The sequence below is a fragment of the Onychostoma macrolepis genome, chromosome 15 (genome assembly GCF_012432095.1).
Source record: "Onychostoma macrolepis isolate SWU-2019 chromosome 15, ASM1243209v1, whole genome shotgun sequence".
Lineage (NCBI taxonomy): Eukaryota > Metazoa > Chordata > Actinopteri > Cypriniformes > Cyprinidae > Onychostoma > Onychostoma macrolepis.
Window position 1 is genome coordinate 11,838,266 of NC_081169.1, and position 288,358 is coordinate 12,126,623.

General features: G+C 36.8%; 12 protein-coding genes and 1 long non-coding RNA gene across 20 annotated transcripts in view; 5 read left to right on the forward strand and 8 right to left on the reverse strand.

Annotated features, from left to right (window-relative positions):
- Nucleotides 1-1,320, reverse strand: part of aldoca (aldolase C, fructose-bisphosphate, a) — a 6,158-nt gene extending 4,838 nt beyond the window's left edge. Inside the window, exon 1 of the mRNA XM_058799867.1 lies at nucleotides 1,178-1,320. The gene's annotated coding sequence lies outside the window, so the exon portion shown is untranslated. The remainder of the gene's footprint in view (nucleotides 1-1,177) is intronic.
- A 1,339-nt stretch (nucleotides 1,321-2,659) lies between these two features.
- Nucleotides 2,660-13,499, reverse strand: rskra (ribosomal protein S6 kinase related a). 3 transcript variants are annotated; one of them, XM_058744847.1, is made up of 13 exons: nucleotides 13,284-13,499; nucleotides 11,862-12,110; nucleotides 10,664-10,747; nucleotides 10,477-10,545; nucleotides 10,170-10,239; nucleotides 8,753-8,860; nucleotides 8,578-8,618; nucleotides 8,389-8,416; nucleotides 7,141-7,230; nucleotides 6,881-6,969; nucleotides 6,620-6,730; nucleotides 5,107-5,176; nucleotides 2,660-4,944 (listed from the first exon to the last, which is right to left on the reverse strand). In XM_058744847.1, the coding sequence occupies exons 1-13, from the start codon at nucleotides 13,308-13,310 to the stop codon at nucleotides 4,859-4,861; spliced, it is 1,122 nt and encodes a 373-aa protein (XP_058600830.1). In that variant the 5' UTR covers nucleotides 13,311-13,499; the 3' UTR covers nucleotides 2,660-4,858. The 3 variants fall into 3 exon arrangements, with proteins under 3 accessions (XP_058600830.1, XP_058600828.1, XP_058600829.1); XM_058744845.1 differs by having other exon boundaries at nucleotides 2,660-5,176; XM_058744846.1 differs by lacking the exon at nucleotides 7,141-7,230 and having other exon boundaries at nucleotides 2,660-5,176.
- A 624-nt stretch (nucleotides 13,500-14,123) lies between these two features.
- On the reverse strand, nucleotides 14,124-43,289 carry LOC131520581 (bridge-like lipid transfer protein family member 2). Of its 4 annotated transcripts, none has more exons than XM_058744931.1 (40): nucleotides 43,030-43,289; nucleotides 42,379-42,505; nucleotides 42,166-42,292; nucleotides 40,007-40,056; nucleotides 39,785-39,926; nucleotides 39,338-39,456; nucleotides 38,269-38,329; nucleotides 37,955-38,144; nucleotides 36,509-36,632; nucleotides 36,305-36,429; nucleotides 36,140-36,207; nucleotides 35,876-36,012; nucleotides 35,662-35,798; nucleotides 34,238-34,425; nucleotides 33,857-34,121; nucleotides 33,534-33,739; nucleotides 30,988-32,026; nucleotides 29,698-29,889; nucleotides 29,414-29,616; nucleotides 29,207-29,325; nucleotides 28,892-29,115; nucleotides 28,523-28,713; nucleotides 28,034-28,133; nucleotides 27,748-27,947; nucleotides 27,307-27,604; nucleotides 26,951-27,108; nucleotides 26,656-26,862; nucleotides 26,470-26,569; nucleotides 25,518-25,700; nucleotides 25,305-25,426; nucleotides 25,063-25,218; nucleotides 24,812-24,933; nucleotides 24,541-24,721; nucleotides 24,341-24,427; nucleotides 21,628-21,738; nucleotides 21,397-21,532; nucleotides 19,214-19,335; nucleotides 18,918-19,019; nucleotides 16,062-16,196; nucleotides 14,124-15,952 (listed from the first exon to the last, which is right to left on the reverse strand). In XM_058744931.1, exons 2-40 carry the CDS (start codon nucleotides 42,444-42,446, stop codon nucleotides 15,767-15,769), a joined length of 6,681 nt encoding a protein of 2,226 aa, XP_058600914.1. In that variant the 5' UTR covers nucleotides 42,447-42,505; nucleotides 43,030-43,289; the 3' UTR covers nucleotides 14,124-15,766. The 4 variants fall into 4 exon arrangements, with proteins under 4 accessions (XP_058600914.1, XP_058600913.1, XP_058600916.1 ...); XM_058744930.1 differs by having other exon boundaries at nucleotides 37,955-38,147; XM_058744933.1 differs by having other exon boundaries at nucleotides 35,662-35,780; nucleotides 43,030-43,288.
- Nucleotides 43,290-43,691: 402 nt separating this feature from the next.
- glod4 (glyoxalase domain containing 4) lies at nucleotides 43,692-47,244 on the reverse strand. Its single transcript, XM_058744748.1, has 9 exons — nucleotides 47,084-47,244; nucleotides 46,830-46,879; nucleotides 46,607-46,727; nucleotides 46,074-46,218; nucleotides 45,790-45,926; nucleotides 44,772-44,858; nucleotides 44,583-44,696; nucleotides 44,419-44,505; nucleotides 43,692-44,325 (listed from the first exon to the last, which is right to left on the reverse strand). The coding sequence occupies exons 1-9, from the start codon at nucleotides 47,171-47,173 to the stop codon at nucleotides 44,260-44,262; spliced, it is 897 nt and encodes a 298-aa protein (XP_058600731.1). The 5' UTR covers nucleotides 47,174-47,244; the 3' UTR covers nucleotides 43,692-44,259.
- Nucleotides 47,245-48,023: 779 nt separating this feature from the next.
- On the forward strand, nucleotides 48,024-52,585 carry mrm3a (mitochondrial rRNA methyltransferase 3a). Its single transcript, XM_058744741.1, has 4 exons — nucleotides 48,024-48,502; nucleotides 49,698-49,942; nucleotides 50,028-50,195; nucleotides 51,173-52,585. The coding sequence occupies exons 1-4, from the start codon at nucleotides 48,126-48,128 to the stop codon at nucleotides 51,679-51,681; spliced, it is 1,299 nt and encodes a 432-aa protein (XP_058600724.1). The 5' UTR covers nucleotides 48,024-48,125; the 3' UTR covers nucleotides 51,682-52,585.
- Nucleotides 52,586-54,292: 1,707 nt separating this feature from the next.
- nxn (nucleoredoxin) lies at nucleotides 54,293-134,996 on the reverse strand. Its single transcript, XM_058744420.1, has 8 exons — nucleotides 134,479-134,996; nucleotides 73,622-73,739; nucleotides 67,426-67,559; nucleotides 65,071-65,171; nucleotides 63,837-63,943; nucleotides 61,921-62,100; nucleotides 61,688-61,812; nucleotides 54,293-55,311 (listed from the first exon to the last, which is right to left on the reverse strand). The coding sequence occupies exons 1-8, from the start codon at nucleotides 134,785-134,787 to the stop codon at nucleotides 55,129-55,131; spliced, it is 1,257 nt and encodes a 418-aa protein (XP_058600403.1). The 5' UTR covers nucleotides 134,788-134,996; the 3' UTR covers nucleotides 54,293-55,128.
- An 868-nt stretch (nucleotides 134,997-135,864) lies between these two features.
- On the reverse strand, nucleotides 135,865-141,932 carry txndc17 (thioredoxin domain containing 17). Its single transcript, XM_058745390.1, has 4 exons — nucleotides 141,648-141,932; nucleotides 141,483-141,564; nucleotides 136,718-136,793; nucleotides 135,865-136,627 (listed from the first exon to the last, which is right to left on the reverse strand). Exons 1-4 carry the CDS (start codon nucleotides 141,790-141,792, stop codon nucleotides 136,559-136,561), a joined length of 372 nt encoding a protein of 123 aa, XP_058601373.1. The 5' UTR covers nucleotides 141,793-141,932; the 3' UTR covers nucleotides 135,865-136,558.
- On the forward strand, nucleotides 141,588-155,303 carry p2rx8 (purinergic receptor P2X, ligand-gated ion channel, 8). 2 transcript variants are annotated; one of them, XM_058745387.1, is made up of 13 exons: nucleotides 141,588-141,702; nucleotides 143,414-143,594; nucleotides 143,758-143,902; nucleotides 144,020-144,091; nucleotides 152,385-152,460; nucleotides 152,586-152,673; nucleotides 152,810-152,893; nucleotides 153,047-153,188; nucleotides 153,292-153,413; nucleotides 154,236-154,329; nucleotides 154,414-154,479; nucleotides 154,558-154,643; nucleotides 154,730-155,303. In XM_058745387.1, exons 2-13 carry the CDS (start codon nucleotides 143,467-143,469, stop codon nucleotides 154,791-154,793), a joined length of 1,167 nt encoding a protein of 388 aa, XP_058601370.1. In that variant the 5' UTR covers nucleotides 141,588-141,702; nucleotides 143,414-143,466; the 3' UTR covers nucleotides 154,794-155,303. The 2 variants fall into 2 exon arrangements, with proteins under 2 accessions (XP_058601370.1, XP_058601371.1); XM_058745388.1 differs by having other exon boundaries at nucleotides 141,594-141,702; nucleotides 143,402-143,594.
- A 3,234-nt stretch (nucleotides 155,304-158,537) lies between these two features.
- Nucleotides 158,538-165,313, reverse strand: fam222bb (family with sequence similarity 222 member Bb). Its single transcript, XM_058799566.1, is given in 4 exon segments — nucleotides 158,538-161,997; nucleotides 162,000-163,243; nucleotides 163,436-163,560; nucleotides 165,150-165,313. Coding segments are annotated over 3 exon segments (1,794 nt in total). The 5' UTR covers nucleotides 163,515-163,560; nucleotides 165,150-165,313; the 3' UTR covers nucleotides 158,538-161,526.
- A 1,097-nt stretch (nucleotides 165,314-166,410) lies between these two features.
- Nucleotides 166,411-181,373, forward strand: flot2b (flotillin 2b). Its single transcript, XM_058799567.1, has 11 exons — nucleotides 166,411-166,630; nucleotides 168,122-168,203; nucleotides 168,735-168,825; nucleotides 169,778-169,901; nucleotides 170,260-170,378; nucleotides 174,453-174,566; nucleotides 174,665-174,784; nucleotides 174,934-175,148; nucleotides 178,727-178,910; nucleotides 179,025-179,174; nucleotides 179,597-181,373. The coding sequence occupies exons 1-11, from the start codon at nucleotides 166,582-166,584 to the stop codon at nucleotides 179,633-179,635; spliced, it is 1,287 nt and encodes a 428-aa protein (XP_058655550.1). The 5' UTR covers nucleotides 166,411-166,581; the 3' UTR covers nucleotides 179,636-181,373.
- A 146-nt stretch (nucleotides 181,374-181,519) lies between these two features.
- Nucleotides 181,520-191,907, forward strand: LOC131554311 (uncharacterized). Its single transcript, XR_009274367.1, has 3 exons — nucleotides 181,520-181,680; nucleotides 184,834-185,031; nucleotides 191,534-191,907. It is a non-coding gene; the product is annotated as an uncharacterized LOC131554311 (long non-coding RNA).
- Nucleotides 191,908-199,478: 7,571 nt separating this feature from the next.
- On the forward strand, nucleotides 199,479-211,554 carry galnt17 (polypeptide N-acetylgalactosaminyltransferase 17). Of its 2 annotated transcripts, XM_058799044.1 has the most exons (12): nucleotides 199,479-200,021; nucleotides 201,358-201,640; nucleotides 201,731-201,914; nucleotides 202,345-202,511; nucleotides 204,001-204,175; nucleotides 207,762-207,959; nucleotides 208,850-208,967; nucleotides 209,132-209,317; nucleotides 209,386-209,523; nucleotides 210,031-210,126; nucleotides 210,570-210,731; nucleotides 210,826-211,554. In XM_058799044.1, the coding sequence occupies exons 1-12, from the start codon at nucleotides 199,929-199,931 to the stop codon at nucleotides 210,961-210,963; spliced, it is 1,938 nt and encodes a 645-aa protein (XP_058655027.1). In that variant the 5' UTR covers nucleotides 199,479-199,928; the 3' UTR covers nucleotides 210,964-211,554. The 2 variants fall into 2 exon arrangements, with proteins under 2 accessions (XP_058655027.1, XP_058655028.1); XM_058799045.1 differs by lacking the exons at nucleotides 199,479-200,021; nucleotides 201,358-201,640; nucleotides 201,731-201,914; nucleotides 202,345-202,511; nucleotides 204,001-204,175 and adding an exon at nucleotides 205,009-207,631.
- Nucleotides 211,555-215,142: 3,588 nt separating this feature from the next.
- On the reverse strand, nucleotides 215,143-279,488 carry caln1 (calneuron 1). Its single transcript, XM_058799005.1, is given in 7 exon segments — nucleotides 215,143-218,938; nucleotides 218,940-219,007; nucleotides 224,963-225,119; nucleotides 257,664-257,776; nucleotides 261,198-261,341; nucleotides 266,412-266,536; nucleotides 279,057-279,488. Coding segments are annotated over 7 exon segments (795 nt in total). The 5' UTR covers nucleotides 279,185-279,488; the 3' UTR covers nucleotides 215,143-218,878.
- Between the last annotated feature and the right edge of the window lie 8,870 nt (nucleotides 279,489-288,358).

Consider the following 288,358-nt stretch of genomic DNA (forward strand, 5'->3'; position numbering starts at 1 on the left):
TGCTTTCAAGCTGTATAAATTTCGAAAAATTGTCACTTAAGACTGGTTTTGTGGTCCAGGGTCACATATTGCCTTTCTGCTGAAGTCATTTATGGTTATAACAGGGTCTGTATGGTTCATATACAATGTAAGAAATTTTTTTAGAATGTTCAAATTTAAAATCTATAGGAAAATTACTAGTAAGTTTGCATTTCCTAAACATTTCCTAAAACAACAGTGTAATTCGAAACGCGGGTAAAAATCAATATGGAAAATTCCTTCATATTAACAATACATTGGGCTCTATACTTTATGGACATGTAGAAAACATCTGGGAATTTTAAAATTGCCGTTTCCAGGCCTGGAAAATGAATGGAAATTTATGAATTTAAAAAAAAAAATATGCACAACTATAGAACCTTTATTTGGTTATCAATTGGTTTCTGTGAGTTTAATCTCTAGAAAATCTAATAAACATTCACATTAATTAGATGTACTGAATTATTCTGATATGTATTGAAGTATATTTTACAAGAAAATACTATTTGTATTTCTACTAAAATTTCATGTTTTATTCAGTGTGTTGCTTTTTGTTTCTTTGTAATTATCTGTGAAATGTACAAGCAATTTCTGAGTTAATTTTGTTTTTCAGTGTAACCAGTGTAGAATTGATGCAAAGTTCTTCTTTTTTTTAAATGAAATAGCCATCAAAGACAAAGTTAAATGGATAAATCCAACACGACTGAAATCTAATTAAAGGCACAGCAGCTCTTGGACTAAATGTTGTTCAGTTCAGAAATGCCAAGCATTCACTTTCACAAAAGCTTAAGAAAGATTTCTGCAACTCTGGCAACTTTGTTATCCACAGCACATATTTTACAAGCCTTATTCATGTATAATTTACTCTCTTTATGAATAACTAAATCGCCAAAGTACTGCAAAATATGTTCTCAACTTCTTGAAAACCTTTTGAACTTTTAGCAGCATTTAAACACAGCTATCCAGAAAAACTGATCATGCATATATGACTCTCAGCATTAAAAATGATCTATACAGTTTCCAAATGGTAACTTGCTGGTGCAAATGTAACTTTTTAGTAATAAAAACCTTACAAGGTTGTTTCTCCATTGCATATTTCACAAAACAATTGTAATCCAAAATGGTGATGGCAGATAATTCAACAGATGGAATTACTCACCAGGTCAGAGCGGACCGACTGACTCAGACTGAAGGGGCTTTTTCCTACAGACGAGATGAGACGTGACTGATTCTTTAACAGTGCCAGCGTCCCAGTTCTTTATGAAGGTGATATCCCAGAGGATGCTGACACTTGTAGGGCGGAGCTTAACGTCATGCCCTCATTAAGTTATTGGAGGAGGTGTTAAAGGCCATCAAAGGTTGCCCACCTGATCCCATTTCTCTAGCAGCATGGATCCTCATTATTTGATTTTTCACAATGCAACCAAATGAGATTTTTTACATTTTCTATACTGCAAAACCTGGTGGGGTAGAGTGGGTGGTTGCCAGGTTTTTGCTATATTCAGTTTGGCTATGTTCAGTGTAAGTCAATGGGATTTTTGTTGCAGTTTTATTATCTGCCAGGTGGCCTAAAAGCCACATTATTTGTGGTATCAACTTTGTAACCTGTTGGGTCTTTCAGGCCACATCCGCTGTATTCCCGTCAACAATATAATTAGATCATACATGCCTCAGGCGAATCCTCAAATCTTCAGTCAGCTGAGACTCCCATCATACCCTTAGGAAAATGTTGGCAGTCACAGAGCGGCTGAGATTCAAGTATATGTGTGGTAAAAAATGAGGTGGGGTCATGGCATAATTTCTAGTTCTATACAGGTGAGTAGAATTTTTAGATGACTTTATGATCTAGTTTTCAAGGACAAAAAAAGGGTCAAAGTTTGGAGATTCAGTTTACTAAAGCATCGATCTGTTGTGAAATTATGTGATCAATGCCCTAAGAGTGGCTTTAAGTGTAATTTATTCATATCACATGTAATATGCATAGAAATAGCCAGACTTTTTTAGGAGCATGTTGTTCAATTCTTAATATGAAACCAATAAGGTACTGTAGATAAAAATGGCAGGTTTAGAGGGATACCCAATGTTTCATTATACATAAAGGACTGAACCCATTGGAAGTAGACTCTCAGGAGAACTGTTAAGAGTTACGGATATTTTAAGCCACCTCTACTGGGGCTGTGATTTTTTTCCTGATACCTAATTAAAAACATTAATAATGATGCTTTATCTGGTGTTCAATTTTCAGCCCTATTAAGGCTGCTCCCATTTGGGTTTGTCATTGCTCTCACAAATAGGTCACACCAAAGTCTCAAAGTTGGAGAAATGTCTCCAGGTATCATTCACAGATATATATATTTTACCATTCTATCTTTTGAATTGTAATGACATGAAGTTCTACTTTCGTCCTCCACATCAATTGATGAACGAGTTCTATTTTGGGGACATGCACTGCTGAAAACTGATGAAAAAAATCACAGATAATCAAATAATGGCATAAAATATTTAGATACGTATTACCATAATAACAGCATACTACTTCATATAAACTAAACTGTATTGCGATGCATTGGATTATTATTAAGCATAGCACCATACATTCCATTGTACATTACACTTCTGTATATTTCACAATACATTTATTCTGTGAATCAATATATTAATCAACATATTTCATATATTGGTAATAGTAAAGTTGTAGCATATTAGCCTTTTATATTGTATCCAACAATGGGAATTTTCACCATTTGTGTTCAGACTCTTTCTGGAGGTTGCACTGATACACAAATAGATGGTGACAGGTGAGTCTCAAATGATTTGTTCAAAACAGATTCGTTTAGGAGTGAAACAAGTGGCATGTCTTTATAAGTGAGTTATTGAATCTTTTACTCAACTGTTCAGTTTAAAAACACTGATTCGTTCAGGAGCGAAACAAGTGATATATTTTTATTAGCAAGTAAGTGAATCATTCATTCAACCCTTTTGTTAAAAATCATTGATTCATTTAAGAGCAAAACAAGTAACTCGTCTCTGAGCGAATCATTGAATGATTTATTCAACCATTTCATTCAAAAACACGGATTTATTCATTAGCGAAACAAGTGATATATTTTTATGAGCGAGTCATTGAATCATTCACTCAAATGTTTCATTCAAAAACACGGATTTATTCATTAGCGAAACAAGTGACACGTCTTTATGAGATTTTTGATGAGACTTTATGAGAGTCATTGAATCACTCGCTCAACAAATTTGTTCAAAAACACAGACTCATTTCAAAACAAAATACTATTCGTGGGGTGTTGTATGGAAATGCACAGAAGTTGATTCTGCTTTGGCTTCATTTGGAACTATTATTTCCAAAAAAGTAACTGGCAATATTGTGTCCAAAATGTTCAATATTAAATCTGCAGTCTATAAGTTTTGCCTCTTTGTTGCCATCTCTGTTTGAAAACCTGCAATTGCAGCTATTTGCGGAATTATCTTCCTTGCATGGGTTGTGCTCCGGCACGGCTCCAGCGCGGATGAATCTAATGTTTTGAGGAGTATGTGTGGCTGTCAGTCACCGCACCGGTGTGGATACCATACTTAGGAATCACAGATTCTAGCCTACGTCTTGGAATATATGACCAAAATAAGAATTTTCACCAGATATTGTCATCTGAACAAGTAAGTAACAAGTCTGCCACTTTTGTTCTGACCAACTGAGGAAAAAAGCATTACAATAAATCGCGCTACCAATGGTGATTAAATCTAACGGTCACTTAGATCATATCACATCAAACCCTACAAATTATTATTACTGTTATACTTTTTCAACAACATCAGCAATCTAATTGTCATACCATTCGAATTTCATATAAAGAATTATTTTAATCCAAAAAGCAAATTATTCTTCCTTCGAACTGGTTCTCTTGAAAATACAAATCCTGTGTAATCCCAGGCTATCTGTAATCAGATTTAAAACTGGAATATAATTTAATTTAAATCACATGTATTTCATAAACACATAATCCTTTCTGGATTACAATCCGCCATCAAAATGATAAATTTAATTATTCCAGCTGCTGTGAGAAAAGGCTATAAATGATCCTCCACCTGCAGGATCCTCACACGCGATAGCCTACTAGCCGGGACAACTTCTTTATGTTTACAGACGTGACGTAATAACACAGCAGGACGCTAAACTTTTTTCCGCAAATTTCAACATGTACCACTCAAATTAGAAAACACTGTTATAAGCTAACTGTTGTGAATTTGGCAAAAGGCGATAGTTTTGAACACTGGCTGGTTATGTACTTGCTCAAATATTGATTCCGGATCATTTTTAACCAAAAAAAGTTACAGACTGCAGCTTTAATATCACTATATACTTATGTGTAAGCATGATGAGTTTTATTTGTCACAGATTATCACTCTTATGGTGCCACAGTAAACAGGTCATCACTGTAACCGGTATGAACATAAAAATAAATTTAAAAACGAGTTTAATTTAAATTATATACTCCTTTCCTTTATACACAGGAAATAAATAAAACAGTGCATATACTATTAAGACAAATATTGCCTTTTATTAAGGCAAAATTTAACTTTCAAAACAGAGGTAACATTGTCAAAAATCTAATACACTTTCTGCATATTCAGATGAAAAGAAATATGATTTTTAAATAAGACTAAAATAACTCTCTAGTAATACTTGTTATTGACTGGCTATTCACATAGATTGATTTGTTTGTGCTTTATGTGGGTGAACTATTAGAAAAATACTGTGGCATTTTATCTTGTCTTTGGCAAAACACAATGTTACAGAGAGAAAAAATTTGTTCATTTATGTTTTCTGTTATCATGGAGAATTGGTTCCTACAGCTTTTGTTTTAGCCCCTGCTGTGTCTTCATTTACCTTATTCTTCATCAAGGTAGGAGAAAAATCTGCAGGGGTGGATGGAGAGTTCAGTAGGTCACACTCAAAATTCTGAAGCAGGTCTAATGATAAACCTCGCATCGACCTTTCTGGTCGGTCAGGATGATTCTTCAGCTCGAGGATTGGCTCAATGGGACTTTTCTGCAGCAGCTGGGAGTCAAAAGACATACCGTGGAAAAACTTCTGGCTTTGGAAGAGCTCCAGGCAGCGTAAGCGACGTGTGGGGATCTTGAACAGAAGCTGTATTCAAACATGATCAGAGAGTTGTAGGAAGACTGGTTTGAATATTTGCATAAACAACAGGGTTATCCGCCATTCAGTTTTGAAGGAGGTAGAAATTAAAATGTAAAGGAATGCTGAGAAATTAATTTAAATGAGATGTGTTTATTTTAATTAAACAATGACAGAATTACCTCTAAATGATATCTTACACATAAACATTAGAATGAATTAATACAATTAACATTCATATATATATATATATATATATATATATGTATATATGAATGAATGTATAATAATAACAACACAAAAATATATAATTTATGGATTTATTTATTTTTTAATACCCAAAAACATCAGATTAATGTTTATTAATTAAATATATGTACTTTTTTTTTTTACATGTATTTATATTTCACATAATACATGTTCTGTAATATGTTTTACACTTATATATGTAAAATTGTCTTTTTAACTGCATATTCTGTCTATGAATATAAATAATAATGAAAATCTATAAGCATGTAAATAAACATATAATTGTTTTTTATTGTATTATATATGTTTATGAATATCAATTAAACTTTTGTGCAAATATATATATATATATATATATATATATATATATATATATATATATATATATATATATATATATATATATTAACTACATTTTCAGTGTGAATTACTCTTAAATTACATCTTTCAAATACAATCTGAATTCCGGAAATGTTGGGATGTCTTTTAAACTTGAATAAAATGAAAACTAAAAGACTTTCACATCACATGAGCCAATAATTTATTCACAATAGAACATATATAACAACTATTTTGAGACCTGTAGCAGGCATCAAATTTGAAATGAGCTCATTTTGTGCATAAAATTCTAAGATTCATGTGATTTTAAAGTCTTTTAGTTTTCATTTTATTCAAATTTAAAAAACGTCCCAACATTTCCAGAATTCGGGTTGTAAAATATGGGGTATCAATAAAATACATTATATATTATGTACATTATGTAATATATTAATACATCAAATTCAAATGTATCAATGTTTTAAACATACATTACAGAACTAACATCCATAAATAATAAATGTAATGCTATAATATATAATTTATAAATGTATAATTAGATTATTATTATTATTATTTATGGATATATTGTTAATACTCATAAACCTTATATGATTATTAATTATAGGCATAAAATATATATTAATAAAAATATTAATAAATGCTTTCTACATGTATTTATATTTTAAACATACATAATACAACTATATATGTAATATATTATTGTCTTTTATTGTATTTTAATGCATGTGTATGAATATCAACCATAGTCAAAACCTATAAGCATGTAAAAAAATTTGTTTAATTGTATTATGTATAACTATATAAATCATAATTAGTCTAAATAAATGAATGAATGGATGCAGATCATGTATAGCAGCTCACCTCCATGAGCAGGAAGGCCAGAGCTGGACTGAGGCTTGCAGGCATGTCATATGGACACTCACTGACACTGGTCAGCATATCACAGTGATCTGCTTCCGCAGGCAGAGGAAACTACAAGTCAAAATAATCGAGAAAAGATTCGCACAGTCTGTATAAGCAGCCCGCAGCATTTTCTAAACATCACTGAGATCTGCACATTGAGACTGACACATCCATCAAGTATATGCTCATCTTGCAGTATAGCCTGTAGATATGTCTCACCCCTCCAGTGGCTAGAGCATAGAGAAGAATACCAAGAGACCACCAGTCTGCAGCGTGGCTGTACGGACCGCCGCTCAGGACCTCAGGAGCTGTTTAATGACCACATCATGTAATTAAATATCCATTTTTACAGATATAGCTCATTTGCTTAGAGCTGTAAGTGTCTTTAGTTACTGCCAGATATAGCTGATGGTAAACAAAGTCTTACAAAGGAAATCCTTTCCAGTTTAAAAAGAGTGCAGTTCAGATTTCAGCCTCACCCATGTACTGTATTGTGCCGCAGATAGTAAAAGCTCTATCCCCACGCTCAAGACGGCGAGACAGACCGAAATCAGTCAAGCGGAGGTGACCTAAATGAGACAGCATTAATATGTCTATTCCACAATTCCCTTCACCGAAGCTAAATGAGTGCTTCACAGTTGGGATGGACATTTGAAAACAATCCAAAGACACAAAAGATATACTGTGTATATGGTATATGTGAAAATTAAGCAAAACTGTGGTTTCTGTATATGTTTTCTTTTTAAAAAAATATATTATATGAATTAGTTTATGATATATCGTAGTAGCGTGGATGAACTATCTGCATATTTGTTCATATTATACAGTGTGAAGTTTAATTTTCCATTTAAGTAAATTTTTATATATTCCTGACTGCATAATAAATGTCTAGACCACACAATGACTGCAGTGATATTTCTCTGGTTGAGAAAATAGGTATAATTATGTCTTCCAATAAAGAAATTGTATAGAAAATTGTGGGATAAATTTGGAATTAATGATTATTTTAAATATAGACCGTTCTGAATTATTACAATATATCAGGGTTGAATTTTGATTGCGATTATATATGTGTGTGTGTGTTTGCTTTTCTGAAGATCCATAGTTTTTTTTTAAGCATCTATAAGAGTTTATTAGTATATTAAAAGTGACAAATAGTGTCAATATATAATGTAATATGTTTGGTAATAATGCTGTCAGATTTATTCAACTCCTATTGCTGTTTTTAAGTCACTTATTTGTATATAGGGTACAAAAACTGTTTTAAAACAATTTAGTCTTTGTAAATTCTATAACAAAATTGAATGCTACTGCAGATACATAAATTTGTGCATGAATGTTTAAAGTCAATTTGATATATATATATATATATATATATATATATATTTATATATATATTAGTGCTGTCAAATGATTAATCGCAATAGTTTTTCTTTACATAATATATGTATGTGTACTGTGTGTATTTATTATGTATATATAAATACACACACATGCATGTATTATTTTTATATATTAAATCTACTTATTTATAATATAACTTATATGAATATATATAGAACACACACATATTATGCAAACAAAAACTTTTATTTTGGATGTGATTAATCGCGATTAATCGTTTGACAGCACTAATATATATATATATATATATATATATATATATATATTACATTCTCAAAATCACTCAAATGTGTATTCAACTTTCTATAATTCTTTACTGATACCTTTATCAGTCAGAAGTATGTTCTCCATCTATTTAAGAAAACAAAAACAAAAATTTTCAGAGCATTTAAATAGGATGGATACAAACGTTTATTAACTTCACTAACATATTTATATTTAGTTATATTTTTAAACACAGTAAAATCAAAAATTTGAGTATTCTTTTAAAATGAATGTGTTCAAACTTATACCTTCACATCCCTATGTATTATTCCAAAGTCATGCAAAAAGCCTGGAAAATAACAAAAAGTTGTGTCACTGATACAAATTTAAAACACCTGTTTGTGAAATATATTAGATTATTTAAATACAAAATACGCATGCAAAGCGTCCGTCCATATACATAATGAACGTAACAACACTCACCCAAAGCAGAGCCCAACTCGGCAGCAAACACTCGAACATCTCTCTCGTCAAAGCGGCCCTTCAGGGTCCAATAAGTATAGAGATCCCCAGTGCTGCAGTAATCACACACTGAACACAAACACACACACAAGCCAGAGATGAGAGACGAGAAAGACAATGTCACAGCAGGCTGATTGGCCTGACCTTGAGGCCAGCTTCTCACCGATCAAACTCTAAGGGACTTCATTCAAGCACAGTATGATCTGGAGCAGTATTTTTGAGTATAATCACAAGCCAATGACACAATTTCAGTCTGTCACAGGGTCACGGAGGGAAACTTTGGAAAGGAAGAAGACATAACACAATGATTAAGTCTCATAGCTTGCCCTGGCGAATGGATGCGGAGAGAAAAATACATGGGAGGAAAGGTTTAACAACAAAAACACATTGAAAGACATGGAAAAGGACCAAATCAAATAAGAGTAAAGCATTGAGCAGATTTTTCAAGAAATGTACTGTATGCTCTCTTGACAGATATATGCAGTTTTGTAAACCCAGTCATTTTCACATAATATCCATGCAAGAATCCAAGGAAAACAGCATAGCAACATTAAGGTTGGGGCAGAACTGTTTGTTTGTCTGGCCAGTGTGGGCAGATGGGGAAGTGTTTTTAAAAACAGTCAAACTAGTTTCACTAGCAATGCAGTCACTTCAAATGTTCCATTAAAGCAGGGCTTTTCAAACTTTTCAAATATATATATTTTTTCCAGATCAAATATATATATGTAGTACATAATACTTATTTTCATTATTAAAAACCATTTCACTGTGTAAGAAAAATGTGATAAAGACAGCATGCAAATGATCATTAATTAATTAGTACATTAATATAACAATATTACAGTAATACCTGGAAAATATTTGATATATAGTTGGCAATTAGGTTAATTAATATATTTTGTACAGTATATTTGTATAGCTATTTCACATAAAATATTACATTTACATATTCTTGGAGACAATATTGCCATAAATCCTTCAGTAAGCAAGCTTAACATGACTGTGTTGAGGATAAATTCTTATAAAAGGTCAAATATAACACTGAAATGCTTTTTATATAAAAAAAAAAAAAATCATATATATAAAATATTTTTGTCAGTAGAATAAAATAATAATGTCAGGACCAGTCTTTAGAAAGCAGAAAGAAAAACCAAGTAATGAAATTCAGTAAGTGTGTTATAAATTACAATTATATTTATATATTTACTTATATATTACGTTAACGTTGTAAAAATACCTTACAGAATACATTTTGTAACTTTTGTAATGTTTATTCTCTTAAAAGCCCTCTGGACACCCCAGTTTTAAGCCCCCTGCTTTAATAAAATAAGGAGAAAATAAGGAGTGGGACAGTGGGTATGCATGTGGTGTGACTCACTGATGAAGAGATTGCTCTGGCTCTGCCAACAGTCCCGGAGACTGAGGAGGAAAGGATGTCTGACTTGTCGCTACAATGTAACAGTTGACAACACAACATGAGATGGACGTGAGTGCAGGCGCTGAGAGGAAGTGGGAAGAAATCGTAACGGCATGAGCAAAACAACTGAAGTATGAAATGTGTGCATGCTTATAGGGTATTGACTGAGAGGAAGTCAGCGTTGTCCATGTCTCACTGGCCCAGTTAGAACCAGATCAGACGAGCCATAGCCGACACAGAGTGCAGAGAGCGGCGCAGCGTGACTCACTTGAATTATCACCTCCTCTTTGGACTGCTGGAGGACTGCATGTCTCAAAACCTCAGCTTTGGGTAAAACCTAACCAACAGTGACAGCAGAAATTCTGGAATGAAGATGGTGCAGCGTACCAAACATAACATATTTTGGAAAAGGCAAAAACATGACAGAGAATTCAGAACAAGGCAGAATAAGTCACCTTAATAGAATAGGTCTCATCTTTAGACGTGTCCTTCACCTTCAGGATTGGACCAAATGAGCCTTTAGCTACAAAACCAAGAATCTGAGAAAAGAATCATTGATTAAAATAGACAAACTAGTTTTAAATTTAGTAAATTAGTATTTAAAGGGATCCCTATCGAAAATAAAAGTATGATTAATGGTATTGAATGTTCACTCATAGTGTACTTCAAATCTTAAAAGTAGTGCTGTCAAACGATTAATCGCGATTAATCGCATCCAAAATAAACATTTTGTGTGTACTGTGTATATTTATTATGTATATATAAATAAACACATGCATGTATATATTTAAGAAAAATGTTACATTTATATATAATATAAATTATATTAATATACATATATACATGTAAATATTTTCGAAATATACTGTATGTGTGTATTTATATATACATAATAAATGTATGAAATGTAAAACGTATATATAAAATTAATGTAATAAAATGCCACTTGAGTGTCCTTAAAAACAGTACACTGTCATGACTATTTCTTAACATACTTAAGTTCACTTAAAGAAATACATATATTTTGATGTGCTGACTAACAAACTAAAGAAACAAACAAAAGAAAAATTGTAAAATATATTAACATTTAAAGTTAATATATTTTAAATGTACTAAATTACAACTTCGTTGTGTAAATTAATGTGTAATTACAAATGTATTTAAATACCTGACATATAGGTTTCAAGCTTATCAATGCATTCAGCATTACAATAGAAGTAATTATGAAAATTACATATAAAGATGCTTAAGTCCTACTCATCAAAAAAGCATTCCTAAGTTCAAAAATAGCATTTAATATAAATTATAGTACACTTTCATTTCATTTCAATTAACATTACATCCAGTTCACACTTAAATACACTCTTTTAAAGCATATTACTCAAAATAAATTCTCTTTAAAAGTACGTTAATTTTTCATTTCAGACATTTCACCCAAAAACGAAAACTGTCATTTACTTTCCCTCATATTGTCCCAAACCTGCATGTCTTTCTTTTGAGGTACATTAAAGGTACATTCTTCAAAATTTCTCTTTTTGTGTTGCACCGAAGAAAGAAAATCATGCAGGTTTGACATGAGGTAGAGTAAATGATGACAATTTACATTTCTGGGTGACTTATGTGAGGATTTTATGACTTGTGGCAATGAACTACCTGTAAATGCTTATGCCCAGTAAACCTGTGAGGAAATTCCGGCAGGAAAATGGAAATAAAGCCCGGCAGTGTCCACTCTAGACGAGGCCCCTCAGGGTTTGAGTCTGAGGGCCGAGATTGCTCAGAGACGGGGTATTCTCTGTGCTGGGCGCTGCGTCTAAATAGACTGTGATGAACAAGCTGAGCCGGGAGAGACAGGAAGCCCTGATGATATGACAGGGATCTCTTCTTCACCAGTGATGCTGATTCCTGCAGCAAAGACCACATCATTGATAAATTGCTATACAAAATCACAAACACTTATGATAACATAAAGGCTAATGCTTAACAGATCACTAGCTAGTGTGCGTTCAAATGTAAATATGCAATGGCCCCAAAAGCCTACTAAAAGTTCACATAAAAATAATAATTCTATCATCATTTACAAGCTTTTCCAAACCTGTATGAGTTTCTTTCTTCTGTTGAACATAAAAGAAGACATTTTGAAGAATGTGGGTAACCAAAAAACAATACTATGGAAGTCAATGGGCCATCAATTGTTTGTTTGGTTACATTTTATGTACAACAGAAGAAAGAAACTCATACAGGTTGAGTGTGAGTAAATGATGGCAGCATTATCATTTTTGAGCGCATTTTCGCTTTAATTTACATTTAAAATGCTCACAATTTATTTTAAGGTCCAATTCTGGTATTAACAAACAATTAACTAGAACTTTTGCCTCAATAAACTACTAATTTGCTGCTTATTAATAGTAAGTTAGGGAGTTGTTATATTTAGGTATTGGGTAGGATTAGGAATGTAGAATATGGTCATGCAGAATATGTGCTAATATGTTAATAATAATAGGCATGCTAATAAGCAACTAGTAAATAGTGAGAATTAGTCCCTATACTAAAGTGTACCTTTAAAATACAAGTTGCATTGCATTAAACATTAAAATATAAAATCAATTAATATGAAACCATGACGTTATACACTACCTAGTGTCAGTAGGATAATGTAAGGAAGCAAATTGCATAACAACACACGAATTAAAGTTAAATTTGTTTTTCTGTGTTATCTCTTTTCTACGTTACATATTCTACGAATCATTATGTAATGTGATGTTATGCAGGCTAATGTTTTTTTGTGTAGTTGTTCAACGTCTGTGAATATCAATATCAACCAGTTTTTAAACTATTTTTAAAACAGTAAACACATTTGACTGAATGACACAGGAGACTGGGAAGATCTCACGTGTCAATGTAATCTGAATTTAATCATGAAATTGCCTCATGAAATTGATATAGCCTCTAGTCTCGTGAACCTGCAAAGCACAATCAGTATTTCACTCAGACCGAAGCGTGTCCACACAGCGTTACTCTGAGCAAACTCTGTTAGTCATCAGTGTGAGGTGTTAGTAGAACAGTAAACACTTTTACCTTATTTTTACTCCCGTCGCCGCCCATCACACGCCCATCGCATTTTATCAACAAGAAATGAACGACAGGAGATTTTCTTTGAAAACAAATCTACTCTGCCACAGAAGTCCGTCAATAAAAAGTGAATTCCATGGTACTTAGACCATCTTTGCACACAAAATAACGCTATTTCAGCAAGCACATCAGTCAGTGTGCAACCTTTAATACACATGCAGGAGCGCGAGACTCCGCACCGCCTACTCATTAATATTTACACATAAACAAAGATCACGTTACTGCAATGTACTGCATGCATCAGAAACGTCATAATTGATTGATTATGTAACTCTCACAGCCGTGACCTTCTTTTGTCTAGTAAGAGGCTTCTGTGGACCAGTGGAGAATCAACGTAGATTTGTAATGATGCTCTGAAGGATAAAATACACAATTACTTCCAATTTTGTTAGCTACACGTGACTATATTTTACACTCGTATATTATGCACATCTTTATAATTAAGTCTAATACATTCTTACTATGTTATTTTATACTAGTATATCATGCTCCTCTTTATACTTAAGTCTAAAGTCTTAAGTTTTCAGTAACCTTTTATTTAAAACTATTAATTGCTTTAAAAAGTATTTGAAAACAATGTAATTAATTTTTTTCTGACATCCTTATGAGTGATTATTGGTGATTTACATAAAGTTGGAAAATAACTGAATTTCAAGGGCTCTTTGGGGCCTGATTTTATTGACAAATATTAATTTACATGCTTGGTGACATTTAATACCTCCCATTATTTGTATAAAGAACAATACTAGGCCCATTGCCTGATACAGTGGTGGTGGTGTTGGGGGTTGTCCTAAATGGTGCTCATTTTAAACATTCAAGCTGAAATAACATCTTTCACTTTTGAAGCTGACAAGCACAAATCAGCAGCATCTCAGACATTGTTGAAATGATACAGAAGATAACCACAGATACAAAAATATCAGAAAATACTTTGTGTAAAAAGTGCCATAGTGTTAATATTAAAAAGCATTAATCAGACAGGCTGCAAAAATGGCATAAAACAAGATGCTTCCCATGATGTCCAACTGCTCCACAGGCAGAAGATCCTCAGTCCATTCACTTTTGTATTGCACTATGTGGTTAGTACAGTAAAACAGTGGTCAGCTAACTAATATCATGAACAATTTAACATTGAGCTCAAATTCTCGATTTTTTTCAGTGATTTTTCCACTAATTGTGGGATAATATGGGTTTCCAGTATATGTGAATTTCAGATTCTTCTAGCTTTTCCATTCTGGCATACTAGAATCTCCTGATCCAGCAGGAGAGGTGTCACAATGCTCCAAATACAAAGTATAGACGAACCATTGAATTATAGGACACTGTCTTGAGCTGCGAGGATGTTATCTTACTTGAAGGGGTAGTTCAACCAAAAATGAAAATTCTGGCATTAATTATTCACCCTCATGTCGTTCCAAACCCGTAAGACCTTCGGTCATCTTCGGCACACAAATTAAGATATTTTTGATGAAATCCGAGAGATCTCTGACCCTCCCATAGACAGCAAAGGATCTACCACGGTCAAGGTCCAGAAAAGTAGCAAGGACATTGCTAAAATAACCCATGTGACATCAGTGGTTCAACCGTAATTTTACGAAGCCACGAGAATAAGTTTTTGTGCGCAGAAAACAAAAATTACGATTTCAACAATTAGTCTCCTCCGCGTCACCCTGGCGCAGCTTTGGAGAGTATCACATACGTAAACAACGTATGCAGCACCACTTGGAAATGTTGTTTTCGTTCAGATCGAAGTGTAAACAATGCATCACGTGACACAGCTGACACAGTACAGCATACGTTGTTTACGTTCAGTGGATACTATCTGAAATGGCGCCAGGCTGACGCGGAGGAGACGAATTGTTGAATAAAGTCGTTATTTTAGTTTTCTTTGCGCACAAAAAATATTCTTTCCAACAACTGATGGCAGATGGACTATTTTAACGACGTTTCTGGACCTTGATCGTAGTATATCCCTTGCTGTCTATGGGAGGGTCAGAGCTCTCAGATTTCATCAAAAATATCTTAATTTGTGTTCCGAAGATGAACGAATGTCTTACAGGTTTGTAACGACACGGAGGTGAGTAATTAATGACAGAATTTAATGTTGTATGTAGTTAATTTAAATATACTGAAATGATTTATGGCACAACAGGAGCACATAAAAACAATGTTAGGTGTACAGCACTCATATTAGACAGTAGAATGACAATCCCTTCTTCCATAGCAGGACCAGCACCTGCAGTCATGGCTTGACCATGGTGCTGGTTCCTGTGTCCACACCCAGCGCGGACGTTTAAAGGCACCACTGGTGTAGAGGAGAGAGACCTCGGACTGGGTTTGGTTATCATCGACCGTCCCTTCTCCTGCGGACTGGGACTTGGTAAAGTACAACAGCGCTTCTTCAAGACCAGCATTTCTGTGAAGGAGCTTCACTTGCGGCGACTGAAGATGCTCTTTTTGCTGGAGCTCTTGTCGGCAGTGCTTAAGCCAATCAGAAGTCTTGCTTTCTCGTCCTCCACCTGCTGCTGGAGGCTGCTGTCCATTTTCCCATCCGTCGCTTTACCTCGAGACTCTGAGCCTGAGGCAGGTTTCAACCGCAGCTTCTCCTTTATCATCTATTTATTTGGGACAAAAGTTTAATGAAATTTGAACAGAGGCCCATTACTACATTCTTATATGTAGTTTAAAGTTGAGTTTGGGACTGAGGGGTTTGCGAGTGATTACCTGTGCGACCAGAGCCTTACGACTGTCTCTCTTCACAGCCATAGCGAAGTCTAGCCAGGTCCAGGTGTTGTTATGATACTCCAGACAGGGCAGAACCAGGTTCAGATCCTTCCAGTCTACACTGCTCTTCTCTCCCTACAGATACACCACAAGAGAAATGCATACAGTCACACCAGGGCATGCAATGAATATTAACAACATATTTGCAAAGACAAAACTTGGAGGTAAAATATTACAATGATTTTAATGTGCTTCTTACTTTTAGGCTTTCCAAAGGCAGTGTCATTTTATGATCACTCCTCATCGTGTAACTCAGATCTCTGAAATTGTGTTTGATTTGCTAATGTATTTTCTTTAAAACATGATGATTAAAAATTACTTGTTTATTTAGTGAATAAAAAAATTGTAAAAAACAGACTTTTACTGTATTTTAAAATAACTTTAAACATTTAACATTTTTCTATTATATATATATATATATATATATATATATATATATATATATACACACATATACACATACATATATATACATACATATATATACACACACATATATATACATACACACATATATACATACATACAGGTGCTGGTCATAGAATATCATCAAAAAGTTGATTTATTTCACTAATTCCATTCAAAAAGTGAAACTTGTATATTATATTCATTCATTACACACAGACTGATATATTTCAAATGTTTATTGCTTTTAATTTTGATGATTATAACTGACAACTAAAGAAAATCCCAAATTCAGTATCTCAGAAAATTAGAATATTGTGAAAAGGTTCAATATTGAAGACACCTGGTGCCACACTCTAATCAGCTAATTAACTCAAAACACCAGCAAAGGCCTTTAAATGGTCTCTCAGTGTAGTTCTGTAGGCTACACAATCATGGGGAAAACTGCTGACTTGACAGTTGTCCAAAAGACGACCATTGACACGTTGCACAAGGAGGGCAAAACACAAAAGGTCATTGCAAAAGAGGCTGACTGTTTACAGAGCTCTGTGTCCAAGCACATTAATAGAGAGGCGAAGGGAAGGAAAAGATGTGGTAGAAAAAAATCAAGCAATAGGGATAACCGCACCCTGGAGAGGATTGTAAAACAAAACCCATTCAAAAATGTGGGGGAGATTCATAAAGAGTGGACTGCAGCTGGAGTCAGTGCTTCAAGAACCACTACGCACAGACGTATGCAAGACATGGGTTTCAGCTGTCGCATTCCTTGTGTCTCTTGAACAACAGACAGCGTCAGAAGCATCTCGCCTGGGCTAAAGACAAAAAGGACTGGACTGCTGCTGAGTGGTCCAAAGTTATGTTCTCTGATGAAAGTAAATTTTGCATTTCCTTTGGAAATCAGGGTCCCAGAGTCTGGAGGAAGAGAGGAGAGGCACACAATCCACGTTGCTTGAGGTCCATTGTAAAGTTTCCACAGTCAGTGATGGTTTGGGGTGCCATGTCATCTGCTGGTGTTGGTCGACTGTGTTTTCTGAGGTCCAAGGTCAACATAGCCGTATACCAGGAAGTTTTAGAGCACTTCATGCTTCCTGCTGCTGACCAACTTTATGGAGATGCAGATTTCATTTTCCAACAGGACTTGGCACCTGCACACAGTGCCAAAGCAACCAGTATCTGGTTGAAGGACCATGGTATCCCTGTTCTTAATTGGCCAGCAAACTCGCCTGACCTTAACCCCATAGAAAATCTATGGGGTATTGTGAAGAGGAAGACGCGATATGCCAGACCCAACAATGCAGAAGAGCTGAAGGCCAATATCAGAGCAACCTGGGCTCTCATAACATCTGAGCAGTGCCACAGACTGATCGACTCCATGCTGCGCCGCATTGCTGCTGTAATTCAGGCAAAAGGAGCCCCAACTAAGTATTGAGTGCTGTACATGCTCATACTTTTCAGTTGGCCAAGATTTCTAAAAATCCTTTCTTTGTATTGGTCTTAAGTAATATTCTAATTTTCTGAGATACTGAATTTGGGATTTTCCTTAGTTGTCAGTTATAATCATCAAAATTAAAAGAAATAAACATTTGAAATATATCAGTCTGTGTGTAATGAATGAATATAATATAGAAGTTTCACTTTTTGAATGGAATTAGTGAAATAAATCAACTTTTTGATGATATTCTAATTATATGACCAGCACCTGTATGTATGCATGCATGCATGCATGTATGTATGTATGTATATATATATACACACACACACACACACACACACACGTGTCGATTAATTAATTGCAAAATAAATCTGACTTAATATACCCACAAAAGATTTTTTTAAGCTATTTTTTGTCAAATGAGAAAGTATCAAGTAGACATTACAAATTGTAGCTTTAGAAAGAAATAGTCAATGAAGGGATGCTAATACTGGTGTTATACTTACAATTACAATATATACTATAAATTTATATGTGCATTAAATTAGTCAAAAGTGACAGTAAATGCATTTATGATATTAAAAAAGGTTGCTATTTCACAAATGCTGTTCTTTTAAACGTTCTACTCAAAGAATAACGAAAGAAATGAAAGAAAATCACAGTTTTGACAAAAAAAAAAAAAAAAACTTTTCAAACTTTAAGATATATTTATAGAACATATTAGAATAATTTCTGACGGATCATGTGACTGAGTTCTAACTGTTGAAAATTCAGCTTTGCTATAAGAATAAATTATATTTTTTTTAAACAGTATTTTAAACTGTAATATTTCACATTATTGCTGTTTTACTGTAACTTTGTAATTAAATTTGATAAATAAATGCTGCCATGGTGAGCATAAGATGTGCCTTTTATTTCGATTTAACCCTTTTAGACTCTGAGCCTTTGCCAGGACCAACCTTGTAACTGACGCAGAGAGGAACCTGAGGAATCTTGATGTAGATGAAAGAATTATTCATGGCTGCTCTTTCTTTCATCTTATCAATGTCATCAACGGGATGCTGAATGGGTAAGACATTTAGAGGTCAAAAAACTTTGCTCTCAATTAATGACTTGCATCAACAATATTACAATCATTCCAGAATGCAAATAATGATCTGTAATTAATCAACTAAAAACAAAAACAAAAAAAAAAAACACACAAGAGGCAATACATATAAGTAGCCTAGACATTTAAATTGTAATAATATAGTACCTCAGGTGGTTTGCGAAATGACCTCCTAACACCAGAGGTTCGATTTAACCCTTGCGCCACCCCTTTCCCGGGTCCAAGCCCTCCTATGGAGTCTTCAGAGAGCTGCCTGGGTTTCACGACACCTGTGATTTAAGAAGAAAATAAGCCTTAGACACTCCTCAATGCACATGAAAGTCACCCTGAGGCCATACCAGACACAAAACCCTCCAATGTCAAAGGAGCGATGAGCTTTTAATAGCTCAGGATGGGCCATCAATGTGACCTAACATCAGTAGACAGCAATCTAATACCCTCACTGGAGCACAAAGGAAAAAAAGAAATGGAGAAAAAAAAAATCAATGTAAACTGATATTGATCAGCATGGGCTGCACTATGGATGTCAGTACAGCGAGTCCAAAGAGTGGTTAAAACAGGAAAGTAAAGATCAATTTTTGGCTTTCTAGAGGAATAGCATTTTTTCCACTTCTTGTACTTAATTTATGCATTATAATTATAATTTATTTGCATATGATGTGATTGTGAACACAGTTGAATATCCCTGTTGTGGTGGGGGCAGGTCAACTTACACGCATGGTCAGAATTGTTGGTACCCTTGGCAAATATGACCAAATATGCAAAAATAAACCTGCATTATTAATCCTTTTGATCTTTAAGAAAAAAAAAAAAAATAAAAATAAAAATAAAAATCGAACCTTTCATTGAACTAAAACTATTGAAAATGTGGGGAAATCTCATTATGAAATAAATGTTTTTCTCAAATACACGTTGATATAAGTAAAATATCTGCGAAGTATATTCTCATTCATATTTACAATTTTGAGCACACCAGGGTGATTATGAACATAAAATTATCCAGCCAGGGCTACCTGTTTCACAGGAATATAAATAGGAGGGAAAACAAAGCCCAAATTCCCTTAATCATCCATCACAATGAGAAAAACCAACGAAGATATTTCTGATGTGCAGCAAAAGATAATTGAGCTTCACAAATTAGTGAAGTGGCTTTAAGAAAAGCGCTAGAGCAGTGAAAATTCCCATTTCCACCATCAGGGCAATAATTAAGAATTTCCAATCAACATAAAATGTTACGAAACTGCCTGGAAGAGGACGTGTGTCTATATCGTCCTAATGCACGGTGAGACGGAGAGTTTGAGTGGCTGAACACTCTCCAAGGACCACAGCTGGAGAATTGCAAAAAATAGTTGAGTCTCAGGGTCAGAAAACCTTTAAAAAAAAAAAAAAACCTACACTACATCTACACACGTTATTTGGGAGGGTTTCAAGAAGAAAAAAATGCTCTCATGCAAAAACAAACTACAGCATATTCAGTTATCAGACACGACTGGAACTCCAAATGGGACTGGCTTCTATGGTCAGGTGAAACTAAAAAAAAAAAAAAGAGCTTTTTAGCAGCAAACACTCAAGATGGGTTTGGTGAACACAGGGATAAAATGTACCCCATGTGTACAATGAAATCTACTGCTGTATTTTTGATGTTGTGGGCCTATATTTCTGCTGGAGGTCCTGGACATCTTGTTTAGACACATGGCATCATGGATTCTATCAAATACCAACAGACAAAAAAAAATCAATAAGTGACTGACTCTGTTAGAAATCTTATAATGGGCCATGTTTGGATCTTCCAACCCTACAATAATCCAAACACAAACCTCAAAAACAACACAAAAATGGGTCACTGAGCACAAAACCAAGCTTCTGCTGGCCATTCCAGTCCTCTGACCTGAACCCTATATAAAACGAGTGGGTGAACTGAAGAGGAGAAGCACCATCATGGAGCTGGGAATCTAAAGGGTCTGGAGTGATTCTGGATGAAGGAATGGTCTCTGATCTCTTGCCAGGTGTTCTCTAACCTTATCAGGCATTATAGGAGAAGACTCAGAGCTGATATTTTGGCAAATGGAGGTTTCAAAAAGTACTGAATAAAAGGGTATCGTTAATTATGTCCAATGTGTATTAGAGAAAAACATTTATTTCATAATGATATAAATGTATATCATATTCTCCAATGAAAGGTTAGATTTTGTGAATGTTTTTAAATAAAAGATCAAAATAATTAACAATGCAGATTTATTTTCAGATTTGCTTTCTTTGATCATATTTACCATGGGTACCAACAATTCTGACCATGTGCGTATATGTTCATGACAGAAAATTTCACAAACCTGTAGTAACCAATCTAAACTTGTCTTCTTCATCCCCAACTTCCTCTTCTTCCACATTTCGTCCGGGGAAGAAAAATCCCATCATCCTCTTGAAGAACTGGTACATGAGCTGAATGGTGAGTGGTACCACATTTACCTACAAATAAAAACAGAAAGAAGAGGACAGCTGTATGTGTGAATAGGATCCTCCAGTGTTATGATATAAACAAGAATGGATTTCATGATTGTGACCTCAAAGTGCTCCTTGACGGAAATCCCTCCCACCGGGGGGCGGACCTTACTGAAGATACGGAGGGCGAGCTGGCGTCCTGATTGGCAGGGGCTCTGAGGGCGCAAAACCACCTACAACACAGAACATGAGCACAGTTTTACCCAACTGACTGAAGTCCTTGTGTTTGCTTAGATGCAAACCACAAAACAAAGGAAAACATGGACATGGTTGCATATCTTGCTGGTCAAAGCCAACCGAAAAAGATTGGATGTAAAAATATACATAAAAAAACAAAACAAAAAAAAAAACAATTTGAGACAAAAGACGTAAAAGTGGAAGGCAATGCAACTAGCCTGGGACATCAATCTACAAGTGAAAATGCAGGTGAATTTGTCCAAACAGGAACATATACTTTCTGAGCAGGCATATGTCTGGATGAGGATGAAGGTGTTGACTAACAAACATAGGATTTTACCCACTCCATACATACCCTTACATGCTGCACAAGAGAAACCAAGAGTTATAGGATTAACAAATAGTAGAGATGTGCAAAACGCTAAAATGTTCAAAATTAACTAGTTGTGGGTTGTCTGAATGACTAGTTGGAAGCTCTGTATAATTAGGCTGGTTTAGGGTCATGTTCACAAGACGATCTAATTTTATTGTGAAATTTTTTGTGAAAGCAGTGAATTTGCTAGTAAAGCAGTATTATGATGGCTGATAATAATTCATAATAATACAGATTATATTTGTAATTATGATGAAGAGGTTTCAAATTAAATGGTTAGTTCACCCAAAAATGAAAATTAGCCTGTGTTTTACTCACCCTCCAGGCATCCTAGGTGTATATGACTTTCTTCTTTCAGAAGAATCCAATTGGAGTTGTATTAAAAATTGTCCTGGCTCTTCCAAGCGTTATCATTGCAGTCAGCGGGTGTTTCTGTTGAACAATCCACAAGTCGTCAAATAAAGCACGCGCATCCATAATAAGACGTGCCTCACACGGCTCCGGGGGGTGAATAAAGGCCTCCTGTAATGAATCCATGCGTTTTCGTAAGAAAAATATGGCGGCGGATGATGTAGGACATCAGCGTAGCATGATTAGTGACGAACACGTAGAGAGAACAACTTGCGAGACTAGCATATCTCAGAGGCACGCTGCGCATACATCCTATGTCATCCGCCGGAATGGCTTCCGCGTACGACAGATAGCGGAAGTGATAGAAAAGTGTTTATTACGTTAGAAATATGGATATTTTTCTTACGAAAATGCATCGATTCGCTACAGGAGGTCTTTATTCATCCACTTGGAGCCGTGTGAGGCACGTTTTATTATGGATGCGCACACTTTATTTGACGACTTGTGGACTGTTGAACAGAAACACACGCCGACAGCAATGATTAAGCTTGGAATAGCCAGAACAATTTTTTATAACTCTGATATGATTAGTCTGAAAGGAAACAGTCATATACACCTGTGATGCCTCGAGGGTGAGTAAAACACAGGCTAATTTTCATTTTTGGGTGAACTAAGCCTTTAAAATAACCATAACCTCAATATCATTTACATGTACATTTACCTTGGATGTAAATACTGGAGTTAAAATGCTCAAAAATAAACCAATTAGATTATCAATCTTTTGTTGATAATACAATTATTGTTTGACAACAAGCAAACTAGGCGACCATCAGGGGACAGCATGGTTTACAAGCCTACTAACTGTCACACGAGAATAATGTTCATGTTACTTTAAATATTACAGGGAAAATGCAAACGAATTGTCTAGTTGACCTAACCAGTTGGCTGCTGGACAACTAATAAACTAATAATCTAGATGATCATCAGGGGACAGGACGGTCGAGTCTACTGATTGTCAAACTAGAATACTGTCAACATTATCCTCTAAATTTCACAGCTTCAATGTTAACTACTCGGTTTGTTGACACCTGATTAATTGACTAGTTGGTTGTTGGATACATTAGTGACAGTAACTAAGTGATAGGATGGTTAACTGGTTGTCAAACCAGAATATAGTTAACATGTTACCTTAAATATTACAGCTAAAATGAGAACTTCTCATTTAGTTGACTCCTAATTAACTGACTAGTCGGTTGTTAGACAAATTGACCATGAAGGGACAGCACAGTTTACAAGACTACTAGTTGTCAAACTAGAATACTTTTAACATGTTACATTAAATTTTACAGCTAAAAGGTTAACTACTCATTTAGTAGACCCCTAATTGATTGACTAGTTGGTTGTTAGACAAATTAGTAAAGTAGGTGACTGCCAAGGAGCAAGATGGTTGGCAAGTCTACTAGTTGTCAAACTAGAATGTTGTTAACATGTTACCTTAAATATAACAGTTAAAATACTGTCTATTTTGTTTTATATATTATGCTTATTGTAGTATTTTCAAGTTCAATTGTCTAGTTGACCTCTAGTTAACTAATTGTTTGTTGGACAATTAACAGACCGTCCTGCTTCTTCTCTAAAAAAAAAATGGAACCAAAAAAAAAAATAAATAAATAAAAATCTACACACACTAAACCAGCCCCCTACGCAGGCTTCAGTTTAGACTGTTGTTTAAACATATGTAAACAACCACACAAAGACATTTGCAGAAGTTAGAGATCAATAACAGCAGATTTTCAATGACACATCTCAACTGTCACATGGTTTAGTTATTTCCCCGACTTGGACATCCAGTGTGAATCATTAAGCAGCAGTACCTTGTACGCAGCATTGGGAAGCAGGTTATTCATGGTGAACCAGCCCAATTCCAGGAGATGTTCTGCTGTGTCATCAGACTTATTCAACTGTGGAAGAGAACATCATAGCATGGTCATATACACAGTAGCTAACGTTTTACCAATGATTAGCAAAGAAAATTCTGCAACTTTAGCCAAAACCTCTGTCCTTCCAGACTGACCTTGCTGTACATGAACCTTTGCAGTTCAAGTTCAGCTATACCCAACTGTCCATCTTCTTCTGTGAGACACCAGCGTGCCTGAGCAAAGTAGAACTCGGTACGACGCACAACGCTAACGTCCTCTGGGGGTTTACGCAGCTCCAGTTTGTTTGCTCTTTGCAGTTGGAAGTCCTTAAAACACCTGAGAGGAGGCAAATAACTTTTTATCCAACCATTTTGAACTAATATTGCCAATGAATGATCAAATGCTAGAACTGTGCTAGTGACCAACCGGATGAGGATGTTGAGCTCCTCACTCTTCATCTGCATGTCCGTCTTCTCTTGGTTGAGCTGATTCTGCAGGCGCAGGTTGATGTCCGACAGCTCGTCTCCTCTGAACTCTTCTGACTGGGACTATAAGAGTTAGATAAAAGGTCATTATGAAGGAACCCCAAAATAGTCTGGAGGACATGCCCTCATATGAAAAGCTATACATATGGCTGATGGTTCAGTGGAACTAAACTGAGGCAGATGTGCACTAACCCTCATATTGGAGTAGATCTGTTTCTCCAGGCAACGGATCTGAGCCAAATGCTGGCGTACCGCTTCCTGAAGGTGCAAGATACTGCTACGCTGCTCCTCAGGGTTGCTGGAGATCTCTAGCTGGAAACGCACACGCTGTTTCCTCTCACTGTGCTCCTAAAAGCAAAAGATCTGGCAGATCAGCAAACAACACAAGAACTCATTCTAGAATTGGTGTCCAGACAATTACAGTCAGTATGAACCTTGCGCCGGGGCTCCACGTGGAGCAGCAGGTTATTGACTATGTCCAGGATCATGGAGTACTGCACTGGATTGGTGGAAATCTCCAGGTCATTGTGGATGAGGGTGAAAGTGTCAACTGCACCTGATATGACCAGAACAAAACAATAATATCTCTCTGACATAACAACTACCAGTATCACAAGTCAGTTCCTGTTTCTCTTGAGGTCGCATACCAGCCTGTTTCTTTAAAAGGTCCTCCTTCTCATGGCGGTCACGGATCTCTGGCGGTTTGATGGAGGTGGCCAGTTCAGGGTCGATGTCATGGCTGTACCCGATGTAGTACATGCGACAGCTACAGCGAGAGATGATACGTTGGACCTGCTGGGTCTCCTGCACTTGGGACGGCTGGTTCCAATCTAAACCAGAGTAAGAAAAAACAGGTCAGATAAACTAGACTGTGGCTACTGATTGGATGCGAAAAAAGTTGCTGCCACAATGCTATATGGAAGAGAGATGGGCCACTTGTAGGAAAATGAATGGGAGAAATTGTAAAAAACTCAATGGCCTTGTCCCATATGCAACTACAAGCCCTCACGGTCTTCCACGTCTACACTTTTGTGACATAAAAGTGCTGTGGAGCTCATCTTAGTGCGGGCTTGGCAGAAGAGTGTAATAAGGGCACATAGTGGACTCAAAGTAGGCACCTTTCTGAGGCCTAAAATGACAAATGGGACACCCTATGGTCTTGTGGACTTAACATGGACAATTGTGGCTTTTGTAAGTCTGCAAATGGATGTGTTATTTGGTACAGGGCCGATATGGCAGCTGTAGGCACTGAAGTTCAGGGGCCGTTACCAAGATGTCTGTCGAGTGACTTGCTTTGCTTTAAAACAAGGGTGCCAAACTCAGTTCCTGGCGGTCACAGTCCACTTCAACCCTTATCAAATGCATCGGATCCAGCAAAACAAGTCCTTCTGGCAGGGTTGAAACTCAACTCTGAAGGACTGTGGCCCTCCAGGAGATGAGTTTAGCACCCCTGCTTTAAAGGGACTTTGGGTGTTCTGAGCACTTTTAACAAGCTGCTATGCAGTTGCTAGGATATTATGTGGAGTTGTTAGGGCATTGCAAGGAGGTCCATCCCAAGAACTAAATGCCGTTAAGAACTCGAGAGTTAAAATGGCACACCTGTGGTGGTGCTGACCATGCCTCCGACAGCCTGGCCACTCTCCATCAGCTCCTGGACTGAGTCCAGGTTCCTCTGCCTGTGTTCCTCAATGTTCTTTACCTGTAGGTCCACAAAATGAGAACTGATTGCTATAATGCAATGTTTCATTGGTTATAAATGCATGATAACTGTACTTCTGAACCCACCTCCAGCCACAGCTGCCAGTCCTCCTGTTCAGAGGGGTTTTGCTCCATGGTGGCGAAGTACTGCATTCCATCCAGCAGGCATGTCCAAGTGGTCTTCTGCTTGAGTGTGTCGCTATACCAAGCAGGATGGTGTTCACACTGCAGTAGTTGTGCCTTGGCGGCAGACACCAGCACGCAGCCGGCAGTCTCAGTGCCTCGCAGCATCATCTGAACACCGTGCACATGGGAAGATGTTTAGATCTGCTAAAACAGTATCCTGCACTACGGGTTACTACTCTCAAAGCGGAATTCATACCTGACCGTTGACAAGCTCTATGAACCAGTTGCGGTTGTAAACATCATCCGTCTGGCACGCGGCAATTCCACAGAGCTGGTCGCTCACTCCGGAGTCCTCTTCAGAGAAGACCACAAACTTATCGGTCTCCTCAATAAGCTTCTGTAGCATGGACGTTCCTATAAATGACCACAAAAACACATCAACTGGGGCAAAGAAAGCCTTTGTACACTGAAAACTGACCATTTCCAAACAACAAAACTTTGTTATTAGTCTGGACGGGGAAAAAAACAAAACAAAACAAAACAAAAAAAACTGGCAAATGAGCTACAAATATACACCAGATTTTTAGGCCAACAGTCACAAGTAGAGCCTACCTTCATTTTGACTCTTCTCTGGGCGAGTGGTTGTGGTGATGACTGGTGTAGCGGGAGCTGTGTTGGAGGAGTAGCTGGACATGGAGCGCTTCAGCTTTTTCATCTGCATCTGGGTGTCGATCCGCAGACCCTTCAGAGCCTCGGTGGAGAGGTTTCTCTTCAGCACGGCTGCTTTCTTATAGCCATCATACAAACCAAAGGCAATATTCCGGTTGGTGGTGGTCCAAGAAGCCCTAAGGTCCACCAAACACAACTTGTGCGTGTAGGAAGCATTGCTCTCGTCTTTTGAGTTTACCTCCTGAGACAATTTAAGCAGTGATATTGTTGGTTTGTCAATTAGTAAAGGCTTTAATTTTTGTATTAAATAATATATAGCAAAATATGATTTCTTGTAGATAAATTATCAATTGGAATCTCTCAATGACAATTTGAGTGTCTTACCTCCTCTATGCGGTTGCTCTGTCTCTGGTAGCTGAGTGAGGATAGGCTGAGCAGGTGGGTCTTCTTCACCTGGGCATTGATCTGGTGGTCGGCTGTCTCGTCCCATGTGGAGGCCATGAGGTGCACGGTGACCAGAGAAAGCTCGCTCACCATCTGAGTAACGTTCCACTCGGAGATCAGTCGTCTCATCACAGTGCCAGCTGTAAAACATGCATTGATCATTTCAGCAGAACATTTCAATAGTATGTCAAGTGGAGAGGGTGACTGAGGCTGTTTGCACTCTCACCCTGTGGGATGAGCCTCTGTGCTCCTCTGGTGAAGACATGACCTTTACTGCACTCCACCTGAATGCCCCTCTGCTGAGCAAATGATGCCCAGTAATGGACCTGCACAGGAACATTTAGACAAGTTTAACCCTGCATATATTTCATCACAATTACAAAAAAATCTTTCCAATATGACTAAAGATCCTTTGAATGATAATATGAGAGTGAATGATCTATATAGATACACAAGCTTATAAAACATAAATTATATTTTATTTAATTATAAAATAATTAAATAAACAAATGAAAAAAATAAAATTATGCATAAATAGAATATTATTAAAAGATTATTAAAATACATTATTAATAATAATAATAATAAACAACAGTTTTGCTTCAGCTATATAATCTCTGAGCATCAGCTAAAATACAAAATAGAAATTAACTAAATTAAATTAAAAAAAATGAGGCAGGCCAAAAGTATGGTGTGACAGAAGCAGGTGTATCACCTGTAGCTGTGGAAAACATGCTGTATAGGACATCTGCTTGTAGTGCTGGCCAAGCTTCCTGCGGATGGGTCTGAGGCTGTGGAAGAGCTTGCCTCTGCAGATGGGCCGGGACACACTGGTCCACGTGGCCCAGAAGTTCTGCATCCAGCGCAGGGTGCTGCTGTAGAGGAGGATTCTGGGCTGACTGGGCTCTGAGAGAAAACACAAACACAAGCCTTTAAAACCAGAGCTGAAAATGACCTTTAAGCCTGGAATAAACTACACGACTTTTGCCCCCCGATTTTCAGTCTGGACGACACTAGTTGCTGCTCCGATTTTAAAAGTCGCGTAGCATTTATCAGCATTTAGAAAAAAGGCTATAGTTCTAACCTTTGCCACAGTGCTGGTCGAGGTCCATGGTGATGGAGAGGTTGAGGTTTTCAGAGCGGAAGGCCCTGTAGGAGTCGTGCGGCTGGCCTGAGGTGACATCCGCAACGCTTTCCACAGCACAGAGCATTACGGCATGGTGGTCATGTGGATTACCATGACATAACCATTGGAGGTCAAGGGTCATACAAAGGCTCGGAAGGTGCAGGAAGCAGATATCATCATACCTGTATAGAAACAGACCAGACAGATTTAAATAATCAAACTCAAATCAAAACGTAGTAATGTTGTAATGCAATGCAACTACTAGTCACATACTTGGAGGCTGTTCTAACATTGACGTCCAGGTCACCCTTGAAGACAAACTGCCCAGGATTCCAGTCAAAGTTCAGCTTGCTCCACTCCCAGTGCAGGTTCTCCGTGGTGTTGTAAGGGTCCTAACACAAATGAAACATGATAGTTAGCATTAGATATTTAAAAGTATGAAGGGTTTTTAAGCTGGAGCCTGGGTGTGTTTGTTAGTACCTCAGTAGCAAGCTGATGCAGGTTGGCCTGTTCGATGTCCATCATCCAGCGGCCATGTAGAAGAAGTCTGCTTTTATCCCACCAGGTCAGAAGGGGGGACGGGTCAGCTGTGGGTTTGGTCAGTAAATCAACAGCCTGGCCAATCAGCGTCCAAGCAGGATCCCAGCACGGCCCCCACACAATAGTGTAGAGGGAAATATTTGCTATACGAACAATTAAGTTGAGTCACATTGTTGCAATATCACATTACAGACTTACAAGACCAAGAGAGTGTTGTGACTTACAATGGACGTCGTAGTAGAACTTCAGGGGTGGCATATTTCTGTAAACGGTCACATCACCCCATGGCTGGCCGAGTTGGACCACCTGTTTGCGCTTTGCTCTCAGCTGCCCGTCCTGCTCGGTGCCCATCAGACGTCCCGACAGCGACCACTCTCTGATCTCAAACAGGTAACGAGGATAGTCCCGGATTCGCACTGAACACAGGAAACAAGAATGCTAGTCATCATGGACTCTCATAAGTGACTAAAAATAGCACTTTGTATATGTAGCATGCAGCAAACAACACTTAAAATCTATTCTAATAGAGTTTGATATTAGCATGTTGCTAAGTATAAAAAAATACAAGGGCACAAACATTGAGTCAATTCTGAATTAAACTGAAGCAATTTTATCAACACCTTTCAGTAATGAATTATCTTTTAATTGGCATTTCTTTTGTCGGCCATCTTGAATGCATTTTTTCATTGAGCAAGCAGTGTTGTTAGTGTTAACTAAACTAAAATTATTAAAAAACTAATTTTGTTGATTGAAATAAAGGTGAAATAAAATACACTAAACTAAAAACTAGATTAATAGTTCTAAGTGAAAAACTAAAACAGACAATTTTCTTAGAAATATAAAAAACAAAAATAATAACAGTAATGAAAGCACATAAAATTAATAAAAATGAAAACAAATTAAAGCTTACTCAAATATAAATAAATGATAACAGATACTAAAATAACACCGTAGTACTTGTAGTAATATATTCTGGGCTTGCATTCTCTAACAAACATGATGCCTTATGATTTTTTGTAAAAACAAGTCTTCTTAGCGTAGCATTAGCTATTCTCAGCATTAGCATAATCTGTTAATTTAAAGTGATATCTAGGAAAAAAGTTTATTGTGTTTGGAATAAGTGTCAGATTACTGACAGTAGATATTCACTAACTAACAAAACAAGCATCACTCATTGGATTACATATTAAGGCAGGAGTGTCTGTCCAAACATGATCCTAGAGGGCCACTGTCCTTTAGAGTTTAGCCCCAACCCCAAATAAACACACCTAAACCAGCTAATCAAGGTCTTCCAGATTACTTGAAACGTCCTTTATATTTATACATTACATTTCTTCAAAGAAACTTACATTGCATTTTTAAGGTATACAATTTATCAGTTTGTGCGTTCCAGGGGAATCGAACCCATGACCTTGCCGTCGCTGTCAGAGCTAAAGTTAAGGTGCGTTGTGGTAAGTTGGAGCTAAGCTCTGCAGGACATTGGACATCCCTGTATTTAAGTACACTTGACTTACCCAGAAATGCATTAAGCTTGAATTTAAAAGCACGGCACCACTGGATCACCAGCTGCAGGCCATCTCTAGGGAAGGGGCTGATGCCATCGATGTCCCGCAGCTGCTCTCGGATCCGCTCAGGCCCGTGCAACGACTGATCCGCAAGCGCCACCAGCTCCAACTCTGACACCGTCCAGGTGAGCAGGGACTTGCGCATGGGCGTGTTGGCGTACAGCCGCTTGGACCGCTGAATGTAGATCTCGATGTGCTTGCGCTCAAGGGAGGTGTAGAGCTCCTCGATCTTACGGGCCGGCAGGAGCTCACCATGCTGCTTGCGTAGGTCGGCTACTTTCTTGTCCAGCAGCTGCAGGCGCTTGGTGCTTTCCTTGCATTCATCCTTCATTAGCTCGTAATTGTCGCGTAGTTTGATCTCAAACACGTCGTCCAGGAACACAAAGGAGAACTGGTTGATGCGGACCAGCAGGTCCGGCGGAAGGCGACAAGGTTCTGTCGATGGGGCAGCACTGCTGTGTAGGGTCTTCAGCCACTTCTGCACGCTGATGGCCTTATCGAAAGTGTCAGAGAAGTCGTACTGGTAAGGGAACTCAATGGCAAGGTTGGGTGCAGTGAAGAGCCAAGTGCGATTGCGAGATGTTTGGAGGAAAGGGAATTGAGATCTGTGCTGTTGCATCACCTCGAGCTCATCCAGCATCTGCACCTCGGCTTCAGAAAAGGAGAAGATGTCGTTGCCATCAAAGTTGAACACCAAATGAGGAGCTTTCATCAGCACGGCTCCAGGCCGTTTGGAGAGCAACAGTGCTTCTGCACAGAAGGTGATGAAGTTTGTCTCGGCCACATGGGCAGTGAGCCGTATGCTTGCCAACTCTACACAAACTAACATGCCAGATGAAGAGGCTGCAGACTCTGTTCCATCCTTCTGTCGTAGCCTTAGAGATTCAGACAGCGCCTTCCAATAGCTTTGGCTCTCTGTGACGTGCTGATACAAAAACATGTGATCCGATGGTGTCCACTGCACTGTTAAAGCGTTTTCACTCTGCACCTGATCAGATGAAGACGGGAGGAAGGAAATCAAGATGTGGTTAAAGTTGGCATGAAACGGAAACTATGAGCATGTTTTAAGGTACATTTAGGTAAAACGTACGCTCCTCTGTGTGTTCTGACACAGAAGAGCATACGCTGCTTGCGTCCAGCGGATATTCTCCAAAATGAGGCTACGCTGAACCAGAGGAGATTTGTTTTGTTTTCTTTGCAGAAAAAAAAAAAAAAGTGTTCTCGTCGCTTCATTAAATTCAGATTGAATCACTGATGGCAGATGGACTATTCTGACGATGCTTTTCATACTTTTCTGAGCCTTGACCGTGTTAATTGTTTGGCAGTCAATGGGACAGTCACAAACCTCCCGGTTTTCATCAAAAATATCTTAAATTGTGTTCCGAAGAACGAAGCTTTCGCAGGTTTGGAACGACATGGGGGTAAGTGATTAATGACAAAATTTTCATTTTGGGCTGGTATCCCTTTAAGAAACAAGCGTATGTAAACTTTTGAATGGGGTCATTTTAAAAATTCAACTATTATTTCCTCTTGTGGACTATGTGAAATATCTTATTCAGGTCAGTACTAAATAAAAATAACATGCATTTTGTATGGTCCTTCTTATTCTGGTAAAATAATTAACATTTTGCAGATACTGCAAAGTGTATGTAAATTTTGGCCACAACTGAACTGTATATTCCAAAGCGACTTTTATAATCCAATTAAAATCAAGCGTAACACAAAACATGTGTAAAGCACAGACATTTGGATTCATGTCGAATGAGAAAGGTACATGATATATCTGTATAGCATATTTCCCACGTCAATACTTTTTCTTTTGTTTTATTTCAGAATTTGTTTAGGCTTGGCCTTTATAATAAATGCCACAATAACTTAGGTTTGTTTTATACTTTTATATTAAATCCCTGTTACGTTCTAAATACCATTAAATTTAAAGGATTTTTTTGTGGATTGTCGGGAACTAAAATACACGTTTATAAATTTAGAAAATTTTAGTTTTATTGTTCTCGCAAAAATGCAATTTTTATCTGGCATGACTTACAGATAAACACTACAAAAACTCTTTCCAAAAAATTCAAAATTTGATTTATTGGTCACTTAAACAGGATTGTGCATTCTGTAACTACGTTTTGATCCATTTAGTTGTGCCTAGTCTTCCTGCTTTTTTCAGCAAGAATGCATCTTGTGTTGAGTACTGTTGCGGTATTGGATTGAAAGTCACGTAAGTGTTGACACAAATTACTGTCCTCATCTAAGGCCATATACTAAAATTAAGGGCTCATTTTGACCAGGCTGTAAAATATGCAATGTCCAAAACCCTTAGATTTAAATTTGAATCATAGTTTTGGACCCTTCTATAACTGTTAATGGAATTCGATATGAAGTGATCAATCAGTGCAGTCACTTTCAACCACACCTAGTGGTCATGGCCTGTAATAAGTGATCCTAGGTGATGGAAGTCATGACGGCTGTGTGTAGGAGCAGTGTAGTACCTCCAGACTGCGGCCGCTGATGTGATAGGAGACAGTAAATCCTGTTAGGGTCAAGATGGGGTTAGGAGTTTGGGCGGCTGGGCGGCAGGGCTCCAGACTCTCAGTGAGGGCCTTCACCACAGCCAAAGAAACACCTTGGACAGAAACATTCAAATTCTCCCCCGATCCTTCAGCTAGCACTGTGTCCACCCTCACTGCAACAGCCCCTTTAATGCAACACAGAAAAACAAACTCTCACGTACTGAAACAAACTAACATGTACCGAAGGAAGGAAGAAAAACATGAGTGTAACTGGTATTTTAAGGGCTTCTTTTAGTTCCCACCTGCCACATTGGAGAGTGTGAATGTGTTTACATCCTCAAGATTGAGTTTAAACTTAAAGAGAGGTGGTAGACGGGTTGGAGGCTTTTCTGGAGTGGAATGTAAGGAGACGTTTTCTGCTTTGTCCAGTTTGAGAACGGAGAACAGACGTGACAGACACAGAGTGCAGGTCTCGGACACTTCCAGCTGCAGGCCTTTCAGACTGGACTCCATACAAGCACTCCCAGAAGGGCTGGAGTTCACCGTCCTCGACTTACTATAGCTGCTCTGTGGACGAATTAATTAAAAAGGCATAATGTAAAGCCAAAAGGTTATTATTTCAAAACATAGCCCATCTTTCATGATAAATGATAACTTACTACATAAATGCATATTGATTTTACCTGTAGTGTAAGAGAGTCTAGGATAAGGGCTTCCCCCCAGACATGTTTTCCAGCTGGGTGAGGAGCCTGCTGGATATGGGAACCCTGGCCCACACGCCACCAGAAATGATCCAGGGAGAGAGAGGCTTTCTCAGTCACACTCAGACTCTTCACGTCATCCTCTTCTGAGCCCAACAAGTGCTGCAGTTCTGTGAGACACACCGGATTCAGTCACACATCACAGCAGAGACACTTTTGAACTGAAGTGTTCAATCAATTCTATTTTACCAGAAGTTGACCAAGAAAGGAAACTGCAATTTATTCATTTAGAAAAGAGAATTTAGTTATTGTGGCTCCATTCAGGGCTGATATTATTAACTAAAGCAATTAAACTAGTTTTTGTACAACTGAAATAAAAGTTTAAATTAAATAAATTATAAATATTAGAACATTTATTTAAAAAAATAAAATAAGAACTGAAGTGTTCAATCAATTCTATTTTACCAGAAGTTGACCAAGAAAGGAAACTGCAATTTATTCATTTAGAAAAGAGAATTTAGTTATTGTGGCTCCATTCAGGGCTGATATTATTAACTAAAGCAATTAAACTAGTTTTTGTACAACTGAAATAAAAGTTTAAATTAAATAAATTATAAATATTAGAACATTTATTTAAAAAATAAATAAAATAAAAAAAATCAATGAAATGTTGGCTTGGCGACTAAGTAAAAAAATGTTACAGCTGAAGCACTAAAATGATTAAAACTAAAACTGAAATAAATTAAAGTTAAAATAGCTAAAATTAGCTTTTAAACAATTAAAACAAAAAACAAAAAACAAATGTAATTCAAAATACTATAATGGTATATAAATAATACTACAATAAGACTGCCTACAGTACATTGACAAGGCAAAGTGACATTTTTAAATAATTAAATGATTATAATAACATTTTTAGGTCCCAATTTATTTTAAGTGGCCTTAACTGCTATGTACTTACATTAAAAAGTAAGTACAATATACTTGGTGTTCATATAATATTGCGAAACACTTTTTCTGCTATTGAGGTGGGATACGGGTAAGGTTAGGGACAGGTTTGGTGGTAAGGGTAGGTTTAAGGGTGGGTTAAAGTGTAAGGGATGGGTCAACAGTGTAACTATAAATGTAATTACATGCAGGTATTTTTACAAATATAATTACAATGTACACAAAAAGTGCATTGTTATAATATTATAATAATATTTTACAGCAAGAACATATTTTAATATTGGCCTTTGAAATTGTGCTTTTCAAAATATAGATCTTCTAAAATACTTTCTCATTCATCTCTAACTGGTAGAGAACAAAACCTGCTGTTATTTAGAGTAATTCCTGTCTAATCTGAATGGCTTGTTCAACTGTCTATTGTTTTTAACAGCATTCAATAGCCACACTTCTCTATTTACCAGTGTTGGCGGAGATGAAGCCCAGGGCAAAGGGTGGCGTATCTCCCAACTGCACTGACACATTGACATTAGACACGGAGGAGCTTATCATCACGGGAGCGTCCAGCTGAGGGAAACGCCTGGGAGACAAAAGGACACTTACGAGAGAACAATAAACAAGACCTCCATCACTGCCCAATCTGGGACGCTCAGAAAGCAAACGGGCGATTAATACCTTTTTTTACGAGTTGTTTTTTTATGTGAGAGCTGGTCCCATGACAACATGTCCAGCCAATGGGAGAACTCTTGATGACGGTAGTGGATGATACAAGTGTTGATGGTGACCGTGCTAGAGATGTCAACAGATGTCACCTTAAGAAAGAGTGAAGCCAGAAACAATAATGAAGAACAAAGCAAACACGAAGCTGCAAAACATACATCAAAGAAAGATTTAGATTTTCATAGAAAAATCATATAGAAAGTGAGCAAAACAACTCACCTGCAGTATTGTTCTGAGTGTGTTCAGACATATAATTCTCTGTCGACTTTGTGACAGTAAGAGACCATCTGAAAAACACCCAGTACCCACCATATACGTAGCTTTAAGTGTGTGTTCAGATCCCTCTCTAAGCAAAAATAACGAGTGTGTTCTTGTGTACTTTACCCTCCAGCAGAAGCTCCAGGCGGCTCTGTGGGAAACTGAGCTCAGGGGAGAAACTCTTCAGAGGAAGCTGCTCATCATCACGATCATAACCCAGCTTCAGAGATTTTAAAGTCCAGTTCAAATGTCTGTGAAGCAAACATAGTGTGTTAGAGCACAAATACAACATTCAATATTGAGCACAATAACTGTGACATGACTGCTCACCTCTTCTGACTGTGCATGGAGAGTGTGATATTAGTGTTTTCAAAATCCACATTGACCTTCTGTGGAATCAGGTTGTGAAGACGCTCAATTGCTTCAGTTTGGACGTAAGAGTCTTCTTTGTCATCTTGAAGAGGCACAAACATCAAAAAGCTTTACCATTTGTATTTAAAGCAAGGTAAATTATTATATTATAGTATAGTATAGTATAGTATATATAAATTTATTTACAACAGGGTTAACTAATTTTCACTAGTTGAAATAATAGAAAAGTTAACAGAAATTTAAAGAAATTTAAATTTAAAGACGAACATAAATTACTCAAATATGTAAAACCAAACAGAAAATCAATAAATACTATAAGCTATAAAAGTATAAAAACCATATTTATAACTAAAAACCACATTTAAAATAAATAAATAAAAACCATAAAACAAAAATAATAAAACTTTGAATGAAATTCAAATGGAAAATATATAATTTAAAAAACGTATACAAATGATACTAAAACAACACTGATTTACAGCAGGGATGCACAAAAACACGTGTGTGTGTGTGTGTGTAACTATTATTATTATCATCATTACTAAATAGAAATATTTAACAAAATAAGAATATACTACTGTGATATTTCACTCTAAAGAAAAATAATAAAAATTTTATTTGAAGAACTTTAAATTTACAATACTAATATTTATTGCATCTTATTTTATTTCATTTTCAAATATTAAACTCAGTGGCGTAGCGCAAATCTGTGGGCCCCCCCTGCGAACCGCAGGTCGGAGGGTGCGTCGCAATATTGGAAATATTTCTGTTTTAAACCGTGAAGGCGAGCCCGTGGATATCATACAAGCAACGTGCAAACTTTGTGCAAGACTTATGCCGGTGAACGTCTTTCACCGTGAAAGTAAAAACTGACGCCGCTTTCGGCATCTGACGACGCACAAATTAACGGCACATATTCTCTCAGAGACAACGCGAGACGAAGCTCCTACTTAATATGCGGTATATAGCTTAACTGTTTTCATTTATTTCCTAATGTTTCTCTTGTGGCCCCAACATAGTGAAAACAATGAGAAGAAACAGTTCGAACAGGTTGTTTTTGAAAGTTGGTGCTTAAAATAAAGTTAAGTTTGACTGAACTGTTACCAATTTTATTTAGGCTATAGGCCTGTAATTCATTGTAGGCTATAAAAGACATTTTTAAAACATTTTCAATGAGGAGTAGTCTAAGCTAACAGCCTAATCTTTTATTTTCCTCACAGCGCGTCAGTTATGTGGTGATGCGCTATGAAATTATTGCAGAGCAAATTAATTTTTTATTTAATTTTTAAATTAAACTGCAGCCTTTGCCATTTGATAATTGCACTAAAAGCTACATTACGATTTCGGATGTATTATGACTAACTGCATAGCTTTAATGTAAGGTGTGTAGCTTAAACTTCAAACCTGCAGTATGAGCTGTGCAGACAGCAGGAGCAGCTCCTGGAGGTTTGGGGAACTGGCTGAGGAACAGGCCCTCGTGAAGCTCAGCCAGCAGTGTTCTCACACACAGTCCCAGACGACCCGGCCTCAGACCAGGCAGACTCACGTCACCATTCAGGGCCAGACTCAGCGATACCTCAGCCAGACACGTGTCCTGCTAATGAGAGGACAGGCACTCTGTTAGCACCTTGTAACCATTTAACCCAAATATTTATCCTTTGCACACAACACAACATAGTGAATTAACACCCTCACACATGAATGTTTGCTGTACATACCAGTCTGCTGCTCTTCAGAACTTTACTGCTAAGTTGTCCCACTGAGAAATCCCAGGCCAACCTGACAACATATCAGTAAGTTGCCATTTTAGTAGGCATTTGGGTAACTTGTTTCTCTAAAGGGCTTGGTCAGGGCCAAAATGGTGAAAGATTGTGGTTTGATCCTTGTGGAATAGGAATAGGGATGCAGAGTATACTGATATATTGGTTATTAAAATAAATAGTTCATTTATCAATATCAGTAGATATTGGATATTTAATTGTGCATGTTCATTACACTAGCATTCAAACGTTTGGGGTTAGTAAGATTTTTTTTGTTATTTGCTTTTAATTTGTTTTAATTAATACTTTAATTTAGCATGGATGCATTTAATTGATTAAAAAGTGACACTACAATGTTTACATGTTCTTTTAAACTCTTTAAGATTCCTGAAAAACAAAATGTAAACTGAAAACTGGAGTAATGGCTGCTGAAAATTCAGCTTTATTGATCAGAAGAACAAACTACATTTTAAAAAGTAAAAATAGAAAACAGTTATTTTAAATTGCAACCATTTTTCAAATTAATACTGTTTTTATTGTATTTTTGGTCAAACAAACACAGCCTTGGTGAGCATAAGAAACTTTTTTAAAACATGAAGAATCAATCAATCAAATTCAAAAACAAAAAATCTTACCAATCCCAAACCTTTTACAATTTTACTATACCATTTTCTCACTTAAAGCTAATTATAAGAAAAATTAAATAAATTTCCATTTATCATACTGTGCATTATAATTACCATTATTACCATTTAGAATGAATTATTATTATTTATTTTTTTTTAGACAAAATAGCATAGAATTTAGATATTTACCATTGACCATGGTCAATCATGGCCATTTGTTACTAATTTATATTGGTCACAACATGAAAATAAGTACAGGCTTAATGGTTTTAAAACTTCAGTGCATCCCATTCGGGTGTTGAAGTGAGCTTTACCTGCTATGCACACAGCTATCGGTCACACAACACCATGCAGAAGCCTTTTTAAAAAGACGTAGTTCTTCTTTTTCACAGGTTAATCACCTTTTACTTTGATGATCCAGCAGCAAAGTGATGGCAGAGGATGTCATGTGCCAGAGGGACTCAGGCAGGGCCAGATTCAACACCATCACATTTATAGAGTCAATGTGGAATGACAGCAGCTGCAAAACAGACACCACTGGAAACTTTAAAGGAACTGTGCAATTGTATCTACAGTATTGCAGTGAAAGTCCATGGAGAACGGCATTACAAAGGTTTTAAAAGCACTTCTTTCATACAAAATTATGAGTTAAAAGGTTGGATGTCATTTTGAGTAAGTGAACATTAAGGAGTATAATTTTTTTTATCTTGTCGTGATATTTTTGAAATAGCATGGACTTGCCCCATTGAATTTCATTGCAAGTGCATTACTATAACACCCTTTTCTTTTCTTCAAAACAATATATATTGCTCTTCTGTGGTAATCAACAGCAAGTCAGCTTTGCATACCTGAGAGAGGAGGTGCAGGGTAGAGGGACTCGGAGGAGGTGTTTTTGAATTCTCCTCATTCCTTTTGAGAGCCCGGGGCCTAAATGGCTCCTGTAGGTCAAAGCGGACCCGAGCCTCACCCACACACAACGCCAAAAACCTCCTAACAAATACAACACAATCACAATGACAGATCTTTAACAGACAATATTTACACTAACTGTGTCTTATAATTATACTTACGGCAAGTCCGGGTTAACTATTTTGCAAGAAATCCATATTCTGTCAATTTCCTACAAAACAGAAAAAGGTTTTGTAGTGCTAGAATATATATTAAACATCACTACACCACATCAGTTGCTGCTCTTAACTACATAAAGCCTACTGTATCATATTTGATATGTATCAAATTTCTATGGCCTTTATATTATCAACATGATCAAACTGCTGCTGAAAAACCTGTTGTACATAATCTACTACATGCCTTCTGTAATCCTCAAATATGACCTCTATATATTACTATTCTCACTATATCGTACTAAATGAGCCATAAAAGGATAAGGATATATAAGGATTAAGAATGATACTCAACAAAGCACATAAAGTCATGGCCAAAAATATCGGCACCCTTGTAATTCTGTCAGAAAATGCAACCCTTCTCTCAAAAAATTGTTGCAGTTGCAAATGTTTTGGTACGCACGTTTATTTTTATTTTTTGTTTGCATTGGAACAACACAAAAAAACAGAAGAAAAGTCAAATCTGATACAATTCCACACAGAACCCAAAAAAATGCACTGGACAAAATTATTGGCACCCTTAACTTAATATTTGGTAGCACACCCTTTGGAAAAAATAACTGAAATCAATCGCTTCCTGTAACCATGAATGAGTTTCTTACAATTTTGGAGCGCTCTTATTTTGCAAACTGCTCCAGGTCATTCAGATTTGAAGGATGTCTTCTCCCAGCTGATGTTTTGAGATCTCTCCACAGGTGTTCTATGGGATTCAGATCTGGACTCATTGCTGGGCATTTCAGATCTCTCCAGCGCTCTGTTTGTAACCATTTCTGAGTGCTTTTTGAAGTGTGTTTCGGGTCATTGTCCTGCTGGAAGACCCATGACCTCTGATGGAGACGCAGCTTTCTGACACTGGCCATTACGCTGCGCCCCAAAATTATTTGGTAATCATCAGATTTCATGATACCGTTCACACAGTCAAGGCATCCAGTGCCAGAAGCAGCAAAGCGACCCCGAAACATCTTTGAACCTCCACCATGTTTGACTGAAGGGACTGTGTTCTTTTCTTTGAAGGCCTCATTTCTTTGTAAACAGTGCCATGATGTCCTTTACCAAAAAGCTCTACTTTTGTCTCATCTGTCCACAGTACGTTCTCCCAGAAGGATTGTGGTTTTGTCACGTAGGTTTTGGTAAACTCCAGTTTTGCTTTTTTTATGCCTTTGTGTCAGCAGTGGTGTCCTCCTGGGTCTCCTACCATAGCGTCCCTTTGAATTCAGATGGCGACGGATAGTGCGAGCTGACACTGTTGTACCCGGTGTCTGCAGATCAGCTTGAATTTGTTTGGAAGTTAATCAGGGTTCTTTATCCACCATTCGAACAATCCTTTGTTGTAATTTTTCATTAATTGTGCACTTCCGTCCACGTCCAGGGAGGTTAGCTACAGTGCCATGGGCTGTAAACCTCTTGAAGATATTGCGCACAGTGGACACAGGAACATTAAGATCTCTGGACATGGACTTGTAGCTTTGAGATTGTCCATGTTTTCCCACAATCTTCTCTCTAAAAATCCACAGACAACTCTTTACACTTCTTTCTTTTCTCCATGCTCAGTGTGACTCACAACACAAAGGTTGAGTCAACTTTTCTCCATTTGAACTGGTTGCAAGTGTGATTAGTATATTGCTCACACCTGTTACTTGCCACAGATGTGTCTAAATACAAATTACAGGAGCATCACATGCTTGGAAAAACAATTATTTCTAACAATTTTGACAAGGTGCCAATAATTTTGTCCAGTCCATTTTTGAGTTCTGTGTAAAATTGTATCAAGTTTGACTTTTCTTCTCTGTTTTTTTTTTTGTGTGTTGTTGCAGTGCAAACAAAAACAATAAGCACGTGAATACCAAAATATTTGCAATTGGAACAATTTTCTGACAGAATTGCAAGGGTGCTGATAATTTTGGTCATGACTTTATGTAAACTTTTACAAATATTTTGTCTAAAAGTTCAACAAACACTTCCAAATAAATAGATAGATAGATGGATAGATGTTTTGACTATTAATTCATGTGTTAGACTTTACAGGGTTATGAGGACTGTAATAGGGCTGATATTAGATGCAGTGTGTGTGACGCATGTTTTATTGATGCAGAAACCAAACCCACTAGAGTGTGTTGAGGCTGAAACTGAACACTGATTCCTCGCACTGAGAAAAGACCCACAGATCTGATCTTTAGCTCTGCATTCAGGACATCGTGGAAAAAACGGACAGCCAAACTGCAAGCAAACCATCTAATAAAGCACAAAGTGGGCAGATTTAATAGGTTTAATATTGCATTTTCAATATCTGTACATATTAAAGCAAGCTGGCTTCTTACCTAAAGATCAAAATGAATACAACTGCCAAGATGAGAAATACTGAGATGGTAATCAGCAGGGCAGACATTGTGCTGCAAATGTTCCTTCACATTTAGCCTTCAACCATGGCACCTGACTTCAGACCACCTGTCAAACAGTCACTCACATTAATATCTGTTGAATTCTCTCAAAACATGTTGGGTATTAGTGAATACATTCAAGTGAATAGAAAAGAAGGGAATGAGAATGCAAGTGCATGATCATTTTAAGAAGCCAAATGAATGCATTTACATTTCTTTATTCAATATGTCGTCTGAAATATTAACATTTGTTCGTTACAAACAAAACTAACTGAATAGTGACACGGAAGCAGAATATGTTGCAATTATTATAATTTTACAAGCCAAATTACAGACTAAGAGCTCTGTGCAATAAATAATACAACAATAATACTGCACATAGTTTTATTCTCAAAACAATCTAAGCATTTGATCGTCAGTTGTGCCACTCTGGCACTGCAAACAGCTGTTGGGTGGAACTTGCAATGTTCAGCAAAGCAACATTAGCCTGTTAGCTGTCAAAACAACACAGCGCACCTCCAAGCAAGAATTATTTAACTTCCTAATTAAGGTGTTGACTGTAATTAGCAGCTTTTAAGTCGGGTTACCCACCTGAAAGGGTTTGTAATGCAGACCAGTGGCTCTTTACGTGTACAGCGCCCCTCCGTCTCATGCTAGGCTAACGGCGCTAGCAGCTCTCTGTCAATAAACGGACATGCTAATCATGTTTATCCGCTTCCTTAAACACATAGCATTATAATTACATCCGCTGATAAACCACATTTCATTCTGATTTAGGATTTAAGTAATGGACTTTCCTCTTGTAGTGCTTCTGTTTCAAGTGTGAAGGCAGAAATACTAACTTTTTAGAAATTGATGTTCTGTGAGTGTTTCATAATAAAAGTCCCATAAGCTGAGCACAGGAAAAAAAAATATATATATTTTTGTTACTTGTTTTTTAAACTAAAGGGGCACAAAGGTTTAAAGAGTCTTCCCATTTCTATAGACGAAAACTGTAATTCTCAGTCTTATTTTAACTATTATAAACTACAGTATGTAAATTGGCAGTTTTATGATTTGGACAGTCAGCTGACAGTCATCTTCATCTCAGACAGTGTCACATGACCACAGGTCACCTTGCACACCAGTAGTTCTCAACCTTTCTGGCCACATTTTGGTTAAGCTGTTTTCTCTGGTATTTTGCAGTGAAATGATAATGAAGCATGATTTCAAAAAATTTTATTACCAGAATTTGTAAGCGTTGACACATTAAATTAATCAAACATGATTTATTTGTGAGTCTATAAGATTCAAGATTCTGTATGTTTTTCAATGTCATATATACATAAGATTCTGTCATATATATACATGGATAATAACTCATACTATAATGCAGAAGCATTACAATACTGATCTCTGCTGGTCAGCAGAATGAAAGCTTTCGGTCTTTCTTTTTCTGCACTTTGGTGTACTGTATACCATGATGCTAGTAATAATTGCAATTAATTATGAATGGCACCAAAGGCAGGAAATGTTTATTTTAACAGCCACTGAATATTTATAACATTACACTTCCTGATTATATTCTTTATTTATGAAACCTATTTACACTTTCAAGAGAATAACAACATAATCGTGAAGATTTACTTTTTGTAATTACACAAATATACATATTTTTCACCATGTCTACAAGTCAAGAGACGCGGGTTTTTATGTTATTTTCATGAAATAAAACTGAATTTTGATCATCATTTCCAAACCACTGAAATGTATAATAACAAACATCTGGTTGACTGAGCATCCTGGATATTTTCAAGCTGTTTCAATAAAGCCAGACAGCGTTTATGCTGAAGCCTTCTGCTTGTTGTGTTTGGCAAACCACTCGTCACTCTTATCTGCAGCCATGGCCTGTGAAAGCAACCAAACAGAAAACACATGAATGCGCTTTGAAAGTGGATGACAGGATATACTTAATGCTATATAATGTGGTGAGATGATTACCTCATCTAGTAATTTATTCCCCTTCGGGTCCACAGCAGAAAGCTGCCTGAATGCCTCATCGCCCACAAAGCAGATCTCATGGCCATCCTACATTAAGTAGAATCTGACTCAGCCAAGAAAATACTCAGGATCAATCTCAGTAACATTAGACAATAAATACTCACAGGATCTGCAAGAATGATGACTTCCACTGTGGCTTTTCCAGGTGTGTCCAGACTCACAAGAGGGGTTAGGATTTTCTGCTTTTCTTTTTTCATTAGCGCTTCAATGTCTGGTAACTGCAAAACAAAGACATTTCTTTAAAATGACACCAAGTAGAAGAGATATTGTTGGCTGATGTTGGAATAGCTGACCTGATCCCGAGGGCAAGCGAATGCGATTCTTCCAAAAGCAGTTCCATGATCCACAGCGCCTCCAATGTCCTGTAACTCCAGCTTGCACTACAAAAGCACGTAACTTATTAAAACGACACATACACTACTGCTCAAAGGTTTGGGGTTGGTAAGAGCTTTTAATGTTTTTAAAACAAGTCTCTTATGCTCACCAAGGCAGCATTTATTTGATGAAAGCACAGTAAAAAACAATAATATTGTTAAATATTATCAAAATGTAAAACAACTGTTTTCTATTTTAATATGTATGTTAAAATGTTACTTTTCCTGTGATACAAAATTACTCCAGCCTTCAGTGTCACATGATCCTTCAGAAATCATTCTAATATGGAAACATTTAGTTGAAAGCCTCTTAATATTTTGTGTAAACATTCCATGCATTCTTTGATGAATACAAAGTTCAAAAGAATAGAAATTTTTGTCTTTACTGTCACTTTTCATCAATTTAACATATTCTTGCTGAATAAAATATTTATTTCTTCCAAAAAATTTTTAGATAGTAGTGCTGTTAAATGATTAATCGCATCCAAAATAAAAGTTTTGTTTACATAATATATATATATATAAATACAGGATATATTTTGAAAATATTTACATGAATATATTTATATTCATGTACTTTATATTATATATAAATATATTTAATATATAAACATATTTCTCTTAAATATATACATGCATGTGTGTGTATTTATATATAAATAATAAATATACACAGTACACACATATATACATATATATATTACGTAAACAAAAACATTTATTTTGGATGTGATTAATCATTTGACAGCACTAATATACAGTAATGTATAAATACATTTGTATAAATTAATTTTCTTCCATAAAGGGCCTGATATAAGTTTTATAAAAAGAGGATAACCAAACCCAAGGCATGAATTCATTAGGTCTTGGTGAGTGGCATGCCCTCATAAATTAATTATTGCCAAAAATATAATAAATGAATTATTTTCAGCCAAACCTGATTATCTGAGAAACCCATTAAGGCAATCTTTTTGTCCTCATTTTTCTCAATAACCTTCATTCCCAGCAGAGCAGACCAATAATGAATAGAACGCGGCAGATCAGACACTGCCAGGGAGACTTTCTGGACAGGATCTATTACCAGAACCAGAAACAATCAGTTAGGAGTCAGTATACAATGGCGCACTTAACTACTACAGTTACCACATATATTTACTTCCATATTTCATGAAGGAAGTTCTCACATCCCTATTATAACACACATTTAGTGCAAATACCCACCACAGTTCGGCAGTTCCTTGTCTATAAGGTAGAAGCGGTATCCTCCCGGAGCTTCAGTCATGTAGAGAGACTCTTCGACTTGTGTTAGAGGCCAGTTTAACCTCTTAGCATTACTCACTGCCTGACTGGACTGCAGAGTGAGACCCTAATATTGAAGAGCACAGAGAATCACAGCTTTATTTAGAAACGACCCCATTTAACAGAAAGCATGCAGTGGGGGCCAAAAGTATAAAACTGCTTGTGAATATTCTTCTATTGTAATTTATTACAAAAAATATAAATAATTAAATGTGTCATGACAATTCAAGGCTGAACTGAAAAATTATGACTGAACACATGAGAGTTCACATGATTAGTGTCACAAATTTACGTGCATTTAATTCGTGGCTGAGACATTTGGTAGAATCTGACATTTTATATGATATTCGATCCAAAATCATCATTACTGTATATGTATTTTATGGTTTAACGTGTTTAGAGCCTACTTTGTGTGTGGTTTCAAATTATGAATGTTTTATATTAATGTCATTTACCAGAAAGTCATTGCCAAGGCGATATTCACCCACTCCATAATTATAGGTCAACTCTGCAACAAAGTGGTCATCTTCTGGTCCAAAGCCTACCATGGTTTTACTCCATTTTCCATCATATGGACTGAAAATAAAGAAGTTATATGCGTAAGCTAATATTTATAATTTGATACAGGTTATACAGGTAACTAAGCTTTAGTCAAATAAAAATAAAAGCATGACTAACCCATTGCAGGTAGCTTTGCAGCCCTCCTCAAATTCTTCATGTCGCAGAATCTGTAGATTAGAATTATTTATTATTGATTATAAATTTAGGGTTGAGACCAAACATAGACGGAAAATACGATAACGTGCCAACCCGTGTTTGGTAATAGCGTGATTAACTGGCTTATCAACAATATTAGGAGGCAAAGTTCCCACTTTATTATTTACGTAATAGGACTAGAATTTTACAATAAGATCAGTAGACAGGTCTTCTACCTTCATTCCTAAGACATCCCTGTAAAAAGTGGCTGTTTTGGTCCTGTCTCCTACTTTAAAAACAAAATGCAGTGCTCTTCTTAGTGCCATCACTTTTGAAAGTGTCCTACTGTAAACGCGCTGATCACACACTCTGTGTCGATACACACACCTTGCGATTGACTGCTCTGCTGTCGACAGCCCACAGACTAAACCAAAATAATTCGTTTCATTTCTACGCGCATTCGCAGTGCCTTTATATACGAGGACATATTGTGTCAATATTTTTAACATACTGTAATGCAAAATAACATGTTACAACATGTTGTATTGAATCTTAATAACACATTTCTTGGTGAATTCTTACATGGTACAGTCCATTCTAGTGCTGGTGAACTGAGTCAACCACGCGAATCGGTTCCAATGAACAGTTCAGTCCAAGGAATTGATTCAAATGTCTCTTTTTAAAGTATTGAACTGTTCTTTTTTATTATTATTAAACAGTATGTTACATACAGAGACAAAACAAAGCAAAGGAAACGGTCAGAGAAAAACGTATATGCAACCAGCCAGGGTAAACAACAAGAAAGTAATAAATTCACGTCTTAAGAAGACACAAAGGATGAATAAAGAAATAGTTTCATTGCTTTCGGATGAACAGAAATTTGAATAGTTTCCATATACTTCTCCGAGTCAACTCTGAATAAAGAAAAAAGAGGTTTGGAGTCAGTAAATTTTTGTTTGTACATATACAATTTGGCAAACAGGAAACATAAATTATGTAATATTTTCCTGTATCTTCTTTTAAGTGGTCAAATAACCAAAAAAAAAAAAAAAAGACATGTGATCAAGTTTATGATTCACTATAATAAGCAGCAAGTATATGCATATTTTAGATCAATGTTGTTTGTGTGTAGGCTAGAGATCCGACTTATCACGACACCGGTGAAGTGATGCAATCAACTCTTGAAAAAGATCCGACTCAGAAGAATGATTCACGAACCGGACATCCGTTGTTCATTCCCTGTGACGCAGCACGCAGGCGATTGGGCGGTCAACAAACATGGCAGCGCTCATGTATAACGTGAGTCGTGGATTTGTTATTTTCGGGGAACATAGTTTATTACTCAGAGGATATAATAACCACCGGATCTTGGTGAATTCGAGGCGATATGTCCGAGCCCTCCGGCGGAGACCCGTGGCGGTCCTGTATCCTGATGGTGAACGAGAGAAATTAATTAAATCAAATGAAGCAGCGGATAAAATGAACCAGAAGCTGTTCACACCGAAGGACAAACACAGAGAGAAAGTCTCAGGGAGAGCTGGCAGCCAGCAGTGGAGTGGACATGTCTCTGAACGCGCAGAAGAGTCTCCTCAGATGAGGGACAGAGTCGCTGGGCTGCGCTTCGAGAAGGCTCCTGCTGGAGACAACAGACTCGCGTGAGCACAAAACTGACACACATTTACCGGTATTCTTGAAAAATACATCAACTGAGTTTTAAATGGCAAGATGTCTGATTTCTTTTGGTTATTTATTCATTTTCGTTTATTTAATAAAGGAGCACCAGTCATATACACTATATTGCCAAAAGTATTGGGACACCCCCTTCTAATGAACAGGTTTGACTACTTTAGTCATTTCCATGAGTACAAATCTTAATGTTTAAGCATATAATGATATTCTAGGGAAATGTGTGTGCTTCTAATTTCATAGCAAGAGTTTGGACAGGACCCTTTTCTATTCTAACATGACAGAGCCTCTGTGTATAAGGCAAGGTTTAAATAGAAATGATTGATTGAGTCGGTGTGGAAGAACTTGACTGGTCTGCAGAAACCCAGCTGAACACCTCTGGTGTGACTAAATGCAGACATTGAGCCAAAAACTCATCACCAAACACCAATGACTTGTACATACACTATATGGACAAAAGTATTGGGACACCCCCTTCTTTAGAACAGAAAAAGGCACTTCCAAAACTGTTGCATCAAAGATGGAAACATAATTCATGTATTTAAAAATTGTATTTCCAGCTCTGTTGCAACAGTTTTGGAAGTGTCTGAAATGACTGAACCCATATGTACAAGTCATTGGTGTTTGGTGACGAGTTTTTGGCGTATTTGGATGGCATATATCTGTTGTACCAATTTAAAACTTTTCTTAATTAAAATAATAATAATAATAATGCTTCAAACAAGAAGCTCTAACCTTTGACAAAAAAATAAAGATTTTAATATATTTTGTTTTATCTATCTATCTATCTATCTATCTATTTTTTTCTTTCATATGCAGACTATTGGTGTAGTTGAAAAATTTTGCAGTAAAAAAAAAAGTACCACAGATTCCTCAAAACACAGCATAAATGTATTGTTGGAGTAAATAATAATAATTAAAAAAAGACATCATTTGTATTATTAAAAATGTATCATTGTCATGGCCATTGTCATCGATTTGAATTATCTATGTCTGTCCCGACAGGTCTAAAATATTAATAATTTTTATTGGTTTATCAAAGTGTATTAGGATAAAGTAAAGACATGGATTGTTTTGCACTCTCTCATTAACATTTTGTTATTTTTATCAAAGAAAAAGTACTTGCACCGTGTAGTTTTAAGAGATATGTCATTCTGCCCTCAGGAGGGTGGCCAGCATTGCCCGGTCCAGAGCGTTTCGGGATAAGGAAGGTAAGGTGCTGCTGGAGGGGAGGCGTCTGATCTGTGACGCTCTGTCTGCTGGAGCGTCTCCTCAGATGCTCTTCTTCAGTGCGGTGGAGCGACTGCAGGAGCTTCCTCAAGATAAACTACAGCAGGCCAAGCTCATCAAGGTCAGATATGAAGACATGAAGACCTGGTCTGACCTGGTCACTCCTCAGGGGGTTATAGGTGCGTTCCTGACTCTTTATAAACCTAGTTCACATCTAAATGTTTATAACACAATTCAAATCACATTGTTTCCTTCAAATCGCAGCTATATTCTCAAAATCGGATGCTTCCCACCTGGTGTTTCCAAAAGACATGCGTCTTCAGTCGGTTCCTTTGTTTCTGTTATGCGACAATATACGTGACGCTGGGAACCTAGGGACTATTTTACGCTGTGCGGCAGCTGCTGGCTGTGAGCGTGTTCTCCTAACCAAAGGTGCGTAATACATTTATATACAAACATGTCTTTGTTGAAAAGGAACACGTAACACTTAAACCTTATAAACTCATAAAACACTGCAGCCTATTTTCACATTCTGGGTCAGTATGTAAACTTTTTAAACAGTCATAACTTAATATTTTTCAGCAAAAAGACATTGTATTTAACGAAGAACTTCTCGTTAATGTGCAAACAGGTTTTGCATATTACTATGTTATTACTACACTTACCATTTTTTTTGTTTATTAAAAAAGCTAGAACATTTTTGAAACTTTAAATAATACTTATACTATAGCAAAATGAGTTGTAATGCAATAATAATTTAATATTTATGATACATTTTATATGAATATATTGTGAAATGAAATTTAATATAATATGAGAAATACCAGTATTAACAATTGAAAAAAAGATTCCAAATTTCTGAAACCTACATATTCCTATTCTGGCAAAACAACATCAAAACAACATAAATATTGCCCTAGAATGTTTTGAAACAAAATATATGATTTTTTTTTGAAAAATTCATATATTTTTATACAAACATATGCACACACAAACAATTTGAACAGAAAAAAAAAAAACATAATTTTTTTTTTTTTTTTTTCTGTTCAAATTGTTTGTGTGTGCATATGTTTACAAAATTCATAACAAAAAAAGTCAGTCCTATATAAAGGAAATTTTACAAATGTATTTTGAGACAAATCTAGCTCAAAATCTGCATTATATCATGTGTAAAGTCATCGCAGATATCGAGGTATTGAAACAGTTATCTATTTTAAATAGTTATATCTCTTAAAAATACTTGGGGGGGGGGGGGGGCTGTATTTTAATAGTATTGAAACATTTTCTACTGTTTCTACTATACTAAAACCATTTTTTTTTAAATAGAAATTTTAGAAATATCTTCCGGGTCAAAAATGACCGGAATGCATTACAATAAACTTTAATCACTTTTTTTTTTTTTTTTTCAGGTTGTGTGGACGCCTGGGAGCCCAAGGTTCTACGCGCAGCAATGGGAGCTCATTTCCGACTTCCGGTCTTTCCTAATTTAGACTGGGATGAAATTTCCAAGCACTTACCAAAGGACGTGGTTGTCCATGTAGCAGATAACAGTATAAAAGCTCCAGTTCCAGGACAAATAGAAAAAGGTAATTTGGATGACTACAGTGAAAGTGACTCTGATGAAGAGTCCGATGATGAACTTTCACTGCCGTATCTGAAGCCTCAGGTTTACTGTGAGAGTTGGGCTCAGAGGAGCACGGCACTGGTGATTGGTGGAGAGACGCATGGAGTGAGTCTGGAGGCTTGGCGATTGGCTGTGGAAACAGAGGGCAAAAGGCTCTTTGTGCCCATGGCTCCAGGAGTGGAGAGCCTGAACTCTGCAATGGCTGCTAGTATACTGCTGTTTGAAGGCAGACGGCAGCTTCTGCAGCTGTTGGACAAAACACGGCGAAGAACACGATCTAAAATCTTAAAATGAGTGCTTTTCTTGTAACGTATTAAAGATGTTTCACCAGTACTGTCCATTTTCACTTTTTTTTTTTTATCATTGTGCCTTTTGACTGCTTTTTAACAGTTTGTCATTTATCCAGTAGAGGGCGACTGTGTGTTTTGATGTACTCACACTCAGACCATCCAAGATGTAGATGAGTTGGTTTCTTGAACTGAACGGATTTGAAGAAATTTATCATTACATCACTTACTCACCAATGGATCCTCTGCAGTGAATGGGTGCCGTCAGAATGAGAGTCCAAACAGCCGATAAAAACATCACAATAATCCACACCACTCCAGTCCATCAATTAATTGGTGTTATGAAGCAAAAAGCTGCGTGTTCGTAACTTTTTAAATAATCACCTCTGGCCAAAATGTGAGTTCATAATCCATCATTTTGCTTTCTCCAATGAAAAAGTTGTCAAACTCCTGTTTTGGACTGTTTTTGCTTTGCTTGTAAACTGCATATCTCTCTCCTGATTCAGATGTGGTGCCTTTTTCACTGCACTATTTTAGCTGGAAGCAATGTTTTGAAGATAAAAATGTCTTAATGATGAATTTATTTCTTATAAACATTCAGCTTTTCATTTCAAACCATCAGACTAGAGTCATGTGGATTTTTGTGATGTTTTTATCAGTTCAAACTAAACTCTCCTTCTGACGGCACCCATTCACTGCAGAGGATCCACTGGTGAGCAAGGGATGTAATGCTTAATTTCTCTAAACCTGGGGCCTGTACCATGGTGGTAGCTGAACAAATTCCGAGTTACAGGATTAGTTTCGAATTGACAAAACCAAAGCACTCCGATCTGGCTTTGTTGGTCCCAGGTGAAAAACAAGTGTACTTCCATAATGCTCTACTTTCGCACACTAATTTTGTACTTAATATACTAAAAATGATTCTTTAGTTCCTCTTAAAATAAACTTAAGATTGTCTAAGTGTACTCAACTGTGCTATTTTGAGACACCATGAAGATGAACTAAAATGCACTTTTAACATACTATCTCTGCATTTAAAAAATGTATTTAATTACCACTTGTAGCACACTTGAACCCATCTTTCATACACTAGTACACTCAAGTGTACTACAAGTGGTACAGAGATAGTATGATAAAAGTGTCTCAAAATAGCACAGTTGAGTACACTTAGATGATCTTAAGTTTATCTTAAGAACTAAAGAATAATTTTTAGTATATTAGGTACAAAAATAAATGCTTTATAATAATAGGGTATATGTCGACCCTGAAAACAGGTCTCATCGCTTCCGCTTGTCGGAGAATGTATTAATAGTATTAAATAATGGCGATATCAATGGACTTTTAGCTGTTTTTATTGTTAACGTTTTATTCGACTTTTATATATAAATTATTGAAAAGAATAAAAATAATTTATATATCAATCCACATATGTGATGGACATTGGTAATGATTATCTTTAGTGTCTACTTTGAAGGCATCTTGAGTAAAACAGCTTCATATTTAACGGGCATTTGCAAAACGCGTGAACCGGAAGCAACGAGACCTGATTAGCAGAATACGGAAGTCTGTTGCGCATAACCCCTATTGTTAATCTAAAATGTGTTCTGCGTAATAGATTAATAATACAAATCATAAAATAATTATATAATTCAAATACAAATCATATAAAAGAATTCTAAGTGATTATCATTAAAGCCAGACAATTTTGTTATTTTATTTTTTTACTATATAGTAACCTTTAATTTGGAGAAAGAGAAACTGGGGGGTGCTCACATTTGATTGGTCCAATTTCAGTTTGAGATCTCTAACTCAGAACATAACCTGCCCCGGAGCATTGCTATGGTAATAAATGCCGCTAAAAGCCAAGCCGCTTTCATGGTAACTAAAACTAAAACTGAAACTTACCTGGCTAGCCAGCAAATCGGGCTTCAAGGTACAAGCCCCTGTTCTGTTTAAGAGACAAACTAAGCTACATTTTGGATAGCCTGAGGGTGAGTACATTTTCAGCAAATTTTCATTTGAGGGAACTATTCTTTTAAGTATGTCGAACAATATGCAACAAACATTTCAAACAGTATCAGGCTATTGCTACACTGTGGCATAACCTCATTGCATTACATGTTTAATTAAGCAAGTGGCATATGGTTTTTCTGGCAAGAATTCCAGATTTCTGTGAAAATATTAGATGTTAAAATTCTGGTTGATACTGATGATTATGACCATTATTAAAATGACAATTTGTCTAAATGAATTTTTTTAAAACACTGAAAACTAAAATGAGTGAAAATGTTAACACTACAAATCACAACATTATAGTGTACAGTATGAAAAACTGAAACTATCATATATATATATATATATATATATATATGTGTGTGTGTGTGTGTGTGTGAGAGAGAGAGAGAGTGTGTGTATAATGTACTCTAAGTGGAAATGTAAGGATATTTCTGTATTTCTGGTTGGATATCGCATGATCTGCCAAATTTAAAAGGTTGACTGGGTATTATGAGATTATTATCAGAAAATCTGCATAATGCACACAGTATGCATACTACAGAAACCAAGTAGTAGGGCAATATGAACTGCAAGTATAGTCCCAAGTATAGAGAGAACAGAGACATTTTAAACAGTGAGTTTTAATGGCTATGACATTTCAAACACAACCAAGAACAGACAGACTGTGCTTTAATTGGCTACATTTCATAAGGAAGCTTGCAATTAGATGCTGTTTATTGTGCCTTCAAAAAACAAAAAAACGCTTTAATACAGGGGACCTTCACAGAAAATCCACTTAAATGTCATGTTTGAGATGGGAACAGATCAGTCATTCAACAACATCAAATATCAACAAGAAGGTGGGCGAAGACCTTTAAAGTATCAACTACAGACAACTGCATTAAAAATAAACAGCGGCAGCTACACAAAGAATAGATAGTGCCTTCTATACAAGGATATTAACATCAGCTTGTTCATGTATGCATATTTATCAGCACCCATAAGTAGAGAATCACAGCCGTACAGAACATATGGCCACGTAAAATGTGCAGTGTCTGTGGAAAAATAATAATAATAATAATAATACATCTACCAAAGTTATATTTATTCTAAGCTCTTGATTCTTGAAACAATATCCAAGGATAGAAGGAAATACATGATAAAATCTCAATAAAAGCAAATCAGAACAAAGTCGTGTTCACTTGCAGCTGCGGGGGTCAATCTAATCTCTAAATGTAACGGCAAAAGACAATCAACGTAAAAATCTGCATTTTACCATCAGCGCTGTAGTAAATGCAAGGCACCACAGGAGGAGGCGGCCGCTTCGAGATGGAGGGGCACGTATTAAAAGAAGTAAAATGTCAATACAAAGTACGCTTCTGTTGGAACAGTCTGACAGGAAGAGGAGAGAGAGCACGCCCGGAGGTCAAGGGCCAGATGGAGGTTCGGGTAACAGACTTCAAATGGGCTCTGGTTTGAGCTTCTCGGCCAGAAACTCACTAACAAACTGTTCTACCACGGCAGGTGTGATTTCCTCCACGTCTTTAACGTATTTGGCGCGGGCCGACATGTCCAGGATGGTGAGGAGAGGCGCGGCCTCAGGCAGGTTGGTGTAGTCCCTCAGGGAATCGCTCATATCATCCTGTCAGGAGATGAAAACATCAGTTGAAGAGATTATTATTGTCTGTGAAGAGCAAAATGACTGCAAAAAATTGAAGAAATGAACTGGAAATAACCACCATGTAGACTCAGGGAAACAAAAAAAACTGCATCAAGTGCAGTAGAAAGCGCTCGCTCTCTCAAAATCAGCATGATGCCACAGACAGGGGAGTCTCTTTCTACCCTATCCAGACCAGAGTTGAGAGCTCCTCTCACCCCCCACAGAGAGGGGGTCTCTGCTACAGCAGGGGAGGACCAGGAGGGGGTACAAAAACATCGCATCACCCACCTTGTTGCTTTTGAGGCACTACAACCCCAGGAAACTTCAGAGAGATGAATCACACTGTGTGAGTGTGGAATAAAAATTCCCATTATTCCAGATGGGGGGCCCTAAATATGTGTTTGTGGGGTAACAAAGGCAGGCGGAGTGATTTTATTTTCCAAATCTCTTCTGCAGTTATTCTTTAAGATGTGGTTAGAGCTTAATACCTAAGAAACCCTACGGCTTCATAAATGCTGCTTACCAAAATATACAAAAAAACTAATTTAACACATCCTACATGAATTAAAGAGTGTTTATGGTTTGGCAAGAATGCTTTTGTTCATATGTTGTCAGGGGCTAGGGGCTACACATAGTGCATCATGATTTATTGACAATTACATTTGTTCATTTAGCAGACACTTTTAAGTGATTACAACTTAACAGAAACAGAACAACCACATTAAAAACAACATTATAACATATAAAGTCTACTGTATCATATTTGATACATGAATTTCTAAAAACGTCCACCTTCAGGTAGTGATTCATTTGTCCATTTTGCCGTTAAATCTTTATTTATTTTTATAAAGTAAACATAAGAATAAATTGTATATTGTTAATATTTCAAGATTAACACCACCTTGACTGAAACACCACGAGTTTCCTTGATTATGCACTTTTTTTATGTTTATGTTGAAATGCGAGCATCAGTTATGACAAATGGAACATTTATTTGTTAATTTCTCAATCATAATCGGTTTGCATTGCATTATATGTTTTGCTCCCCACTATAAATCTACAGCGCTTTGATCATAAAACGAAGCATTTAAATATCATCTTACTAAGACATATTTTTGGGAGTGACAACTGATACTTATATGCATTTTATGCAAGTAGTTTGCTATATTATTAAAAATCATATTGATTTACAAACCAGTCATAAGTAGCACGCGTATATTTGTAGCAATAGCCAAAAATACATTGTATGGGTCAAAATGATCGATTTTCCTTTTATGCCAAAAATCATTAGGATATTAAGTAAAGATCATGTTCAATGAAGATATTTTGTAAATTTCTTACCATAAATATATCAAAACTTAATTTTTGATTAGTAATATGTATTATTTTGAACTTCATTTGGACAAATTTAAAGGCAAATTTCTCAATATTTAGATTTTTTTGCACCCTCGGATTTTCAAATAGTTGCATCTTGGCCAAATATTGTCTGATCCTAACAACCAATACATCAATGGAAAGCTTATTTATTCAGCTTTACGATGATGTCCAAATCGAAAAATTGACACTTACGACTGGTTTTGTGGTCCAGGGTCACATATAATACTATATGAGCCATAAAAGCCTGACCTATCAAATATTATACAAAACAACACAAATGCAAACTTTTAGATTTTCTATTATATCTTGATTAAAAATGGTTTCAACAAATTATATATCTCGCCTAAATACACTTTAAACAATTAGATTATTATTCATCTATTATTTATTCTATATATTTCTTTCATGTCAAGCTTTACAGAGCTGAAAGTGCCTGCTTTCTCCACCAAAAATAACTAACATCTTTCTAGAAGCAACGGGCCATTTCTTACTTCTCCGATTCAAACCGATTATCCTTCTCTCTGTAAAGTCGTCCAAATGAGTGCGTCTTGGAAAGAACTGCACAGTAATTTCACATGGAAGACATTACAACACAAGACATGGCTGCATTTTTGACCACAAGAGGGCAGTACAACAGTTTCAAAGAGATTTGGGTTCGTTTATTTCATCTCTGACTGGCTCGCAGTGAAACTATGAGCTATTCCACAGCAGTCCATGGATTAAACCACACAATCAGATCTTGGGCCCGTAAGAGAGTCGTCATGCCGTTTTTGCTACCTAAAAAGGACATGTAGGGCAACAGAAAGTTTGTGACCTCGACTTCAAACAAACCTACTAAGAGATGGAACGGCAGTACTGTTACAATGAAGAAAAGCTAAGCATTTTATTAAGTGGCTTTTTGAAATTTGAAGTCTAACATCATTGTTACTAACCTAAAAAATACGCTCAAGCAGTATGAAGGGTGGGGAATCAACCTTAGATGACTACAGATTTCCTGTTTTATGGAGCAGGAAAAGTAGATCACATGGGGTCACTGGTGGTTTTACCCATAATCACTTCCTTTTCCACGTTCCAGATGCATTCCACTGTCCGATGTGAACCCGCAACACACTGCATCGGATTAACTCGGAATGATCAACGAGAAAATCACTGCATCAGGCGAGACAATGGCTGTCAAAATGTGACGTGTATTACAACGCGAAAAGCCTGTTTCTGGGATTTGCGCTAAATGCTCTCTTGTAAAGATTGCGGACGGATAAAGATCAGTGAAAGCCGTCCATCAGCAGAAGCAAATATAGAGCGAAATGGAGTCTGTCAGTGTTACCCTTCCAGGCTTTTAGATATGAAAAGATTACATCTCTCAGGCTGTCTGCCTGTCTATGGTAAGCCATGCATCTTCTTTTGTGGAACAGCTAACCTTGTGTAAACTGTTCTTCAACCCTGGCGGCCCTTTGGCGCACACACATAGTTCCTCGCCGCCTCCAGCGCTGAGCTCTCCGTGTGGAGACAAAGGGTCAGCCTGTGGCTGCCTCCAGCTGCTAGCGTGATAAGGGCCAGTGTGTTTACCAAATTGCACCGGCCCTACAACGTGAAGTTAATTCTGCCTATTGTGGGCCTGTAGCATTCCATAAGCATTAGCCATCTGCTCATGCAAGCAGAGATATGGCTGTCTGATTGGCCAGCTCACTACGAACGGCCCGTGCTGATTGGTTATCTGAGAGCTCTGATCTGAACCCAACAGTGTTCTAGCTGTGCGCTGCACCAGACATTAGGTTCAAATAATTGCACATAGGAATTAAATAAAAGTCATCAGTGAAAGAATGTGTCTCGTTGCCAAGCTCTGATCGGGTATTGAGTCACTGATTAAAGGATTATTCTCAGTTAAATACAAATTATAGTGTAGCGACAGCATCTGAGGTACATTGGTTTATAAAAACAAAGAAAACATGGGTGGAAAATCCTTTAAAGAAATGTTCTGGTTTAAACCAAGTTAGGTTAAACCCAAACATAAATCATAAAATAAAATAAAAAAATATTGTGGGTTTTATTAGAAAATAAAAAGTTAAACATACACTATGTTGTTGTTATTTATTTTTTAATGTTTTTGAATCAAGGCTGAATTTATTTGACCACAAATACAGTAAAAATGGTAAAATTGTGAAGTATTATTACAATTGAACATAACTGTTTTTCATTTTAATATATTTTGAGATGTAATTTATTCCTGTGATGCAAAGCTGAATTTTCAGCATCATTATTACTCCAGTCTTCAGTGTCACATGATCCTTCAGAAATCATTCTAATATGCTGCTTGGCTGCTCAAGAAATGTTTATCATCATCATCAGTGTTGGAAACTGTTGTGCTGCTTGCTTAATATTTTTGTGGGAACTACAAAGGATTGTTTGATGAATTGAAAATTCAAAAGAACAACATTTATTCAAACAGTAATAAATAATTTTGCATATTTGCTGAATAAAAGTTAATTACTTAAAATCATTTACCAATCCCAAACTCTTGAACAGTGGTGACCATACACAAACACACATAATTTTGCGTTAATTATCTTAATATTTACTGATGTTCAACATACTTGATTTAGTTTGCTTGTGAAGGAATTCCACATGCTTTTCTTCTAAATAGCTGCTCAATGCAACAAGAAGTGTTCAGAGTTCAGGATAACAGGGCGTTTTCAACCTCTGAACACACACTTACTTTCTTATAGACTGAGATCCTACAGCTGGTCTGGGCCTCAGCAGGCTACAGTCTTAAACTGCATCTCATTTTACTACACTATCTGCACTAATTTGACAGTACTGGCCTGTACACATGAAGTTAATCTTAGATACTTATTTGCAGTTGATGTCTGGACTATGTTAAAAGTTAAATATGTTATGAAATGAAGAAAAATGAATAAATAAAGACCTGTTGAAAATGTGTTCCACATAATGGCTAAAGGAGTGTCTTCAATAGAGATTAAATTAAATCAACAGCATTAGTGACTTGCTGTCAGTTACCACAGGAAACAGTTTTGGCCCACAGTTTGAAACAAAAAAAAAAAACCCAACAACAGCATTTACAGTAATGAACCTCAAATTCTATGGGCAAAGGCATTGTGCCAGGATAAACTTAAATACACTGTTGCAAAAGTATCACCACAAGACTTAAACTTTAAAGTGTTAACATGAAACTAGTGTGATATAATAGCAAAGTATCATTGTATAATAATAAGTACTATCAGTTAAAATACAATAAAAAAAACAGACAAAAACTGAAAACAACAAAACGGCAAGACAAGACAAAAAAACACCACAGCAAAAAAGCAAAGCAAACAAAAACAACATATCAACAAAAAAACAAGACAAAACAACCAAAAACAAAACAGTAAAATCAAAAAAACTAAACAAAACACAGCAAAACAAAGCAAACATACAAGACAAAACAGTCAATCAAAAAATAAAAAAGACAAAACAAAACTAACAAGCAAAACTAAACCAAACAACAACACAGCAAAACAAAAATAGTTTAAAATGAAGGTTTAAAATATCAGACACCGCTTAATAACATGTGCAGCGAATGCCTGAAACTCAAACCATGGCATAGCCAAATGCCATCCTGAGGATCTGCCATTTCAGGGTGTGCCACACACACAGAAAGACTGAACAGTGGCAAGTTAAAGTGAGAAGGGCAAAGGAAAGAAAGGGGCTGCTAATCGTCTATTAATTACAGCTGCCCTCGCTCTCTACATGACTTCCATAAAGGTCACAAAGAGAAAATAGGAGATAAGAGTTATGAAAATGTTGGCTTTCCTCCCTCTTAGCATGCAGGCTTGAAAGATGAAGAGGTGATCAGGGAGATGAAAAAAATATTTAAAAAAAAAATATCGAGGGAGGGGGAGAAAGAAAGAGAGAGAAGGGCACAGCTGTTTTGGCACCCTCTGGGTTTGAGGCTTGTGCTACATGTGCTTGCCATTCAACTGCAGCTCCTTTTATTTACTGCATGTACATGTTGGTGATTGCAGGCCGCCCTCCCGAAGGATTGTTTTACACAAATATACAGAAACAGATGGCACATCACACTTGTGTGCAAAAGCAAGCAAACATTCTGATTGTTGTGGCAGCGAAGAAAAAAACGTTTTCAAAATCTCACTCAAAGCCTGGAAGAAACAGTTCACTCAAAGAATGGAAAATCTGTCATTATTTACTCACTTTCATTTTGTTGCAAACCTGTATGACCTTTTTATTTTCGAAAGGCTGAATTTTGAATAAAGTACTGTTCACTCTTGAATTTATGCATTAGAATAAAGTTTATTCACTTTAGAATAAACTTCTAAAGTGAAATGTTAGATTTATTTGACAGGCCTAAATATGGTCGCATGATACTCAAGAAAAAGGTGTTGTGCGATAATCCGATAATGCATTATGCGGAATTCCATATGCAATACGATAATGTAAAATAATTTTAAAATTATATTTAATTTGATTTCAATTCTGAAAATAATGTGACCAACATACATTATTATTATTATTATTACGCTAAATTGTTTGCAGCAGCTGCGAGTACCTTGGGTTGACAATGTCTTAACCTATAATAAAAACACAAAGCTAAGCAAAACAAAACAACACACACGCCAAGTAACAGTCACATACGCAGGCTATTCTTTGCATAAAACTATGACTTTTCATAACATTTTTAAGAATTCAAAATTATTGAAAGACGTTGCAAAATGAATAGCGCAATTTGTACATTTGCAATATTTCAATATAAACTGCACAAGCCTAGACTAAAATTGAACCGTATCCAGTGAACCGCTGCAGACTGAGTCAGTCTGGATCAGTTTGATTCATGAACGAATCATTCAGACCGAAACGGATTCAAAGAAAGATCTGAACCAGTAGATGAGGTAAGTAAATAAATGACAAACTTTCATTTCTGGGTGAACTTCACCTAATTGTTTGATTACACACAAATGGACAAACGTACCTCTCCAGCGACAAAAAAGAGCAGTGGCGTCTCCTCCTCCTTTGCCTTGTATTTGGCCATGATCTTCTCTGCGATTGGCTGGATGAGCTCCTTGGCCGGCTCCAGCTCTCCCTCTTCCTCAGCATCTAAATGAGAGGTTAAAAACAGTGAGATAAGAGGGGAAGATGATGAATGAGCATAGTAGTTAGAAAAGGGAAGTGAGGAGTCAATAGGCTTCGAGTGCTCCATCTCACCTACGAACAGAACCAGGCAGGGCCCTTCATGCAGCTGCACGGCGTTGGATTCGCTGAGCTCCAGCACGGGTCGTGGGTGCCATGGGAAGAACCGACAGTCGGGGTCATTGAGAATCTCCACCCGCCCCTGTCGCGTGATCATGTGACCCTCTGTGTCCAGAAAAATCAGTGTGGGGATACCTGGAAAAGGTTAAACAACAAAAAACTGTATAACAATATTCTTTATACTTATTTAAAATAAAGATATGATTCAATAGTGCCACAAGCAAAAAATTACTTTAAAATTGAATGTCACATTTATTAAACATCAAATAGGTTATAATTGGCTGCAATTTAGTGTAATTATAGGATTCAAGCCTACAATGTTAAATCTAATCAATCAAATTTATTAATATATACACTGCCATTCCAAATATCTAATTACATTATTCAGCAAAGACGCATTAAATTGATCAAAAGTGACAGTACAGACACTTGTAATGTTACAATAGATATCCATTTCAAATAAATACAGCAAATCAGCATATTAGAACGATTTCTGAAGAATCATGTGACCGTGAAGACAGGAGTAATGATACTGAAAACTCACAGGAATAAATTACATTTGAAAATGTATTCAAAATAAAAAAATAAAGTGTAATATTTCACAATATTACGGTTTTTACAGTATTTTTCATTAAATAAAGCAAGCCTTGGTGATCACAAGAGACTATTTACATTATTATTCTTTCAAAAATCACTTAAACAGTAGTGTCCTATGGTTCATGTTAGTTCATTATAAATAATGTTAACATACTACTTATAAAAATTAAGTGTCAGACTTACTGTAAAATTAACAATAACTTACAATTGTGTTAAACTTATTGTAAAATGTTCATAATATGTTACTGTATTTAAAAAACGTTTTTACATTTTATTGAAAAGCTGCTGGTGGTGGAAAAGTTGTTAGTGTGCCACTTTTTGGTCGACTAGTCACAAATTGGTGATTAAATTAAAGGACGACTCATTTTATTACTTCGTATTATTGTTTTTGACATGCGTTACCATGTTTAATGGTACAGTAAGTGGAGCTGAACTGCTTTAAGCTACACAAAGGTCCTCCACACCCCAAGCACAAGACCAGCACACAAAGGCACAGGCCGACGGCCTGTGGTCACACCGATCTCTCTGTACGGCCGTCCTCTCTCAAATCCTCTTTGAGATAGAAATCTGACTGCAGTATTAGTAGCCTTATCAGACTCACACAGCGACTTCAGGCTGGAGGTGGAGGAACGGGGGGAGTCAGTATCAACTCATCCAAGATGAATTCCACACATTCCAGGCCGGATAGGCATGAAGCCAGTACTTTCCCTCTCAATGCATCCACTCCCAATGGAGAGACGACGACAGCAAAACCAAAAAGACTTTTTTGACTGTTAAAGGGGTCATATGATACCTGGTCCAGAGTTTTTGGGCACACTGTTTTACACGCTGATTATAGCAGAAAGATTTATTTTAAAGATTTAAATTCTGTCATTATTTATTAGATGCCATTCAAAGCACAAAGGAAGACAATATTATGAAGAACGTCTTCATAATGTGTTTTTTGTCCATACAGTGAAAGTCGATGTTGGTCCAGTGTTGTTTTGGACCCCATCGACTTCCATTATAGGTCTAGAAACAGTTAATACTCTTGAGAATGCTTCTTTTGTGTTTTCAGAATTGTTTTTTATCCTGAGCGAGAGCGAGAGGTGGGGAACAGTAATAGTAAAGTAAACTTGATTAGCCGCCCACATTCCTGAGGTCCTACAGCTCAGTTTGCAGTTCCTGGCAGGGTCAGCTGTATCCAGCGAGGGCCAACGTGACATCCAACCACACGCTGTTACATCAAACAAAAGCACTTCCACCTGAGCCAGAGTTAAAGTCCACAGACGTACCTTGGATTCCATAGAGTCTGTTGAGTCGTGACCGTCTGGCCTCGTCTGTGTACGGCACCGCCAACCACGGCATCTCGCTAAAATACTGCGTAAATGACTCCTCTGACCTGCACCACAAAACACAAGGTGTTTCAATCTTCATTGTGTGTTTCAAGTGTCCTCCAACTGTCAAATAATCAAACATATTGGAAATGAGCAACAAGTATGTACGATTTTATGTGTGGAAGTTAAGAATGCACAATATATTGGTGTCAGTTAATGGCAAATATTAAGAGATTTTTATTTATTGCTATCAACTGATATTGTATATATCTGTATATAGACCGATACTGGATATTTAATTGTGCTCATATTCATTATAGCCATTGCGATTATCAAAACCTCACTTTAAGTTAATCTCTAAATACACTTAATTATTACATTTAAATAACACACTGTTAAATCCATTTTCATGCTGTACATTTTAATATTAATACACACTGAATATCTGGAATTAAAATTAATATCTGGAAATGCACAGAATTTTTTAGGATTTTGAAGAAATAACGTGTGTGTGTGTGTGTGTGTGTGTGTAAACAATATAATTTGTAATTAGTGTTTTTATTAGGGTTTTATTTTTTATTGAGACAAAACAATGTAGTTGTAATTTTACTGTGTTGTAAAATGCTTGTAATTAATATTTTGCCCATTTATCGGTTATCATAACATGAAAATCATGAAGATCAGTATTTTAATAATTAGTGCATCTAATAACTAGTGAAAGTATAAACAAAAATTGTCTAAAATCTGAGACCACACCAAATATTTGGGAAATTAAATTACATTTAAACCTGGAAATAATCTTTTTTAAAGGATTTTTAAGAAATGAAAAATAGAAATGCTAAGACAAAATTAATCCACTGAAATTGTTACGTGTGCGTGTGTGTTTTTGTGACAAATGAGGACAAATGTGTAATGACAAGGGTATGACAAGGAGAAGGTGACTTCAGGACATTACCCCATGTCCCCACTTTTCAAAACGCTTATAAATCACACAGAATGGAGTGTATTGAAAATCTGAAATAGCACAAAGTTTCCTGTAAGGGGTAGGGTTAGGTGTAGGGCAATAGCACATACAGTTTGTACAGTATAAAAAAAAAAACATTACACCTATGGGATGTCCCCACTTTTCACAAAAAATAACGTGTGTGTGTGTGTGTGTGTGTGTGTGTGTGCGCTTGCGCATGTTTCTTACCTATCAGCACTGACAAACACAATCTCAAATTTCTGCCCTGATTCTTTCACTTTCCGGTATGATTCCACCAACACTCGGGTTAGACTGCGACAAGGAGGACACTGTGAAAGAAAACACACACATAAACACATACATAAGTTATTGCGCGATCTCCTGAAGGGTTTCTGATAATAAACAGCACTTAGTGGCCTTGTGAGCGCCCAGAGCACTTAATATTACTCTCCCTGCAGTCCAGCACTCCTTCAAGAAAAAAAACCCCAACAAAACAAATGTGACTAGGGCCTGGAAGAGCTTTTAAACTCATCCTGTCTTTTATGGCTTGGAGGCATTTTGTACAGCATGTTTTTCTCTTTTCACAGGAGTGCTAGATACAGCCTGACATGCTTCACTCAGCTCTCTAGCCCCGTGTAGACTTTGACTACCGGCAGGCCCACACTGAGCGAAAGCTCAGCAGATTTACACACAACTCAAACGCCTGTCATTCACAAAGTTTAAACATCCTCCGGCCCTTCTGGCTTTCTCTATCAAATATTTAGGTAGATCTGATTAACGCTCCCAAATACTAGTATGCTTGTAGTAATCATTTATCATATTTAAATCCTTTCCACCGATTTTAATAAACGTTTTAGAATGTTACAACCAAAAATGTTGACTTTTCAAAGATGATGTAAAGTATGGATCAGCCAAATGTGGCATTAAAAGGATAGTTCACCCAAACAATGAAAACTGCATCATCATTTACTCACTCTTATGTTGTTACAAGCCCGTATTCTTTTTATTTTACTGTGGTATGAAACAAAAGCAGATATTCTAAAGACTGTTTTGGTTCCCATTGACTTTGTATGGACAAAAATACAATGGAAGTCAATGGGAACTGAAACCTTTTGGCTATTAACATGCTTCTTTTATGTTACACAGAAGTCAGCAACATGAGGTTTGCAAGGACATGAGGGTGAGTTATTGATGACAGAATTTCATTTTCAGGTGAACTATCCCTTTAAGATATTCATATTAATGAGCCAGCCAATCAGGCTTCGTAGACCATTTCAGTCTGGAGAAAAAAAAAAAATTAAACATTTCACTCCCATTAAGCAAACTCTCCCTCTGTTTCCCTGAGGTTATTTGAGGTCATTTTCAAATAAAAGAAAAAAAAAAAAAGTAAGGCATTAGTATATCAACGGAAACAATACATCCAGGCACACTTAGTCTTATAAAAGTCACTTTAATAGAGGTTCACTTTATACTGGTTAGGAACGAGGAATGCGGTGCTGGAATAATAAACTGAAATATATAGCCTGGTTTTGTGGCTCATCTTCACAATTTGTCTGGGTTTGGAAAAGGGGGGAACTGGAAAAACAAGCTCCTGCTACTGTGGCTGCAGCTCTGTGGACTGGCACAAGCAGTGCCCGTGTTTGCCGAGACCCAGAGAAACGCTGTCAGTCAGGAGACCGTTCCTCTGTGAATGTGAATGAGTGCGTCACGTACTGGCCTGAGAGTTAGGTTTCAGATGGTGGGAAACCCAAGAGGAGCAGTAGTGCCCACTGTAACGCCACTCAACTTTGATATCCGATTCATGAAAAAACTGACTCTTATGAAATGATTCTTTTGAAAGAGTCAATCAGAAAGATTCATGAAAAATCCTCAAACTTGCACATGAGTTATTAGAGGTTTGAATTAGACTCATTATACTGTCTCGCTCATTGAATCATGAGTCATTTTTTGGTTATTTTCAATTTAAAATGTTTCTGTAATTTATACCAATTACTTACCCTTTGTTATTTTAGTATCAGTGAGATATTATAGTTTGTAATTTTTAGTTTATATTCCATTTTCATTTTAAATTTTAAGCTTTAGTTATTTTGATGTTTTTTGTCATTTGTAGTAGTTTTAAAGTGTCTATATAGTTTTTATTAATTTTTAGTTAAAATAAATTAAAATGAGAAACGTTGCCTTCACATCTAGCTGAAATAAAATGTTGTTTCATTAATATATTCTTTAAGTTTTATTTCATTTTTTAATTTAGATTTTTTTGTTTTGTTTGTTAAACTAAATTAAAATGCTATAATATAAATAAATATATATAATTTATTTATATTATAGCATTTTATTTTAATTTAACAAAAAAAAAAAAAATGTTCCCCTCTAATTACTTTTAGTTACCTACAGTATTAATAACCCTGTTACTAACATAACTTGGTTACTGCAATAAACTTATAATGATATTCTTAGAAAAACATACAAGTATTTAAGAAAAATACTTGTTTAAGATGTGAGATCTGATTGTACAGGTTAAAACGACCGTGATTTTGTTTCCAAAGTACAGCTAGGTTAGAAACACTAACACAGAGCACTCACCCAGTGTGCAGAGAAGTAAACCCCCACATAGGATCCCTCCAGGGCACTGCTGTCTGTCGTCTGTCGGTTGTTCCTGAGCAAGGGCCCGGCCACCACCTCCGCAAAGGGCTTCGGCCCCCAGGGGAACTCCAGGCCTGCAGGACGGGTGGGAGCAGAGCAGAGGCAGGACTCTGATTACTGTCACACAATCCTCCTTTCACTGCCAGCACAGCACATGCATATGTCATTCATATATTTATAATACACACGAGTCTCTCCTCTGGATCCCGACAGCACATGGATATCAAACGCTGTGACAGAGGCGATGGGAGATGATGCAAATATCAAGTCTTAATGTGAGATGGAAGTTACATTTCCCATACTGCAACAGAAATTTGAGTTGGGGCGCTCGTTCTACATTTCTCCTAAATATTACATAAGTAATTAAAAATGTATACCATCATTAGCAACCAAATCAATCATTCAATAGAACTCAAATTCGCGACTGAATCAATCAGATTCCTGAATGAAATGGTCATAATTCCAATCAGTATGATTCATTCACTCCTTTCTCACATTCAACTCACTGAATCAATCACTAATTATGAATAAATCAGTCTGATTTGCATCAATATGTTTACTGAAATGACAGAATTTGGATCATGATGATCAAAATCAGCGAGTGATTCATTTAATAAGTTAATAAGTTCAACTCACTGAATCAATCACTCAATTTCATAAACGAATCAGTCTGATTTGCAAATAGGGACCATGTTTCATGGGGGAAAATTGATCCGGTTGTAGTGATTCTTGAGTTGATAGCTCACTGGCGGGATGTTTATCAGAGAATTATGACTTAAATATTGGTCTGTTTGTCACACAAATCCATTTTATTAAAAGGACCACTTTTATGATGCTTTTCCATGTTTTTTTTTTGTGCCATTTTGGAACTTAAAGGGATAGTTCACCCAAAAATGAAAATTCTGTCACTAATTACTCACCCTCAAGTTGTTCCAAACCCGTAAGACCTTCGTTCATCCTCGGAACACAAGTTAAGATATTTCTGATGAATTCCGAGAGTTTTCTGACCCTGCATAGACAGGAAAGATACTACCACGATCAAGGTCCAGAAACGTAGCAAGGACATCGTTCAAATAATCCATGTGACATCAGTGGCTCAACCGTAATTTTACGAAAGCTACAAGAATACTTTTTTTGCACAAAGAAAACAAAAATAACGTTATTCAACAATTCGTCTCCTCTGCGTCACCCTAGCGCCATTCCGGAGAGTATCCACTGAACGTAAACAACGTAAGCTGTTCTGTGGGAGCTGTGCCGCACGGATACATTGTTTAAGCTTTGTTCTGAATGAAAACAACGTATCCACGTGATGCTGCATACGTTGTTTATGTTCAGTGGATGCTCTCTAAAATGGCGCCAATGTGATATGGAGGAAACGAATTGTTGAATAAAGTCATTATTTTAGTTTTCTTTGCACACAAAAAGTGTTCTCGTAGCTTTGTAAAATTACAGTTGAACCACTGAAGTCACGTGGATTATTTTAAACGATGTCCTTGCTACGTTTCTGGACCTTGATCGTGGTAGATCCCTTGCAGTCTATGGGAGGGTCAGAGATCTCGGATTTCATCAAAAACATCTTAATTTGTGTTCCGAAGATGAACAAAGGTCTTACAGGTTTGGAACGACATGAGGGTGAGTAATTAATGACAGAATTTTCATTTTTGGGTGAACTACCCATTTAACAACATGGTCACAGAACAAAAGTGTCTTTATTCTTTGTTACAGGCTTTATTAGTCAGAAAGGACAAAAGCACTGGGCTGTTGCTGCGCTTTGAAACTCCCACACATTCAGCCGGGGCCTTTTGTTATGTCAAGGGCCCCTTCCAACCCTCTGCCCTCTGATCCTGCTCCTGTACTGGCTACTGTGCACATGTTCACACAGTCACACTGTACAAACACACCGGATATTCCCCATCCACACATGCTTTCAAACAAAAGCTCTTGACCATTTCATCACATAGAGAGCAGAGTCATCAATCCTGCGTGCCGGTGTTTGAGAACGACACACAGTTCATTTTTCACTCTTACTGCTGGTAAGTGCTGGAGCCGAGGCTCATTAAGCCAAGGAGGTGAATCTGTCATGTTGATCACCTGACAAATTCCACCATAAGAACGTTTTTACGAAAATGCAGTGGCTCCCTGCCTTTCCAGGCAAATCAAACGCCTTTCTTTCACCTGCAGAAAGTTGCATGACACCACTCAAGCGAGCTGAGGGCTATCAAACGCTTGGAGCTCTTCAAATATCGTTACCACACAGACAGGTGAAGAGCAGCGAAGGACAACCATGTACCGTGGTGCCAAGTCAAGTATGCAATGTGAGTTCCTGAGCATGTGAAATTCAAGTTAAAGGGATAGTTCACCTCAAAATAAATGATTTACTCTCTGACATGTTGTTCCAAACCTGTACAACTTTCTTCTGTGGAGCACAAAAGTAGTAGTTTTGGAGAATTCTCACAAAGGTTGTTTCCGACATGTAGTAATGTTATTTATATAGTGAACTCAGACTCATGACTGAATGATTTGGATATTTATTGAAAAGAACTGGCTCATATGAAATGAATCAAGCTCACTAAATCAATGATTCAGTTATCAAATTTTGGTCTGTTAGTCACACTATCATATGGCTTAAGAAGATTTGGAATATATAGTTTATGGATCATAAAAGCAGTCCATATAACTTGTGCACTATATATTTTTTTAAAGACAACAAATAGTTTCAAGTTGTTAAGCTTTAAATTTAAGAACTACTGTGACCGGATCACTGTGTCCTTGAAATGATTCAAGAACTAATCAGTCAGATTCGCAAACAAAACTTTTAAGTCTAATTCGTGAACCTGACCAATCAAAATCAATCAAGAAAAACAATCTACAATTCTCAAGATTCAATCTACAATTATTCACTTAGCAGACACTTTTATCCAAAGCGACTTACAAATGAGTAACATCAGTAAGTATGTTTCCATCCAAAGTTGCGAATTTAACTTATGCACAAAATTGGAATATTGCATAAAACATTTACAAATAAAAGCACTGTTTCCATCCAACGAGTCAAAAGTAGGAGAAGCCACTGAATATAATACATTTTCATTTATAGTAAATTACGTGCGCCTCAGAATAAGCAGACAAAACACAACAAATGCAGTCTTTGCTTTTCGAAGGTGGATGCCTGCTGTTTGGGAACGCAGTCATGTAAGGAAGTTCTGGGAGGCAATTACACAGAAATACTTTGACGACAGACTTCTCTCAGGCATTTCAGAACGACCAAGACAACATTTGAGATGCTGTGCAACAAGATTGGTTCGCTGGTTAGTCAAGTTATCCCGTCCCATCGTGCAAAGCCAAATGACTTTAATGCGTATGGAGGAATTTATTCTGTAAATGCGTTTCCACCATAGTTTATGGTTATTTTTTCTTATTGGATAAAAAGTTTATTCGACTCGATTATGAGCATAAGTTATTTTTTAATATGCATTTTTAGAATCTATGCGCATCTTGGCATTTCCAACCAGTGTGTTTTATGCGATATTCCAAAATGCATGTAAAATTAGGTGGATGGAAACAGCTAGGGCTGCAACTAACGATTATTTTAATAATCGATTAATCTGTCGATTATTTTTTCGATTAATCGATGAATCGGATTTTTAAAAAAAAAGCATTCATTTCCAACCCTTTATTCAAAAACAGAACTAAAATCTTTAGAAAGTGCACAAACGTGTTGCTCCTTGAACATTAAATTAAATAATTTAACAACACTGCGTCGTTAGCGTTGGTATTGTATCAGACACCTGCACTTAACATTATATGAAAATCAAGCTCAAATGGAGTTAATGTTTTTGACCAGAGAATGACGGAGATGGAGTGTTTTGTCTGTCGTTAGAACGGCTGTAACTGTTATGCAGTGCATAAGTGCATTAAGCTTTCATCAACTTTACAGGTTATATAACTTTGATTGTAGCTATATGGGCGCTTAGTTTTTCTTGTTGTTTAATACACTTGGCCAAAATCTCAAATTAAGCGCTTATGCACATAATGCACAGGATATTTAAAACGTATATAGACAGCAAATAACTAATTCTTCTCCACTCTTCAAACACACAAAAACATTATCCTTTACTGACATAGTGTTTGAGTAAAGAAAACGCTGTACTATTCAAACACCAATTATTTATTCACCCTTGCATTGCGAAAAAGCAGAGATCTCATCTTCTCCAGGCTGTGCGCGTCAATCTGAACGGAGGCGGGTGAAGTTACGAGGTCTCGCTGAGAGCTCGATGATCCAATGGCGTTACAGTTTTACTGACAAGTTATTTTAATGCTTATCATTGGTTTACTATTTTTAAAACTCTCTGATTTAAAATAATAAAACGAATTATAAGCGACTCAAGTTTGGATAATTTTTCACAGCACCTGACTGGGCTAGGGTATGGCAACTTCCATACTCTGCCATACGCAAACGCCGCCCCTGCTCCCACACCTTGGATGACTTGGGTCGCACGGATTTCTCTGCCTCCGCCATGTATCTTTCCTCTACTTCCGCTCGTTTTTTTTTTTTTTTTTTTACTTTGTTTTTTATTTATGAGGCGCCAAACTCTGCTAGCATCCGTGCGCGAGAGAGACTGAGTGTGTTCACTCCGCTCCGCTCAACTAAAGTTTTTTTTTTTTTTAATAATCAAACGTCTCCGCGTCGCGCGACACAACGAATCGATTATGAAATTCGTTGCCAACGCTTTTAGTAATCGATTTTTATCGATTTAATCGATTCGTTGTTGCAGCCCTAGAAACAGCTATTAGCAATTTGACTGAAAAAAAAGTGTTTGCAGACTATCAAAGAGTAAAATTTGAAAGGCTACATGTATTGTAGCCTTTCTTTGCTTAAACTGTTATGTATAAGCCGACTGTGGTATACGCTAGTTTACGTTAAAACTGAACTTTGGCCTTAACGACAAAGAAACAGAACAACAAATAAACTGCTGAAGGCACAACAACGACAGATGCCTGCACCGACGCATACTTGAGTGAGGGGGTAAACAACTGTAGTTGAGTACAAATTAGTGCTGTCAAACGATTAAATCGCAATAAATCGAATCCAAAATAAAAGTTTGTTTTACGTAATGTGTGTGTGTACATTTATTATGTATAAATACACACACATGCATGTATATATTTAAGAAAAATTTTATATTTGTGTTAAATATACTTGTATATAATATAAATTATGTAAATATATACACACACACACATGTAAATATTTTAAATATATATACTGTGTGTGTGTGTGTGTGTGTGTGCGCACGTTTTTGTGAAAAGTCAGGACATAGATTTGTATAATGACAAAGGTATGACAGGTATTACAAGGTGAAGGTGACATCTCAGGACATTGACCCATGTCCCCACTTTTCAAAACGCTTATAAATCACTCAGAATGAGGTTTATTTGGGGAAAGTTGACATGCACAGTCTCCTGTAAGGGGTAGGTTTAGGTGTAGGGTTGTTGTAGGGCAATAGCACAAACAGCAAGTACACTATAAAAACCATTACGCCTATGGAATGTCCCCACTTTTCACAAAAACGAACGTGTGTGTGATAGATATAGATATAGATGTATATATACACACACACACACACACACAATAAATATACACAGTACACACACACACACATATTACGTAAACAAAAACTTATTTTGGATGCGATTAATTGCAATTAATCGTTTGACAGCACTAGTACAAACACATTTTATCATCATACCTTCTGGAGAGAAATAGTGCAGGCACCTGACAAAAATGAAACTTTCTAGTGCGAATGTGTCGACCGCCTGCGTTTGTACACAACATCATTCCCCTGTATGCTTAAACCATACTGTCGCACCAAAACTTAAGTATACTTTTGGTTTTAGATTATATAGCACACAAGTTGTATGAACATTTTTATGGAGCATTTTTAGTGTTGTGTGTCATTTCTGGAGCTTAAACTATAAACCAAAGAGCTCTGTGAAGATTCTTCAAATAATTCTCCGTTTGCCATCAACAAGGGTTTAGAACAACATGTGAAAAGCAACTGAGTATTCATGTTTGGGTGAACTTTCCTTTAAACCCCAGTAAAGAATGAGTGGGTGAAAAATGAAGCCTGGTACTTACCTTTTGGATCATCTCTAACTACAAGCAAGCCGTTCCGACACACCACCTTCCCTGTGGCAGCATCGACGAACACCAGAGAAGGAATACTAGTCACCTTGTACTTGTTCCAAAGCTTCATCTACAAAAAGAAAAGACACACATTGACTTGAGATGAGAGACTGGAAATCAAAAGATATTCAAAAGGAATATGACTAAAAGAATAAGGACTGGGAATGTTTGTGGTGAAGAGAGAGATGATGATTCATCTCAGCTCATTCCTCTATTTCCAAAGCTATTTTGCCTTTTTAACCATTAGAGATGCAATCAATACTTTCCCAACTTTATACAGTCCACGTGAGGCTTAAAAATAGGCTACGAAACAAGCGGCTGAGTTTAAACGTCTTCCTCTCGCTCTGAAGTATAAAGAGACTCAGAAATGTGGCGAGTTGAATTAAGTGCTATCCGCAGCCGAGGCGAGCCGGCGAAGAATTAGCTAAGGGCCAGAATCAAACATCTACAGGGCTGATTCAACTTTAAAGAGACTGGCATCTGAGGAAATTCGAGGAGAGTACTTTTTCTTTCTGTAGTCTCAGTGAAAGCGTGGCACACGGGCTAAAAAGCCAGCGATTAAACCTCGCTCGACAGAGCCGTTTGCTCGTGAAGTCTCATGGCTGTGGGCGCCGCTGCCGTCTTCATCCTTTGCTGGTGAGAACAAACCTGGTAAATTATTCAGGACGTGGACGTGCAAAGGTCTAATAGATGAAAGACGCCTATGAACATAAACTACAGTAACTGCAGCGGACTGATGCGAAACATGTAGCGCTTGAAACGCAGGTGCTACGGACATGAATGATTTATCAAAACGCTAGACACACATGCAAAGACTAGGGCTGTTAGTTGATTAAAATGCTTAAATTATTTTTTAGCATATCATATAGTTAATGCATGAAATTAAATAATTTAGGCTGAAAAGCCCCTTAAAGAGAGAATATTACTGTTGTAGTTTTCCAAATTGGTCAAATTCCTTATCGATTTTACATACAGATCAGAGGGCATTGCTAATTGTAAAACAAATGACTTAAATAATTAAATCACATTAAATTGATTAAACTGACAGCACAAGCAAAGAATCGGGCTGGGGATTGATGTAGGTATAGATTACGATTAATTCTGATGCAATTATTATTCACAAGCTGTCAGTTTGATTTAATAAAATTTTTTCAATTTAGAAATAATTTAAGTTTAATGTCTATTTGGTTTACATATTCTTATTTATGAATTACATTTTCTCCGCTAATGCTGTAAATGGTACAGGGAATTGTTTCAGACCGATTCAAATCATCTTTTGAAACTTCTCTATAAAAGAACCAACTCATTGGACTACACTGATCACGTTATGTTTTTGATTCACTAAAAAGAATCATTTGCATGTAGTTGACTCGTGAATCATACTACAGTAAATCACAACTAAAATATTTGTTTTCACACAGCCACTAAAATTATAATGTAGGCACAGAGCAAAAGATCAATCAAATGAAGATGATTAAATGATTAACTAAAAGATGAAAAGAAGAAAAAACAAAAAACACAGCCTTACTGTAGTTTCAGTTAACAATATACATTGAATGTGAACATTGAAGTAATTTGAACTTCTACTGCTTTATTCTTCCTTTCTGCACTGCTTGATCAAACTCTTTGATGCATATCTGATGAAATGTTTTCACCGGAGGAGAGTTTAGATGTGAACAGGCAGTCAAAGTGTGTTACTCTGTTTCTCTAAGCCTGAAGGATTGTGTCCAGACAATCGCTCCAACACAAACCTGCAGCACTGCCATAGACAACAGTGCTCAATCACTGGCTCGTCTGCACCCAAATCTCTCACTCCGGCCTAAAGCGAACACGGCCTACGCTGCAAAATCACTGAGGTTAAAGGGCACCAACTGTGAACGTCTCAAGTATCAACACCGCTGCTTACCTTACACACACCTGTGAATCTGACACAGCTGTGAGTTCGGGCTCAGAGAACTACAGTCGCAAGAGGAGCCGTGAGGGAACAAAGCTCGCCCGCAGGCTCTGAGACAGCTGTATGAGTGACTGGATGAGAGAGATGGGTAACATGAAATGAAAGACAGCTCCATGATCAGCCATGTCAACGGCTGCCCATCAGTTCAGTGAAGGCTTAAAAAAAAAAAAAAAACACTCAGCCTGAACCTGATGAAAACCAAGCCAATTAAGGAAGGACATGGACAGTGATGAATGCTGACATGTTTTAAAGGTCAAAGACTTTCTTCAAAAATGGGCAGATAAGCCAGTATGTTTCCATTAAGAGGAAAAAGCCAAACTCTTTAAAATGCTTGAATAAAAAAAATAGAAAAAAGAAACAAAAGAAAAAAATTCAAAAGAAAATATTTAAAACAAATAAAATTCAATAATCTAAAATACACAAAACAAATTTATAAAAATATTTGTTGATAAATATACATTAAATAAAATAAATAAAACTAAATAAAATAATAAAATTTAAAACAAAATGAAAAAAATGAAAAATACAAATATAAAATCAAATATAAAATGAATATACAATAAATATACATTTAAAAACAATGTTTATTAAATAAAAAATTTTCTTTAAATAAAATAAAAAATATCAACAGTACAAATAAATAGTGGTCAACAAATTGGTCGATAAAATTACCTGAAGGGATTAAAGTGATAGAAAAACAATAAACAAAAAAAATAAAAAAAACCTTAAAGGGGTCATGAGATGCGATTTCATGTTTTCCTTTGTCTTTGGAGTGTTTCAAGCTGTTTGTGCATATAAGATCTGTAAAGTTACAAAGCTTAAAGTCTCAAACTCAAAGAGATATTCTTAATAAAAGTTAAGACTCTGCCACGCCCTCCTAAAACGGCTCATTTAAACACGCCCCCACATGTCTACGTCTCGGTGTGGGAAGATTTGCATAACATCACCCAAACGTATACACAATGAAAGGCGGCGTAACTTTTATTCTCGTTGTAGTATTGTTGTTGCCGCCACCATGTTGTGGAGACGCTGTGTGTTTCATTGTGAAAGTGAAAGTACTTTGTTTGGTCTTCCAAATGCGTACACAACTAGAAATCAGTGGTTAAGTTATATTTACAACACTGTTCCAGAACAGTACAACGCAAATATTTGAGTGTGTTCAGCTCATTTTACAGAGGACTGTTTCTCAGAACGATGAGCTTTGTTAAAATCGACACGTTTCAGAAAGGTGGAGCAGAGGAGCAACAATAATGTACAGTATGTGGAAAATAATGTGTTTTTTGAACCTCGAACCACGTAAAGACATTGCATTACACCAAATACACAAAATAATGTTCTTTTTAGCAACATCATATGACCCCTTTAATCCTACATCACATTTTATCCAAACCAAATGATTTTGAAATAATCTTGGTTAAATTAAAGCTGCACAGATCATGACAGATGTTTATTAGTAACACCAGCCCAGCAGTTATTTGTAACAGACACGTACACAAAATATACTTGCTACTGTAGGTATTATTTTGAAGTAAAATTGTAAAAATCTATACAGTCCCACTTGTGCATTTCCATACATCTCTACTGCATTTCTCCCAAGTAACATTTCCTTTCTGTGTGCACCTGCATATGCACAAAATAATCACGGAAACACCTACACACCGCAGCATGAAAAGCACAGCGCAAGGAAATACTGAAAATGAGCAAAGAAACCAATGGCATTCAGCCCTTGCTAGCAAAAGACGACAAAGCATTTCCGACATCTACAGACAGCATTTGGTTCTGTTTCATAGCGGCGCAGCCTGGCAAACCGAGATCATCAAGCTAGAGAGCATCACAATTCACCCGATTAGCATAATCCTGAAGGGGATGATGGTCCGTAATCACAGCGGCTGCATCACCTGCATTCTTCAGTCACCATTACCCACATCAATAGCTGCTTCTCGAAATAATGATATTTATGGCAAATTACTTCCAATTTCCTTTTATTTTGCGCTGGTGCAATTCGAGTTTCCATTGCAAGTGATGCAGAAAGAATTGCGCGATTGTTCTCATGACATTGTGATAAGCTGTCGGGGAACACTATTCCCTCATTTAAAAATCTCAGCTAGTCTGCATATTTTCCAAAGTGTGGGCTTTTCTTTAAAGGACCTTGCTTGTTATTAATTTTTTCATTTGTATGTAATGGCAACATTTACACAGACACTCTGGAGGGCTACAGACTCATTTGGAAACCTCCGAGCTGTGTTTCTGAAAGCTCATGCTGCACGCATGATGAAATACAGCAGATTTCATTTCACACCAGCAACAATAATGGCCTCAGAGACATGCCATTGGCAAAAACAACAAACATTAGTGACAGCCGTCATTAATAACCTTCGTCTACGGCCGCTCAAGTTATTTCTCTGCTTTACTCAGAGCAAGGCCTTCGATGTGCCAATATTCCCTGCTGTGACCATTTAACAACCACAGTGGACATTAACTATACATTACATTCACTCAAACAAAACACGGGCCGAGCGCAGGCCATTTGTTCAACCACAAATGGATCAAACATGCTTGAGTAGTAATGAAAGAAGCTCTCTCTTCTTTGAGAAAGCGAGTGTAAACGGATGAAAAGAGAAATAATTATATATTGAAGAAAATAAAAGCTTATTTTTAGAACCATTAAGGGTTTTTTTGAATGGTGAAATAATTATGACAGTTAAGCACAGGCCCTATTAGCCTACTGAATGTGAAACTGGATGCATTTTGGGAGGAAATTATGCAATTTGTTAATAAGATTCTCAGTCATTATGCAAAAACCCTGCTTTGTGTATGTTGGGTATTGTAGCAGAAAATGTGCATGTGTCTCAACAACAGATGTCACGGTGCTGTCTAGCTATGATTTGTGGATGTTATTCTGAGACACTGGAAGTCAGGTCCGCCCTATTCATATGAAGAATGGGTAGAACTTATGTTGAATATGCGATTATGTTGAACGTGTGATATTTTCAGGACCTCATCATCCGTTTATGAAAATGTAGGGTCTCGTTCTCCCCCTAATTGAGAATGTATCATAAAGCAAGAAATGCTCTTAACTCTGGCCTGTAAGGTTTTTTTTTTTTTTTTTTAACCCAGCTGTGTATTGAATTTTGTATTCATGCAATATTTTTATAGCTACTTCCTTTATACTGTATAATTGACTATTTATTTACTAATGTAACTATTAGTGCTATCAAACAATTAATCGCGATTAAAGCTTTTGTTTACATACATACACACGTACGTATATACGTATGTATGTATGTATGTATGTATGTATGTATGTATGTATGTATGTATGTATGTATGCATGTATGTATATACAGTGGGTACGGAAAGTATTCAGACCCCATTAAATTTCACTCTTTGTTATATTGCAGCCATTTGCTAAAATCATTTAAGTTCATTTTTTTTCCTCATTAATGTACACACAGCACCCCATATTGACAGAAAAACAGAATTGTTGACATTTTTGCAGATTTATTAAAAAAGAAAAACTGAAATATCACATGGTCCTAAGTATTCAGACCCTTTGCTGTGACACTCATATATTTAACTCAGGTGCGGTCCATTTCTTCTGATCATCCTTGAGATGGTTCTACACCTTCATTTGAGTCCAGCTGTGTTTGATTATACTGATTGGACTTGATTAGGAAAGCCACACACCTGTCTATATAAGACCTTACAGCTCACAGTGCATGTCAGAGCAAATGAGAATCATGAGGTCAAAGGAACGGCCTGAAGAGCTCAGAGACAGAATTGTGGCAAGGCACAGATCTGGCCAAGGTTACAAAAAATTTTCTGCTGCACTTAAGGTTCCTAAGAGCACAGTGGCCTCCATAATCCTTAAATGGAAGGCGTTTGGGACGACCAGAACCCTTCCTAGAGCTGGCCGTCCGCCAAACTGAGCTATCGGGGAGAAGAGCCTTGGTGAGAGAGGTAAAGAAGAACCCAAAGATCACTGTGGCTGAGCTCCAGAGATGCAGTCGGGAGATGGGAGAAAGTTGTAGAAAGTCAACCATCACTGCAGCCCTCCACCAGTCGGGGCTTTATGGCAGAGTGGCCCGACGGAAGCCTCTCCTCAGTGCAAGACACATGAAAGCCCGCATGGAGTTTGCTAAAACACACCTGAATAAGATTCTCTGGTCTGATGAGACCAAGATAGAACTTTTTGGCCTTAATTCTAAGCGGTATGTGTGGAGAAAACCAGGCACTGCTCATCACCTGTCCAATACAGTCCCAACAGTGAAGCATGGTGGTGGCAGCATCATGCTGTGGGGGTGTTTTTCAGCCGCAGGGACAGGACGACTGGTTGCAATCGAGGGAAAGATGAATGCGGCCAAGTACAGGGATATCCTGGACGAAAACCTTCTCCAGAGTGCTCAGGACCTCAGACTGGGCCGAAGGTTCACCTTCCAACAAGACAGTGACCCTAAGCACACAGCTAAAATAACCAAGGAGTGGCTTCACAACAACTCCGTGACTGTTCTTGAATGGCTCAGCCAGAGCCCTGACTTAAACCCAATTGAGCATCTCTGGAGAGACCTAAAAATGGCTGTCCACCAACGTTTACCATCCAACCTGACAGAACTGGAGAGGATCTGCAAGGAGGAATGGCAGAGGATCCCCAAATCCAGGTGTGAAAAACTTGTTGCATCTTTCCCAAAAAGACTCATGGCTGTATTAGATCAAAAGGGTGCTTCTACTAAATACTGAGCAAAGGGTCTGAATACTTAGGACCATGTGATATTTCAGTTTTTCTTTAGTAAATCTGCAAAAAGGTCAACAATTCTGTTTTTTCTGTCAATATGGGGTGCTGTGTGTACATTGAGGAAAAAAAAAATGAACTTAAATGATTTTAGCAAATGGCTGCAATATAAAAGTGAAATATTTAAGGGGGTCTGAATACTTTCCGTACCCACTGTATGCATGCGTGTGTGTGTATGTGTGTGTGTATGTGTATGTGTGTGTGTGTGTATGTGTGTATGTGTGTGTGTGTGTGTATGTGTGTGTATGTGTGTATGTGTGTGTGTGTGTATGTGTGTATATATATATATATATAAAACGCATGATTATTCACACAATGTCAGTAAATTATTCATAATTTACTAATTCTACCTAATTATTATTTTTTATCTTTTAACTTTTCATCTCTAAAAATCTTACTGTGTGCCACAGCATTTAGTTTTTAGCTGTAGGCAGGTAAACAAATAAAATATTTTTTTTAGTGTTATAATTATTTAATACTTGACTTTTTAATTGTTTAATTCATTATTAGCTTCTTAACTTCCAAACCCACTGCAGTTCTTACATTAAGCTCAATTTGGGAAACTCTTTTGTAATGTAATGTTTAACGCATTGTATGATGTTGATTTATAAAGACAAATAAATATATTTTCTCTCTCTCTTCAATTTTTATATCAATATGATTTGTTTAATTATAAAACAAGTAGGATAAAAAGTAATCTAAAAGTAACCTAAAAAGTAGTCGGAATACATTACCTAAAAAAAGAGTAACCTAGATTACGTTACTAACTACAATCTTCATCATGTAATCTGTAATCAGTCACAGACTACAATTTGTATATACACATACATTTTCATAATTTATAAAATCTTAAATGGGCCAGTAAAAAAGTTCTTCTTTTGTTTTTGTGGTTAAAAAAAAAAAAAAAAAAAGACCCAGACATTTTCTCAAGATTCAACAGTTCATGGTCAGAAAAATGTAAGTGTAAAAATAAATTGTCAATTAAATATATTCATAATTTCATTCAATGCTAATGGCTTTTTTAAAAAAGATTATTTTTTTTTTTAATAATTATTAAAAAGTAACAACGAATTTAGTTGCTAGTTTTACTAACATTTACTAAAATAAAACGTTTCGGCTCAACACACTGAAGAAGGCCTTTGAGCTGAAACGTCTGTGTCCTTGTCCTGGTGATAAATGTAAGAAAAGACCGTTTCATGTGAGTGCGGATCATGGTTTTGTACTATAAGTGATTTAATGGATATACGCACCTAAACGAAAGATCAAACGACGGAAGAGAGCGGTGCAAACTACTTTTGTGGAACTAAAATAAAAGATTACCATAAAATGATGCAATGCGGTGCAAAACATTACTTTCTTGAACATTTTTTACCTAACTTATTAGAAGGCAGAAAACCAAATATTTACATATACAAGACACATTTCATAAACAAAATGCAGGAAAAATGCAGAATTGCTCCATCAACCGTCCCAAAATGGCCACACTGACCTTACTGAGACGTGCCAACACGAAACTAGTCATGCTAAAAATACTTCAACTTTTCAAACCCAAAACCTGTGACACTGATGCTTGTACCAACATGATTGCGAGGCAGACTCTCGGGACGGTAAGCGCTGTGGAGGGGTGCAGCTTTTCTCTATGGAGTGCCAATCCTGTGTCAAGTGTTTTTCACTTCCTGTAGCTACCAAACTCCCTCTCCACCATCAGCCTCCAATGCACGTGACTCCAACACCAGAGTCCTGCTGAGCCTGTTCGACTAGAAGATATTCCCGCAGTCATCGTTCCAGTCACCTCCTGTCGTTAGATATGTGACTCGGAGCGGATCCGCTTTCATCGGAGGGGGAGAACGAGGGGCATGTGCCAAGTAGTATCGCCACAGTTTCAGAAAAAACACCCACTACACAATGAGGGCAAGAAAAGAAACATGTACAGCGATCAGCCTGTCGTCGAGAGAAAGACGACACTTCAAAGGAAAAGGCATAGGCGTTTTTGGCAGACACTTAAAAGGATGCACTGGAGCACTACAGTGTCAGACAATAAAGCTTGCGTCGCGGATACCGTGACTGAGACGACGGAATTCATAGATCGAGGCCAAAGTGTTGTCAAGTTTCTGGCAGGATGCCTTCGGACATGCAGACTTCCATCCTTTAATCCTCTTATTAGTAATCTGCATCAAATAAAGAGATCACTAAGAAAGACATCAGCTGCTAACCAGTGAAAATGGGCTGTCAATAATCACTCTATTTACAATGACTTATTGCTGCTGTAACCTCAGAAAAAAGGCTATTAGGAGACTCCATTAAAGCTGATAATGTGTACCATCTAGAAGAAGACTGTTTTTAAGTAGAATCATAAGCCTCAGACCCAAAGATTAAAACTCATGAGTCCGTCTACTGCAAATATCATTATCACCTAGTAACTAAATTGGAGGCATGTTAAGGCATGCCCAATCTATAAACGACTGTACAGTAGATATCCTCTTTCATTGTTCTCCGGATCTGAATGTGTTTACAGGTCTACCAAAGAGGATCTCACTGTCGTCTCTATCAAATGAATCATGCTTTCGGTGGTGTTTATTGTAGAGCATGCCTGTAGGTACCTGATTCTCTGAAGAAATAAAATAAAATAAAAAAACCTGTTAATTTAACTGCAAATTACGTTCCCATACATTGAAAAATTATATTGGATTTAATGGAATAATAATGGTTCCATGTAATTTCACTGTTAAATACTGTAAGAAAAAAAAAAAGTCAAGTAAAAAGTATGAATGGTACTAAAAGTATGAAGTATGAATGACTTTCTTTTTAAGGTTAAAAAGAGTAAAGGTAGGTTTCATAGAAGCCTCTACATGATGCATCGCATTTGATTACATTTTAAGTCATGTTTTTTCTTAGTTTTAATATTTATTTATTTATATTAGACTGCTACCATATTTGATTTATTTGTTTACTAGCCACTGTTCAAGGAAAAGTAACTGTTATTCATAATATTAATGATATTTATATTAATATAAATATCATTAATACAAATTAGGGCTGTCAGTCGATTCAAATTTTTAATCTAATTAATTACATGGTTGCTGTGATATTAATCTAATTAATCGTAAACTAAATTGGCCTGTGAAAATACCCACTAAAGATAGTTATTATTGTGTTAAATGAGAAAGTATCAAGTAGACATTACAAATAGTAGCTTTAGACACATAAACGTTTAGGCTACAATGGCCTAACAAACTATGGAACATAAAAAGATAATTTGAGAAACAACTTAGTATTTTTTGTTCATACAGTGAAAGTCAATGGTAACCAAAACAGCTTTGTTACCAACAGTCTTCAAAATACCTTCTTTTGTGTCTTTTATATTGTGCAAAAGTAAGTCATTCAGGTTTAAAACAACATCCGGGTGAGTAAATGACAATTTATTTTATTTTATTTATTTATTTATTTTTTGGTGAACTATCCCTTTAATGTTTTTTATTTATTTCTTTATTTTTTAATAAATGAAATGATACACTAAAGAAGAAACTAAAACTGCCAGCAGGTGGCGTTAATGTCTTTATGAGTCATTCATTCATTCATTTATTCATTCATTCATTCTATTAGTTCAAACGCTGATTCATTCAAGAATTAAATAAACGGCTCTCTCTATGAGTGGGCCTTTGAATCATTGGTTCACATGATTCGTACAAAACGAGGATTCATTCAGAAACTAAACAACGCTGTGTTGCTCAAAGATGCACAACAGTTCTGCTGTGGTTTTAGGTAATATTTTCATTGGCATAATTGAGCAAAAACACAATATTATGTTTAAAATATAACAGTATTAAATTCATATTTAGTGAACTATTGTTTAAAACCACATTTGCACAAGAACAGTACTACAGACCTACTTGTGTAATATTGCTCTCTCTGCTTGTTTGATATTGCTTATCATATATAAATGAGACAAAAACATATACAGGGGCATTTATGGAGTTGTTGCCCAGCATCATATTTGTCAACAGTCAACTGTATGAAATGTAAGATGACGTACAGATCTGGGGGCGTGGCCAGTGCGTTAACTGCATTAAAATATTTTAAGTCTCGTTATTTTTTCATAACTAATGAATTGCCGTTAACGCGTTAAACTGACAGCCCTAATACAAATATAATATTTTAATTGTAATGATATAATATTAATACATTTACCGCTTGCATTATTATGGTAGGTTTCTGTACAAAGCAGATTTTGGTCATTTAAGGCAGGCAAGTACATTACAATAAATCAGTTATAATCAAATATATGGGCACTATAAATGCATCTCATAATGCCTGAAAATCTACCGTAAATTTAGCCAAATTGTTTTTTTACAATGCAGGGTGGTGCACTGAGACCAGAAACAAGTCTCTTCCCATCTGAAGGGAACTGAGAGATATTTCCTCTGGCCTCAAACCTCTGCATGCACAAAGTGAAATAGCATGTTGCATTTCATTTAGCAAAGCAGTGTCGCTCTGATGGCAGAAGAGGAGTAAAATACGAGCCTGAATGGGGTCTGTTTCGTACTTTGAGAAAAGAGAGAGAGAGAAAGACGCTTTGGAACAGTATGTACATTTCATGTCTAGCCCGTGCTTCCTCTCTGATGAGCAAAGCAGGCCTCGCTCACCGGCATTCACTTCATCACAAAAGCTGCGACGCCTTTATGACCTCCATCGTGAGGGACGAATCACAATTCTAGGAAACCGATTCCTCGCGCACAGCCATTTACCCCACCGCCGCTTGTAAAACGCCACGTGATATTGCTGCATCATATTTACAGGCTAAAATATTCATTGGCCCATCCGTTAGCGAGTACAGCCATTGTACACGCCAACACGCCGGCTAAATTGCTTTTGGATACAGGGGTTCGGTTGCCATGGAAACTGCCCAGTCAGGACATGTCATAGAGTGGCAGGCACATTGTGGGATCTCGGGTAATAATTCAGTGATAAATTAATGCTTTAGTGAGGAAAACAGGTGCCAGAGTGTCACGAGGGAGTTTAGAAGAGGGGAACAAAAAAGACATGCTCATTCAGACGGAGGGGAAAAAGTGAGACGGAGTGACACAGATGGAGATGGAGAAAAAAAAAAAAAGTGCAGGGTGTTCTTCCAGCTTTAGCCCTGGCCGTACAAAAGCCATTTTCTGAAAGCAGGATTAATCCTGACTTGCACTCTCAATGGCAGGGGTCTTTAGTGCAAGATTTTACTTAGTAAAGAATGCCGGCTAAAAGCAGGGGATTGTAGGAGCGTAAAAAGCAAGGCTTTAAGCGATACGCAGCATTGTTTACAACAAATCCCGTTTGCTACTGGGCCTCAGAGGAACAGGGTTAGAAGTCAGGACGTTGTGGGGGTGCTTTCTGTCCCCTGTGCCTTCACCAGGCCAGAAAATAATAGATGATCTAGCACTGAACTGAACACTAGCTAGGTTTTTTGGTAGGAATATGCACAGAATTGTTGCTGTTCTTACACTAGGGTGAATTATTGGCGACTATGTGTAATGTTTCAAAACACTGCAATGAGGATGGCATATAAAAAATAAAAAATAAAATTTCCGGTATCATTTCTATCTGGTTATACAAACTTTTTTTTCTACTGTGCATGGTAAAATAAATCAATTTTATCAGAGTTAAGAATGTGAATTTGTAGTTTGATTTAAACTCGAGTATCTATTGAACTGTCCCGTCAACGCAGGCTGCATCCAAAAACTAGCATACTGCGCAAACAGTGCAGTCCGATTCATGAATAAATGACTCAATGATTTGAACCAGTTGTTAAGGATTCATTCAAAAAGACTAATCTGAAACAGTGTGAAAAATCTTTAACTGAATGAACCCAGTGAATCGGTCAGAGTGAATCAACTTCTGACCGACTCACTTTGTCTTGAAATTAAGCGAAAGTGTAAACTTGAATGATTACTTATTCCCATAACTTATTCATAATTAATATTAATTATATTAAAATTATATATCAATTGTAATTATAAAATGTTAATATATTTAACAATTGAATTATCATCAGTACAAAGCAGATTTCAGTCGTTTAAGTAGGGTAGTATATTAAAATACATCAGTTAATGAAAGAATTATATATATCAATTATATATATATATATCTAAAATAAATGCATCCCATAATGCCTGAGAATCTGCTATAAATTATATCAAATTCTTTTTGCAATGCAGTGCACAGAGAACAGAAACGAGTCTCTTCCCATCTGAAGAGGACAGATTTTCTGTAAACAGTGCAGTCCGATTCATAAAAAAAAAATTACTAATTTGAACCAGCTGTTAATGATTCATTCAAAAAGACTCCCATTCAAAAAGTCACTGGTTTGTTTCATTAAAATGTTCACTCAAATAAAATAAAACATTTCTTATGGGTCTACCATTACTTATGTCAAAATAATTTGATCTTTTCACAGTGTTTAAAAATCACAATTTACATAAAGTGCATATTGTAATATATAACTATGCAGCATTTTTAAATATACTGAGATATAATATAAATAAACTATTATAATAAATAATCATTTAAATTGTTGCTCTTATAAAATCACTTAACACTACGGTGCAATAAATCATGCCATTACACAGCTCTTTGAAATGCGAGGAAATCCCAATAATGGATTATAACAAACAGGTAAGATTATAAAACCGTTTTAACTCAAATCAATATTTTACATCGATGTAATTATTTATTTGGTGAAAAACCATATACAAGTGGTATGACTGTACATTATCCCATAAAATTGTCATCTTGTTTGAACTTGTACATTCGTCTTGGCTCAAAGCCACTTGCAAGGAATGCTTTTTCCCTCGTGGATGTTTTGAGTTTTCAGCTAATAAAATATTTTCAACTCAGATAAATAAATGGATATGAAATATTAGTTTATCAAGAAGCATCCATGTAATAAACGGGATTAATGAAGTAGTATATCACAAGATCCAGATCACCCTGAGTTCATTCCGCAATAAGCAGCTGGATATAAATTATCCCATAGATATCATAACTCATTTGCAACTGAAACCATTTGCAATTGAGCACTTTTATCATTCTGCCATGAATGTAGAAGATGCAGAGAATGTGAGCACAGTCATCAATAGCGGTAAACCAGGCCACAATTTTCATACCGATTGTGAAATATCCTGGAGTCCAGATGAACCATTCCCCAGTTTTTAAACAAACTTGGGTGCGGTTCCTTGGTGTTCACTCAAGTTCTAAAAGCCATCAAATGGACCGTGAGGTAACAATGCAGTGTCAGCAGTGGCCCTTCTTTTCGGCTCTCAGAACTTTGAGACCTGAACAGTTTCTGGCAGCATAAACTGGCACAGCACCAACCGGACCAGGCGGTCTGATCACAATGGCCCCACTCACAGTGAGGAGAGATTCACTTTTTCATAGCTCCTGCTTCCTGCCAACAGTAATTCACATCACACCCTGCAGAAAAGGAAAGGCAATACTGTATGCTGAGGTGGGTGGCAAAGACCCACAGAAACAAGAGCTTAAGCCTCCTACACATTCATCCCCTTCAAAAACCGAGGAATCTGGAAGCTTCGCAGAAGATGCCAAGTATGATACTTTAGGTTTGTGAGGGGGCGGGATCATTCATTCCCTTCCCTCCTTTCGTCACCCCATCCTGACCTTTCATTGAACACCCACTCAGTCACTCTGGGAGGAAGAACAGAGGAAGGGAAAGAATGAGAGAGGTAGCAATTATGCACTTAAGCATTGCTGCACCGCAAAGAATTCTCATCAGTGGCCCGCAATGCGATCACTCAGTGCAAACATCAGGTCTAATATCCTGCAGGAGAGCCACTGAAGAACATCCCACTCGGGCCGCCTGATGGGTATTAGGAAATTACGACCGCAAGAGCTACTGACACTGATTTGGGGTATTTGGGCCGGTCCGCAAAACCCATATATATATATACATACTTCCAAAAATCACACACAAGAATTGCCAGAAAAACTTCATATTGTTGCCATTCAAAATAAAAGTACATTTTTACAATCTAGTTTAACAAAGTTCTTAATGTACTTTGCATTCATGTTGGTTTTGAAACCATTCCATAAAATTTTGAATTTAATGACTATAAGAATGTCATGTTGTCTAACCATCAATAAATCATAAGAAAAACTAAATTCTTTGAGTACATGAGTGTGAACAAACTTGTTCACAGAAAGGAAACTCAAATGGTAGAACGCGACATCCTATCTGTTTTCGTTATTTTACAAAAGCACAATGTTTTGTTTTCATTGTGAGTATACATAAATAAAAGAAGACCTTTTACAGTGATGCATTATTCTGCTAGTATAAGGAAACAGTTGAAGTGATAGCGCCAACTCACACACACACACACACACACAAAACCTATCAGTTCCAGCATTGCTAACTTGACAGCGCAGTTGGTACTTTATCAAAATAAAATACAGTGAATCAAACATCAGCATGCATGCCTCTGTCTCACCGTTGGAACGCGACTGAAGTACAAAGCCTATAATTTACATAATTTAGCATTCAGATACAAATCGCAAATATGGAAATATTATGGAATATTTGGATTTGTGCCAAATGAGAGGTAGGATACACGAGCACAACGCTCCATTTCGCAACAGTTGAGTGCAAAAGCCTTTAAAGTATACTCCTTTGTCAGTGAGAGATGCGTTCAGAATCAGCACATGGTCACTGTCTAGTGGGCTTTGTTTTCAAGTGCGCAACTCCTGGCATTCGCCTGTTCTTCTGCTGGCGGTTATCAAACAGCCTTGCATTACTGCGGGTGCCCCCTTCTAGATTGAGGGTGAATTGCCTGTATTCATTGTAAGGCCTCATGCACCAAACCGAGATGTCCGTTTGGTACGAATACATCTATCGTTACACCCCTAATATATACATAACATATACACACACATACACACACTTATATATATTTGCAAATATTACAAATATTGTTGTTTCGCTTTTTTGGGCATTGCACTATACAAATCTTAACTTTACCAAGCAAAAAAAAATTAAAAAATAAAATTAATACAAGTCAAAATATGTACATCATAAGTGTATTTTTTATTTATGTACTTATTTAAATCTAAAATACTTGTTTTCTGTTAATTTACTATAATATATTTTCTATGCCAATATATCAGTATTTATTGAAAATGGAAATACTTTAAAAAAATAAAAGCCTTTACTGTCATTAAAAAAAAAAAAAAGCATTAAAGAAAAAAAAATATCCCCATTTTTTTTTTAAAATCTATTTTTAAGTAAACAGATTAAGAAGTGTCATGCCATTGACCCATCTCCACATAGTAGCACATAGTTCTTAACAAAACCCAAATACCTATCCATCTTAAAGAGACAGTTTTATTTTTAGGTTCCTCCCTAAATTCACCAAAGCTGAACTTCTTCAGCATATGGGCCGTCTCAGACACCCCAGGGCATTGTAAATCTCAGGAGTTGTTCGGTGGGCTGCACAGCTTCATAAAGCTACTATAGAGGCCTGACAGCAGGACGACTCCAAACCTTTGGCTCCAAGTGCTACTTCAGAGGAAACTACAGGAACTTTATACATCGACAAATGCTATTTGCGGACAACTTAGAAGTGTTTCACACATCATATTTCTGACAATGTCATAAACTACACCTTTATAATGTAAGACGAAGATTTGCTTATGCTTTTATGAGAGCAGGAATGTAACCGTGTGACTGTGTGGCACTGGATTTCACTGTGACGTTTTATATCTGTCTATTAACCCATTTCCTCTTCTCTTCTTTCGCTCATTAAAGAGCACATCTGTTTTCTGCAGCTGCAGGGTAAAATTGCTGATTCTGACCAGACTTTGTCTTATTTAACGTGCACAAATGCACCAGTGCCCTCTCACTCACTGATCCCAGAAGAGTGTAAAATGCTGTTAAATCAGATTTTCAGAGAGCCGATTATACCGACATCTTTCATAGGGTTATTGGCTTACAGCACAACGAATTTCCAAATCATTAAAACCCTCAACCTTTTGACCTAGTTTTGCTTGGACTGCCGCATGCAAACGGACGTATGCGTTGGGTAAGCAGTGCCTAAAAAGTACCAAAGCAATGCTAAACGCCCCTCAGAGAGATTTACGAGTGTCAGTTGGTGTGTAACGAAGGGGAGTGTTATAAAGAGAAGGATGTAGACAGCTGAGCGTCAGGCTTTCAGGGTCACTTCGGCACATGGGGCAGCTGTTGGCCGGGCAGCACGGTGGGCAGCGGTGGGGGGGGGTCAAAGGTCATGGCTCAAAACATGATCACACGAACGGTATGGCCTTGGAACATACACACCACCTTCACACAACCCCTGCACTCCAGTGACCCACGAGTCCCCTGTGAGTCTGTAATTGAAGGCATTTTTAAATAAACAGCGGCGTTTAAAGATCGGCCGTCCCATACAGCGATCTGATGCCGCACACAGCTGTAAGAAGATCTACTGGTGAAGTACATAGTCTTTATCACAGTAAAACGAGCAGCACTGAAATACGCTTGAAAAGGAGTAGATCAAATGCAGCGTAGCATGGTGAAGACATGCTCTCAGCATGATGGACTTCTCGTCACCTACGGCGGGGGTCAGAGATCAGTGGCCTAGGGATGCATAGGGTCTCTTTGTGGTAACATCTATGGTTCAACAGAGAGAGAGAGATCGTGCATTGTAGGGCCATTACAATCATGAAAGTTTGGTTGATTTGGCTAATTGCGATTATAAATTATATTATTTAACAAAACAAACGAAACCCAAAACACCAACCCAAAACTATGAAAGCCCGTTTCCGCAATTGAATAAAAGAAATGAAAAAAGGTAATTGTGACTTTAAATCACACAATTCTTACTTTTTTTGCGAGATATAAAATTGAAATTGCGAGAACAAAATCTCAGAATTGCAAGTTTATATTTCGCAATTTTTACTTTATAACACAAAATTGTAAAAATCTTTTTTTTTTAAAGTCTTTTTTTCCTCCTCGGAATTGGACTTTATAACTCGCAATTGTGTTTATAAAAGTTTATATCCCACAATTCTGACTTCATAACTTGCAATTGCAAATTTAGATCACGCAATTCTGAGAAAATTGCGAGAAAAAAAGTAAATTGTCAGATAAGTCGCAATTACCTTTATTTTTTACTCAGTGGCAGAAATGGGCTTCCATACAAAACAAAAAACTAAACACCAACCCAAACAAAACCAAGCCCAAATAACAACAAAAAAAGAAAAGAACAAAGTAGTAATTTTAACCCATCTATTATTAAATTGGGACAGACCTACTGACAAGCATTAACAAAAAACATTTTCAGGGACTCACAAAAAATTCTCTCTTCGGTTACTGAATTTAAAATCACTTCTAGTGATAAGAAGGTGCCATTAAACAAGGCTGTTGTGTAGTTTTTATAGCCAATGGCCATGTGAAACCAGATACTCACAACAGGAGCTTTCCCCCCCTTGCTTTCATGGCTGGGAGAGCCAAAGTTACACTTTAAGTTTCCTCTCGAGTCCTTAGTTGACTTACTGGCCCTTTTCCCTATAAATCACCTTTGCTCTCAACTCAAGAGAGAACAGTTCAGTAGAAAAGCAGTGCTTGGAGTTGTGTTTGTTACATTGCTCCATATATCTGGATAGCTGACGTAACCTCTGTCTGCTAGCTGTCAAATGGCCAAACATGTAGTAACTGACATGTAAGGGATGGACAAATTATTTATAATACTAATTATTATAATGTTTAATAAACAGAAAATGATATTACAAAATGTGTATAATTTATCCATGTTCATTATTTTAATTAATTTTATTTAGTAAATGCATAAACCAAGACAATTATTTATTCCAACAATAGCGCATTCATTATAAATATTTATAAAAGCAATAGTAATGCATATAATGACTGCTCACACCCTGAATTCACTTTTCAAAATAAAGGTTCTGAAAAGAGATTTTCTCAGCAATGTCAAAGAAGCAGCATTTTATCATGTTTCACAAGAAACATTTGGTGAGCAGGCAATTATGTGAAGCAATAGGTTCTCTAGATGTTACATGTTATGTGTAGATTTGCAATCTGTGAATTTCCACGGAGCAAAGGCTGTGAGAAATCTGACCCAGTGACCCGATCAAAGAAATGGGAATCATGGGAAGAATGAATCATGCAGTGTGGCGGAGCGAGAGAGGTCAGCATTCGGTGTTTATTATCCTTCAGAAGTGGATTGGAAGTAGTTTCATTGAAGTAGTGTGGCCGAATACCGGTTCCTTTAATGTGAGCAAATAAGCACAGATAAACATGCTCAATTGTTTTGCCTCCTTGTTCCTTCAGGCATTGTGTATTTGCTCTGTGAACCTTGTAGAGCAGTACACTATTAAGACAGGAAGGAAGGGGAGCGCCGCGTGCGCCGGTCCAACTTGGTCCAGAATTCCTTCCATAAGAGCTGGGACTAAAAACGACATGCCAGCTATTACCTGAATGCACGAACTTAACCCTTTTACAGTGCTTTTCCCCTTTCAGAAATGATATAGTGTTTTATGATGTCTTGTGCACCGCGTAGAGAGTCATTAAACCTTAAACCATGATCTCACTCGCCAATTGTTTACATAAGGTTCTTTTTTCCTGTGCATAATCTGCATGGCTGGAAGATGTGTGTATAGTAGTTAAGCAGTGCAGGGTACGACTGCAACACTGGGCCTAAACCCTCATCAGAAAGGTGTGATTAATGTTTTCCACTGATGGAGATAAAGGACGCCCTGGAGAGAGAAATGAAAGGGAAAAGAAAACAAGGGAGGAAGTTAAAAGAGAGAGAAGGATATTGCGGCTTTTGGCCAGCGAGATGTGTAACAGACATAAAAAGTAGATTTCAATTTCTGGCTGCGGTGCCAAAACCTCTGCTGTAGACATGTTTGAAAGTCACAATTCAAGATGACCACAAGTGGTACTTGTAAAACTGCAATAAAACATAAAAATTTCAGGAAGCTAAAGCGGTCTTTAGCTGTATGGACAAAGTCGCAATTATGAACACCAGTGCCTTGGTTCTCCCTTTGACTAGGGAGGCCCTTGTTCTGCATGGATTCATTCATGGGTGGCATGGGGCATAATCAGATTTTTTAAAATATTTCTTTTTAATTCATAAAATAACATGTCTATAAATTCTAAAAGTTTATCTATCTATTTAAAATTAATTATAAATTAATTTGCATATAATGTATATTTAATTTAAGTGTATTAATTGAATGTACATCAATTTATATATATTTGATTATAATAAAATAAAAATACATGTATAATTTAATTTATATTATACAATAAATTAATTTAAATACACAAATTAATAAAATAACCTATTTAAATAAATTATAAAATATATTGAATAATATGCATTAATATATATTTAATACTTTATAATTAATATTATATTGTATTACATTACATTACACTGTAAAAAAAATCTGTAAAATGTACGGTAAAAAAAACGGCAGCTGTGGTAGCAACATTTTAGGTTTTATGGTTTTAACTGAAATTTACAGTTAAATACCGTAATTTCATTAACTGATATAACGTTAATATATCAACCTACAGAAGTACTGAAATCTGTTTTGTACCTTTGAAATACACTGATAACCACCAAATGCAGGCGGTGATAAGAAAGTCACAAGATGAACCAAAGCCCATCACAAGCAGCTTTTAAATAATAACATATAGAAGGTGCACAGTGTCATTCACACAAACACTAAACACCATCACGGTGAGACTCATTAAACTGAAATATGCAATAAACATTAATTTAACAACATTAGATGCAACATACAATCCTAATAAACATAACTGATAATAAAAAACTAAGAAGAAACATTATTTAAAAGAAAAAAATATCCAATTTGAAATGCAACGCAGGGAATTCTGGGAACATCAATTTATGGTTTTTCCCTGTAAATTTTACATTCTTCTTCACTTCCCAAAATAGACATTTCAGACAATTTTACAATGAAATACCATTACAGTTTTTCACCGTATATATTAGGGAAACTTAACGTAAACCATTTAACAGGTTTTTACTGAAGCATTTTCACAGTTTTTTTACCGTTAAAATCAGTCATTTTTTACAGTGTACATTATATTATATTGCACTGCAACCCAACACAAGATGTGAAAACAAACTGACACTGCCCTACAAAGGCAAAAGGCCTTAACTCGCTAGAGTGTGAAACTGAGAAAAATGACTTTAAAGTTTTTTTATTTGTCCAGCCAAATTAATTATAGGTGGGACACTGGAAATTTGGCAATTAGATGTTTTAGTAATGAAAATTATCTACATTCAAAAATTGTGAGCTCAAACTTGATTTTTACCCCTATTTTGAAGTTACTGTACTCCGCTTTGCATTGTCTGCAGAACATGAGAAGTCACACCAAGGCAAAATACAGTAACTTCCACATTATCAATATTTGGTTGCTGATCACCATTTACAAAATCGTTACAGTAACACCTGTATAAAATCTAGAGATCATGGGCTCTCTCATATATAGGCTATTGCAGAGAAATGTGACAATTAATTGTTTTTTTGACCGCAACAAGCGGACCAAAAGTTAAACATGTGAGTGGATACCGTTTTGCAACCAATTTATTTGCTATGCTCAGTAACAAAGAATGCTAGACATTGCGTAATTGCTTTTATATTGACTTGAATGAAAATAGCCTAACCTAAAAGAATGACTTATGGATTGATGTGAATGCCAGCAAGCAGGAATGCTCAGAATGCCTGTGGATTAAACATCTCCGGCGACGTTCAGCGCCATGGATTGATTTTATCGGGTTACAAGGTAGGATATGGATTTAATTGCAAACTGTTAGTACTGATTTTATGATTGATCATGCTACGGCGCGTCCAACTAGAAGCGACAGCCTGGTGAATAATCTGCATTATAAAAAGGAAATAATAATACAAAAAATCTTTAAAGGTTATTCACGATTATGTATTGCTGCCAAGGTATAGTCTTTACAGTGCTTTGTTATATGGAGCTGTTTGGTAGATTGCGATCCAATTCATTTATAAAGTGCTTCAGTGACATATCAGTTGTATGAAAGTATACAAGTTACACCGTAATTAAAACATGGCAGTCTTTAATGATCAGAAAAACAAAGGGAGAACACCATAACTCATTTTGAGCATTCCAAACAAAGTGAAGGAGCCGTAACTGGTGTTATACGGTGTTCTGCCTTGGTTTCTCTGGGGCTTTTTGAAGTTACGGTTAAGACGACCCATTATTTTCTCAGAAAAACAACAAATTGACTCAAGATACTTATGCACATGATAAAGGATGTCTTGAACATCCCAAACATATCAAGAACTAATTTGAGTAAAATCAAAGTTATGGTCTTTTGCCTTTGCATGGGTGTATGTATTTTCATTCATTCGTAACAGCATGAATTTTAGAGGCCGCTAAGTTGCCTGTTTCTTTTTTCCAGCATTTCATTCCATGAGCTACATTTGTAAAACGGCATGTCAAATTAAAAATAAGTCAAAAATGACTCAAAAATCACTCCCCAGAAAGACTCTAGGCGTTTCTGACCAGAACAACCTGTTCTGTATTATAGCGGTTTTTACTGAAGTCCTGCCTCTTGATTTGTGGGACAGTCAATCATAGCTTTGAATTTGAAGATGGCCAATCAAATTTTAGATTGAATGATCTGGCCCTTGATAAACACTCCAACACCTCATACTTTACCCCAAATAAGTTATATAAATAAATAAAAAGCAATAAATAAAAACAAGCAATGGATGAGAGATGCAATCGAACAACATTTAACCCCTGTGCAACTGTGACATACCTTTAATAATCCACTTTCAGGACTAAAAATGTGTTTCACAGCTGGAGTCCCCAGAGGAACCATGTCAGGGACAAAAGCAGCACACATCAGTGTGGCAAAGCTCTGTCAGAGAAGGCCTGGAATGCACTGCAGGTTGACACAATTTATAAATAACCAGCAGAAAGAGTCAGACACAAAAGCCAGTGCTGTTCAGCCCCTCCACTGAGCAAAGCAGCTTCGGTCTTGCCATACAGCCTTTAACTTGGCTAGTGCCAACAGCTGGCGGTGCCAACAAATCAGGGAATGTCAAGGCAGCCTTGCTGCCAACAAAAGGCTGTGTGTATATGTGCTGAGAGAGAAAGAGAGTGAGAGAGAAAGAAAGAGGCAGAGGGCATTGCCTGCAGCAACTGAAAGCAATTTATGAAATATAGCATAAAATAAAGCACAAATCCATGAAATCACTAGCTTCAAATGATCTAGTTCTCTCTTATTGTGATTGAACACTATTCATAGTGGGGTGGGGTGGGGGGTAAAAAAAAAAAAAAAAAAGACCGACCAGAAAACAGTTTTGGTTTTTAGGTGAACATTTCATATACTATTTATATATAAGAATCAGAACAAAATAGTATTAGTAAATAATAAATAGTAAATAATACTATATTTTTTACTATTACTACGCTTATTGAAAGGCAGACATACTATAAATAATGTTTAGAACTACACATAACACTGAATAAAAGATCAGTTTATCATAATGAAGATCGATTAAAATTGACAAACTACATACCAATAAAGTCAAAAAGAGCCATCTGAGAAGCACTAATAAAACACTCCAAAACGGTTTCAGTTAAAACAAATTTTCGGTTGCTGAAATTTTGGTGCATCACTAATAATTAAAATCTAAATAGTATAAACAAATACTATTATTATGTATAATATATAGCAAAAACGAACAAAGAACAAGACAACATGCCCCTCCAGAACAGTATATGAAACATGGTGTCTGATTGCCAGAGAGAAATCTCTGTTGATTAAAGCTTTGATTCAGATATGAATCACTGCCGCCTGCCTCTCCACTAACACCACATGCACTTTAATCTGCTAAACCACACTGTGACCAGACAATGAAACACTTTTGGATTGGGGGAATGATAGTACGGTGTAGCAGTTATGTATAATTTGTTACGGTGCAAAGCACCAGATTGCAATGTTGGATCAGCAAGAAACATGCTTCAATTTGCCAAAACCGCTGCCTTCACAAACCAGCCAGAGATTAAAGACGAATCAGCACGACTGTGACCTGCAGACAGAAAACACTACGTGTAGTCTCAATCGCAAATAATACTTTGCAATGAATCAATTAAAAATAATAAATTCATACATTAGGTCAGAATTGTTCTTTTGGACCGAATCGTTCAGTGAATGATTTTTGACTGTACCACAATAACTACATGGACCATTTTTTTCTCTTAAAGTAACAGTTTGCCCAAATTTGACTCACCCTCAGGCCATCCAAGATATAGATATCTCTATGGAAATTTAGTTCTCATTTATTAGTGGATTACGAGTTTAAGAATTTCATTGCCTCTCAAATTAGTGACTACATTGAATTCAATGATACCTCTGAGGTTAGTAGTGAATTTTTTAATGGGAAACGCTTAAAGCTTTTGTTCGGGGTCAGATTATTTATTTTACTTCACACCTACGTAAGGCTGATAGGGCTAAGAGGCAGGACATTTTAGACAAACTCCTTCAACCTGATGAAACATATGCCATCTCTCCCTCCCCCACAACTTGTATTACAACCGGAATACGATTGTCTGATGACATGATGTAGAGAGACAACTGCGACAAACTAAGCAATGTTTTTTCGAACATGGCGATAAGGCAGGTACACTCTTAGCCCAACAGGCTCGTGCAACCAGTGTCTCTAGGCTAATTCCAAGAATTATTTGCCCTAGTGGTAATCTTACTGCAGATCCAGCTGAAATCAACAAAGTTTTCTTAGATTTCTACATTAACCTTTATACATCTGAGCACCCTCCAGGTTCAGCAAATATCCCCAACCCCTTAGCCATGTCTTCGTCAATTCTAGGGTAATTTAATGAGTCTAAGGAATTAGGCAGTCCCATTTCCCCTCAGGAGGTCCAAGAAGTTATTAGACCAATGCAGAATGGGAAATCCCCAGGCCCTGATGGGTTTACAGTTGAATTTTATAAGGCATATTCTAATTTACTAGTTCCAATCTTGGTGAGGATGTATAATGATTCTTTTCAAAATGGTCAACTGCCGGCGACTCTGTACTTGGCATCCATATTCTTGCTTTTGAAGAAGGACAGGGACCCCACATCCTGTGGTAACTATCAACCGATTTCTCTGCTAAATGTAAATTGTAAGATTCTAGCCAAAGTTCTCTCTCTTCGCCTCCAAGATGTCATGCCATCCATAAATTCGTTACTTTACATCGGGGAGGCACTCTTTCTTTAATATTAGTAGGTTATTTAACATTATTTTCTCTCCTTCATCCAATACCCCTGAAGTTTTAGTTTCATTAGATGCAGAGAAGGCGTTCGATAGGGTGGAGTGGGAATACCTGTTCTTTGCTTTAGCTAAATTTGGGTTTGACCCCAAATTCATTTCTTGGATTCGACTTCTCTATGCTTGCCCGTCTGCCTCAGTGTATACCAATGGTGTTCGTTCGCCACCCTTTTTGCTCCAACGGGGGACACGTCAAGGGTGTCCACTCTCACCCTTGTTATTTAATATAGCTATTGAACCTGGATTCGTAGTCATGATGCATTTAAAGGCATCATCCACCATGGCCAGGTTCATAAACTTTCCCTTTATGTGGATGATTTGTTATTGTACGTTTCTGACCCTTTAGTTTCTCTCCCCCCTATACTATGCATTCTGGACCAGTTTGGCTGCCTATCAGGGTATAAGTTAAATTTTCAAATAAGTGAGTTATTTTTCATAAATCAAATGGCTAAATCTCTTTCTCTCTCTTCATTCCCCTTTAAGTTAGCCTTGGATGGGTTTAAATATCTGGGCATATTTATAACCAATTCGTTTAAAGACTTGTTTAAGAATTTTATGCCACTTTTGGACAAATGTAAATTAGATTTTGCCAGATGGAGCTCCCTCTCCCCATCTTCAATAGGTCGCACGAATCTTATTAAAATGATTATCCTGCCGAAATTCTTGTTTCTTTTTCAGCATGTCCCAGTCTGTATTAATAAATCTTTTTTACTAATTTAGACCAGCAAATGAATGGGTTCCTTTGGAGTAACAAGCAAGCTCATAAGAAAATCAGTTCTGCAGCTTTCCAAATCTGAAGGGGTTTAGCACTTCCAAACTTTCTATGTTACTTCTGGGCTTGTAATATTACTAAATTACTTTACTGGGTTGGCCTTAGATGTTGTGCCTCTAGCCCGCCCTGGTTACACACAGAAATATCTTCTTGTTCCTTACTTTCTAATATTTGTTCTCAGCTTCCTCTTGAGGTCCACAAAATTGAGCAATCCAGTAGTTTTTAACAGTATTAAGATTTGGCTTCAATTCGGGAAACAATTCGGTTTGCACAAAGCCTCGATTTACATGCCAATTTCAAATAATAATTTATTTCCTCCGTCCCTTTCAGACCATGTCTTCGATTTTTGGACAAGTAAGGGTCTTTCTACTTTGAACGACTTGTATGAAAAAAATCTTCTCTTTCTCTTCTTTATCAGTTAAATTCAATCTTCCTAATAGCCATCTTTTTCATTTTTTTCAAGTGAGGCACTTTATTCAAAAGTTATTTCCCCATTTTCCCAATCGGCCCCCTGAATCAGAACTTGATTTAATTCTCACCCTTGACCCTGGTCAAAGACAGCTGATATCCATCATCTATGGTAAAATAACCTCCCTAACCTCATCTCCAGTTGACTCTCTTAAACAAACCTGGGAGCAGGATTTGGCTATCGACATATCGGAAGAACATTCTTAGTTTAACTCATTCTTCGTCTATCTGTGCTAGACATGTGCTAATTCAATCTAAAGTGCTTCACAGAGCTCACTTCACTAATGCTAAATTGGCTAAAATATTTCCTAATAGAAGTGATGCGTGCAACAGATGTAAACAATCTCCAGCTGATCATCTTCATATGTTCTAGTCTTGCCCGAGGCCAATGGACTACTGGTCAGACATTTTTTGAACACTCTCGCAGGCCCTTAACACCACCATTGCCCCTAACGCACTGACTGTCCTGTTTGGCCTTCCCCCAGCGTCAGTTGTACCATCTACAGCACAATGCGTCATTGCCTTTACCACCTTGTTAGCTAGGCGAGCCATCCTCAAATGAAAACATGCCTCTCCACCATCACATGAGGATTGGATACGAGAGGTATTGCAATGCATACACCTTGAAAAAATGAGATACTCTTCCAAAGGATCACTGAGATCCTTTAACAAAATATGAAGCCCTGTACTGGGTACTATTGAGAACGTAACTGTAACATCTGGACCTTCTAACTAGATTCTTATTAAGGGACCATTTGAGTAGATTCAATTTCTTACATTTTTTATTTTATTTAAATGTATTTATTTTTTCTTTCTCTTGTGGCCTTTGGGGAGGGGTATGGGCTGGGGGTTTTGTTATTGTGTAATTTTTTGTCTCTTGCTTTTCCTCTTATCAGACACCCAGTCTCATTTTGTAACTGAGGTAATACATTTTATATGTCTGTAAAAATGTAATTAAAAAAAAAACAACAACTTGGAAGAACAGATTTGGAGAAATTCAGCATTACATCACTTGCTCACCAATGGATCCTCTGCAGTGAATGGGTGCCGTCAGAATAAGAGCCCAAACAGCTAATACAAACATCACAATAGTCTACAAGCAATCCACATGACTCCAGTCCATCAATTAATGTCTTGTAAAGTGAAAAGGTGTGTGTTTGTAAGAGACAAAACCAACAGTAAGGCATTTTAACTTTAAACCATTGCTTCTGGCCAAAACACGAGTCCATAATCCATAATAACTTCCTCCAGTGAAAAAGTTCGTCCCCTGTTGTCCTCTCACAACAAAATCCACCATACATTTACAATTTTTTGAAGTTAAAAATGTTTTAAAGATGAATAAAAAAAATATATATATATATATGTTAATTACAAACACATACTGGAAGTTGTGATGTTTTTATCAGCTGTTTGGACTCCCATTCTGACGGCACCCATTCACTGCAGAGGATCCATTGGTGAGCAAGTGATGTAATGCTGAATTTCTCCAAATCTGTTCTGATGAAGAAAAACTCATCTACAACTTGGATAGCTTTTTTTTTTTGTGTCACCTATTCCTTTAACCTGCTAAATGCAACTGCATTATCATTTCAACAATTTATAATGATTTAAATCTTTCATTCATGTAAACATTTACAAACAGCCGATCAGGACAGTCATGAAAGTAGAACTGATCAGCTTCCCGTTTAAAGTTTCATAATAAAATCTGTCATGTCTTGTGTCATGTGTAACAAATCCAGGTCCTATTTAACTAGATGTGTCAGCCTCATCTGCTTCAAGCGGATCTAATTAAATGCTGTTCCACATTAACAGGATTGAGTCAACTTACCGTTTCCTGTGTGCTGCCCCCAACAAGCTTTTGAATGGCATTTACCGTAATGCACACGAGCAGCCGCAGGATGAAACATTTCCTTCTATACATATGTGCCACCAGACAGAAGCGAAACAGACATCTGTACGTACACGGAGACTGGCTCTGTATTGTTCCCAGGGGATTGTGGGACATGCTGGAGTAAGAGGGGGAAGGGACTGCTGTTACACCAACACAAAAGCAGGAACGATTACATTTCAAGTATTCTTGAGCCTTGAGGTGAGTGTGAACCTGCTTCAGATGCTTTTATTTGTTCAGTTTAAGGAACATCCTGTGCAAACCTACAAAACAAAGACTATAATAAGTACCTCAGCTCACTTCTGTTTATGCTACAGTTCAACTAGACTTCCATGAGGAATTTGGCCTTGGACTTGAAGGGTGAGCGGGAATGTCTTTGTTAAACTATATTAACCATTATTTGCAGAAAGCAAACCTCAAGCAAACCACATTAACCCCCATGATATACTCACCCTCAAGCCATCCTAGATGTATATGACTTTCTTCTTTCAAATGAATACAGTCAGAGTTACACTAAAAATGTCCTGGCTCTTACGAGCTTTATGATGGCAGTGAATGGGGGCGAGATTTTGAAGCCCAAAAAAGTGCATCCATCCATCATGAAAAGTGCTCCATACAGCTCCAGGGGATGAATAAAGGCCTTCTGAAGAAAACATGCATTTGTGTTCATAAACCATAATCTCTAGCTTCCGCAAACTGTCATACTTGCGTTCATGAGAAAGTGGCGTCCAGCTAGGGCTGGGTATCGATTCAGATGTCCCAATTCGAGTCGCAAGCTCTCGACTCGATTCTTGGATTACATTCAGTGAATATAGTTTTCATACAAAAGCTATTGATATTTCTAAAAAATGAACAGTAAACATCAGTTTACAAATGGTGAATTAATAAAAAAAAATGAAGAACCACAGGCCTGTATTTTAAACCTATTATTTTTTTTGTATAGGGTCCTTTCTTAAACAATAATAGGGCCCTATAAAATGTTCTTAATTTTTCTGGTAATCAGATGAAGGCATAAAACATTAATTTAATTTATCCTAATCAAATGAAAATTAAACCCTTTTATTTTTTGGCAAACAAAGTGCTGCACAACAGGAGGTTTACGGTTAAAATTAAAAAGAAAACAAATGGGATTATTCCTTTAAAAATAAAGATTTATTAATATTTATTAGTAGTAGTAGTAGCAGCATTGAGTCTTAAGACGGCTCTTAACGTTAAACTAAACTTTTATTTTGACAGGTTGCCATGAGAAACTTGCAGCTGCTGTGTATCAGGTGATATGAAGTTTTCTCAAATTAAACTGTAAAATGCTAATGAAATGACTCTCAGAGCAGCAGTGTGTTAACATCATCATATAGTAAGACGGCAGAAAATGAAAACACCGTGAGCGTCGTCCGCGCTTTAGTATGTGTGTAGTAAACAAAACATTGAGTCGGCCAGCCGCCATTCATTCATTCATTCATTCATTGCGGAAATCATCTCCGCCATAATAAGCACTGAATGAATGACAGGCTTTCTGTTGCAACATCGCGCATCGGTAAATAAGGGTGACATCTAGGTGGAGAAGACTAATGATAAGAATCACATTAATCAGATCTTGTTTTAAATGTGTGCTGAAATAAATACCAGAAAAGATCGATTCACGGCTTCGATATCGAAATCGACGTCCAAAAAAAAAAAAAAAAAAAAGCTTAATCGAAAAGTGGAAAAAAATTTTGCCCAGCCCTGTATGATGTAGGCGCAGTGTAAGCTCTGGTAAAAAGCAACAAACACGGAAGCACAGAGGAGAGCGCAAAACAAAACACATGAATTATGAATTAGAAGTACAAAACGAGGATTTGTAAAGAAAAATGTCAGAGAATTTCAATATAAGCCAAGAGGAGACTGGTTTTCCTTTGCTGCAAATAAAACTTGGTTCTCGCGAGACTAGCATATTCTCACCGGAGCTTACACTACGCCTACGTCATTCATCATTACAAAGCTTGGAAGAGCCAGGACATTTTTTATACAACTCATTTTTAATGTATTCGTCTGAAAGAAGAAAGTCATAAAAACCTAGGATGGCATGAGGGTGAGTAAATGATCACAAAAAATAATGTTTAATGCAGTTAAAAGTATGACAGTTATGAAAAGTTAGCATGTTAACTTTAGCAGCCCTAAAACCTAACAAATATATTGATCCCGTTTAATTTTATTCATCCAGCCAGCCAGCCCAGCAACTGCCGCCATTAGGCATCCAATTGTCATCTAATTGTCATCTTCTGCTCTCTAGTATGTGGTTTTATCTCAGCCAACAAGACAGCTGAAAAGCATGTGGCATTACAATGCGAGCAGTACAATGTTCACTTGTGTGACATTGTTCTCTCAAATGAATCTGGGTGGTCTTATTCATTCTATGCAGTGGCAGCAGCTAATGGGTCGATCTGGACTGGTTCAGTTCAAACCGGACTTCACAAGGGACTCTTTAGGGGTTTTGCTTCCATCTGCCAAGTTTCCTTGAAAAGAAAAAGCCCTCACTGCAAAACAAAGCACAGTGTATCCCTGTAATGAGCTTGCAGACAATGCAAACGGCCTGGCAGTTTAATTGAGAAAGTCAGCCGACTGCACAAGCCCAACAACAAAAACAAAACTCACAAAGGACCGTTGCAGGCACGTACGGAAGACATGCTCGCTCTATCTTCATGATCTCTGATTGAGCTTTCCCTCACATGAACGGCTCACTGGCTCAGGTCCATCAATGCTCATTTGTGTTCTTTGTCTGTCTGCAAGTCAACAGTTCTTCCACAATTCCCTTCACCTGAACACCAATCTCTCATTCTAAATGTCTCCTTATGGTTCCTATCAAACATCTTGCCCCATTGTTGAATCCAAACCATCCAATAAACCACTGATTTCCTCAGAGACCACAAACTCAAGCATCAGAAAACAGCTGAGCCTTATTTTTATTAAAACACCCCACAAAAATTGTTTTGTATCCATCATTCAAAATTATCCTTTCGCAAACATGTCTCATATGTTTGCCTGGTCAGACAGCTTAATGATTCCTAACAAAGAAAACGGGGCAGACCAACCTCAAACTGATGGAGGTAATTTTTTCTGGTCTCCAGGGATAACTCGACAGGATGTTTGCTCACTGGCGTCATCCCCTGTAAATCCTTTGTGCTTTCATGAACAGCGATAGCAAGAGGCATTGGTCAGACCATAAAACATGTCTTTTAACCCACTACAACCAGTTCAGACGAGCCATTCGGATTTATTTAAACAGTCGTTTTTATCCATCCGTGCTATGCTAAGTGAGCATACAGTACAAAGTTACATGTTAAAACTAAAAGGCAGGATATCCTGCATTCAGAGTTTTCCTCCTCCACTAATTTTTCACTAGCAAATGTGCAGCACAATAAAATCATTTTCTATCTGTCCAAATTACAACCATATGAGACCCGATTCATATTCTTAGGGAGTCTGTGATTATCATAAGGGAGATTAGCTCTGTACTCGGATAACCCAAGACTTCTTTCCCCCACCCTTCACAAACAGACACCAAGCCAAGACACGATCCTCTCCAAATTAAAACCGTAGCTATTCACTAGGAGCTTTTGCTTACCATACAAGAGAGATCTGCTCCTTTCCTGGGCCTTTTAGTATCCCTGTGGCTTTATATCAGAGAGACGAGCCAAAGAGAAAGACAGAGGAGTTGTAATGCAATTATTTTGGTCTTTAATAACCAGCATTCCTGCAGTGAAGTCTGAGGGATTGTGGTTTCTGTTGGATGGACACTGTGGGCTATTGTGCGTCCTAAAAGCAGAAGGACATGAAACAATACACTGCTGGTTAGGCTAGGGAAACCTTATAAATGGTGGTACTTTGTATCAAAGTTTCAAATACCCTGAATTATCTTGCCAGGTTACAATTTCATCACATACCCACAGGCTAACGTCACATCACTTCCCAGCCAGAAGAAAACCTACACCGCGAGTACCAAAAGTGCTTTCTTTTTCAGACTCAATGACCACATTCCTTGAGGCAGTCCAACGTCAGCTCGGCAAGCAATCAATAGCATGTAATTATGATGACAGGCTCTCACTCTCCTACGCTGTAAACAGATCAGCCTGTTGTAAATGACTGTGTTTGATGTAGATTAATACAAGAACAACCTCTCAAGCACGTGAGCATACACAGTCACACACATTTAGGCCTATACCAGAAAAATGTGTCATTGTGGGCCAGAATCAAGTCCTTTAAGGCTTGTTCATACAGCCAACGACCTGACAATAAAAAAATTGCATATTTACTTGAAAGGCACTGCAAAAGATAATAAAACTTGTTTTCAGAGAATCTCTCTTTATGAGTTTATTTTATCTTAAAATAAGGGACAAAATCAGGATGTGCAGGAAGACAAAAACTTATGAATAGACCCAGCCACGTTTCATCTTCAATGCCCTTGCTGATGGAAGGAGGTTTTCACTCAAAATCTCACGATACATGGCCCCATTCATTCTTTCGTTTACACGGATCAGTCGTCCTGGACCCTTTGCAGAAAAACAGCCCCAAAGCATGATGTTTCCACCCCCATGCTTCACAGTAGGTATGGTGTTCTTTGGATGCAACTCAGCATTCTTTCTCCTCCAAACACGACAAGTTGAGTTTTTACCAGAAAGTTCTGTTTTGGTTTCATCTGACCATATGATCATCCAAATGCTCTCTAGCAAACTTCAGACGGGCGGACATGTACTGGCTTAAGCAGGGGACACGTCTGGCACTGCAGGATTTGAGTCCCTGGCGGCGCAGTGTGTTACTGATGGTAGCCTTTGTTACTTTGGTCCCAGCTCTCTGCAGGTCATTCACTAGGTCCCCGTGTGGTTCTGGGATTTTTGCTCACAGTTCTTATGATCATTTTGACCCCACGGGTGAGATCTTGTGTGGAGCCCCAGATCGAGGAGATTATCAGTGGTCTTGTATGTCTTCCATTTTCTAATAATTGCTCCCACAGTTGATTTCTTCACACCAAGCTGCTTACCTATTGCAGATTCAGTCTTCCCAGCCTGGTGCAGGTCTACAATTTTGTTTCTGGTGTCCTTTGACAGCTCTTTGGTCTTAGCCATGGTGGAGTTTGGAGTTGGACTGTTTGAGGTTGTGGACAGGTGTCTTTTATACTGATAACGAGTTCAAACAGATGCCATTAATACAGGTAACGAGTGGAGGACAGAGGAGCCTCTTAAAGAAGAAGTTACAGGTCTGTGAGAGCCAGAAATCTTGCTTGTTTGTAGGTGACCAAATACTTATTTTACCGAGGAATTTACCAATTAATTCTTTAAAAATCCTACAATGTGATTTTCTGGATTTTTTTTCTCATTTTGTCTCTCATAGTTGAGGTATACCTATGATGAAAATTACAGGCCTCTCTCATCTTTTTAAGTGGGAGAACTTGCACAATTGGTGGCTGACTAAATACTTTTTTGCCCCACTGTATATTATACTGTCAGAAGAAATGCACCTTAACGGGTACAACAGCGTGTCACTGGGGCTGTACCCTTAAAAAGCCAAGTTCGAACTTTACCCGTAAGACCATCGTTTATCTTCGGAACACAAATTAAGATATTTTTGATGAAATCTGAGAGCTTTCTGACCCTGCATAGACAGCAACGCAACTGACACGTTCAAGGCGTTCAATCTTTAAAACAGCCCATGTGACAGTAGTGGTTCAAACTGTAATTTTATTATACGAGAATGTTTTCTTAGCGCACAAAAAGTATTTTGTAGCTTCATAAAATTACCACCACTGATGTCACATGGACATTTTAACAATGTCCTTACTACCTTTCTGGGCCTTAAACATGGTAGTTCCATGATGAATGAAGGTCATACGGGTTTGGATAAGGATGAGGATAAGTAATTAATGACAGAATTTTCATTTTTGGGTGAACTATCGTTTTGAGGTACTACTAAGAACCATTTAGGGGTAGACAAGGTACAAATGTGTCCCTTGAGGGACTTGCCCCAGTGACAAGCTGTTATACCACTAAAAGGTACAAAAGGAACAGCCTTGTATCCTTAATGTTTTCATTTTTAGCAGAAATGAATTTAGTGTCAATGTGGAATAACATTCTAGAGAAATTTAGAACCATTACTACAGAAACTAAAACTAGAAATGCCTACTAGCAACCAATCAGCTCAGTGATTGGCAACACAGTGAAACATTTACTGGCAGTATGAATGAGAATTCAAACCTGCTGGTCTCGAACCAGGAACCACTAACGTCAAGCCAATAATGTCCTCACCACAAAGTTTTCAAAACAGTGACGCAATTTGGCTAGACACAAAAAAACAAAACTAGATGGCAAAAAGCTAGTTCTCTCCCAAATCAAGTAAGCTGTGGCATGTTATGATGGGCATTCAGTTGACGACAGCCCGTTCCCAGATAATGGAAAAGAACATACAGCATTCTTCTATTGATTGAAAGTTATGCCAGCTTCACTGTCCAGCACGCAATGTTCTACCAGCGAGAATGTTGTCATGACATTGGCACTTCCACAGTGGGCACAAGACACTTTGTCTTCATCTTCACTGCGTTCTTTTACCAGACAACCAATCATTCCCGAAGCCAATCAGGACAGTGCATCCCACTCCTTTCTTCAACCCTCCAATTCCCATAACCCCCTGCCCCAGGCCTTGATCTACAATTATCAGCGCTAACGCTCCATTTTCACAGAAAAAAAGGCAATTTAACGCTTAGAAAGGTTAATGAGTGAATAATTACATTTTTAATGAAGTCTGAAAGCAGCCCGACTGGGGGGAAAATACAAAAAGAATGGAAAAAGTGAGAGAGCAATCTGCCTGTGTCCAGAAGGCGAGTTTAATCCTTGACACCTGTCAAAGTGCTCAGACGGTGCAGAACCCCATGGTTCATTAAAGGCTGCAGTTGCACAGAAAGGCTTAACCCAAGAGCCTCTGCTTTGAGATGGACCTCTCAGCCCAGGGGGAGGTAATCCACACAAAACCGAAGATACACTCCTTTCGTTCAATAACACATCTGTCTGAGGTGCACTCAGATCACACCTCACATTTACCCCTCTCTTCCGCAGACTCTGCAGGGTGCTCAGTCAAACAGTAACCAGGAGCTTAAGCAAAGCATTTTAATGCAGGACACGTCAGCCATAGCAAAGCATTCAATAATGATATTTAAGAGATCATTTACGCACAGCAGAGGGTGCATTGAAAATTGGGGGAAAAAGAAGGCGTTAAGAATGGAAGGTGAAAAAAGTTGTTAACGTGTATAAACGTGCACACGTGCCAGTGGGATGCATCGAGTCATGCTCAAAGATGGTGTGGTCTCCCACCGAGAGTTGGCGTGGAATACAGTTGGCATTCCGCCCAACGTTCCCCTCGAGCATCCATTCCCCAAAACCTGCAAACCAACAGAACAACCGGCTAGCTGCTTGGATCAATAAACTGGCAAGGAGACTTAATTGTTTCCACACACCAGATTTTCACTTCCAGTCAATCGTGCACCTCCCCCGGCTTTGAACTCGACTTGACATGCAGCCAAATGTGCAGAACGGAGCAGCCAAAATGTGAAACCAAGGTCACTTCGGCTGGTTACAAACCCAGGTATCCACTGGGGTTGATGGGACTGCAGGGGGCCTGGCCTTTAGAGGGGGTTTAGTGGAGGATGAATGAGACAGAGGAAGAGGGGATTATGGGGGCCGGTCGTAAGGGTCTATTGTTTGAGCCTGAGAAAGTGTGTAATGGTTGCATGGCTGCATTCAGAGCATAAGAGAGCATCGACTTCTCAGAGCGACGGGGAACCTTCCAGCAATGAAGGGCGGGTTAGTAGAGTCTTGCAGAGCTCTCTCAACGGTCTATTAAAAATCCAGGACACTTGTCTTTCACAGGAATTAGGCCATTGTAGTGAAGCGATGACTTTGTGTTGGAAAAGTTGGTCTCGGTTTTGAGTTTCTGGCTACTAGGCTAGGTACTAAAAGGCAGATTTGACTCTAGCAGGCTTGCGGTTGTCACTGCAAAGACCACAAGCATACCCCATGTGTCACTTTATGATTCTGAAGGGTGCTCAGGGTGCAGCCACTATGGCCCTTTTGCAATGCCAAAATTGATGCAGGCTTTCACCAGAGTCTATGTGGCATTACGTCAAAGTATAGAGGACCACAAGAGCTTTGGGCAACATTTGGGACAGGGCCCTGGACCAGAGAACAGCAATACTAAACTACTTCTCACAGGGAAACTGCTGCAAGCAGCTACTAAGAAGCAAATTCTTCCAGTCTGTGAATGCAATTATCTCACAGGCCTTGAGCTTCTTCCACTAACAGCAAATATATGTTGTCATCATAATCATACCAGTGTTTTTACAAGGAAAGACAGCTAATCCATCTTGTCATTCTGGAATGAATCTGAACCAGCAGGAAGGTGGGAACTAGACTGGTTAATTACTTAAATTCATTTTCATAAAAATTGCTGCAAAAGAATTTGGAAATATAAAACTAAATGAGAAAAACAGCAAAGAGTGGAAACCGGAGAAGTTCAAAGAAACCATTAGGAAAAGAAGCAAGCAAAAAAGTAGTACTGGGACAAAGGGGCCACCTTCACCTCTTTTGTGCCTATGCTAAAGGAGACACTCTTGTGAGATTGAACAGTGGGCAAGCGAGGAGACAAAGCGTGTGTTCAGGTCTCCCCCTCTGGCCTTTTCACCTCACTCTGGCGTAGTAAATTTTTAAGCGGCTCTCTCCACACCTAAGTGTCTGTTCTCACTCTTGGATACTCTCCCCTGCAGACCATTAAACTTTAAAAGTATTTATGTTTCAAATGGCACAGACCCCCAGGAACCACCACTGTGAATGAGAGCCTCAGACCTCTTTCTTTGCAAAACAAAAACGCACACAGAATAGAAACAGATACAAAAATGCGCCAGAATGGATTTCCTTCATGACCCAATCTAGAACAAAAAAAAAAAAAAAAAGAAAATTAAAGTGGCAGTTCACTTTACTCACCCTTACGTGACTGTTCTGGTACGTTCATGCTACTTTTCCCCATATGATGAAAACAATGGGTAACCAATGGTGTTTGGTGCCATTGACATGAAACCTTGAGTGACGCATGTTTATATTTTTATATTGAGCCTAAAGCGAAGGTGGAAGGTGAAATTAACAGCTTCAGAAGACTCTGTAAAAACACAAATATAAACTTTCTTCCCAAGTCTAAAGTCCTTCATGTCACTGTTGATTTTGTTGCCATTCTTCCTGTAGTTCACACAATGCAAACCCAGACCACAAGAACCTGAACCCACAACCCAAATTCCACCACTTAGTGTAAACCTCAACCCAAAAGCCAATCTACTCATTTGAGAGAGCCCTGCCCTGCCTGCCTCACTGTTTTCTTACTCTGTCCCACCAGAGAAGAGGCTAGTGCGGTTTAACTGAAAATAATCTTCAGAATAACACAGCTGCTTATTCCCAAGCAAATCAAAAGATGAGCCATCAGCACAAACCACTATGAAGACATATTTCATGTAGTAATTACAATCATGGCTAACAACAGAATGTTAATTGGCAGAATTAACATGGTATATTACGACATGCAGTGACTGCAATTTAAAGATCAAAGTCTGAGACAGTTCTGTGGAAAGGCCTTTTAATCTCTCAGCCCACCCTTCAAGCTGCGATGACTTCCTCAGTTAGTCGACACTGATTTTAAATTTTCCCATAGATGACTGCATGAACTGGAGTTATGGCAGCCCAATTAAAATACTATTCCAGGTTAAGCTGGCTCGCCTTTCAAGGTCAATTCCACTCACGGGTATCTCTTCAAAAAAGGGGGAAAGAAACGAATGGGAACAGGGAACAGAGAGAAAGGAATGGCACAGCAAGAGCCTGGAAACCAAAACAATACCACAGAAATTTTTATTGTTGAGTTCACCGCCGGAGGAAACCGAACGGGCAACACCTGCAGTTCGTGGTGTGAAAGATCAAACTGACGCACAAATGTTTTGTTCTCTGTGTGCGATTATACTTCCAGAATTGTGATGTTTCACATATACAGATTCAAATAATCTGATTAGGCCTTATAGTTAAATTTTTTTTCATTGTTTTGTACAGATGCCAGACTGATTTGTTAAGAAAAATGTGAACTTTTGTTAACAAAATAAAATAAACATTGAAATAAAATCACCAGCTTATTAAACATAGACATGGATATACCATCACTGCAACATAAAGAACTCATATCATGGTATTCTGGTCATTCCACCTATGAAATGAAAACCATTTAAGTCATTCTCAAAAAACACAGATGCACCAAGCAACATTTCACTGTTTAATATCCACAAAATGGGCCACAAAAGGCAGTTTATTGCATATATATCCATCCCTGCACTTACATAAACTGCTTTGCTTTTTCCCTTTAGAAATATTCCATGTGCTGAGGCCAAGCCAGATATTTAGTTTGGCTGCGCTCGGAGCTGGGGGACAACAGACAGAATAAAATGAATCGAGGCAGGATGAAGAATGGCTGGTCATTCACTCGAGGGGGTGCCTTTGTTTTCAACTACACACTGCCTTCTACACCCTCCTCTGTGGACTACAGACTCTCCCTCTCATACACACATTAGCACAAAAGATACCATTCAACAACTGCGTGCATTATAACATGACGGCAAGCTTTTCATATGGAGAATTTTTGATTTTTTTTTGTTGTATTTTTAAAATGTTTTTTAAAGAAGTCCCTAAAGCTCGCCGAGGCTGCATTTATTTGATCAAAAAACGCATTAAGAATAGTAATTTGTGAAATATTATTACAATTTAACAAGACTATCTTCCATTTAAAAATATAATATAATTAAAATGTAATTTAATGTCTGTGATGGGAAAGATGAATTTTCATTGTTGTGAAAATTCATGATCCAGTGTCACATGATCCTTCAGAAATCATTTGAATATGCTGATTAGGTGCCATTACCAATATACTCAATCTGTTTGTAGAACACTTTTTTCCCAATTCTTTTTATAAATAGGCTAGTAAGTTCAAAAGAGCAGCATTTATTTGGGGGTGGGGTTAACTAACTTTTTACATTTTAAAGCAAGGCAAGTAAAAAGCTATACAATAAGAACAAGAAAAAATTTAGGAAGATAAACCAAAATTAAAATATAAAATACAAAATAATCATTTTAAACATTAACTCTACATTTGTGCAGAATATGTAAAGTGGGGCAGTGCAAATGTTTACAGTTGACCATCCTGATCCATTCCTGGAAGAAACTATAATGTTCAGAATAACAAGATCCCACTTTTTTACAACAGTTATCTACATAAATATATGGTTAGCTTACAAAATCAAATGAAATATGGTGGGCTTTTCCGGAGCTCTGTATTTCCAGGAGGACTCAAAACAATAGTTACACATCAGACCCAGCAGACTTGAGCAATTCAGGTCAGTCTTCAAGTGTACAATCCTGACCTCTGCAATATTTCATCTAACAGAGCTTTGCAGGAATAAGCAGCAGGAGATATGATCTAAGATGTATGTCTACAGTTATACAAGACTGCAGCTATACATACAACAGTTTGACGCCTTGTTCCCATTTGAGAGGATTTCTGCAGTATTTATACTACTCAGCAGCAGAGGAACGTAAACAGACACTGATTAGTGTATTAAGCTGTAATTAGTGTTAAGGGGCTTATGGGTTATTAAAGTAAGGATTTGAGGCATGTTACTAATACCAGTCCACACTCCCCCACATAGCACCACCCACGCAGTCAAGCAGCACTGGTTGTAGTCTCTATTTGATGCAACCTTCTGAGAGCAGCGATTACGCAGAGATCTTCTAGAAGAGCTTGAGTCAATGCAGGTCATTTGAGGTTAATAGGCCTCGCTCAGTAATAAGGATGTGGTTTGTAGAGGATTCCACATTTCGGTAACCCGTACTCTCTTGGCAGCCAGCGTCCTCCACGGGACATCCCTGACCAAGTTTCTGTAACAGAAAATGGTGAAATGGTTTGGTCTGCAGAGCCCTCGGAGGCTTGGCCTTAATGAAAGGACAGTAATTCAAGGTTATGTGCTGGGAAACTTTCTCTTTTTAAGTAGACGCAAGCAGGGAATTAAGAACCACATTCAACAATGTTTTGAATTCGCTTTTATTTTTATATTTTCAGTTTTCTGAATTAAAAAAAAAAATTTTTTTTTAGGTTTTCTTTCATTTTAGGTTAAGTTTTAGGAATTTTGTCATGTACGTTTGTGATTCATTAGTTTTTTATATTTAATATTTGATTAAATTTTATATTCATTTCATTTTTTTTTTGTCATTTTAGAGCTGATTTTATTTCTGTTAGTTGCCAACTAAAACGATATTTCTAATCTTCACTGAATATTTTTTTTCCAGCTTTATTTCAATTAACTAATTTTTTTAATAGTTGTTCTGGGTTTAGTTAACAATAACAACACTGATAGCAGCAAAAAAAAAAAAAAAGTATTTTCTAGACAAGTAAAAATTATTGTCTTGTTTTCAGCAAAAACAAGTCAGAATTAACAAGCAAAATAATCTGTTTTCTGTTTGAAATAAGAAAAGCATTTTTTTGCAGTGTATATAGACAGATGCTACAACAGAGGTTGTAGGCATTTAAATTGCTCAAACTAAAATTATAAATCAAATTCTAATGTAGTCCTTATTCATGGAATTTACAGACTTTCTTAAAATGCTACATCATACAAAAATTAAAGCTTTCATCATTCCTGTAAAATTATGAAAAACTCAAATTTACTGGAGATGGTCACTTCATGCTTTCTCTGCATGTAAAAAAGCAGCAAAACATTCTCCAAAACATTTTTTTTTTTTTCATTTCACGGATTAAATAAAGTCATATGGTAAAAGGCAGAATGATCATTTGAGTGAACTATCATTTTACACCTAACAATTATCTCTATACCGCCCCTACAGAAATAACACTTTCCTTTTGAACATCAGTCATCACTTCCTTATGAACATCAGTTTCTAGCTGGTTTTCAATCCCGCTAGCAGCTGTTGCTCATATTATACTGTTACAGCCTCAAAGCAAACCCTCCCATGTCCTATTGGAGGCAGAGGAGGCAAAGCAGCATTTGGCAGTCAAACAGGCGGTCCTTACACATGGCCTCTCTTTCTATAAACAAACAAGCTGCACATTCACCCCATCCAGAGCCGAACCTCCGCTCCATCAGCAGCTAGTGATGCATACAGAAACAGAACGGCAGAGGGAACGAGAGGCACCCAAGGAAGAGAGGCAGAAGCAGCATCCAGGGCCAAACCGCCTGGTCTGAGGAGGATTTTAAAGCTGCTGGAGGAATAAACAGGTGGTGAAGGACACGCTCACCTGCGCTGGGTGGAGGAGCCGCAGGGTTAATGAGAGGCCTGCTGCCGCCCCCGGCTTTACTCACGATTCTGACGTTTACAAGAGAACAATAGCAGGCTCTAAATATACTTGTAGAACTTGAAATGCATTAATGCCTTTAGAGTGACAGATATAAATAAACTAGAGATGCACCGATTGATCGGTGACTGGCCGGTCAGTCTCACATCTTGCCAATTCCGAGCCGATCCAGCCGCGCAGGCAATGACATCACAGCCACACTCGTGTGTAAACACGTCGTTTCACGTGAGAATGATTCTAATTTTAATTGCATTCAGTGTAAACAGCGACTGATAAAGTATTTATGTCGTGCAAGATGAAGCTTGCACAGCTTGAGTGAGTGTGTGAGAGAGACAGCACACACAAATTAACTCACAGATATTTATAGATGCATAGTGTGGTAGAAAAAATAAATAAATTACAAAATATGATTTAGATAAGCAATATTAAATATCAATATCAAAACGATTGCAATGTGACACTGATTTTACACAATAGTATTTCAATAAACAAGAAGTTAAAATTAAGTGACTTAATATTGAACAAAATATTGACTGTTTTTGCTCAATTTTGCTGACGAAAATAGTTCCGATTCGTTACTGAATGAATGCACATTTTTGAACGAATCAAGTGAGTCAATGATTCAGTGGCCCATTCATAAGGACAGTCACTTGCCTCGTTTCTGAATGAATCAGCCATTTGGATGAATCGGTTGAATTAATGAATGAATGAAATTACTCACTCATTAAAACAAACACTTGCAGCCACCTACTGGTGGTTTAGTCATTTAAAAGTATCATTGCATTTTTTTTTTCCAACATTTATTTGTATGTTTAAAAAAAAAAAAAAAAAAAGTGAAACATTAATCTTAAATTATTTATGCATTTGAAATTTTGCAGTGTAAATGCATTTATGGCACCTCAGTTTCATCAAAAAGTCTGTGTAAATGCATCTAATGCCACTTCAGATGCAGCTTGTGTTTCCTCAGCAGTGGAAAGATAGAGTTTGTAAATTCTAATTTCATTTGAATGGTAACAACTCCACAGTGAAAGATGACATTTAATAAGGTTAGGGGAAAAAATAACCATTTATAAACATAGACTGTTTTATAAATGGTCATGTTACATAGTGGGAAATGATATCTGTTTTGTTACATACAGCAACTCATTAACTATTTCTTCCCCTTCCCAGTCACAGAGCACTTTATTTTGAGAGTTGTTTAAGTGAGAGAAAATCTGTAACTTAGTCCAGATTGGGGGAATTGTAATGTTTAATAATTTCTTTTATTATGTAAATAATTTTTGCATTGAAATTTGCATATATTTTTGTTTGTATATGCTTGTCAATTATAGTTCTTAGAAAGAAAATCGGAATCTGCAAAAATCGGCAGGTCACACTTCGGCCAAGAAAATTGCAATCGGTGCATCTCTAAAATAAACAGATCTAGATAGACCTAGACATGCATACCAATTCTAGATAGACAGACAGGCAACCAGACAGATAATCGGATTTAGACCAACAGATCTTGAAGACAGGCAGGCAAGCAGCAGACCAACAATGGGACAGACAGTTAAATCTAGACAAAGATCTGGTTAACGTTCAAGACAAGGAGGCAGATAGACCCTTTTTTTTTTTTTTTTTTTTTTTGAATAGACAGGCATACGGAAAGATATTTTGTACAGAATGGCAGGAAGATAGACAGACGTAGATATAGAAATATACATATTATACAGACAGAAAGAGACAAACTGATATTTTGTACAGACAGACGAAGACAACATTTTCTATTCTAGAGAGAGAGAGAGAGAGAGAGAGAGAGAGAGAGAGAGAGAGAGAGAGAGAGAGAGAGAGAGAGAGAGAGAGAGAGAGAGAGAGAGAGAGAAACGGATGAAGACCGATATTTTGTATAGAAAGGTAGACCGATAGACAAACAGATTAGAGAAACAAACAGATAGATAAGGATTATACAGACATAGATTTAGATAAATACAGATTAGACAGACAGTCAGAACTAGACAGATAAATACAGCTTAGACAGATCGATGAATAAATTGATTATACAGACAGGCAAACGAAAACACCAATATTTTGTATAGAAAGGTAGGCAGACAGACAGATCTACATGGATAAATATACAAGCTTTCTAAAATAAATTGAAAAACAAATCTTTTGCAAATAAGAAAATAATGTTGCTAAAATTTGATGTACTTTACAAAGCAGAGAGAAACTCTTTAATAAACTAGGCAAATAAATAATTCACCAGAAAGACAGATTCTTCAACAGAATAAGTTCAAGTTTAACAATGACAAACTGAATAACTTCCACTTTCAGCATATCTGCTTGTGAACTACACACATTAAACACAAGCATCGACGTCTGGCTTAATGTTTAACCTGCACCAACAATGCTAAACAGAAATGGGACACGCTACGCTTTTCCACAGCAGTAATCTCACAGACGTATGAAGCGTCTCTAATTGCCCGGACACATCTATCCAGAACGCTCTCAAAAGATGCAAACTCTCGTGCTCGTACAAGCGCCTTAAGCTGATAAACCCTTTCATTTCATCTGGCCTCGGGATCAATTCCCCCTCAGTTTCAAAGGCTGCAGAGAAAATGATTAATCAAAACAGCGATTACGGCCATCCACAAAGTCACACAGACTCCCCACTGTTCACTCTCAGCGGGAGGCGACCACCGACTGTTGCCACAGCTCTCATGGAAAAAGCCTGCGATTCTTCCGCTTCATTTACTATAGAAACTATTACACAATTCACGCAAAATTGTTTCTGAAATACCAGATGAATCCATTTTCCAGAGTACCCATACCACAAACGCTGAATAAATGATAATGCCGCTATATTGTATTGAGGAAAAAAATTCATATATATATATATATATATATATATATATATATATTTTTTTTTTTTTTTTGTGAATGAGCGACAACTCCGTGATCAGCTACTTATCTGAATATCAGTGGCATGTGAATCTAGTGGTTTTAGACCTGAAATTATTTATTGCGTAGAAAAACTCCAAACATGTTTTTTTTTAATGTTCATCCCAGCTGTGTTTTTCAACAATCATTTCTCAGTGTCACTTCATGATCCTCAATCGAGCACCTCATCAGCAGAACAACAGCTGGAAGGAGACAATTCATCTCCTGCAGCCCATTATTTCAGGTCTCAAAGCAACAAGATTGTGAAACTTTTTTGTGAAATTCAGCATTGCTTTTAAAAATTCAAATTACAAATGGGGTTAAAAAGGAATAGTTCGCCCAAAAATGAAAATAAGCTGAAATGTACTCACCCTCAGGCCATCAAAAATGTAGATTGAGTTTGTTTCTTCATCAGAACAGATTTGGAGAAATTTACAAACTTACATCACTTACTCACCAATGGGTCCTCTGCAGTGAATGGGTGCCGTCAGAATGAACAGAATGAAAAAACATCACAATAATCAAACAAATAACGTGAATCCAGTCCATTAATTAAGGTCTTGTGAGATGAAAAGCTATGCACTTGTAATCAACATTCATCAATAAGACATTTTTTACTTTGCTTGAATACAAATCTATAATCCATAAGAACACTTCCTTCAGTGAAAAGACATATCCTCTGAATCAGGAGAGAAATATGCACAGATCAGGCACTGATTACAGTTGAAAAACTGGATTTTGATGGGAAGACAACAGGGATGTACTTTTTTTTTTACTGAAGGAAGTGTTATTATGGACAAAATTTCAAAGTAAAAACATCTTGATGGGTTAGTTTCTTAACACGCAGCTCTTAACTTTACAAGATGTTATTTGATGGACAGGGGTCGTGTGGATTACTTGTGGAATATTGTGATGTTTTTAATCAGCTGTTTGGACTCATTCTGACGGCACCCATTCATTGCCGAGCAAGCGATGTAATGCTACATTTCTGTAAATCTGTTCCAATGAAGAAAAACTCATCTACATCTTAGATGGCCTGAGGGTAATTAAAAATTCAGCAAATGTTCATTTTTTTGGTTAACTACTCCTTCAATGCCTTGAAAATGATATTTCATTGACGCTCATTTCCATAGTGTCAAACTTTTCTCAACTTTTTGAAAACTCACAGCTAATGTCGGTGGAAGTCTGCAACTGTCATTGAAAATGACCGACTTCCTGTCATTCACTGTGAATGCCACTTTGGCCTACCCAGAATACCCCTAAATAACCTTCTACTAAAACTCTCTCTGTTCTTAACTTTTCATTTTAGCACACACTTACTGCCCTGCATTCTGGAAATTCTCTGTTGTTTCCCACAATTCAATCACAAGACACCAATTGTGAAGTACTGAAGGCTCACAGTTGTCGGAGCAGCATTTCAGTCTGCTGTGAGTCCAAACCACACTGCAAGAAAACTCAATTATGAGGCTTGTCCTACTTGCTCGGCTGTGCCAACACACACTAACGATAGCCCTGCATTCATGTGCAATTTGATAACATCAGTCCCAAAGAAACGAGATGCATTACACAAGAGGATTTGCATTGTTTTCTTTCGCTTTAAAAATAAAGAGGATTTCCCAAAGAAAGCTCAGGATAGTGGATTTTTGAGTGCATACTGGGCGCACAAGCCGAGAGGATTGTATGACATCCTTTGTCGAAACACCAGACGTATAATAAAGGTCAATAAAAAGCAGATGGAATTTTATTTGACACTATACAACAAAAGCAGCCAGCAGGAAATACTTCCAGGTTCCAGAGGCCGCAAGCACTTTCGGCACAAATGTTAAAAACACATTTGCAGATGATATACTAATAAAAAGAAAAGAAAAGCAAAGCAATGACAGACTGTGGAAACGTCCTTTAATATTTTCGTTTATTGGAAAGTTTTGCACTCGGACACATTGAGACGTTATAAAACAGAGCTAATTTCAGGGTCAGTGGCACAATGTACCGTTTCCTCCAAACTTCACATCTGTTAAAGCTAATGTACATGCTGTAGGGCAGCACCTCGGTCCTGTTATTAGCCACACCTGCACCTTTAGTCAATCAACAGCTTTGGGTCTGCATGCACATAAAGCCCCTCCAACCATTAAAGCTGAAACAGGAGAAGCGTGCAGGACTAGCAATAACCTCTGGCAAAAAAAACAAACAGACATATATAGCCTTCAGAAGCTAGCACTCAATATCTTTGGTTTATTGGCCAAGGTTCAATAGCAGATGCCTGTAAGGAACATTTGGATATTATGCTAAAGAGGCATGACAGACAACTTAGTCTGATTTCTTTAGATACAGTCACACTATTACATGATCAGATTGGAGAATTAACTTTACTATCAGCATGCCCATTAGCTGATGAATACAGACATTTTCAGCTGTTTTAAATTTGTCTACTGAAATAGGCTTTATTTACCATCACCCATATAGGCTAAATGTGAAATTTAATTTAAAAAAAATAAAAATTCCATGCATTAAAAACATTTTCCAGGAAACACAAACATACTGTATAGATAAACTACTGTGCCTCACTAAATAGCCCAAATGATTTTTGGATGACTAGTCAATAAATCAACAATTGTGAGCAATCCTAATCCTGACAGGTTTTATAATTGTATCGTCTTTGCATTCACACTGTCTCTTGCCATAAATGGATTCAATCCAGATTATGAGCCTCAGTTCACTGTTTTTGGAACTCAGTACAAACAACACAAACCCACACACACACACATTTAAATAAATAAATAAAATAAATAAAGTCATTAATTGACTCAAAAGGGACAACTATTTTGTATCATTATAAAGATATTCTCTTAATTTCAAGTAAGCACTGTACTGAACTTTTTATTTATTTAAAAAATAAAATAAAATAAAATCTGGAATAAAAAAAGTATCATGGTTTCCACAAAAATATTAAAGGGGTCCTATTATGCTTTTTCACTTTTTGAATTTTAGTCAGTGTGTATGTTTGGGCATAAAAAGATCTACAAAAGGTACAAATCTCAAAGTCAACTTCAAAGTGAGATATTTCGTTTTTTAAAAATCCCTTTTCAAGAACTACAAAGACTACAAAGTTGTTTTCCTGTATTTGTGATATCACAAAGTGGTCCATTAGAATATCATTAAAATAAATCCGCCTACGGAAATTCGAATGGTTGGCGGGTGGGGAGAGTGCTTGCTTGAGCACTGCACGTGTCAAAATCGAAACCCGGTGCGCGTGTTTTTATATCACTGTATATTTCTGAAGGAAACCGACTGTTTTCAGAAAATTTTGGAAGTCATTTTCATTTCATCTTGCATGTCATGTCTGATAAAGCAGTGTTTGTGAGCGGAGCTCTGCTTTGTGTACAGCATTATTGTGTACAACACATATACATATACATATATATATATATATATATATATATATATATATATATATATATATATATATATATATATATATATATATATATATATATATATATATATATATATATATATATATATATATATATATATATATATATACACACACATATATATACATATATATATATATGCATACACAAATAGTGTAACTGTGGGAATATGGTACAAATAAATTCAACTGTATAACAGCTTCACTGCAATTCATGTTAGAATTACCAGTAAACATAATACATATTACAGTTGTAATATCTTATCTGTACATCGTAAACGCGGTTATTTTTAAGCTGTTGTTGACATCCCATCCAAAACGTGATTTAACCACCAAAAAGTTTTAAAAATAAAGAACACCACAACAACAACGTTACCACTTTAATATGTCTTGCAATATCCGTGCGTGCAAAAGTTCTGCGCGATCCTCTTGTTCAATATTCTCAGGGTCTGAATTGATATGGCAATATTGACGAACTTGCTGCTTTGGCAAGGGGCGGGGCAGTACTGAAACACCGTCTATGCTGTTCGCCAATCACAACGCACTGGGACAGCTAACCAATCACAACACATTTAGTTTTTCGGAAGGCGGGCCTTCATCAAACCCGGAACTAATCGAGCCATTTGTGCCAGGCTGGGGAGAAAGGTATTGTAATAATGTAAATTATGTGAAAAATAATGTGATTTTCGAACCACCAAGCATGAGAGCATGTTCTAGTACACCCCCAAAACAAAATCAAGACTTTGTAAAAGAGCATAATAGAGAAACTGCTGACAGCCACAAACACCACAGAAGATTGAGACGAACATGCAAACATGCTTCTTAATATAATGTTACTTCAACAGGAGCACAACATTGTTTCTAAACAACAGCTATTTTTGTCAAAGGAATATGAGAAACACGTCGCCCACAAAATGACCCACCACTGTGAAAACAAAATTGCATTTAGCTGGTGTTAATTTCCCACCTAGTACACGAGTCAGCGACTGGAGCTTAGCAGCTTCCCTCCAAATCTAACATCTGTCTAAGTCACCAAGAGCAAAGCCCAGCAAAGCTGGTGGAGACCGACTGATACAGAGGAGTCACTTCAGGTCAGAGCGGGTCTCGTCCCTCAGAGGTGAGGGGAAAAGCAGAGCCATCCGGATCGAGGGGTCGCTCTGATGACTTCAGAGGCGATAATCGGCTGTTAACCACTTGAGATGAAGCAATTAGAAGGATTTGGCCAGGCCCCAGATCTTCCCACTTACCGCAGGAGAAACGCGCTCCCGGTTCATTCCCCAGGCTATGTGGCAGAGTTCATGCACTAGGGTTATATAACGTTTCATCAACCCCCGTGACTCATTCAATTTGGTTCTTGTTAATCACAAATGCACTCCAGTTTTTATAGCTTTGGGCAATTCTGACAAGAAAAAGGCCAACTGGATTAATACTTTGAGGGAATTTAGCAGAGGGTAAACTATAATAAAACCCTTAATTACACATTTCCACTGTGGGGTCGTTTGATCTCAATCCCAGGCGTCAAGACCCTTAATTAAGACGTCAGTGGTTTTGGAGTTCTAAGATATTCGCTCTCTTTTGCCTCAAATTCCATTTCCTCCAGCAGAATGATGGCTGGGAACAGACAATATTTTTTGTATATTAAAACAGACGTATGTTTAAGTGCGTTTAAATAAATTAATAAACAAATGAAATGTTAAATTAATAAATGTTTAACAAAACGGATTTTTAAAAAAATACATAAAAGCTAATGTTTCAACTTAAATGTTCAAAAATAAATAGGTAATATTTAAATTCATCATCAAATTCGTCAATGAGTGGTGGGTTTAATCTCAAAGGGGGATGAGGCTGCCTATAGAGATGAGATCGTCAACAACCTGACACTTAACACCACCAAAACAAAAGGAAATCATCCTTGACTTTAGAAGGCACAGGGCAGACCCCGCTCCCCTCTACATCAATGGAGACTGCGTAGAGAGGGTTCAGACATTCAAATTCCTCGTCTCAGCAGACCTCAAATGGCCAGCCAACACCACAGCAGTCATCAAGAAGGCAGAGCAGAACCTTCACTTCCTGAGAGTGCTGAAGAACAACAACAACTTGAAGGAGAAGCTGCTGGAGACCTTCTATCACTGTGCAGTGGAGAGCCTGCTGACATACTGTATCACAGTATGGTATTGCAGCTGTACGGAGGCAGAGAGAAAGGGAATACAGCTGTTCCCGTGGCTCAGTGGTTAAAAGAACAACTAATAAATAGGTCGTGGGTTCACGTCCCAAAAAAAAAAAAAAATAAATAAATAATAATAATAATAATAATAATAAGTATAGCCTGAATGCACTGTAAGTCTCTTTGGATAAAAGCGTCTGCTAAATGCATAAATGTAAATGTACAGAGGATCATTGGCTGTCCTCTTCCCACTCTGACGGACCTTTACGACTCCCGCTGCCTCAGCAGAGCTCAGAACATTGAAAAAGATCACTCTAACCCTGGTTCCCACCTGTTTAACCTGCTGCCCTCCGGCAGGCGCTACAGGTGCATCAAATCACGGACATACAGACTCAAGGACAGCTTCTTCCCCAGAGCTATAATCACACTGAACAAACATGCACTGACCCCCCTCCCATCTTACACAGTGCAATGTGTGTATTTTGTGTGCATCACTTCTGTGCAATCTCCATCTTTTTTTTAGTGCAATGTTTTTATAACCCCATTCCTTCAGTGCACGGTGTAATACTAATAGTTTTACTCAAGAGCCAGAAGTCTACCTCATATCAGTGCAATAATCATTTTAACAAGCTGTTACTTACTATTTATATACAAATCAATTCTTTCTATTTTCATTCTCTTTATTCTCTCGTCTTCGCTTAAATATTTTAATTGTACATCTCTTTGTATCATGTATATTTCTTTTTAGTTTCTTTTGTCTATTATGTACTATGCACCTTCCGCAGAAGCTCTGCAATTTCATTGTATCTTGAGTTCAATGGCAATAAAGCATTCTAATTCTAATTTACTTAAATGTTTAACAAAATAATTATGTAAAAGCTAATGTTAACTTAATTCAAAATAAAAAGTTGTATACTCAAAATATTAACTTAAGTTTAATGTTTAACAAAATACATGTTCAAATAAATAAGTTATGTCTACCAAAATAAAACAAAACATTACATAAAAGGTTATGTTAAAATTAATTAATTGAAGTTTACTTCAAATGTTAACTTCTGCATTTATTTTGTTAAACTTAGCTGTTTAAATAAATAAGTTAATGTTAAGTTAATGTTACTTAATGTTTAACAAAATAATTATGTAAAAGTTCATTAACTTAAATCTTTAAATTAATTAAATACAAAAAAAGTTTTACTTAAAATATTTAATTAACTTTTAAAATATTACCTTATGCATTTACTTTGGTAAATATATTTAACTTGTGTTCAAACAAATATTTAAATTTAAAAAAAATCTTGTAATGAAAATATTTAGCTGTCTTCATACATGATAGTGGGAATAGAATATTTTAGGTTCCTAAAATTTCCCTGGTATGGACTAATTTTTAGTGTTTTAGGCACTTTACAGTCTAAAAAAAATTAAAATATTCACCATTTACTTTTGTTTTGGAAAATATAAGCCTCAGCATTTTCACAAATATCTTCTTTTCTGTTTCACCAAAAAGAGATGCTACAAATAGCAAACTGAAACCAAGAAAGTCATTCTAGTAAATGTTAGCAACAAGTTGAGACTGATACCACAGCAACACTGTGGCTGGATTTCTAACTTTGTGGTAAGACAAGACAAAAAAAACTGTTCATTTCCTTCCACGCACACTCAAGTCAACAGCAGATTCACAGCAGGGTCGGCGCCAGTTTGTGAAGGTGCCAGACTGCAAGGAGAGACAGTCGACATGTTTGTGCTGCGCTTCGACACTAAACCATCGGGCAACCAGCCACCACACACCATCACTGAATCACTGACTCAACGACAGCATTGATAAAATCACATCTGTGGGAACCCAGCCACAGGGGCGGATGACAAAGCGCTGTGGGACGATTCCACTACGGGACAGAGATCAAAACCGCTCTGTACAGCATTAATAAATCTAAAATCATTTTAAGCCGTCCTCAAACATGCTGGGATGGGTGCAGTCGAATACTCTGGTTCAGTTGCATCTGATACTTATTTTGTCCACATGAAAGAGTCATTTGTGCATCCTTTCAACAATCCTCTCCGATGACAGCATGCGCACTTCTGATGAACAGAGAAGTGAAAGTCAGCAAAATCATCACTCAAAAAAAAGGGAGCAAGATACAATCGCTGCAAAAGTTTTCAGCCAGTTATTACATGACAAAATGAAAGAAGAGCCGAGGAGAAGAAGTGTTAAAGAACATGCACTGTCTACCAAATTAAACTTCCCCATGGTGTTTTTTTGGCAATATGAGCACAGTGTGACTCCACAGCTCTATTGTACTGAAGCTTAGAAGTTAACTCATGAATAATAAATGTATTTTCCTCAGTTTTTTCTCTCACAAGCTGCTCATTCTGTGCAAAAAAGAATGAAGCCGTATTCTCTGCATTGCTACAAGGGGCGCCATATTAAGTATTATTAGCATAAATGGTCTCTTCTATGATTTTCTTGGTAAGGCCAACGACTGCCATGCTGCCAAATGATCAAAAGTAACAGTAAATTTACTACAAAAGATTTTTCTCAAATAAAAGCTGTTCTTTTGAACTTTGTATTCATAGTTTTGCACAAAAATGTGCTATCAAATTTTAAGCAGCACACTGATATTAATAAGAAATGTTTCTTGAGCAGCAAATCAGCATATTAGAATGATTTCTGAAGGATCAAGTGACACTGAAGACTGGAGTAATCATGCTGAAAATTCAGCACTGCATTACAGGAATAAATTACTTTTTTAATTTATATTCAAATAGAAAACAGATCTTTTAAATTTGAATAACTCTTCACAATATTAGTTTTTACTGCATTTTTAACCAAATAAACAGTGCATGCTCTTCTCACTGCACTAAAGTCAAAATAAATAGTTCAGCCAAAAATGAAAATGCAAATCATTTACTCACACTCAAGTTTTCATTTTTGGGTGAACTATTCCTTTAAAATATTATTTGGAAAATACTTTATATTAAGCAGACAGTGTGTGTGTGTTTTTCAGCTTACTACAGTCCAGTTAGATAACTCTGAAGATAAATATTTTCAGTTTAATAATACACAATATATTTTATTTATTTATTTATTTATTTATTTATTTCTCTTAAAAACGTGGTTGTTGAATAAAATAAGTTGTATAAATTGGTGAATTGAATAAAATAAATCAGTTAATATCATGATTTCCAAACAGGCTTCAGAAACCAAATAAATCTAATATTTTAAAATCCAGTACATTACTTTTAACTTTTTTCAGACCCCTAGAAGCCCCAGAAACCATTGACATTGAGCATGTTTCTTGCTTCTGTCCTCCTGTATGAAATAATGTGACTGCAGTGTTTACTCTGACTTGCTCAGTAATGTTGGACTAGACATTCCTAAAATAACTGCAGACTCCAAATTAACCCGGTAAGAAATCTGGCCCACTGAATCATTACAGACTTTAATCTGATGTGTCGAAGATGAAATCTCTGCACATTTCTGTGTGGTTCGTTTTCCTTGCAAATTTTGTACACCTGCCACAAGGTGATAAATGGACAGAAAGGCCTGTTTCAGTCAAGCTAGACTATCATCTGAAACTTGTACTTGGACGACAAACTTGTCCAGGGTCACAGCCCGACAGCTATTGTTTTATTTTCCCTCTACAGACTGCTGGGAACAGGACGGTCTCACGTTGCCTGAGATTAAGCCCTTTCCCCGGCTGTTTTCATCTAGTCTCAATAGGTAACTAAAAACCTAAGAAACCAGTCCTCCACCAGGATTCACCACGTCCACACTCCCATTGTAACCATTCACAACATCACAGTGCTTCCAGTGAGAAAGACACAATGGGGACTGAAAGGAGGTGTAAATCTAGTCTGCCGTAAAGTTACATTTGGCAAGTGCTGTTCATAAACCTCTGCAAAATCTCACTAGCAACTGTACACACACACACACACACACACATTTCTTACATAATCTCTTGTCATACAATTGCGAGAATATGTAGGTTCAACAGGGTCACAGACAGACATACACACTTCCGTATATAACATCCGCTGTAGCTTTAGGCAATATTATTTGGGAAAACTGAATTTTCTTTGATCTTCTGCAATAAGAGCGATGTTGACAAACTCAAACAGAGAGCCTCCTTTCCCAGGCCGCTCCCCATTTTTAAAAATTAAGCTGCAGAAAACAGTCATGAATATGACATGTTGACCTTGCTCTCATTAACATAAGACCACCCACATAGACATATCACTCAGAAATGAAAATTACATGAAATATACTCACCATCAAGTCATTTCAGACCTGTATGAGTTTCTTTCTTCTGTTGAGCACAAAAGAAGATATTTTGAAGAATGTTGGGAACCAATCAGTTGACGGTAGCCATTGACATACTATGGAAGTCAATAGCTACCAAATTTGAATTCTGGGGTGAAATGACGGTGTGAACGTCATGTTTGAAGAGGTTAACCAGAGTGTTAATCACAACACTGTGCAATAAAATAAAAAAATAAAAATAATTATTTACTTATCCTCATACCATTTCTGTATGACTTACTTTCTTGATCAAATGTTGATGTGTGATTGTGGGTGGTCTTATGTTAATAAGCATGAATTATTGGTATCATATCAGTAAAAATCTGACATTGGAGATTTTTTCAATTTAAAGAAATTGGTTACTGGCCAATATTTTATTGTTCGTGCTTATATCTGCTATTTTACATTTAAATGACCTTTGCTGTCACCTAACGCAAATATATAATTCAAAATTTTATAAAAAGGATTATTACATTTAAAAAAAAAAAAAAAACCCACAATTAAATATAATCTTTAGATTAAAATACTACTCATAATGAATATCCAAAATTAATAATGATGTGATACCAAAATTCACTTAATTGACTAATTTTAGTTTTTAGTGGAATTTAGCAATTTTAAGATCATCCATAAAAAAAAACGAAAAATAATTGCTGGCCATATTATTAATGTTTGGCTTCCCTAAAGTAAAATGGTCAGGTAAAATGTCAATGTTGACTAGGATTACAAGTGTAAAATATGATCCGTTTAAAAAAAACAAACAAGGGGCTTATATGATCACACCAACTGGTTACAAATTTCATCGTGTAATAAGAAAAAGCACAATCTTTCTAATCTGAAATGAATTTGGTGTGTCGTTCACAGGTCCATCTCAATTAACCCGAGCTCAGCGTTTCCCACCGAGCAGCATTATCAGCACACAGCGTCACTCAGCAGAGAGAAAATCTGTGTTTGTCACACTGAGCCAAATGTACCGTTCACTGATAGCGAAGCCGGTATTATCACCTGCAGATAAGGCAGTCTTTCTCTAGCCGCCAGCCCTGAAATCAAAGCCTCGCGGAGGGGCGCGGCTCTAGGATATGTGATGAACGGGGAGCGTCGGTTTTTTCATCAGATCACTGACACCCTGATGACAGCAGCCCTTAGCAATGTCTAAAGCTCCGAGCAGCTGTTTCTGAATCTGCAGAGATGGTGGCACAGCCGAGCTGCAGAAGGCCTCCTCCTCTTTCTCTCGGATGCGAGACCGCCGGCTCTCCGTTTACTTTACGATGCTGGCAGATCTGGGCTTTGGCAGTAACCGGGCCAAACCCGTAATTGATTTACGAGCAGCTTTCCGCACTCCGCCTGACGTGAGTGTCCTTGTAAGGCAGTGCCAGCACAGACTTCCCTTGATACCCTGCAGACGCCCACCACCAACCACGACTCCTATGACTCTTTCACAAGAAAACATGACTGGAAAAAACACTAAATAAATACGATATGGCTCACCGGCTGCAGAAATTAAGTGCACCGATGATGGTTGCGAACACTGGATCCAATCAGAGGTGAAAACAGAAGCCATTTAGGGTAACCATATCTCCTTAATTACAGGTTTCAGTTTATTTTCAAAAGAACAAAAGTGTCAGATTGGTTTTACTACAAATGGACCAGTTCATCCAAAAATGTATCTCTCACACTCACATCGTTCCTTGACGTTAACTTTCTTTTTTTTTTCCGCAGAACAAAAAAGGAGATATTTACAAGAATGTTTAAGTTGCTCTTTTCCATACAATCAAATTAAATTAAACAAAATTACACCAAAAAACATAGAAGCACCATAAATGTAGTCCTTTTGCACTATATTTCAAGTCTTTCTTGAAAAACAGACATATAATAGAGGAACAGAGCAAAATGTAAACAGTTATTTGCTGAATATGAGCCGTCACAAATAATTTCAGAATTTTCAATTCTGGTGAACCACTCATGTTAAAAAAAAAAAAAAAAAAAAAAAAAAACACATGAAACAGTATTTACAGTACATTTAACTTCTATATTGTAGCACTTTTTAAATATTCAGGGACATAAAGTAATGCAGACACTGTGCCATATTAGTAGCTAATATTTTCCAGTCCTGGTTACATCAACAGCGAACAGATTTTCAGAGGGGAAAAATGGTACAATAGCATTAAAAAAAAAAAAAACCTACAAAAATAGTTTTTGTAACTTAAAATCTCTCATTAATCAGGATGCCTACATGCTTGAGTTTACATTTTAAAGAGTTAAAATGTCAACTCGTAAGAATAGCTGCAGTATGACAAAAAAAAAAAAAAAAAAAGTAGTAAGCAAAAACAGTAGTATGTCTGATTTCACAGTATTCATAAAAAAGGAGGTGAAAAGTACCAAGTCTTACTACTTTCTGTGAGATTCTGAAGTGCACATCCACTGGACACTTTAATAATGCATGATGCAACGGAAGAGGACTTGTGAATGCCAGTGAAGCATTGCAACAAACACTGGTAGGTCACATGACAATGTCTGGATTAGATTCATGCTACACACAATCATTCTGTATACAACATACTGTTTTAATGATTGCAGAGTACATACTTATTCAAAAGAGCTACTTACTCAGAAAGTGTGAAATTTCAGACACAGCCCGGCCGGGTCAGAAAGAGTCAAGTGCTTATAGAAATCCAATCACTTCCGCTTCAAACTAACTTGGTTATTAAAATACATGATGCTTTCATGTGGCTTGTAAATGTGCTGTGGGTTATTGTATCTCTCACTCGCCTTCATGCTGCAGATGTTACAGAGTCAATTCTGAACAGCTTGCAAAAGAGTCGTAACATGGTTAGGGGCTTTGTTTTGGTGTGGAGGGCTTATCTCTGCATGACTGGGTAAGCAAATCTCTGGCTGATGGGAAGCAGGACAGACGGAGTGAAGTGAAAGAGGGCGATACAGACCAGGTGATGGAGCAGACTGAAAAAGGCAACTGAAAAGAACAGGGAATGTAGTATGTACTACTTACTATTTCTGCAGTATATAGCATGCATATAGTGCACAGTATTTTCTAGAAGCACAAAATACATGGATGACCAACTACAATGAGCTGAAGAGTAATTGAGGAATACTGTATACCACAATGCAAAGCTTTCAACTCAACCTTCATTTCTGAACTAAACAAGTAACACGATAAGGTTGTGACAAACATGAGGTCATGTGATAATGCTATTTAAAAAAACTAGTATGCAGTATATAGTGTACACTGCACAGTATGCAGTATTTCATTCCAAACACAGCCATGGTCTCACCAGAGACGAGTCCTGCAGCGATGCACAGAGCCGCCTCTCTTTTGCCCCAGGAGAGAGAGGGAAATGAGCCACTTAATACCCCGCGGTACCACAACCTCAGCTCTGCTTTACAGCAGGCCAACATCACACAGCAATTAAAGCCTTCAAAGAACACAAACACAAAAGAGCCACTATATTCACTCTCCCATGAAGAGAGGAAGGACGATTCATCCTCATGCTGGGGCTGCAAATAGGAACGTGACATTGGTCGGTCAAAGTCTTTACGGCTCAGACACTCTGCAGGACTCTAGATGTTATTACTTCAAAACAAACACTCTTATCTGGACCAGCCCGAGTCATTTACATCTCCCATTAAGAGCAAACTAAATAAACCTCAAGAACAAATCAAAGATGTGTGATCCACGTAACAGCAACCTACAATGGGTTTGGATTATTTATGGCTTATTAATTATGTTATGGCTTAGTCTGTCTTGCTAACGGCAAAGCATTTTGGCATGCAATGTAAAAGCATTGCTAATAAGCAGAAACAAGACAAAAAATTGTAATATTTATGCAGGCATACAAAGGACAAAATTGTATGAATGCGACTATAAATAAGTTCATACACCAAATATTTGCAATTATTATTATCCTTATTAATATATACACATACATACATACACACTCACATATGTAAATGATCTTGTAACTCTTGTTATAATGTGTGTGTTTATATAATCATTATTATTTGTATATCATATTACTATTGTGTATATATTTTATACACAAGTTATTTTAATATTATAATATTTATTCATTATTATTATCATCATTATTATATACAAAGAAGAAAATGACATTTACAATATACTGATTCTTTGATTACATGCTTTTATACAGACTTAATGCAGAAAAACAAGCAATTTAACAAAAGGACCCAAAAACTAAAATAAATTTTAGATTTGAGAAGAGACTAGGAGAGTGTAAAAAAAATTAATAAAATACTGGCATGAGATCATAATTTAGAGCAGAGATGTGGCAATATCTGTAGTTGGATTTAGTGGGAGTTGTTTGCATCTGTGGCATACAATGCATATTTGTAACCTTAAAAAACGAAGGAAAACATTCAATAAAACACCAAATATGCCAAAAAAAAAAAATATTCAAAGCTTATGAAAATACCCTCTGCATAGTTTGCACACCATATCAGCATATAAATAAAAGGCCTAGGCCTATAACAAACAATGGCATCTAAATAGTAAATTACTAGATCCATTTTTACTTAACCACACAACACCAAAAACAAGAATCTTAATTGCATTACCCCTTCCTCAAAATACACACACGCACACATACGCACACACGCCTACAATATTCTCTTCTCACCACACACAGCATTTCTCAGGGTGTATTATTAAAACACTGCATGCAGTACAATCAGCATTTTGCATGGTGGCAGATTTTATCTTAAATATTTATATGGCTGCCACCGATGCCACTGTAAACCGGTATGAACCATTAAACGCACATCATTTGCTCATCAGTGAGACGTGCCAAGGCATGCTGCAGGAGGAGGAGCTGGTGCAGTGGACCAAAATGGATACCAGCACACAGGGGCAAATCTGAGCATGATCCAAATGGTATTATCCATTAAAACAAACACTCAAACCCAAGATAAAATATCAACCTAACGACACAGTGGTAAACACACAGGGAAAAAAATCCCCACAGTAACACAGTAATCATTATTTACAAAGCAAATTATGCAAACTCGAATGTGTGTTCCGAATGACAATCAAAATGATAAGTTAATTAACGTTTCTGACGGTAATCCAAATTTAATAAAGGTTATTTCTCATCACTGGTATACCAGAGCTGAAATATTCACAACCACAGGATCTCATTTGAATAAGCAAGACGATAACTCAATTAAAAGTGCTCTGAGACGCAGTAATAATTTCCAGATTTGTTTTAATAAATGACATAAAACAGGCCTGTTAAAAATCTGAACAGCAAATGTGCTTTTAATAATGAAATGCTTTAGAAACAGGTTCGTTCAGGTCTTAGCAACAACATTTAAAATTCATTGCTACACCCTTATTAAAAAAATATGAAGACAACAGAAATAAATCATCTGGATATATTATAACGATTTGTGTTATTGTACAACCTGAGCATTTACTTTTAACAAATACAAAAAAAGCTATTTTATTCACCTCGTAAAGATGCATTTAGCACTAATTGTTTTTACATTTTTCTGTAATAGCAATTAATGATGACTGTGATGATTTTGTAATTAGGGTTTTCCTGAACAACACTTTGTTTTTTTTTCCCACACTGGATGTGCCTTAACTAAAAAAGAAAAAAAAAAAAACTAGTCTGCATTTTTGACACTATAGGCAAGTGCAAACGGGAAAAGAAATGTTTAAGTTGGCAGTCACTGAGACAGTCATTGTGTAATGGTTTAGGGTTAGTATGTGTATATTGTGGTTTGTAAAGCATGTGTTTTCACCTTGACAGCACCCAGCAGCATACAGCCTCCAGCTACAATAAAAAGGCACCTGCCTACAACGAATGCTTTATTATTTTCTGGAATTACAGGTAATTCATATACTGTTAGGTGGGAGGCATATTATAAAATTCAAATGTGGCTGCAAACGTAGCTGCTTTCCTTTGTGTATTTCATAATGAAAATATTCCAGGATTTTTTCCACCTTCCACCCATAAAATCCAAAAGTATATTTTGCAACAAGAACGACTGGATAAAACGGAGTGATGAATAAAAATGCATTAGGTGGACGCTGGAAATGTCTTGCTACCTTTAAAAAAAAAAAAAAAATCTCAGTTCTGAAAGCAAGACCACAGTTTTATATTACTAAAAAAAAGCTGTTTAATTAGTTCCCAACCACTGAGGAGAATAAAGTGATGAAACTGATCATTTATCATCTGACAATAAGGGTTTAAAACAGAAGATCAGACTTCTTTTTGATCCTTTACACCTGCACACTCACTTTGGGTTTGTTTAAAAAAAAAAAAAAAAAAGCCAATTATATAATTTCCAGTCTTATGTCATCTATTAAATCTACTGGCTCATCTTACCTTTTTGTGTCTGTCTTTAAAAGGCAACGCCGGCCATTGCATCTCCTGCAAGAAGTCCTGCCACTGTTTCTGGTCCTGATCCGAAGAGATGAAGACGATTTCCAATTTGTCCTTGTGCTCCGAGGATTTTTTAAACTTGCTGTAAAACTCGCACAGACTCGCGTTGAACTGCTTGCAGGGACCGTTCAAACTGCAGCCGAAGTAGAGCCCGAGCAGAGACAGCTTGCTGCCCAGCGCGTGAACATCCACCTCGGCTTTCTCTCCGTTGACGAGCCGCTCTCCGAGCAGATTCACCAGAAACTCCGACATCGCTGCTGAGCCCTTGAAGCGGACTGCGCTAGGTTTTTTTTGGCTTATTCGGGCGGTTTTAAGGTAAACCCAAAGTGCTCGATGGATATCCGCAGGCCCTGGTGCCCGGTTTGGCAGTCCCGCGGTTCAAGAGACAGCGGCCGTCGTGTGCCTCCACTGTGCGCGGTGTTGAGGAATGCGCTCCTGTTATACACCGGCCCTCAGCAACAGCGCCGGCCGCCTCCCGCTGCGAGACTGTCGCGACATCTAGTGGCGAGGTGCTACAGTTGAACCTCGGTGTACTCGGTCCACAGGGATGTCCAGCGAATCACAGTCCTACCATGTCTCTATCTGCATAAATTATGCTTTTTACCTTTCTTATTTTTTGTATAGATGAATGTACAGACGTTTTCTCAGAGTAACGGTATCAGTATGTCATGTTTTGGCTAAGTATTCATTCCTTTAAAGGGATAGTTCACCCAAAAATGAAAATCCTGTCATCATTTGCTCATCCTCAAGTAGTTCCAAACCTGTATGAATGTCTTTGTTCTGCTGAACACAACAGAAGATGTTTTTAAGAAAGTTTGTAACCAGGCTGTTTTGGGGCACCATTGACTTCCATAGTATTTTCTTTCCCCCTACTATGGAAGTCAATGGTGCCCCAAAACAGCCTGGTTACAAACTTTCTTAAAAATATCTTCCTTTGTGTTCGGCAGAACAAAGACATACAGGTTTGGAACTACTTGAGGGTGAGCAAATGATGACAGAATTTTTTGGTGAACTATCCCTTTAAGCAGAAAGTGGTGTCTCAAAGATTACCTCATGCATCCCCTGTTCATTTCAATTACCACTAAAAGCAAAAGAAAAACAACAGAACGGTAAAAACTGCACTACTTTAAGCAAAATAATGGTGCACAGGAAAATTGCAAACAGATTCTGTATGATAAACACCCATAACTGTATTGCTTGATAATAGGTTAGCTGAAGTTAGGAATAAAAACAAAAACCCACAACTGCTTGGTGCACAATAATTTCCCATCATATTTACTTGGAAAGCACAAAAAACGCACAGTTACATATGCAAAACATTTGCAGATAGATTTTTCAAAACATTTTAATTTTGTTCTGAATATACACAAAATGACAACAGCCAAAATCATATTCCATAGGTTAGGATTATAAAACAAATTTCACTTATGTTTACTGTATTTTAATTCATTCAGTTCATCAGTCATAAGGGGACAGTTCACTCAAAATGAAGATTGTGTTCCACTTGTTTCAAATCTGTATGAGTTTCTTTCTTCTGCTGAACACCAAAGAAGTTTTTTTTTTTTTTCATACCGTGGAAGTTAATGGTTACCGTCAACTGTTTGGTTACAAACATTCTTCAAAATATCTTCTTTTGCATCCAGCAACTGAAAGAAATTCATACAAGTTTGGAACAAACTGAGGGTGAGAAACTGATGACAGAATATTCATTTTTGGGTGAACTATCCCTTTATTATAGTTGACTTGAAAGTGTAGTCAAAGTCCCTTTTTTGAATATCATTTGAAAATAAGCTTGAAATGTCTAATGATGTTAGAAATGAAATCTTCCAGTATACACAGTTTTATTTGCACAAATGTTTTCCAGCCGTGTACAGTCACCACAGCATAATTCCAGGCCACAATGTGTTTTGCTGAACACTGCAGAGCAGGAGCATAGATTACAAATGACAAAAGTAACAGTAGAAAAACCGTGTCAATCATTAAAAGAAAATGTGGTTGTCATCAAGCAGTACATCACAGGACATTAATCCTCTGTGAACAACAATCGAACCAGGTCTGCTTTAAAACACTCCTCTTCAACCAGCTTCTGGGGCTTAAAACAGACAAACATAGTACATTTGCAAGACGCATACAAATTTAAAGTCTTAAATTAATTTATCAAGGAACGTTTACTGATATTTACCGTGCCATAGCGCAGTAGTGTGGGTACTCCAGACAGCTTCAGAATCTTCTTAAAGTCATTGTTTGGGTCCTTCCAGCTGGCAAGAACAACAGTGAAATTAGATATCAACACTTAACCAAACCAAACAAATCAAAAATTCAAACTGATGCAGATGAGTTTGTTTGATCATCAGAGCAATTTAGAGAAATTTAGCATTGCATCACTTACTCATCAATGGATCCTCTGCAGTGAATGGGTGCCGTCAGCATAAAAGTCCAAATAGCTGATAAAAACATCACAGTAATACACGCCACCAAATCTATTACACTTCCTCCACGCAGTGAAAAAGTCCATGCTACTTGTTCTCTCACATAAAAGTTGTCCTTTACGACTGTTTTCGTTGCTTAATCTCTGCATATTTCTCTACTGATTCAAGGGGATGACTTTTTCACAGGAGGAAGCAATATTATGGATAGAGGAATCATATTTTAGTAAGAAACAATGGTGTGAACTTAAAAACGTCTTAATGATGAATTAGTTTCTTATTAAACATGCAGGTTTCGCTTCACAAGAGTTTAACTGACAGACTGGAGTCGTGTCGATTACTTGTAGATGTTTTTATCAGCTGTTTGGACTCTCATTCTGACGGCACCCATTCACTGCAGAGGATCCTGATTCAAGGGCTACTGAAATCATGCTAAATTTTTCCAAATATGTTCAGATAAAGAAACAAAATCATCTACATCTTGGATGGCATGACAGTAACCAGGTTTCCATCCAAGGATTTTTTTTGCGAAAAACTATTTAGCGCTTTAAATATTTACGATATAGCCGATGGAAATGGCAATTATCGATTAAATCGATTAAATGTGTCGACAGACACAATCTTTTTCTGTTTAACTTTAGAGCATAAATTCCATATCGATACTTCAAATGTCACAAAAATTTGTTTGGAAACACTTTTTTGTCGAGAAAAGGGGCTTAAGCGCAAATAAATGTGGTGTCACATGACACAATTAGCCTATAGGCAGAGTCCGTGTTCGTCACGTTTAAAGCACCGTTTCCCAGTTCAAAAGCGCATTAAATCATATTCATATTATTCAGTTGGATCTGAAATTATTTTATACATGGTAAGAAAAAGACGAGTTACCTCTCAAACATCTCAATCTTAATTTGATGTTCCTTTAGTATGTTTACATTATATTACTTTTTTTCCCCCAGTGCACTGTTCAGTTTAAATAGCCTGTAGTCCGTGCCTTTCAAGCTTGACCACCACACATACCCCCGCGATATTATGCCAAGCGCATTTTGTTTTACATGGATATTGGAACACAAAGTACAAATTATTTCTTATTGGCTTGTTAGCTTCTTATATTTTTATTCTTGTTTTGTTCTGAGTTCTTTCTACCATTAAATTTAAAGGATTTGTTGTGGAGTGAGGGGAAATAAAATAGCATGATTTTTCAATAAATTTGGCTGACTGTATTTTATTATGACAATGAACAGGCTGCGTTGTCGAGTATACTTAACTGTGCGCGTGAGGCGCCGGTGCGATCACTTGATTTTTATTTTTTTCCTTATAAAACAACTTACAATAGCCTACTCCTTCATTTGTGGTCATATAGGAGTAAGACATTATTCAAAACTGTTCAAAATGTTTCTTTTATTTGTGTACATTCACAATAAAAACAAAACATGTGCTTTTGTGAAAAAAAGGAAACAAACAGGATGCCGCTTTCTCAAGAGCGCATCGCAAAAATGAACCGAAATTCTGCATACAGGCTGCTAATTGTTGCAGTTTTTTTTTATTTCGTTTTGTTAATTCATTAATTATTTAAAAATATATATATTTTGCATATGGGCCTATTTCTTTTATATAAAATAGCTTATATTTTTCTCTGTTTGCAGAAGCGCTGCAGGTGCGTGCATGTGAATCCTCACGTTCATGTTGTTTATGTTGCTTTTTGCATGTATAAAATTAATCCCCGGAAAACAAATTTAGGTATTTTTAATGGGTCACAGCCACCTATCAATTTAAATTTAATTTAATTGTAATTTAACCAGGCCCGGCTCCACGGGGGGGCCAGGGGGGGCCTGGCCCACCCAGTCAGAAGCTTGGCCCACCCTGGCCCCACACATAACAGCCAATCACAAAATTGTTGTGATATTCAATTGAGGTTCATATATTTTTTTCTTTTTCGTTTTCTTACCGCCCACACCCACATACGTGCTAATACTGTATTTTCGCGCATCAGGGAGCCGCTATCAACATGCGGGAAATTGAAATGCTTTTGAATGAGCGCTCGCGCCTTTCACTTTCGATTTGGCGATCACGCGTACCCCACTGAGCAAAGACACGTCCAAACAACGTCTTTTGTACTTCGTTTTTGAACGTCCAATTTTGGTCCCCTGAAGGTGCAGACTGTGACGCCAGATGACGTCTTTTTTCCAACGTCTAATGAACGTCCAGTATTGACGTCCACAGGACCTCTGTATAAGGGCTAATTGTAGGCCAAATGTGGTCTTTGTGGACGTCTTTTCTACATCAAACTTAAACTCATTTTAGACATCATGTACTCAATAAATAAATATTTAAATAACAAATAATGTTTCATCACAGGTAACCTATATTGATATTTATTAACCATGCTGATAAGAACAATGTTGATATTTGTCTTAAATAAAATAAATATTACATTCATTAATAATGTAAATTTTATGCACATGTCTTCGACATCCAAAAAAAGTTACCTAGTCCGGCGTTCAAATGTAGAACTGCATATTGACGTCCAAATGGGGTCTTGGTTAGACGTCCAAATAGCGGACCTAGTTTGCACGTCGTGTAGACGTGCAGAATTGGTCTTGGACCGACGGACGCAATATAGACATAATCTGCACGTCCGTCAGACGTCTAATGTTTAGTGGGACAGTGCTCTGTGTAAAGGGAGAACATCTTACAAGATCAGATATTTGTCAATAAGCTAAGAATCTGTTGATGTATGGTTTCGTCAGTCTCAGTGGTGTAGTGCAGGGTATATTCAGGTATAAGGCTTATCAGTCGGCTTTGCGTAGCCTATACCTACTTCTAAATACCCTCTGATGCGCATTCAGTGGTGTCTCGCATTAGCCAAAATAATGACAGTCCACCACATGATTTGCTAATCAAATCGTCTGTGAATAAATGCAAATATTCCTAAAACACCCAGTAAAGACAGTGATGCGGTCAGGACGCCGGCTTCCCTTTAAATATGATTGATGATTGCGCCCGCGCCTGCTTTGTCCCCAGACAAGATGACAAAATAATAATTAATTATTGATTTCTAATTTGAATCAGTACATTATAATATGAAAAGAAAAATCAAAAGGACCAGGTTTTCGCGATCAGATATTTTTTAAACCGGTAAACTCCTGTAAACTTTTCAGTCCAAGGATCCAGTAAGCGAGCAGCGTTCAAACAGCAAGTTTAAAACAGCTCTAATACAGAGAAAACCCGAGATCAGAGATTGCGGAGTTTGCGGAGAGTCGTTTAAGCTTGTATTTGGCTTAAAAGCACGAGTGTTTTATAATGGATTTTTTTCACTATATATAAAAATTGTAAATGGTATGGGGGAGGGGAGGAGGGATTACATTTGCCCGTCACTGCCATGGGAGAAACAGTCAGTCAAACATAGGAATATGTACAATTCTGGAAAAATGTATCTCTTTTGTTTGTTTTTCAAATAGAGATCATATTCTCCTATGATTCTCAGTAGACAACTAAACAAATAGCTTGTAATTTACTAGAGGTTCTGACAAAATGTTAATTGCTGCGGTCTATTTAATTTTTAAAATTTGAATTATGTATTGTAAAATTTGCACCTCTGTTGTGGCTAATATTAATTTCATAATTATCCTTACTCCATGAAGTAGCAGAACTTACGTGAAAATGTGCAAATGGCCCATTTTGGGGTGAATTAAATGCAAGTCTTAAATGTCACTGTTTATAAGGCATTCATCCTTTCACTTTAAAAAAAATGGGGGCATAAAATAGTAGCCTATATCCCCCACACACACACACAAAATCATAACCCCTGCCCACCTGGAATATCACTTGGCCCACCCTTCAACTCGTACCTGGAGCCGGGCCTGAATTTAACATAATCCTGTCGGTTAACGGTATGGCTTAACGACCGTCGGTTAGGAGAAATAAAATAACCGAAATTAACATTTCTATTTCCTATAAATGTTAACCAGAAAAATAATAATAATACAACTGCACCTGTTTATGATTTTTGCTTGATTAAGTAGCCTATCTATCTAATAGTCTGTAAGAAAGTACAAAAATAAAAATGAAAAAAAAACTCATGACACTTGTTAATAAAAATATTTTTTATGTAGGCCTGTACAATTTAATAATAGGCTGTTTTGTTTCAAATGGATGAAGAACAGGCTACTAGCCTATAATTTACGCAATAGGAGAAATTATGTATGGAAAGGGCAATTTATTTATTTTTTATTTTTTTGCGACACACCAAAACTTACGCGACAATTCGGTTTTTTAGGGATGACGTCATCACGCACACCATTTTATCGGTAAAAGGCCAGTTGGATGGAAACAGGCTGTAGACAGCAAATTTCGCAAACGTGACTAGTGAGTACATTTTCAGGTAATTTTAATTTTGAGTTAACTATAACTTTAATCTAGGCCAAAACTAAATCGAAGCACTATCTTGTATACTATATGCTGGAACATACACTAATTATTTCTGTTTACCAATGTAATTGGAAGAATGTTTTGTAAACGTACTAAGGTCTATCTCCCACTTGGCAGTAAATGAAGACAGATCCCTCCGGCAGATGAGACAGCTCTCCTCTGACCACTGGCTCTGCTGCATGAGTGAAAAGGGAAGAAGAAAAACTCTTTTAGTTTGAATTTTAATAACAGCACAGCTACTGTATAATGTTAATGTACCTTTCACACAGTCCGGACACCAGCTCTTGCCCTGGCCATCTTTATTTCCAGAGAAGTACGCGAATATGTCTTTTCCTTTTCTTTCAGACACAGCTTTACAAAATTCCTCGTAGCCGTGAACAGCAACGTCCTCGTATTTAGTCATGATTTATTTACTATTTAGTGTTTACTGGGAATCAGTTGTTCAGTGACAAAGTCCAACTCTAGCTGCAGAAAGCAGACTGATCTTTGTATGAAATCAGCTGACTGTGGATAACAGAGGCGAGTGAAGTGTGAAGAAATGCGCTTGTACTTCTGCCAAAATAAGAGTGGACTATTTTAAAATAAAAGTCTGGATTTTTATTTTTTATTTTTAATGCAGTAGTTGCACCACTGAGCATTTTGAACACATATATCATAATTGAAATATTATTTATAACATTATTTACACATTTTATTATATATTAAATTTATAATATTGCAAACATACACTAGCGGTCAAAAGTTTTTGAACAGTAAGATTTTTAATGTTTTTTTTTTTTTAAAGAAGTCTCTTCTGCTCACCAGGCCTGCATTTATTTGATCCAAAGTACAGAACAATTTGCTGCTCAAAAACATTTATTATTATTATTATTATTATTATTATTATTATATTGAAAACAGCCGAGTATAATTTTTCAGGTTTCTTTGATGAATAGAAAGTTCAGAAGAACAGCATTTATCTGAAATAGAAATCTTTTGTAACATTGTACATTTCTTTATCATCACTTTTAAACAATTTAGAGCATCCTTGCTAAATAAAAGTATTAATTTCTATAATTTATTTCCCCAAATAAATAAATAAACATACTGACTCCAAGCTTTTGAATGGTATAATGTAGGCTATAATGTTACAAAAGCTTTTTATTTCAGATAAATGCTGATCTTTGGATCTTTCTATTCACCAAAGAATCCTGAAAAAACCATACTCAACTGTTTTAAATATTGATAATAATAATAATAATAATAATAATGTTTTCAATAGCAAATCAGCATATTAGAATGATTTCTGAAGGATCATGTGACACTGAAGGCCGATGCTGAAAATTAGGAATAAATTACATCTGAAAATATATTCAAAAACACTGGTAGTGTATATATGAATATACACTACCAGTGGAAAGAAATAATAGAAATTAATACTTTTATTTAGCAAGGATGCTTTAAATTGATCAAAAGTGGTGATAAAGACATTTATAATGTTACAAAAGTTTTCTATTTGAGAAAAGCTGTTCTTCTGAACTTTCTATTCATCAAAGAAACCTAAAAGAATTCTACTTAGCTGTTTTGAACATAATAATAATAAGAAGAAGAAGAAATGGTTTTTGAGCAGCAAATCAGAAAATTCGAATGATTTCTGAAGGATATACACACACATATATAAACAATATACAATGTGTATGTGTGTGTGTGTGTATGAATATATAAAATTGTGTTTTATTGTCTTTTTAAACTTAAATCTAAATGTTACATTTAAAAACATAGTAAGATGTACATAGTTACAGTATTTTTAAAACTATGTTTACTAAACCAAAAATGTATTAAAAATTTGACAACTGCAAATATGTAAAAAATGATTTAGTTAAATCTGCTAAAACTGGGCAATTTTTCAAGTCAAGTGTAATAGCTCTAATGGACATGGGTTTATGAATTTACATTCTAAACAATAAAATCAATGTATAAGAGTAGGTTATGGAGGGCATGCAAATTGCAAGATGACGTGATGCACATGACAGTGTGTCTCTTAGGGATGCAGAGCGTATGAGCACATCATGAACACGTCTCCAGCACAGGAGCAGGAATGGCTTGGCAGAATCGATTACGGTTTCTCTTTGAATATACAACAGTCAAATATGTGGGCATGCAGAATATGAAAATCGGACTTCTGTACAGAATATTTCAGCTCACTATCATGGGATATCTCATTGGGTAAGAGCTATCATTAATTATAGTCTAACCACAATCAAGAGTTTTGCTTGAGCTTCAGGTAAAATCAACTTGCGTGATGATGCCAGCTATGAAACCGGTACATTTTTTTATTTAGCTTTTATTGGTTTGATGGCAAATATTTAAACATATTTTACCTCAACAGATGGGTATTTTTGAAAAACAAGGGATACCAGGTAAAAGATGATACTATTGAGAGTTCTGTGCTTACTAAAGTTAAAGGAGTTGCACGTGTCAACTCAACAGATTCAGATTTGTGGGGACCAGAGGACTATGTTTTCCCCAACCAGGTGAGTCTAAAAAGTTTGAGTTAGTTCTGATAAGTTTTATGTCAGTCATATTCATAATGATTTGCTTTATCATTAATTTGCTTCAAAAATAAGTCTTTTGGTTCATTTCTTTTCCAGGGTGAGAACTTTCTTTCTATAGCAACCAATTTCATCGAGACACCAAACCAAACATTAGGCAACTGTTCAGAGGTAAGACAAAAAATTTTCTCTTTACCATTTATTAAAACTTTTACAATCGACATCTGCACTTTCAACATCATTTAACTCATCTGCTGCTCTCTAAAAACATTTATATTCAAAATAAAACATATTTGGTTTTTATTCAGTGGCATATTCTTTAAGAAAAATCATATCACTGTTTGATATTGTTGCATTAGTTGCTGATTACAATCAGCTTGGTATCCGGTCTCTGTCTTGTTCCATTCTGGCCATTACCGATGTAAGAGCGTGTGAGAGCACTGTGGTTATTTGTATGAAGTGATAGTGAAATAATACAGTGCTTTTACTTCCCCATTATCAGGCAGATTTGATTGTTTTTATAAGCTTGCTGGTTTATGTGTCGATTTCTATACCACCATTTCTTATGTGTTGTGAGTCTCGGGGCCATTCATATAGAAAGAGTTTTTGTGTTTAAATACATAAGACACAGGGCATTTAGAGACAGAACTACAGACCTAACTGGGTGCTGATTGAGAGGCTACCAATGCGCGTGCACACACACACACACATAATTTTTAATTGTATATAATTTTATAAACGTTTGTTATTTTAAAATGATACATATATAGCGGGCTGCACAATTTGGCCAAAAAAAATTACATTAAAATTATTTTGTCATAGGCTATGTAGCAGTTTTTACAGTGATATGTAATTTAATCTAATATGAAAATGTCTTATATTGCTGCTACTTAAAGGGTTAGTTCACCCAAAAATGAAAATTAGCCCATGATTTACTCACCCTCAAGGCATCCTAGGTGTATATGACTTTCTTCTTTCGGATGAATCCAATCGGAGTTATATTAAAAATTGTCCTTGGTCTTCCAATCTTTACAATGGCAGTGGGCGGGTGTTTTTTTTTTTTCAACAGTCCACAAGAAGTCAAATAAAGTGCAAGGTAAATAAAGACCTGCTGTAGCGAATCGATGCGTTTTTGTAAGAAAAATATCCATATTTAAAACGTCTGATTCGTCTAAAAGAAGAAAGTCACGTCTTAAGGGTAAGGAAAGCATGGGCTAATTTTCATTTTTGGGTGAACTAACCCTTTAAAGGGGTGGTCTACTGGCTTTTTCGAAGGCTTGATTGTGTTTTATGGGGTGCACTGTAACATGTTCATGCTTCGTTTTACAAAAATCACATTATTTTTTACACATTTTACCTTTATTATACACACCTTTTCCGTTCTCATAAAAACGTGTCTGTTGCCTTCCTGGATCCTCCCTCAGAAATTCGCAATGGGCTCATGATGCTGCGTTCACGCCATGTCATAATTACCGTAATTCCAAGATGACAACACCTGACATTTTACTCATAGCTTTCAATGTTCTTGTTCATGTGCTTTTCCATGTTCATACCCTGATTTTCACTCACTGACAGGTTTTGCAAAATCGCCGACAAATGCCCAAAATTTGAGGCAAATCGGTGCTCGTGCACGTGAGACGTCAAATAGACGTCTCCTAGATGAACGTGTGCTATCAGGGATGAGATTTTCGGTTTCCGAGATTTTCGGTTTCAGTGGGCGGAGCATACATGAATATTAATGAGTTTCCCAGATATGTGCGTGGAACTGACAATTTCAGTTTACGCTCCTTGTATCTCAGCAGGTTTAATGGAATATTTTTTAAAAAGGTAAATATATTTACAGCGTTGCATGAACCTATGCCTATACTACATTTGTTCATCATTTCGTAATAGTTTTGATTAGTTTGCAGTGTTTTGTTCACACAAACCTTGCACGTTTTGTGCAGTCATCCCTGACTGAATGATTGCAGGCATTCTTTGTGTAATGTTAGGATAAATCACCGCAAACCAGTTGTATACATTGATTTCAGTTCGTTGTGCTGTTCATTTGTTGCTCGCAAAGCTTTAAAACTGTGTCTTATTAATTGTTATAATTTGTTTAATACATTATGCCTGCTACAAATGAAATAAACCTATATGAATGTATCTGTGGACATATTTTTGTATAGGGTGTGATGATCCATGTCTTAACTTACTCTGTTCAACATTCTGTGTTGTTTGGTTATAAACTAACTGAACTAACTGCTGGAAAAAAAAAAGCTGCTGATATTGTCATTGTTTTTTTCATGTTTCCCATATATAATATTTAAACATTTGTACAAACATAAATTAAGATGATCACAAGTAAAGGTGTAAGGTTTCCCTTGCACAGTGAAACCAAGAATCCCAGAACACCTGGATGATTATGTCTACACTGATTTCCAATAGTAGTGCAGATATAGACATGTGAACCAACAACCGTTTCAATTATTTATTGTTATACTCTTCTGTTACCTTTTATGTTTTAAAACGGTCATCCTCTGGCAATGAATGAAATAACATTCACCACCATATCAGTGGCCTAAGAAGAATTTTGCAACCTACACTGATGTTATTCTCTGTCATCTGTTCTTCGACCATGTGCTGCACTGTACTTGGATGATACACAATGATGATCATTTATACAAATGCATGATCTATTTTAATGCACAACATTATAAGCCATAAAGTTTCATAAACATATATTATTAATTAGGCTTTAAATAGAGGCACTTTTCTATAAAAAATAAAGTGGAATAAAGATTGAATTGTGGCCTTGACTATCTTTTGATATCTAGATGTTGCTATAATGTGTTGGTGTGGAAGTTTGATATTATGTGAGACAGTGACATTTTGTTTTTAAAAATATGAATTCAAAAATGATTCACACTCAAAATCCAGGAAAATTTAGTCATGGAGGATGTGATTAATATACGTTTTCCTCAGTTTTGAGTATGAATCACTATTGAATTCTTGTTACAAACTAAAACGATGTATGCACCAAAACAAGACTACATAGGAGAAAAGAGAGTGTGATGTAAATATCCTTGTTGGATCTGCTGTATAATAAAGACATGTAATAAAGTTATTCTAAGATCATATGTAAGAGAGGTAAAACAACAACAACATATTTCTAAACTTGATTCTGGCATTTGACTAATGACATTAACATTCAAAGGTTTTGGGATTACTATGTTGTTGTTTTTTTAGTATTATTTTATTTATTTATTTATTAAGAAATGTATGCTTTTGTTTGACAGGGATGCATTAAATTAATTAAATGCATTAAATTTATTAAAAAAGAAAAACTGAAATATCACATGGTCCTAAGTATTCAGACCCTTTGCTCAGTATTTAGTAGAAGCACCCTTTTGATCTAATACAGCCATGAGTCTTTTTGGGAAAGATGCAACAAGTTTTTCACACCTGGATTTGGGGATCCTCTGCCATTCCTCCTTGCAGATCCTCTCCAGTTCTGTCAGGTTGGATGGTAAACGTTGGTGGACAGCCATTTTTAGGTCTCTCCAGAGATGCTCAATTGGGTTTAAGTCAGGGCTCTGGCTGAGCCTTTCAAGAACAGTCACAGAGTTGTTGTGAAGCCACTCCTTCGTTATTTTAGCTGTGTGCTTAGGGTCATTGTCTTGTTGGAAGGTAAACCTTGGCCCAGTCTGAGGTCCTGAGCACTCTGGAGAAGGTTTTCGTCCAGGATATCCCTGTACTTGGCCGCATTCATCTTTCCCTCGATTGCAACCAGTCGTCCTGTCCCTGCAGCTGAAAAACACCCCACAGCATGATGCTGCCACCACCATGCTTCACTGTTGGGACTGTATTGGACAGGTGATGAGCAGTGCCTGGTTTTCTCCACACATACCGCTTAGAATTAAGGCCAAAAAGTTCTATCTTGGTCTCATCAGACCAGAGAATCTGATTCAGGTGTTTTTTAGCCAACTCCATGCGGGCTTTCATGTGTCTTGCACTGAGGAGAGGCTTCCGTCGGGCCACTCTGCCATAAAGCCCCGACTGGTGGAGGGCTGCAGTGATGGTTGACTTTCTACAACTTTCTCCCATCTCCCGACTGCATCTCTGGAGCTCAGCCACAGTGATCTTTGGGTTCTTCTTTACCTCTCTTACCAAGGCTCTTCTCCCCCGATAGCTCAGTTTGGCCGGACGGCAAGCTCTAGGAAGGGTTCTGGTCATCCCAAACATCTTCCATTTAAGGATTATGGAGGCCACTGTGCTCTTAGGAACCTTAAGTGCAGCAGAAAATTTTTTGTAACCATGGCCAGATCTGTGCCTTGCCACAATTCTGTCTCTGAGCTCTTCAGGCAGTTCCTTTGACCTCATGATTCTCATTTTCTCTGACATGCACTGTGAGCTGTAAGGTCTTATATAGACAGGTGTGTGGCTTTCCTAATCAAGTCCAATCAGTATAATCAAACACAGCTGGACTCAAATGAAGGTGTAGAACCATCTCAAGGATGATCAGAAGAAATGGACAGCACCCGAGTTAAATATATGAGCGTCACAGCAAAGGGTCTGAATACTTAGGACCATGTGATATTTCATTTTTCTTTTTAATAAATCTGCAAAAATGTCAACAGTTCTGTGTTTTTCTGTCAATATGGGGTGCTGTGTGTACATTAATGAGGGGAAAAAATGAACTTAAATGATTTTAGCAAATGGCTGCAATATAACAAAGAGTGAAAAATGTAAGGGGGTCTGAATACTTTCCGTACCCACTGTATATATACACAGTGGGGCAAAAAAGTATTTAGTCAGCCACCAATTGTGCAAGTTCTCCCACTTAAAAAGATGAGAGAGGCCTGTAATTTTCATCATAGGTATACCTCAACTATGAGAGACAAAATGAGAAAGAAAAAAATCCAGAAAATCACATTGTAGGATTTTTAAAGAATTTATTTGCAAATTATGGTGGAAAATAAGTATTTGGTCAATAACAAAATTTCATCTCAATACTTTGTTATATACCCTTTGTTGGCAATGACAGAGGTCAAACGTTTTCTGTAAGTCTTCACAAGGTTTTCACACACTGTTGCTGGTATTTTGGCCCATTCCTCCATGCAGATCTCCTCTAGAGCAGTAATGTTTTGGGGCTGTCGCTGGGCAACACGGACTTTCAACTCCCTCCAAAGATTTGGGAGACAAAGATTGTGGACAGGTGTCTTTTATACTGATAACGAGTTCAAACAGATTCCATTAATACAGGTAACGAGTGGAGGACAGAGGAGCCTCTTAAAGAAGAAGTTACAGGTCTGTGAGAGCCAGAAATCTTGCTTGTTTGTAGGTGACCAAATACTTATTTTACAGAGGAATTTACCAATTAATTCTTTAAAAATCCTACAATGTGATTTTCTGGATTTTTTTTTCTCATTTTGTCTCTCATAGTTGAGGTATACCTATGATGAAAATTACAGGCCTCTCTCATCTTTTTAAGTGGGAGAACTTGCACAATTGGTGGCTGACTAAATACTTTTTTGCCCCACTGCATATATATATATAGTTGTTGTTAATAAAATAATTTTGTTAACATCAAATTAGTTGCATATTTTATTCCATAAAATGCTGTGAAGTAAGCCTATTTGTTTTCTCATTTGCAGTGTACCAAATATAGGGCTACTTACACTTTTGTCCATACAATTTAGTTTAATCCAAAATTTAGCTTATGTATTAAAGGAACACTTTCATCCATGTGTGTGGTCTTGGATTCCTGTTCATTCTGTAAATATAAGTCAAACAGTTTGAAGAATCACACCAAGGTAGATTAAAAATGATTAGTCCACAGATACAAGTTTATTTCAGCTGTTGCACTCAAAAGATAACAATAGAAGACAGTTTTAAAGCATTGCAAGCTAAGCTACAGCACAACAAACTTAAATCAATACAACTAGCTGAGGTTTGCTGTGCTTTATCATAACATTAGCCTACACAAAGAATGCCTATCATTCAGTCAGGGACGACTGCACAAAACGTGCAAATTAATAAAAACATTATAAACTGTTACAAAATGATGAACAAATTTTGTTTAGGCATACGTTTGCACAACGCTGAAAATATTTTAAAATATTCCATTAAACCTGCTGAGATACAAGGAGCGTAAAGTGAAATTGTCAGTTCCACGCGCATGTCCGGGAAACTCATTAATATTCATGTATGCTCCGCCCACTGAAACAGAAAATCTCGGAAACAGAAAATCTCGTAACACCGGCTATAGTGCTCGTTGTCTGGAGACCTCACGCCTCTTACAGTTGCAAGCACTCCCGTCCTGCGTTCAATTTGGAAGGACTCATCCCTATGGCCTAATTCCTTCAAAGGGTTTACCCTCCGGAGTGAGAGCTTCGAAGGGTTGAAGGGTGTAGGGCAGTGGTTTTCAAACCCTGGGTCGCGACAAATGGGTCGCCAGGATGATTTAAGGAAAACGTATGTAACCAAGTTCAAGACTCAGGAAAGAAGCAACTAAATAAAATAAACAACAAAACGAAAGTAACCGGCAGCCGCCTCGGGAGTAGTGTAAACACGTAACCGTAGCAAAAGTTATGCGTTTTAAAACGAAAACGCATTAGTGTAAACGGGGCCTTAGTTTACAGGACTGTGTTCTCTGGAATCCTCTCATGTGGAGAACTTCTACATTCCGATTGGTTGCCACCAAACCGCGTCATAGCTCATTGCCATTAAGCTGACCTGACTTCAATTGTCCTCGACACCTTCACTGTTCAAGATGCGCCGCGCCGTTCTCACCGAAGCTTGCCGCTGGCTCACATTGAAAATGAATTACTTCCAGCCACTTTGACACTCTCGCCGGTGTTGTGCCCATTTTCAACCTCCTGCCAAATTATTACCCCTCTCCTTGAAATCGCTATCTGATTGCCTAATCCTAACCCCACCCCTAATCCTAACCCCTCCCCCACACTTAACCCTAAACCTATCAATACTAGGGGGTAATAATCTGGCAGGGGGTCAGAATTGGGCACAACACCGGCAGCGGTGTGAACGCACGGTTATAAGCTGTTTCAGAATGGTATGTTTTTTGTAGTTGTCTTATATTTTTTAGATATGCTGTTATTTGTAAATGCTACTATGGTTTATGTTATCTTTTGATATACGGTTTTATCCTAACTAAAGCTTTGGTAGTAAAGTTTACTACTGTCCTCGAAGGGATTATTTGATTACAGACTGTGGATCTACAGTGATTGCTAGTGCGCCATTAGTTTTGTCTTTGTAGAACGAATGTAGCCAAATATCTGTCATCAGAACTACGAGCCCATTACAAAGACTAACCATGGCTTTACTACAGTGGCCAAATCAAACACACAACCATACTTAGCGTGCATGTAGCTAAATGAGCATAAATGCTATAATCCAGGAATAGTTTACACTGATCACATAAACGCCAACAAACACCAACATTCGGAATTCACTGGTGGGATAAAAAAGAACTTTGTATGTGTTTGTAGGTATTTGATGGACGAATTAGCATTTTGCTAAATGGCTAGCGGTGCTAACAACACTCTTCCAAAATGTACTGATATTGTCATGTTGTTTGTACATGGCTAATTACTTAATACAAAGTTTTTAAAAATTAATAAAAATACAACAACGCTTCCTCTTCTCTATAGCAACCCAACATGGCCCTACCCCCTCTATTGAGTGTTTCTGGGGGCAGGGTTTATATCAATTTCAGGGTTTGTGATGTCACTAACCCAGGAAGTAGCTCGTTGTAGTCCCTACCAGCTGTTTACTGTATTTTTATTGTAATATTTCAATAATTTAACTAAACAGTTGTATGTTTACAGTACAATGATGCTAAATGGTCGCATTGAATGCAAGTAAACAAATTAAATATTTCTATTTTTAGTGTTCGAATCTTTAAATAATTTATTTTACATTTTTATGATTTAATTAATTAGCTTTTTAACAACTCACAAGCCCACTGCAGTTTATGAATTAAGTCCAGTTTGGGAAATCCTGGTTCATAAAATAAAAAAATGGAATATATTTTCTTTCTCTTTGCTTTTTTTATATCAGTATGGTATGTTTAATTGTAGTTTTAAAACAAGTTAGATAAAAAAAGTAATCTAAAAGTAATCTAAAAAGTATACATTAGCTAAAATGAGTAACCTAGATTGTTACTAACTACAATTTTCATAATGTAGTCTGTAATCAGTAATAGACTACAGTTTGTAAGTACACAGCTCTGTTTATATCTCACAATTCGGACTGAAAAATAAAAAATAAGATTGCGGCATTTTATCTTTTATACCTTTTCATTCGACTTTCTCACAATTCTGCATTCAAGTTTGTGTTTATCGCAATTTGCGTTTATATCTCGCAATTCTGAAATTTGCCATTCTTTTTCTCAGAATTGTGAGGAAAAATAAGTTCAAATTGTGAGACAAAAAGTCAGAATTACCTTTTTACATTTTTTTAGAACCCAGAAGTACCGAATAACAAATGCTCTAAGGATGAAGAATGCACAGTGGGAGAGGCTGTTAGGGCTGGAAACGGTATGATTTAAAATGGCTTAATACATTTTTTTTTTTTTCGCATGCTGCATAATAAGTATTTTCCATCCGCAAATTTGTTGTTTATAAATATGTAAAAACCTACTAAATGGTTTCATTCTCTTTAGGAATTAAAACGGGCATTTGTTTGGAAACACACAATGGCACTTGTGAAATATATGGCTGGTGTCCCACAGAACAACGCAGAGATCCAGAGTAAGAATATTTTCTCTCATTCTTTAAAGTAAAGTTACAATGTTCATCCCATACAGTGTATGCAATTAATAAAGTAATTGTCAATATCAAGTTTAAAATAAAAAGTAAGGTCACCCTGAGACTTTTTTTTTTTTAGCCCAGCCAACGTTGTGAGAGAAGCTGAAAACTTCACTTTGTACATAAGAAACTTCATCAGATTTTCCCAGTTCAACTTCTCAACGTAAGAAACTCACTCTGATGCATCCATTGGTAATGAGTGTAAACCCTGTCTGCTTCTATGTTAACTAAAAATCACACAAAACTTTACTATATAAAACTATTTACTGTGTTATTTACTGTGCTCAATTATCTCAAATGTTGTTTTCCTTCTCAGATCAAATGTTCCAAAGGTAAACAGAAAATTGCTTTTAAAAAACTGCTTGTATGATGAAACTGTTCACCCGTACTGTCCTATATTTCGGCTGGGAGATATTGTGAACCAAACTGGACATAAGTTTGAAGAAATGGCTCTAAGGGTGAGAATAGTGAATGTAGTTTTAATATAAGGCAAAATTTAATCTAATAGACATTTTGTGCTTATTACACTGAATCTATTATTTTGATATTATATAATGCCAGGGTGGTTCAATTGGGGTTCTGATTGAGTGGCGCTGTGACCTTGATAAAGACTCAGATTGTCGTCCTCACTACAGCTTTGTATATCTGTACAACACGTCAGAAACAGTGGGATTTAACTTCAGGTACATTCACACTGCTCTTTTACTAGCCAAAATCAATCCGGGTCCTCTTTTTTTTTTTTTTTTTTTTTTTTTGAAGTTGAGTCATTTTGTGTCATTTCCAGAGGTCCCGTTTGATTTTGGTCTTTTTTTTCTGGTGAAAGAAATACATAAATGAAGAAGAAAGCCAAAATATGAAATGCCATGGATGAATATTGATTGCATAAGCCACTTTTCTGATTCTGAGCCAAGTTACAGTGGGTAGGTTCCGGTATTTTATTTATTTATTGGTAGGTCTATAAGTAAAATTAGTTGATTTCAATCCATGTTGCATTGTATGCCAATGGTGATAGTTAAAAAATATGTGTGTGATGGGGGGGGGGATACACATTTCTCAAAGTATTAAGGTCCAATATGGTTCAATTCCAGAGATATGGGGATCGCAATGTGGCTCCATGTGTAAATTGTTAAATTGTACTTTTTCAGTGACCAAAAAAATACATGTGGGTCACTTTGCATTCAGCTGATACCTTTTTTCTTTTAAAGAGAACAAATAATGTTGAAACTAGAAATGCATCTTGTTTCCCTCTATCAAAACGGTTGCATAGAATGTACCTATGTGCATGCCAAAATAATCCTTTTCTCCCTGTAATTTGGCACCAAATTTTTACAAAATAGTGGATTACTCCGTAAATATTCATGAATGGCTTTGAATATTTAGATTTCATCACTATTTATGTTTGTCTTTCTTCAGAAAAAAAATTTGAGCAAGGGAGGTTTCTCAAATTTGGTTCATTTGACACGGAATGTTGTTATGCTCAATATCTCCAATAATTGCCTTCTCAGATTTGCTCGCTATTCCACTGATGCTGCAGGACAGAGGCGAAGAACATTTTACAACGTGTTTGGAATTCATTTTGACATCATGGTGTTTGGAACAGTATGTGACTCAAATGCTAAAGACATCAAAGCACAAGTGATGTAATGCATGCTTTTAATACATGTATATACGTGTCTTTTCCAGGCAAGAAAATTTTGTATTATTCCTACGATTGTAAACATAGCCTCTGCTTTGACTTTAATGGCTGCTGTAAGTATGTAAATATTCAGATACATACATCATACATCGTCCATTTCAATCTATATACCAAGTTTGTTTATCCCCAAGGGTTCTTACATCTGTGACATTGTGCTACTGTTCGTGATGAAGAAGAGGAGTGTTCACACGGAGTCGATGCTTGAGAGAATGACAATGTATGTAACAGAAACATGTTTGCTAGAAATGCTTGAAAATGTCTACTTTGATTTATACTAAAAAATGTATTTTATATCTCCTTTAGGAATGACAAAGAAATTCCATTAAAAATAATGCCAGAGGGTCTGCAGAGAAAATTCAGTTTATGAAAACTACAATAACAGTAATGAGGAAAGTGGCTTACACACACACACACACACACACACACACATATATATATATATATATAAAAGTTGAATAAAATTTCACTGTACTTATTCACTCTGAGGCATTATAAGCTGAAGTTTAGTAAATGTTATTTGCATAATATATTGTATATAAATACAATCTCATATTCAGATTTATGTTTGTGTTGTGCTTTCTGATGCTGTGTCTAAAGGACCTGTGGAAATGTAAAGCATATTTATCAATCAGCTGGAATTTGTAAATGTCTTGATTTTCATCACCTCTGTGGAAATATCGCAATTATAAGTTTGCTCCATGAGATATGATTCTGCAATTTTTTGCAAATGAGGGAATTGCTGGTTCTTAACCACTTATTTTAGAGTAGGCTAATGCGTAGTCTGGATGCATGGACTTCAGATAGAAATCATATAATACTGAAATGAAATGACTCAATACATGTATTGTATTGCATTAGTTAAACATTAAACTGATTCAATGGATTAATCATGTTTGACTCTTTTTTTTTTCTCTCTCCTCTTATTTCTCTCTTTTTTTAACTAAAAATAATTGAATAATTTAATGTCCTGAGTAAAAACATAGAAATTATGAGTTAGTTGTAGCGACACAAATTTACCAGAAGAGGTCATAGTAACACACAAAACTCAAAACAGTTTAGATTGTGTGATTACAATTATCTTAAAATTATCAATTTAAAATATTTTCCCCGAGCGTTTAAAGATCTGCGCTAAAGTGCATGATAAAACAGAATACATTTGCAAAGAGACAAAATTTGAGATCCTGATAAAACATGAAGCATTTGTTCCCCCAGTCCATCCACTCTCAATTTGTCACATTCCATTCTATAAAATATACAACAATATAGCCTAGTGTATATTTTATTATATTTCATCATCAGAACCTGTCGGGACTGAAAGCCTTAGTGGCCCCAAATGCTGGAGGGTTTGGCAAAAGATTTTTGAGTATCCTCAGTTAACTCCTGTGTTCTCTGAAGATGGCATCATGGCACAGTTTTGTACAAAGCCAATTAGAGCTGTGTCACATAACCTCAGGGCATTTAACTGAGCTCCGACGCAAGTGCCAAATCTGTCAAGATCCTGTGGGTGGTAATCCATGTAAAAATAAAGTGTTTTTTTGTTGTTTTTTTCAGTAGACACTTCTAAACCCCTTTGACAAGATTATTATTGAGCCCCCAAGAACACTAAATAACACACTGATGTAGGCTAGCTGCACTTACACAGGTCTAACAAACACCACTGGAAATTAATGTCAGATTCTTGAGATATGGGACAAACATTTTATCCTCGTTATTCTGTCAGATTTATGGCATGATCATGCTGAAAAAAAACAAAAAACAAAAAAACAATAGAAACCATCACAGAAATTGTAATGGTTTCCACTACAAATACCTTTATAAACATTAACCATCAACACCATTAAAAATGGTTTCCTGTAGTGTGTTTTGGGACGTATTCCATTAGGATTAGTGAATTTAATAAGCCACCAATAGAAGGCGACCATAACCAGAACCAACAGGCACCATTACAGTTTCTATTAAAACCAGTACAATTCCCATTGTAACCAGGAAAACCATTTCAAATTCTGTGTTGTTTTTAGCAGGGGACATTATCCCGACTATAAAGATTTATTGAATACAGGCATTTGCCTCAAATGACCGTGATTTTAACGGTACAAAACTGTGAAAATGCTACAGTAAAAACCTGTTAAATGGTTAACGGTACGTTCCCCTAATATATACGGTGAACAACTGTAATAGATATTTCAGACAATTTTACGGTGAAATACCGTTTTTTGGAAGTGAAAAAGAATGTAAAATTTACAGGGAAAAATCATAAATTGACGTTCCCAGAATTCTCTGCGTTCCATTTCAAATGGGATATTTTTTCTTTGAAATAACTGTTTTTTCTTAGTTTTTTTTTTTTTTCTTATCAGTTATGTTTATTAGGATTGTATGTTACATCTAATGTTGTTAAATTAATGTTTATTGCATATTTCAGTTTAATGAGTCTCACCGTGATGGTGTTTAGTGTTTGTGTGAATGGCACTGTGCACCTTCTATATGTTATTGTTTAAAAGCTGCTTGTGATGGGCTTTGGTTCGTCATGTGACTTTCTCATCATCACCTGCATTTGGTGGTTATCAGTGTAATACAAAGGTACAAAACAGATTTCAGTACTTCAGTAGGTTGGTATATTAACATTATATCAGTTAATGAAATTACGGTATTTAATAATGTAAATTTAAGTTAAAACCGTAAAATCTAAAATGTTGCTACCGTATTTTTTTTACAGTAGAATTCTGGCAACCACAGCTGCTATTTTTTTACCGTACATTTTACAGAATTTTTTTTACAGTGTAGAACTAAATTATTTGTTTATTCAGAGATGCAGTCACTTTTTTCCACTTGCTTAGCATGTCGATGATATTGACTGCAGAAAGAGTCATTTAAGTGAAAATACTAATTCACCGACTGTTGAATGGCAAGCATTTATGTATATACTGTATATAAAAAAAATAAGAAAATCTTGCATGATTTAAATTACTCTCCATTCTCAAACGTAATATTTGATACTATAATAATTTACATTACTGATGTAGTAAAAGTTAAGGAAAACACATTTTAAGAAATGCAAACACAAGTGTTACTAGATACTATAGTTTAAATAGAACTCATATGCCACTGAATGATATAGGCATTAGCTCAATAATATACCGAGGATGACCTTTAAAATGTTTGAATTTTACACAGACAATCTTTATAAACAGGGTCAAACCTAATCAATGTCATTCCTGTTACCCACGTCAAAACCTGTTACTCTAAAAATTAACAGATTGACAGGTTTGGCAATTTCAAACAAATTTGCTAATTGCTAGCTAATAGTCAAGTTTACAAAAGCACATATTGCACACTTTGAAAGGATTTTAATTGTAGATATTGATTACATTAAATGTAGGAAATACTTGTTTAAATTTACATTTTAAAAATGGTAACAGTATTGACACTGCATGATGCCCCCCTCCCCCCTCTGTCAAGCCTCCTAAATCATCAAAAATAGAACATTATAGAGTAGTGAGAGAAACATGCTTGAGTTTTCAGTTCTGGAATCCTGGATGACAGATGATGTAACCTCCTAGAAATGATGTGACTTGAATGTACATTATTTTACAAGGGTTTTTTGATGAGGGTACCAGGGCTGACATGAAATCAGGGGACACCAATAAAATGATTTATATTGTATAGAAAAAGTGCTCACTTATGCAAAAACATTGCTTAACAATGATACTATATTTAGAACAATATGCAGATGTGATTTTATATCATTTTGCAAATTAAAAGTCCTGCTGAAGAAGAAAAATCATAGAGAGGGACAGGCCAAAAACCGTACCAGCAATTTAAATTATTTAAAATAATATTTAATTGACTTTTTTTGATGTAATATTGATGAAAGCATACATAGTATTATGTTTTTAAATTGCACATTTATTTGTTGTTATATTAAATCTATGTTTGATTATTTCTTAGGGACGCAAAAGGCACAGATGGTCGACCTGATTATGTCCAAAATAATTACTTGGCAAATAAAATTTTGTAACCAGTTCTATTCCAGTACTCAATCAGTGAAATATTCAACTATACAAGAAAAAAAAAAAAAAAAAAAAAAAAGACAAGACACACTTTGCAAACGCAAGTCAAACTTTATTTTGGTTAGAGGGGAATGTTTGTGCAACACGTTCCTGAAAAAATGTGTATCTGGAATGACAGTTTTCGGTTACACAAAACAGGTGCGCACTGCTACCATTCAAGTGACATTTTGTTCTTTGGTGGAACAAGATGAGACACACTCAACTCCTAACACACACTCCTGTAGTCCAAAACTGCCATTGTGTTGTTTTGGGAAGGGGGCGGGAAGGGAGGGGGGTGATGGGGGCAGGAGTGCATGTGCTCCAAAAGACAAAGAACTTTCCAGAGCATTCCTTCGAATGTTTCAAGGACACTAGGGAGTTCAGCAGCGTAGCTCTCGCCACCTAAACTAGTGATTAAGCAGCAACTATTCACATCTGAACAGATCTTGCACCTGCAGCAGCACATGGTGTTCATTTGTTTTTTCTGAACGATATCAGTAGTTTTTAAAAGTAGCTCGGTCCCCCGTTCTTGAGCAGTGCACTATGTCTACGGAATGTGCACTAGCGCCGGTCCATTTTCCATCCCAACGGTCACATACACACGGTCCACATCAGCCCAGAGGAGGCACTTCACATAGAGATAGTAACTATTAAAAGAGTAACCTGACTTTGTACTCTTGAGCTGTAACAAGGCATGAAAAGAGGATCGAAAGAAATACAGGAAGTCTAAACGTTCAAGCTTTACAATGACATGGTCGACAGGCAAATGGAATAACTTATTACGCCTACCGACGCTCAACCTATTAACAATATTGCATTGCAAAAAAAAGGCATAATATAAATTAGATCTTAACTCTATCCTCACAACATTTATAAGAAATAACTTCTTGTAGTCGGAATAAAATAGCAGCTTAATGGGCAACGTATCCTGACGTGAAAGCTTAAACTAGGCCTGCTGTTATTGAAAAACATGAGCCTGGACACAAACCTTTTAGTCGAGTTTGCGTTTCCGACGAATACGTTCGCCCATTACGGGAAAGGACTGGAACAGATTTTGCTGCAATGGTAAACAGAGCAAATAAAGATGCTAGTGTGGGGAAACATAACACGATGTGGTGTGAATGCAATAACTGTTACAGCCCAGTACTACACATACATTGCTAAATACAAAAGAAACCTCTTCCTTTCGGGAGTTCGCTCCCCCGATTTACGGTTTCACAAAAACAAATTTAGCTAAATATCATTAATTTATATTCTACATCATGCCTATTGTCAAGGACAGTTCAAGGATCAAATATTTAAGGCTTCTGAGGGGCAAACAGGGAGGTTATGATACTGGGTGTCACGGCTCCACCCATTCGCTCATCTGCAGTTGCTCCACCAAAGTCTGACAATACCCATGCTCCACTGCCAGATGGCCTGCCCTGATAAAGGTGGAGAGACTCAGTCGACGTAAAAGTCCAGGGAGAATGTGAGAAGAGGCACAGGTAGACCTGAGAAAGAGAGAAACTCTCCATGGGAGTTAAACCGTGGAGCATGGGATGGATCATTTATCGAATTCACAGAACAAGTCAACTTAAAATGCGTCTTTTGTTTAGGTTATTTCCCGTCGAACAGACCTAGACTGTCACCGGCGGTGCATTTCAGCTATTTTAGATAAGACCGACATGACACATCAAGTGCCTAAGGTGGGTGGAAAATGCAGTGGCAGGCTTCAGCTGACACAACAGCGTGTGACGGAGATGGAAGTGATCCCGCCAGGGAAGAGCGGTATGGTGTTAATGATGGAGCAAAAGCAGGGAGCCAATCCGCCCCGACACACAGCATTCACACCGGCTAATCACACCTCTCAGTTACAGTAGCACAGCAGTAAAGCCACAGGCTAGCCCGTGGTGCTCATTTATATTGCGCTTACATCAACACACTTCCGTCATCCAATTACGGTCAAGGACGTCTTTCCTTTAACGACGAACTAACGCATGAGCGGATGACGACACTCTTCCCAAAGGTAGCTTTGGGTCGGCTGCTAAACGTCGGTCCTGTAGTGAGTCGAAGCCTGCCGTCACCGTCTCTTTCCAATGAAATTCAAGTAGTAACAATTAAGTTGAGAGACAAAATAAAACCCTAAGCTATGCAATTAGGGCACAGCACAAGTCCCGAAGCAATTTCAGTCTACAGCAGTCTCCATTTAAACTGAAATCTAATAGGATACTCGAGAGAAAAAAAAAAAAAAAGAGGGAATAAAAAGGATAGTGCATTAGCTGACACTTCAAGGGAAGGATTAACATCGTACACAATGTGGCTTGACTCAGCCCTAGTGTAACATTTCCATCTAAGACTTTAACCTGATTCATGTTCAACAGTCTGGAAAAGAAACAGTCTTGTCATATGTGCATATCCCAGTATCAGTTTGCACTTTCATATCGATTCAGAATTAGTTACAAAAAGCACAATATGTAAACATTGAGAGGAACAAAAATAAAATCAACCTCTATACATTGTACAAGCTGTTAGCTTAGATGGAACAGCCAAATATTTCAGTATCATGGCACCCCTTAAATGTCTTCACTGTGTTAGTACTTCAAATCTCAAGTAGGCCTAAACTACATACAAGTGGCATTTGCTGGGAATTTCTTCTCAGCTTTTTAAATAATGGACATTTGCCAATCAAAAGGAGAAAGCGAATATATGCGTGTTGTGTGGTACATTTTTCCATTTATATAACACAGACCAGATAGGAATGGGGAAAAAAACCCAAAAAAAACAGTGCTCATCTCATAAACTGAAGCTGTTATGGCTGTTTTCTGGAAAGAAAAAATAACTAAACTAAAATAAATAAATGCCTACAGTGTTTTCCCAAAGCTACTTATTTAAGAAATCTAAACTACTAAAACAAAAAGAAAAAAGTGGCACGTGGGGGTTCAGCTTAGCCACATAAATCATTGTACTGGAAACATTCAGTAGATCACTTGCAAGACTGAGAACGAAACGGGAAGAGGGGGAATTTTTTCCTTGCGCTCAGATTAACACTGACTAGCATCAACTGGCCGCAGCTCATCTGTACCCTGGGTGGTGGATGTGCACATTTCTACTATCACCTGAATCTGTGGCCCTGCTGACTGATGCTCTATGCATCTTTGCCATTGTGCCAGGATTCTGCGCTCGGAAGCAAGGCGCCTGGAAGTCGCCACCCATGTACTCCATGGTCTGCATCAGGTTCGTCTGGCTGGAAATGGCTGCCCCGGTCCTGTACTGTGCTCCGGGGGTGCAGTCTATGGAGGCTCCTGAGAGGCCCCCGTGGAATGGCCCCACCAGGTCTTGAGACCCTGAGCTGTCACTGTTTGGCGTGGGTAGGATGTTGTTCCAGGGAGGCTGCATGTAGTGGCCGTTACTATAACTCATGGGCATCCCATTGACCGGAGGAGATGGCGTTGGTTTATCAGTTGAGGGCTTCAAATTGAAGGGCTGCGCCATGCACACCTCCTGCGGGTAGCCCATGTTCTTGGTGAGGAACCCCGGTCCAACTAGGGCCTCTCTAGGGAGATTTTGCCCTGGTGAGCCGCTCCCTCCGGAAGGTGCTGAAGGTGCGCCAACTGGTGTTGCCCCCAAGGGCCCTGCTGACGTTGTTGCTGGGGTAACTGTGGCTGGGAATGATGCTGCTTCATGTCGTTGTGGTAAAGAGGCATCCTGTTCATGGCAGCGATGTCAGGCAGTGGCAGAGCGGGAGCAGGACCGCCTTTGTCAGGGTTACCAAGAACGCAAGAAGGTGGAGGACCCACACCGGGATGGGTGCACACCCGAGAGCTCGCATTGATGAGCTGGTTGCGGCTGATGGGACTGGGGTTGGCGATCTGTCCTTCGCACATGGAGGTAGAGCCCATGCCAGCCCGAGCCTGGCAGAACTGGTTGATCTGATTGACAATGCTGCTTAGGTCACTGGGCCGGTTCTGGTGCAGGCTGGCAGCCATGGAAAGCGGGATGGTTGAGGTAGACACAGTCACATTGGGAGGGGCATCGGCGTCGGGCAGCTTGCGTGACATCTGTAACCCTGCCAGGGGGGGCTGTAAGACCCCGGGGGCCGGAGGGCCAGCGCAAGAGGCCTGTGGCATGGGCTGGGATTGAGAGAAGCCCTGTGAGTGCTGCAGGTTCACCGACTGCGCCATATCGGGCAGATGCCGGAGTCCTTGCGGACCAGGCAATTGTGGCTGCCGCTGCATGAGAGTCTGTTGGTGGTTTAGGGCGTGGTGCGGTACTGGCGGTTGATGAGCCTGGCTCTGATGTAAAGCCTCCTGGTGGGCCAGGCTCTGCTGTGGTTGTAAACTGCTCTTCTGCTGCAGGGACTGCGGATGGGCCTGCAAGGCCTGAGAGTGAGCGAGACTCTTCTGGCCTAAAGGAGTCTGAAGGTGTGGAACAGTGTGAGGAACATTTAAAGTGCTGGGATTGGCATAAAGCCCACTGTGCGGGTTCATGATGAGCTTAGGGAGAAAACGGGCTCGGCCGCCTTCAATGTCCTTGAGGATCCCTTTGACGGGGACTTTGACGATGGCCAAGAGGCCCGTCCGGGTGTTGACCTGAGGTGGGTAGGGGCTGTAGCGCTGGCTGGAGGTGTCGAGACCGTTGACGGTGCGGCGAATATGCTTCCTCTGAGGTACTTTCACGCTATTGGGGAAGATTTTTATAGTCAGTGGGTTATTGGCAACTTTCTTAGCATAGGCATCCAATTCCGCTGGGGTAGGATAGTGTGCTGATCTCATCCTCTGTGTAGTGTCCCCTGTGAGCAAGAAAAGGCCAAACGTGAAGGGTAATGCAAGAAATGTGGCGCTCATATGATAGCATATAACTGCTTATCAGGGCTCAGACGGAGCAGGGTCAAGAGGCAGAGCTAACAAAGGCACAAACTAGGTCAAACGTACATGCAGTCTAATCAGAACAAAGCTCATTTCGGTTAACAGCCATTTCTTACATTTCTGAAGTCCAGTGTTCATCTGCGTGTGCGAGAGAAGCTGGAGGGAGGGGTTTGATACCGGCAGACAGGCCAGCATGTCACAATGAGACTAATGCAACATTGGACTCTCACTCCTCATCACACTGCAAAGGAAACAGTCACGTCAGGAACAAAAACGGATTCACATCATTCGTCTCTTAAAATACATTGTGTAAAAAAAGAAACATTGGCTATTTTCTCCTCCGAGGGCGTCATTAAAGAGATCCAATTTTACGTGTAGATGTAGGTTTAATGGAACACACTGTGCAATGGGACTTAATGAGAGTAATAAATTATTAGGAGGAAATTTCTAGTTTAATTAGTGGCGGTTTGCTGCAACACAGAAGCAGCAGAAGCAATAATCAGAACGCCTTAGATTAAAAGACTCGCAGATTGAAAACCAGCATACAGTGAATATCCCAACAAGCTAAATAAGTAATATTGAGTAAAGCGTGCTAGTCAACAAATGACATGATTTACAGCCGGCCGCAAGAAACCGCCAATCGCAGAAGTCCACAAAGGCCCTACCCTTGCCAATTCACCTGAACATCCATCAAACGCTGTAGCTATAGATCTCTGTAATTGCCTCATTGTAGCCATTTATTTAAATATCATGCATTCAAGCATGACCTTTTTAAATAGCTCTCTGAAACAGCTGGTGTCAGGGCCCACGGAGCACACCCTGCAGTTTGAGTGTCAGGAGTGCGATGCAAACGCATTCTCCCGTCTGCCTGGCAGGTGCCCAGGGGCACGGCAGGGGATGCGGCAACACGACCACAGGCCACACGCTCCCAGCTGACTCCTCCAATCTGAGATGTGCAGGTGTCAAAAAGTGCAGTCGAGACAGAGCCTGACATGTTCTGCGCACCCAACCCCCAGCTATTTTCATCAGGGAGCTGCTTTTAATTTTACACTGAAGGAGGTGTTATCAGCTAAAGCTGAGATCCACACTGCCTTAAACATCCTGGGTTTGTTTAGAATCAGAGATGACCCATGCACGTCCTGTTATATCATCCCCAAAAATGGACCAATGGATGGGGAGTTGTTTATTTAGATGGTGCTCTAAAAAAAAAAAAAAAAGAAAAACCTTTGAACTGGGTTCAATATCTAAACAGTTCACGGCTCTTACAAGCAAATACTGTACAGCCAAGCAGTATTTTTGGCTTGCATTTAAGCTGACACACATTTACGGTCTTAATTAAAAACAACAGGAGCTTTGGATGAGCTGAGCTACATTGTGAAATCTCAAACACAATTAGCCAATCATAAAACTAAAGCACCTTGAGTTTAAAGTACAATTTGTGGTTGCCATTTCATCCACCCTATAATAAATCTGCTAGCCACCAAAGTTTGCTTAGCCACAAGCTACATGCATTACATTTATCTCAGATCAACACAGACACACTTACACAATTTAGGGTCACTGTAGCACACATCTGCCCTGTAGATAAGATGTATCCGGTTGGCTGAAGCTTTGTCGTGCTCATTTAACGCCCAGCTAACTACCAACCAATCTAAAAGGTGACCAGAGTGAGATCTCAGCCTGTCTTGGTACCTCTGTCTATACACTTGCTACAACCACTAGCATATAGCCTGTGTCTTCTTTGTGCGAGCCACTGCCCGGCTTTCATCTCACAGCTTCTTAAAACCGCATTAAAATGGTCGGATGGGAGGTGTCGAAAGCGAAACTTACTCTCTGGCTTCGGGATGAGGCGTGCGATTGTTTAAAAGAGCATTTTGCTGGGTTATTCGGCACCTGTGCTCTGCTTGTGTCGATAAAGCGCTTGTCTAGTCACTGCTGCTGCCCAGTGCCCACTGCTGCAGCCCATATCCGCGCATGCGTATTAAGCTTTTCCCACGTGTCTTCCTCGCTGAGGTCGAGGAAACGCGAAGGTAACTTGAGTTCAACGCGCCACCTACTGAATGGGAATTACACTGGTTAAATTATATTATATTATATTATATTATATTCATAAAGAAAACAAAGACTAATTTTAAAACCCTAAAGTTTTTTTTTTTTTTTTTTTGTAATGAGTCCAGACTCCTAATTCAATATTTTAAACTATTGCATTAAAAATGGCTGTAATACAATTTTTTTTTTTTTTAGGTTTTTATGTCAAATGATTATAAAAAGCCTATTTTTAAGACCTCAGTATTTTTATGTGCCCTGACTCAATATTTGTCTCTTTTGCATTAATAAATGCTGTAATATAAATATTTTAATTTTATGTTTTTATATCACAATTTAAAAAAATAATTTAAAAAAGTCCAATAAAAAAATATTTGTAAATTTATTTTTTTAAAGTCTATTTTTATGACCCTTAATATTTTTGTGCCCTGACTCAATATTTGTCTCTATTGCATTAAGAATGGCTGTAATACAAATATTTTTAATGAATTGTATATTTTTTTAATAAATCAAACCATTAAGTTATTTGGATTTCTGTTTGTATGTCAGAATGCAAAAAAAAAAATAAATAAATAAAAATCCTTAGTAGTTCAGCCTTTTTCATCATAAATGTCATCATGGTATACATATACAAAAGTATAATGGTACCATTTGATACCATCAGTGCACTATATCTATAGTAAGTCTTTATTTTTCAATGTAAAATGTATAAAAGCCACTCCTGAGGCCACTAAAATTAAAACATAAATAGCGACAGAACGGGAATAAACATTTAAAAGCTAACAAAATATGTGGATAAACATTTAAAAGCTAATAAAACACAATATCAAATGTACAACACATAAAGCACGTACGGCGCAGACATGAATACAGTCAGCATTTACAGTAATCATGACAACACACAGCCTGTGTCTCAAAACCTACTGAGCTGCCTACCTAGACAGCATCTTTGGCCATCATTAGCGCCTTCGAAGTTCGAACGCTCATGGACAGTGCTGTCTAGGAAGGGGACTCGCTAGGTTTGACACCACAGCCACACAGTATCACGATCCTTCCTGTGGTGGTGGGCAGGGTCGCCTGTGTTGACAAACGTTTATTCTCTAACTAGGGCGGAGATTTTTTTCATTTTTTCGAGTCAAAAAGCTGCTAAATAAACGCTTTATTAAATATATAGGAATACACACGAAAGGATTATTGTTTGGTATTAAATGCAAGTATGGGTTGCTGCCTGACTGTTGGACCAAATGAAGCGCTCGTTGTGTCAGGTATCGTGATATATGTGTTTTACTATAGCTTATATTATTAGGAGTTTAATATTTCTATGCAATTATTGCATTCCTTCGTTAATGAAGTGTGCGTGTAAATGTTTGTTTTCGCATGTAACGTTAACTTACTATGAACTGTGTGGTAAATAATATCCAGTCGTGTATTAGCTAGCTACAGCTAACTTACTACGTTAGCTCATTAGCTCTTCCGCATTTATAACTGTATAAAATATTTGTCATTTTAACTTCTTATTTTTGAAACGTATGATAAATTCGAGCGAAAATATATTCAATTACAAAACTCAGTGTTTGCAGTTAATTTCCCTATTGCATCTTATGTTTGCTAGGTGCATCCCCTTGAATAGTGATTTAATATTTAATAGCTCTTTACATTAATTCATAACCAAATATACTATTCTTATCGAAACGGACACTTTGATGCTTAATAGTGATATGGTGTCGCTACATTGTGTTGATTTCTTTAAAAGGCTGAGAAATGGCAACGTGAAGAGTAACGTTACTATGTTTATCTGACCCAGCAATTAATTAATAAATTAATTAGTATCAGATAACAATACTATATTTACATGGTACTCCAGTGTATCTTCAAGTATATTATAATAACTACCGTGGTATATATGGTCCAAAAGTCCAAAGATCACATTTATACTGTGAAAAATTTATATTAAAATATGCATGAAGTATTATTTGAAAAATATTTTATTTATATAATTTTATGTTTTTACTCACTATAGTACTGCACTGTCAGATACATTATTTATAAATATAAATTTATTTATTTATTTAAATACTTTATAAACTTTTTAAATTAAGTTGTTCTATTCAAATCATTTATCTATTTAGTTCCTTTAATATTATTTTTAGTATATATATATATATATATATATATATATATATATATATATATATATATATATATATATATATAAAATCAGTTTGTGTAAACTTTTCCACAAACCCCTAGCACTCCCAGTTAAAAAAACAAAAAAAAACAAAGTTAAATAAATAAAAATAAACTTAAACATACATTTTATTTCAGCTAGTTGCCAAGGCAAAATTTCTCATTTTAATTTTGTTTAACTTGATATTAAAATAACACAAAAATAACAAAAACTAAAGCTGAAATAAAAATTTATAAAAACTATATATACATATAAAAAACAACAACTAAAAACTAATAAAAATTATAAAACACAACAAAATTAATAAAAACTTTCAAAATATATACAAATAATAAACAAAAAAAAACAAATATTAAATCTATAATAGTTTCTCAATGATACTAAAACAACACGAATGGTAGTCAGAGTAACATGATATGACTTTTTTGTAAGGGCATCTTTCATAGCATCTACTAGTTCACTTCATGTATGAATCACCATTGAACTCAGATCCTATCCTTGTAATGTTTGACTGTGTCTTTTGAGATTATCACCGCAATCACAAGTGTTTTTTTTCTCCCTCTTCTAGGTGCCTGTTGTGGGTCAGACGCAAAGACATATGTGGTGGGAGGCTGGGCATGGGCATGGTGGCTTATATCAGACACACAGAGGTGATGCCAATCAAATAAATGAGGATCACGGGATCTCATTTCACTCTGCAGTGCAGTAAATGTAGTCAAAGTTCACTAAAACAACCCACAGTCAATGTTTAGCTGTAACTATAATACCTGACCTTAGTAAACTAAAAGGCACACCTGGTCAGGTGTGTTTGTCAAACCAGTTTGGCTGTATAGAGGTCTTCAGAGATTGCTTTAAGAGATACTTCAGTATATACATCTGTCGTTAGATATTGATGTGGTACTATTTCTGTTTACTTCTTAAGTTTCCATGATCGGCTGGATTAATTGATTCATGAGCTGATCTGAGGCTTTTCTATCGAGCGTTTGCTTCATGCTTTCCCATGAACATCTCTCTGATTGCATACTGAGCTTCCTGTCAGCCATGCCATTGTCTTTGCACTCTTGTCCCATTTTTTGAATTCTGCAACGCTAACAAGCTTTGGAAAATCAGGTTTCTCTTGCCTTAGGCATTGTTACTTATACTTAAAGGTTGGGTTTAACTTTTGGTATCTTTTCCCCCAGAATTACACTAGAGATTATGACACTACAGCCGAAGTGTGAAGACGTGGAGACAGCAGAGGGAGTCGCTATTACAGTTACAGGAGTTGCTCAAGTAAACACTCAGAGCTTATTTACTGTTGATTTATTACATTTATTTTTTAGATTTTCCATCATTAGATTTCCACCATTTGCATCATTATTGCAGCTTAGTATCAGTACATTGTTTTTGGGTCTTGAAAGTTATGGCATAGACCATCATTCAAAAGTTTGGCTTTTTTTTTTCTTTTTTGAAAGAAATGAGTACTTTTATTGAGTAAGGATGCAGTAAATTGATAAAAAAAATGACAGTAAATACATTAATAATGTTACAGAAGATTTACATTTTAAATACATGCTGTTCTTTTGAACTTTCTATTCATCAAAAAGTCCTGAAAAAATTATCACATTAGCACAGATATATTAAGCAGCACAACTGTTTTCATTATTGATAATAATAAGTAATGTTTTGTGAGCAGCAAATCAGCATATTATAATGATTTCTAAAGGATCGTGTAACACTGAAGCAATGGTATTTTAGTGTCATTGAGATACTATTATAGTTTTCATTAATATTTTGAATTATTATTATTTATTTTTTTAGTTTTAGCAATTTCTTTTTTTTGTTTTGCCATTTTCATTAGTTTATGTTCTTTAAAAATAAATGTCTGTATAGTTTATTCATTTTTAGTTATTTTAGTACCATTTTAATATCAAATTGAATACAAAAAATGAGAAATGTTGCCTTGGAAAGTAGCTGAAATAGAATAAGTTAAAGTTTTGTTTTCATATTTTATTTTATTTTACTTTTAAGTTTAAGTTTAAGTTTTTATGGTTTAAGTTTTAGTTAATTATAATAACTACACTGAACACTGGAGTAATGGCTGCCTAAAATTTTGAAATGGCTCTAAACCTTTGAATGGTAGTACATTTTTTTACTTTTATTTCAAAGAAATAAAAGTCATTTTTGAAGAGTTCGAAAAGCAAAATGAAGGGCTGGTTTAACTCTTGCTTTGTGTTTTCACCAGGTCAAGGTTATGACTGACAAAGACTTGCTGGCAGTTGCCTGTGAGCAGTTTCTGGGAAAGTCTGTCATGGAAATCAAGGCTGTGGTCTTGCAAACCTTGGAGGGACATTTGCGTTCCATATTAGGTTAATAGATTACTAACAAATTACAGTAGCCTCATTAAAATACAAAGCTTACGTGTCGCCTCTGGCTTGCTCAGTTGGGGACACTTAATTTCTAGCGATTATCGCCGATTTGATTGCACAGATACTATTTAAACTAAACTGAGCTAGACAATGACATCTCTGAATTCAATAATGAAATGCCTTTAACTGAAAATTGAGTGTTTAATCTTATCATTATACATTACTGACACTCTATCCTCCAATTTGATACTGTTAAGTGCTTTGACACAATCTGTATTGTAAAAGCGCTATATAAATAAAGGTGACTTGACGTGTGTGATTCTATGAAGCTGATGTTCGGTTGCTGTTCTTACGACAGGCACATTGACAGTGGAGCAGATCTACCAGGACAGAGATGAGTTCGCTCGGCTGGTGAGGGAGGTGGCAGCTCCTGATGTGGGCCGGATGGGCATTGAGATCCTCAGCTTCACTATAAAAGTAAGATGTGTGTGTTTCTAATGAAAAATCATACTTATGGACAAAGTGTAGAAGTGACCCGCCTCCATTCTAGACCTCAATATGACACCAACCAGTATACATGTATAATAAATATTAAATCAAGGGGTGACCGATAGATGTCTTTTATAATAATAATAATAATACTAAAATACTATTATAGTTAGTGCTGTCAAATAGATTAATCGCTTCAAAAATAAATGTGTGTTTACATATGTACTGGTTATTTATAGGTAGAATATAAATACACACATACACATGTATAGATTTAAGAAATATGTAATATATATATATATATATATATATATATATATATATATATATATATATATATATATATATATATACACACACACACACATATTATAGGGGTGTCAACGTTAATATTTTTTTAACGCAAATTAATCGTTTGATAATCTTTGACCCCATCTTCTTCCCGTCATCGCAGTGTTCATCAAGGTCATCTATCATTGTGTGATGAGGGCACAGCGAACCAGTGTTGCCAGGGTAACGGTACAAGTGGGCTATTTTGAAAATACAGTCGCGGGAAAAATTACAGAGCCGTGGGTTGCGGTTTTTTGGGCTACTTTTATAATGTACCGCGGCCGCCCAAAGTGTATATAAACAAATAAAAATTAAAATAGATCCTTTTACTAATGTGTATTATACATGGAATGTATCCCTGGCAACTTAAGAATGGAGAGGCGGTTGTAACATTACATCACAAACAACGTGAGTTTCAGCAGAGCAGCAGAAATAAACGTGACAGCAGCCACTATAGATTATATAAGATAATAAACACACGATTACAATAGGATATTTGTATGTGATTTTCTTGAGGTGAATGTGTACATCTGAGATGCTAATTTGTGCAGCGATTTAAAAGGCTATAAATAGCATATTTTAACAACAGTAAATGACAACTTCCTTTTGCGATCACATGTGGAATTTTATTACAAACACTCAATGGTGGTTTGAAGTGAGTTCTGAGTAAATGTTTTATTGCCAGTATAAAGGCTGATAATGGCTGAATAAAAACAAAAGAATAATAAGGATTATGTCTCATACCTGGCGGAAGTGTGAAAGGTTCGGTTTCCTTAAACTAGTTTGTCATGCATTTCTTTATTTCAACACATTTACAGGTAAATCCTAGTATTTTAAAGTCCACGACTGTGATTAACGCCATTAATTTTTTTTTTCAAATTTAATCGCGTGCATGAGGAACTAGTTTAAGGAAACAGAACCTTTCACACTTCCGCCAGGTATGAGACATAATCCTTATTAATCTTTTATCATTGTTCTTTTGTTTTTATTCAGCCATTATCAGCCTTTATACTGGCAATAAAACATTTACCAAGCCACATCGCTTCAATCCCAGAATACATTTACCCAACTATTATCAAAAGTGTTTCTAAATAAATACAACAAAACATTCCTTGCGACCTTACGTGAAGTATTATGACAAAATGCATTATGAAGAAGAATTGGACCTGTTCTGCAGCTGCATTAGAGCTAACATTAGCATCATGCTGCATAAGACAGTTTATGAGATTAATAGTAACCTTACACTTTTACTCAGAACTCACTTCAAACTACCATCGAGTGTTTGTAATAACTTCCTTTTACGATCACATGTGGAATTTGGTCGTTTACTGTTGTTAAAATATGCTATTTATAGCCTTTTATATTGCTGCACAAATTAGCATTTCAGATGTACACATTAATCAAAAAAAAAAAAAAAAAAATCACATACAGACCATATCCTATCGTAATCGTGTGTTTATTATCTTATATAATCTATAGTGGCTGTTGTCATGTTTATTTCTGCTGTGTAAAAGCCTTAACATGTGCTCTGCTTAAACTCACATTGTTTGCAATGTTACAACCACCTCTCCGTTCTTAAGTTGATAGGGATACATTCCAAGTATAATACACATTAGTAAAAGGATCTTTTTAATTTTTATTTGTCTATATACACTTTGGGTGGCCGCGGTACATTAAAAAAGTAGCCCAAAACGGCTCTGTAATTTTTCCCGCGACTGTATTTTCAAAACAGCCCACTTGTGCCGTTACCCTGGCAACACTGGTTCGCTCGCTGTACCCTCGTCACACAATGATAGATAACCTTCCGCGCTGCGATGACGGGAAGAAGTTGGGGTCAAACCTTATCAAACGATTAATCTGCGTTAAAAAAAATATTAACGCGTTAAAATTTTTTGATTAAATCGCATGTGTTAACATTGACACCCCTAAATTGACTTGGTCGGTGGTCCGTATGGTATCTGTGACAGGACAAACGACCCAAAGGAATGGCCAGAGGTGTCGTTTCCCAATTCTTTTTGTTACCTGATTGAGTCTCCAGGCAACAGACAGCTTACTACAAGCCTATATGTGACGGCTTGTGAAAGTAAACATTAGTCGTTTTGTTTTGCTTAATCTTAATAAAGTGATAAAGACTAGTGTAAAAGCCTGTCATTTATATATTAAAAATAATTTTAACATTGACAAAACATAGGTAACATTAAAGGTCTACTGAAGTGCCTTGAAATGCACAGCATTATGTGGTGTGTGTTAAACATATAGCCTAATCATTTTCACAAATACACGCCGTAAAATAAAAAGATATAAAATAACATGAAAATATCCCTTACGAAAATTAACCGTGGTTACAACCAAAAAACATGGTTATTATAGGTAAGCCATGGTAAAAACAAATTAAACATGTTTTGCTACACTAACCATAGTTTAACCATGGTATTTGTAGTAAAACTGTGGTTATAAGCTACAACTGGTAATAAAAACACCCAAAAAACCTAACCTACATTTACTATAGTAATACCATTGTTAATTTCCGTAAGGGATATAATAATATGAAATGTTTTAATATGACATTTACATCACAAAATATCAGGGAGTGACATTTATTTGATGCGAAGGAGGGTTGCAGTGCAGGGGGACTAATGACAGGTCATTGAAGGGTAAGTAGTCTAGTCTATCTGGAGTGCATATAAATATGAATATTAAGCTTGATATGTTTCATACGTTGTATATCCATAATAACTGCTGTCGCAGTTCTGATGTTGTGTGCTACCCGCTCAGATGTGCTACCTCCATCAGTTTATTCGGCAGTATATAAATCTTCAGATCGGGTTTTTATTTTTATTTTTTACTTATTAGAGGTACAGAAGGCCACACAGCAACTTTTCAGCATTGCACCAAGCAAAAATCAATCGAAATCATAACAAAAAGTAAAGATCAAGCGTCTAACAAGGTCTCCGTACATTAATTCAAACGGTTTGTTTTCCCCCACGGCGTTAACGGATATGACGTTTTTGTGGCCAGCAATGCCGACCAAGTCTATCTTATATATATATATATATATATATATATATATATACACACACACATGTAAATATATATACACGTGTGTGTGTGTGTGTGTGTGTGTGTGTGTTTATTTATACATATAAATATACACATTATGTAAACAAACTTCTATTTTGGATGCGATTAATTGATATGACAGCACTACTTATAGTATTTATTAATATTTTGAATTAGCTTTTATTTTTATATTTTCAGATCATTTTAATTTTAATCTTAATTTAATTTATCTTAATTTAAATTTGTTTAGTTAGTTTCTATTTAATTTTAGTCATAATTAAATGAATTAGTTTACTTAGTAAATCAGTTTTAGTAAATGTAATAGCTAAATGTTTAGTAAAAGTAATTGTGCTTTTGTCATTTTTTGTGTGTTTAGAGTTTTATCATTTTAATACTTTAACTTAAACTTACTTGATTTCACTGCGTTGCCAAGGCAACATTTCTCATTTTCATTTACTAATTTTAAAGTTTTTACATTTTTTATATTTAACATTTGATTTTATTTCAGCTTCACTTCAATTCATGAAAAATCTTTAATAGTTTTAGTTAACAACCCACACAACATTTCACATCATTTTATGATATATTTCACATAATTTTAAGTCCTAATCAATTATTATAATTAAAATGTATTAAAAAAAAAAAAAAATGCTACTTTTTTTTTGTTTACAGGATGTCTATGATAAGCTGGACTACCTGAGCTCTCTTGGAAAAACTCAGACAGCGGCTGTACAAAGGGACGCTGACATCGGAGTGGCCGAGGCAGAGAGGGATGCTGGGATTAGAGTAAGAGACTTCAGGCTTCACTGTTTTTATTGCTAATGCGTTATCCATTAGATGTGTGGCATTCATTAGCTTCTGTTTTCTCCCACCTCCCCGATCAGGAAGCTGAGTGCAAGAAAGAAATGATGGATGTGAAGTTCTTGGCCGACACTAAAATGGCCGACTCCAAGCGAGAGCTGGAGCTGCAGAAAGCTGCTTTCAATCAAGAAGTGAACACTAAGGTTGGATTAAATTTCATTTCAATCCAGGGCCATAATCTTAAGTCACAGTCATCTTGTTAGCTGGCCGGATATGAGTTTATGCATTCACATTTATCAGTCTCGGATGAGAGTGATAGTAATCATGTGATATGTGTCTCTCTATTACACAGAAAGCCGAGTCTCAGCTGGCCTATGAACTACAGGCAGCTAAAGAGCAGCAGAAGATCAGATTGGAGGAGATCGAAATCGAGGTTGTGCAGAGGAAAAAACAGATCTCCATCGAGGAGAAAGAGATTGATAGGACAGAGAAGGAGCTGATTGCGACAATCAAGCGTCCTGCTGAAGCAGAGGCTTACAAGATGCAGCAGCTGGCTGAAGGACACAAGTGAGTGTGACTATCTATCTATCCATCTATCTATACTGCTCAAAAAAAAATTAAGGAACACTTTGAAAACACATCAGATCTCAATGGAGAAAATATCATGCTGGATATCTATACTGATATGGACTGGGTAATGTGTTAGGAACGAAAGGATGCCACATCGTTTGATGGAAATGAAAATTATCAACCTACAGAGGGCTGAATTCAAAGACACCCTGAAAATCAAAGTGAAATAATTATGCAGCAGGCTAGTCCATTTTGCTGAAATTTCATTGCAGCAACTCAAAATGGTACTCAGTAGTTTGTATTGCACATGTGCTTGTGTGCATGCCTGACAATGTCGGAATATGCTCCTAATGAGACGACGGATGGTGTCCTGGGGTATATCCTCCCAGATCTGGACCAGGGCACCACTGAGCTCCTGGACAGCCTGAGGTGCCCGATGGACTGAAACATAATGTCCCAGAGGTGTCCTATTGGATTTAGGTCAGGCGAGTGTGGGGGCCATTCAATGGTATCAATTCCTTCATCCTCCAGGAACTGCCTGCATACTCTCGCCACATGAGACATGCACCAGGAGGAACCGAGGACCCACTGCACCAACGTAGGGTCTGGCAATGGGTCCAAAGGTTTCATCCTGATACCTAATGGCAGTCAGGGTGCAATTGTCTAGCCTGTAGAGGTCTGTGCGTCCCTCCATGGATATGCCTCCCCAGACCATCACAGCCACATCACCCTGTAGCCCAAGACTGGTTGCCCACTGAAGCTAAGCAGGGTTGAGCCTGGTCAGTACCTGGATGGGAGACCTCCTGGGAAAACTAGGTTGCTGTTGGAAGAGGTTAGTGAGGCCAGCAGGGGGTGCTCACCCTGTGGTCTGTGTGGGTCCTAATGCCCCAGTATAGTGACGGGGACAATATGCTGTCAAAAAGCACCGTCTTTCGGATGAGACGTTAAACCGAGGTCCTGACTCTCTGTGGTCATTAAAAATGGTGTGTGGTGAGCTACAGGTGGAGAGGAGAGAGAGTCATAGATTGTACTGTGGCTGCCGTCGCATCATCCAAGTGGATGCTGCACACTGGTGGTGGTTGAGGAGAGACCCCCCACACATGATTGTAAAGCGCTTTGGGTGTACAGCAATACACAATAAAGCGCTATATAAATGCATCATTCATTTATTCATTCATTCATTACTGACCCACCACCAAACCGGTCATACTGAAAGATGTCACAAGCTCCATAACATTCTCCACAGCTTCTCCAGACCCTTTCACATCTGTCACATGTGCTCAGGGTGAACCTGCTTTCATCTGTGAAAAGCACAGGGCGCCAGTGGCAGACTTGCCAATTTCGGTGTCAATTCTAGTGCCAATTCAATGGCAAATGCCAATCAAGCTCCACGGTGCTGGGTAGTGCTGGGCGGTATACAGGTTCATACCGAATACCGGTGTTTATTTTCCTTATGATATGAATTTTTAAAATACCGCAATACCATTAAATAACGTTCGGAACGCGACACTGTTTGAGACGGCTCTCTTTTCACTGTTGCATTGTGGCGAGGACACAGCTGTATGTGAAAGTTCTGAAGCTGTAGAACGTGATGACAGAAGAACTCATCCACAATATCCACCGCGCGCTGCCATCAGCTCCCGCGTCTCACACGCACGAGCGCGAATTTAGCGCTATATTTAGCAACTTTCAGACACTTTTAGCGGCTTTATTCCATAGAATATACAAACTGACAAACCTAGCGACATTTTTGGATAAACCTTAGCTATGGTTCAGTTGGAAGATGTCGCCAGTGCTGCACCGCGAGCGTGAGGTCTGACTCTCCCGGCGCAGTGTCGCCTCTCTCTGCGTCTGTTCTGTGCAGCGAGCGGCAGAGAAGCACCGCATTCAGCTGGCCGTACCGCAGCAGACTCGTCAGTAAATGAGTTCAAAACAGCGTTTCCAAGCACTTGCCGCTAACTGACCGTTTGGGATTATAAATATGAGCATAGTTCGTCTGTTAATATTATGCACTTTTTTTGGTTTATTTTTTAGTTTGTTACTCAGACGCATACAGTGCGCTGCATGAGACAAAAAAGTAATATAGCCAAAACCACCGCATAGCCGCTGTTTGTAACGTTAGATGCATGCTGATTTTATCAGACGATGTCGCAATTATAAATGAGAATGACTCCTGGTTAACATGTATTAATGGGTCGTGTTTAGTCACTATTTAGTGTGGAATTTTTATACGATATTCGCTCATCATGACAGTAAAATAGGGCATTCTAAGTCAATCTACTGCAGTTTTTCCTCTCTCAATCAGTAGAAAATGTGGTTAACACCCGGTCATGCATGAAAAAAAAAAATACTGTCATATACCGTGAAACCGGTATAATTTTGAAAAATACCGTGATATAAATTCACTAATGCTGGGCAGTGAGCACAGGGCCCACTAGAGGACATCGGCCCTCAGGCCACCCTCATGAAGTTTGTTTCTGATTGTTTGGTCCAGTTGCCTACTTGAGGTCATTTTGTAGGGCTCTGGCAGTGCTCATCCTGTTCCTCCTTGCACAAAGGAGCAGCTACCGGTCCTGCTGATGGGTTAAGGACCTTCTACGGCCCTGTCCAGCTCTCCTAGAGTAACTGCCCGTCTCCTGGAATCTCCTCCATGCTCTTGAGACTGTGCAGGGAGACACAGCAAACCTTCTGGCAATGGCATGTATTGATGTGCCATCCTGGAGGAGTTGGACTCTGTAGGGTCCAGGTATCGCCTCATGCTACCAGTAGTGGCACTGACTCTAGCCAAATGCAAAACTAAGTCAGAAAAGGTGAGTAGGGAAAAAAAAATCTCACCACCTGTAAAACCATTCCTGTTTTGGGGATCATCTCATTTGTCTGTCTGTCTTCCTATCTTATCTATCTTCTAAATATATGAATATTTTAATACATTACAATAATGTTTTATTATAATGTTATATGAATTAATTATTTTTAAGTAAAGTTATTAATAATAAAATAGTACATTTATTAAAACAATAAAATCAGAAAATGGACATTATAAATAAAATATAAATGATAAACTGAATATAATTAACATTTATTCATATATATATATATATAATTAATTATTATATATAATAATAATTGTATATAAAAATAAATTTTGCTTGATGAAAAGGAATCCTTTTTGTGCAAAAACGTTCACGGAAATATTGTGGTTAACGGAAAGTACAAAACACTCAGGAGACAATACGATCATGAGAATTTGGGTGGGAGTATACTTAAAAGTATTTTAAAAATATAATTGCTTTCTTATTGTTTGATTTTGAGGTGAAATACGACCTCAGCATGTTGTTGTGTAACCGTGATAAAGTGCCTTGCTAGTTGATGGATTGTCCCCTGTGGGATTTGAACCTGCAATCTTTTAGTGTTCATCCATCTGTGCTTCTCTTCTACTTTTAGAATAATGTTTCACAGATGTTGCATCAAACCCAAATAGGATATCTGATTAATCATGTATCCATTTTGAATTTGAGGAACTGATCTGTGACACACACCCAGATGAATTGTGCTATATTCGTGACACTGAACAGGTTGAAAAAAGTGCTGACTGCTCAGGCCGAGGCAGAGAAGATCAGGAAGGTCGGAGAGGCGGAGGCCATCTCTATCTTATCTGTAGGGAAGGCCGAGGCCGAGAGAATGAGGCTGAAGGCAGAGGCCTACCAGCAGTACGGAGAGGCCGCCAAGACTGCACTCGTCCTGGAAGCACTTCCCAAGGTGAATGAACGTTATTTGGAATACCTTGATAGAGATCACCACTGGAATTGTACATGGGTATTGTAGGATGGGCCTGGATTTCATATTTTGATTTTCTAATGTCATCACCTACAGATCGCTGGAAAGGTAGCAGCTCCTCTGGCCAGGACCAATGAGATTGTTATTCTGAGTGGGGACAGCAGCCGCGTGACCGGGGAGGTGAACCGTCTCCTCGCTGAGCTGCCTGTGTCTGTTAATGCACTGACGGGTGTGGACCTGTCCAAGGTGAGACTGGGCGTGAAATCAAATGTTCATTTTGATATGATGATTAAATTGAACAGTTATTAGATTATTAGTGTTTTTTTAAGTCTTTAAGTGAACATTACATAACAGCAAAAATAATATAAATGTAAAAATAAAGGAAATGAGCATGCACAATTAAATATCTTCTTTAAATGTTTAAGATGAATTACTTTGTTTTATATATTTAGTGTCTGCTAAATAAATTTATAAATATCCATTATCAATACAGATCAAATTTCTGAACAAGAAATATTAATAAACAAATTTAAAAATCTCTAATATGTTGATATATTTTGCAAATCAGGCTAAAATGCAGTTCCATTCCTACATCCACCATATATAGCATATTTTTGTGACATGTCATATCAAATAATTATCTACTTGACGTGTCTCTACTTTCACAGATCCCTCTGTTGCAGATGATGACAGGTGCTCAAGTATGAAGTCAATCAGTTGCGTCTCCTCCATGATATGTTGTATGCACTCACAGAAACTGCCTTTAGAAGACTTGGAAATCTTTTTTTTTTAAATTAAAAAAACAAAAACATTAAAAAAAAAACAAGTAGATTTTTGATACCTCTGGTGCCTTAATGTTTCATAGGACCAGAATATCTGCATGCACTGCTGCTCCCACATTCCGCAGTTCACTATTTTTAAATCACTTGCCGCTGGAGTCATTGTACATCACACACTTCAGAGACCATTAGAACAATCAGTGTTGGGTTTTGTTTTGTTATATATTTTTGTATTGTCAGCATACAAAATTCAACCTATCACACTTTTCCTTTACTATTTTATACACTTTCATCTCTACACTACACAGACACTTTAACACTCAATGGTGAGTCAGCTTTAGATTACAATCAAAACTTTTTATCCATCCAAAGCACTACTTCTTCATTCATATTAAATCATATTTCTAGCTACAAAGAGGCAACGTTACCTTTCAGATCCTGCCGTGATTTCTAACATTCAGGAAGACTGCCACTAATGCGAATAGCGAGTAGCATTCAGTATACTAAGCTCTTGGGCAAAAGCATTGCCTTACGGGTAAATATCAGTGTCATCTTAGGTAGAATCAAGCCAAGTGCTCCTCTTCTTTTTAAATGTTGCTGACACATAAATAGACATGACCTTTATAAACCCATCCATCTAACTTACATCAATAGTTCAGATCAATCTTTTTGTCGTTGGATTGTATGTGTGCTTTGTTTTGTTTAATTTATATTATTGGACATAATTTGTTTTTAAAAGAAATTTAGTTCTGGAGAGATTTATCATATGTTGTTAGCAAACTCTGAAACATGTCTGAAACAATGCTGTTGATATAGTTTCATGACAACAGAGTTGAGCCATTTTTAAGATATTTTTTGTATAGTTGTATGACAGCCATGCCTGACAAAATCTTTTTAAATATTAACACGAGTGACACTAGATACTGTAAAATCTGTCATGAGATGAATTGAAATCACCCTTTATGGACAATAATGTTATGTTTTGTAGTGGTTTATCTAGATGGTGTACTCTTTTGTCACTGTGAAAGTTATATTACCTCGTTTTCCTCATTCGGTTCAGAGCGAGTGGCGGTTTGCAGTAGAGTTTGACATGTTTGTACATTTATTCTGCTGTGTTTAGTAGTGCTGTGAAGGGGCAAAGTCACTTTTCCTTGTGTTTATTTAACATGCTAATGAAAACACCAAACGATAAAGCCAAGAGATCACTCTCCTCTTTGTGATAATTAGATTGTATTTATAGTTTTTATCTGCTTACCATCCGTTTTAATTAAATATTGATAAAACTGATTTATTTATTTTGTTTTAGCATTAGATTTTTGTGTGTGTGTGTGAAACACTCTGTGTTTGATTAATTCAGAACTATTAAAGCCATGTCAGGTTTAGCCATTTAGCATTAGCGCATCATATACTGTTTGTGCTTTGTATGGCATCGATAATGAACTATACTGTGTATTTGACAAACATTATAGGAACCATAGAACTGTATGACAGGGCAAAGATGTGCTTTTCCTTTAGTGGGTCAACTGATACACAAACTAACTCCAATATGCCATGAAGATACGGGGAGAATTTGGTAGTTTTATACATGCTCTTTCCACAGATTTAACTCAGCATGTTTATGGTGCATGTATGTATTTCCAAATGTAATAAATGTAATGCGACCCTGTCTCTGTTCTTTCATTCCATTGAAATACTCATATAAACTTTATGTAGTTAAAGTATCCTTTTTCAAATAAGAATTATTGAAGTCACGAATCACTTACCTTGCAGAGGTTGTTTGTTACGAAACACTGACACCGTGTGGTTAAGTGCAGGATTGCGGTTTCAAAAATACCAATCATCAAACAGCTGTGAAATCACAACTGGCGTCTTTTAGCTTAAAAAAAGAGTCTTTCCCAGATTTATATCCGAGTACAAAAGAAAAGCGAGCAAAAAGAGTGTGAATCAGACAACACTGCTCCTAAAAGTCACAGGTAGGACCGTTCAAACAACGTTTTTCCTCCATTATTTTCTATATAAACACGCTAGACGTACATCTTTGTCTCGAAGCATTATAAAAACGCGGGTCTCGAGTTTTAAAGGAACTATTCACCGTTAAATGTACTTAATGGTGCTCCCAGTCAAAAATGACATCCAAAAATCACTTGTAAATCTCTCATTGTGCTATTTTATCACCAAATCGACTAACTGTTTGGAATGCACCTCAGGGTTAAAAACACATTTCAAGACCTTACAGTATGTTGTATAAGCTAGAAGCTTATTTCATCTATGGAATAAAAAATATAAACAAGACTTTTAATCCCACAATTCTGAGTTTATATCTCAGAGTTCTAACTTTTTTTTCTAAGAGGCAAACACAGAACTGTGAGATATAAACTAGTAATTCTGAGGGGGAAAAAAAGTCATGCAAAGTGCACTTTCCTACATATAGCCTAATGTTTGAGTCATACCCACAAGCATATACTCTTAGGCCTGTATAAAGTCTTGTTTTTTCCAATATAAAGCACTATTTAAAATGCAGGGCCTCATTTTCATGTCACCATCCATCATCATTACACTTTAATGCGTTAAAATAATGGATTAAAAACAAATCTAATTGACTATTCTTTGTGGCCTACTTTCTAAAATGTTTTATACCTCGGTGCCTTGAAAAAAGGTCTTCGGTGGGTTTTGGGAGACCGGCTAAAACAGCAAAGACCAAGTTTAAAATGTGTTTAGAAATTAGTATATTAATACATATATTTCCAAGGCCTCTAAATTATCAACACTGTCAAAACTTATACAGTGAAAAGAAAACGTAAGCGAACTATTTACAGTTTTCTGCTTAAATTGGTTATGAAATGTGATCATCAAAGTCACAAATATCAACAAACACAATATTTCTAAGCTGATAAAATGTAAACATTCATGATCTTTCATGTCTTTATTGAACACACCCATTAAACACAAAGTTATGGTGGAAAAATTCAATGAAACCGTGCTGGAATAACTGGTTGAACCACCTTTGGCAGCAAAAACCTCAAGCAATGTAGCTATTAGACCTGCACAACATCCAGGAGTAATTTTGGACCATTCTTCTTTTTCTTCGGATGTCTGGTGTAAATGGCTCTCTTGAGGTCTTTCCACAGCATCTCTATTGCGTTGAGGTCTGGGCTTGTTTGGGCCACTCCAAAAGATGGATATTATGTCTCCGAAGCCATTCTGTAGTACATTTACTTCAATCTTGAGGTTTATTATCCTGATGCATCACCCAACTTCTTCTGAGCTTCAGCTTGCAGACAGCCACTTTGAGATTATCCTGTAGGATATCCTGATAAACCTGGGAATTCATTTTCCCTTTCACAATGGCAAGCGGTCCATGTCCAAAGGCAGCAAAGCAGCCCCAAATCATGATGCTCCCTTCACCATACTTTACCGTTGGGAAGATGTTTTCATGTTGGGATGCTGTTTTCTTTTTACGCCATTCTTCCCAAACAGTTCTATTTGTCCACTAGACATTTTCCTAGTAATGTTGTGGAGTGTCAAGGTGGTCTTTGGCAAACTTTAGGCGTGCTGCAATGTTTTGTTTGGAGAGCAATTTGTGGTGTCCTTATATGGATACCACGCCTGTTCAATGTTTTACGTATGTTTGACGCATGAACAGAGATATTAACCAGCTTCAATAAATCATTAAATCTTTAGCTGTTACTCTAATGTTATTTTTCACCTTATTGAGCATTCTGCGTTGTACCTTTGAGAGATCTTTGCTGGGTGCCCACTTCTATGGAAAGTAGCCACAGTACCATATCGTCTTCATAGTTGACTGGTGAATATCTAAAGTCTTTGAGATTACTCTGTAACCTTTTCCAGCAACATCCATATCAACAACTCTTGATCGTAGGTCTTCTGAGATGTCTTTTTTTTCAAGGCATGGCTCACATCAGGTAATGCTGCATGTGAATAGCACACTGACGCTGTTTGGGTGTTTATAGAAGTCTGTTTAGCTCTAAAGCACACCTTTATTCTCATTTCATTGATTGGACTCCTGGTTTGATAACATCTGCCTCCAGTTGGCATTTAATGACACCAGAAGCCAAGTGTTTCAGTAGCCCCTCACTGCAGAACAAAGATCCAGGAGGCGGGGTTGGATCCACATCCAGGGGGTGGGGATGGGTGGGCTTAGGGATCAGGGGGTGGAGACCGGTAGGTTTAGGTAAATGTAAGGTGGGAGGAGTTGGATCTATATCCAACCACACCCGCTGGATCTTGTGTTCTGCAGTGAGGACCATCTCAAGTGTTTCGCTTACCTTTTCCACCATCACTTTGTATATTTAATGAGTGTGCTCAATAAAGACACGAAAGATGATTGCTTGCATTTTATCAGCTTAGAAATATTGTGTTTGATATTTGTGGCTTTGGTGAAAATCAAATTTCATGACCAACATATGCAGAAAATTGAAAATAACTTTTTCTCGCAAATGTACATGTCCTCGGACTGAATTTATTTATATTGATTTATTTTTAATAAGTAAAAGTACAATTTTGCTGTGAAATCGAATTATTTTTATAAAGTAAATGTAGGAATAATTTGAATTATTAAAACTGTAATTAATATGTCAAGATAAACACTTAGCAGACTGAAATAACTTGGGTTTACTTAATTATCCACACGTCATTTTTAGAAAAATCATGCTAAAATATGAGCATCAAATATGATGCAAGGCTGATGCATCATATTTCAGGTCCAAATGAATAACTGAATCTCATAACAGGGCAGTAAAGAGATCCATGTGATGACGTTTCTGGAGCAGCTTGTGTGGAATAAAATGAAATCTCCAGAGAAAGACATCATATTTAACTCCTATTAAAGCACATGGGGCCGCTGTCTAGCATCAGGTGTCTAAGCTTCATAATAGCATCAAGCTTTGCGTAATATAAGCATGCAACAGAACAAATTAAGTGCAAAAAGCATTTAACAGCTTTTCCATCATTATGAGAACATAGGAGTATTTCAACAATTTAGTATTTTCTGCTGGGTGACTATAGTCTTTACTGTTTAAGACATTCAGTGCACATTCTGCGTAATTAAGCCTAAATACTTAGATGTCAGCTTTTTCTTCTAATCTTCTCAATATTTAATCTGCCAGCGAGCGTGGAGGACTCCATATCCCAGCAGCAGAAGCCTGTTCCACCACATTAATCCAGAATTTTTAACTCCTTGAACACACATCCTCACAGCACTTGAGAGAGGAGGAGATCTTCACGCGTCTTTGTTCAGCGCTGGAAAAACCACTGCTCTATTTGTTGGCTGTGTGGAAGTGTCAGATTCTTGACTCATGGAGACGGTGAGTGAGAAGTCCTGAGGATAAAGCCTGGCTGTAATTAATGTGCTCTTGTCTTGTCTCAGCGCCGCCGGCAGCTCGGAGCTCTACTAACAGCTAGTGTGCTATGGTGACAATTATCAAGTGCAAACGCAATCATCATGCTCTCATGCACTCTAGATACCCATCTGATGCCTTCTGAGGGTGTTGCACCTAAGGGCATGTTATGAAAAACATCTTATAAATCGTCGCTTTATTGCAGTTTTATTTTAAATTAATTATTAATAATATTTATTAGTTATTTACAAAATAGTTATATATTTTTAACCATTTTGCATTATTCATTTCATTTTAATATTTATTTTAGTGCTGTCAAACGATTAATCGTGATTAATCACATCCAAAATAAAAGTTTTTGTTTACATAATATATGTATGTGTACTACATATTTCTTATGTTTATATATATACATGCATGTGTTTGTATTTATATATACAGTGGGTAAAATAAGTATTGAACACGTCACCATTTTTCTCATTAAATGTATTTCTAAAGGTGCTGTTGACATGAAATTTTCACCAGATGTCGGTAACAACCCAAGTAATCCATACATACAAAGAAAACAAAACAAATAAGTTCAGAAATTAAGTTCTGTGTAATAAAAGGGAATGACCCAGAGAAAAAAGTATTGAACATGCTTTCTGAAATTGATTTAATACTTTGTACAAAAGCCTTTGTTGGTAATGACTGCTTCAAGGCGCCTCCTGTATGAAGAAACTAGTCTATGGGCCTCTTCTATGAACTCTAAACTTAGTTCTTTCTATAGATTTTCTATTGGATTCAAGTGAGGTGAAAGGCTGGCCATTCTATCAGCTTTACTTTCTTTCTCTGAAACTGTTTGGGATCATTGTCTCGCTAAAATGTTCATCCTCATTTCATCTTCATCATCCTGGTAGATGGCAGCAGATTTTTATCAAAAATGTCTCGGTACATTTTTCCATTCATCCTTCCTTCAACTATATGAATTTTGCCAGTGCTACACCATGATGTTTTGGGGTGATGAGCAGTGCCATTTGACCTCCAACCATGGTGTGTATTATGGCATCCAAAGAGTACACTTTTTGTCTCATCTGACCAGACTATATTCTCCCAGTATTTCACATGCTTGTCTAAATGTTGTGCAGCAAACTTTAAACGAGCTTCAGCATGCTTTTTCTTCAGCAATAGAGCCTTGCGTGATGAGCGTGCATTCAGGCCACGGCGGTTGAGTGCATTACTTATTGTTTTCTTTGAAACAATTCTACATGCTAATTCCAGGTCTTTCTGAAGCTCTTCACATGTGATCCTTGGCTCTTGAACAACTCTTCTGATAATTCTTTTATTCAGAAATCTTGCGAGGAGCACCTGGTCATTGCCGGTTTATGGTGAAATGATGTTCTTTCCACTTCTGGATTATGGCCCCAGCAGTGCTCACTGGAACATTCAGAAGTATTGAAATCCTTCTGTAACCAATGCCATCAGTAAGTTTTGCAACAATAAGGTTGCAAAGGTCTTGAGAAAAGCTCTTTGCTTTTACCCATCATGAAATGTTTCTTGTGTGACATGTTGGTCACGAGACACCTTTTTATAGGCCATCAGTTGAAGCAACTAATATTAATGCTGCCTTCACCTGCTATCACAAATTTCCTATTTCCCACTTAGGAAGTCGTGATTACGGGCTTGTCGTATTCAAATGCTTTAATGTCGGAAAGAATAAAATGTAACATCCCATTGGTTGACAATCATAAACATTCACCGCGCTATACATGCAGTTCGCTGACAATTCTGGAATTTTGGTCAAATACATGCTTATTTCACTTATACAATATGCTTCGCATGATCGTTCATATCTAGCCTATAAATACACCACTTTAGCGACAAGACAAAAGGATGTAGTTGTTGTGAGAACAGCATTGACAGCAACAATGGTTGTTCCCTCCACCATGTTTAAAGTTTATGACCCGCCCAACTCGGAAACTCTGGTATCAAAATTATTTCCGAATTTCCCAGTAGTAAATATGACTTGAGAGGCCATTCTCGTCCAATTTCCGATTAGGAAACTCGTATTTACAATAATTCCAATAGCACATGAAGGCAGCATAATTTCCACTGACAAAGGGCAGGATTGCTTTCTAATTACTGATAGATTTCAGCTGGTGTCTTGGCTTTCCATGCCTTTTTGCACCTCCCTTTCTTCATGTGTTTAGTACTTTTTGCCTTTGTCATTCCACTTTATTACATACACAGAACTTAATTTCTGAACTTATTTGTTTTGCTTTCTTTGTATGTATGGATTACTTGGATTGTTACCGACATCTGGTGAAAATTTTATGTCAACAGCACCTTTAGAAATATATTTACTGAGAAAAATGGTGACGTGTTCAATACTTACTTTACCCGCTGTGCATAACAAATATACACATTATGTAAAAAAACTTTTATATTGGAAGCGATTAATCGTTTGACAGCACTAATTTATTTATTTGAATATTTCATCCAATTTTAATTATTAAAAACAATTATCATACAATTAATATTAAATATTTGAATATTACTTAATTGATTACTTTTGCTATGCCTATGGTTAATTCTAATCATATATAACAATGACTACATTATGTATTCAATTCTTTATTAATTATAATTTTTTTATTTGTATTTCTCATGTTTTTTTTTTGTTTGTTTGTTTGTTTTTTCCACATTGGAGACACTGAGCCTCTTATGGTGTGTGTGCACCAAAATTTCATACAAAGTCAAATGTAAAAACACGAATAGACGCAAATTCACGTCGGGCAACGCGAAGGACGCTATTTGGGCGCACCATTATTTAAAAAAAATGGAAAACCCATAGGGAAACATCTTTGTATTAAATGTTTGTATAATCATGTCATTCCTCTATTACAGTGAGTCTCAACCACAAAGGACTTGAGAGGAGAGATGATGTGTGTAATTGCAGTGCTGTTGCTCATCTTAACGCAAGTCCTTAGGGTTTAACATTAACTTGGTGGCTAAGTAACAGACCCAGCCAATGCCTTTATTGAATTTAAGTCTGGATAGCCCTTCTAAAAAGGCAATTTAAGAGCTTTAACCACTTAGCTGCATCATGCTTTAGGAGGAAAAGTGAACTGATGAAATTATCGATCTATTAGAGAAGTACATGAGTCACACAGTGTGCTGGGATTAGGATGCAGCGCCGTCACAACATGACTGCTGCTGACAGCATGAGAACAAGGTGCCTGACAGCCAGCTGCTGTGAACAGAGAACTACAGCCGTCTTACAGATGCTGACAGTCAGCTGCATTAAAGTTTCAAATAGAATTAAGGCTGTGACCGCTGCAGAAAGATGTGAAGAGGTGTGCTGGAGCCCTGTTGAAAACTACATGCAGTCTGATCCGGTCCCACTGTCAAAAGCCTCTGGCTCAAATCAACCTAAACATTTATCCTACAACAGTTTATTTATTTAGTAGTTACTTTTATGTCATTGAGATACTGTTACGGTTTATGATGGTAATGATCCGTTGAATCAGTCACCTTTCACAGAATAGCACAAAATACACAATGCCAGCACCCTTACAATTCAATAAACATCCTTTTTTAATTTAACTCACAAGCAGGCCTCATTTCGGTAATCTGCAGTCTCGTTGTTTCTTTTTCTTGCACATTTTAAACATGTAAAAACTTCTGGGCAGTTCAAACTTGTCCGAAATCTCATGCTCGGTACAGCAAACGAAAACTCTTACTCTCGGTGCAACGAACAAAGGCACTGTTGCCAACTCTCGTGAGGACAAATAAGCAATCGCAGCTTCAAAAACAAGCCCAATATTATTTGATTACTTATCATCAATATTATTTATTATCAATTATTTAGTACCAATAAATGAGCCTGCATCATACTAAACTGAAACCACACTTTTATCTGAAAAGCAAAAATAGAAGTTATTTTACAAAAAACTGCAACAAAGTGGGAACAAAACTCATCTCCAATCACCTGTGAGCAGAATAGGATTGGAGAGATGGTAAAGGAGAAAAACAGGAAAAGGAGAGCTCTAACATATAACAACAAACGGGGAATAAAAAGCAAAAACTTCCACGTAGCTCTCCCAAGACAGTCTCCATAAGGCGCTGAAAAGTGGCTGGGGCATTTTTAAGTCCAAAGGGCATTACATTGAAGTGAAATAGCCCAACAGGGGTAGTAAAGGCAGTCTTTGCTTTACTGGAAGCATCCACAGTAATTTGCCAGTACCCACTATTAACTCTTTCAACGCCATTGACGAGATATCTCATCAATTAAGAGACAACGCTTCCCCGCCATTGACGAGTTTTTACGGCAATCCGTGTTCTAGGTGTATTACGGTAAGGAAAGCCCTAGCGCATGTCCTGAATGAGTTACGGGACTTCTGGGTCTTTAGGGTGCGAATAGAAGACGATTGGCATAAATGGAAGGATCAGAGAAAATGTAGATCATATATAGATCATAGCCTATGTAGATCATGCTTTGACCATTTTGAATCTGATCGGGACGATGTAGTCAGTGAGAGAGATGCATTTACAGACACAGAAACATCTGTAGTTGTAACCGATCCGTCGATCTGAATAGGGGTAGGGGTGTGTGTGTGTACTTGTTTTTCTATTCTGGTGGGGACTTAAACCTGAATACACACAGACTCATGGGGACTCGTGTCACGGTGGGGACCTAAATTGAGGTCCCCATGGGCAAACAAGCTAATAAATCGCACAGAATTAAGTTTTTTTTTTTTTTTTTAATCTAAAAATGCAGAAAGTCTCCTGTAAGGGGTAGGTTTAGGTGTAGGATTGGTGTAGGGCAATAGCACATACAGTATAAAAACCATTACGCCTATGAATGAAAGGATAGTGAAACAAGTGTGTGTGTGCTCTATCTATCTATCTATCTATCTATCTATCTATCTATCTATCTATCTATGTGCGTGTACAGTATATGTATGTATGTAGCCTGTGTGTATAATCATATGTTTGTGTGTGTCTGTTTGTTCTGTTTATTGAATGCAATTTAAATTATTCATATAATTATTTACAGGTGAAAGAATATGACATCTGAATGTATTTTGCATGAAAATGCACTACTTTGATAATGCATTTTTCTCAGTTTTTTGTCCAAAATGTTGTATTTTTGATGGTACCCACCTGCATTCAAATGGTGATAAAACATGAACACATGAAGATAGAATAAAATATTTTTTTTTTTGTTTAAAAGCAGAGACTTCTTCTTTATTTTGGTTCTTTATTTTGATATATAATATGTTCTTATATTCGTAGCAGAAAATATTCTGAGGGCCGTCAAATTTAGGTGAAAATCATCAAAAATGCTGGCGGTGGCTGGCAACTTTTAAAAAACGCTGGCGGGGGACTGGGGCCTCATTTATAAAGCGTGAGTACGCACAGATTTGATCGTAAAGTGTGTGTACGCTTAAATCCACGCCAACGCTCATATTTATAAAAACGGTCTTTGACGTGGAAAAGTGCTTAGCGTCGCGTCAGGGTCCGAGCAGACGTACACACTTTTTGTTGTCGGAGTAATGCAGATTTTTTCAAATGTAAGCTGTTCTTGCAGGTCGCTGTTCTAAATTATGATGATTGGTGATATTTTATGTTAATGATATTAATTAGGAGTCGTTTACAAGGCAGAGAGCTGAAACCATTCAATTGCGCACAAGTTCAAGATAATTTGCAATTCATAGATTTCACATCTGAAAGAGGCGCGTACACTCGTTTTCTGTTCGTACGTTCATTCTATGAATCGCACGTACGCATTTCTGAGAAACGATCGTAAGATCAAATTTACGACGGTTTCTGCGCAACATTTTATAAATGAGGCCCCTGGAGTGTAAAAGATAGCAGATCTTGAAAGTGATTTCATCCAGATTTGGCAGTAGGTATGCATCGCGGTCCGTTTTAGCATTTAACTTGCGATAATCAATGCAGAAGTGAAGCTGTGAATGTTTTTTCAGCACTAGGACTACCGGAGAAGACCATCCTGATTTTTAAGATTTGTGTTCGGTACCCACTCGCAGCTCATTTACTTCATCACTAAGGCGTTCAAACTGAAAAGTCCAGTGCAAGAAGTCTTTAGCAAATTCTTTGTGGCTTTTTTGAAAGTTTTGCTGGTTTTGATGTCTTATACCTCTTGTTGCAGTTGCTCTACCATGAAACAAATATTTGATGTCAATGATTTTTCAACTTTTTGGAGTTCATCTGTTATTAAAAATTTCATTGTCTTTACCATTTGATCAGTCCCGGTTTCAGTTTTTTGAGAAAATCTTTGAAATTTGCTGAGTGTGGTTATCCACTTTATCAGTAAGACTTTCCAATTGGCTTTTATGTTGCGAATAACTCTGTTTCAGTTCACTAGTAAATGCACTTACAGCTGTATCTTGTTTCTCCATGAGGTTAAAAAGTTTGTCACAGTTAGCCTGGACCAGGGCAGTAAGATATCCATTCTCCCTTGCAGGTGTGGGAACCGTCCCAGGTAAATCATACTGGGCACCTGAGGACACTTGAGAACCAGCTCCCGCTGTCCCTGCTGGAGAGGGAGTACACAATTGCATCTGGTCTTGGTTTCCATTCGGTAACATGGGTTCTTGATTGCAATGTAGTGGATTGAATGGGGGTATAAGGATAATTAGACACCGGCCAGGCCAGTTTATTCAGACTGGAGTGGCTGGCAACATCCTAAACATCAATGTCCACAAAGGTTGATGATGGGTGTAAAGCATCTGCTGTTATGTACTGTGTAGTAAAGATAAGGTAATTGTATATGTTGCCAATACATGAAATGAAAAACAAATAAACAATTATTCACTTCACAATAATATCAATCACATATTGGTGTTATAACATAGTTCACAACTGGGATTACACCCTCTTTGGTTACTGATTACTTAACACTTTGGTTATTGAAGTTTAAGACCACAAATTCAAAGATTGGAGTTGGTTTCTAAAACAATTCCCAAAATCTGGTAACCACACTTGGTTATATGAGTTTTAGTTTACATCAGTTTAGTTCATCACCTTTATACTTCATCAATTACATGCATATTAAATAATTAATAAACTTCAAAGGTTTCCAGCACAAAGTGAGAAAGTTCAAAACAATTTTTACCTTATAACAGGGTTTGCACTTGAGTTCAGTTCATTTTCTGAGGCAAACAAAAAGCATTTATCAAAATGAGGGTCATCACTTTTCTTCAAGTTCTCAAGTCTTCCAGTCCCTGTTCAGATGCCATTTTCTGTGACGGTAGTGATCCTAGCTATGCCTGTTGAATTAATCACCTTTCACAGAACAGTACAAAATACACAATACCAGCACTTTTACAATTATATAAACGTCCTTTTTTAATTTAATTCATAAGTTGGACTCATTTCTTTTTTTATACCATGTACCTTGCTTATTCAAAGCATATCAAAGTACACACCAACAAACAAATCACCAAAAACTCATCTCATGAAATAAATCATCATAAAAGACAGCATCAATGGATCACAGTAATCTTTCAAAAGAGGGAGAAAAATATACAGGAATTATCAATAGTAAATCAAGAGATCAAAACAATATTTGTAAATATTCAGACACAGTATTTGTCAATGCATCAAGTATTTTTCAGTTCAAATGAATGAATAAATACCTCATTCATTCATTTATAGGCCATGATGTAAAATAATCAACTCAACATAACACATCAGCCCATGGCTCTTTCAACAGTTCAGATAACTCATTTGAAAACTCATTAGAATGTTCGTGTCCTTAAATGTAGGGTTCAAAAGAAAGATGATTTATGTTTGTGTATATCTGGTTGCGGTGTGGGTTAGATGTCCACTAAACTCATCTTTTTCGAGGGCCATACAGCCCAAACACAACTAGGAAAGGAGCAGCCTACAGGAATTGTAGTGATCCATGAATAATATGGTAATCTCCAGTCTCGTTGTTTCATTTGTTGCACATTTTAAATGTCTAAAGCAGGAATCCTCAATTCTGGTTCACGAGATCCACTTTCCTGCAGACTTTAGCTCTAACCCTAATCAAACACACCTGAGCATTAGAAAATCACAGGTAGGGGAGTTTGATCAGGGTTGAAGTGAGACTTTGTAGGAAAGTGAATCTTGCGAGCCAGATTTGAGGATCCCTGGTCTAAAGACTAAAGCAGTTCAAACTTGTCCAAACTCTCATGCTCGGTACAGCAAACGAAAACTTTCTTTAATTAAAGCAAATGTATGTAGTTTTGTGCAGCTTTGGAGCCAGCCCCCTACAGTTAAATTAATGTAATGCACTGTCATAAATATATCACTGTCATAATCACAGTAGATCACTTTTCATCAGCTGAACACATACTGTGTCACTAAATAAAGAAATGAGAAAACAAAGTACAATGGAAGTTAGCATTAAAAACTTAATGGTGATAATAATGAAAGTCTTATAAATTACTTGAGAAGAACTGGCTTAATTAACAGAATTAAATTATTATTATTATTTTAATTATTTGGGAAGTAGTTGACTCCACTATAGTAGGTTGATGGATGTCGACAGCCATTAAAAAAAAGAAAAAAAGTAGAAGATTGCTTTACACATGCATATGTTGCTGCCGCAAAAAACGATACGCATTTTTCATGGAATTTCGTATCCTCTGGCCAAACTTACATAATCTCAGAACAGACTTTTGGTGGGGAATCGTGGAAAAGAAACATTGTCCTCATTAGAAGTCGGTGTACTATAAGAATGATTTTGAAACTGATTTTTCAAGGTAAAAACACTTACGTAGCCCACAATTGCTTTAAATCTTGGAGGCTGAGTTCAGTTTCGGAAAGCTATAGCTACACTGAAACTGGGTCAGAACCATAGACTGTAAAAAAACAGGTCAAAACACATCATCTGTGAATAATAAAAAGGAGTATAATACTTTCTACGATCACATTAAAGATTTCACAGCGCACAATAATAGACTATTACCTTGAGTATTATGGCAAGAAATCTGAATTTGCTGGCAACTTATGGAGTAAACTCTACAAATGGTTGAAGGAGATGCATGCTTGGCATACTAAATTAGACACAGATTTTGAAGCTGTTCCCAGACAGGTCCTGACAGCACATTATTGTACATATTTAGGCTGTTGTGACAGACAAACTGGCAGAGAGACCAGAACAATCTTTAGACACAGACATCTAGGACATAAGTGTGAATGTGAGGGTGTGGAAAAAATGCACTGAAATACTTGCTTCACAGTTAAATATAGCCTATTACTTGATTTATAGGATTTAAATTAATTATGAATTGTTTAATTTATATACTATATAAAATGTTATATAAATAAATAGTATATTAAATGAATTAATTTGAATTAAATGTATTATTAAAATATTTTAAATCATTACAGCAAGGCAGAATCCTACAGCAAGGGAGAATTTTCTTTTTGTTGTTTTGTATGTCATGTTATTGAACACAGAACTAAGAATGGTAAATCAAATAAAAAATGTTCAGGACTCTTTTTTCAGACCCTTTTATTCCTCCACATGCTACTCTATATCTCATCGTTTCTCTACCAACCCATCTGCTGATTTGTTTTCATCACTTACCTGCGTGAACTTCATCAGCTACTCTAAGAAGAAAGTAGCAGCTATCAGCAACTCATTCTCACAAACCATTGCCCAATTTCACCACCAATTTGCTTCTGACCTCATTTGAGACAGTCCCAGAGGAGGAAAAAACTCACTATTTACAAATGAACACCTGCCTCTCAATCCCATCCCCTTCCCTCTCCTTCACGAGCTCTATATTGATGGAGCGATAACGTCATTCAGATCCACACAGCTGAGCTCATGATCGTTAAACCCCACAAACAGTCCACCAGACTGATTCAACAGCAAATGGCTACACCGCAGAGAATAACGTGTTACATTCACTGCTTTTCGACTTTATACTTCATATGTACTTTGGCACTTTTTCAGGGAATCGTGAAAAAATCGAGCGATTTAGTGTCGCATTTTAATGTTTGTACACAAGTTTGCACAGATGTTGTAGCCTACTTTTAATTTTGTTAAATCATAGCCTTAATTTAAGGAACAGGAACAAATTAGTAGCTACAATTTAACCAGGATTTACCTAAAACGAGGGAATGAATTCTCAATTAGTGTGACTACTGACCATGATGTTTTGTTTTTTTCACATCACATGTGTTGGAATAATGTACGCTGATGAATCGTTTACAATAAGATCAGAAACGTTCAAAGAATGTAAATATAATCAGTTTTGATTTTATGTTAACCAGAGCTGTAGTTGGCTTGAGTCTGCTTTATTGGAACATAAGACACAATGTTCTCATCAAAACTGATCCCAAACTGACCTAATCAACCGGCCTGAGACAGAGGATAATGTTGTTATGGTTGTGGCTCCCTGAATTATTTTTAGTGCAATTTGATGATGTATTTGGTTCCTCCCATTCTTACTTTCATCTTTGTATTCAGTATTCAACCTCATTATGCCACTTCCTGTTTATCAAGTAATCAAGAACAAGAATGTCAGTCCTGTAGAAGAACCAAGGGTCACATGATGCAGTTGTGCGAGGACGAGACATGCAGAGGAGGGAATAATGTGAGCGTGGCTAGATCTACCAAGTTACCGCTATGAGGCCAGGCACATCAGTTCCTTGGGCTATCTGGGTGACCTATTTCCTCCTGAACTCGTGGAATTTAAAGGTGCAACAGAGAGGAAAGCCACTGAACAACCCATATAGCGATGTACATTGAAGGTGACAGCTTCAAATAAATTTCATAGAAGTGAATACCTGTATATGATGGATGAATCATAAAAATGTTCTCTAGGTTATTTATAGGTTTAGAATTAGGGTCCGATTTCAGTGGTACTGTAAAAGTATCTTGATGTCTTTGGCTTACGGTGTGATGCAATGCTTATGAGTGAGATGCAAATGGATATTAAAAAAACAGAGATGATCAGATGTGATGCTTCTGCAAAACTCGTCCTCTGTGAATAAAATGATCGCTGCTGTGCCACAAATAAAGCATGCTTGCCTAAACATGTTCTAAAGGAATAGTTTATCCAAAAATGAAAATTCAGTCATCATCAATCTTGCCAAATCTTGAAAAAGAAATGAACGACCAGGTCTGAAAACCCCCCCCCAAGTCTTTAGTAAGTGACTCGCTTCATCAAATTAAGCAAAAATAGATAGCCTTGCAATACTGGCCAATTTTCATTCGTGTTTGCATATATTTAATCATGGTGCGTCAAGATACACATTGCAAAAGGTTTAATAATATTCACAAGATGCAACAGCATTTGATGCCATTGACGTCAAATTTGGGTGATGTGGAGTGCAAATGAGATCAGAAATCTATAGATTTGTAGCCATAATGGGTCCCATTCATTAATAATTGAATGGATTATTTCTTATTTATACACACTTTTTTTTGGCCAATTCACATGTGTATGCACAAACTTTTTTAACCTGGTTCTAATATTAATGAATTTGGAGAATTCAGAGGGTCATGCAGAGGAACGATCGCAGATAACACATCACTGTATGATGAAATTTATTGAAGATGAAATATTTCATCACATTTAAGCCTCAAAGAGTAAGTGATTTTTGCATGTGTGTTCTTAGTTGTTCCTATATATATATATATATATATATATATATATATATATATATATATATATATTTATTTTTTTTTTTTTTTTTAATTTAGAAAAAAAAGTTATGGATGAGTCATATTTTGTTCTTGAAAATGTTTGTATACTGATTTTATACACAAATTTGTGCATATGCATGGTTATTGAATGAGATCTATTGTTTTAAATTTCAGGCTGTTCAACACCAAGTTATTGTATGGATTCAGATTTTTAGAGGTGTCAATTTGTTTTTGGAGGTCAGTGGTTGCAGTTCCCTTTCATATTCTCTGTATGGAAGAAAGCAGCTTGGAGATCCTGCAAATTTTCTCCATTCCTGTTTCAGGGAAGCAATAAAATCCAGATCTGAAGCAACATGATTTTTTCTTAAGGAAAATATACTTGAAAATAAACAAAAACTTTAGAAGAACTCTAGGAACCCTTAAAAAAGAACAGTTAAATAAATGGAACCCATAAATTCCTGCAAGAACTCTAAAGACTGTCTATGGTTCTTCGTGTAATCTGTAAAGTTGCATATAGGTTCTCTAGAAGGTTCCACCAGTCTACTCCAGATGGTGCCTCAAGTATCTTCTTTTTTACAGTGTTGGGAGTACTATTCCTTTTACTTCTATAAAACATCTCATATTAACTACTATACTAGAAATGTACATAATGAGGGGTCATGACATGGATTTTTTAAAATTATTTTAATATGTTCCTTGAGGTAAACTTATAATGTTTATTAATGATTATTTGATTATTAATGATTACTATTAATGATTATTTTCAACCTTCACCCTCATGTCGTTCTAAACCTGTAAGACCTCCATTCATCTTCGGAACACAAATTAAGATATTTTTGATGCATTCCGTGAGCTCTCTGACCCTGCCATAGACAGCAAGTGTCCTTACACGATCAGGGTCGAGAAACGTAGCAAGGAGATCGATAAAATAATCCATGTGACAGCAGGGGTTCAACCGTAATTTTACGAAGCTACGAGAATACTTTTTGTGCACAAAAGAAAAAAAAAGACTTTATTCAACAATTTGTCTCCTTCGCGTCACCCTAGCGCCATTTTGGAGAATATCCACTAAACATAAACAGTGTATGCTATTATGTGTCAGCTGCGCACTTTTTGCACACAAAAAGTATTCTCGTAGCTTTGTAAAATTACAGTTGAACCACTGATGTCACATGGATTATTTTATCGATCTCCTTGCTACGTTTCTGGACCTTGATCGTGTAAGGACACTTGCTGTCTATGGCAGGGTCAGAGAGCTCTCAGAATTCATCAAAAATATCTTAATTTGTGTTCCGAAGATGAATGAAGGTCTTACGGGTTTGGAACGACATGAGGGTAATTAATGACAGAATTTTCATTTTTGGGTGAACTATCCCTTTAAGGCTTAGTTCACGCTGCAGGCTAAAGTGGCCCAAATTTGACTTTTTTGCCCAAATGTGACCCATATCTGATTTTCTTATGATAGTCTGAACAGCACAAATCCGATTTTTTCAAATCAGGCCCAGGCCACTTTCATATGTGGTCCTAAATCGGATTCATATCCGATGTTTTGCAATGCGACTTCAGTCTGAACGGCCATGTCGCATTTCATGCGATTTTTACATCATTGAAATGCGACAGACGTCACAATTCTGTGCTGGAGGAAATCGTGCTCTCCTTCTTCTTAATATTCTTCTTCTTATCACTTCGTTATTTAGGCTCTGATTGCACATTAACTTAAAAATTGCTAAACACACGCTAACACGAGCAGCATCCATTTTTATTTCCGCAAACACAGTGCGCTGCGTCCGACGCCACGTCTTCTTCTGCGCATGCGGGTCACTTCAGGGCCGTATACGGTTCACACATGAGACTGATGGCAGTCGCATTTAAATGACAATGTGAACAACAGCGCAAAAAAATCAGATTTCAGCAAAAAATCCGATGTGAGCATTAAGACCTGCAGTGTGAACTAAGTCCATGCCTTGTCAGGAATCGGCCACTGTTATGACTGGCTAACTTCATTGCATAGGAAACACTATCAGCGCCCCCTCGCTATTGCATGTGAGTGTTTTGACAACACGATCAAAAATAAAACAGTCATTTCCAGACAAAGCATTATGAACTCATTTACTTACGGTTTGCGATGCAGCACTTGCTTTCAGCGTAATTAAGTCAGCCGTTAAGGTAGTGAACGCCAGTAGGTGAGAAGATAACTATTCGTCGCTCTGGAGGCAGTGTTTATGCAAATGTTTGTGCCCAGGTGATGTCACCTTGCCCATCAGATCCAAAACGAGCCGTTTTTGGCGCTTGATTAAATAAATGCTTTGTTCATAATGAGGAGGACGTTTTAAGCTATGAAACTTGCAGGATGTTTTAATGACACAAAGATCTCTTATATGACAAAAGATCAAGGCAAATTTGATTTCTCATGTCATGACCCCTTTAAGCACAGTGTCTAGGCTACTTAATACTTTATACTTAATATCTAACTAATATTAGGCCTATTGCAAAGAAAATACTGCTGTTTTTACATTGTGTAACTAGAATTCATTACTATTTGCACTTAGTGCAATGGATTCTATTTACACTTAGTGAAAGTAACAGTAGCCTACATTTAGTGCAAATAGCCGCTGGCAATATTAAGTCTGTAAGTAATTCTGTCTACTTGGCATGTATATGAGTATGACGTTTTGGTATCGTCCATGTAGGTGAACAGAGTTAAGTGGCGCGCGCGTGAGCAGCTCTTTAATCCCACACATCTGCTCCACATGGTGCATCCATTCCGTGTTTTCCATCAGTCTCAGCCGAGCCGCTATCCAGCATTATGTGGACAAAACGATTTAACAGGGCACATTAACCGCAGAAAACAGTGTGGATGGCACGAGATGCGGGATGCTCGTGGATCAGCGTCACATAGCAGCCGGATATGAAATAGTGTTTATAATGAACACTGCGCTTGATGAGGATGAATCCGGCTGGAGATGATGTTGCGTCTGCGGAGTCTCGTTGCTGAAGTGGAGGGATCTTATATACTTCTGCTCATCCAGGGCAAACACGCACGTTAAGTCTGACTTCACGAAACATCTTCTGACATTATTTCCAGCAAAGGACAGCTGTGTTTGTCAGAGAAAACCTCTTAAGATTTGGCTGACAGATGTCTTATGATGAATGACTGCAGTTTAGGACCGTTTGATGTGAGTCTTTGAAGTATGTAAATATATTTCCCATGTGGATTTTATTTATAAGAACATGTGAATACGGAAGAAAGCGCACAGGAGGACATATTCAAGTGCAGGATGCATTTTACCAATCCAAAATGGTAAGTGGTTATGGTAATTAAAAAATAAATAAATAAACCAGGCTATATCAGCCAAATGACAAGCATCACAAAAACGCAGTCTGATTCAAGTTGTCATTTACATTTGCTGTTGGTCAGTTGGTTATGTTGGAGATTCAGTGTAGGCTATGTCTGATTTTCAGAAGCCTGTTGTGTCTCAAAACCTAGTGAGCTGCCTACCTTGAACATATTTTTGGGTGATACGAAAGGGTGCCTTACAGGCGCATAAATGGATTTTGCCAATTAAATATAGCAGAAATAATGTTAATTAAATGTGAAATTAGGAATACAGAAACATAAAGTTAAGTAGATAATTATAAATGAAAAACATTATTTTAATGCACGGTTATTATCATCCTGAAATGGTTTATTTTGAGACAGTGTACATTATCTAGCTTATTACGTAGTAATAGTAAATAAATACAAGGGCAATGGAAATGACTTTAGTTCAATTATTTAGTTACTTGTAGCCTAGATTAAGATCCACAAAGAAAAATAGCCCAAATATGTAGAAAACAATTAATTTAGCGAGAATAATGAGTAACAGGCTATTAAAATACAAATTTACATAGGCTGTTATTATGAATATAGCCTATAGTCATTCCGAAAATTCCTTAATTTAAAGTCTCTCTCATCGATCTTCTTGTGTCTTACCGGTTCGTGGTTCTGGGGACCCCTGAGCATCCAATTATCAAAAGTTTTATGTTCACTGTAAAAGTAGCTAATACTTGAGTACTCCGAAGCCAATGTAACAAAGTTATTAACCGTTAAAAGTCGAAAAATAAAGCCTGCTTAATTATTATAATTTGTGCTTGCATGACCATAGAGAGAGAGAGAGAGAGAGAGACACGAAAGTAGTCCCGGCATATATTATGTGATATTTTGCCGACTGTTTTACAGCGTTAATGTATATTTATTTCGTCGCTGAATGGTGCGATTGACCAAACAGAATCAAGTATTCTAGGGAATGTAATGAAAATAATTAAATACCCTGTCCGTCAGGATATAGCAAATTCTGTCACTTTGCGTTTCATTTACAAATGAAAGCAAATCTTTTAACATCTTAGAAAGCATTTTTGTTAAAGTTTACCTAATAAACTGGTAATAAAATGGTATCTAGATGTTGGCAGTGTGAGTGTTTTGACACATAAAACTGTCATACCTCATGGTAGACTTGGGTTTAAGTCCAGCCCAGGTCTCTTCCTAGTTCCATCCCCTGCTGACTTATTGTCTTTATTACTGTGTCTATCAATAAAATAGACAGTTTATGGTTTCCATCAGTTCAGTGCACATCACACATTTGCTTTATGTTTTTAAGATGCGATTTGCTGGATTCCGAACACCAAAATCTTTCATGGCCTTTGTGATGAGAAGATGGAAAATCTTGCTGGTGCTGAATGTGTTTACGATTGCCGGCTTCATCACTTTTTGGGGCAAGTGCAATTTACGCACAACCAAAGCTGTTGGTCAACAGGCGGCGGCTGCTGATATGAGAGGACAGACGCATCTGAATGGATCTGCTCAGGAGACCAGCATCACTCATGATGTGCTCTTAAAGAGACTGGGATCACTGGAAGATGTGGTCTACAGACAACTGAATGGTAACTTCTTCATTATCATAAAAAACTGCATTATTCACAAAAATGCCCTTTTACAGAACAAGAAAGCCATGAGTCATTTGTGTTGCATAGGTTTGTCCAAGTCTCTCGGACTCATTGAAGGTTTTGGAGGCCGAGGTAGAGGAGGTCTACCAGCAACACTTACGCCAGAGGAAGAAAAGGAGGCTAAATACCTGAGGGAGAAATATGGCTACAATGCATTTCTGAGTGACAAAATCTCTCTGGATAGATCTATTCCAGATTATCGACCCAGCAAGTGAGTGTCACTAGCTTTTTTATTTTTACCCTGAAAAATATCTATACAAAAACTATAGTTTTTGCTCTTGGTGTAATATGGAATGAGTTAACTGACTAGCAAAGGTATGGCATAGTTTTGTATACTTTGTCATATTTGTCATTTAATCACAAAAACCCACTGCAATAGTTTAGCTATAATGTCTAGAACAATTTGCTTAATAGATTTACCTTTTACCAAGATTAAATAGGACAGGAAAGTGACATTTACTGTTTCTAAGTTCAGTTAAGTGAGGTTCTATAAGCTTCATTTTTGAGACCCACTTAGCTCTGTAATTGTTACAGTGAAAATATGCAAAGCAAGAAGTGACTTTCCTTTTGTTAGGAAGTGAAAGGTTTCACAGCCTTGTGTACAAAAGATTCTCTGTATCCATGTATGTGTGTTTTTATAGATGCAAAAAGGCCTTTTATCCCCGTGACCTGCCACAGATCTCCATCATTTTCATTTTTGTAAATGAGGCGTTGTCTGTCATCCTGCGTTCAGTCCATTCAGCTGTCAACCACACACCAGCTCATCTCCTAAAGGAAATCATCTTGGTGGATGACAACAGTGATGACGGTGAGAAACAAGAGAATTTTGGCTCTAAATGACATGGTACAAAATCATATTTAGTGGTTATTCTAATGGTTTTCAAGTAATATGAAAAAAATAAGTCCTCCTGGAAAGTTTGTATTTACCACTTGGGAAGTCATACACTGTAAAAAGTGATGTTGACTTAACTTAAAAACATTGAGGAAACCCGTTGCCTTAAAATTATTAAGTACATAATAATTAAAAAAAAAAGTTAAGTGAACTTGACAATTCAATTAACTTATTTTTTTCATTATCATCTACTTAAAAATATTAAGGCAACGGGTTTCCTCAATTTTTTAAAGTTAAGTCAGCATCACTTTTTACAGTGTAATTGTGTCATCAGGTGTGTTCAAATCCCTTTGGCTGGAGAAAGATGGCGATGCACAAAATCTAGCAAAAAATTATTATTATTATTTCTATTTTTTTTTTTTTTACTCTTTCTACAATGATGAATAATGAATGTGCATCAGGTGTGTTTTTGTGTTATCTTCTAAAGGTGAAGCAAATTGTTATAAATTCTATTATAATTGTGCAATACTACTGTGTTTTGTACATTCAACATAGCTAGTTTTATTGTAAGTAAAAAAATAGTAATTTCATACATTTCAACAAACTTCTTGTCACCAACAGATGTTGCATCAATTGTATCCGCCATGTTTTCTCACTGAAATGTCCCCAAATCCTGAGTTTCCCACTCGTAGTTATGACATCGTGGTGGTTCATATATGCATTAAACACATAATTAAGATCTTTCCTACAGGACTCGAACATACTATTAGATGGTAGGTTATTTTGCCTAGGACCAGTAAGAAACCACTAAAAACTCATCCAAACCCCCCCAGTAACTGCATACCAATACATTAAAACCACTCAGAACACCTTAGAAACCACAGAGCAAATAGAAAATGCAAAAATCTAGTTTCATATACCATTCTGACAGGGTTTAATCCATTGTGTTGCATTTGAGTGTCAACACTGATAACCTGGAGTAGTTTGCCAAGCACTCTTTGCTCACGTTGCGCATGGCCATGCTTGTCTATTGTATCAAAGTGTGTGCTCAGGCCTTCCCAGAGAGACAGTTCAATTTCCATCACATTGTTGGCATGAGCCAGTGGCGGAGGGCCAACCGTCCATCAGCGCAGGGGGAAAAGCCTGCATTTGCTGAAATGAGGGGGCAGGCGAGCAGCACACCCATCTCTGTTCTCATAATGTCAGTGATTCACGGTTTGTCACTCGGAATGCAGATGACAGTGTTTAACGTGGGGATCGGGAACACTTTCCAAGAACGTGTTTTCCATGGGGATGGTGTGGATCCCCATAGCACAGATCAAAGGCACGAAAGAGTTTTGGCGTAGGAGACATATTCCCTCTGGTCTGGTTTAAACACAGTGACGAGCACTCATGCACCATGAAACAAGATTTCTCCCTCTTTACCGTTTATGTGTGTGTGTGTGTGTGTGTTTATGCATGACAGTACAACTGAAAGGGCCACTGGAGGAGTATGTCAACAAGCGATACCCGGGTCTTATCAAAATAGTGCGCAATCAGAAGAGAGAGGGCCTCATCCGGGCTCGCATCGAGGGCTGGAAAGTGGCCACTGGGGAGGTGACTGGCTTCTTTGATGCCCATGTTGAGTTCACGCCTGCATGGTGAGAATCTAGCACTTGCTACACTATACTGCTGGTATTATAGATGGTTTCACTAACACATCGACTTCTCAGGCCTTGTTTACACCCGGTTTTAACATCCGTCTTGGGTGATCTAAACTGAGCTGCTCAGCCAAGACAGACAGCTGTTTACAACCAGTAGTAACATATGTCTCAAATATGTCTCTTGTGACTCTTGAGATTGGATTTCCAGTGGAGGGTCTCTAAATATGTGATTTCATGCATTAATCACTATGCCAGTGGTAAAGTGTGTTTACAAAGTCAAAATAAGAAAGAAAAAGCATAGAAATTAATTTTATTCTGAAATTTAAAACTTTTTTTTTTTTTACATATTGGAAAAGTACAAAACTTAAAAAGCCTAACCAGCCTAATTTGGTTTACTGGTCTCAACTGGATTAAACTGGTTTTAGCTGGTCTCATATCCTGCCAGGATGGTTTAGCTGAATTTCCGCATAGGAAAACTGGTGACCATCTGAAAATGATTCAAACCCCAGGTTTGAGAACACCTAAGGCTAGTATTGCAAGGAATGCTGTCACATGCGGTTTTGGCCCTGTTGACACCTGGTATATTACAGGGTTAGTTCACCCAAAAATGAAAATTAGCCTATGTTTTACTCACCCTCAAGGCATCTTAGATGTATATGACTTTCTTCTTTCAGGTGAATCCAATTGGAGTTATATTAAAAATTGTCCAGGCTCTTCCAAGTGTTAGAATGGGAGTAGGCGAGTGTCAAATAAAAGTAGTCAAATAAAGCGCATCCAACCATACTAAAACGTGCCTCACGCGGCTCTGGGGGTGAATAAAAGCCTCCTGTAGTGAGCAATGCATTTTTGTAGAAAAAAAAAAATCCATATTTAAAACGCTATAAACAGTTTTGTGTAACTTCCGCTATCTGTCATACGCACGTTCACGAGAGACTGTCTTTGGATGAATGTAGGACGCCGGCGCAGCTCATGCGCATGTGATTCTCGCGAAAACCAATGTTTGTTTACACGAGCAAAGTTTCCTTACTTTACCAAAGGAAAACCAGTCTCCTCTTGGCTTATATCGAAATCCTCTGACATTATTCTTTACAAATCCTTGTTTTGTGCTTCTAATTTGTGACCGGCTTTTTGTTTTGTTCTCTCTCCGTTGCGTTTCTGTGTTCGTCACTAATCCCCCCCCCGGAGCCATGTGAGGCACGTTTTATTATGGTTGGATGCGCTTTATTTGACTACTTTTGGACTGTTGAACAAAAACACCCGCCCATGCCATTGCAAAGCTTGAAAGAGCCAGGACAATTTTTAATATAACTCCGATTGGATTCATCTGAAAGAATAAAGTCATATACACCTAGGATGAATAAAACATGGACTAATTTTCATGTTTGGGTGAAGTAGGGCTGCTCAATTATGACAAAACTCATAATCATGATTATTTTGGTCAATATTGTAATCACGATTATTTAACACGATTATTAGTGGGCCATATAACCAAAAAAAAATTTCAAGCAAATCTAAAGTATTCAGTTAACAGCCTACTACAGAAATTGAATAATCAAATGTAAAATAAACAGCATAGTCTTCACTGTAAGAATTAAACTTCCTTTGTTTCTTATTAAAGCTACAAAAGACCTTCTGTGAAGAGCAGTTAGTGATTTTCTCTTTGTCTTTTGTTGTTTGATTAATATTAAGCACACAGTCGGCAGCAGGAATATAGCCTGCTGTCACTTTAAGAGCCGCACGGATCCAATTTACTGTTACACAAGCATTTTCATTCTCAACTCTTTACGTTCATTTATTACATAACCGACGAGGTTTTACGTGAATAATCACTAAGCACCGCATTTTGACACATTTTGCATGTATTTGACCGTTTAGGCGCATACGTTCAGCTAAAAGATGACTTTACATGTCCGTGCTCTGCTCCATCTCTGAGCGCATAACAGAAATCCTCCCGAGGAATAGCGCAAGTTCTCTTTCGTGCTTTTTAAAAACATTAATAAATCTAATCCACTTTAATAACTCAAGCACGTCCCATTTTGCAAAAGTCACGTTACATGATTTTACTGATTTACACGTGAAAATGGGCTTTTATGGAGGAGTGAAAGCGCAGTGCTGGAAAGGAGGCGGAATGGGGCGCAATAATCGTTTTATCTCAATTATTGTATTTTCATAATCGTTGGATGCCGAAGTCGAAACTGAATTTCGATTAATTGCACAGCCCTAGGGTGAACTAACCCTTTAGGATGCATTTTCAGTGATCTGGTCACAAGTGTTCAGCCAAGGTGCATTACTGTTTACACTTGTGATGTTTGTAATTGCCCCTTATACCCTCATTCACTATTCCCTAAATTAGTCCACTAATATAGTCCAGTTGAAGGAGTGAATGAAAACAAATGAGCAAATTTGTACGCTAAGTGCACTGGAAGGGTTGCCACTTTTGCATAGTTTGTGCTTGCTGTTTAATAAACATTTGAAACTTGGCAAACTGGCAGTTCCAGTAGTAATGAAAAGATTTATCTTGAACTCTTTCATGGAAACTAGCATATGTATAACCCACATTGGACAAGTGGTTAGGAAAATGGATGAATGAATGATTCAGCTGCAGGCGCCATCTTCTGGCGAGACACAGAAATTAATTCGGCACAACACTAACATTGCATTATGGGTATTCTCTAGCTATTGAGTGTACATTGGTTGTACACTCATTATTGCGGTGCATTATGGGATTGAATGTGTGAACTAAATAACATCCATTATGGTTTCGGACACCACTACAAATGGCTGTGTCCCCTATGGGGGCGATTTTAGACACAACCCTGGTCTTAACATGCGCTTTAAATGTGTCTTCTGTGACTATTTGAAGACTACATCAGGGGTGTCCAATCCTGTTCCTGGAGATCTGCCGACCTGCAGACTTCAGTTCCAGATTTGCTCCAACACACCTGCCTGTATTTATCACGTGCTCCTGAAGATCTTAATTAGCTGGTTCAGTTGTGTTGTGTTTGATCAGGGTTGGAGCTGAACTTTGCAGGATGGTAGATCTCCAGGAACATGATTGGGCACCTCTGCTCTACGTCATTTTCATGGATGCGCCAAATGCGGTTCACAAATACAATTGAATTAAATGGAGCCATTACGCTGCTTACGAGTGAGTGGGAAACCAAGAGAATGTAAAGGGTACAAATGGTAAAGCAATTGTAATCAATGTGTTTTGGCATAGCATAGCGAATGTGAAATACATTTTTTCTGGTGTGCTTTCTCAAAAGAAGCCCAAGGCGAGTCTTCGAATGCATTTGTCCACATGAACATCTACACTACGAAAGCAACCCTTTCATATCGGACCGTTCACAGATGTATTTAATGTTGTGTTCTCATGAGCAAACCACACAGATATGAATACCACGTGTTTCAGTTCATGTTCCTCTGTAGGTCCATCTAATTGGCTGATGTGAGGTGAGAAACCAGCCAACACATTCGCAAGCCAGAATTAGATTTAGCTCCACAGCAGAGTTGAAGAAGTGTTATTAGCACTGTGCAATACAGCTTTGCTTATAATGATCTAACCTCTACATCCCCTTGTCAGGGCTGAACCAGTTTTGTCTAGAATCAAGGAGAACCACAAGAGGATCTTACTGCCCTCCATAGATAACATTAAAGACGAGACGTTTGAGCTGGAACGCTATGAGAACTCAGGCCATGGTTATAACTGGGAGCTCTGGTGTATGTATATCAGCCCACCGAAACAGTGGTGGGATGAAGGAGACACTTCTGCACCTATCAGGTAGGATCCTACTGGACTTTCATCCATTCTGAACACAGTCCTGGGTTTCATATTCTTCATTTACCTTGGGTTAGTAATTAAAGGGATAGTTCACCCAAAAATGAAAATTGTCATTAATTACTCACCCTCATGTCGTTCCAAACCCGTAAGACCTTCATTCATCTTCAGAACACAAATTAAGATATTTTTGATAAAATCAGAGAGCTTTCTGACCCTGCATAGACAGCAACGCAACTGACATATTCAATGCCCAGAAAAGTGGTAAGGACATTGCTAAAATTGTTTATGAAGAAATTATTATAAGAAACATATAACAAAAGATTTGACAAGTACAGCAAGACCTGCTTGTCCAGCTGTGGACAATATCTTTATATATCTGCTCTGGTTGTCTTAAATCCTCTGAAACATACAAAAAGGTATAGAAGGAAAACACACAGGAGTATTTTTAAGTGTTTCACTCAAAGGCTGAAACCAAACAGAGTGCATTGAAAGTTTATGTGACTGTACAAAGTACTTTAATATTTAATGATGTTGGCATTGTTTGGTTTGTGATTGGTTTTCTGTTGCTAAACAACTCACCATTATATTCTAGCACAGCATTGTTTCACACTGTGTTCCTTTGGCACTGCCGTTCAGCACTGCACTATTCCATAACCCACGGTTATGAAATAAGTATGAAAGTAGCTTAATGCAAAGTGGTCTTAATATAGTTTAAACAGTGCTTATAAAATAAAATATATGTTATTAGTTGAAAGATAAATTTTACACTGCCACTGTTCTCAATATATTACTTATTTTTTCAATATTGGCATTCATTATTTCTTCATTAATTATTCAGTATATTAGAGAAGAAACAGCATTGAAAATAAGTGTAAAATCTGTATTTTTAGGACGCCTGCAATGATAGGCTGCTCTTTTGTGGTAAACCGGGAATACTTTGGGGAGTTGGGCCTACTGGACGCAGGGATGGACGTGTATGGAGGCGAAAATATAGAGCTGGGAATCAGGGTTAGTATGCCACCCACATCCCTCCGCTAAAGTAGAGCATTCATAACTTAGCCTCCCTACGCTCAGTGCACAGAGCCTTCATTTGAAAAGAATTTTAGCTTTTTTTTTCTAAAATTGTGCCAGAACTGAAGTTTGATAGGTGTATGTGTATTTTTAAATCCCAGGTTTGGCTGTGTGGGGGAAGCATGGAAGTTCTGCCTTGTTCCAGAGTGGCCCATATTGCAAGAACAAAAAAGCCCTACCACAGTAACATCGCCTTTCACACTAGGCGCAATGCACTTCGGGTGGCAGAAGTCTGGATGGACCAATACAAATCAAATGTCTATTTGGCATGGAACCTCCCAATGAAGGTAAGCACTTGACATATTTGCAGTATTATAATAATAAATAGTATACTTCACTTTCTTTGTCCATACAGAACCATGGCATTGACTATGGAGACATATCCCAGAGACTAGAGCTCAGGAAAAGACTCCAGTGCAAAAACTTTGAGTGGTACCTCGACAATATCTATCCAGAGATGAGGACATACAACAACACTCTCTTTTATGGAGAGGTGAGTTTCACATTAAATGAATATAGGTGCGGTCACGTTATTAGCGTTTGGAAAATTTTCATGGACGAAAGATTTCCCTACGCAGAGTTCACAATGGGTTCAATTTGGTTACATGGATTTGCCACGTTGACCAACAGAAAGCTGCTTGGAAATTCACTTCCATCGTATTGAAAATGACACTGTAAACATTCTTCTTCACAATGACTTATTTTGTAATTCACAGAAGAAACATTTACATTTATGCATTTAGCAGACACTTTTATCCAAAGCAAAAACAATAGAGGAACAAAATCAATCTGTCAAGTATTCGTAATATACAAAGAAAGAAATGTAGTATGAGGGCGAGTAAATGATGACAGAATTTTATTTTTTGTGCGAACCATCACTTTAAGAAGGCACTGCATCATTAATTAGGTCTTAGTTTTATCAAAACAGGTTTCATAACTTTTTAATCAACAAAAAGCAGGCCAAACTATCAGCTGCTTACATCTTTTTAATGTGTTCTAGATACGCAATACCAATGTGACCCATCTGTGTGTGGACCAGGGCATAAAGGAAAACCACACAGCAACTCTGCACCCCTGCCATGGCTGGGGCCCTCAGGTAGAGCCGCAACAAATCACAGCTATACATCTCCACAGACCTGACCTCCACTAAACCTCTACTCACTCTGCATGCTGGAAATAGGTTACGTCTAGAGGGAGTCTCTTCATGACATAGTTCTCCGCATTCTGTTCATCAGCGGTAACTAAGCAATGAAGTGACAAAATGGTGCGAAATACAAAAGAAATTCTATTTTCTAGTTATAAATTAAATCTGGAGACCATAACTTTTAGATCTAGTCTTGACCAGTTTACATATCTGCACTGGAGCTTGACCCAGCTAATAATTATAATAAATTAATAGTCATTATGGAACTGCCAAAAACTATCTGGCAAACATCATCAGCATAGGGTGCCAAAATGCCCCTGAATGACTCAGTGACCCAGTTACCAAATCACTGAATTAAATAAATTCACATTATCCCTCTGTGGTCTATTTTGTAGCTGGGTCGCTACACTGAGGAGGGTTATCTTTTCCTTGGTCCTCTGGGAAGCACTGGCGAAGATACGCGGTGTGTGGTGGACGATAAAATCAGCAGCTACCCACAGCTCCTGAATTGTGAGAAAGTCTCTAATGTACGCCAGAAAACTTGGCACTTTGCACAGGTGAATGGGTCATGTTTAATATAGAGCACTTTGTAAAAATTGTCCTTTTGCCTTTGATCACTAAAAGGATTCTTTTTATTTTTGTTCCCTGAAGAATGAAGCAATCATCAACCGAGCTACAGGACGCTGTCTTGAGGTAGTACCGGCTAATGTCTACTTCGGCTACACTCTGATCCTGCGTTCCTGCACTGGCCAGAAGTGGAACATCAAGAATTTGATGAAACAGGACTGAGGGCAGTGAGTCAGCGACCTTAGAAAGTTGGGTATCTCTATGGCCTTCATGGAACTTTTGAAAATGGATCCAGTTTTGTGGAACTCCAGGGGTGCTGATCATGTTTGCGTGTTTTGGGTTTTTGGACTTACTACATTCCACGTTGCAAAAAAATAAAGACACTCGAAGCACCACTGCATACAGTAGGTTCCTCAGATTTCCACCTTCTGGAAAACCTCAAGACATCCTTTCAAAAATGACAGTTCTCTGAGGAACATTAGATTTCATAAGTTCCTGCAAGAACTGTAAAGAACATCAATCGTTCCTCCAGTAACCTCGCTGCAATGAAAGATTTTGAAGCACATAAACTATGTTGAAGTTCCTTAGGTGTGCAATATTTGAGTTTCAACCATGAGAGCAACCAAGTCTTGAGTGCTGAAACCAAAATGACAATTAAACGTTGTAGATGATCAACTGCTGTATTGCAAATACTCTGTACATCCCTGTATGCATAATTGAAAGGATTAGTTCACTTCCAGAATAAAAATTTCCTGATAATTTACTCACCCCCATATGATCCCAGATGTTCATGTCTTTCTGAAAAAATTAAGGTTTCTGAGGAAAATATTCCAGGATTTTTCTCCATATAGTGAACTTCAGTGGTGGCCAACAGGTTGAAGGTCCAAATTGCAGTTTGAATGCAGCTTTATAGGGCTCTACATGATCCCAGCTGAGGAATACAGGTCTTATCTAGCGAAACGATCGGTCATTTTTTTTAAAACAATAAAAATGTATATACTTTTTAAACACTTGAGCTTGCACTAGCTCTACCTCACACATTACGTTATCACGCACGCATGACATAGGCAGAAGTACTGACCTAGTGTTTACTGAAGTACTGAAGTACACAGATTAAGTACTAACCACGCGTGACCTTTCCAACATTATAACATAATGCGTGAAGTCGCAAATGCACATCGCAGAGCTAGTGCAATACAAGGATTTGTGATTAAAATGTATAGAATTTTTATATAAATATATTTAAAAAATTTTTTGGAAAATGGCCAATCGTTTGGCTGGATAAGACCCTTATTTCTTGGCTGGGATCGTGTAGAAACCTTTGAAGCTGCATTCAAACTGCAATTTGGACCTTCACCCCACTGACCACCATCGAAGTCCACTATATGGAGAAAAATCCTGGAATGTTTTCCTCAAAAACCTTAATTTCTTTGCGACTGAAGACAGAAAGACATAAACATCTTGGATCACAGTAAATTGTCAGGTAATTTTGTGAGTAAATTATGAGTAAATTATCAGGTAATTTTTATTTAGGAAGTGAACTTATCCTTCAAGTCTATTCTTAAATTATATACATGCAGATTTTCTTTACATCCTGGAAAACATGTTCATATGTCCATAACAGCTTTATTTAGACATATTTTTTTAGTAATATTGAGTTGTACTATCTGTATTTCTTTGTCCATTCTCTTGTGTTAGGTTCTCACTGTCAGCAGCTATGGATCCCAGTGCGTCTTCTGTTTAAATAAGCTGTCTGCTCTGGAAATATGTTATTTATTGCATATTGTTTTCTACAGTAGCCCCTCACGAGAATGACATTATGATATGTGCGCAGTTTAACAGTAACTATGGTAACTGAGCTCTATCGGCTGTTGAATGGATCCTGTAGTAGTCATACTGTTACTTTGAACCTCACTCTAAAGCAACAAGGCCAGTACGTAGGCGATAGGAATATGGGAAAAAATGATCGTCAGGGATTGTCGACCAAGTTACATAAGGACACGTTACATGAGTCATAAACTGTACATGTAACTACAGTTTCCTCAGATGTTGTTGCACCCATACCGTCTTCCATTTTGACTAGGACTGATTTGAATAAAATGGTGAACTGCAGCATTTTAGTGCTCGGTGTCCTAAATCTAAAAAAGAATTTAAACGCCCTATATAAGTACCTCACTTTTTACTTTACCTGAGGAACTGTCGGCAACAACAAAGCAGCGTATCTAAAGATCAAAGCAAGTAACGCTCCACAAAAATTTTTAGGTTGTCATTTGAAGATTAGTGGCAAACACTACAATGTTCCTGTGACAGGAGGATGATGGGCTACCAAGAAGCTGATCTGACGTGTCAAAAAGCACCAGCTGAGCTTTCTCACACAACAATCCTTCCTTCAGCAATGGTAAGGCTGTTCTAACTTAAAAGGACATCAACTGTGCATACTAATCGACCCTCTGAGCGCCTCCTACAACTGAGCCAAACCTCTCCTGCTGTGATGCTTCAGGCTCTGTGTGACTGACAACTCCCAGTCATGTGAGCCGCACCACATGTTTGAGGGCTGTTAAATATTCAACCGCTGTTTATTATGCAACTAGACAACTAGAATTAGGGAAAATATTCTTTTTCATCTTTCCATATTAAACAACTCTGGCAGCTGTATCGGCAGCTCTGCTGTATAGGCCTATCGGCTTATGGATTTTCTTTGTTGCAGAGGCTTTCACATTTTATAGGAGGCTTGTTTCATTTCATGGTAAGCTGTGAAGCAGTGAGTAATTGTAGCGGTTCATAGCTCTCGAATACACATAATGACTTTGTAGTTCATAGTACAAGAGTAAATAATTTAAATAGATGATACGCCCCCATAGTTCATCACCGTTGATATTGATCATCATGATTCATTACTGGCTCATTAACTTAGTGATTCACCCTCAGAGCTCAGAGGCATGGCTGATGTGTGACTGTGAACAAGTGTTGTATGGCTTCATATTTTGACTAAAACCCATTACTTACTGTTTTCCTTTGTGCTCTGCATCTCAGTTCCAAAAGTGGTGGTACAGTCTAACTGCACTGGGACTTTATATTAAGGCACAGTCACATTGGCGAAATTTCACAGGCACAGGCAAAAAAAAACAAAAAAAGGTCCTTTGTCACATGGAGTCACTTTCAAACCAAGCAGATTTCCATTGGTCAACGCCACAATTTGCGTGACCAACAAAGAACAAAATCTGGGGGACTTTTTTTGCCCTCATGCAAAACTCCCAATTACGTGGATATCAAGCAATGTGTCTGTGACGCTCGTGTGTTACAGTTTTACATTTACTTGCCCAAATTGTTGCATCCAAGATCCAATCATTTTTATGATAGCCATTTTCTGGCATGGGAAATTATGAGGTATTTATGGCTTTGTCTCACAATTTAAGAAAAAAAGTCAGAATTGCCAGATATAAACTTAGAATTCTAACTCGCAATCTACATTGCACAATTCTGACTTTATTCCTCCACATTCTGAGTTTACATCTTGCAATTTTCCGCCAAAAAACAAAAATAAAAAAGGTAACAGACTTTTTATCTAACAATTCTAACCTTTTTATGCAATAGCGAGTTATTTCTAACAATTCCCGTTTTTCTGTAAAAAACTATATATAAACTTAGAATGAAAATCAGTTGTTCTTCAATTTTTAAAAAATGAGTCACTGAATTATTCCCTCACACTTTCGAATTATTTCAAAACACTGACTGGTGCTCTGTGTTGATAGGGGTTGATTCTGCTGTAGTCTCGTTTGGAACTGTTTGGAACTACAGAATAGACAACTGTAAAGTAGCCTAACTGGCAATGCTAGTGTCTAAATGAACTTACCTGCATCCTTGTGACAGTGAAACAAAGTCGATTTTGCTTGTGAGATATCGCGAAAATACTAAAGCAACTGTTCGTAAGTTTTTTACCTTATAATATCAGTATAAAAGTCATTCTGATGGTACACTGACTTATATTAAGACAAAGATTTTCTGTTTTTTTCCCCCACATTTCCCTCCAACCGTCTGTTCTGGGAGTAGCCTAAGATTAGTGAGCTAGTTAGTAGGAAATCCCGCGAAGAGTGCGGATTGCTTTACGGCAGCAACAAATGCACTTGTACAGAGATCTGCTGTAATAACGACAGTGAATCCCACTCACTAACTGTAAGGGGCGCCAAAGTCGCAAAAATATACACTAACTACATACAGTTGTTTCAAGTCTTCAGTTCACGAACCCACAACAGAGAGTTTGTTTTTACATGATGATAAACAGACAAAATATTAATTAATAATGGACAGTGTAATATGTCTTGAGGTAGGCTATGTTTAGCACATAGGCCTATTTTCTCAGGAAACAGAAAAGATGCCACAAATATTACAAAAAATGCTTTATTGCATAAACTCTATGCATTTGTCCTGTACATATTTGAATATGTATATTAAAATCATCTATGGGGCATTTTGTAACAAGCTAGTCTCAACTACATAGCTAAATATTCTGCATGCAAAGTGTACAGATCTATCATTAAGTGAATAATTGTAAATATGGCTATTTACATTTTTTTTTTTTTTTTTTACAATTAAATATAATGTAGCCAACTGTACCACCACATCACCCTTGTTTTCCAAACCCTAAAGTCCTCATTTGAAATACAACCCACTTTAAATACAGAACCAATTTATACACTGTTCAGTCTGATTCCATGGGATATTTTGTTCACAACATTATTATCTTAAAAGGCCATTTTACAATATTGATTTTAAATAATGACAAAATCTGAAATAATTGACTGCGTATATTGGTATAACATTCCTTCATTCCTCAAATCACACCCAACCCCAAAATATAGGTAATGTTTAATTTTTTTACATTCACCACACAATTGTGGAGATCAAAATCATCTAAACACGTAGCATATATTATTTTATCAACCCATCCAGATCTTTAGTTGAATGCTACAAGCTAATGTTACATTCTAGATCAGACAAGGACAATATGAGGACAAACACAGTGAATGAAGTAATCACATCCACCACTAAGTGTCGCCGTTGTACCAGAATGAACCATCCATTCGCTCCAACCGCACATGGATCAACATTTGAGTGAGAAAAAGGGGTTGGACTAACATTATACCTTTATAATTTCAGTGTATGCACCTTTATTCTCTAAAGTACACCTGTGCAGACAAATATGGCTTTAGTCAGGGGTCTCGGGGGAGAACGGAGAGCTGGCGGACGCGTATTGATTTCAGCCGCCCCCTCAGTAGCCCTGACACGATCTGTGCAGAATGTACTGCTTTAAACTATCATGCACGAACAGAAAACACACATGTAAAGCTCTATTTACAAAGTTCTGCTCATTCACATGCATAATTAAGTAGAAGCAGACCTCAGGAAACATGGTGGAGAACATATATGCCAGTGCGTTTTCTACAGGTGTCCAGAGGAGACATTCATGAAACACTAAGAGAAGAAATGCATCAGGCACAGAGTTTTAGCCATTGCACCTAAGTGAAAGATACAATCATCCGATATCATTCTTTTCCTTTTTACAATCCCTATATTGAAGATGTGAAGTATCTTCATTACATACATCTATTGAAACATCAACAATGCAGTGCTACGGTGGCTTTAATACAGACAGAGAATGAAATGCAATATGAACATGCACCATACACATAACCATAAACATGACTGTGGCTCATGGTAAAGTGATGGGCATCTTCAATGCAGCTCAAAAAGGGAGGTTGGTGTAATAAAAGTATCAAAGATTTTTCTAGCAGGTTGGGGGGAGTAAAGCAATGCAAAACAACCCAAGCTCATCCACTAACATGAATCTGAGCGCCATCATAAACCTTTCAGAAATGCTGAAAACGTGCATCTCAACAGGTATAACCCTTAAAAACACTGATAACTGGCCATAAAGTACCATTAAGCCCCTTGAAGTACTGCAAAACCGAAGTAAAATGTCTTGTTCTTCACTCATTAGGCCCAGATGGAACCTATAGATATTTTTAGAATAAAATCTCAGCAGTATATTGTCTTGTCTTAAGAGTGTTTAAATATTTCTGATGGAAAACAAGATACATTTACCAGAGAAGATATGTATCTTGTTTATAAGTTTATAAATATGAATAATTATTAAGTTATATATTACTTATATAACAATATAATGAATTCATTATAGGCTATAATATAGGCTATACAATTACAGTACTTAAAATATAAATGTTTTAAATGTTCAAATTTATCCTCTCAAGTAGATATATCTTCTTTTAATCATTTTTATCAGTATTTTTTTGTCATTTTCCATCATCTAAAACTTAAAATAATTCAGAAGCAAAAGTGCAATTTGTCATTTTAAAAGGTCACACAATTGTGAAGTATAATTCCTAACATTTTATGTAATTTTGCAAAGTAAGTCTTGTTTGGAGAATGTTTAGATATTTTCATTGGAAAATTAACAAAAATACTGCTTAAGAAAAATTACATGTACATTAATGTGTTTACCATCATTTAAATGTCATTGCAAAAACATAAAAAAATGAATGTAGAAAGTGCTGCAGCTGTGACGTCAAAACGTAGAAGACTAATTCGCCATAGGTTTCATTGTTGTGTTTTGATTTTTAAATTAGGTTTTTCAATTAATGAGTAAAATAAGGTCTGTGGTAAATGAAACTTGGCATTTTGTTGTATAACATGAACTGCACACGCCCACACCCAAAACATTCTTTGTATGTAGTTACTATGTAGTTACTTATTACAAATGTTTTTTTTTTTAAATAACTGCTTCAAAGTCATGTTTTCATTATGGATGTGTATAATTTATGTTGTTGATCAAAATGTCCAAGTATCATCAATTTAAATTAACCACAGGTCTTGTTTTACTCATAAATTGAAAAACCCCGTTATAAAAACCCATAGGAAAATCTTGAGGGAACCCATGGTGAATTAAGGCCATTGCACACCGAGTCTGAAATTTTCGTTCAAAATTTTTGCACGTTGAAAAATAAATACGACCTCACGACCATCACGTTTAAACACTGCCTCTGAAACTTTCGTTCGTCATAAAAAAATTCAGATCGGGTTCGATTTTCTGTGTTTTTCGCATCCATAGCAAGCAATTTGAGAGGTGTTTTGACAATTCAGAGCCACCGTACAAGCAAATGCCAAAATCCAAAATGGCGATTGTCAAGTTCATCCACTTAGTCTTCTGGGTTTTGACGTCACAACTGCTGCATTCTATATGGTAGATAATTTTACCCAAAGCAACCTACAATGCATTCAAGATATACATGCATTTCCTGGGAATTAAACCTGTTTTGCCATGCTGTACCAGTTTGAACAAAAACAACTGTTGGAACAAACATGGAAATAGAACTTATGAATGACAGCAGTTCTAATTCTGTGGAAATCTGCACAACTTTCTGTTGTGTTTCAACATTTTGCGTGGGCGTGCTCATTACAAACCACTTCAGGAAAAGCATTAGACACAGGAAGATCGCACAATCGAATAGCAGAAAACATTCGAATTGATGAAAACTATGAGTCAGGCTCATGGATTTTTGGAGCTGACGACTATGGATTTAATTATGGACTACAACAAGCGCTCCTTCCCCGGCCTCCCACCATCCCCCAAGCCAGAAAAGCACTCTGGCAAGAGCAGACATAAATAGTCTCCGGGGTGGATGCTGTAACTCTCCCTCCACAAAGGTGTAATGAGTTGCCAATTACTTTTGCCTTCCTACATCGACAGCAGGCCCGAACCTAGCAGAAGCTCATCAGCGAATCCCTGCTGAAATATCTGAAGCCACGGAGGAGACGGCGACGGCTTATGAACTCCTGCGTGTTATTGCATTAGGGAACAGAGGTGGCACGAAAAGCAGAAAGTCAGCCCTTTAAAGTCCCTGCCTGAGAGATGAGGCCCCGTGTAACATGCTGGCTTGGCTCGCCTCTACACATCCTGTGTCGCTTGGTCCGCGTGGAAAAGTAATGGTAGAATACAAATAAAAAAAGAATAAAAAGCTCCTCTTTTCAGTAGTGAGGTGTTTGGTTTTGTTTCTCGAGGTTCGACAACTTCATCCACAGACATGCACATGCAGGCTCCGCCCCGCTCACAGTGGTGTCGCTACTCCATGCCATTGCGCAGCATCTGATTGGCCGCGATGAGCATGACGCTGATGATGAAAGGCCATGGCGAAGGCGCATATCAGGCTCTTGCGCACACACGTCTGCCGATTCTTCTTTTTGGGATGAACTGCAATGACACAAAAGCAGCGATTTAGTCTGAGGAAAACAAGCCAGAGATTAGCATACATCACATTAGTGTCTGAATGCGTAGGTGTCGATTTGCATTCTAGCCGACAGCCTTTCATCTGCCAATCTGACCCATCTAAAAGCAGCGTTTCTCGCACAGCTGTGAGGTGGAGGTGTTTTGACCAGGGCTTGAGGTTCACCTGAGCACATGTGGCGGCTCAGCTCACGAGCGTCTGGGGTGACAGTGGGGTCTGGGCCGAGAATAGAGCCAGTTATTAGGAGCTTCTGGGAACACACAGCGAGACAGATTGTGTGCCAGCCTCACCCCGTGATATCATTTTCCGCTCCAGTCTTCCTTCCGGCACAGAGCGTTAGTCAGCAAGTCCCGCCCCCTGCAGCCAATCCCTGGCCTGGTTACGGAAGAGAGAAAGACTCTTCTGCCTGAGTGTGTGTTGCTAAGGAGAACTTTCGTTTTTGCCCCACTCTCGCCTTTCCAAATGGCAGCAGATAAAAGTCCAGATAAAATGTCTCGCAGCATGCTCAGCATGTTTTGAACTTCAAAAAGTCTCAACAGCACTGCGACCCTCTTGTGAAAAAGAAGTGCACATAATTGTATTGAAAGTGCTATTGTAGTTTACTTCAAAAGGATATTTGTAAGAAAAAGTGTACTTGCAGATAATAAAATATTATGAAATAAAAGTCCAGTTAAGTGTACCTAAATGGTGTACATTTTTAATTTCTATTCAGTTTATTTCTTGACACACTTAAGTACTTTTAACATACATTTAAAACACTTTAGTTCTTTTAAAAAAGTGCAATTTGTAGTAATGTAAATTAAATGTCCATTTTAAATCTTTTTTTTAATTATCTTTAGTCATGCTTTAAAGTACAATTATTTAATTATAACATATGATCATATAATTATTATAACAGTATTATGTTGTTTGTTATTACATTTAAAGTTTATTCATTTTTAATGCACTAAAGTGCAACTTCATCTTTACAAATGTAATTAAAATGTAACTGTGCAAATAGATGACATATATTCTTAAAAGGAATTACGGTAAAGTATATTTCAGTTTACAATAAATGTTTATCAGTACATTTGTCATTACAAAGACCATATAAGTAATTATAAGATTACTTATAAAGATACTTAAGTCCTACTTAAGTGGGTCAGAAAGCTAATTACATTTAATATAAATTTAAACTAAGACACTTTACATTTAAACTAATATATCTGTGTATTCTATCATTTCATTTAATTGCAATTATGGAATTTAGTGTTCGACAATATTTGATTCAGTTCACACTTAAATTAAATCTTTTAAAGTATATTAAGTACTTGTATGCTAAATTACTTTTTCAACTTCAAAACCCCCCACTACAAAAAGTACACAAGCATGACAGCATTTTATACTGCTGTAAAGCTGCACTTTTTGCATTTTCTTTTCTGCTAGCATCACCAAATGAAATGCTAAATCCCCATTCCCATTCATCTCAGTGGCAGTTGTTTGGCTAGTTTTAGTTTAAGAGTTTTAGTTAGCTTTGCTTGTGTCTCTAGATTCATTAACATAGTCTCAGTGTGTGGTCTGTTGACAACACCTAAGCTCGGCCCAGGTGCCACCATAAATGTTTCATAAAGACACAGAGGGCTCAACAGAAGGTGTGGATGAGGGTTGCTTTAGTGCTGTGGACATCTGTTACTGCTGGTAGGACAGAGACTTACGCCCTTGGCATAATTGACCCCTGCAATGCTAACACTGTGCTAGCGTGGTCCATACATACTGAACATTCATACACTGAAATCATTCACTAAGTGCACAAAGTAGCTTTCTAATGCGTACTGCTGCATGTGTACTAATTTAAAATTTAAATTGTGGTTGGTACTATAAAGATTTATAGGGATTATTAATTGTATGGCAGAAACAATAGATTGCTAGTATTCTATTCTGAATTCAGCCATTGGCTTTTATTTATCATCTGGTAACAGAATTAGTTGATAAGAACTTGTTTGCTGTTTTGCACTGTTTTCACTTATAAACAGTGCTTGGTCTGTGCATATTTCTCTCCTGATTCAGACAAAATGACTTTTGTCACTGAAGAATATTTAAGCCAGAGGCAATGGTTTGAAGTTAAAAACGGCTTAATGATGAATTTGTTTTTCACTTCACAAGACATTAACTGGTGGACAGATGTTTGGACTTATTCTGACGGCACCCATTCACTGCAGAGGATGCACTGGTGAGTAGTGATGTAATGCTAAATTTCTCCAAATTTGTTAAATTCAAGAAGCGAACAGAATATGTGACCCTGGACCACAAAACCAGTCTTAAGTCGCACAGGGAAAATATTCGTAACAACAGCCAACAATGCATTGTATGGGTCAAAATGATACATTTTTCTTTTATGCCAAAAATCATTAGTAAAGATCATGTTCCATGAATATATTTTGTAAATTTCCTACCGTAAATATATCAAAACTTAATATGCATTGCCAAGAACTTCATTTGGACAACTTTATAGGCGATTTTCTCTATATTTTGATTTTTTTTCCAGATATTCAAATAATTGAATCTCGGCCAAATATTGTTCTACCCTAACAAACTATACATCAATGGAAAGCTTATTTATTCAGCTTTCAGATGATGGATAAATCTGACACATGAAAAATTTATCAAAAAAGTGAGTACACCCCTCACATTTCAGCAACAATTTTAGTATATCTTCTCAAGGGACAATACTACAGTCAATATGTCAATGTGCAGATTGTATAGAAGTACAAATTTACTGTCCTCTAAAAATAACTCAACATATTTTGTCCATTATTGTCCAAATAACTGGCAACAAAAATGAGTACACCCTAAGTGAACATGTCAAAACTGTGTCCAAAGTGTCAATATTTTGTAGGGGCACCATTGTTATCTAGCACTGCCTTAATCCTCCTGGGCTTGGAATTCACCAGAGCTGCACAGATTGTTGCCGGGATCCTCTTCCACTCCTCCATGTTAGACACATGGTGTGTCTCCACTTTCCACTTGAGGATGCCATGTGCTCAATAGGGTTCAGGTCTGGAAACATGCTTGGCCACTCCATCACCTTCAGCTTCATCAGTAAGGCAGTTGTCATCTTGGCGGTGTGTTTGGGGTCGTTATTATGTTGGAAAACTGCCATTCGGCCCAGTTTCTGAAAGGAGGGTATCACCTTCAGCTTCAGAATGTCATAGTACATGTTGGAATCCATGTTTCCCTCAATGAACCTCAGCTCCCCAGAACCAGCAGCACTCATGCAGACCCAGACCATGATGCTACCACCACCATGCTTGACTGCAGGCAAGATACAATTTTCTTGGGACTCCTCACCACACATGCTGGACACCATCTGAGCCAAACAAGTTTATCTTAGCCTCATCAGACCACAGGACATGGCTCCAGTAATTCATGCTCTTGAACAGGTTGTCTTCAGCAAACTGTTTGCAGGCTTTTTTGTGAGCCAGCTTCAAAAGAGGCTTCCTTCTGGGACGACGGCCATGCAAACCGACTTGTTGCAGTGTGTGGCGTATGGTCTGAGCACTGACAAGCTGACCTTCCGCTTCAGCAACCTCTAAAGCAATGCTGGCAGCACTCATACGTCTGTTTTTTGAAGCCAGCTTCTGCACCTGACGCACAGCACAAGGACTCAACTTCTTTGATCGACCCCTGTGAGGCCTGTTCCGAGTGAAACCCGTCTTGGAAAACCTCTGTATGACCCTGGCCACTGTACTGTAACTCAGTTTCAGGTTGTTACTGATCTTCTTATAGCCTCGGCCATCTTTGTGGAGAGCAACAGTTATAATTCTCAAATCCTCAGAGTTCTTTGCCATGAGGTGCCATGTTGAACATCCAGTGGTCAGTATGAGAGAATTGTACTCAAAGCACCAAATTTTAACTGCTCTAAAACAAGATACACAAATTTGTATGGTCCTGTCAAGCAGACAAAAACCATGAACATGATGAATAGGACATGTGGCTTTGCATGGTTAAATGACGTATAGCGCTTATCACTTAGGGTGTACTCACTTTTGTTGCCAGCTTTTTTTTGACAATAATGGCTGTATGTTGAGTTATTTTCAGAGGAGAGTAAATCTTTATTGCTATGCAAGTTGCACATTGACTACTCTGAAATATATCCAAGTTTCATTTCTATAGTATTGTCCCTTGAGAATATATACTAAAATGGTTGCCAAAATGTGAGGGGTGTACTCACTTTTGTGAGATACTGTATGTTGGACCTGTATAAATACAGTTGTTAAAAATACTATTCATTAATTAGGTTTAAAATCTTTTAAGTGGATTTTTTAAGTGGCACTCAAAGTGTCAAATAGGCTGAATATAGTGTATTTGCATCATAATTTCAAGACTCCGTTTCAAAACATGATTATGAGTTTGTTTCAGGAGATCTCATAATGTAGTGCAGCATATGCTACATTGAGCTGGTGACCCTGTAGATGGCGTGACAACACCCACTCGTGTATCTGGAGATGAGCTGCCCACTCAAAAACCAAACTAGCATCTTTAATTCACTCCTCTGATTTTAATAAACAAATAAGCCTCTAAAAATTGCACCTGATGTCAATAGGCTGTAAATATCACATAGCCTGCTGTAAAAGAGCATTAACCCTCCTGTGTATTACCATGAGGAATGTTTTGTTGAGATGAGCCTATAGAGGTGCAGTAACAGGAGTATTATCATGCATGAAACAACAACATCAACATCAGCCCATATTAGTTTGGTAAAACAAACAGACCGAAGCAGAGAAGTCTATAATGAACTCTAGAGAAGCACCTACACATCATTACAAACACTGCTTTTAAAGATGCCTACATTTAAGTTTGAATGGTTTGGCTGATCAGAATTACTTTTGCTTTTAATCCAAAAACATTACTTGTTTGCATGTTGTATCTCATGTGCTTTTCTATTTATTATACTTATTTTTCATAAATATTGTAGAATGCCTCACTTGATTTTAAATGCATTAAATTGCAAATTTAGTACAGTAGAAATGACATAAATGCTTGTCATTACATCCAGTAGTGCACTTTAACCAATAGAAGTAATTAAGAAATTACATATAAAGATTAAGTCATACACTGAAATATTTCCACCTACAGTATTTCAGCGTTAATTTTTTTTAATTCAGTTTCTGTCATAAATTTTTAAGTATAAAGTTGGTTGTACAAGTAATTTCAACTGAAATTATATTAAACCTACTTAAAAAAAAAAAAATCAAGTTGAATTTCATATAACTCAAAAAAGTTAAAACTGCAGAACTGATGAGTTACAGTTATGTAAAAAAATAAGTTGCCACAACTTACTGATAATATCATTTTTACAGTGTACTTATATGAGCCAAAAAAGCACTCCCTTATTGCACTGAATTAATTTTAAATGATAATAAATTTTAATTTAACTGCAATTAACATGCAATTAAGTGTTTGCTCTAATAAGTTGGCTACTCTTTTTAAATGTGTACTTTATTTTTACACGGGCCACCATCTGCATTTTTTACAAGGAAAAAACTCATGTCATGTTGATTATCATAAATAACTAAAATCATGAATATTGTAGAATACCTCATTTGTAACTCCATTTATTTGAAATTATCTTTGTATCAATGCATTTTGTACAGACTTTCTTAAGGACTTAATGTATTTGAATTCATGTAGTATGACTGGACATTCAAGGTGATTATCTAGGGCTAATTAATATTCATGAGCTTAGTCTTCCCTATACAGTGACATCACAAGTAGCCCACTCTAAGGGGCTATTTATATGACATCTTTTTAAACTAAAAATGCAAAACATCTCATTTACACGACAACTGCATTTTGTGTTCATCCGCACAAGTTTTCACGAACACCAGGGAAAAACTCCACTGACACACACACACAAACAATGCAGCAATGTTTACACTCACCTCCCTCAAACTCTGTTTGACAGTTCCCCGAGTTCTCGTTCAAGCTCTCCTCCTCATTGATGATGATGTTCTCGATGTCCTTCATCGTCAGGTGGTCCCGGAAGGCATGAAAAAGGATGTGTTTCAGCTCCTCCAGTGTTATCCGCTGCATGTCAAACTACAAAGATAAACAACCAAACTCAAACTCCTCAAAAACTCTTTTATGTTTCTATCAAAGGATATTTCACCTCAATTTTTAAAATGTAATGCTAATTATTTCAGCTTTATACTCTGCATTTGTTCGGCTTTCAAATGCCACATTAAAATGAATTTTGCAGTTGAGTGCTTAGATATGAAAACAGCACAGAAAAAAATCAATACAGCCTTTGTAATTGAGGAGAAAAAGTGCATTGATCAGTTTGAACACTTTCGCATGGCATTTGATAAATGAACGTAACACAATTAACTCCAAGAAATTCAAAGGACATCTGAAGAAAACTGTCATGGGGACTGTAACTCATGTTCAGTATTGAAAGTAGATTTTTATAATTCGTATCCAGAGGGCGTTTATGAGCTCCATCCCTTTAATTACCCAGGCAACATTATCCCAGAGATCGATTTTTCAGGAGCATGTAAATGAAACTGTGGCGCACTAGCTTAATGCCTTATTTGCAAAGCTGTCAGGTTAGAGAACAAACAGTCATTAGGAACCGCAATACAGTCGGCTACATATTAATACACCACTAAATCATTCAGCCTTCCTTTACAAAACAGTACAGTAATGGCAATACTGTGGTAACTTTACTCACATAATCATATACCGGAATATATTCATCCAATTACCACAGCACATGTCCAAAAAACATATTATTATGATATTCCTAGTAAAAGTTTTAGGTAAGAAAAATGCATAGTTCAAATCTAACTTTGAAACATTGATAAGCACAGTGATAAAATACAGAATGGAAAGCTCCTAATTTGTGACAGGAAGCAGTACACTTCTGTGGCTCTGGAGAAAGACGCTTGACAGGATGTGCTGCCATTGCAGCTCATGAGGAGAGACAGCAGGATATTACAATAGCTGGCAAGCTAATAAATCTGACAAGCCATTAAGTATTACAGCCTCAGTATGCTCACCTCCACAGTAACTTGTCATTTCACTCCACTTTAGCAAGTCAGTAAGAATGAGAGCAAAACACTGCTTTGTAATACTGCATGCATGATGCAGTAAATACTTCAGAACAAGCCTATGAATCATTTTATACTTGTGTTTAAATTTGAGATCGCATAAACTGAGCATTTTATACAGTAAATTTATGCACATAAATGTTGACCTATTGTGTCCTCGGTTTTTATGACAATACATATCCACTTTATTTTGCAAGAAGGAAATAAGTTTAATCTTTTGTGTGAGAATTTTGATTCATTAGCCGCTTAAATAACTAGTATAATGACAAAACAATTTGTGCTACAAATCAGTGTGTTTATGATTAAGACAACACATTAAAATATGATAAATACCAGTTTGCAATTATATAGCAACATAACAGACTGTTTGTGTACATTTACATTTAGTCATTTAGCAGACGCTTTCATCCAAACAGACTTCCAAACGAGGACAACAGAAGCAATCAAACCTCAAATCATATATATAGATTATAATATTATATTATATATTATATAGTAAATAGAACAGAAAAAGAATAGAGAACACTATTGCTAGAGTGTAAAATAAAATAAAAATGTATATATTATGATGATATGATATATGATATTATATGATATGATATTATATTGTCACACTTTATTTTAAGGTCCAATTCTCGCTATTAACAAGCTGTTAACTATGAATTTTGCCTCAATAAACTCCTAATTTGCTGCTCATTAATAGTTAGTAAGGTAGTTGTTAAGTGTTGGGTAGGATTAGGGATGTAGAATATGTGCTTTATAAGTATACAGCCAATATTTTAATAATAGGCATGCTAATAAGCAACTAGTTAATAGTGAGAATTGGTCCATATACTAATGTGTTACATATTATATTATATTATATTATATTATATTATATTATATATTATATTATATTATATTATATTATATTATATTATATTATATTATAAATGAATATATTATATATTATAGATAGCATACCTCTTGATCTAACAGTACGCTTCTACAATATGCTGCATAATTTCTGAATACACATTCATGCCCATAAAACAAACAGTGCTGGGTAAGTAATAGATGTTTAATTTTTCATTCATTTTTAAGATCCATAAAAATGAACTTGCAAAGTTTGGATTCCTGATTAAAAAAAAATAGGGTAAACGATCCAATAGAAAAGGAAAGTCATCTAGGGACTCTCATGCAATCCAGCCCTTTAGCATCCAGACAGAAAAGCTGGGAAGCTTCCGGCCTTACCAGAGAGAAAGAGTGGGCACTAACTGCATTGAAGTAACCTTCGGACAAACCACAGCCACAGAGATGGAGTCGCCCGAGGGCATCAGATCCATCTGTTTCCACTGGAGGCCACGAGAATGCATGGGCAGCAGAGCAGCTCATTAAGAGCCTTCGTGCTAGATAACAAATCCCATTTTCTTTTCTTTCAAACACTCTTTCTTTGCTGTAAGTATTTATATATCAGTACTGGTGGCCAGGATGACCTTCAAACCTGACTGTCTGTGCGGAAGACAGGGGCAATCTTTGTCGGGATGGTGTGTGCGTGTTTGGTGGCAATTTCCATACAGGCTGGAACCTGTTGACTATAGGTCACGACAGACAGACAGACCAGACAGACAGACAGATAGATGTTATGTCCTGTGGTGGGACGGGTGTTGGCCTGCATTGAGTTGTCCCTATATACCAGCGCAGGCATATCGACAGGCTCTTTTCATCCCAAAACATCAGGCCGCTTAACAGCAATTAGTAACACATTAATGGAATCTCCCTGCTGCTCCAGGAAACTGACAGCTTTGGTCATTGATCCGGTGCTCCAGCTCCACTACAACACCACATACTGCTGCCTCTCTATATACATGGACAAGATGAAGAGAATGCGAGTGGCTGAACTGTGTGAGGACAGAAAAGAAGTACATAGAGAGATAAAAGAGATATGGGTGAAAGACAATCAGAATGTGTTTTAATGTTTGATACTGACATTAAAGTAAAGAGTCATGCTCTTCAACTGTTTATCCAGCATGAAAATATATACAGGGTTTGGACAAAATAATGTGAACACTCATTATTATTGGTGTTAATATAATTTTTGTAGGATACAATGAAAAAACAAATGTTGCAATTTCCTTTTATGTTATCTATGCTCTCTAGGTTGTATGTCAATGTAGTATAAATTGTGTTCAGCAGTGTTTAGTAAAAGCCGAGGGTGAAATAGTGGACGTGTCAGACTCCCAAAAAGGGAAAATCATGGAAGCCTTGTTTAACAGGAGCATTTGTAACCTTAAAGGGATAGTTAACCCAAAAATGAAAATTCTGTCATTAATTACTCACCCCCGTGTTGTTCCTAACATGTAAGACCTTCGTTCATCTTTGTAACACAAATTAAGATATTTTTGATGAAATCTGAGAGCTCTCTGACCCTCACATAGACAGCGACACAACTGACACGTTCAAGGCCCAGAAAGATAGCAAGGACATTGTTAAAATAGTCCATGTGACATCAATGGTTCAATTTTGTGAAGCTACGAGAATACTTTTCCAACATCTCTGAAGCAACTGACATGTGTTTTTATTAGGGCGTGGCAAATTAACGTGCTATTATCGCGTTAACGCATTAATTAATTAACGCTGGCAATTATTTTATCGCACATTAACAGTTTATTATTATTATTACTATTATTTTGAAAGTCTGTTGCTCACTGGCTCTGAATACACATACAGACAAACCATGGGTCACAGGAGGGGTGGGATGTTGATCAGTACTGGCTTGGGATGGGTGTCATCACGAGTCTCAACCAATGAGAGCATTTGGGGTGGGCCTAAGACTGCAGCAGCGCTCAAATGAACGCTCCCGATAAAATTATTTAGACTAAGGGTGAATCCCATTTCTCTGTCTTACCCCTTTCCCTTCCCCTAACCCTTCGTCTTACCCCTAGCCCTTGTCCCTCGAAACCGTGTGGTAAGCGCTAGGGGTGAAAACATACCCCTATGAAATGAGACACCACTTGGTTACGGATACGTCATCATACACCGTCGCTAGCTGGCTGCTACGTCACCAGAGCCAACAAGTGTTGACCACAAACTTTGGATCGTTTTACAAACTTGTTAAAACTGTAGACATGCATGGAGTCCATTCAAGGCTAGTCTGCGGGACTGTTGTGCAAATCAGCAATGTAACGTTAGCGTAGCAAACTAGCGATTTTTTAAAACATTTCAATTAAGAACATGGTTGCAAATATATATGTACAGGACTGTCTAGAGCACAAAACAAGACTGTCGTAATTTTTAAATAAATTATTTAAGCCGAAAATACTTGAATACTTGATGATCTGGCCGCCATTGTTGCCGGTTGCACAGTGTGTTCTGGGTACCCCTTGGTTTCAAGTAAGCTCGCGAAAATGCTTGGTTTTAAGGGGTATCTACCACTTCCCCTTAGCCCTACCCCTCGATCAAAACGAGAATTGGGATAGCCCTTACTCTCACGTGAACACGCAAAACTAAGGGGAAGGGGTAAGACAGAGAAATGGGATTCACCCTAAGCATCAACGTTCACAAACCACTGTTCACTGTTATTTTTAACAGAAAAGCAGGCATGGACTGCTGCGTGCATGGTTTGGCATGGCAGAATATGACCAGCGTACAGTGGCCGAGAGAGCTCAATGCGTTGCAAATAGAAAAAACACCTGCAAATGAAGAAAACAACTTAATTTGACAACACACGCGCTGCAAATGCTCACAACACAACCAAATAAAGAAACGCGTTGCAAATTAAATTCTTAATTTGGTTGTGTTGTGAGAAATTGCAGCACCTGCTGTCAAATTGATGAAGATGTTTTCTTGATTTGCTGGTGCTTTTTCTATTTGCATGTATTTTCTGAAGTTGCAGCGCGTTGAGCTCTCTCGGCCACCGTACCAGAGCTCCCTTTATTATCACTAAAAAACTGACATCTCAGTTCATCGCGATCTCATAAAGCTCTGTTATAACACAATAAATATGCTACGCTATAACTTTTCCGCGGTGAGTGGATTCTAACTTGAACACCTTTGATTGGCCATTGCATTCCTGAAATCAACAGATATCTGTGATCGTCTACATTGGTCAATGCTGCAAACACATGTTAGAAACTGAAACTGTCTATGCTTGCGCATGTTAATCATTTTTATGTTATATTAGTTCTTGCTGCTTTTGAGCAATAGATGAATAAAAATGTATACTTTTTTTTTTTTTTTTAGATGTTTTATGTTTAGATATTTCTATATTGCGGAAGTCCCACGAATCATTTTATTCTCCTGCATCGCGCATATTCATACAAACACACACAAGTCTCTACCCACCCGCTCCCGCACTCGCCCATCAAGTGTTGTCCTGCGCCCCACTCTGTTGCATTGGGTCTCGCGGTAGTCTTGCAGGAGTGCAGGTCTCGGAAGGTGCCTGTTATAATCGAGGCTCTGGACTCTGGATCGAGGCTCTTATTGCACTTTTTTTGCACTTTTGTTCATATATCAGTACTTTTAAAATAAAAGTGCGCAATACTTTTGAATTAATTATTGAATTTTGCATATAATGCGATTAATCACGATTAATTGCGATTAATCACAGTAAAATCATGCAATTAATCGTGATTAAAAATGCTAATCGTTTCCCAGCACAAGTTTTTATAGACAACATTAAATTGAAGACGAAAATATTAAATGTTGTATGAATCGATTCTTGTATTAAATGCAAATGGTGATAAATCACCAACAATTCTTCTGTAATACTCTGTACATCATACATTTGGGCTCACTGTCCAGCACTATACCCTAGTCTGACAGCCATTTCATTTCCACCCATCCTCAAGTCCCACTTCAGTGGAATGTCAGTAAAATATTATTACGAACGCTCACGTTCTCAAGCCCAAGGGAGTTTTTGAGCACATAATGAAGAGCGGGATACTTTATGTCCAGCCTGTAACCTGGTTTTTATCCGTCCCGCTGAGACTGTCAACATTTCAGCACTGGTACTGCATACACTTGTCCATGAATCTCTCATGGCGGATGTCCTCTTTAAGACACGGTGACACAAGAAAAACTTGATTCATCATTCCTCAAATAGATAAGTATCAGTGCATCTTCAGACTTTTTGTCCTTGTAATGAAAGTCAGTGGGGTCCAAAACAACTTTGACTGTGTGACCAAAAATATATATTTTTTAAAGTTTACACTTTTTTTTCTTTTTTCTAATTTTCTTTAATTTTCTGATTCTTCAATTAATTGATTGATCATCAAATTCAACAGAATCATTATCAGTAGAAAGTAATTCATACCAGTTTGAATTGGCATAAGGATGAGTAAACTTTTATTCATTTCATCTTTTCTTTTAAGCTAGTATTATAAGACTTCTTGTTCTATGCTTTAAGACTTCAAAATGGCCCTTTTATTCAGTATATTCTATAAATGACAGTACTTTGAGTGTATGAGAATGAACTGATGACTCTGCAAGATAGTTATCCATGAGGCTTTGTACATGTATATTGTACCCAGGTATATTTATAGCATAAAGCCACTTTAATCTGAGAGAACAAGCCTTGAAAGTAGCTATAGATACAAAAGAGTTATGATATGCCATACAGTTTGACTCAGCCTTATTGCTAGCATTGGGTAAAAGAGATTAGATCGTCCTTGTTGTTGAAACAACAGCTTGGCAAACAGTATCGCTCTCTCAGCAGCCTGACCATGTTAGAAGCGCGATCGCTTTGGTTATTTAGGTTTCTATGAATCGAATCCTATTGACTTATCAAAGCTAACAGCCTTCATATGTTCAAAAGCATACAGCATGTGCACCGGCAACACTTTGTCGACTCGTGGATAGGTTACTGGCCATGCCTGAGGCTGGGTGACAGCCAAATGATGTGACCCCACTGGATGTGTACACTATTCAGCCTACGGCAGCCATTAGTCAAGACCTCTCCCAGAATCCCTGCTTGAGCCGGAAGCTCCGGTTCTTCTGGAAATTGACTGGACAGATGGTTAGTGTCAATGGTGGAAAAGATGACAAAAACAAAGTCTCCTGATGTATTAATCAAGGTTTTTAGGATATCCTCTAGTTCTCTAGAGTTTTCTCTTTTTACGGTCAGATATCCAGCACGAATCCTCTGCCGCTGCCCCATGAGTCTGTGCTGACCAGAATGCAAATGATCGTGACCTTTCTGTGGTATTATTGTCTGAAATGGGGAACAAAATGCAGAAGGCAGAAGATTTCTATAGCGTGCATACTAGCAACTTCATAAAGGACCATAGACTGGAGTAATTGAATCATCATCTCCTCATTGAGTTTCATTATGTCTGCTGTCAGTGGAACCATAAAGAAGAGGAAAAGCTTTGTGTCACAAATGCAATACAAGTCAGTTATAAGGCATATCAAGTTTCTATACCACTGTGCTACTATTCAGATGGTTATGAGCCGTACAAGGGCTTTCAAAATGGAAATCCGCATTAAAGCAAAATCAAAAATGAGATCTCTTTAGTATCTCGATTGCTTCTCCTATAGAAATGAGATAAAGTGAGAGCAAATTGAGGATCTTAAGTGTTCTGCTCTTCTAGCATCAAAAAAGTGCTCAGATATATCAAAATACCTGGAATCAAAATATGAAAATTTTTCATCAAATATCTCCAAAACTGCTATGCACATTCATAGGATTTTTATTATATCTGGTTCCCTAAAGATTTGTTCTATTAACTTAAGTACTTCGGTCCAAAATGTGAGTATAATGTACTTTAAATACATGACAGTCTCTCCAACATCCTAAAGATGACTGATTATTATATTTCAAAATAACAATTATTTTGTTAATTTTCCAAAACGGTGCATTAAGAATTCCATTATATAATTATCCAACTCAATCTTCCATTTTACTTTAATGTTATACAGTTTTCGCTTTCATTTCTAGCAATATTCTATATTAGCAAAGTAGATAAAATTTTTATTTATTTGTCCTATTAAATTATCTACTTTGCTAATATTGTCTAAATATTGTATTTTATTGTAGTGGTATTTTTAAAGTAAATATTTGAAATACATTTGATAATTAAATCAAACAAAACTGAGAGCTATATTACATTTTGTGAGCTATGAAACAGATAGAAATAATTAATTATATATTTGCAATACATTCGAGTGAAGGTTTCTAAATAAAAAAAAAAGATTTAGTTTTCTTTAAAAATAAATAAATTGAAAACCTTGCAATCAGCATAAACTTGTATTATACATTTTTCAGCAAAGTTTCTTTTGAATGACATTATTATGAAAAGTTCTATACATTTGAATTGAATTGGAAATGATTTTCTTATATTCTGGCATACCACTAATTTGACTTGCCTTTCATTTGCAAAGTAAATATACTCCAAATAATATTTCAGTAATTTCATTTTGGTTTTAGTACAATGACAAATAAAAGCCAGTCATTTAATTTGGGAGAATGTTTGTCCTTATAACCTTTCTATTAATTTATGTGTTTATGTATATTATTATTTTGCACAGTATAAATGAATTTTCATAACATAAAAACAAATACTATTTACTGTTCCTATTTTATGAAGGGGGTCCCACGCACAGGGATCATCATCTAATGGATCCTTGTCATTAAAAAGTAAGAAAATCCCTACTTTAAATAAACCAGACAGAGATGTCCACAAAGTGTCACAAACAAATACTGCAAGCAGATGAAACAGTTTGTAACTGTCACTTGTTTTCCAACCGAATCCTTTGGTGGAGAATAACAAACAGATTCAGGACTCAGCACGTCTTTCCAGCAGCAGAGTCGCATTTGTCAGAGCGCCAACATCGTCCCATTTCCATATCTGAAATTAAAATGAGCTCCACAGAAACGCCAGTGTCCCTTTGACACACTGCTTTAATATGCACACCCTGCCGCATGCAATAAAGAGCAAATACATTGCACCAATACAATACACAATTTATACACACTCGCCGGCTGTCCGCCTCTTGTGTTCTGAACAGCATCAACAGCATTTCAAAAAGAATGAATTATGTGATATGCAAACAGAAGGACCTGAATTAGGCTGGATTATTTCTTGCATGTTCTGACATGACATGAAAATTCATCAGCTGCACAATATTAAAGGAATATTTCATCCACCAATGAAAATTCTCATTTACTCATCCTCATGTCGTTCCAAATCTGTATGACTTTCTTTTTTAAAGAAGTCTCACCAAGGCTGCATTTATTTGATCAAACAGTAATATTGTGGAATGTTATTACAATTAAAAATAACTGTTTTCTATTTGAATGTATTTTAAAATGTAAATTATTCCTGTGAATTTTCAGCATCATTACTCCAGTCTTCAGTGTCACATGATCCTTCAGAAATCATTCTAATTTGCTGATTTGCTGCTCAACAAACATTTATTTTTATTATGAATTTTAAAAACAGTTGTGTGGTTCATTTTTTTCTGCTCATTTTTTTTTTAGGATTCTTTGATGAATATATCTTAGGAATATGTTTAAACTAGAATATGTTTTAACACTGAATCTACTGAATAGTTTTATTCATTTCACAAATTCAATCTGAATGATTCATTGGACTAATGTGGTTCACGACTTAACTGATTCACGACAGCTCTCTAGAACAGAAGATTTTCAGTGAATAATGAAATAAAGTTTACATTTAGCTGAACATCTCCTTTTGTGTTCTGTGGAAGAAATTCATACAGGTTTGGAATGACGTGACAGAATAAATGATGACAGGATTTTCAGGTTTTTATGAATATCGTGAACTCTGCACATGAATATCACAAAAGCACTGGAACATTAATCACACAATGGCAATGCAATCACCTAATCTACTGAATGCCATTCCAATTTCACAGAAAAACACTTCAATTCTCCTTACTCTGGCACCCTATTCCCAGTGTTCAACATGCCCAGGCTTCGTCAAGCTTGCTGAGAAGACTGAAATGTTCAAATGGGAACATTCTCCAACTTAAAGAGATAATCGTTTCTAATAATAACCAATTAAAATTGTGGTTATTTCTGCCATGCACTCTGTCCTGCTGGGGAAGGCTGTGTGTAGTCTGTGCTTGTGCATACCTGATTATGGGTGTATAAGGAGTGCAGTGCTGTAATTTTCTCTGTGTGTGTGAGTGACAGCTGCCGCACTGGGGTTGTGGAAACAGGCAGAGGTAGGAGAGGTTTGCTGATTGCAGAAGGAAACGCTCTCAGCTCATTCTCAACACTTTCCTCCATTTCAGAGAGCGAAGGAATGAAAATGAAATTCTGAAGAGGTGACGTGGACGTATTTGAAATAAAAACAATGAGGAGTGCAAAAGAGCACGGCAGAAACAAAGAAAGAGAGAAATTGTGAAGGAGGGAGATAATGAAGCATAGAACGCCTCTATTGATGTTGAGCTTTTTTGGATATTCAATGTGGCATTTAGCATCAGAACGTAAGACTAATCAGATGTTTCTGAGATAAATGAATGCATTAAAGAAACAAAACTGCCAGGTTCCATAATAGTAGCCCTGAAAGATGAACCTACTTATCCAAGAGAGCAGCATTTCTTGCCAGAAATTCTCATCATTTGTCATCATTTACTCACCATCTCATGTCGTTCATTTTGCAGGTTTCTGTGCTGCTCTTTTCCATATAGAAAATGAATATATAAATTTAAAAAAGCACCATAAAAGCAACAAAAATAGTCATTGTAACCTTTATTTCAAGTCTTGTATAGCCATATAACTTGTTTTGTGTGAAAAGCAGACAGAAATCACTAGTCTTAAATCTTTATGGAAAAGAGCAACTTCAATTCATAAAATATCAAGTCACACAGGTTTGGAACAACGTGAAAGTTATAGTTTACTCAAAAATGATGTAGATGGGTTTGTTTCATGTATTGCACAGATTCTGAAAAATGTGGCATTACATCGGAGTCCATCAATTAGTGTCTAGTGAAGTGAAAATCTGCATGTTTTAAAGAAACAAATCTATCGTTAAAGTGTTTAAATCGTCCACTGTCCATATCACTGAAAAAGTCCATCCTCTGTTGTCCTCTAAAATTGAAATACACATTGTTTGTAACAGTTTTGGACTGTTTATGCTTGTAAAGGGTGCTTGATCTCTGCATATTTCTCTCCTGATTCAGATGAGACGACGTTTTTCACTGGAGGAAGCAATATTATGGATAGAGGACTTGCATTTTAACTGGAAGCAATGGATTTGTTAAAATTGTAAAGAAACAAACTCATCTACATTCTGGAAGGTCTAAGGGTGAGTACACTGTAAAAAGTGATAAGTTGACTTAACTTAAAAAAAAATTGAGGAAACCCGTTGCCTTAAAATTTTTAAGTAAATGATAATTTAAAAAAATAAGTTAATTGAATTGTCAAGTTCACTTAACTTTTTTTAAATTTTATTATTATGTACTTAATTTAGGCAACGTGTTTCCTCAATTTTTTTTAAGTTAAGTCAGCTTTCACTTTTTACAGTGTATATGTTCAGCAAATATTTAAATTTTTAAACTATTCCTTATATGTCAAAAAATGTTGACAAACTTCATTTTAAGGTAAAACATGTAGCATGGACTGTTCCATATCGAAGACACATGTTATGACACTAAGTGGTTGTCAGTTTCCTACTACAAAAGGCACTTTATGACAAAGCCCATGCATCACACAATCTTCAATAAGGCATCATGAGTTGATCCAAACAAAATTGTTACATAATCATTAATGACCTGCATTGACAGGCATCACATATTTCCTGGAATGCCAGTATAGTTTTTAGGCTGAGCCGAGGTGTTAGTTAGTTACCATGGGGGTATTGATTCCAGGCCATTTCTCTCCATCTAACCCCACTGTGAAACATCAAAAAGAAGAAAAGAATCATATTCACACTTTTTCCTATAATCAGCTATTCAGATGTTATGCAGACGATATCATTTGTCATACATTGCCGCCGGCGCATTACATCATCTCATGCAGAGCTAAAAGACTATAGAAGCTTTCTACTGACATTTTACATTCATATGTGGGACACGTTTGACACAAGATTATTACTAAGACCTTTCTTTTTGCAGGTAGGCAACTCAGAAGCAAAATTACCCCCTTTGTGCCAACCAGTCAGGAATGGAGGGAACCATGTCACAGTGAGTCACTGCAGGCCATTGCCATGTTTCAAACTTATAACCTTTGCTTATAGAGCAAACCTGCATTATTACTATGTAAAGTCAATAAAAAAACTAAATGTACCCTGTTTACTTCCTAAAACACAGTTTCACTCTGAAATATGCAACACTGTAGAAGAAAAATAGGTAAAACGGTTTTACATTGACTTGAAATGTAAAATGTATACTAATATCAGAGCCACGAACTGCACATTTTATATACACACTGACATGTTTGGGATCGGTAATATTATTTAAAGGTGGGGTATGTATTTTTTCAAAAACGCTTTAGAAAACAAGTCAGGGCCGAGTACCAAAACAAACTTGTAGCCAATCAGCAGTAAGGGGCGTGTCTACTCATGATGCGGGGGAGAGAGCGCTCAGTGCACATAACGAACATTAGCCGAGCGACGATAGAATGACAGAGATCGCGGATAAAAAAACAAAAGAGGAAAACGTCTGCGGAAAAAAATAAGGCTTGTACACCGTGTCTACAACGGATGCGACAGTTGTACGCCAGGACGCCGCACCAGCTAAAGTCTGTCTACACTGGTAGACAGCAAAGGCAAGAAGCAGGACCCGTGTAAATATCGGATCAGCATTCCAGCGCTGGAGAAAACTCAAGGAGTGGGAAGGCCTGCAATCCGATTTCAAATATCAACATTGGCTACCAGAAATCGCTTACCCCACCTTTAATGTTTATGAAAGAAGCTAAAGATGCAAGGATGCATTTACTTGATTACAAATATAGTAATATTACAAATTAAAATAAGTTAAAATATTTATATTTAAATTATATATATTTATATTTATATTTAAATTATATATATATATATATATATATATATATATATATATATTTAGTCTTCAGTGCCTCGTGATCTTTAGAAATCATTCAAATATGCTCATTTGCAGCTCAAAAAACATCTTATTGACCCCAAATTTTAAATGATAGTGTACTTATATATTCATACAATTTATTTATATACAGTACACTACCAGTCAAAAGTTTTTTGAACAGCAAGATTTTTAATGTTTTTTAAAGAATTCTCTTCTGCTCATCAAGCCTGCATTAATTTGATCCAAAATACAGCAAAAGCAGTAATATTGTGAAATATTTTTACTATTCAAAATAACTGCTTTTTATTTGAATATATTTTAAAATGTCATTTATTCCTGTGTGATCAAAGCTGAATTTTCAGCATTACTACTCCAGTCACATGATCCTTCAGAAATCATTTATTTAAATCTATATCAATCTCCTGTCAAATAAAAATATAACATGGCCCCAGGAATACAGAGGAAGAGGCAGCATATCAGTATTTTGATGTAGGTACACGGAATTTTGCTTTAATGTCTCAGCTAATGTTGTTCTTAAAGACTGTCACAACAAGAATATGATCTTGAGCATCATGAAGGTAGAAGAACTCCATCTGTGCGATGCCTTTGAATGCATTGCCTTTGTTCCTGCGATACACCGGTGGAACAGACCTTTTAAGGGTTTGTTTAGTTAGCCAAAAGCAAATAGTACAAGAGGCAGTTATCTCTCAGCATTTTGTAGTGTATAATGCAGCACTCAGGTTATGGCAACTATTTTTTCTTTTATTTGATGGTTGGGTTAAACACAGGCTTTTCATAAGCTACACGTGATTGTTATCAAAGTCATTTGACTTGACAGCCAAGTATGGGTCGGAATAAGTGCTGAATCCAGCGGGCAAACAGAAACACAAAGAACCTTTCAACTCCATTTAAGTCACTGTACTGTTAAATCTCAAACTAAAGATTTTGTATTGACAAAATCCAACTACAGACTTCATTACCTTCACCAGTTCACCTTTGCAATAACAATACATTTATAACAAGATATATAACCTTTTATATGTCTTAATATATTAGAAATATATATTTTAAATATCACAATTTTGGAACTCAGAGATCAGTTAGTTTTCCAACCAATCATAATTTCACAATGTCAAATAATGTCATAATTTTAAATGAATGTTAATAAATGTAAGGAAACTGCAGGGGGTTTGTGAGATGAAAAACGAATAAAAATGTAAATCGGAAATATATTGTTTTAATATAAAACAATTCAAATACGACACTTAATAAAAAGCTGACCTCTACATCATGTGACTGACATCAGGGCGCTGTAAACATGCAAATGTTTTGTTAAATTATTGATATATTAACTTAATATATATTTCAAGTAGTTTAAGTCAAAGGGGTTTGGCCAACAAAACGTTTGAGAATCACTGCTCTAATCAAAATGGTTTTTTCCTGTGTCCTCAGTATCACTTTGAATAGTGTTGGCCTTGTGTAAAGTCCCTTTAACCAACACATTCTCACTCCCAGCATGTCACATATTGACGCTTGGTCAGGACCCTTTGGCGTCACTTTTTGATCATTAGTCATTTTTCGACGAGCAGGTCCTCTTTGCTTTAAATAAGAGACGCTTGGCGTCAGCATGCCGACACAAAAGGCACTGGGAATTTTATCGTCATGATTAAATGATAAATTAGATAATAATATTGCCATTATTGCATATATGTTGGGGTGTGATTTTTCAGTGTAAACAGTCACAGTTTTATTTACATTACACTTAAGGTTGCCAACCGTCCCGTATTAGCTTGTGACGTCCCGTATATTGGGCTTAATTTGTGTGTCCCATACGTGACCTCCCTTGTCCCGTTTCTGCTAACCACTGACTGATACAACAGCAGGAGTGCTGATCACTTGAGAATGATCACCGACACCTGTCATCGTTCAATCACAGCCATCCTCACGCAGTAACCATACGTTAAGTAAATCAGAAATCGTGAACATAACTGTTTGAGAAAGGCTGCACAATCCTCTGCCAGCTGGTCGCTCCCGCCTCACAGCAAGCGGTGCTCGCACTAACGTCAATTCTGTCCGTGTTTTGACTTCAGTAGGCTAAATCAGTTTTGGTGAATGCAAACAACATGATTATTTTTCATGAGTCGCGCAAGAGAAGTGATCAGTAAGGGAAGTCGTCTTTCAGTGTTGTTAAATAGAGAAAAACATTTTACATATTTCTTTTGAAACACAAAATGACCAGTTTCAAGTGTCATTTTGGGTCAAGCACCAAAAGCAGCTCATATTAAATCTATAAGCTGTCTTTAATTGAAAAATATACATTTTCATATATACAAATGTATGTGTGTGTGTGTGTGTGTGTGTGTGTGTGTGTATGTATATGTGTATATATATATATATATATATATATATTAGTGCTGTCAATCGATTAAAAAATTTAATCGCGTTAATCACAGTTATGGGCTGTGATTAATCATGATTAATCGCAAATTTAAAATACTAGGATTTACCTGTAAATGTGTTGAAAAAGAAATGCATGAAACTAGTTTAAGGAAACAGAACCTTTCACACCTCCGCCAGGTATGAGACATAATCCTTATTAATCTTTTATCATTATTCTTTTGTTTTTATTCAGCCATTATCAGCCTTTATACTGGCAATAAAACATTTACCAAGCCACATCGCTTCAATCCCAGAATACATTTACCCAACTATTATCAAAAGTATTTCTAAATAAATACAAAAAATCATTTCCTTGCGACTTTACGTGAAGTATTATGACAAAATGCATTATGAAGAAGAATTGGACCTGTTCTGCAGCTGCATTAGAGCTAACATTAGCATCATGCTACATAAGACAATTTATGAGATTAATAGTACACTTTTACTCAGAACTCACTTCAAACCACCATTGAGTGTTCGTAATAACTTCCTTTTGCTTTCACATGTGGAATTTGGTCGTTTACTGTTGTTAAAATATGCTATTTATAGCCTTTTATATGGCTGCACAAATTAGCATTTGAGATGTACACATTCAATCTCAAGAAAATTACATACAGACCATATCTATCGTAATCGTGTGTTTATTATCTTATAGAATCTATAGTGGCTGTTGTCATGTTTATTTCTGCTGAAACTTTCAGCTTTCTGTTTGTGATGTTACAACCGCCTCTCCGTTCTTAATTTGCCAGGTATACATTTCAAGTATAATACACATTAGTAAAAGGATCTATTTAAATTTTTATTTGTCTATATACACTTTGAGCGGCACATTAAAAAAGTAGCCCCAAAAACCGCAACCCGCTCTGTCATTTTTCCCGCGACTGTATTTTCAAAATAGTCCACTTGTGCCGTTACCCTGGCAACACTGGTGCTGTGCCCTCATCACACAATGATAGATAACCTTCCGCGCTGCGATGACGGGAAGAAGTTGGGGTCAAACCTTATCAAACGATTAATCTGCGTTAAAAAAATATTAACGCGTTAATTTTTTTTTATTAATCGCATGCGTTAACGCTGACACCCCTAATATATATATATATATATACACACACATACACACACACACACATATGGTCATGGTGATTTTCTGAAGTTGGCAACCCTAATTACACTATTTACACATTTATGAACACGTATCCCAACCCCTGCCCCTAAACCATTTGTCAATAAAACTCAAAATATAACAGGCAGATACAGCTACAGTCATAATTTATTCAAAAAATATTAATATTTCAAGTCTTCGAGGCAAAACGATTGATTTGTGAGAGGAATTGACGCGGTTGCCGTCTCCGTCCGCTGTAGAGCTCCTGTGTGCTGCAGTCGGCGCGTAAATTCAAAAAGTGCCTCCAGAAGAAGCCTTACGTCAGCCTTGGTTGTGAAATGCTATTGACTCTTGTGTGTCTTGTGACCGATTTCATCATGCTGCGGGGCAGGAGTATCTTTTTGAATTAAATGTGAGCACGTTAAATGGAGCAGGATCATTTTCAGTGGTTAAAACCTTAAAAAACGTTTTACTCTCTTCGTCGCATAAAGATATCGTATGGCTTCAGAAGACTTGGAATGCAACATGACTTGTTTGTAATGCTTTTATATGGTCAGTTTTTGCAATAAATACCTGTGACTGTACTTTTATTTCCCTGCTTTATATTGTTCAGAAGTGGGTAGGTTTAGGGAAGGGGTGGGGGTTAGGTGCTCCAATGAAAGTATAAATTTATATAAAATTATTTATATTTTTTACAAATGCATGCAAACCATTAAATTAAGACAAACAACTGAAAACAATGGAGGACCCTGCACGTCGAAAAATGACGCGTTGAGAGTGAGAACGTGTTGCTTTAACCAACAAAAGTCACTTTCTTACTGATCTTCTCCAGAAAGTGATGGGGAAATAGTAGCAAAAACATCAGTAGGTAATAGATTTGATTAATTCTGTCTAATTTTAAGTTGACATCCACTTGTAATCTAAGACTAACGATGACTGTTCATTTTCATACCATTGTGTAAATAATCAAGTTTAAGTGGCTCAGCTAGACAAGATCGTATTTCTGAAAATCGGCTATATACCCTTTTAAATAAATACTTAACATTCACAATTACTGTGCAGTCACTTCAAACCAATTCATCATAATGGAGTTCTAATGAATACCTGTTTCCTGTAGCCACTTATTGTCAAAAGAGTGGGCTTAAAACACCCAGAAGAGTTCTCCAATCACTACCAAAACAAATCAATGTGTTTGTGCATTATTCATTTCCTTTGATTGGTTAAGGGAACAAATAAATAAACAAAGTTTATCAGAAAAAAAGTCATTAAAAACGAATGGGTGTTAACTTATGAAAGTCAAAGATCCTCAGAAATCTCTGGTGTTATAATGTAACAGCACAACAGCAGGTCTGGGTTATTTGAACACGTTCAGTGAGCTGCGTGTTGCAGAAGTGCTGAGCTCAACTACAGCTGATGGCCTGTGACCTTACTCGTATAACTTTGCAAGAGGCGTCAGTGTACAAGCACAAAACAATTACACTGGCAAATTAACATGTTCACACACCGCCAACTCCAGTGCAACAAGAACGACACTTTTACATGGGACAAGAGAGACAAAATGCAGTGAGTGAAGACTTTTACAGTAACTGCCACTGAAATGAATACACATGGATTTATGGAAATTTACTTTATCAGTGGCTCCATAAATATAAGGACACCTTTGTCATATTTAAAAATGAATAAAATCAAATGTCTGGTATTATTTGTTTGCAGATGACACTTTGATATTATGTTATTTAATGCAACAACATTCTGACATTTTAAAATGTGGCTTAAAGGAAAAGTTCACCTAAAAATGAAAATTTGCTGAAAATGTGCTCACCCTCAGACCATCCAAGATGTAGATGAGTTTATTTCTTCATCAGGAGTCAGGACAGACTTTTTGAGAAATTTAGCATTACATCACTTGCTCACCAGTGGATCCTCTGCAGTGAATGGGTGCCGTCAGAATGAGAGTCCAAACAGCTGATAAAAACATCACAATAATTCACAAGTAATCCACACAACTACAGTCCATCAAATAATGTCTCATGAAGTGAAAGGCTGTGTGTTTGTAAGAAACATTAAAATGTTTTTCATTTCAAACGGTTGCTTCCAGTTAAAATATTGTCTATCTATAATATTGTTTCCTCCAGTGAAAAAGTCTTCTCATCTGAATCAGGAGAGAAATATGCACAGAACAAGCACCAATTACAAGCCAAAACAGTCCAAAACATACAGTTCTAAACAAATGTGTCGGTGGATTTTGATCTGAGAGGACAACAGGGAATGGATTTTTTCAATAGAAGTGTTATTATGGATTTTGGACTGATTTGTTGGCTTGAAGTTTAAATGCCTTATTGATGGATTTTTTTTTTTTTTTTTTACAAACAGTTTTTTACTTCACAAGAAATTAATTGATGGGCTGTAGTTGTGTGGATTACTTGTGGATTATTGTGATGTTTTTTTATCAGCTGTTTGGACTCTCATTCTGACGGCACCCATTTACTGCAGAGGATCCATTGGTGAGCAAGTGATGTAATGATAAATTTCTCAAAGTCTGTTGTGATGAAGAAACAAACTCATATATATCTTGGATGGCCAGAGGGTGAGTACATTTTCAGCTAATTTTCATTTTTGGGTGAACTTGTCCTTTAAGTGTCCTGATCATTTTAGAGAACACTCTATCTATTACATATCAACTTTTAAAGATTGCCTGATTGAGAAATGTGACACTGTGATGGTGAAGATGGCCCACCTATCCTCCCAGATCACACTTATGAGGCCGTTTTGAAAGCACCACTTCAATACATCTCCTTACGTCAATTCACACCAGTGAGGTGAAGAAACAGCCTTTAGAGCCAATCATCATCTCAGCCTTGGTCAAGCCTGGAATGCTATTTATCAACGTCCTTCAAGGACATCCATTCCCACTGAACTCGAAACCATGGAAATATGACTGACAGGTTTATAAGCTCCAGCACTGTCTGAGAATAAACCGAGCACATGTAAAACTGCACTCATGCAGCAGGACTCATTTGAGGTTATTGATATGTAACATTTCAGCATTTTGTAACAGAAAAATCATTTGTGATAATAGTTGTAATAAACATTCACATTACAGTGAAGCGAGCACATTTGAGCAATTAGTCGCGGCTGTAAGTGTGAGAAAAGGTAAGTGTGTCATAAGCGTCAAGTTAAAAATGGTGACAAGGACTGTAATCACCTGCCACCCGCTGCCTCTCCTTTCATATTTTATTCCACAGATTCTCATAATTTATTCCACCTACACGACAATCACTATATGTATAAGATCTTGCACTGTGCAGTCTCGCCAAAAATAATGTTACATAGTTTTTTCTGAATGTTTTTTTTTTTTATAACATGTTAAGAAAAAACTTTTTTCAGAACTTTTTTCAAGAGCCCACAAATTCTGTATGCTTGTACATCAATTTTTTTTATAATTAAACAAATTATACAGATGATAAATGATAATGATATATAATTTTTTAGATTCCTTTACATAATTACATTTCTGGCCTTATTTCAAAAAGGCAGATGCAAGGATCAATCTGTAGTGATATAAGTTTTCAAATGTGAAAATACTCAATAATATAGAATAAATAGCATGAAATTGAATGTGACACTCTTTAAGACCTCAGTTCTTGCAACTTTGTGTCATTCACATCAATGATTCACAACTTGACTTTGAAAGAAATGGGGAAAAAAATCCTCTAACTACAGATCCTGTCTGATCTGCTTTTCAAAGCTGTTGCCATTTTGATGGAAAATCTAACACGCGCATATTGAGCTAAATAAATCTCCTTAATATTTAATAGGGATCAACAAATCTGAATCATATGCATACTCTACTTCTGACGACAGAAAATGGCTCTATCATAAGCTATTTTTCTTGTTGTGAAACCCTTTTTCCCTTTCATTTACAAATCATGTCGGCTACTAAATCAAAGTGCCTGCGGTTACAGCTATAGATCATTTATTTTAATATTTCTGAAAAGATTAGGGTCCAGAAAGCTCCTCATGCATAAACAATAAGATTATTTAAATTTTCTGATTATTATAGCAATAAAACAGGCACAAGTCAACGTGCACGCATGGCAGAGGTTTAGCGCATCAGAAAAATTGGTGGCATTTCTCAGAAACACCCAAAGACCTTCTAAGCGAATATCAGTTTAATCCTCTTGAGGAATAAAGCATTTGATGTGTTTTATGTATTGTGCATAAAATCTTTCTGGCAGTTCCAGAATAGAATGGAATGGAATTGGAATGGGAATTGGGACTGGGACTGGGAAATGAAATGAAATAATATTATTATTATAATAAAAATAATAATTATATAAATAGGGTTGTCAATCACTTAAAATCTGTGCTCAAATCAAATTACGCAATATGATAATTCATTCATTTATTTATAAAGTCCCTAATTGAATATAATTCAGAATTTATTGTGCAGTAAATCGCTGAATAAACAAAAAGTGGCTTTATGTGCCAACATATTGTCTTGTTTTGTTTATATTTTATTCAGCATAACTCTATCCTCGGTTTACAGTCAACAGCATTTTTGACAGCCCTAATATAAGCTTTACCCTGAGCAAAATTGGATGGGGAGTGACAGATCATTTGCTAGAAACTCATTTGCTTGCGCAATAATATCAACACATGATCACATTTGAAGATTGCAGCTGGTGTGCTGCCAACTGGAATTGAACGCCTCAGTCTTTCAGACAGGACATTAGTTGTGACACACTGAGCAATTGTGTAGTTATGATCTGAAGTGGGCTTTGGGAACAGATTTTTTCACGCCTCTAATTTTCTCATCATTTCTCATTGAGTGCTCACGATGATCCGTCATTACCCTTCGGCATCTCTTGGACAAAATCCTTGTCTCATTAGCGAGACACAGTGTGGTCTCCCGCTCCGGGGCAGATTAACAAACCTGACACACGCTGGTAATTAAAAGCCAGACATAGATATTAATTCATTAATCTGAGCTTGATTTGCACATTTCAGATTTTTGGACTTCAAGTGTGTGCCAGTTTAAGGGTGAGTCCTGTGTGTATTAGTTCCATCCTCTCAGATCTGTGAGGAATAAAGGCTTTGAGTTCAGTCTTTCGTATCGATAGATGTCCTGGGCTTCTGAGGCTTCATGCTGTGTCACACAGCAGAGTCTGCATTCATGCTTTCAAACCAAAGGTTTCTTGTGCCGTTGCAAAGAGAGGCACAGAGTACAAGAAACCAGAGGGCTTTTGGCTTTAAAGAGACAGGTTCATCCAAAAATGAAAATTAATTCATCATTTACTCCCCCTTATGTTGTTCTAATGCTGTATGCTCTTCTTTTTCCAGACCACAGGAGGAGAAATTTAAAGAAATGTATTAACTTTACATTAACTCTTACTTTACTCTTAAAAATAAAGATTCTTTATTCACTCCGAGAAAAGAAAGAAAGAAAAAAAAGATACAAAAGCTGTTACTGGGGCAATACCTTTTTTAAAAGGTACACTTTTGTTCCTTTTAGGTACTGTATTAATATGTACCTTTAAGATACCACTATTCACCCTTTAGTTACAAAGCTGAACCTTTTGAAGAGGTACCACCCCAAGGGAAGCTTTTGTGCCTTTTTTTCTGAGTGTGTTGGTATTGATGAAGAATGAAGATGAACTCATGAAGAAACTTTAACATCCACGGAACCCTTCCATTCCAAAGAAGTGATTATTAAAACATGAAAAAAACATGGTTTGTTTAAGATCTGTTTGCTGAAAGGTTTTTTTTTTCTTAAAAGAGCTTGCCAATCACCAATGCACTTTGCTTGTATGGAAAACAGAAGCTTGGACATGATTAAGGGTGAGTAAATGATGACAAAATTTCCATTTTTGGAATAACTATTCCTGTCAGATGCAAAGTGCAACATTTGGATGGAGATTTTGGACATTTGGATGAAGTGCAGCATGTGGTCACTGTACTACGAAGCTGTTTAACTCTTTTACTCTCCAAATGCTTTTATTACTCTCTAAATCATTTTATTTATACCCATTTGTTTATATAAATCTATGCTGGTTTGCATTTTTAGATGCTTTTAGCTGTAGCCTGAAAACGGCCATTAGTTGAGGAAATGTATTGTCACTGATACAATGCCACTGTTTTTTTAAAGCAGTGCTTTTACGGCAGTAAACAGAAAGACTCTGCTTAGTGCAAAGTTGTCAGACATCTTATCTAGATAATAATCAGATTATCCTCAAAAGTATATACCATATGTTACCATTAAGTGGCAAAATATAAAATAAGTGCATTTGCAAATCACCATGCTATATGAATTCATACATTATGAAATTCTTGTATCTGATATAATATTTTTTCCATTTTGAATTTGCAATATTTAATTTGCATAATATAATATCTAAAATTTTAGAATATAAGACACTTAAAATATTTTTTTTTTTACATTTTAAATCTGCAAAAATTTAAATTGTATATATTATGTATAAAATTATACAATATAAAATCTATCTGTATATTTAAATTGTATAATATTTATAATACTGCAATATAAAATAGTATAATATTTTAATTTATATTTAAAATATATCATATTTATAAAATAACATATAAAGTCTATCTATATATCTATTTCAATCTATTAATTTTTTTCTAAAGCTTAGTCAGTGATACCTTGACAAAAAAAAAAATTGCAAAAAATATATTTTGTACCCTACTTATGAAAATAACATCAGAAAGTGCATATTACAGACATAAACATCCACACAATAAAACAAAGTGGCACAGAAGCTGCTGTAACAGAGACACCAGTAAGTAAAATATGACCCAGCTTTGACTGGAGAGCCACTCTGGTGCATGAGAACGCCGAAGCGATGTAGCACTGATGGAATAAACCTGACGCAGCAGCACGGCGGAAAATAAATACTTTAGAGCAGAGCCCTCTATGAAGTCTGGGGAATGATTCATAAAATATAATTAAAGCTCTGACAGCAGCAGAATGGTTCAAGATAACCTCTGTTGTCAGGTTTCAGAGGAACGCCACAGGAAGGAAGCAGCTCAGGCCTCTCAGAATAGAGCATTTCCACAGCAGTGGATCTCAAGCGGTGGGTCATCATGACCCAAAAATAACCACAGATCTGTTCTGATAGGGTCCGTAACAATGGGGGACTATTCTAAATGCAAATGACATGCAGCTAATCATATTATCATGCAATTCTAAGATGGTAATTAGAATCCTTTAACTGATATTCTCTACCTTACTGTTGAGCTTACTTTGATAGGGAATAAATCTATCAGAAGGAAGAGATGAGAGAGCAATCTTTCCACAGCTGTACTGCCCCATCTCTGTGTCTACTGTTGCCATGGGGGATTTGGTTTACAGTTTACAAACTTCAGCCAGTCACACAGAAGGGAGAACGGTGCTGGTCAGTCATCAGATAATAGGGTCAAACAAGCAATCAAGGAAGTAGGTATGAAACCATAATGTTGTTGTGAATAGGGTAGAGGGTAAAGAACAGAAATATAGCAAAATAAATGAGAAATGCCAAAATGTTTATTTACCATAATTATCCAAAATCATGCGTGACCGTACGGTTGATATGTATGTAATGGACATCATATAGCATATATATTGCCATACAGCTATGTAGAGTGGGTACGGAAAGTATTCAACCCCCTTAAATTTTTCACTCTTTGTTATATTGCAGCCATTTGCTAAAATCATTTAAGTTCATTTTTTTTCCTCATTAATGTACACACAGCACCCCATATTGACAGAAAAACACAGAATTGTTGACATTTTTGCAGATTTATTAAAAAAGAAAAACAAATATCACATGGTCCTAAGTATATACACATGGTCTGTCAATATGGGGTGCTGTGTGTACATTGAGGAAATAAAAATGAACAAATGCTTTTAGCAAATGGCTGCAATATAACAAAGAGTGAAAAATTTAAGGGGGTCTGAATACTTTCCGTACCCACTGTATATTATATAGACGCTGTGACGACCCATGTGTTATGTGCTCATCCCTGGGTTGAACTGTGTGTTTGCTCCGCCTCTCAGCTGATTGCTCTCTGATGGGTTCATCGAGGACACCTGCTGTTGGTTTCCTGTTTCGCCTTTTAAAAAGCTGTATGACAACTGGCCCAGGCGTCTGCACTTTGGACCCGGTTTCGTTTGGTTTTGGTTCAGCTTGGTTTTACTTTATACATCCAACATTACTACAGTTCATTGCATTTTCATGCATTCACTTAACTTTACACCACTGATTCCTGACTACTCTCATGTTATATTGTTTTTTTTTCTGTATAGTTCTCTTTTGTTAATAAATTTTGTATATTATTCGCACTTTCTTGTGTGTCCCCGTTTTTGTTACGTCCTTTTCGAGCCATGGGGCGTAACAGACGCTTAAATATAATTTTTTATCTTTGTGGACCTTGAAGGTTATGAAATGTATCCAAGATACTAATAAAGTTAAAGGAATGTTTATTATTGGAAAATAACTCATGAAATAGTTCTCTGAATTTAAATTGAGATTTACCACGGACTGACAGCTCAACCGTACGGTAGAGTTTTATATAAAACAAATTTAAAAAGAAAAGTGCTGGAGGATATTTATTAGATGTCTACTAATAAGAATTTTAAGTTAAAATAAAAATAATTTTTTCATTAGCTCCTTTTAGGGGTGACAGTTAAAGGTCTTAGAGACACAAAGAAGTCTCTTATGCTCACCAAAGCTTCACTGATTTGATCTAAAATACATTAAAAAACTGAAATATTGTGAAATATTATTACAATTTAAAATAAGTATTTTCTATTTGAATGTATTTTAAAATATAATTTATTCCTGTGATACAAAGCTGAATTTCCAGCATCATTACTCCAGTCTTCAGTGTCACATGATCCTTCAGACATCATTCGAATATGCTGAACTGGTGCTCAAGAAACATTCAAGCATTCTTTATATATATATATATATATATATATATATATATATATATATATATATATATATATATATATATATATATATATATATCCCTATATACTTCCCAGATATTTTAGTCACCGCTTGTGCAATGTCAAATATTACTCCCAAAGCTAAAAGCATTCGAGGAGCACTGCTGCAGGGAACTGTCCCGTCCTCTGCTGACATACACCAGGAATAGTGAAGGCACACAGGAAGTGACTCTCTACCAGCACTGGCTGGAACTGGATATATAACAGGAAAAGCGTCCTTCATAATGGGAAGGTTGATTCATCCTACTTCACACGCAGATGATGGATGGGGCCGTCTCAATGATTCTTTCCCCTCACAGGGGGAATGAGCCACTCTTGGGACTAGATTCATTTAGACAGATAACACCGCAAGATCAAACGCCCCATGTCTATAAACAACAAAAGGACACATATCACTTAAATTAACAGTGAAAGGAATCATCACACTAAGCATTCGCTAACGGGTTTTCTGGTTTACAAGATTAAAAATCATGTACTGTATATATGAAAGTGTCAGGATCATGGACCTTGTCTGTGTGTTTTTGCTCCCTGTGACCCAGTTTCTCCCTCATGTTGATTGTTAATTTGATTCCAGGCGTGTCTCCTTAGTTCCCTCGTTATCCTGAGTTTAAAAGCCCCAGTCTATTCAGTTCTTGTTTGTCGAGTCTACTTTGTTACTACATGTGTGTGTGTGCAGCTCCCATTGTGGATTATCTCCTGAGTTTGAATGTTTACTCGTGCCTCCTGTGTGCTTCCTCGACAATGATTGTGACAGAAAGCAGCTATTTAATTATTATTAATTATTATTAATTTAAAGCTAAAATAAAATATTAGAAAAACTTAAACCTAACAAATACAAAACTTTTAAAGAAATGTTGCCTTGGCAACTAACTGAAAAAATACAAAATAAATAACAGTCGAAGTACAGTAAAAGTCGAAGTATTAAAATTACAAAAATGAAGATGGAAATAATAATAAATTAAAGCTAAATATAAATATTTTTAAAAGTGAATGAAATGACAAAAGCACAAAATTATTAAAACAAACTAAAACGGAATGTATAAAATTAAAGCTAATTCAAAATATTAATAAATACTATAATAGTATACAGAAAAATATACTAAAATAACACAATACCACTAATCTTGTAAGACGTTAAGTAATATTTAACAACATATTCAAACTTATTTTGTGTTTACTTTACACACTTTTGGTGTATCGTGAACTCAAAGTATATTTCAAATATATAAAGACCTATAAAGTCATATTTCACACATTAATCTCTATAATTACAGCATGCAGTGTGGAAACCTGTGAAAAACAAATTTATTGCCATTCAAGCATTCATCATGTGCTCATATAACTGTTTTTTGGTCAAGAGGGCTTCTGAATACTCAACATAGTGATAATATCATATTGATAATAATGAGAAATGTTTCTTCAGCATCAAATCAGCATATTAAAATTATTTCTGAAGGATTACACTGAAGATTGAAGTAGTGATGCTGTAAACTCAGCTTTGCATCACATGAATAAATTACATATTAAAATCTATGCAAATACAAAACAGTTTTAATAATATTCACAATATTACTGTTTTTACTGTATTTAAAATCACATAAATGCCATCTTAGTAAGCATAAAAGACATTCAATGATTCTTTCAAAAACATTTCAATTTTTAAAAACATTAAAAAAATCTTACTGACCCCAAACAATAGTGTATGCAATAATTTCAATCATTCTAATTATCAATATATTGTCAATAAGCAGCATTTTAAAAAAGTAAAATAATTCCACAGTGCAGATGCTGTTACGGAGGTGTTTGTTGCTATGCAATGTTTTGGGATAAAATAACCAAAAGGTGCCTGTCAAGTTACTGACAAATTTTTTACCCAGAAATTTATTTCCATTTATAAGAAGTCTGGGTTAAGGTAATGTCTATTACATATCTCCATGATCGTGAGCGATCTGGCCTCTGTAAACACTGAGTTGTCGAACTCCTCCGGCACGGTCCCTCCAACGGGGCCAGCCAAGGTCACGAGCACCTTTCTCAGCCAAGTGGGGCTGGCATGGGCTCTGCTTCATCTTCTCCAATATCATCACAGCACTCCATCACGATCCTGAGACGTCACTAAACCCACAGGGATCCAAGCCAAACACTGCTTCACCCAGCTCAAATCAGCTGAATAGCATTCTTACAAACCAGTCTACACATAAAAGTCGCTAATGTAACAATATCCAGACAATGCACCCGCCCTTCGATACCTCTCACTGATGTTATTCAGAAAAACAAGCATCATACTAGAGCCTTATGATTTCCGTGATGCGCAAACGCAGACGTAATTGCTGAATCCAGTCATAAAAACAGAATTTACCGTATAACGCGGAATATACCAAATTTTGGATGGATACATCAAAAGTAGGTCAGTACATTTACATCAAAACACGACTAGTGTCTGTGAATATTAATGCATAAACGTGGTTTCGTTTACGACACATATACTGAAGTGTGAGTGACGCTGGCCGTGTTTTCAGCCACTACTGCCTCAATATATGAGTACATAAACACAAACATAATCTCTAGAACTGCTCTGAGAGTCACTTCATGAGCATTTTACCATTTCTTTTGAGTAAACTATCATCATATCATACACAAACAGAAACCTTCACAGAAACCCGTCAAAATTAAATATTGGTTTAACTTGAAGAAACCGTGACAGAAATATTACTTAATGTAATGATAGTACTGCTACTAAAAATGAAAATATTATTAAAATATTATTTTAAAAATATTTTAACAATTATTTTAAAAAAGAATATTTACCAGAATTTTTTTTATATGAAAAATGTAGATACACAACACGGTATTTCTGGAAAAAAGAAAGAAATAAAATATTAAATTATAATTTTTTATAAAATCAATTAAATAGTAGAGATGCACCGATGTATCAGCCAACAATCGGTATCAGCCGATAAAAGCAATTTATTTCACTATTGGCCATCGGCAAAATACAAACAATGAATGCCGTTTTGACGCTTTTAAATGTGACGTGACAGATCGCTATTGCACCTCAGTTCAAGTTCAAGTCTCTTCCAGTTTAATAAGTTATAGCGCAAAATACAATTGAATGTACATCATAAGATGTTGAAAGATACAGTATGGCTTACCAAAATGTATCCTGTCTGTCTGATGTAATTGCTCAATTAGTGTTACAACCGCGGAAAGATGCCAATAAAACAGACTGTGAACAGTATGTCACTTAACATGACATTTACCTCAGCAAAGTTATTCCGCTGTTCACAGTTCATTAGTTAGCTATAAAACAAAACTGAAGAGGAGCTTTTTTACTTATAATTATATGTGTAGCCAATGTTTGAATAAATCTGCCATTAAGGTATTTATGAAGAAAAAAGGAAAGTTTATGTTTAAGTTTATGGTAACAAAAGTGGTTAACATTCAACCTGTTCTTTTTCATCAGTATTATTTGTGATTTGAATTTTGTGAACGGGAGTTCCTCTTTTGCTGTGCTTTAAGCCGGGCTTTAGACCATTTCAATTTCGAATTCAAATTCACGACCTTGTCACTTTTTACAAGAAAAGATTGTCTGTTTTGCTTACATCTATTCTTGTTAAATCATCTAAACCAACAACATGTATGTTAGACCCGATTCCATCTAAACTACTAAAAGAGCTGCTTCCAGAAGTCATAGATCCTCTTTTGGCTATTATTAATTCATCATTGTCATTAGGATATGTCCCCAAAACCTTCAAATTGGCTGTTATTAAGCCTCTCATTAAAAAACCACAACTTGACCCCAAAGATCTAGTTAATTACAGACCGATCTCAAATCTCCCTTTTCTGTCAAAGATACTAGAAAAGGTAGTATCCTCACAATTATATTCCTTCCTAGAGAAAAATGATATCTGTGAGGAATTCCAGTCAGGATTTAGATCGTATCATAGTACTGAGACTGCTCTCATTAGAGTTACAAATGACCTGCTTCTACCATCTGATCGTGGTTGTATCTCTTTATTAGTTCTACTGGATCTTAGCACTGCGTTCAACACTATCGACCACAACATTCTTTTGAATAGACTACAAAACTTTGTTGGCATTAGTGGAAGTGCCTTAGCATGGTTCAAATCGTACTTATCTGACCGCCATCAGTTCGTAGCAGTGAATGAAGAGGTATCATATCGATCACAAGTGCAGTATGGAGTACCTCAAGGCTCAGTACTAGGGCCGTTACTTTTCACGCTCTATATGTTACCCTTGGGAGATATTATCAGGAGACATGGTGTTAGCTTTCACTGTTATGCTGATGATACTCAGCTCTATATTTCTTCGCGGCCCGGTGAAACACACCAAATTGAGAAACTAACGGAATGCATAGTCGATATAAAAAACTGGATGACGAGTAATTTTTTACTGCTAAATTCTGAAAAAACAGAGGTGTTAATTATCGGACCTAAAAACCCCACATGTAATAACCTAGAACATTATCTAACACTTGACGGCTGCTCTGTCAATTCTTCTTCATCAGTCAGGAACCTAGGTGTGCTGTTTGATAGCAATCTTTCATTTGAAAGCCATGTTTCTAGCATCTGTAAAACTGCATTTTTTCATCTCAAAAGCATATCTAAATTGCGACCAATGCTCTCAACGTCAAATGCAGAAATGTTAATTCATGCGTTTATGACCTCAAGGTTAGACTATTGTAATGCTTTATTGGGTGGTTGTTCTGCACGCTTGATCAGCAGCAGCTAGAGTCCTTACTAGAACCAGGAAATATGACCATATTAGCCCGGTTCTGTCAACACTGCACTGGCTCCCTATCAAGCATCGGATAGATTTTAAAATCTTGTTAATTACTTATAAAGCCCTGAATGGTTTAGCTCCTCAGTACTTGAGCGAGCTCTTATCGCATTATAGTCCTCCACGTCCGCTGTGTTCTCAAAACTCCGGCCGTTTGATAATACCTAGAATATCAAAATCGACTGCGGGCGGCAGATCCTTTTCCTATTTATCACCCAAACTCTGGAACAATCTACCTAACACTGTTCGGGAGGCAGACACACTCTGTCAGTTTAAATCTAGATTAAAGACCCATCTCTTTAGCCTGGCTTACACATAACACATTAATACGCTTCTATTATTCAAATCCGTTAAAGGATTGTTAGGCTGCAGTAATTAGATCAACCGGAACCGGGAACACTCCCCATAACACACGATGTACTCGTTACATCGTAAGTTGAATGGCATCTACGCTAATATTTGTCTGTTTCTTTCCTAGTCTGTTTCTCAGTCCATATCCGATCAGATGGTGGATCAGCACCAAGAGATGATGTCTACAGCCCTGATCGTCAGCGGAGACCAGGACACCCAGATGACCCCAGAGATATATCCCCAGATATATCAACCAAAATAACTAAAATATAATAAAATACCTAACTACATAATACTACTATTGTTAGAAATTGCAACAAAATTAAAATAGAAATAGAAACTTTTGAACTGCGGGTTTCGTCTGGTCAGAGGAGAACTGGCCCCGACTGAGCCTGGTTTCTCCCAAGGTTTTTTCTCCATTCTGTCACAGAGGAGTTTTGGTTCCTTGCCGCTGTCGCCTCTGGCTTGCTCAGTTGGGGACACTTAATTTCTAGCGATTATCGCCGATTTGATTGCACAGATACTATTTAAACTAAACTGAGCTAGACAATGACATCTCTGAATTCAATAATGAAATGCCTTTAACTGAAAATTGAAAATTGAGTGTTTAATCTTATCATTATACATTACTGACACTCTATCCTCCAATTTGATACTGTTAAGTGCTTTGACACAATCTGTATTGTAAAAGCGCTATATAAATAAAGGTGACTTGACTTGACTATTCACTGTTCAAAACTAAAATAAATGATTGAAAGATGGATTCATTGTTATTCTTAATTGAAAAGCACAACAACAATAAAACAGTAGGCTACAAACTAACTTATATAATGTAATTAACATTAACGAGGCATGGCATAGGCTACACCAGAACGTTTGCAGACACTGAGGAATCAAATAAATAAAGAACATTTAAAGAAAGCCTCCATAGCGTAAAGTGAGATAAACAGCAAAGACAAAATCAACATGTTCACCTTCTCTGGTTTAAGAAGCAGTCTTTTATTTTACTTTCGCTTGAAAACCAAATCCTCTGTCCCGTCCTCCATTGTTTCCTCAGTATTCACATCATTTTGCCACTCGTGCTGACGCGGCGAGTATAAACCAGGCTCTGCTCCCAAAGAGCTCGCATTGAAAGCGCCTCTCTCACTCTCTTCACGTGATCAGAAATCTTACTCCTGCTGCACTGTGCGGCGGCTCTCCAAATTATGCATGGAGCAGAGCAGACGTTTTGGAGCAGCGCAGACCATGCACTGGCACAAATGCGACCATGTCAAATTTTAATTCGAACATAACTATCGGTATTGGCCGAAATCATTCTGAATAATCGGCTATCGGTATCGGCAGAGAAATTCAGTATCGGTGCATCTCTATTAATTAGTGATGCTTTTGATTATTAATATTTAATGAAACCATTAAAATGGAATCCAGGGGGAAAAAATTAAAATAGAAAACAGAATTTGGCAAAAATAAAACAGAATTTGGTAAAAATAGCTTTTTAATATTGTAAGTTTCATGATTTCAATTAATTAGACATGATTTTTGATGAATACAATTTAATTTAACCATTAAAACAATGTCTAGAAAAATTTAAATGGAAAAAGTTTCATGATTTCAATTAATTAGACATGATTTTTGATGAATACAATTTAATTTAACCATTAAAACAGAGTCTAGAAAAATTCTAATGGAAAAAAACGTAATATAGGAAAATTAAACGAAAAAATGGAATTTGGCCCTAATCATCACACCAATAAAAAGGCTTATATAATATAGCAATTTTAAGACTCTTTGAAGTTCAGTCCTACACAGCCACCAGTAAATTGTCCTCCACGGCATCTTACCTGCCAGAATATGCTGTCGATTGTGTTTCCAAGGAAACCTTCCCGTGTTTCAGAGGACAGGAGCTTCGGTCCGAGTATCGTCATGAACTCATCAAAGTCCACCTGTCCATCACCTGAAAAACAAATTAACGTCAGAATCCTGCTCACAAATCCCAAAAGCTATATTTATAATTGAAGGCATTATGATATGACTGGAGGCATTAAAGGTGAGGTGTCTCATTTCTGAGCCGCTAGAGGCAGCAATATTTTATAGGTAGTTGCTAGGGTGTTGTTGATTTCTAAATTGCCTAAAACGTCCAGGTTTTGGCTTTGTTAGTCATATTTACATGCTTTACAGTCCTTAAACATTATATGTCCGCGTATTTGCATTGCTTTGACCATTCTCTGTAGATCACACCTTCTTGCACGTCACGATTGGTCGATTATGTACAATACCTGTATACTATTGGTCAAAATTGTGGGGGGGATTTGTAGTGATTCCATAAAAGAACCATTTTGGGTTCCCAAAATAACCTAATATCTACAGAACCTTTTTTTTTTTTTTTTTTTTACATATAATGAACCTGGATGTTTGAGGTTCTTAATGGAACCAATGACGCCAATAAAGAACTTTTATTTTTAAGAGTGTAGCTTCAGCAAGTATTAAAAGATAAGAATATAGAGACAAAACAGACATTTTAGGCAGTTTAGAAATCCCAACCAGGACATGTCTGGGGGAAAAAAAGACAAATGCTCATCATTTTTGTTCATAAGTATTGCTTTAGCAAGCATCAGTAATAATTATACACAAAAAATGAATGCCAAACACCTCTATCCAATCTTACAGACTAGAAGACTCATTCGAAGAATCATTAGTTTGAAATTAACATATAAGATTGTTGGAAACACCACAGAGCCACACTGGCATATGATGAAGTATTTTAACATTGAAACACACTCACTTCACCTTTAAAAGACTAAATATATGATAACACACCACAGCTAAACACACTGCCACATCAGCTGTTATGAGCAATCTGTCTAAAAATGAACAATTTTTTAACATGCCTTTAAAAGTGCTTGAATGAGTGTGACCTGTGCTTGCAGAACTACTTATTGGCTTCCTCAGACTATAGCGCTCCTGAAGATGACTCAGTGTGACAAAATGTAGCTGAACTCTGAACATTGATGTGAATCATCCAGTGCTGCTGCACATTGGATTACATCTGCTCGCCACATTCATCTGATGTCTGGCAGTTCGGCTCACTGCAGGTGACTACGGCCAGGGATCGTGGCTCTTGAATCTACAGATGTGCTGACAGTGATGAAGGTCAATTGGAGTCATTATGATTTTAATTTTAATTTTATTTATTTTTTAAATGACACTATGTAATGAACTACAGAAGCAGCATTTTGTTAGGAATACTAAAGAAGGTCAAAACTTTAATAACAATAACGGAAACTATAATACATTAATAACAATTAAACACTGCTCGCAACTTTTCTCATTTCCCCACTTAATTCTTTTTGGCTGCTAATACTACTGAGATACTTAGTCACATTATTTAGTCCAATTATGTGTGTGTGTTATGTATTTATAATAAAATATATATATATATATATATATTTAAAATATTTTTAATTATTTGGGAGTATTTATTTAGAGCAACTGTTATGATGACAGAATTTTCATTTTTGGGTGACCTATCCTTTTAAATCATAATTAGTAGTATGTGTTATGTTTACACCTAAATTACACCTAAAAGCTCAATATTTCAACTATGTTATGAAAATAATTTTTTCCCCCTCAAATATTTTAGCACAAATAGCTTTAGCCATTTGCTTTATGGCAAAAATATATATCTTTGTATTCATAACCAAGAGCTCATGTATTATATTTTATTCAACAATCTCTCAAACAGTATATCCGTCACTGATGTTCATGCTCATGCTCATGCTGTTTAATATTATAGATTCATGGCTTCAGGTTCAAAGTAAAAGAGTTGGTCACTCTTTATTTCGATAGTCATTCTACTAACTATAAGTAGCTAACTCTCATTAACTTGCAACTACATGTCTACTAACTCTCAGAGTAGACTGTTACGGTAGGTTTAGGGTTAGTAGAATAAGTTGACATCTACTTGCAAAGTTTCTCATAGTCAGTATGTTGTGGACCCATCAAAATAAAGTGTTAGAAGATATTAAGCAGACAGTCTACTAATACTCTAACGACTGCTAGTTGACATGTAACTACAAAGTTACTTACTGTTAGTAGAATGTTTGAAGTGGACTATCAAAATAAAGTGTTACCAAAGAGTCTAGTTCTCTGATCCTGATAAAATGTCCTCAGACGACTATAGGCGACTCACAAAAAATAAAATAAAAAATGATTAAAATGTGATGAAAATGTTATTAAAACAGAATTTAGCTGTCATAAAAATTAATGTGGGGCCCCTAAGCTTAAAGTGAACAGCCTGAAATCAAAGGTAATGTCCAGTTACTAATGAAGCAGGAAAATATTACTGCTTCATTAATTCATTTCCACTTAAACTCCTCGTACAAAAAAAAAAAAAAGAGAGTCTTCGCTACAGATTTACTAAGGCCCAGAAGCCTGTAGATTAGTTCTGCTGGCTTAGAGGAGATGAAACTGAAGCAAATTGCTTTGAGAATAAAAACTCAGTAAAATAAACATGGTGACATCCAGCAGTGTCTGCAACTGACAAACTTTCACGCTGAGAAAGTGTAGTAGCTAAATCTTTGTGAATATGAGTTACAATCAGAGCATAACATACACATGGATGCTCATGTCAAAACTCACTGACATTATCAGATCTTCAAATATCAAAAACTTTTCACATTTGGGATTCTTTTCCATACATAAATATTGAAAAAATAGTTGTAGCAGCAACAATTTTCACACAGAAATTGCTTTTGTTATACATTTCTTTCAAATAAAGTCTACACTACTGTTCAAAATTTGGGGATCAATAAGTTTTATTCAGCATGGACATGTTAAATTGACCAAAAAAGTCAAAAATGTTTCAAATAGCATATTAAATTTCATATTAAAATGGAAAATGTAGGGTTTCCACAAAAATATTAAGCAGCACGACTGTTTTCATCAATAATATAATCATCAGCTTTGCATCAAAGGAATAAATTACATTTTAATTTAAAATAAAAAAAAAAATGTTATTTTACATTGCAATAATATTTCATAAAATTACTTTTTACTGTATTTTTTCATTAAATAAATGCATATAGACAATAGCATTATATTCTCACAGACTCCGAACTTTCAAATGGTAGTGTGTACAGTACACTTGATATAAATCATAATGAGAGTGAAAAATAGTAATTAAAGGTCATGTAAGTCTATGTGTGTGAGTCAGGTTTTTCTTAAATTGCAGGGACCAGCTAAATAAACATGCATGCTAAATACTGTTTTTGAGGTACAAAACATATCCTGTTTGCAGTAAAAAACTATTAGAAGTCAATGAAAATTCCCACCAATGACAGCAAATCAAATGTGTGTTGGTGAGTAGAGGAACTCACCATCCATGTCCAATCTCTGCATGATGATTGCCAGCTCCACTTCACTGGGCATGTACCCTAGTGAGCGCATGGCCATGCCAAGCTCCTGCTTGGAGATGAACCCATTGCCATCCCGATCCAGGACCCTGAACGCCTCCCGGATCTCTGCCAAGACAAACAAGTGTGCGACTCAACACCTCAGGTGGCTTCCCATCACAAGACATCTCACTGGTCGTCCTCCACTGAGCAATGATTGCAGTGATTTGCCACCTTCTCTGCACCTGCTGTTTCTTTCCTCAAAACCCTTGTCAGATTCTTACTTTACTGTTCATTTTACTGCTGAAAACAGCACTAAATATCTGAATTTTTCCAGCCACACAAAATATCTTAAGGCCAGGCTATTTCCTGGCTTTTTCTTTTGATATCTGCTCTACAGAGGAGGACTCTGCCTCTGAAATGCACATGTATCTCGAATCGTGGAGACGAGGAGTTGGCTCCATCAAATGCATATTTTATAAATGATTCTTCTGTGAGGAGAAAACTTGTGGCAGCAAAGGATTGGTGTTTTAAAATAGAGCTTGAGTGTCACATCTCTGAAGAACACTATGGGTTGCGCTGCATGCTCGAGCACACAGCTGTCCATTGGCTAAGTTTTGCCTACGTATAACAAAAACGCATTTGAAGTCAAGCAACCTGGGAATTAACACAGGAAACAAAAGCTTTGACGACATGCTGCTCTATTCTCATCCCTCTACATCCAAACTTAAGACTGCACATTATCACAGCAACAAGTTATGCAGTTAAGCCAGGGTCATAGCCTATATAAAAGTATCCTTTTGATTAATTAAATTAACAAATAACTATTTTGCCTTTTCTTTTTTGATGTATCCTGCACAGGTGCAACTGATAGGCTACTATACTATTTCTATTACAATAATTGTTTTCTAAGCCATTGAACAATGCCATTATACACAAAATTAGGGTTCCTAATTTTTTTTTAAACGAATATTACGGTAATTATTTTTCCATTACATTTTCAGTTGTTTCCAGACTAGGGAATTTTTTAACAATTTTATAGTGAATTTAGAGATTTATATTTGATTTCCTTTTTCAAATTCTTTGTTGGGGCCATATATTCAGTTACTCATTTGATAAGACAAAAAAGCAATTTTAAAAATAAAATCTGCTGTTTATATATACATATTTAAAAACAAAAACAATCATCATCATCATCATCATCAGCAACAACAAAAACAACAACATAATAATAATAAAAGAAAAAATTTATTAATTAAAAAATAAAACAACCAACAGTCCAACCAACTGGTGAACAATCATTTATCCTTATTCTGAACAGTGTGAAATTTTTAATAAGAATTTCATTCAGTTTTGCATTATATTTCCACATTACAATCTGTTTTCAGACTGAGGAATTTGTGAACATAATTTTATAGAGATTTCTGGGTTACTAGAAATTTTTATTACTAGATTTAAATAACTTTCTAGAGCACAAAGATCTCCAATAAGACCTCCCCCTTGAGGAAGAGGATTTTGAAAAACAATTAGCTAGCGATATATATACCATCCAAAGAATCCCAAAGCACTCCTCGATGAACAGACTGATGTTATCAGTCATCAAATTTTACTCTACCGAGGGGCTCATGAAAGGCAATATCTAGTGAGATATTGGAATGCTTTAGAGCAGAGCATGACTATAAAAATCTATACTGACAAAAGAAACACACATTACTTTACGTGATTTTTAAAACCTTTCCAGTTGTGAAATCATTTATATTTACAGTCAAATAATGTAAATAATCTGCAACTCAAACCAAATCGGGATCAAGCAGGCAGATGAGGTACCCACATAACAATAAGCATTGTCAGGAGGACACAAAAACATATCTCCAAAGATATTCATCAACCATTACATGTTTTATATACATATACACTGTCACAATTACAGCCACACAAATCGCTTTTATATCAACAGCTATGGACATTTACACTGACAGTTATGTTTCAGAGCCAATTAAGAGCATCTGTCTTACGAAAAGGAGGCTCATAATTGTTATTCCACACAGACACACACAAGCAAGAAGACTTTAGGAGCGCTGCAAAGTGTTTGCGCAGTAAAGGCATTAGATTTGTTTTTGTATGTAGAGGCAAACTCATAAATATATGCATAAGGAGTCTGTTGCGGATGTAAAGCCTGTTTTAACACAACCATCAGAAACATTTCGTCCTCTCAATTCTGGCTATTTGTCTGATAAGCACTGTTCATTTTAGAGATGAAAATGGCAGTTGATGTAATAATCAATTTTCAGATCTAATACCTGAAGATGCAATGAGATCAAATGCTAAGATACTTAAGATAAGATAATGTCTTTCTTTCTACAACTGTGCTCTTGATATGGATAAGACAAATTATTATTCAGCAGTTTGCAAGCATACTGCTCCTCTGAACGGGATAGTTCACCCAAAAATGAAAATTTATTAATTTACTCACCGTCAGACCCCTCAAGCAAACGGTCTGGAATGATGTTCGGTTCACGAGCGAATCATTCTTTTGAATCAGTTCACCAAATCTGACTAAACAGTAGCCTAAACTGAAGACTAAACTGAAACAGTTCGCGACTCAAGACAGTTACTCAATCAAAACTCACTTTCGGATGGGCCCGACAGTCACTCCGACTGGAAAAATCAGCCAAAGTCCCGATGTATATTATCCTATGATGATCCTACGATGAGCCGGTGATTTGCGCAGGCGGGAACCAAGCACTTCAATAAAGGGGCAAAATGCGAGTTTTTATGGTTTCTCATTGTTTATGTAAAAAGATGAGCTGATGAAGACAAGTTAATGCTTTAAACATGTAAAACATCCATTTTTCACATCATTATTAGGTGCAGTTTAATAATATCATTGCGTATACATTATGTTATTGCGTGATTGTAAACAAACTGGAAAATCGGTTATTTGAACCAGTTCATTTACCTGAACTGTTCAAAAGAACCAGTTTGCTGAAAAGAATCAGGCTTCACTGAGGCTGTGTGTGACATTGGACCACAAAACCAGACATAAGGGCCAATTTTTTGAAATTGAGATTTATACATTATCTGAAAGCTGAATAAATATGATTTCCATTGATGTATTTGGAATCTGAGGGTGCAGAAAAATCTAAATATTGAGAAAATCGCCTTTAAAGTTGTCCAAATGAAGTTCTTAGCAATGCATATTACCAATCAGAAATTAAGTTTTGATATATTTATGGTGGGAAATTTACAAAATATCTTCATGGAACATGATCTTTACTTAATATCCTAATAATTTTTGGCATAAAAGAAAAATTTATAATTTTGACCCATACAATGTATTGTTGGCTATTGCTATTCCGTGCTACTTATGACTGGCTTTGTGGTCCAGGGTCACATATATTACAGGTAATTGTAAATAATGTTGTAAATAACATTTAGTTTCTTGCACAGACAAAACATTTTGCTTTGTAAGACCTCGATATATTGTGAGGAGCCACAGGAATTAATTTTGTGTTGCCTTTACTTTGAAAGTGGCATTTTATGAATCACCAAGGACTGCAGTTTCAGCTAAAACATGTTGCTGTTCTACTGAAGAAAAAAAAAGTCACCCTACATCTTAGATGGCCTGAGGTTAAGTATTAACAGCTAATTTTTTATTTTGGGTGAACAATCCTTTTAACATCTGGGAAACCTTGCAAAAACTTTTTGCTGCCATATCAAATGCAGATTCAGTTAGATTTGTTCTGCATTTTAATACAGTAAGGACAGTAAGAAATCCCGACACAAGAGTATCGCTGTGATTAAGATGCTACAGAGTATTTGCTGACCCCTCCTGATACGATCAATACAACATAGCAGGGATCCATCAGCTGCATTTCACAGTTTGGACTGTTTTAGAGTAAAACCAACAAAGTCAATGACTTGTAGCAGCTCTGTATATCAGCAGATGCCCCGCGGTGTTAATATGTCACTTAAGCATTAATTTTCAGGCCTGAAGGGTTCAATGTATTTCTCTTCATGAGATCCGTTCTGCTGACAAAGGCAGCGTTAATTGATTCGCGCTCTGCTTCACTCGCCCCGATTCATGATGAAGAGTGTTGGGGTGACGTGTGCTGCTTTGATCATGATTTTTATGCAATTTCTGACTTTTGATTTATGATTTAATGCCTGATTTACATATGAAAACCAAAAACACTTCAGGATAACACTCTGTAATAGCCTTCATTAAAACGTTATTATAAAAAATTATATAATCCTTAAGGGATCAGTAATTCATTCTTATTCAAAAATGAATATACATGAGTACATAAATAAAAGTTAGATGACACTATTTATTATCCATTAAACACATAAGCAATATAATACACTGTAAAAAAAAAAAAAGTTGAGCAAACTTAAAATTTTTACCAGCTTCAGCAGATTTTTGAGTTTTTTGTGGGAGATTCTCAAATTTTTGTTGTATAAACTTTTTTTTTTTTACAGTGTATAATATAATATAATATAATGTTTGTTTGCTTGTTCTGACTTTGCGCATAACTTTATTCAAAAATGTTAGTTACCCTCACTGACTTTTTGAACTCTGCATACATTTGTTTAGTAAAATTACTGTTGCTTTGGGTAAGCAGAAATATTTGGTTTATATTAGTGATAAGATGGGCATTATTTAGCGATTTGACTTATAACCGCATACAATATGCTGTTAACTTTCCTCAAAAAAGTTTATTAACATGTTGTCCTAAAACTCAATTTTATACTGACATTTTTAAATCAGACATTTTTGAATAATTTTTCAGTTTTTTTTTTTATTACAACAACAGTACTGCATCTGTATAAATAAATACATTAATAAATAACAGCAAATATAATATAAAAGTAGTCTATTCAAATTGCACTATATACAAAGCCTTCAGAATGCATTTTTTTTTTAAATAACCACTTAAATTTCAGTCAGTTACTATCAAAAATCTATCATATAACTTCAGAAGACTTGAAATAGTTTGTATGTTTTTTTTAATGAAAACTACTATACATATACACAAAGAAAATTCATTCATTTTTGAGTGAACAAATCGTTTAATGAAAATACTTAAAGTGTTACTCAATGCTGAATAACCAATTGGAATATTAAGTCACACTCTCAAAAAGTGGTTAAATAAAGTCCATAGTATTTGTGTTAATGTCTGTAAGTTCATTGCTCACCATCTAGTTCCTCCACAGAGATGCTGGCGAGCTGTTCACTATTGCTGTGTTCGGACAGTGAGCGACTCAAATAGTTCCCCTTGTACAGCAATCCTGCCGTCACATGGTGGAACGGCATCTTCTCCCTGAGAGATAGAGAGAGCAGAAGAGCTTACTCAACCAACCAGACCAAAAGACACGGCAGTGATTTACGCAAAACATACATTGCTGAAGATAAACATTAGACTATGATAGAGCATCCTTAAGTTGATTATATGAAAATGACCGTTATTGTCTCATGAAATGTCTTCACGGAGGGCTCATTCGTTATCACTTTGTTCAGCAGATATCACTGTACTTCCAATGTTCTGCTGCATTATTAAGTGAAGATCTTGTTATAAAAGAATACAAAGGCTGTTTCCATGCATATGAGGGCTAAAACTAATGAAATAAGTAGCCATAAAATGGCAAACTATTAAAGCTGAATGCATACACTGGCCCTCTGAATTACCCTGGTGTTTGTGAACATATGGGTGGAGTCTCTAGTGTCTATGAGAGCACAGTTATTGTTTATTTAAGTGCCATTAAAATCCTGCTGACACTTGCAGTTTTCACCTTTAACAACTGTGTTTTCTCATATATAAACTAGTGGTCTAACAATATGGGTTTTATAATGGCTGATACCAATAACAAGAGACTAGGGTGAAGGATGGACAATATAATGCGGATATACACTGTATGCATGATACATAAACACTGCCGTTCAAAAGGTTGGGGTTGGCAATATCTTTTAAATGTATTTAAAAAAAATAATTATGCTCACCAAAGCTGTATTTATTTGATCAAAAATACAGTAAAAAAAAAAAAAAGCAATATTGTTAAATATTATTTCAATTTAAAATAAATGTTTTCTATTTGAATATATTACAAAATGTAATTTATTCCTGTGATTGAAAACTGGATTCTCAGTAGTCATTACTCTCGTCTTCAGTGTCACATGATCCTTCAGAAATCCTTTTAATATGCTGATTTACTGCTCAAGAAACATTTATTATTATTAACAATGTTGAAAACAGCTGTGGTGCTTAATATTTTTGTTTAATCTGTGAAAAATATATTGTAACAATATTTTGTAAAATATTTTGTAATATCTTTACTGTCATGTTTTATTAAATGAATGTTAAAATATGAATTTATTATATATATATAGGCAAGGCAAATTTATTTATATAGCACATTTCATACACAATGGTAATTCAAAGTGCTTTACATAAAAGGAAGTAAAATAATCATTAAAGAAATAATCACAACAATAAAACCAGAAATTTAAAAACGTTTAAAATGATTTAAAAATTTATTTAAAATGAATTTAGAACAGTTAGAAATAAAAAAATGATTTTACATAAAATCTGTTCGGACGTAGCACAGCGAACATTCAACAAACACACAGCTAAACAGATGAGTTTTGAGTCTGGATTTAAATGTGGCTAATATTTTAGCACATCTGATCTCTTCTGGAAGCTGGTTCCAAATGCGGGCGGCATAATAGCTAAAAGCAGACTGCCCTTGTTTATATTCAGTGAGCATATCTCCAATGTATTTAGGTCCTAGGCCATTGAGTGATTTATAAACGAGTAAAAGTACTTTGAAATCAACCCTAAATGTAACTGGAAGCCAGTGTAAGGACCTGATGACTGGTGTGATATGCTCAGATAAAGGCATGAACAAGTTTCTCCAAGTCTCGACTGGAAACAAAACATCTAATTCTTGCAATGTTTTTGAGATGATAATATGCTGATTTAGTTACTGCTTTGACATGACTACTGAAATTAAGGTCTGTCTCCAGAATCACCCCAAGATTTTTGACTTGATTTTTAGTTGTTTGACCCCTAGAGTCAAGGTATGCATTCAGCTCGAGAACTTCATCTTTGTTTCCAAATGCAATGACTTCAGTTTTCTCCTTGTTTAACTGAAGAGAACAGTTTTCTCCTTGTTTAAGCCTGTTTCGACTGCACTGATTGGAGCATTTTTGAAGCTGCTACCACCTTATATTAGTTTCTGTGAGGATATATGAATTGCTACCAGGACTTCAATCAACAATGATAAGCCATGGTTTACAGCAAAACTCAGACATCTTCGTCAGGCCAAAGAGGATGCCTACAGAAATGGGGACAGAGACTTGTACAATCAGGCCAGGAACACACTGAATAAGGAGATTAGAGTGGCTAAAAGGACCTACACTAAAAAGTTGGAAGATCAGTTCACTTCCAATGACTCCGTTTCAGTGTGGAAAGGTCTTAAAGCCATCACCAACTCCAAGACACCATCCCCCAGCACTGAGGTGAATCAACTACTTGCTGAAGACCTGAATGAGTTTTATTGTAGATTTGAAACCCCCCACACCCGTCCTGACCATCTCTCTACACAATCGTTAACACATCCTGTAACCCTCCTCTCCCCCACTCCTGCACTTCAGATCAGTGAAGAAGATGTGCGCCAGGTCTTCAGAAAGAAAAAGAGAAGAAAGGCACCAGGCCCAGACGGTGTCACACCAGCCTGTCTGAAAACCTGTGCTGACCAGCTGGCCCCCATCTTTTCACAGATCTTCAATAGATCTCTGGAGTTGTGTGAAGTCCCTTCCTGCTTCAAACGCTCCACCATCATGCCCGTTCCAAAGAAGCCCAAGATAACAGGACTTAACGACTACAGACCTGTGGCACTAACGTCTGTCGTCATGAAGTCTTTCGAAAAACTGGTTCTGGCTTCCCTGAAGGGCATCACTGGACCCTTACTGGACCCCCTGCAGTTTGCTTACCGAGCAAACAGGTCCGTGGATGATTCAGTCAACTTGGGACTGCACTTCATCAACTGGACAAATGTGTTGGACTTATGTGAGGATCATGTTTGTGGACTGTAGTTTGGCCTTCAACACCGTCATTCCAACACTCCTCCAGACCAAACTAACCCAGCTCTCTGTCCCTAGCTCTATCTGTCAATGGATCACCAGCTTTCTGACAGATAGGCAACAGCTAGTGAGACTGGGGAAATTCATGTGAAACAGCCACTCCACCAACATTGGTGCCCCTCAGGGATGTGTTTTCCCTGTACACCAACGACTGCACCTCTAAAGACCCCTCTGTCAAGCTCCTGAAGTTCGCAGACGACACTACAGTCATCGGTCTCATCCAGGACGGCGACGAGTCTGCTTACAGACAGGAGGTTGAGCAGCTGGCTGTCTGGTGCAGTCTTAACAACCTGAAGCTGAACACGCTCAAAACAGTGGAAATGACCATGGACTTCAGCAGAAACCCCCCTGCACTCTCCCCACTCACCATCATAGACAGCACTGTGGCTACAGTGGAGACATTAAAGTTCCTGGGATCCATCATCTCTCAGGACCTGAAGTGGGACACTCACATCGCCTCCATTATAAAAAAAGGCCCAACAAAGGTTATACTTCCTTCGCCAGATGAGGAAGTTTAACCTGCCAAAGGAGCTGCTGAAACAGTTCTACTCAGCCATCATCGAGTCTGTCCTGTGCACATCAATAACTGTCTGGTTTGGTTCAGCTACAAAATCACACATCAGAAGACTACAGAGAACAGTTTGGACTGCTAAAAGGATTATTGGTGCTCCCCTGCCCACCCTCTAAGAACTGTATTTACATTTACATTTAATCATTTAGCAGACGCTTTTATCCAAAGCGACGTACAAATGAGAACAATAGAAGCAATCAGACCATCGAGAGTGCAGCAGTATACAAGTGCCACGACAAGTCTCAGTTAGTCCAGCACAGTAGACGTAGCTAGTTTTTTTTTTTTTTAAGACAGACAGACATAATAGGTAAGTGTTAGCATTAGTTGGTCAGGTGCTGGCGAAAAAGATGTGTCTTTAGATGATTTTTGAAAATGGCTAAAGACTCAGCTTTACGAATTGAGATCGGGAGGTCATTCCACCAGATGGGCACAGTCCAGGAAAAGGTCCGTGAGAGAGATTTGGTACCTCTTTGTGATGGCACCACAAGGCGTCATTCACTTGCAGAACGCAAGCTTCTTGAGGGTGCATAAGTTTGAACTAGTGAGTTTAGATATGTACTACATCCAGAGTGAGGAAAAGGGCTCAGAAAATCACTCTGGATCCCTTACATCCAAGTTATCCCCTTTTTGAACTTTTGCCATCTGGCCGGCGCTACAGAGCCCCAAAAACCAGGACAGCCAGGCACAAGAACAGTTTCTTCCCCAGGCAATCTACCTTATGAACAGTTAAATATTTCCTATATTATGCAATAAAAATGTGCACTAACCTTATATTTATTTGTTACTACCTCCATACTAGCACATCCCTGCCTCTTATTCTATTCTATTCTATTCTATTCCATTCTATCACCTATAGCACAACTGTTCATACAATTTATTTATTTTTCAATTTTTGTCTATTTTGTCTATTTCATCTTATTTTTATTGTCTGTGTGTTGTCTCTGTGAACTGAAAGCCTTTGTCACTAAAACAAATTGCTTGTATGCACAAGCATACTTGGCAATAAAGCTCTTTCTGATTCTGAAAGCTCTGGCACATCCAACTGTTAATTTCATCAATGTATTGGCAGAGGGAGTCAATGTGGCTATAGTCATTTGGAGACAAGGCTAGGTAAATCTGGGTATCATAAGCATAGCTGTGACAGACAATTTGGTTCTTTCTCATTATTTGACTTAGTGGGAGCATATACAGGCTAAATAAGAGCGGTGCAAGAATTGAGCCTTGTGGGACTCCGCATTTCATGGACGTCCACTTAGACTTATGCTCTCCTATACTCACATAATTACCTCTCCCTTCTAAGTTTGACCTGAACCATTTGAGTACCATCCCAGAAAGCCCGACCCAGTTTTCCAGTCTCTGTAGAAGTATGTATTTATTCAGAAGGGGCTTAACAACTGAAGTTTTCAGGGAGTTTGGAAAAGTCCCAGAAAGAAGTGAGGCGTTCACCACATCTAAGAGATCTGCTTCTAAACCGTTAAGCACACTTTTGAAAAAAAGATGTGGGAAGTGTGTCAAGATAGCAGGTTGACAATTTAAGGTGCTGTACTATTTCTTCCAAAATTTTGCTATCAATTGCTTCAAAAACAGACAGTCACTTCTTTTTGAAATTGTGGTCGAATCTGTGTGACCTCTGGATAACTTGAGGATGTGCCAATCGCCTTTCTGATATTACTGATCTTCTCAGAAGCAAACTCATTGCATTTGCTGTCGGAGAGCATTTCACTGGGAATCTGACTTGGGTGTTTGTTAGTCTCTCAACAGTAGCAAAAAGGGTGCGAGTTTTGTTTAAGTTACTGTTTATAAGGTTTGAGAAGAAGGTCTGTCTAGCTGTGGCAAGTTCCACATTGAAAGCATGAAGGCTGTCTTTATAAATGCTATAGTGAATTTCGAGTTTCATCTTCCACCCGCTCAGCTTTTCTGCATTGTCTTTTCATACTCTGAACTGCTGTTGATTTTCTCCAAGGTGCTTTTTTTCTGCCAGTCTTCTTGCTGACTTTCACGGGGACAATATCATAAATAACATTCTTAACTTTTGAGTTAAATGAATCCAGGATTAGATCAACAGAGTCTGTAGAAATGCTTGGTGTTAAAGATATAGCCTATATATACACAATAAAACAAAGAACATACATGTTTAAACTGAGAAATTTTAAAATTTTATGCACAAAATGAGCTCATTTCAAATTTGATGCCTGCTACAGGTCTCAAAATAGTTGGGACGGGGGCATGTTTACCATGGTGTAGCATCTCCTCTTCTTTTCAAAACAGTTTGAAGACGTCTGGGCATCAAGGTTATGAGTTTCTGGAATTTTGGTGTTGGAATTTGATCCCATTCTTGCCTGATATAGGTTTCTGCTGAAGAATTCGTGGTCGTCTTTGATGTATTTTTTTTTTAATGATGCACCAATTGTTCTCTGTAGGTGAAAGATCTGGACTGCAGGCAGGCCAATTCAACACCCGGACTCTTCTACTACGAAGCCATGCTGTTGTAATAGCTGCAGTATGTGGTTTTGCATTGTCCTGCTGAAATACACAAGGCCTTCCCTGAAATAGACGTTGTCTGGAGGGGAGCATCTGTCGCTCTAAAACCTGCCTTCCAAAACATGCAAGCTGCCCATACCGTATGAACTTATGCACCCCCATACCATCAGAGATGGTGTTTTTTTAACTAAACGCTGATAACACGCTGGAAGGTCTCCGTCCTCTTAAGCCCTTAGGACACGGAGTCCGTGATTTCCAACAAGAATGTCAAATTTGGACTCATCTGACCATAAAACACTTTTCCACTTTGAGTGGAAACAGTCCATTTTAAATGAGCCTTGGCCCACAGGACACGACGGCGCTTCTGTTCACATATGGCTTCCTTTTTGCATGATAGAGCTTTAGTTGGCATCTGCAGATGGCACGGCGGATTGTGTTTACTGACAGTGGTTTCTGGAAGTATTCCTGGGCCCATTTAGTAATGTCAATGACAGAATCATGCGATGAGTGATGCAGTGTCGTCTGAGGGCCCGAAGACCACGGGCATCCAACAAAGGTCTTCGGCCTTGTCCCTTACGCACAGAGATTTCTCCAGTTTCTCTGAATCTTTTGATGATGTTATGCAATGTAGATGATGAGATTTGCAAAGCCTTTGCAATTTGATGTTGAGGAACGTTGTTTTTAAAGTATTCAACAATCTTTTTACGCACTCTTTCACAGATTGGAGAGTCTCTGCCTCTTTAAGACATCCCTTTTATAGCTAATCATGTTACAGACCTGATGTAAATTAACTTAATTAGTTGCTAGATGTTGTCCCAGCTGAATCTTTTCAAAATTTCTTGCTTTTTCAGCCCTTTGTTGCCCCAGTGCCATCTTTTTTGAGACGTGTAGCAGGCATCAAATTTGAAATGAGCTCATTTAGTGCAGGGCTATTCAATTGGCGGACCGCAGGCCCAATCCGGCCCGCCAATCATCTTCATCCGGACCGATGAAGAGTACGCAGGCCACACATTCGCCTTGAATTGTTCTTGCACTAATTAGTTTGTCCACAAGGTGGCAACACTGGCCCGGGCCAGCCAAAAAGAAAAGGGAGAGACACAATAACAATAATCTACCGGAGACCGCAACATCAATAGATGGCAGCGTTGACAAGCGCTTATATGAGGGAGTTATGAGATAGCCACAATTCTAACATTAGTTTAAACAAGTTTAAAGACAGTGTTATCTGTCATAACTTCTGGTTAGAAATAGCGCCGACGCTGGACGAAGATTTTTATCAAAGCAGGAATATAGTTTGAAAATCTGCGCATTTGGCTGTTACTCATAAACTGAGCTGCTTCAGACAAGCGCGCCAGCGCTTCAATGGACAAGACCACACACAATGATGTAAAAATACGTGGTTTTGGCCAGTTACCTCATAAACACAGTCTTAAATCAGTTATAAAATCCTAAATGACCGTAAAGAGTTTGGAGAAAATTGGATATGTGTCACATCCGTGTCATGTTGCATCAGGTTTTATTAAAGAAACAGCGCTGCTTTTAAAGTGAAACCTGCTGAAGTCTGTGATTGATGTAAATCAAAGAACTAAAAAAAAAAGAGAAATCACTTACTGCTCTGCTCGCTGATTAACTTTTGTAGCTTGAATAAAGAATAATCAATATAGCTTATGCATACAATTTATAGTTTATGTGAAGATTGTTTTAAGTTCACTTATAAAAAGTTGTAATATTTTTCAAAGCCTATTAAATGTTAAAAATAATATCATAACATTTCAATAATACTGTAATATTAAATGGCTATAATTAATGGCTAAAATTAAAGGAAAAAATGGATTTAGTAGAGACAACAGCAACATTATTTGTATCAATGATACTTCATTAATAATAAGCTAATAAAAAGATGCCATTAAACACATATTTAAAATATATCATTAATATAAACTGAATAATTCTGCAAACTCAAAGCAACAGTCATTTTACTAAACAAATGTATGCAGAGTTCAAGAAGTCAACATAACAATAACCATAAATCAAACTGGAATTGCTCTTTATATGGAAATCTCTCATTTCTCAGATATCATGGTTAGCATGAGCAGAATTTCTCTATTAATTATTCAGCACAGTTACAGCCATGGGAATAATTTTAATACAATGGCATCAGATGGAGATGTAAGAGAGTTTCTCTCAGTAATTGGGCTCCGTGTTGATTAGTATGAAGTGAGTGCCTTTCGAAAACGTGAGTTTTAAAAATGGACTTGAGTGTCAAAAGCCCACTCAAAATTCACAGCACTCCACATCCTGCAGGCCGTTTCACAGATCAAGATGGATTCTGTGCGTATCAAGTACTCCCACAAACAAACCCACTGAAGGCTTTACTGTAGTTCCTGGCTCAAGGCCCATGTGACAGCCGCCAACCATGCACTAGCCGTTATTAAAATACATCCAAAAAAATAAATATAAATCAAGCTTTCTACAATGTAAAATTGTCTAGATTAGGCTTAGAGTTAACCTCTTAACTGTCACCGTCCACCCTGTGGGACGCCTACGTTTACTTCACTATTTTACAATTAAATCCTAATCTAATCATGACAAACTATATATCGTTGGAAAGGTCTAAGACTCCTAAATAGGTATTTTACCACTTTTTTTGTAAAAAAATTATGTAGGAAAAGTAATAGATTAATTTATGACAAGAGTGCACCTGAAAAATCTACATAACAGGAGTTCTGACCTTTGTCACAGAAAGTCTTCTTATTTGCCTTTTTCTCTATCACGCTTTAGAAATCATAAGAAATTATATATCAGTTGAAAACTTAAAATCTCAAAATTCATCCTTTGAAACCCATTAGATTTTGTTTTTTCTCTTATGTTCACTAAAACTGCCTTAAATCAAAAGTAGTAAACTAGTAATACTGCAAAATATGATAATCTAAAAAAATTATTTTATATTTAATCATATGTTAAAATGTATTTTATTTCTGTGATGCAAAACTGAATTTTCAGCATCATTACTCCAGTCTTCAGTGTCACATGATCCTTCAGAAATCATTCTAATATGCTGATTTGGTGCTCAAGAAATATTTCTTATTATTATCAATGTTAAGAACAGTTGTTCTGCTTATTTTGTTTCTAGAATTTGTTGAAGAATAGAAAGTTTTAAAGAACAGCATTTATTTGAAAATAAAAATCTGTATACTTTTGACCAATTTAATGCATCATTGCTGAACAAAAGTATTAATTTCTTTAAAAATAAAAATCTATAAAATCTTACTGACCCCAGATATATACTCAATAAAAGCTTTTATTAGACTACTGTAATGACTGGAGTCTTCAACTCATGTGAACTGATTTCAAAACATTTTCCAAAAATGCAACTGATTTATTTATCGGTAAAATGTTTTTTAAATTAGTGAGTGGACCTTACAAATCTCTCTCTTGTCTGTAATTTTATGCTGATTTACAGAGATTTACACCTTTCAGCAGAGCTAAAAGCAGCCTTTCCTTCAGGCTGTGACACTGAACTGCTTGTGTCCTGTACAGGATCTTAAAGCTCTCATGGGGACAATGTGGTCACCCAGCAGGTTAAATACCACCAGCCCGTCAGCAGAGAGCAAGAGAGAGAAAGAACAGCCACTTGAAGTAGCAGTCAGCATGAAGGGGCAGGAGGTTCCAGATCACAGACTACGCGTTGGGATGTGAGCCCACAATCACAGTATGTGCTGGGCTACAGCCAGTTACCAAATCAGAGTAAAACACATACAGCTTGAGCTCGTAGTAGCAGTCTGCTGAAGGACATATCCCATGACGGATGGCACACCCTTGTAAAATATGGATGCTGCCTTGGGACGAATGTAGAAGACTGGGGTTTGCTTTAATGGGGCAGTTGATTGGGATATGCAAAGCATATTTAATGGCCTGAGAGTAGCTTAAAATCTTTTTGGTTCAAGTCCATAATCTCTCTATCAAATGTGAAGATGTAAATGCCTTAGAATGCCATAGAATGTTCAAAAGAGTAGAGCTGATTTTAAATAAATGTCTTTTTTTAAAGTTGTAAAACTCTCTCCTGACACTTTTGATTATTTTAATGTGTCCTTGCTGAATAAAACTATTCATTTCTTTAAAAAAAAAAAGGTGGAAAAAAATCTTACTGACCCTTTAAACTGTAATATATAATGGACATGCGTTCTATCAAGATATGTTCTTCAGTTGAGTAATGCTTAACGTCCGAAATGATTAATAAAAGTAAAAGATTATAATTAACCTTTGGTGGAATGTTTCACGCCAATGAATTATTGTCTGTAATTATTTTCAATGTGAAAGCTCATTAATACCAAATATTTCGCTTTTTATTTCTCCATCTTTACATGGTACTGTGTGAAGGACTATGTGTCAACACTTTGCACAAGTAGAGCTGAATTGGCCAAATAAATCATTGTCCCCGAAAGGGAAAAAGCACAGATGAACTGTTTATGTGGGCAATTTTAATTAAGGTAATTATCACAGTGCCTCCAGGTTCATTAGCATTCAAATCAACTTCTTGTTTTCTAATGGTCCCACTTTGTTGATGGGTGATGAATACTTTGCTGCTTTAAAATAGCTCATGAAATAACTCACACAACTGGCTAACAACACACATCACAATTATAAATACACATTTTAAATGGTATAGAAACTTAGTGAGGAAAATGAACTTTGCTGTCCAAAACGGTTTCCTTTTGACTACATAAGACATTCTAGGATGGCATGTAAAAACGAAAAGAGCAAGTTTGTCTGCAAAAACATCTCTATGCATTTTTTATTATATATCCAAAAACCAGAATCCCTGGGGCTAAGCCTGACAGTCTGAGTATGTCCAGGGGGAAAGTATGACTAATTTACCTGCCATGCTTTTCACATGATAAACTGCCAAGTGTAAATGACAACTGCATAAAGCCGAAGGGACAGCAATTGGCAAAATTTTGTTATTTTTAAAAAAGAAAAGAAAAAAAAAGCATGTAAATGCAAAATCTGGTACATTTTAAGAAACTCTGTAGTTTGTTTTAATCAAATAAATATAGATGGGTAGTCGACCAATAACACAGACATGAACATTTAGATTTTACGTTAACATTCACATACAGTTATACATACTAGAGCCTAGATTTTCATTTATATACCTATTTTTCATTACTGTATATTATACACTATTCAAAAGTTTGGGGTCAGTTAAAGAAGAATTCATAATTTAATTCAGCAACACTTTAAAAAACAATTGTTAGTTGTACATATTACAAAGATTACTTAAGTATATTTTACATAAAATACTATATCAGTTTTTCTACTTCAAAATGTAATAAATAATTCAATGTTTAGAAAACTGAATTTACTAAAATTGTGAAATTAAAAGTAAAAATTGTTTCTACACCATTTTTTCAGTGACAGATGCATTAAATTGATCAAAAGTGACATTAAAAGGCATTTATAATGTTACAAAAGACTTCTATTTCAAAAATCAATGCCGTTCTTTTGAACTTTCTATTCATCAAAGAATGCTGAAATAAAAATTGATCACAGCTACACAAAATATTAGGCAGCACAACTGTTTTCAACATTTATAATAAGAAATGTTTCTTGAGCATTACTTCAGCATATTAGAATGATTTCTGAAAGATCATGCATCACTGAATAAATTAGGTTTTAAAATATATTAAAAGAGATTTAAATTGTAATAATATTTTACAATATTCTACAGTTTTTACTGCATTTTTTTATCAAATAAATGCAGCCTTGGTGAGCATAAGAGACTTTTCAAAAACAAAAAAAAATACAGACAAATTTACGGCAGTTTAAATATATATTAAATTAATATTTAAAAAAAAAAATTGTTGGCCAATTGGCACATCTCTCACTTAAATAGTTTTCGGTGCAGTACAGCATGTCACATTATAGGACACTGTTTGACATGTAATGTAAACTATCCATTGCAAACAGAGTGTTCTGTTCTGGAGGGATAATGGAGTGTCTGGACATAAAGACTGTAACTAAGAGGTGGAGGCAGAATTGATCACAGCGTGTTCAACTGAGGGCAAAAGTTTTCAATCCAGCGGTGCCACATCACATTCTAAGTTTCCTAGAAAACAGCCATCAAATTGCAATTAAAAATCAAAAATATAAGTGTAAAATGCATTTTTTTAAATACCATAAAAAGAGAGATTAATTAATAAAAGAATGCACTCAGCCATATCTTTTCATTCACAAGAGTCAAAAACATTAAATGAACAAGAAAAGGTCTGCATCCTTTAATCAAATCACAGGGCGCAGTGTTTCACAAAGTCACTGCAAAAAAGTCCAGTGTCAAAATGTCATTCCACATCATGTCAAGATAATTCAATCTAAACCTCTTACAAAGGCAACCTACGGTTCGAAGGACAGACCCGAGCATAAATACATTTCAAGTTATTAAAATCAATACAAATCGAGCCAGTGATCACACACATACCAAAACAGAAGTATCAAAGCAGGACATCTCTCCACTCTCATTAACGCAAAAACACGTTTAACATTCAAATCAGAGCACATACCACCAAAAAAAGCAGCTTTAAACACATTCCCTACAAGCCAAAGTGTGAAAGCAGCAAGATCCCGGGACGGCAGCATCCCTGTTGCTTACCCGTACGGATCATACTCTACAGGATACTCAAGCACAACAGGCTCTGTCCCAGGACTGCTCGGGACGCACGGACCCTCTCCTTCAGACCCCTCCGCCCGAGGGTCCGGATCCAGATCGGTGACCTCCATCTGACGGCACACTCCAGGCTCGGAGCACAACAGAGCCACAGCCTGACTACGTCCCAGTGCTGGTCCTCTCCCCGAGCAGCATAGAGTGCCCAGAAACCCCTGGTTAAAATTTCAGCAGCCCAGAGCAGGTAGTCAGTCATTCATGCGTTCATTCATCCCTTCAGCTGGTCAGCATCTCCCCCATGTCACACTCTGGTGTCATTGGTGGGCTCATAATAACAGTGACTCTGTGACATAAGTAGTCCTGCCTCTGCAGCTCCGTTGAGAGCACATACACACACACACACTGCTGACCAGCCCCCCGGACCGCACCGCCACTCCTGCTCTCTCACACTGCACACGCTCCTCCAGGTTCTCTAGTCATTAGCATGTCCATCACTTTTTCCCCTGAAGGGGGTGTTGGCTGAGTACCACCTGACTTGTCAAATGAGACTAAGGTGAATAATTTGCCCGGAAACTGCCATCTGCGTGCCGACAATGAATTATACATGCTGTTTGTGTTTTGCACAGCTTTTGGGAATAGACGTCCACAGTAAAAAATAATAGTAACAATATTAATACCAGCAATAATAATGATGAATAATTTTAAATAAAAAGATAAAAAGATAAAGCATCCTTTAAATTACAGAGCAATAACAAATAATAATAATAATTATTATTATTATTACTACAGACATCCATAGTAAAAAAAAAAAAAAAACATAGCAACAACTGCAGCAGTAATAATTATTTAAAAATAAAATGAAATCCTTAAAAGTAAACAACAAATTATTATTATTATTACTACTAATAAACATAATAATAATAATAGCCTAATACTAAAAACAAATAAAAAAGACATCCTAAATTTCTGTCATTTATTATTGTTATTATTATTATTATTATTATATAATAGCCTATCAGCAGCATCATCCTGGTTTACAATGTTTCAATAAATTAAATAGTGGATGTTTAAAATCAGTAAAAAGATGAATAATTTAGCATGCCATGATGCAAGTCGAGTTGTATGACAGTAAATAAATCATAAACCTTCCGACTGACAGATCAGTCCGTATAAAGCCATTAAAACAACAGGTGCGAAAGTGTGGAAATGTAGGCTGCGTTTATGAAATCATGCTGCCCATCAAAGCCTTCGTGTCACTCAAATCCACTTCAAACATTTGATTTCTAAACTCTCAGACACGAGCTCTTACCTTTAGTGGTGATGATGGGCGATCTGTGAAAGTGATCCCTCAGATCCCGAGGAGCTGATGATCCGAGCCGATGTCGCTACAGGATCCAAATTATCCCGCTGCTGAAATCTGGATCATGGATTGTCGCTAAATTGTGAGGAATTTCTCCAGGTCTCATTCGCGATTATACACACTATTAATTTTAGCCATTTGTTGCGAATAGCAGTGGACAGTGGTCCTTATCCCGATTGTTATCCGAAAAAACCGTCAGACTTCCAGGCGAAAGCAATAAAAACCAGTTGTACTTTTCCTCCAACTCCAATCAGCTCTAATGAGCCCCTGGATTCTTCAGTACTTCCATGATCTTAAGCGAATTCCAGCTCATAATTCCCGAGTTTAATTGATTCACATCGCAAAAAGCTGCTCATGGATTTCGACTGCCATACAGACACACACGAGCCTCATAAAAACAATCAATAAACATCGCTGTCAAATCAGCAGTCCAGATGGATATTGTTGTCCACGAGCTGTTGGTGGGCATTAATGGTCACAAAACAAGAAATAGACGGTTCCTTTGAGAAAGAAGCAGATAGATTCCTCACAGAACATGAATTAACCCATAACACACTGAGTGAGTGAGTGAGCGCTGGAGTCATTATTCAGCGCGTCCATCCTACAGCTCTTCTGTCATTCATCCGCAGGTGAGCGCGGATCAGGTGCAGTCATTAGGGAATATCACTTCATCATCAGCGATGCGACCTCACTGCTATTTTTACATACGAGGAAAATACTTCTACAATGAATATCAAGCAGACAGCAGAGCCCTAAATCTGTCTGTCTGTCTATCTATCTATCTATCCATCCATCTATCTGCCCACCCATTCATCCACCCTTTCCCCATCCAACCATCAGCTCAGCTCATCCATCCATCCATCCATCCATCAGCTCACCCACCACCCATTAATCCATCGATCCACCCATTCATCCACCAGCACAACCATCTATTCATCCATCAGCCCATCTTTCCATCCATCACCCCATTCATTCACCCATCTATCCATTCATCCATCAATCAGCCCATTAAGTCTATCCATCCATCCATCATCACCCCATTCATTCATCCATCCATCCAACCAACAGCCAACCTATCTATCGATTAGCCCATCCATCCACCCACGCACCTCCACATCCATCTATCAATCTATTCATCCATCAGCCCATTCATTCACCCATCCATCCTTCCATCCACCCAATCATCCATCAATCAGCCAATTAAATCCATCCATCCTTCACCTCATTCATCCACCCATCCATCCATCCATCACCCCATTCATTCACCAATCATCACCCACCCACCCACCATCCATCCATCCTTTCATCCATCTACCCACCCATTCATCCATCTGAATATCTTTGTAAGTAATAATATTTGATAGATAGACAGTGACAAGGGGAAGACATGTTTATTGTTTGAAAATTAAAAGAAATAAGGCATTGTTTGGCATATCTGATATACATGCACATACACAGTAACCTGTACTAATCCTGCAAACATCATGTGACCAATTATTCTGCAAACACATGAAAATTATGTGATGACCATGCTGGCTGGTGAATGACAACAGAAGAACGCACACACAGTCTCAAGCCAGATACATGGTGACATTCTGAGCTGTGACTTCAAAGGGAGCAAGGGAAATATAAGACCATTTCATGCTTTTAAGCACCCTACAAAAAAATGTCAATGGTAAAAAATCAACTCTAGTTTTTAATAATATAAGGGTTCATTTTGAACGGCCATTAACAAGGAAAGATATTTTTATAGTGGAGAGTATATAGTTAATGCATCTACCAGCGGGGCCATTAAATATATTTGAAAATTTAAGGTGGTTACAGTCCTGGTCTATATCTTAAAATGACCAAACTGCAATGGTAAAATATTATAAGCTATCAACGAATCATATTTATATGAACAGAATGAAGAGCAAACAAATATGAAATATATATAAAAAAAAAAATATATATATATATATATATTTTTTTTTTTTATTTAACGTGAACTTATATAAATTTATGAGGCTAAAGCAATCTTTCTTTGTCAGTCAGCTGTGCCTGGACAGAACTGTAAAGGAGTGTGTGTGCGCAAGAGGAAAGCCAGCACACACCTCAACCCTGGAAACTTAAGCGCTGATAAGAAAAAAGAACATGAAATGGGTAGAAAATAACACCACCACAAACACACAAGAAAAAATTTCAGTAAGGAGCGAAGCAATCAGCACAATATGAACCCCCCTTCACAGCCCTGTGAAAACTGACAAAGGAGCGAGCCTACTCATTCATCAAAGCACACAGAGATCATGTTTACCAGCATGAATCAAAGAGCGGGCTTGATTCAGAGTCACAGACATGATAAAATGAATGGTCAGCCTGCGATGCTTTATAATGGTCACGCTTGAAAAACACTAATGCCAAGTAAGATTTTTCACAAACCATAAAATTTGACTAGATTTAGTAAGTAACGTCTAGTTTACAAGTGAAGATTAATTCACATTTTGCTTCAGGTTACGATATTACTGAAACAGCGACAGATATTTCTTGGTTGAGAACTTGGTGATGAGTGTACTATCCCTTTACTACCTCACAAACAAGCAAAGTCATTCTTCAGGATTTTTTTTGTATTTTTTTAAATTTAGCTGGAACCTTTATTTTGAAGCTAAAGAAACACCATAGATGGTCATCTACAGTCCTCTGTAACAGCTAACACAAATGGACATGCAACAATCAATTAGTATAGAGAAATTTTCCTATCCATTGATTTTTCAAAAGATTTAACTCACACGCTCCTCTTCACAGTGAACATCTTGAGCATGTTATGACCCATCACATCGGACCACATAACTAACACAACGCAACAGAAACCAATTCACTCAATCTCATGCACACGGCACACACAGTGATATAATGATGTGATAATTAAAATCCCCCTCATTTCTCGGCCTGAGTGTCCTCTAAATTCTTCCACCAGCTGACTCACAAACACAGGGGCAGAATCAGTGACTCACACACTTTGTGGAGCATGCTGGGATTTTTCTCTTGACATCAGTCACAGGAGCACAGGATAAGCTGACCTCAAAGTTAAGCCCGAAAGGAACCTGACAACCGGTTGATATTGATGACACTTTAAAAAAGCACTTTCTCCAAAGTGAAGCTTAAACTTTAGCGATATCATAATCTTAAACTGAGAGAACATTTTTAATACTAGATTAGCTGTCATATTACGCCGCTGAATCAGGAAACTGCAGCTAAAGGTAGAGTTTATTGGAGCTGAAATATGACTACGGTTATGAAATAAGGAAATCACAATGTTATTCCTGTCAGGCCGGCAGTGAAGATTTACTGAAGCATTAGCCGCTCCAAACACACTTGCTTTTTACCTGTCTCGGGAAATGTAGTAACTGCAGAGTGATGAGAAGCTTTTTATCCGGTTTAACGCTCTTCTCAATTTTACTTCACAAAGTGAGTCTGTTTCAGAGCGTGTGAAAGAAATGAAAAAGCAATTCATTCATTCTCATTAGCCTAAGTAGGACAACCTGCTATGCTCCAGCTAGCGCCCAAATCCAGCCAAAAAGAGCGGTGTGCTTATAACTTGTTTTACACAGCAGTGACCAACCATTATTGTTTTCCCAAAAATCTGCATGCCAAAGGAACATGAACATCAAATTTTCTCATCTGATTCTCACCTGATTTTCTTTCTTAGAACAAGTCATTAATTTGTATTGCGCTTTTACAGAAAATCATGATGTTAATGTTCATAATATCTTAATATCTCCATGCCTTAGTCGCATTTAGCAGATTAGGGCAATAATACAAATTAAGTAGTGCTGTCAAATGATTAATCAGAGCCAAAATAAAAGTTTTTGTTTATATATAGTATGTGTACTGTGTATAATTATTATGTATATACAAATACACGCAAATGCATGTATATATTTAAGAAAAAAAAGTTACGTTTATATATTAAATATATTTATATATAATATAAATTATATGAATATAAATATATACATGTAAATATTTTCAAAATATATGCTGTATGGGTGTGTATTTATATATAATAAATATACAAACTACAAAAACATGTAAACAAAATCTTATATTTTGGATGGGATTAATCGTGATTAATCATTTAACAGCACTAAAAGTAAGCATAAAATAAATATAATTTTATGCGAGTATACTGTATGTACGTGGATAAAGCAGGACATACTTATTTCTGTCATGACAACTCTCGGAGGGATTGGCATGGTAATGTACATGACAATGTTAATGTATTTGGTCTTGGCAGAATAAATCTGCTACGCTGCTGCTGCTGCAGAGCAAGTACCGAGACTTGCTACAGCCAATATATCCACAACATGCTGCTGTGAGCATGTAAGAAATACTGCTGCTGCAAGTAAAACATACATGAAATAATTCCCTATAGCATACGTGTATCACCTCGTAGCAGATCTATACAGGTGGAGCTGGGGAAGGTGGAGGGTTTCTGAAGCACGCCGCGAACTGCTACAATAAGCACTAGTCATATATTTGAATGTTGAGCAGAGAGCTCATTGGCTACCGATACAGGAGAGAACCAATCAGCTGTACCATGCGATAAAGATGTCATTAGGTCAGATTGAGTTAGACCTATCAGACTGCGCCATCTAGAGTTTCATGCCAGAACTCCGTATATATCCTTTAGAGCTGTGCGATACAGTTACATTTTGCGACAATCAAGCAGTTGATATTTGCTAAATAGTAAATACCGCTTTATGTGAGTATACTGTATGCAAAAGTTGGATATACTATATATTTAACTTTATATAGAACTGTGCCATAATATAGTAAGGAACACAATAAGAGACATTTTGAAGAGTGTTTATGCTGCTCTTTTCCATACAATGAAACTGAATGGGAACCAAAAATCATACAGTTCTAGAATGACAACAGAATGAGTAAATTATACAACTTTCATTTTTGGATGAACTATCCCTTTAAATGTATCAGTACTGACCCAGTTCCTCATACTGTTCATGCACAACCATCCAAAACTCATGAAAGCACAGCTGAATCCAACACTTGAAACGATTCAAAGCTAATACCTTGCAAAATTAAAAGGCAACCAGGTGGAACATGCTGCGTTTTCACAGGGAAATTGTATTATTATGAAGGATTCAAGGGATAAAAATATTTGCGAGGTATGGAAGTCTGAAGTATGGACGGAATATGGCATGTGTTGGGCTGAAGAGAAGATAAATAAGTGTCTCTGAGCTCTCCGTTACACACTGGTTAATAGCTGGCGCTCTGCTCACTGAGGCTTTACTGGTCTCTCGCTGTGTGTGTCAACACGTGTTAAAGACACACTGCATCTTTGTTAAAACAAGGCCATCTTAACAGAATAACCCCAAAAACTGAGTTAGGGATGGGAGAAGCATCAAAGCCAATAATCACTAGCATCATTTGCAACACCGATATCTTTTTATTAAACACAAAAGTTGTGATTTAAGTAGGTAAATGGGTAATTATTTGAATTTAACAAAGAATTCAAGTACAAGATCATTAACAAAAATTCAGGCTGATAATGGTACAAGAAGTGGAGGATTTTATTCAGGACAGGCTGTGTGTGAGTCAACTACACGGACAAAGACCCTGTGGTGCATGAGGACACATTTAGGTGTGACACTGTGTCAGCTGGCATCAAGCTGTCCCTCTCTGCCCTAAGAGCAGCGACATTTCCAAATGCTAGCGTACTCAGAGGTTCCTAAAGAAACACTTTTGTTATTATTTACTCACTTTTTTGACTTATTCTTCTGTGGAGTACAAAAGAAGAAATCCTAAAGTCTGGTCAATCCATGCAACTACAGTGAGTGGAGACTGAGGTTTTTAAGCTTCAAAAGGGCCACAAAAACACTATAAAAAGATAAAAGTACTCCACGTTACCCTATAAATCTATATTCCGAGTGCTCTCAAATCATACAATAGATTTGCGTGAGTAACAGACCAAGTTATTTACTGATAATCTCTGCCTCAAGTGAGCAGTTAACTTGAGAATTGCTGTGACCGTATTGAGGTGAACTGTTCCTTTAAGGATTCCAAGGGGCTGTGAAAAGACGCCAATCTTCACACAAGGTCTGTAATCAACATCAAACTTCAAAATCTCTGTCTCAGCAACATTTTGTGAAAAGGAATGAAACCATAAGCAGAGAGTGAGAAAACTTCAAACATTAAGCACTGCTTCAGTTAACCAGAGGTTAGCAGGTTCATTCTGGATATTATCATATTCATGTATTTATGCTGAAGTACTTCAAAGAAAAAAAAAAAAACTGCATTGCCAAAGAACCATGTCCAAATATCCATGTTGAGTCAAAACAAACAAAAAGCTAAATAAACTAAACAAAAAAGAACAAAATAAAAAACAAACAAAACCAAACAGAACAAAAAACAGAGCAGAACACTACCGAACAAAACAGTAGTACCATAATAGTTTTTATTTTGTTATAAGACTGCTCTTGTTTATGCTGTTTCATGACTAAGCGCTGTGAGCTGGCCTTGTGCCTGCAGGCCATTTTTACAGTGTGCACAGGCAGTGATGTTGTATATATCCTCCTTAGTCATTCACATATATTATTAGCCCTCTTTCACCGGTCAGGACCCCTGTGATGGCAAGAAGACCAGAGGTTGCCATATAATTAACCTACGGGCCAGTAATGGATCTCTGACATCTATTCATGTATTCACTTGGCATTTTGTTTATGGGGCTTTATGTGATAAATATATTAAGTTGATTTTTAATTAAAATGCAAATCTTTCAGCAAAGAAACATCCATATGCCAGGCGAAACTGCGTTCCTTGCAGCCGTGAAGTTAATTGACTCACATCAGTTAATAAGGGAATTAGTAGAGATGATTCTCCTATCATTATTGATGTTGCTCTTACAGAATGCAAACAATGAGAATTAAAGGGATAGTTCACTCAAAAATGAAAATTACCCCATCATTTACTCACCTTCAAGATATCCTAGGTGTATATGACTTTCTTCTTTCAGATGAATACAATCGGATTATGTCAAGGACGAATACGGTCGAGATTTTGAAGGCCAAAAAAAGTGCATCCATCCATCATAAAAAGTGCTCCTCCGGGGTCTTAATAAAGGATTTCCGAAGCGAAATCCATTTTTAAAACTTTATAAACCGTAATCTCTAGCTTCTGCTAACTGTCGCATTAATATTCACGAGAGTGTGTCGTTTCAGCACATGACATAGGATGCAGGAAAGTGCGGTGACGAATGCAGAAACACAGAGGAGAGAGCAAAACAAAACACTGGTCATGAAGTAGAAGTACAAAATTAGGATTTGTAAAGTACATTTCTGAGGATTTTGATATAAGCCAAGAGGAGACAGGTTTTCCTTTGCTGTAAACAAAACTTGGTTCTCACGAGACTAGCAAATTCTCACCGGAGCTTACACTACGCCTACGTCATCTGCTGGAACACCACTCTCTTGAGAACACGTACGACAGTCAGTGGAAAATTTTAAAGGAGACATCGGATGCGCATTTTCCACAAGCTGGTATGATTATTTGGGTCTTCATGAAAAGTCTATCCACCTTATTTTTCCAATGTGGAAGTAAGCCGTTTTCTGTGAATGTGTGAGACTTCTGGTTCATTAGCCGCTATAGGGAAATAATGAGAAGAATAACAATAAACGGTAAAACTGTTTTCATTACAAACCAGTGTGTTCATAATTAAGATGATACATTCAAATAACACGGTAAGACACACCAGTTTGCAATATCAAGCAGCAAAATGAGCTATTTTGTACAGCTAAAAATAAATGGACGCGAATGACACCAGAAGCCAGACAAATTCAATTTAAAAATGGCCACACCCGCTCTTACAGAAAAAATAAGGTGGATAACAACCTAATAAATTCTCTTGTTTATTATGTATACAGATGATTGCCGG

Coding starts and splice junctions, on each gene's coding strand:
- rskra (XM_058744845.1), bottom strand. CDS start 13,310: ATGGGCGGCGACGGGAGTAAAAATAAG. Junction 8,417..8,577: donor TAATACATAGGGATGTGAAG/GTATAAGTTTGA, acceptor TTTCTTAAATAG/ATGGAGAACATACTTCTGAC. Junction 6,970..7,140: donor CGGCACAATACAGTACATGG/GTGAGGCTGAAA, acceptor GTCATTAAACAG/CTCCTGAGGTCCTGAGCGGC.
- LOC131520581 (XM_058744930.1), bottom strand. CDS start 42,446: ATGTCTGCCCTGCTGATTACCATCTCAGTATTTCTCATCTTGGCAGTT. Junction 34,122..34,237: donor TAGACTCTCTTACACTACAG/GTAAAATCAATA, acceptor ATTCGTCCACAG/AGCAGCTATAGTAAGTCGAG. Junction 26,863..26,950: donor TAGAGCTTGTCAACGGTCAG/GTATGAATTCCG, acceptor CACGGTGTTCAG/ATGATGCTGCGAGGCACTGA.
- glod4 (XM_058744748.1), bottom strand. CDS start 47,173: ATGGCACTAAGAAGAGCACTGCATTTTGTTTTTAAAGTAGGAGACAGG. Junction 46,219..46,606: donor GCCTTGGCAATGACTTTCTG/GTAAATGACATT, acceptor CTTCAATATTAG/GGTCTCACTCTGCAGTCCAG. Junction 45,927..46,073: donor CAAGGAACTGCCGAACTGTG/GTGGGTATTTGC, acceptor TTCTGGTAATAG/ATCCTGTCCAGAAAGTCTCC.
- mrm3a (XM_058744741.1), top strand. CDS start 48,126: ATGGCAGCGCTCATGTATAACGTGAGTCGTGGATTTGTTATTTTCGGG. Junction 49,943..50,027: donor CACTCCTCAGGGGGTTATAG/GTGCGTTCCTGA, acceptor TTCAAATCGCAG/CTATATTCTCAAAATCGGAT. Junction 50,196..51,172: donor GCGTGTTCTCCTAACCAAAG/GTGCGTAATACA, acceptor TTTTTTTTTCAG/GTTGTGTGGACGCCTGGGAG.
- nxn (XM_058744420.1), bottom strand. CDS start 134,787: ATGTCGGAGTTTCTGGTGAATCTGCTCGGAGAGCGGCTCGTCAACGGA. Junction 73,740..134,478: donor TTAAAGACAGACACAAAAAG/GTAAGATGAGCC, acceptor TTCTTTTTGTAG/ATGAAGCTTTGGAACAAGTA. Junction 55,312..61,687: donor TCTTTTTTGTCGCTGGAGAG/GTACGTTTGTCC, acceptor ATCTCCTGACAG/GATGATATGAGCGATTCCCT.
- txndc17 (XM_058745390.1), bottom strand. CDS start 141,792: ATGACTAAATACGAGGACGTTGCTGTTCACGGCTACGAGGAATTTTGT. Junction 141,565..141,647: donor GTGTCCGGACTGTGTGAAAG/GTACATTAACAT, acceptor TCACTCATGCAG/CAGAGCCAGTGGTCAGAGGA. Junction 136,628..136,717: donor CACTACTGCGCTATGGCACG/GTAAATATCAGT, acceptor GTCTGTTTTAAG/CCCCAGAAGCTGGTTGAAGA.
- p2rx8 (XM_058745387.1), top strand. CDS start 143,467: ATGGCTTGGCAGAATCGATTACGGTTTCTCTTTGAATATACAACAGTC. Junction 144,092..152,384: donor CATTAGGCAACTGTTCAGAG/GTAAGACAAAAA, acceptor ACATTTTTTTAG/AACCCAGAAGTACCGAATAA. Junction 152,674..152,809: donor GAACAACGCAGAGATCCAGA/GTAAGAATATTT, acceptor TTTTTTTTTTAG/CCCAGCCAACGTTGTGAGAG.
- flot2b (XM_058799567.1), top strand. CDS start 166,582: ATGGGTTGCTGCCTGACTGTTGGACCAAATGAAGCGCTCGTTGTGTCA. Junction 169,902..170,259: donor ACATTTGCGTTCCATATTAG/GTTAATAGATTA, acceptor TTCTTACGACAG/GCACATTGACAGTGGAGCAG. Junction 170,379..174,452: donor TCCTCAGCTTCACTATAAAA/GTAAGATGTGTG, acceptor TTTTGTTTACAG/GATGTCTATGATAAGCTGGA.
- galnt17 (XM_058799044.1), top strand. CDS start 199,929: ATGTGGATTTTATTTATAAGAACATGTGAATACGGAAGAAAGCGCACA. Junction 201,915..202,344: donor CCAGATTATCGACCCAGCAA/GTGAGTGTCACT, acceptor GTGTTTTTATAG/ATGCAAAAAGGCCTTTTATC. Junction 207,960..208,849: donor GACACTTCTGCACCTATCAG/GTAGGATCCTAC, acceptor CTGTATTTTTAG/GACGCCTGCAATGATAGGCT.